This window comes from Prunus avium, chromosome 5, assembly GCF_965620075.1.
Source record: "Prunus avium chromosome 5, drPruAviu1.hap1.1, whole genome shotgun sequence".
Lineage (NCBI taxonomy): Eukaryota > Viridiplantae > Streptophyta > Magnoliopsida > Rosales > Rosaceae > Prunus > Prunus avium.
The window spans coordinates 26695466-26905830 of NC_142288.1; the positions used below are offsets into that span (position 1 = coordinate 26695466).

The following is a 210365-nucleotide window of genomic DNA, read 5'->3' on the forward strand; positions in this document are numbered from 1 at the left end:
TTTTCTGGTTTGATATCCTCCTCCCTCCCTCCCTACAGTCTACCCCTCTAATTCTCTATTATCCTTCTTCTTTCGCATGCTATGTTCTCTCTCCCTCCAAAAATATCCATTCCTCCAAAAAACAGATGCTCTGTTGAAGAACACCATTTTTTTTGGGTTTGATATTATCCTCCCTCCCTCCCTACGGGCTACCCCTCTAATTCTCTTTTTTTTTCCTTCTTCTTGAGCATGCTTTGTCCTCTCTCCCTCCAAAAAAACAGATACTCTCTTGAAGAACACCATTTTTTTTTCCTGGTTTAATCTTCTTCTCCCTCCCTCTTTTCTTTTTTCTTCTTGTTTGGTCATTCATACCATACAAAGCAAGTTACATCTACCTCTGTAATTCAATTTTCTGTTTTCATTTGGCTAGTTTGGTGATTCTGGTCTGCTTCATCAAAGTGGCCTTGAGTTCATTACTTGATGATTGGAGACCACAAGTGAGCACTTGGCTCTGGTTCTATACTATTGGTTTTCAAATCTTTGAGTTTGTTGGCATATTGGTCCAGCCCATGATGGAAGAAGAAAGTAGTCTCCCACAACTTTCTGGCTCCTTCTCAAGCTTCACGTGATAAGTTTTGGAGGAGTGCTTTTGAGATGTTCTTTTTATAATTAAAGGGAATATGGCTGGTGTCTAATAATATTGCATGGAATGATGATGTCTTTGGTGGGAGACAATGCATGGTCCAATGATAAAGAATGTTCTTTCTCTTTGGCTGGCCATCACGTGGGTTGGTATGCGGTTTCCCTCATTAGGAGAGTTGCTGCATGGGTTTATACAAGGAGGCAGCAACCAAAGCTGGAGCAGAGAGAGCGTGTTGCACCAGAGAAGACGCCGTGAGACAGAGAGAGAAGGGTGAGAACACCATCCGAAAGCCATCAGTCTTCCACTCTAATATTGTGAGAGTGAGAGAGTTAATTGTGTACCACTCTACTAAGTGTTTGAGTGAGGTAAAAGTGGGAGAGTATAGTGTGGTGTCATTGTACTTTCTCTGTGTGTATCATCAAGCCCTGGGCATTGGCTTGGTAGGATCTCTCTGTGTGTGTATGGACTATAGCGTTAGTATCATTTATGTATCTTAATGTATTGACAATAGCGTTAGTATGTATCATTTGTATCTTAATGGGTCTATAATAGTATTAGTAGATAGTAGATATCATTTCTGTATCTTAATGTGTTGATAATAGTGTTAGTAAATATCATTTTTTTTATGTGTTGATGATAGTGTGAGTAGTATGAGTATCGGATCTATATCTTCATGTTTTCGTTATACTTTCAGTATATCTTATTTAAACTTTGTATGTTCCAGGTATAAAATGGAATATGGGTTTGAACTTTGTTTCACATAGGCGAGTACGGTCTTATAATCAAGCAATTTCTATGGATAAACGTCAGTATTAAAATTCACAATAAAATAAGTTTATCATTGCTTGCACTCGTTTACAAGATGCTGACTATATTTATATACAAGTATTCTTAAGAGTAAAATAACATATCACTAATCTGATAAATATTCTGCACTAGTCAAGACCACATGCAGTTGTCTTGGTCCCACACCTACACTACCGTTTGTCCAGCTCTGTGTACATGCACTAGAATATTGTGTTGTCTGCTTAGTGATTATGTCATGTCTTCTTCTCAACACTCCCCCGCAAACTTGGCTCCCGGGAGACAAGTTTGGATACCAAATGAGAAAAGCGACCTTTGGATAGTCCTTTGGTAAAAACATAATTGAAACCAGAAACATTTCTTGTGATACTCTAAACCTTTCTTCTGATACTCTTCTCATACTCTGTTTAGCAAGTTTAAAAGAAATTAAAAAACCAAACAGATGAGCCAGCAACATAACACAAGCAAATGAAACGATGAGTTCGAATAACATTGAACAAGAAAATTATTTTAATTTCTGTAAGTGGTTGCTAACCTCCAATGTCCCAACATCAACAATAAAAACCATTTTAAAAAACCTCTTAATGGAAATCCTCTTCTAAAAATTAAAAAAAAAACTGCATTCCTGCTGCTAATAAACAAATTACCATTTCTTGAATCCACAAGTATGACCAATCTTTTCACTTCATTTAAAAAATATAAACATATCATCAATTTCATCCCCAACTTCATTTATAATAATTACCAAATTTGCAGGGCAACCAGAGCCATCAATGCATAGCTGGAAATGTATCATCTCAGTGCACGATTAATACCTATCACTGTCATAAAGAATGACAATATCTGCAATAGCAAGATTAATACCAAGTTCGGCAGCTCTGATAGAAACAGTGGAAGCAATGGCTTAAGTGCTTTTGGTGAACAAAACATGAAATAAATAACAGAACATGAAATGCAATATTATACGCTTGAAGTCAATAACAGAACATGAAATACTTGAAAAACAGGGATGATGATTCTGTGAAAACAGAAACTGAAAAGGGATATTTGATACATTTCTGAAACGTATGCTTTGATTGTTGTTCATAGTATTTTGAAGGGTCAGAGGGTTGAAATGGTTCTGGGTTTGGAATATGATATTACTGCTTTTTGGTTTTCCCATTTTTGTTTGTTAAACTGACATACATATCATCTCCAAATTAATTAAGTCCCATACAAGCTTAGAATCTGTGTTTAAAACTAGCTCTGTCTGTCTTCAAAGTTTGTTTCACTTGATGTGGGTTCTGTGTCAAATTTGAGATCTTTCACTTGCACACGTACCCTGTAGTTAATTCATTTTTTATGTTTTAATGCTTTGAGATGTTTCACTTGAGCATTCAACAGTCCAAGTTTTCTGAATACAATGACTTTCCCTTTTCACTGAAAAGGACGACTTTTTTTTATTTTTGGGCAGCCAAAGTATGTCTTTTATTTCCATTTGTAAATTATTGTTTGGTTAATGTAATGCATATGTTGTAGCAGGATTCTATCAAGTATTGAAGGAGAAGAGCAAACACTTTGACGAAAATGTGAGTGACAACAAGAGCTTGATTATCAATGTTGAGTTATCCAAGTATTGGAGGAGAGGAGGAAACGCCTTGAAGAGAAGCCAAAAAAAAGAAAGCGAAGTTCATGGAGAAAAAGAGTTATCCAAGTATTGGAGGAGAGGAAGAAAGTGAAATCATAATTACACAAAGGAGAGACAGGCAATGTGGAGAGAAGAGACAGGCAGCAAGCGTTTGTGTGTCCACATGTCTAGCAAGTAATGGGATTGTGAATAACATTCCTCTGTTGAGGAATTTAGGTACTAAATAATTACTTGGGATGGGTATGTTTTTATGCTATCAACAAATAATAACTTGGGATGGGTACTAAATAATATTATTTTTGTGCCGTCTTCAAAAACCAAGTTAATGCTAATACTATATGTGGTTAAACCAAAGCAACAAGAGGACAAAAAACCACCAAGAGGACCAAACTAGTGAAACAGCAAGGACAAGAAAATAAACCAAAGCAACAAGAAGATATGTTGAAATCAACCATGTCGTCTTGAGTCTCACGATTAAAGGATAAAGAAACCGAAACCAAGGATAAAGAAACCGAAACCAACCCCAAACCCACCTTTGGGATACATGGGGAATCGCTTTCAATATTCTGTTTGTAAACTGATCAACTAGTAAGGGGTAAAACCCAAACGACTACTACATTTTGTAACATATGTACATTGGGAAGTGCTTTCAGGTTATTGTATGACAATATGGCATAACATCCTTTTATCCACCCTTCTCATATTGTATCACGGTTATTGTATGACAATATTGTATGTACATATTTTCTTCGGCTTCTCAAGTTAAAAAAAAAAAAAAAAAAACCTTTCTAATTAAACAACATGCACCTCTGTGTTCAGACTGAATTGCTAATATATTCACATCACCGTAATCAAAACAAAACAGTGTTGCATGTGTGTTCACACGGTTGGTAATACCTCTCAAGTTCAAAACTAAGGCAGTTAAACATTCAGCCATAATCATACATCTATATATTGTAGCATCCCTGCAACAAGTCTACAGTAAGCTTTAGCCAGACCATGCACCATTTGACCACTAAATGAAATTTTATCCAGCTCCATCAAGTGTCCAAAGCAGGTCTCTCTAAATCTTCTCCTTTGTTCATCATTAAACTTTAACGCAAAATTAGAGAGTACTGTACTCGGCACACATAGATTATTCACCCTCGCCGAATACACCTCTGATTCAGGAAAACAAAGCTCAAACCCAGATTCCATTTTTGACCTGCAACATACACCATTTACACAACTTAATATATACTCATATCTATACTACTCACATTACAATAAACACATTATGATAAAAAAAAAAAAGATACCTAAATCCATACGAATGACATATAATGAACACATTCAGATACAGACTCTGATACCAATATCCATACACTATAATGAACACATTAAGATACTCATATGATACTGATATCCAAACTACTCACAGTATTATCGTGTTGGTTCAGATACACATCGACACTATTATCGGTGATAAAGGAAGACTGGATTGTTTATGTGGCCAGTTTAGACTTAAGAGTATTCTTTCCATAAAACATAAATGACATTATCCTAGCCATTGTAATAGTTTCCTACTGCATCTTTCTAAAAAAGATACTCATATGATACCCAAATCCATACTATTCACACTGTTATCAAGACATTCAGATACACAATCGGATACCTCTTTCTTAAAAAAAAAGATACATAATAAGATACCCAAATCCATATTACCCACTTATTTGCAAGATACAAAACAGACACCCATATCCATACTACACACGTTATTATCAACACATTCAGATACAGAATCTAACACCGATAGAAATTCAATATGTCTTGTCAGATCACCCATATTCAAGACTAAAAGATAATCACTTAGCATTGACCCCTATGAAATAATCACCTAAATCATTCAAAATTAAATTTTTCGTCTTTGTTTTCTATACAACCAAAAACAATTAAATACTAAAGATATCATCATCAGCAACATCAGAATCATCCTTACTTTCGTCCTAATCAAATTGGGGCAGCAACGTGAATTGCTATCTTTCAAGCTTCTCGATACAAAGTATCTTCTACAGCAAAGAGTGAGGAAGAGGTTGATACACTTTGACGAATGCTCAGACCAGAATCACCAAACTAGACAAATGATGGGTAGATGTAATTTGCTTTGTATGGTCTGACTCTGAATGACCAAACCAGAAAAGAAAAAAAAAGGAATTAGAGGGGTAGACCGTAGGGAGGGAGGGAGGAGAATATCAAACCAGAAAAAAAAAAATTGTGTTCTTCAAGAGAGCATTTGTTTTTGGAGGGAGGGATGTTTTTGGAGGGAGATATTGTGGTCTTCAAGAGCACAGATGGGTACCAGATGGGTCCTCAAGGCTTCACAAGTGCACAGAACAGAATCATCAAACCAAAAAAATGAAAACACAAAAAGAATTACATTGCATGTGCTTATCGGGATAATACCTTGCTTTGTATGTTTTGAATCACCAAACCAGAAAACTGAACAGCTCTCTTTTTTGATGAAAAAATGGGGGCAAAGTGTGCAACCACTCAGAGCCGGGGAGAGGTTAAGGTTAAAGCTCTCCCCATGGGATTTGAACAGCTCTCTTTCCTCAAACAGAATAGCAAACCAGAAAAAAGAAGAAAACCATGTTCTTCTACAGACAGACAGACACAGAGAAAGACAGAGAAACAGAACTTTTTTTGGAGGGAGATATTGTGGTCTTCAAGAGCACAGTGCGTTTGTTTTGGAGGGAGGAAGCCACGTTCCAGTGGTATGGTTTTACCCACTTTCAGTTACACTTGCTTCTTATCATCCGTTAGATTTGATCCAACGGTGTTCTGATTTAGAGGTTCGCAAAATGACGTTCCCACCAGAGAATAGCCCAGTATGAATTTGGTTCTTGTTTGGAGTAGTTGCTAGGTGGACCAATCGGTAGTGGTGGTCCGGTTTCAACGAAGTTCATGAATATGACTTGAGCTAAAAAGCAGATTTCAACTTCTATACGTTTTTTGGGATTCTGGTTTTCTGAGTTGTGACCTTCCAAAGTGAAAGCGCCAAAACAACAAGTAAACGGCGCATAATTGGAGAAAAAAAAAAAAAATCAATCTCAAGATTGAAAGACTGAAAAAAGATTGGTTTGGTTTGAGTCTCCAATTGAAAGATTAGATTATAGAAAGAAAGTCATTTTCATTTTTTCTAATTATTCCGGGGTGATGTGCTGCGCTGAGTAATCAAAGCCCAAACGTCAAAATTGTCCCCTTTTTAAAAATAATTAATCACACGACAGTTTCACACGTCTTGGGAATTACTTGCTCCACTAGTTTCGTATTGTAATTACTAATTAGTTATTTCTAGTATTTTTCTAAAAGAAAAAAAATATTATAATTTAGCTAGCAGAAAGAAGGGAAAATATCGCGGTGTATTATAACATAAACTCTTTTTTGTAACATGATTTAGTTTAATGGAAAAGAGCATTGATTTGCATATAGTTGTCTCAGGTTCGAATACTCACGACACTGTGGTAATGTGTATGTGTGTGAGAAACCCCCTTCCACTTAGTTTAGACTAATGAACCATAAAATTAAAAGTTGAACAATGTACTCAATAATTTTGCTCCATGGTCCAAATTATGTATAAAAATTTCCATTCTTTGCACCTAACTTTTTTTTTTCTTTTTCAATTAACTAATTTTTTTTTTCATGTGCCCATTTTTAGTAGATATAAGATAATATTATTTTTAAGTTGTTACATAAAAAAAATCAGTATTAAAATAAAATAAAATAGTCTAGAAAGGTAAAAAGTGAAGAAGTATTATATAGTACTAAATATTTTTCCATATATGACTTTTTATATAAGAAGTAAAAATGGATTCTAAAAAAAACAAAAGAATATAAGAAGTAAAAATGAAAATAAATAAAGAGAAGGGGGTAAATAAAAATAAAAAGAGAGCGGGAGGGGAAGGGGAAGGAGACCAAAGTGGGTCAGAAGACTCAGAAGCACACGTTGATTGTAGGCAACACCATGTGCTCACATGTCACATGCCTGCCCTGCCCCTGCCCCTCTTCATATGCCTTCATTTCATTCATAGCTTCCTCCTTTTACCCTTTTCCTCTCTCTCCTTAGCCTCTCATCCATCATTGAGTCTCAGTCAAAACTCTCTCAGTCATACAACTTACACAAAAGAGAAGAAAGAGAAGAAGACAACTCCCCCAGGCCCCAATTACACAAACAAAACGTCACAGGCAAACCACCAGTCCAAATAAACGAAACACCAAAGCCATAAAAACGACTCTACTCTGGCTGGCCCTGTCTGATTCAATTTTGAGTTTTTGAGGGTCGAAATTTGGAAAGATGAAGGAGAGCAGTGATGGGTTTGTGAGGGCAGATCAGATTGATCTGAAGAGCTTGGATGAACAGCTGGAGAGGCACCTCAACAGGGTCTTGACTTTGGAGAAGAGCAAGATCATGAGAGACCCAGAAACCAACAGCAACAGCATCAACCTCTCCACCTCCAATTCCACCACCTCCACTTCTGCCATGACCCTCTCCATTCCCAAGCGCCACAGGCAGGACTGGGAGATCGACCCCGCCAAGCTCATCATCAAATCCGTCATTGCACGTGGCACCTTCGGCACCGTCCACCGTGGCATGTACGACGGTCAGGATGTCGCCGGTATCCCCCTTCACACTCCTGTCATTTTACCCTCTTCTTCTTCTTTCTTTTGGGGTCCTTTCAAGTTTCTCACTTTCCTGATTTTCTTCTCAAAAATCCCATCCTTCTCTTTCGATTTCGATACCCATTTTTAGAAAATTTTAATCTTTTGTTATTAATTGTTTTCTGCTGTATGTTATGGTTGTTTTTATTAATTATCAATACCCATTTGGTTTTTTTGCTTTAATTTAATTTAAAGTTTGGAGATAATTGGAGATTTGGTTTGCAGTGGTGAAATGTAGTTGATGTGCAAAAGCAAGGTTGATTTTGGTGTGGTTTTACAGTGCTTTACTTTATTTTGGTCAGTTCAATATTGGATTAGGTGAACTCTGTGGTTGATCTTGCAAGTCAATAAAAGTTTGCTGCTTTATTTATATATACATTTATGTGTAATATATATTTGTAGCAAAATTCCAAACGCATATCCAATGGACTGTAATGAAGATTTGCCGATTGTCCACTGTAATGTGCTCTTATGGAATCCGTGACTCGTACACGGGTTTGTGTTGAATTTCCTGTTGAGAGCAACAACTTGGATAATGTTGTTGTATTTCTGAACTTTCATGTGATCCCTCCACCTGTTAGTTGAAATCTATTCAACAGCTGAATAGGAACACTGCTCATAAATACATATCCATATTAAGCAAAACTAAGATCCTTAGTTGCCAATATGTTATTGTAGTCACTATCCTCATCATTATCTAATCCAATCAAATTATGACCTTTTAGGTTCTTTGTATTTGGGCTTCCTTTTTTATTTATTGGTTTATGATGATACAAAATCGGGTTGCGAATTTTACAATTCTACTAACGGCTCCTTTCTTAACATCAGTTAAATTACTTGACTGGGGTGAAGAGGGTCACAGGACAGAAGCTGAGATTTCTTCTCTAAGGGCAGCTTTTACTCAAGAAGTTGCTGTCTGGCATAAACTAGATCATCCTAATGTTACTAAGGTAACTTTCTGTCTTTGCAATTTATTCTCTTTGTTAAGATTTTTGCAAGTCTCATTTGGTTTTGGTTGGGTTTTCTAACTTTTGCGGTTAAGAATATTGGGGCCCAAATTTCATTGTTTTAAGAAAGCCTCTAGAATATGGAATGTTAAGGACATTCACTACCTCACGGCACTAGGGGTTGGTTTTTCTGGCGTCATCTATAGTGTGTCAACAGAGTTCTAAGTTTCTCTAGTAATACGATTGCTCTCCAGTCAACACATCAATATTCTCCATGATGTATCACAGCTTAAGGTTGTACTTATAGCCGAGAAAGTTGTCTTCCTCTTCTTTGATATGCTAAGTTGCATCCCTCACCACCTTAGTGAGGTAAAGGCAAGAGTTATTGTATCCTGAAATTTCAGAATTTATCGAGTAGTCTCAGGTATATTGCAAAGAAGTTAAACTGTAAGTTTTAAAGTACAGTAGTAAATATATATTCCCTTTTCTTTTGTCAGGATGCCATACATACAACAATTCTGTGTGCTTAAATGCTGCTTCAATTCATTAAATTCTTACACCTTGCAATCACTTTATGGTAGTTTTGCTTCTAGATTGTTTCTCACTAAAAATTTGTGGTCTATTAATGTCCAGTTTATAGGGGCGACAATGGGTTCATCAGAACTACAAATACAGACTGAAAATGGTCAAATTGGCATGCCGAGTAATATCTGTTGTGTCGTCGTGGAATATCTTCCTGGGGGTGCTCTGAAATCGTACCTCATTAAGAATAGGAGAAAGAAGTTGGCTTTTAAGGTCGTTGTCCAGCTGGCACTAGATCTTGCTAGAGGGTATCCCTTTCCAGTATTTCTTTTGATATTTGTAATCTCCTTTTTCTTTCTTCAGAGCATTGTAGTTTGGCAGATAAAGAACGACCTCCAACTTGTGTTTTTGTCCAGCCACGTATTTAGACCGTACTTGTACTATATTTTGCAGGTTGAGCTACCTACACTCACAGAAGATTGTTCACAGAGATGTAAAGACAGAGAACATGCTGCTGGATAAGACACGTGTAGTCAAGATTGCAGATTTTGGGGTTGCTCGTGTTGAAGCTTCAAATCCTAATGACATGACTGGGGAGACTGGCACACTTGGTTACATGGCTCCTGAGGTATTTGGTCTAATCTATTTGCTTAAGATATTCTGGCTAGGACTTCACTAGCGTACCAGAAACTTTTCCTGTATCTTCTGGAGTTTTCTTTATGTATCTTTATAGACAATGTTGTTAATGGAAATCTGGGGGATGGTAATAATCACATGTGTAGGTAGTTTTGAATATGACTTCTCTAATTGCATGAAAAAGACATTATTGGCACTTCCAAACCTTATTACCTTGATGAAAAGAGGACAGTTTTGCTGATATAAAGAATTGTTTATTCGATGTATAATGACTTGCCAAATTGGGTGGGTTACAGGTTCTCAATGGCAACCCATATAACAGGAAATGTGATGTGTACAGCTTTGGCATCTGTCTATGGGAGATATATTGCTGTGACATGCCATATCCTGACCTTAGCTTCTCGGAAGTGACTTCAGCTGTGGTTCGCCAGGTAAACTATTCTCCTAGCTCAACCGTTGGCCCATGTTATCCTTTTGTGTTGCTTCCTAAAGTTATAAAAGTTCCATGAAACTAATTCTTTTCCTGTGCTTTGCAATCACAGAATTTGAGACCAGAGATACCAAGATGTTGTCCAAGTTCCCTAGCAAATGTAATGAAGCGATGCTGGGATGCCAACCCAGACAAGCGGCCAGAGATGGATGAGGTAGTCTCAATGTTGGAGGCTATCGACACGTCGAAAGGTGGAGGTATGATCCCTCAAGATCAGTCTCAGGGTTGTTTTTGCTTTCGCAAGATTAGAGGGCCTTGAAGATTTATTCATTAAAAGAACAACTGGGATGATTGTTTTTAAGATCAAAGAGTCCAATTTGTACTTATGATAGCAACAGACAAAAAGAATTTGAGATATCAAAAGAAGATGAACAGAAGGTGGTTGGGGTATACATTTGATGAGCAATGCTATTTCTCATTTTGTTTGAGGATGTAAAGCTTTTATTTATTATTGTTCCTTTTTTTTCTCTTCCTTTAAATGAATGTGTATTTATTTGACTTGCTGGCACCACCAGCTCCTTGTAAGATCCATTATATACTAGTATTATTGTTATGATTAAGTTGACCTTATGTTTATATGTATTCATTTGGTGTGTGCCCATTCGTCTGATGTGACATGGTCTGACCCAAAAGAAAAAAAAAGAAAAGAAAAGAAAAACAAATGAGCACAAGGAATTGAGAAAATTCAGGCAAATATACAATGCCCCAATTGAGGTGGATTGCAAAACAGAATAACCCTCAAAAATTGGTTGGCCATAAAAGAAACTCAAGAATTGAAGCAAGAAACTCTTTATTTTGGTTTTTCATCATCTTCATTCCAGGTGGTTGTCTTGTAGTAGGTGTGGCATGTATGATGAGCTGCACCAACCCAGAAATTGAACACAAACCATTGGGAAACCTACCAAAATCGTTCAAAGAAAAAAAGGTCATTCACTCTTCTTTTGAAAATAAATACATAAATTAATGTGTGCTCGAAACAATTACAAAAATGTTTAGAGAATTACCAGAATATTTGGATCAAATTAAGGAGTGCATAATGAGCCAGACAATTCCATTGCAGAAGTTAGCAAAGTGAAAGGGCAAATGGCATCTGCTTGACACTCTGTCTTGATGACCATTTTCTGCCACCCAAACTTGTTTAAGACATCTAATAAATAATTCATGCAAATAACTTATTTGTACATATCATGACTCTCAAGGGTGAGGCATTGAAGATAATACACAAGATGCCAATTATCATAGACCGGTCTTTAGTGGTACGGAAAAAGAAGAGCAATGAGGATACGATCCACAATGTTACTTAGTTGGCGTATTGATGAGGATTATATTGAAAACTTGGAGTTATTTAAATGGCCCAATTTTAGAATTACAGTTTTATTTTTAGTCATACCTACAAATACCTACAAATTAGGGCTCGTTTGATAACCATTTCATTATTAGTTTTTAGTTTTCAATTTCACATTAGATATTTTGGTTCCGTGGCTCCTAAAGCACTTCGTTTATAGGTTTTTAGCAATAAGCCCATTTTAGTATTGATATATTATACAATTACTCATATAAAATCTATTTGGAGGAAAAAAACTCAAAATTAGTCACTTGTCATATTCTAATTGGTTTTACTCCCATACCCCAGAAACATTTTTTTGACTTTTTTATTTTTTAGGAGCTATTGTCTTTTCTATTTGTATTTTCATATAGGCGTTGCTGTTAATGGAAAATCTGGGAGATGGGTGATAACAATTGTGTATATATATGTCGATGTAGTTTTGTATATGACCCAATAATTGGCTAAGTCCAAAGCTCAACCAACAAGCCTAAGTTCGAAGGCATCTTATTCTTATCTGTTTATATAAGAAAAAAAGCTTCCCTCCCATTGTAACTCTCTGGGGTTTTCCTCAACAAAAATGTTTTTAAGCCTCTTATAATTGTAGCTCCCCTCCCATGGTCCGGAATTCGAATTCAGTTGGATGAACCACGTAAACACTTTGCGTTCTTGTTGTTGTTGTTGTGATTGCTTGTTCTACAAATTTACTATTCTTGATCTTATTTTAGACATCAACAAGACTCTTATTTCATGAAAAGAATTCGTCTGATATGACAATATTGCCTTTCTTGTTCAGGCTTGGAAATACCTACTTTATAGCTATTGTTCTTGGCAAAGTTTGCAGAGGAAAAAAGAAGAACAAAGCAGTACGATGAATTGTGAAATAAATCTTTGCTTATATCATCAAGGTTGCAAATTACAATTCAGTCAAAGATGCAATGCAACTCAAAAATTTAGAGGGCTTAAGAAAAATGAATAAATCTCAAAAATTGTCATCAAATTTACGGTTTGATCAAACCTACGATGAATTGTGATCAACTTTTCATCAAGTTATCTATAATAAATTGAATTTACGGTGTGCACTTTAAAATTTTCTGAGAGAAGTACCACTAGTTGGTATAAAAACATGAAGAGAGAAAATCTTATTCCAAAATCACAACACATAATAAAATTATCAATTAATTTGATTTTCAGAGATAGATCCATGAAGGAAAAAAAGAACGTTTTGAGTTTTATTAGGTAACAAATGGTGCATAATGTTGGAAGAAATTCCAAGTTTGGATCATTAACCGCTTCAATTGAACAACAACAACAAAAAAAAAAAAAAAAGACAAGCGCATTCTTTTTTGGATATTAAGATATTAAATATCACATATGGGCTTAATTTATAATTGGCCCATATAAGAATAACATGCTAGTTCATTCGTGGTTTAGGGTTTGTTGGGACTTGTATATATATATAGTTGCAAAGCCTGCAATTACCTATAAGCAAAACTATATTTCCTCAGTTTTGTTTCCCATCATAAATCCAACCCAATAAATTGTCAAAACTGTATGGCAGAGGCAATATCATCAACCTTGGATTCAGACTGGGCATGGTTCCCAGGCGACATTCTAGATTTGATACTAGAAAAGTTGATATCAACCTCCGACTTTATCCGGTTGGGTTGCCCTAATTATCATCACAACAAGAGGAGGTGCTATTTCTGTGGTTCTTCCCATGGTTGGTTGGTTTATTTGGATGATAACTATTTGGTCCTAACCCTTTTTAACCCTTTTACTGGGCGTTCCGTTCGCCTTCCACCATTCAAAGAAGCCCCCAAATGGAGACAAGAGCGCCTGGAACTGAATTATGTGCATGATTTGTTCATTGCCAAGGTTGTATATTGTCTGCTGACCCTTGCTTGTTTCCTAATTATTTTGAAGCGCTGATACTCTACCATGAACTTTATTCAGTAAGAACCCAAGTAGCCCATTTTAAGGCAGGGAATAACACTTGGACTCACATAGATACAAGGACGACATTAGTGGATGTAATTTATCATAGAGGCCAGTTTCTTGTTGTTACTGAGAAAGGTGAGCTTTTCTCAATTAATGTTAACAGTGTCCCTACAGCTATGACTCGTGCGGGAGCTACCAGACCACCTGCACTACTCAATTTTAATGGGTACCACCTTGTCGAATCGTCACGGGGAGATTTATGGCTCGTTGTTGAGACGTCTAATAAAGAATGTTGGGTGTTGTGTGCTTTTTGGGATGATGGAGGACCCCAATGGGTTGAGATTAAGAGTATATAGGAACTGATGCTTTGTTCTTGAGTAAATATGAATCCGTGTGCGTCTCTGTTTTAGACTTTCCGGAATGTCTTCCAAATTCCATATACATCCTTGATCGTGTGTCTATATTTGTGTCACTCTTCAACTTGGAAAGCAGAAGACTACTGAAATATTGGTGGTGGTCAAAATATATGGGGTACACGGGGCCACGATTTTGGATTTTGCCCACTATGGTATGAGGAGCTGGCTCCACTTTTCTTCTTTACTTTTCCATGTGATTATTAACCTGTATTTTCATTCCTCACATGTTCGATACTGTGTCTAATTAGTCAATGTAGTCACTGAATGACTAGTGGCTAATCATGTTCACAGCTATTTCACTTTCATCTTCTCTATCTTCCCCCACTTTAATACATCGTTAGTTAGTTTCCTGATTTATTAGTTTGGTCTTTAAATCCTAGAGTATCGAGGAGTCCTGGTGCGAAGCCAAAATCTCTGGAGTTGAAATTTGTTCTATTTTATGTTTTCCATTATTTTCGCTTTCACTAAATTACCTAAACACTAAATTCACCCATATTACCAGGTTATCGTTTTTTTCTAGGGCTTGAAAATTTTAGAGTTATGAAAATTCCGAGTCTTTTTTTTGTGCACGTGTGTATGGCTCCAACGAAGACTGGTAAGAATGACCAGCCAGAGATGGACCCTGATCGGCTTGTTCTAATACTGGAAACTCTAAACAACATGGATCGTGGTTTCGAAGCCATAGAGCATCATCTTGCAAAAGTAGAAGCATCCATGTGGCCATTATGGGGATAAATTTAACGTGATCAAGATTTGTTCGAAGAAGAAGGAATCTCAAGAACGTCAATTCATTGATGATTCGATAAGTACTAAACAAGGAGACAATTTTCAAGACAATACCAGGGAGAGTCTATATGTTTGCACGATACTTCCAACATCCCTGAATGTTACTAGTAATGAGTAGGGAAATAATAGCACTGAAACAAAAAATAGTTGTGTCCATTCTCGAGTTACAATATATTTGACCAAAAAGAGTTACAAGGTTTTTTCTTCATTACAATTTTATCGTTTAGATTTGAATAGAAGGTTGTTTAAGAAAAGGACGACGAACGGAGCAAAGTTGAGGGTTCAAATAGAACCATTTCTTACGCAAATTGCACTGCCTCAATTGACATAGTAAATTAATTGGGATTTTAAAAGACTATTTAAGAATAAAAATATCCACTGGATTTAAGCAGAATGTAATGATTTATAGGATTTTATTTATGAATTTCTATAATCAAGATTTTTTACTTTTGGATTTTAAAGATTTACATAATAGGATTTATTAGATTTGGAAAGATCATATGGATTTAACGATTCATCATTTTCCGTAATTTGCATAGTGTAATAAATTAGTCAAATTATTTACACATGCCATAGACTATATTAATTCAAACACAGTATATCACATGCCTTGGATGGCATTCTTCACTTTTTGCTATCTAGCATCAAGTCCCCTCAGAATCGGAATCAGATTGCTCAAAATAAACTTCCTCCACCTAATCCAGTGCAGATCTCATGTGCAAGCAGCTGTTTATTTCATTAGTTCTTTTTACAGAAAACTTGCATTTTAGAAGGAAGATAGGTTTGAAACCTTATTGGTCTGTGTAGAAAGGTCAACAATAACATCACATAACCAAGTTGGCAAACTGCAAGCCATCTAGCCGAGTTATATATCAAAAAACCATTCATTATTCATATATATTTTTTAATTTATCATCACCCTTTTCCTAGTCTTTGTGTTTTCTATTTTTCATTCCTTCCTCCAAACTCCATACAATCACCATTTCATTTGGACAATAATACGCAGCATTAAGAAATCGTCAAATAATGAGAAAAAATAACTTGCCTTGAAATCGGTTGAGACTTGTTGCCTTAATGGAATACCACAAGACTTGTTTAGATTATTTAAAAGTCTTAATTGAATACCACAAGACTTATTTATCCCAAAATAGTCTTTTAAAATCCCAATTGAATACACCCCCTAAGAAATAAATTAATCTATCTAGTGACTAATTAGAACTTACAATTGAGAAAAAGACCAGCACAAACTGAGAAATCAAAATGGCTCAATAACTAGTTGGCTACAAAAAGAAAGAAAGCTCAAGAGAACTATTGGTGCAAGAAACTCTGTCAAGTCTTCTCTCCTAGACATTGGACATTTGTACCTCCGATCTCGACTTTATTTCGTTGTCGTCATCGTCATCATCCCATCGGGTGGTTTTGTAGAAGGTGGCGTACAAGATGAGTTGTACTACGCCGGAAATTGCTCCCAAACCATTCGGAATCTACCAAAATTATACAAGCAAATGGGTTAACAAAACAAAAAAGATTTTATTTCTTTACTACTTGGTGATGAACACTTAATACGAATTTAAACTTTGTTTTAGAGAAGTACCAGTATATTAATATCAAATTTAAGGAGTGAGTAGACGACCCAGACAACTCCATTTAAGAAGCTAGCAAGCGAGAGATAAAATGGCATGTACTTTACACTCTTTGTCTTGATGACCCTTTTCTGCACCCAAAAAACAAGTACGATTAATACATATAATTTAGGGCTCGTTCCAAAAAGCACTTATATGGAGAATCATTTCTTCATATAATCACTTAAAGTGATTACATGGAAAAGCACGTAGGAGGTGCTTCTCCTGAGAAGAATCACTCCCAAACGAGCCTTTAGTTTCTCGTAGCTCAATCAGGAGATTTAATATTTAATTGAGGGTATTAAATAATAGAAAGTTATACATACCATGATTGTCAATGGTGATGCATACATAAGGATGTTGAAGACAATACAGATGATCCCAACTATCAAAGACCGGCCTTTAGTGGTATGGAAACAATACAGTACCACAAAAACCACAATAACGAAGAAGATAACTTCAGCCACAAGTGCAATGAAGATCTTTTGCTGAAAGAAGAAAAGAAAAAAGGGTCATTACAATTAAAAAACTCTAGACAATAATTCACAAATAATACAATGTTTAAGTAAAACCCAATTTTAAATTAAAAACATATTTTAAAAAATAGGTAAAAACAAAATTTCTTACACTATTTATAAATTTAAAAAATATTTACAAAAAATAGGTAAAAAAAAATACATAGCTCGGATAAATGAATTTTTTTGTACCTATTATGTAAGAAAATAGGTATGTTACTTTGTAATAGAAAATTTTGTAAACTTTTTTATAAATTAAAAACAGATTTAAAAAATAACATGCCTATTTTTCATTATTTCTATATTAAAAAATAGGTACATTGAATAAAAGAACATATGAATATGACCAAAGGTTTCTTTTTTTTGCCAGCATGACCCAAACGGTTAAACTCACAATCAAAACCTATAATAAAATAATAGAATATGCAAATCAACCCCATTATAAACTAACAGTTAATGATGATTGATTTACAGATAAATTTTTTGGAGGGAATCACCACAATAAATTGGGGATCCAAAATTAAAACACCACCACATAACACATTGAATTTTTAAATAGGGGTATTTTGGGAATCTAAAAATTATAATAAATCATATTTGGAGCTTGATAAGGTAACTTGATGAGTTGGATCCAAGTCATGGGTTTTGACTAATAACAATTGGGTATTATTTGTAGGAACAAAAAGTGAAGAGTTGCAGGCAACGAAAATTGAATTTAATGGGGGTCAGCCAAGTATGTTTCCAACACCTTGAAAAGAAAAATACCACTAATTAATAATACTTACGCGTTTTGAGCCCGGAGAATAGATTATAAAGATGGTAATATAGATTAATTCAATGACAAATCCAGCGCCATTGATTGTGATGACGAGAGTGCTGTCGGGATGGACAAAGGGCATGCCATAGAAAACCCACATAGCACAATTGAGCAATGTTGCTACATAAGGGTCCGGCTTGAAATCTGCTACTGTTTTTAGCTTTATTATCCTCCAAAATGTCGGGCTGGAATGTTTAATTCGTAATTAACACAAATTAGATTAGTTTAATTTGTCAATGTCATTGCACGGAGAGAGAGAGAGAGAGAGAGAGAGAGAGAGAGAGAGAGAGAGAGAGAGAGAGAGAGAGAGAGAGAGAGAGAGAGAGAGATTACATTGGGGAGAGAAACAAGCCCAAAGAGATGACATTACCTGCATGCAAGAAAAATATTAGAAATTTCTTCCTTAATGGTTCCAGTGTTCATGCATGCATGCATGCATCTCACAGAAAGCAAACGATAAATCACAACCTTCGAACGTCTGGTAATGCCAAATTCAAAATTGAGAAAATTGAAACTAATTAAGAGGCAAAAGAAAACACCAAATAAATTAATCACTGACCGATAATGCCAACAACCGTTCGGATTGTGCCTGCGTCCAACATTTTTACCTTAATTTAGAGACTACTTTAATTTAGTACTTGAATGAATCAAATGTTCCCTTCATTTATTTAAAGCTTCAACCTTGCTATGAATGGATGGACATGCAGGATCTTCGGTTCAAAACAAAATGTCATCCGCTTGTATAAAAAAGAACAAAAACAAAATGTCATCGACTAAAATTGGAGGCTTCCACAAATAACTATGTTTCTATTGACCCTTTTTTCTCGTCCTGAATTTTCTAATCACTCTCAATTAATATTTTGTTTTGTCACTTCATTCTTCCAAGTTAAAAGTGTTAAGAGAAGATCCCCGCCAATGGGAATGGAGCGCATTTCATGGCCAGCCGTTTACCTCCATTGGGAGAGCTCCCACGGCGAAAGGGATTAGTCACTGCTGTCGGCGGTGGATACCCTTGGGCCTTACCTAAAAAGTGTTAAGAGAAGAAAAATAGTACAAAAACAAGTGTTAATTAGTTGGAATGCTAATGTATTGCCTAGGAGTCTTTAGATTTTAATTGTGTACGGTTGATATTTAAATCAAGGAGACACAACATTTTCTAAAAACAAAAAAAGAAGTGATTATAAAATACTACGGTAATACGGATACGTGGTACATCTTGTACTATCTACTTTTTGTTTTCTTTGAATCCAGCAATATATAAACTATCATTCATAAAATTTGGACTAAATACTTCTTCTAATTAAGTGAAATTTTAAATGTCGTTAGATCAAATGATCATCCACCCAATCCTATCTGCTTGGTTTGCAACCATGGTACATGTTTAGCCAACTTTAGGTTAATGCTCAAAACTTGATATATGCATATATACATTAATATATATTTTTTTATTGATCCTTGTCAAACTTTTGATTTTGCATGTTGCTATCAAAATCTGCTACATGGATGTTTTATAGTTTTGATACGTCCTGCATGAATCATGATTCAATCCGACCTTTTGAAAAATGCCACATAAAATTAAAAAAAATAAATAAAAGTAAGATGGGTGTATAAATCTCCAACCACAACCATCTAAATTATTGTTTTTGCGAAGAAGTTGGGCTAGCTAGCAAACTGGCATGACTCAAACCGCTTAGATGAATATTTTTATATATGTAGGTGTGAGGACAAAATCATTTGATGTGCTGTATTATGAATAAATTCCACAGAATAGATTCTGGAGGTTGACATCTTAATTCATGTAATGATATTCAATTCATCTAAATTAACCATACTGGTAATAATATGATTAGCTGAATCGGGAGATTCTCAAGAATATGATTGTTAAATGAACTTGAAAATACCTTATCTTTCAAGTAATAGAAATTAGTCTAATTATAAGCTAATTAGCCAACTCTTGTCTTGTAATAGAAATTTCTAAGCAATTAGGCAAGAGACTCAAAAAATATCCCATTTTGAAGGAGCCTTTGTCTGAATTCAATCAGATCATCAATCACTTTGTAAGTTTCCTAGTCAAGGCAAGGGCAAACCGCAGGGCCCTCAAGGGCCTTAACTTTTGTGTTGTTCTCTCTCTCTCTCTCAGAGCTTTACCAAATTTTCCTTCTTTACTTCTTTTCTTTTTTTGGGGCCTGAGAAGCCTCATGGATTAGTCTAAACTTTGAATGAAATGTTAATGCCTCAAATCTCAATGGTCAAATGTGTCGTTTTCCCTTCATTTATGAACAAATTATTGATAAGGTCGGGTACTCTCTCTGTAATTTGTCGACATAAAAAGAAGGGGACAGAAGCAGCCCACCACTTGTAACAAAACTGCCACATTCAACCAAACTCAAACCCCAAGGAACCCTTTGTTCTTTCCTCAAGCATGTTCTGCTTCAGCTTCTTCTTGCCACCTGAAGCAGTCTGCACCAACTGGGCCCAGATAAGATCGATGGTTTTGATGCATGAGGTGGCCAAAAAGCTTCCAGCTTGGCTTTAGTGTTTAATAAGTATATGATAAGATTTGAGGTAACTTGGGATCCTTATGATCAGAAAAGTTGAGAAAATCTTCTGGGTTTTGTTCTCAATTTTGTGAGAGCTGGGAAATCTTTAGTGCCTTGAGAAAAAAGAAAAGGAAACTCTATCTGGGTTTCATAGGTTATGGTTATGGGGATTATTATCTCTGTGATACTGCTGTTTGTGGCTATTGCTGTTTTAGTAGTAATTCATGTCTGTATTGTTAGGATAACTTTCAACAGAGGCAACCAAGGTGTTGATATTGTTCCAAGAAGCAGCATTGGGATCAAAAGGATGACCAATGAGGAACTAAATATGCTTCCTTGCTTTGACTACATGGCAGGAGAGAAAGGGACTAGCCCTGTGGATTGTGCAATTTGCTTGGAAAATTTCAAGGCAGGGGAGAGGTGCAGGCAGTTGCCTAATTGCAGGCACAGCTTCCATGCTCAATGCATAGACTCATGGTTGTTGAAGACGCCGGTTTGCCCGGTGTGTCGAACTTGTGCTAAAACTCCGAAGATTGAAGTAAGTTTGGGGGAGGAAAGTAGTGTTGCAGGTGATTATCGAATTGAATTGACATAGAATGAAGGTTACCTTGCAGCCATTAGCTTCCACACACTCTGTTTTCCAATAATTGTGAATAGTGATGTTCTTGTATAAATTTTCTTGCTTCCTTTTTCCAAAAGAATTCAATTCTCGTTCCACTTAATATAATCATATCTCAAATTATTATTTTTCCAAAGTGATAATTTGTTTTCCCAATAAGTAGATAGAGATTTGAATCCACATTAGACAGTAAAATTTTGAGGTTTTTCTTGCATAGGGGGCAGAAGGCACAAATTTCGTTTTCTCTGCTTTTGGATGATTTGAAGTTTTGTACTTTCGTTGTTGGATTTCGAAGTCGTCTTCCTCTTAGAATAATTTAAGATCAGCTGTAAACCCATGTGACCCTTTTTCCTCTGATGGATTTGTTGTTGGCTTCTGAATTTTTGGGTGTAATGTCAACGCGTAAATCCCTTCTAATTTCTCTCTTGGGAAAGCATAAAATGCAATGCAGTCTTTTTTTTTTTGAATGGAAGCTTTAACACAAAACTCAAATTCAGCTCACAAATCCTGAGGCTTTAACACAAAAGTACATTGCAAAGGTTTTATGTCTGTAAACAGGAAGCTAGTGTTTTGAAACGAAAACTAACAAGAAAACCCATCTCAACTTCAACTAACTAGGTCATAATGCAAAGAACCCATTAAGCTGAGCTCTTCTCAGTATTGTTCTCCAGCTCCCTCCTCAGCTGCAGAGAGAAGTCATCGTTGACGTCGTCGTCGTCCCAGTCATCTTCCCACTGCTGTGCCACTTCCTTGCCTTCCTCTTTGTCCTCCCATTCTGGCATCATTCAAAGAAGGAAATGCAAACAAGTTAGAATGAGGCAGCATTGCAACCATAGACAATGGATTAACACCTATCAATTACTATGGCCCAGAAGAAAAACAAAAATGCAAGCACTCTAACCAGTGTTATGCAGAGGAGCACCACGTTTACACAAAGTAAATCTACAAGGTGGTGAACTAAAATTTGAGAAGCATGAGCACCAAAAGGCCTCAACAAAAATTACCCATTTGAATTCATCATCAAATTACTAAATTTCACCAATTTTAGCATCCTAGATGATAAAACTAAGAGGAATTTTATTCATACACTAAATTCCAATTCACAAGGGCATGCATAACAATCAATATCAACAATTTCCAAACAAAATAATCAAATTGAAACCCTAATAATGAAATAGCAGAGCTGAGACTGGAGCAGCGATTCAAGCAGGTATTGAAGTGCAATTGCATACCTTCATTCATATCAAACTCTTCGAACTCGTCGTCATCTTCGAACAGATCCATCTTGGCGACCTCTGTCACTGGCTTGGGCTCCGTCGCCATCTCAATCCTCAAAGCGCACACTAACATAACAAAAGCCGTTTCAGCTTTCAAATTCCATGAAACCAGGATAAACACACACAGAAATATTCGATACAGTGTTTGTCTTGCTTCTGAAAACAGAAATTTGCATACCAAATTTTCACAAAAGAAGAAATTGAAAATTGAACTTCAGCCCCAAATTAAAAAACCTAACTTTCCTAATTGGAGTGTGAGAGAAAATGTAATGAGAAGTAGAACTTACAGAGATAGAGAGATTGGAGAAGCTGAAAACTGAGATCAAGGAATTTTAGGTGGGGATGGTGATCCTCTCGGGCTAGAACCTTGTGGTTTATACGGGAAAGCTTCAAAGCAACAGAGAGTTAAGGACGAAGAAGAGTAAAACGGCGGCGTTTGGGGGATAGTCGGTTTCAGCCTTTCAGGTGTTCCCTTCAAGTTCCAAACCACGAAGAACGACACGTTTTCTTTCGTCGTTTCCAGCTGGACTATGACGTAGTGGATACGCGCGCGTGTTCGTTTGTTTAGAAGAGGTGCAATGTTTTACTAAAATACAACACAAATTAAATTAGAAAGTTAAGGTAAGCTATTTGCTTAGTACACAAATCCTTGTAGAATTAGGAGTTTCATTTTTTCTCGGTTTCTACTAGTATATGACAATCGTTACAATACCCTAAACCCTAATTGATACGACTAGTGAACGAGTCAATATACTATGTCTATCACATTACGTGATGTATCCAATACGCAAAATAAAATTTCTAAGTAAAGGCAGATAAAATTGTTAGCACTTTAATTCTAGAATAACTGCTCTTCTCACTTTTAGTTTTGGTTCAAGAAGAATTAGACACTTTTGCTCCATCTTTTTTCACAAAATATAGATACCATCCCCGAAAATATAACTCCTAGCTTTCTGTCACAAACATTTGCATACTACTACAACAACATGATGTATTTCCGAACCACCATACCAAAAAAATCAAATATAAATTGTATTTATACAAGTAACATATATAGCTCCTGCAAAAAATATGAGCTAATTTCTTGGCAAACAAAGGGTAGAAAAGCAATGAAAAAAATCACAAAATTTTTGTGTACTTCACACCAGCTAAATGTATGTATTTACATGGATTTGTCAGAAAGAATTTGAGATGAATCACCGTTCCCGAATGCATTGTGCTCTTGGAGCTGCAGAACTCATCCATCTCAAAGAGCTAGTTTCGTGGAAGTTATGCATAATTTTGATGAGCGATCGCGCTTTCTTGCTTGCGTGAGCGGTTCCATCCGTCAGGAGCGAAAAGAGTCTAGGCATCAGAGATGAGTCCTTTGCCAAAACAGCAACAACCTCCACCCCACCATTGATGCACAACGACAGCAATGTTGAAGCGCAATACTCTTTCGCGGTTTGGGATGATGAAGTTTGAAGAATGCGGGTGATCAGATGCAATGCCGTGGTGTGCAGGATTGCAAGTGCTCCCTCGACATTCTCAGCCAGCATTGCAAGAACTGCCAGTGTGTCATTGAGAAGTTGTTCAGTATTTTCTGATGAAGCCAATCTCTCAACGAGCAATGGAACAATACCTGCTTCAAGCACCTTTTGTTGATTTTCGGGCAAGAGGAGCAGCCCGAAAATCGCAACCACAGCATTCTTCTTCCCACAACTTGTCCCTTCCTTGATCAGCTCCACAAGAGCTGGGATGGCCTCAGGTGTTTCCCCGATCACTTTTCGATACTCCTTCACTGAGGAGATGTAGAATATTGTTGCAGCTGCACTTTGCCTGGCTTCTAAACTCAATCCATGTTCAAGAACAGCAAGAACTGATGGCAGTCCTCCACGTGCCATTATCAATTTCTTGCCGCTTGCATATTTTGAGAGCTTCAACAAGGCTGCGATTGCGTTCTCTTGCGTGGATGCATCAGTGGAACACAATAGTTTCAGGAGAGGAGGGACAGAGCCAGCCTTGATCAAACAAGACCTATTGAAAATGTTCGATTTTGCGAGCAATCGAATCTCATAAGCAGCCTTGTTTTTCTGTTGATTTGTACCGAAAGCAAGCCTGCTGCTGAGAAATCTTGAAAGAAACTTCATAGCTTCAGCAGCGGCCGGGCTGCCAGGCGCAGCGGTTCGACTTATGTCGCGGCTTTGTCTTCCTGACTTGCTAAGAGAAATGCCATTGTTGGCATAAAACTTTTTGATTATCTTTCGCAGAATCGAATTAGGTACCAACTCTGTGCTTGTGAGCCTCTCCCCTGTTTTGGGACAGAGCTTGTTTCCAGCTTTGAGCCATTTCTGAATCGAAGACCGATCGTAAGTCTGACCTGTAGATACAGTCACCGGATCAAGCATCAGCTCAAGAGAAATTGGGCACCTAAAATCTTCAGGGTTTAAGCAACTAAAGTGTGTCTCCATGCCGCACCTAGCATCGACTCGACTCGAAGAGTTTTGATCATCCAGTGCTTCGAAAATCACTCCCCTGCTGTAGCTCATGAACCCCACCAAGCTACTGAGAAAAGGAACCTCTCTTTCGTCGCAATTCGAACTCTCAGAAAAAGCGATTTCTTCTTCCAAGAATTTAATCTCCATGCTACATTCACTCCAGCTTTTGATTTCAAGGTAATCAAGAACCCTCTTTAGGCCATTCAAATCCGGTTCAATTCCCTTTTCGAATTGATGCAATATTGCAAGCAATCTTTTCGAAGCCAATTTTTCATCTGGGTCAGGCTCAAATTCTGCCTTCCTTGATTGCTTCAATACTAATTCAACCACCTGCTTGATTTCAAAATCCACATCGATCAAACTCAATGGCAAAACATCAAGGGCGGTGGCCAAAGCTCGAATTATCATCCGGAAATGACTTGCAAGAAGCTCGCATTTTGTCAGCATCCAAATCCGAGCGCCATCCCTCGTGCAATCTTCCAATAAAAACAGAATTTTTTGAAAGCTCAGGTGAAGCTCGGACAGGCAGAGGATGGCAGAACGTGAAAGAACAGAATTGCAGTCTCGAATTTCCTCAAAGAACATGAGAAGAATACTAACTTGGCGGATTATTTCTCGGCTATTTCTCCGTTGCGTTGCAAAGTGTTTGGATTGGAAATTGCATATGTTGCGGGAGAGAGGGATCAGAGAGCCGAGAAGGGTCGCCGGAGAGATTGACTCACAAGGGCGTACCGCCGGGAGCGTCAGAATCCGGCGGTCGCAACTATCGAATTTCTGAGCCATTGAAGCAATAGTGTGGGAGAGAACAGAGGAGCTCTGTTTTTGTACATAGAATTGGTTTGGAAGAAGACTCATAAGAGAATGAGAGTCATGCGCATATTAGAATTGCTATTGGGGAAGGAGTGGCAGAGTTGTAGCAATATAGGAGAGAAGTACAAGCTTTCGCTGTTCCTAAATCTTACCTGCACGTGGCAGGCATCTGTGCTGCCACGTTTCTACGTTGACTCGGATTGCACTCAACTGGATAGGCCTCCCTGGACACGTGGGAAAGTGTGGTTGGATACCCGCGGCTTCTTGGATCTTTGGTCAATGTTGATTCACGTACTGTTTCGTGTATACGGACAGTTTGTCGTTGGCGGGAGTGATTTTTACGGGTCCCACAGACCGACTAAGACACGTGGACAAGCCAGCTGACCGACGTGTTACGGTGGCAATGGGGAACACAAAGGCAACAAATGTGTCACTTTTCTGTGGTTTATTTAGTCAAATGGGTTTTTAATGTTGATTAGAAGTAGGGGTGGGCATCAATCCGGCCGATCCGATTACACCGGCCGAACCGATTATATTGGTTTGGTTTGGTTTGGTTTTGACCAACGAAAAAGTCAACAGTTTGAAAAATCGATCCGAACCGGGTTGATTTGGTTCGGCTGCGGTTTGAGTGTTTTTGAAACTGTCCTAAACCAAACCGAACCGATATAACTCCATTTAATATTAATTTTATTTAATATACATGTGTCAAACAACAATTGGTTAGTAAAAAGGCATATTATGTACCCTTTCACACCTAATTGGACCCCAAAAACATAACAAAACCAAGAAAACCCTCCACTACACTCACATTCGAAGCCTCTCTCTTCTCTTCTCTACAACTAAAACTCAAACCTAATCTGAAAAAAAAACCCAAGCGAAGCAGCCGCCAGATCTCATTATTAGCCTCAGCACCTCCAAGTTGTTGACCTCATCTCTTCCTTCTTCGAAAACCCAGTTGTGCCTCTTGGATCTTCCTCTTAATTCGCAGCTGCAAAACCATGTTTGAGATACTCAATGGGGCTTGGAGAAAATAGCTCATACCACTTCAATGATTCAATCCCACCCTCTTAGAACTAAGGTTTGTTTCAATTCTTGAATCATACCCAGTTTTTGTTTTTGTTTTGTTGTCTTACTCTGCTTTGTAAGATGTCAATTAATCAATTAGGTTTTGAAATTTCTAATTTGTTTTTTATTAATCAATTATTTGTATTAATGAAAATATGGGATTGGGTCTGTCAGGGTGTGGGAAGAGCTGAGAGAATTGGGTTATGGAAGAATAAATGATTTGTCTTTTCATTGCACTAGTTTCCAAAAGGCTATTAATTTTTTATTATTAATACCTCACTTGCATGGTCCCTATGTTGTAGATTTTGTATTCAATCAGAGAGACGATTTCTGGAACGAGGCCATTAAACTTGCTGATTTGCACCACCTCAATGTGGTAGCTTCTATGGTGTTGTGCTTGATGGGCCGGGAGGTTCTGTGCCAACAGTGACAGAGTATATGGTTAATGGCTTTCTCAGAAATGCCTTGCAGAAGAATAAGAAGAAATGTGTTTGTTTGGCTTTTTGTTCTTTGCATTAATTTGATAAAATCAGAATGAATGTTGTATCTGACTAGTTGGTATGTAATTTCCAATTGTATTAATCAATTGGGTATTGAAATTTGTTTGTATATGTATGAAAATATGGGATTGTATGTTGAAGTTTGTTGCTGGAATTTTGGATGAACTTTGATGAAAATGTTTATGTTTGTTAGGAGCAAGTTCAGTTTTAGGATTATTTGATGGAATACAGATGTTAACAGGTTTTGTGTTATTGTAAGCATGTTTTCTTTTATGCCTAAACCGGCCGAACCAAACCGCACCAAACCGGATATGAATGGTTTGGTTTGGTTTGGTTTTCATTTTGATTTTAGCTCAAACCGAACCACACCGGACCGTAAAAGTTTAATTGGTTCAGCTGTGGTTTGAGGATGAAACCGGACCAAACCGGACCGTGCCCACCCCAAATTAGAAGCAAAGCTAGTCTTGTATTTTTAATTATTTTTCCATTAACGATTGAATTTATTTCGTTAATTGTATGGGTTTTGCTTTGTTGCTAATAATAATATTAAAAAGAAATAATATCATTACACTCTGAACATAGGCTACAAAAAATATGCAAATTCAAATGAAAAATCATGTGTATTTATTTACATCAAAATGCTTTTATGTTTGGATAAGATTATTGATGGGAAAATTAATGACTATTTTAATCAATATTCTTAATGAATTAATGGAAAAATCTTATCTTAAACAGTGTTTCTAAAAGGGATGGTTGTGGGTCAGGTGAATTAGTTTAGAATCCCGGCAATTTTCATCCCCTCTGTGTTTTGGCTGGATCAGTATATTCAGTTAAGTTCTTTTTGGCGTACAAACAACAACAACGAACAAAATTGTTTCATATGGACTTATGCAAAACAATCACTATTACGTGATGCGGTCATATCAATATGTGATGTTACATATCTGTTTACACTATATACATGTATTTATATATTAATAAAACACCACGTGGTTGTACGACGATCACATACTAAAATTTCTCCTCGAGAGGAAGTTTCCAACATAAAAATTATTAATTGATAGGCATCTGAGAAAGTCATGAATAAACAGTCAAGAAGGGTGAGACCAAAAAACCCATGCATTTTTTTATTTGTTTTAACCATGTAAACCATGTACTAGGAAGACACGTGACACGGGTCATTTTCAGATGCTTATCTAAATAAGGTGATGATATTCATCTGAGGCATCTAGTATTTGGGAGTGCTTCACCAATCATGTTCTTCTACGTGTCCACAAATCTTTCTAATTAATTTGTAATTTGCTTCTTTTTTCTTCAACTAAAATAAATAAATAAATAAAACAACATAATGATGTTGACTAGAGGTAGACGGCAGATTTGATGGGTGGACCAATCCTTTCATGACTAATCGAACGCGCCTGTTTCCTTGGCATTGCAATAATTTTGGAGAAGATAAATAATGCGCCTTCATTGTTTTTTACTTTATTCAGTATGATTGGGACTATGGCATATTCTTCACTAACTCAGTGAGTTAGTCTATACGATTTTCTCCAAGGAAAAATGTTTATGTTCACTGAGTGATGCCAAGCCTCCCCGTCACTGTTTTGTAAAGAAAAGTCTTAAGTCCACAAAGCCTGCTCCAAGTCTCAAAGAAAGTAGTTTCTGAGAAACAACTTGGAGAATGTTAGATCAGTCGTTCACTTGGGCGCATGACTGATCCATTGCTATAGCTATTGATGCATGTAGACTCTATTGTGAAACTCGCATGCATCTATGGTCAGGAATTGCGTACTTCGTTTTTATTCTTTTGGATATGAGATATGACCAAGGGTTGGGTTAACGTGCAAATAAGGTTACATGAAGAATTAAGTACATAATTTGCTATTTCTTATCGGGAGTGATTAGATGAGAGAGGTTCAAGTACTTTCTTTGGTGGCACATGATGAGCACATAATTATTACAAGTTTTATCCCTAAATATATATTTGTTAGTGCTGTAATTTATTTGATTTTGAGCTATTTAGGCTAAAGATTGGTTTTTATAAATTTGGGCATTATGCTAATAAAAGTATTGGAAATTAAATTTACTACTTTTTCTTTGTAGGCTCTTGGTGAGTTTTGCAGCAAGTTAACAATAAGTGCCGCACCAAAACATAAAGGAGGATAAGAAGAAATGAATGCACCAGTCAAAGGAAATAAAGAGTGGCTGCTGCAAATGGAAAGAAAGTTTGTATTTTACTCAGCATATGGTGTCATGGCATACGCAACTCATTTGTTGAGAGAGCAAATAAACAAATGGCAGCAGCAACAAAAGAATTAAAATGGATGCATGGAGTGCAGCACTTGCCAAAGAAGATTTATCAAAGGAGAAGTGGTGATGGCATTGATACAAATAAAATAAAAGCATGAAGAATGGCCAGCCACTAGCAAGCAATTGCTCGTTGAAGTGTGGCAGCCAAACTAATAAGAATGAAGATTTGGAGGGTGCTGCCAGCACTAGAGTGAATAAACAAGGTAAGTGGAGCATCAATTGAAGAATTAAAGAGAGGAAGGCTACGGCAATGGCATGATAGGACAATAGTTTAATCAAGTATGATACAATTGAAGCAACAAAGAGCAGCTCCCATTCCTATAAATAGAGCATTGCTGCAGATGGAAAATCACACCCAAGCTCCACAACTCTTGAGCTTTCTCTTTTCCCTCCATCTTTCTAAGTTTTAATTTCTGTTTTTAGTTTAATTTTATTATGGGGAACTAACTCCCTAGCTAAGGCTAGGGAGAAAGCTTTTAATATAAGTGTGTAATTTTTATTAGTTTGATCCAAACTTAAGCTTTAATGTGATTTTGTAGTTTTTGTTCAAATGGAATTTGTAGTTTTCTTTTTAATTAATTGATGAATGTTTGATATTCTATTTCATGGGTTCAATCATGTTTTTCCCATTGTGTAGTAAAAACTTTCACGCTTTTAAAAAAAGAAGAGAATTACTAAAGATTAATAGAATTTTGATGAAGTTTATTTTTTGATAGTTTGTTGCCAATGGTACAAGTTATGCTTAGAATACTTCTAAAGGAAATTAAAAAAGGCTTTAATTATTTTGAACAACTACAATGTAAAATATTTTGTGGATCAAATTATTAAGAGTTGCATGCTTATGTTAAAAGTGGAACCCCAATGCCTTAGTGTTTTAATCAATTAAATTTTCTTTAAATCAAATCTTGCATAAATATACTTTTCAATTATAATTGTTCTTTTTCAGCTCTGTTATCTTTACACCGCTCTCTGTGGATACGACACTCAGACTTCCGAGCTACACTGCTATACGACACCTCCCTTGGGTTTTGCAAAGTGGTGCGAACAAATTGGCGCCGTTGCCGGGGAGCGGCTGGTCAAAGAGTACAGAGATCCCCTTGGTCAGAGGTTTGCTGGTTATGAGAAATTCTTCACATATGGTACACTCTTTCCAACTTTCATCTTATTGTTAATATTTTTTTTTTATATAAATTTTTTAAAAAAAAATTTTATTTTTGTTTTTGTTTTTTTATATTTATTTATTTACTTTATGCGACCTAGAGATCATCTAGGAAGGTTTGTCAAAAAGTCTGAAACTGTTAATTTAGAACATTCTGCTTCAACTTCTTCAACTGAAATATCCAACAAATCTGAAAGCATGGCAGCAATTGTGAATGATGAACAAGAAATTGCGAATAATGAACAAGAAATTGCGAATAATGAACAAATGGTTAATGCTCAGATTGTGAATGATGAAATAAGAGAAGTAGTTGCACCTAGAACTTTAGAGACATTTTTGCATCCTATTCGTGCACCAAATCCTTCATGCATCATGTTTCCACCTAACATGCCAAATTATGATTTCAAACCTGGAATGATTCAACTGCTTCCCATTTTTCATGGCATGGAAAGTGAAAATCCTTATGTGCATGTTAGGGAATTTGAAGAGGCTATTGGCACTTTTTACAATGTTCAACTTGATAGGATTAATTTCATAAGGTTGAAATTTTTTCCTTTTTCCTTAAAAGAAAAGGCTAAAAGTTGGTTGTATTCACTAAGGGCTAGATCCATAGGTTCTTGGGGGGAAATGACTCAAGCATTTTTTAACAAATATTTTCCAAATCACAAGACAATTGCTCTTAAGAAAAGAATCTCAAATTTCTCTCAAAAAGAAAATGAAACTTTGTACCAAACTTGGGAAAAATTTAAAGAGCTTTTGAATTTGTGCCCACACCATGGCTTTGAAAACTGGCGTCTTGCTAGTTATATCTATGAGGGACTTCTCCCTCGTGATCGCCAATTTGTTGAGTCTATGTGTAATGGAAATTTTATGCAAAAAGACCCTGATGATGCCCTAGAATTTTTGGATGAAATTGCTGAAAAAGCTCATCAATGGACTGTCCCCAGTCTAGTTGAAACCACTGATCGTTCAAGAATTGTCACATCTTCTACTAATAAAGGAATTTACCAATTAAAAGAAGAAGATGATTGGAAATTAAAATTTGAGGTTTTGACTAAAGAGATAGCTGCTTTGAAAACGGAAAAATCAAATTTGGCTCAACCTGTTTTTCAAGCTGATGTTAATCAAGTATGTGATTCTTGTTATGAGATTGGTCATACTGTTAAAAACTGCCCAATTTTTCAGGAAATGAAAGGAGCTTATGAGGAGCGTTGTGCTACTGTTGGAAACTTCAAACAACAGTATTCTCCTTTTTCCAACACTTACAATCCAGCAACAAGGAATCATCCAAACTTTCGTTGGAGCAATGATTCACAACCTCAGGTAAGTGATAGAAATTCTTTCAATCATCAGTTTCCTGCAACTAATACATTTAATGCTAGACCTTCTTTGAGCGATACTCTTCAAGCATTTATGCAGGAACAACAGAAGCAAAATCAAAGGTATGATACCTTGTTTGGTCAAATGGTTGAAGAAAATAAAGAAATTAAAAGCCAAATTTCTAAATTGACAAATTCTTTTGCAATAAATGAAAAAGGAAAATTTCCTTCTCAAACTCAACCAAATCCAAAGAATGTTAATTCGTGTGAAACCTCAATTGAACATGCTAAGTCTGTCATTGCTCTTAGAAGTGGTAAAATAATTGATAACACACCTTCACCGAAGGAAGTTGAAAAATCTAAGAATAATGATAAACTTAACATGTCCAACTTGAATGAATCAAATGAATATCATTTTCCTGCTCCTTTTCCTCAAGCTTTAAATCCTCCAAAGAAATTGAATCAAAATTCTGAAATTTTGGATGTCTTTAAAGAAGTCAAAGTTAATATTCCTTTGTTAGATGCTATTAAACAGATCCCTTCATATGCTAAATTTTTAAAAGATCTGTGCACATTTAAAAGAAAGCATCAGGTGAAGAAAACTGCATTTTTGACTGAACATGTGAGTGCATTATTGCAACATAAGGTCCCTCCTAAATACAAAGATCCAGGAAGTCCTACTCTTTCATGTGTAATTGGAAAAAATTACATCAATTGTGCTTTGCTTGATTTGGGGGCTAGTGTAAATTTGTTGCCATATTCAGTGTATTTGCAGTTAGGTCTTGGTGAATTGAAGCCCACAACAATGAAGTTGCAACTTGCTGATCGTTCTGTACGAGTGCCGAGAGGGGTAATTGAGGATGTATTGGTCCAAGTGGACAAATTTTACTACCCTGTTGACTTTGTTGTTTTGGATACACAACCTGTTTTGCATTCTGAAAATGAAATTCCTGTCATTTTAGGGCGTCCCTTCCTTGCTACATGTGACGCACACATTAGTTGCAGAAGTGGGGTAATGAAACTCAGTTTTGGTAACATGACATTGGAAATTAACATTTTTAATGTTTTCAGGCGACCTTATGAAGATGATGATTGTGCAGTGGTGAACTTGATTGAAGCTCTTGTGCAAGATCAATTTGAGAAGACCAGTATTTCTGAACCTTTAGAGGATCTTTTATTGAATTCTAAAGAATCTGAATTACTTGAGGATCCGGCAATTGCTTATCTTAATTCATTATTTAATTCCTTGCAGGTTGATAAATGGACGCCAAGGTTTGAGAAGCTTCCACCTCGGAAGGAAAAGACATTGCCATCAAATGTGGAAGTTCCTAATCTAGAATTGAAGCCTTTACCTATGGGACTTAAACATGCATTCTTGGGGGCCAACAACACTTTTCCAGTGGTAATATCTTCTGAACTTAACTCTTTGCAAGAAGGTAAGTTACTTAATGTGTTGAATTCTCATAGATCTGCCATTGGTTGGACTCTTGCTGACATTAAGGGAATTAGTCCTCTTGTTTGTACTCATAAAATATTTTTAGAGGATGAAGCCAAGTCTTCCAGGGAGGCACAGCGTAGGTTAAACCCAATCATGAAAGATGTTGTTAAAACTGAGGTGTTGAAATTAATAGATGCAGGTATTATTTATTCCATCTCTGATAGTAAATGGGTAAGTCCTACTCAAGTTGTACCTAAGAAATCTGGCATAACTGTGGTTAAAAATGACAAGAATGAATTGATACCTACTAGAGTTGTTTCAAGTTGGCGCATGTGCATTGATTATAGAAAGCTAAATTCTGCAACTAGAAAAGACCATTTCCCTTTACCTTTTATTGATCAAATCTTAGAAAGGGTAGCCGGTCATGAATTTTATTGTTTCCTAGATGGATACTCAGGCTATTATCAAATTGAAATTGCCATTGAAGATCAAGAAAAAACTACTTTTACATGTCCTTTTGGTACTTTTGCTTTTCGTAGAATGCCTTTCGGATTATGTAATGCTCCTGCTACTTTTCAAAGATGCATGATCAGTATTTTCAGTGATATGGTTGAGCAATTTCTTGAAGTTTTCATGGATGATATATCTGTTTTCGGTGATTCTTTTGATAATTGCTTGAGTAATTTGGAAAAAGTATTGGTTCGATGCCAGGAGAAAAACTTTGTTTTAAATTGGGAGAAATGTCATTTTATGGTTTCTTCTGGAATTGTTCTTGGTCATATTGTTTCTAATAAAGGAATTGAAGTGGATAAAGCTAAAATTGAATTAATTTCAAAATTGCCAGTTCCAAAAACTGTTAAAGATGTCAGATCATTTTTAGGTCATGCTGGTTTTTACAGGAGATTTATTCAGAATTTTAGTGCAATATCTAGACCCTTGTGTAATCTCCTATTAAAAGACAGTAAATTTGAGTGGTCTGATTCATGTCAAAAGGCTTTTGATAAATTAATTGAAATGCTCACATCTGCTCCAATTAAGCAACCACCTAACTGGACTTTACCTTTTGAAATTATGTGTGATGCCAGTGATTTTGCGGTTGGAGCTGTTTTAGGGCAAAGAAAGGATAAGAAGCCACATGTCATCCATTATGCAAGCAGAACCTTGAACAGTGCTCAGATGAATTATTCTACAACTGAAAAAGAACTCCTTGTTGTGGTATTTGCTTTGGATAAGTTTCGTTCTTATATAGTTGGATCACCTATTGTTATTTTCACTGACCATGCAGCTTTAAAATACCTTTTTGAAAAGAAAGATGCTAAAGCTCGACTAATTAGGTGGATCCTACTACTTCAAGAATTTGACATCACAATCAAAGACAAAAAGGGAGTAGAAAATGTAGTGGCTGATCATTTGTCTAGATTGAGTTTTGAGGATTCCATTGAAACATTGCCAATTAATGATTCTTTTCCAGATGAGCAATTATTTACTATTTCGGAATTACCTTGGTTTGCTAACATTGTTAATTTTCTTGCTACAGGTAAAATTCCATCTGATTGGACTGCTCAAGACAAGAGGAAATTTCTTACAGAGGTTCGAAATTTCTTTTGGGATGACCCCTATCTGTTTAAATACTGCCCTGATCAGATCATTAGGAGGTGTGTGCCTAATAATGAAATCCATGCAGTAATTTCTTTTTGTCATAATGAAGCATGTGGCGGTCATTTTTCTGTAAAGAAAACCGCTGCAAAAATTTTGCAGTGTGGATTTTATTGGCCTACGCTTTTTAAAGACACTAATTCTTTTTGTCGAACTTGTGACCGTTGTCAAAAGTTGGGGGCAATTACCCGTAGAAATATGATGCCTTTGAACCCAATTTTGGTAATTGAAATATTTGATTGTTGGGGCATTGATTTTATGGGTCCTTTCCCTATTTCTTTTGGATATCTTTATATCTTGGTCGGTATTGATTATGTTTCCAAATGGGTAGAGGCTGTTCCTTGTCGACATAATGATCATAAAACTGTTTTGCGGTTTTTAAAAGAAAACATTTTCGCAAGATTTGGAACACCTCGAGCTATTATAAGTGATGGGGGAAAACACTTTTGTAATAAACCTTTTGAGGCTTTAATGAAAAAATATGGTGTCACTCATAAAGTCGCTACCCCATATCACCCACAAACAAGCGGTCAAGTTGAACTTGCTAATCGGGAGATAAAACAAATTTTGGAAAAAACTGTGAGTCCTAACCATAAAGATTGGTCTTTGAGATTAACTGATGCTTTATGGGCATACCGTACAGCATACAAATCCCCCATAGGGATGTCACCATACAGACTTGTCTACGGTAAGGCTTGTCATTTACCAGTTGAACTTGAACATAAGGCATATTGGGCAATTAAAATGTTTAATTTTGGTTTAAATGATGCAAGTTCGAATAGGAAGCTTCAGTTGAATGAGTTGGCAGAATTAAGGAATGATGCTTATGAAAACTCTCGAATTTACAAAGAGAAAATGAAGGTTTTTCATGATAGAAACATTTTGAGGAAAAACTTTGAACCATCACAGAAAGTTCTCTTATATAATTCAAGATTGCATATTTTTCCTGGTAAACTTCGTTCCAGATGGACAGGTCCATATGTGGTCACAAGAGTTTTTCCTTTTGGGGCAGTGGAGATTGAAGATCCAAAGAATGGTAATGTTTTTAAAGTTAATGGTCAACGTCTTAAACCATTTTTGGAGAATTTTGTTTTGCAGGATGACACGATTCACTTGGAGAATCCTGTTTATCAGGATTGAATTTTCAGACTATCTTTACTTGGTATCATGCTCGACCTAATCGCTTCAAGGGGGAGCATTCCAATCCTTTCTCTTTACTTATTTTGTTATTATTTTAAGTTGTTTTTTTTTTAATAATTAAAATAATATGAGTTGACTTTTGGTAACTCCAGTGAGCGTCTCTGTCAATACAGTGTCTAGGAGTTCTTTAGGCGACACTTTCGGTGTCTAAGAAGTTTGGGTTTTAAGCGGGACCATTGTGACCCCTCCAACCTTCCCGGAACCCCTGGCTGTCTTTTCTGAGGCCCTTAACTGGTCATCCATGAGTTGCTTGTATACTTGTGTGATTAAGGGTTCCTGTTTCTTTTGTTTGTTTGTTATTTGTTTTGTAATTGTATTTTCTATTTATTTTGTATTTCAATTCTTTTTTTTATTTACTTTAATACCCTTCATTTGTTGTTATAACATTGCTTATTTCTAAGTTTTACACATTGAGGACAATGTTTCATTCAAGTTGGGGGGGAGTGGAATTAGTTATCACAATTTGTTTCTAAAATTTTCTCCTTAAAAAGAATTAAAAAAAAAAATTCAAAAAAAAAACAAAAAAAAAAAAAACTCCGCGCTTGTTGTCATCAAAACATACTTGCATTAAATTGAGATTTGATATTCATGCATGAATTTAAAATTGAGAACACTTGAGTGATACGATAACTAATCCAGTCTTTAGTCTTTTTCATTTATTTCTACTTAATGAATGATTTATGAGCTAAGCTTTGAAAAATTCACACTCACACTAATGCGCTTGAGAAGATAGAGTTTGAGATCGATTGTATTTATCTTTGTTATCTTGAAAAAAAATAAAAAAATAAAAAATAAAAATAAAAAGAGAACTTTCACTTAGTAACCGGGCCTCTTGCCTAATCAGTAGTGAGTGTTCGCGTCAAACCGTGAAGTTCTTAAAAATAAAAATAAAAATAAATGCATGTGTGACTTGTTTAGCTTTGTAGCCTTTTTAACTCGAGTTATTAAGCTCATCGGGGTGTTTCAACACCTAATGCCTTAAAGCCTTTGTGTTTGAGAGTCATTGGCCTAACACTTGCTACATGGGTTAATTAGAAAGCTTAAGAGAGCTAGACATTACACAGTCCACATAATTGCATGTATATATTTATTATTTAAAAAAAAAAAAAAAAAAAATCTAAGATAGCAAGGATGGTGTGATTATGATTGAATTTTTGTCTTCTCAATTGTGTTAGTTCACTTTACACCAAAGAAAGCAAATGAAAAGTTTATTAATGGTGATAAATGACTTTGACTTTAGACTGGGAGAACTTAAAGTTTTGGATTTGTGTTCACTCTTTTAAATTTGTTCATGAATTGAGAATTTTGGTTTTTGAGCTTTAACATTCTTGATGATGATTTGGCAGGAGAGTTACTTAAAATTTCAGATGTTTGTGGGTATCATCCCTGAAAACCCTCACGAGACTACAACTCGTCCACTAGGGCAACCTAGGGGTTTAAAGGCTTATTGCATACGCTAAATGCAATCGAGATCCCTACGAAAGTGGCTTAGTTAGTTTTCATTTATACTTAGTTTTTAATTTTAGTTTGCTCGAGGACTAGCAAATTATAGGTTTGGGGGTATTTGATGAGCACATAATTATTACAAGTTTTATCCATAAATATATATTTGTTAGTGCTGTAATTTATTTGATTTTGAGCTATTTAGGCTAAAGATTGGTTTTTATAAATTTGGGCATTATGCTAATAAAAGTATTGGAAATTAAATTTACTACTTTTTCTTTGTAGGCTCTTGGTGAGTTTTGCAGCAAGTTAACAATAAGTGCCGCACCAAAACATAAAGGAGGATAAGAAGAAATGAATGCACCAGTCAAAGGAAATAAAGAGTGGCTGCTGCAAATGGAAAGAAAGTTTGTATTTTACTCAGCATATGGTGTCATGGCATACGCAACTCATTTGTTGAGAGAGCAAATAAACAAATGGCAGCAGCAACAAAAGAATTAAAATGGATGCATGGAGTGCAGCACTTGCCAAAGAAGATTTATCAAAGGAGAAGTGGTGATGGCATTGATACAAATAAAATAAAAGCATGAAGAATGGCCAGCCACTAGCAAGCAATTGCTCGTTGAAGTGTGGCAGCCAAACTAATAAGAATGAAGATTTGGAGGGTGCTGCCAGCACTAGAGTGAATAAACAAGGTAAGTGGAGCATCAATTGAAGAATTAAAGAGAGGAAGGCTACGGCAATGGCATGATAGGACAATAGTTTAATCAAGTATGATACAATTGAAGCAACAAAGAGCAGCTCCCATTCCTATAAATAGAGCATTGCTGCAGATGGAAAATCACACCCAAGCTCCACAACTCTTGAGCTTTCTCTTTTCCCTCCATCTTTCTAAGTTTTAATTTCTGTTTTTAGTTTAATTTTATTATGGGGAACTAACTCCCTAGCTAAGGCTAGGGAGAAAGCTTTTAATATAAGTGTGTAATTTTTATTAGTTTGATCCAAACTTAAGCTTTAATGTGATTTTGTAGTTTTTGTTCAAATGGAATTTGTAGTTTTCTTTTTAATTAATTGATGAATGTTTGATATTCTATTTCATGGGTTCAATCATGTTTTTCCCATTGTGTAGTAAAAACTTTCACGCTTTTAAAAAAAGAAGAGAATTACTAAAGATTAATAGAATTTTGATGAAGTTTATTTTTTGATAGTTTGTTGCCAATGGTACAAGTTATGCTTAGAATACTTCTAAAGGAAATTAAAAAAGGCTTTAATTATTTTGAACAACTACAATATAAAATATTTTGTGGATCAAATTATTAAGAGTTGCATGCTTATGTTAAAAGTGGAACCCCAATGCCTTAGTGTTTTAATCAATTAAATTTTCTTTAAATCAAATCTTGCATAAATATACTTTTCAATCATAATTGTTCTTTTTCAGCTCTGTTATCTTTACACCGCTCTCTGTGGATACGACACTCGGACTTCCGAGCTACACTGCTATACGACACCTCCCTTGGGTTTTGCAAAGTGGTGCGAACAGCACATCATTTTGATTATTATAAAAACATGCTCGAATTTCACTAAAATTTGAAAAGATGAAGGCCTTTGAAGCAGTCCCAAAAGCCAATTATCATTTTCTATAACAAAAATTCATCAACTTTCTTTGCAATACACACACACGTGTAATTTTATTTTCGAAACAGATTTTATGGGAGTATGGTGCGGCTGAGAGATTTACAACCATGCTGGATTCTTCAAAGGAGTAACAACAGCCTTCACCTGCAAGTAGTTATGAAGGCTGTAGATTCCCTTCTCTCTGCCTATTCCACTCATCTTGTACCCACCAAAAGGAATTGCAGCATCAAAGACGTCGAAGCAGTTAACCCAGACTGTCCCGGCCCTCAACGCCCGTGTCAAGTAGTTTGCAGTGTCAATGTTCCTGGTGAAAACACCGGCAGCTAGACCATAGCGTGTCGCGTTTGCCCTTCGTACTACTTCATCAAGGTCCCTGGTACAATGTGTGAAATTATTAGGCATGTCAAGGTGCAACTTTTGCAGAATTCAAGAATTAGATGCAGTGTGAGAGTGAGGTTTCTAACTCACTTGAATTTCAAAATTGATTGCACTGGACCGAATATCTCATCCTTTGCTATCAACATGTCATCCTGATTAAAAATAATAAGAATCATGTTACAAGAGATTTCATGTGTATTGGCTTTAGCGGTCAACTTATAGGAGGTCGGAATAATACCTTAACATTTGAGAAAACAGTTGGCTCGATGAAGTAGCCCTTAGAGCCCAATCTTCCACCTCCACACTCAAGTGTAGCATCGCTGTCAATGCCAGCTCTTATGTATCGAAGGACCTTCTCAAACTGCTCGTTATCGATCTGTCAATCGTTGCAAGGATAAGAAGCATCACATAAATTTTCTTTGTTTTTGTCATACACAAGGACCTTCAAAAATGTATTAATATGATAGACCAGCATTGTTGAAATGAAAAAAATATTCTACTTCCTGATCATGTTGGGGAGGGAGACAGAGAGAGAGTACCTGAGGGCCTTGTTCAACACCCTTCTTAAAGGGATCACCAACGACACGTTTCACAGCACGTGCCTTTGCTTTCTCTATGAACTCATCATACACACGCTCATGAACAAAAGTACGAGACCCAGCACAGCAACATTGCCCCTGTATGTAATCCAGCATTCATCTGTTACTAATGTGTTCAGATCACACAAATCTGGCTTTGTCTAAAAATAATTGAACAAACCTGATTAAAGAAGAGAGCAAAGTGTGCAAGCTCTACAGCATGATCAATGTCAGCATCCTCACATATTATGAAAGGTGATTTCCCTCCAAGCTCCAATGTTACTGGCTTAAGATTACTTCTTGCAGCCAACTCAAGAATAATCTTACCGGTATCAGTTGATCCAGTGAAAGCTACCTGAAAAAGAAGGTGGTAATGTTTTAAGATAATGCATGACAATATGAAAAATTGAAAAACATGAGTATAAACTTTAAATTCTTGAAAGTCAAGAGGAGGGCATATGTGCTCCAAAATTACCTTGTCCACATCCATATGACTGGCAAGAGGAGCACCAGCTGTTGGCCCATCTCCAGAAACTACATTTAAGACACCAGGAGGAAGACCAGCCTGTCACAGAGGATGCTGAGTAGATTAGAACATGAACTAAGACCAAAAAAAAAAAAAAACAGGTGCACACTTCATGTTGATGCAGAAATAAAGAATTATAATTGAGCTCGACAGGCCTACCTCTTGGAATAGCTTTGCCACATAGAGTGCAGTCAGGGGCGTCTGCTCTGCGCTCTTTAGGACAATAGTATTACCACAAGCCAGTGCCGGCCCAACTTTCCACGCAAACATGAGCAGAGGAAAGTTCCACGGAATTATCTGCCCTGCAACACCAATTGGTTCATGCAGGGTGTGTACATGATACTTTCCATCAGCCGGAACAGTTAAACCATGGATTTTGTCAGCCCACCCTGCTCAATTCGAGGAAAAACTTGTTAGTGAAATCGCCTCAAAGAATGAAAAAGGCAAACAAATCCTTTGATTACAGTGTTCTCACCAGCATAGTAGTGAAATAGACGAGCAAACATTGGTACTTCGGCATGCAAAGCCTGTTCATAAGGCTTCCCATTATTCCATGTCTCAAGAGCTGCAAGTTCTTCACTGTGTTTCTCAACCAAATCAGCAAAGCGTAGTAGTATCCGTGATCTTTCCTGAAAAAAACAGAAAACAAGTCTCAGTGGAAAAGCAAATCAATATCTTGACATATACACATCGCTTATACTAATCATCGGCTAAATCACAACAGATTAATGTACTTACAAACTTTAGACCGATCTAATGTAAAATAGTTCTTACATAAGCGCTCATCTTTGGCCATGGTCCCTCATCGAATGCCTTACGAGCAGCAGCTACTGCACGATTAATATCTTCTGCATCACCCGCAGCCACATGAGCAATCACTTCTCCTGTACGAGGATCGTATGTTGGAAATGTTTTTCCTGACCAAAAGAATTTTCAAACATTAGCTCGATTACATGTTTTTTGTAAGTACCAATTAGTCCAACACTTCCTGAAAAACAAAGGGATGGAATGCAAATTTTTGTTAAATGAGGAAAAAGATTACCTGATGCAGCATCAACAAATTGGCCATTGATTAGATGCTGAGTGTGACTTATTTGAACAGGTGGAATGATTAATTCCTCAGTTGCTGCGGCAGTGCTAAAACTGTTGACCCTTCTCCCTGAAGATCATATGAAGAATAGTTTTCATCATATTAAATAAAAGAAAATTAAAGACTTAATGCATCTTTGGCTAAATGCATATGGTGGTATTTCAAAATATCAATCTTGCATCAAATTCCATAATCCCATGAATCATATATTTTGCATTCTGTACATAGTAAGTTGAGTCATACGATAGGCGTTTTCTGTCATTCAGTTTCCACCATACTACAACATAAAAGAGAGAGAGAGAGAGAGAGAGAGAGAGAGACCAAATAAAAGACACAGAATTTTATTGACATGATCTCTTCTTTCTTTCTTTTTCTTTTTTTATTGAACAACTTATATGATTTCAGTTAAAGTTGCACATCCAGTTGGGTGTTATAACATCTTCTTTTTTTCTTTTTTTCATCAGGAGGATTTTATATCACTGACTTTTCATTTCTGGGGGATTCAACTTTTATAAAGATTCCTGTTGGTAGTCATATAAATGTATGATTGCACAAACACACACAGCCAAATTTGGAATCTGATATCTGTTTGGTGCCAGAGAAAAACAAGTTTAACAAAATATCAAATTTTGGAATCTGATAATCACTTCCTATATGAATGAAAAAAACAAAAAGAGAGAAAGGAAGAAGAAAGTATCAGATCAAAATCCAGCTTTGATGTAGCACTATATCAGTCAGCTAAAAGAGCTTATCATAGAAATCCAATTTCTATAAGACTCTTCAGAATTTCATTTCTGCCAATCCAAAGAATGAAAACCATGAAAGCATATAAACACAGACAAAGAGGTTAAAGTAGTGCATGACAATTAATGAACACCATGGCAGAGAACAAAGAAAACCCATTAATGATGAAATCTAAACAGAAGACTAAATAAAACATAATTGAAAAAAATTCGAAGTACAAAAGGACAAAGGTGGGGGGGTGGTGGTGTCACCTTGAGAGAGAAGCAGAGAAGCAGACCCAGAAGAAGAAGAAGAAGAAGAAGCAGAGAGAGAACGAGAGAGTAAGCAAGAGAGTCTCCTAGCTGCCATATCCACAGAGCTAAGACTACCTCAAACTCAAACCCTTATCCTGTATATTCCTTTGTGATAAAAACAGAGTCCTCTGTTCTGGCTGAAAAGTTTCTCAGAGACCAAACAACTCTCTCTCTCTCTCTCTCTCACCGAGTGACTGACCCTAAGGTCCTTTGGCGTTATATACCAAATGAATTGAAAAAAAATTATAAAAAGAAAAAAGAGACTGATATTTTAACATATATTTCTAACTTTCTTTAAAAACAAATCTGAAGTGCCACCCTCCTGAAGATAATGAGCCAGCCAAGCAAAGCACCCAAGATGGACTTCTCAACAAAAACCAGAAACACACGAAATAATCAGTTCATATGTCAGAAAAGAATTGATTCTGATTTATTCTGAATTTGTTACGCTCTTTTTAATATTGATTATCTTTTCCCATACACGATTTTTGTGGATTGATTCAAAGTGGATTGGCCTATATATAAAATAAATATTCTTCTCTTGGGTTCATCGTCACTTGGAGTATCATGCAGCCAACTATCTTTCCCGAGTTCCAACTCTGACTCTTTTGTATGTTTTGTAGTAGGGTTATGCTACCATTTTCCAGTTATTGTGTACCAACAGCTAAATAAGCTACGTTTATCACCTTCCCTTTACACATTACACTTTTTGTTAGCAAATAAGAAAAGTAAAAATACAACAACTTATTTCTTTTTAATTGTTGACTATTTGTGTAAGCCTTTCCTTTTTCAAAAAATGAAAAGGTGCATAAAATGATTTGTATTATGGGATGGGACGTTTGCAATGAATGACCTGAAAATTATCAACACACTACTTGAATGGAAAATTTTTACCATGGTGATAAAAAAAACTGGTTGGTGCTAACGGTCTAGCTCAGTGTAAAGGGACTTGCAAACTAGTGGGTTTGTGATCGAACTTCATGGCATATTGATAGATAGGAGAATTTATCAAAAATAGCCAAAATTGGACCTCTAATTTCAAAATTATCATTTTTTGTAAAATATTTCAAATATAGCAAAAATCTCACTTAAATAGACACAAATGTCCTCAAATTTAAAACCCACAAATTACATACAGTGTGTACAAGAGAACACACTCGCATCAAAAGCAACCCAAGTAAACTAAGAGTATCAATCCAGCACAACATCAGTAAAATAGCTAATACTTAATAATCTGCAATATGTAATCTACATCATACAAAATCTAGCCTTCCACACCATATAAAAAACTTTGATAAATTTGGAATTACAAAGAGATTAGAATGCTAAATTGAAAATGAATGGTGGAGCAAGTAAGAAACAACTCTGCCACTGCTAACAATATTATCAAGTATTTTGCATATTTTTTAACCACCAAAAAAAACTAAATCAGATTAATAAAATAGGAATCCCATGATAAGTTCCATAACGTTGCTCCTAGAAAATTACAAACTAAAATGCAAATTAATATAAAAGGGAAGAAAAAACCATAGAAGTTAGGCAAGGAAGAAGAAACTGAACGAAGAATCAAGGAAGAACTACACTCATCGTTTGACTAGGGCAGTAATACGTCTGCAAATGTACGTAGAAAGATTCCTAATTTAATAGAGTTTTCTTTTTTAGGTTTATGTGGGTTTTAAATTTGAGGGCATTTGTGCTATTTAGATTATTTTTTTTGCTATATTTGAAATATTTTATAAAAACTGACATTTTTGAAATTATGGGTCAAGTTTTGGCTATTTTTGATAAATTATCGATTGTGATAGTGTGTATGTGAAAAATTGTGACATCCCACATCGACCAACGGAAAGGGGGTGATGTGCTTTATATGTACATGTCCACCTCCATCTAGCACGAGGCCTTTTGAGAGCTCATTGGCTTCGGATTCCATGAGAACTCCGAAGTTAAGCGAGTTTGGGCTAGAGCAATCCTAGGATAGGTGACCTATTGGGAAGTTGCTCGTGAGTTCCCAAAGCGGACAATATCGTGCTACGGCGGAGCCGATTCGGGACGTGACAAAAACTCATTCCCCTTAGCTTATATTTAAAATTTAAAAAAAAAATTGGTGGTGGGTCTGTTAATTACTTTTTCCCTGAAAGGGAAAAGCAAAAGGAGGAAGGAAAGATAGGGATATTGGAGAACCTCCACCCCAAAGGGCAAGGGCAAAGCAAGATTTGTCACTAGTAACGTGAATTGTGGTAGCCCTTACCTTTTTTGTTTCCACCCCAAAGGGCAAGAGTAAAGGCAATTACTATTCACACGAGATATGAGGAGATGAATTTGTATAGAGTTTTTGATGTGGAAAATAAAGAATACGGCTAGTTATTTATTTATTTATAAATGGAATTTTTGGTTTTGTTTTTATATAATATTTTTTCAATTTTTTTGGTTGCTAATGTCATTATTACATCAACATTTTGTCTTTTTGCCCAGGCAGTAGCTCGGGCTGAATTTGCCCGTGGGCTTGCCTGAGCTCATGGGACCCAACCCTTGCCCGGACTTAGACTTGGCGCACTAGAGTTGCAATTGGCCCTTGGACCCCATCCTGCCCTAATAATTCACATGCGGTGGACTTGCACTTAAGATAAAGGATCTCCAAGAAAAATGGGTGAGCAGGTGCCAAAGATAAGAAAAATGAGTGAGTAGGTCCCAAAGATCCTTTTATTTAGAACGTCATTGTCATTTGGTGGATGGTTGGTTCGTATATCAAACGCATATCTTGTCTTGTTACTTATTTACATGGAAATGACACAAGCCATGATTACCTTTCTTTTCATTCTTGATAATGTTTTCTTCAAGTTGGCCCATCTTATAAATTTTGGTTGAAAATAAAATATGTAAATTAAGATGTTTTCTTTTGGGGGAAATTGATATGGGTGATGATTTTAGCACTCTCAAATCACAATTAAATTATCTCATTAACTTCTCATTTGCGAGCAGCAGAAAGATGTAAAAGGTTTGAAATTTAGAGCCCGCAAGCGCAACCCACTATATTTGAAAAATAAAGACCTAGAAGCAATTCACAAATGCACACAATCAATCTCAGTGAGTCAATGCCTATCGAATCAGGGTGTTGGCGTTGCCAAACTTTCAATGTAAATTGTTGGTCAAACTTAAAACCCCAGCAACTAATGACCAGACACAAATATAATGCCAATGCCATTTGCATTTCCACCTTCATAATTCTTCATCAAGATTCTATTCAAAGGCCTTTGGAGCCCAATTTTCCACCACAGCATTCAATACCTCATCCATATGGATTGGCGGTGGTGGTGGCATTGCCTTTTCAATACCTCATCTTTTGAAAAAGACTATCAGATTTATTATTTTAAAAGAGGAAAAAAGAAAAGAGAAAAAAAAACTATTTGGGCCTTGGTCAGTTTTTGTTACAAGCCTTGGTCCTAACTAATAATGGTCTCTCTATTTAGTGTTTCTTGTGGCCCAATAACTCTGATAATTGTTTTAAACTCAATTGTCTGCCGAAAAAATCAGGCTCATCTGACTTGGAATATTTTTTTGGGCATGGTGGAGCTGCTTTCATCATGGTGAAGTGCTGATGTTACCTTCTGAATCCCTCTTCTGGTGTTTGCTGCAATCTGGAGGCCAAAATTGCAGGCCCAAGTGAAATATTATGCAGAATATTTCCCACTAATGATGATCTCTCAGCACCTCTACTCTACCCTCATAAGCATGATGCCTTAAATAATTCTTGCGAACATATGCCTTGACATAATTCTTGCAGAAATGCTGGTTGTGGTCTAAATCAGTGAGTGTCAAATGCTGTTTATCCTTCCAATCTTGCGAACATATGCCTTGACATAATTCTTGGACCTGTGCTCTCTGTGTGTCGAAACTTTTGGTTTAGAAGATGAAGCTCTTCAACTAGCAAATGATCTCTGTTGATTCTCTTTTGTCCGATTGCTTGTGGTGTAAAAGTAAAAATAGTATACTGTGATTTTTTATTATTAAAAAAATAGTATAGCCGCGCGGCTATACTTGGATTCTTCTATATATATAAAGCAAAAGACATAGAATGGTGAAACATTCAAAATATCTGAAAATGCCCCTGGTTAATGCAAACATTAAGAATTGAAATTATTAATTAAATGAGGATAATATGTTAAATTCACACTTTTTCATATAAAAAAATTAAAAATAAAAATAAAAATCAAATAATGGATCCTCCTTTTAAGGAACACAACTACCCATATATTTTTTTAATTCTTAAATAAATTTATATATATATATATATATAAAAGCCTCTTGCAGACGCGGAAGCGCATGCGGAGAGGCAAGTTTTATATAATAAAAATAGTATAGCCGCACGACTGTTCCAATGTTTTTATTTTTAAAAAATTGTATAGCCGCTCGGCGATACTATTTTTGACATGTAGCGAAATGAGGGCTGCCAGGCTGGTTCCATTTTAAAAAAAATCTTATAGCCGAGCGGCTATACTTGGATTTTTTAATAATAAAAATCGTATAGCCGACCGGCTGTACGCGGATTTTATAATAATAAAAAATAGTATTATTAAAGAATTGTATAGCCGGCCGGCTCTACTCTAATTTTTTTATAATAAAAATTGTATAGCCGAGCGGCTATACTACGAGTTTTATTATTAAAAAATCCTATAGCCGGCGGCTATACTGTTTTTGACAAGTGGCGAAACAGAGCCTGTGGGTCCTCCTTTTATAAAAAATAGTATAGCCGCCCGGCTATACTCCCATTTTTATATATTTAAAATAGGATAGCCGTCCGGCTATACTATTTTTGACATGTAGCGAAGCCGCTGGCTGGTTCCCTTTTTTAAACAATAGTATAGCCGAGCGGCTATACTCGGATTTTTTAATAATAGAAATAGTATAGCCGAGCGGGTATGCTACGGTTTTTATATTAAAAAATAGTATAGCCGACCGGCTGTACTCGGATTTGATAATAATAAAAATAGTATAGCCGAGCGGGTATACGACGGTTTATATTATTAAAGAATCGTATAGCCGGCCGGCTGTACTCTGATTTTTTTATAATAAAAATTGTATAGCCGACTGGCTATACTACGGGTTTTATTATTTAAAAATCGTATAGCCGGGCGGCTATACTATTTTTGACACGTGGCTAAACAAAGCCAGTGGGTCCTCCTTTTAAAAAAAATAGTATAGCCGTCCGGCGATACTCGGATTTTTTATATATTAAAAATAGTATAGCCGCCCGGCTATACCACTGTTTTTATTAAAAATAGTATTGCCGCACGGCTATACGATTTTTAACACGTGGCAAAATGGGCGCAGGCGCAGGCTCAGGCTCAGGCTGAGGCTGGTTCCTTTTTTTCATAAAAATAGTATAGCCGCGCGGCTATACGCTTTACATAAGACAGATTCTGTTCTCGAAGAATAGAGCCTTGGAAAAGAGAAGCTTCTGTCATCTCCATTGCTGGCTTTGAAGCAGTCACTAGCCCTTGTATCCAAGCATTCTTCAGTTTTGTACAACTTTGGACAGATTCTGTTTTTCTCTCATAGCTGCTGGACTCACATTGATTGTCCTCCAAATTTATTTTTCACCAAGCTAGCTTCATGCATTCAATGTAAATCTATTATAACCATAAGCTTGAAATTGAATTCATTTGCTTGATTTTCTAAACTATCATGGTAGTTATTTTCTTCTGAGAATCGCCGAAAACAGAAAAAGTCCTTCCTTAGGAATTGACAAGTTTCAAGCTTCAAGTTTGAAATACATTTTGCTTTGATTGTTAAGTGAACTTCATCATGCATTCATTGTAAGGTCTTTGTGCATTACTCATCTTGCTTTTGAGTTTTGATTATGAAGGTTTGCTTTGGTGCCCCTAAAACCCCATATTTTATTATTGCTTGACGAATTCGATTGTATAAAGTTGTGGTTGTTGATCAATCTGGTAGCCATCCTTTGTATCGATCTCCATGCTTCATCATGCTCATGTAAAATTGGGGTCAATTCAATTTTAGTTTGGTTCCAACTTACCATGGTAAAATTAAAAGCAAAATAAAAAGTTATTATTGCAGGCACAGGAAGGCACATCACATGGTAAAATAAAAAACAGAGCGTATAAAAACCAACATAGAATAGAATACAAAAATAATAATAACAAAAATGTTGCAATAAAATGACTATGATTATCATTATAAGCTCAAGTGTCTGCTGAAAAATCAGGCTCATCTGGCTTGAACAGTTTTTTGGGCATGGTGGAGCTGCTTTCCTCATGGTGAAGTACTGATGCCACCTTCTGAATCCCTCTTCTGGTGTTCGCCGCAAATTTGGATGCCAAAATTGCAGGCCCAAGTGGAATATTATGCAGAATATTTCCCACTGATGATGATCTCTCAGCACCTCTACCCTCATAATCTGTACTGCCACCTCCTATTATTGAGTCTGAATTGCTGTTGCCAAGCCCTTCTTGGTCCAAAACATGTGTGTAATAATACTCCTCCTCCTTTGCCAATTCCATTGCCAACTTTCTCTTCCTAAACCTCCTCCAAGCAACTTGTATAAAACAAGCCCCCCATGTTCTCCACTGGTGTGAATAGTACCTAAAAGCATGCTGCAGTTTCTTGCTGTGAAGGCGCTTGAATTGATTGGCAACATACTTGAGATCTTCAGCTCTTAGTGCAAATGCCTCGACTTCTGTTAGAGACTTCACCGTTCGAGTTGAGCATGGAAGGTTGAGGCTTGATGTAGGCATCAAGGCCCATGTAAGCAACTCTTCGCCACAGAAGTCACCGGCTCTGAGGGTTATTGAGTTGAAGAACCCTGTCCTTCCACCATCAGTTGTGGAGCTCTCAAGTTGCCCTCTGATGATGAAAAGCATCTCATTCACAGGATCACCTTCCCTGATGATGTATGTGTTCCTGGTATTCAATGATGACTCTAGGCGTTCACATATGGCATCCAGAAGCTGATCATCCATTTGTGCGAAAAATGGTACCTGGAATTGAATTTTAATTAAGCCACCTTTTAATATCATGGATTTCAATCAGTACATGACTTGATGCCAACTTATAAACTCAGCTGCATTACGCATTTAAGGAAGTGTCACCAGATATCTGATCAATAGTTAAGACTGAAACACTTACACGGCGGACAAGGGCAAGACACAAATGCCTTTGAATTTGACGGCGGAGATCCATAGGCAAAGCCTCCAGAATGTTTTTCTCATCTACCCCTCTTGTGGCAATCCACTTATATTGAACAAAACGACGAACACGTTCTTGCAATTCGGGAGGGAGTTGACGGTGCCTCATCCACTCCTCTGTGTCTCTTTTTCTAACTCTCCATTCTTCAAGTCTAATCGTTGCAGATTGCAGATAGGTCTTGAAGAAATCACCAGAAATTTATGCCAACATCATGCCCCCAAGAGAGTTACAATAATTAAGAAACGTGTCAGGAAATTCAATCATGTGAAGGAAAAACTACAACTAGGTTAATGAATGAAGACAATTGTCTCTGTATGCTGCAGATGCCTTTAAACATGGCAAAAGAAAATTATATATACCTGCATCTGGCTCATGAGATGTGAGAAGAGAACGAGACCAAGAATGGAAATGAGAATGCATAATGAGGTTTCACTGACGTAAGTGCTTGTCTCAATATCTTGTCCATATGAACTGCATATCATTTGTTGAAACGAATTAGCACAAACAGCTTAATATGAGCTTGAGCGAAGTAATTTAAACAAACAGGTGAGACCAAAGCATACCATAAATTTCTCATACCCCACCAGAGGCAATAGAAGTATTTTTCAATAAACACTGCACCGGCAACCTCGTTAGTGAAAGCCTCAGCAAACATTCCAAACTCAAAATCTTGGTCATCATTAGCATCGCAACTTTCTGCCACCTTCGTGATCTTGAGCCAAGCATCGCGTTCGGGGTTGCCTTCACTGCTACAATCAAGAAACGAAATTTTACAGGATGGAGAGTGTGTTTTATTAATTTCCTTGCTGCATTCACCCTTCCAGCACTCATACTGACGTCGAATGGACAACACATACCACGTAGACCCAACAATCTGCACTGAAGAACAACACCGATAATAGCAATCACATCAAATTAAACAACGCGCACTAGCATGATACGTTGGCACCCTCCACGCAATATCCGAATCGGAGCTCTTTGAACCAATGATATTTAAATTAACAGTCTAACAACGTAACACAATACTAATTAGTTAAAAAGGCCAAAACTCAGCTAGGTGGGTTCTTACATGTGCAATTAGACAAAACAGAACGAGATTGTATGCAGCCCCTGACCAAGCAGTCTTGGCTACAACACCGGTACTTTTAGTAATCCGCCGGTTTAGCGGGAAAATTTGAATAAATCTAGGAACATATTGAATCAGAACAATCAGAGAAAGGGTATGGTTAGCATGGGCAGCTGTTGGGGTTTTCACTGCTGGAATTATGAACCAAATCATAATCTGCAACAATAATTTTAAAAAAAATCAAAATTACAAATTTCCAATTACAGTAATTGCATAAATAATAGGAATTAGTAATATAAAAAAAGGGTCACTTTTTGTTCATGAAGTTTGCCAGTTTTTCCAGTTTAGTCCTTGTAATTTTAATTTTGTCAATTTAACCATTGTAGTTCTATTCTACACATCCAAATTTTCATCTAATTCCATCGAAATTTTCAAGGGTCAAATTGTTATAATTAAAATCACATGGACGAGAGTGAAAATATCTTCAATCCATCCAAAATTCCAAGGGTCAAATTGTTATAATTAAAATCACATCGATGAGAGTGATAATATCGTCAAATTACCAGGATGAAAAGTGACTTTTTACCTAAAATAAAAATAGAGAGAGAATGCATATAATATTATTGTTACCTGTGGGAGAGGGAGGGCGGCGGCGAGGTCGATAGAGAAGTCGGATTTGAGGTAGCGGAGGGCGATCGCCCGGGGGTCCATGACGAGCTGGCCTCGCCCGAAAACCCGAGACCCGGGAGCGATGAAAGCAGTCCGGAACTTGACGGCGACATGGCAGAAGTAGAAGAAGTCGAAGACAGTGCGGAGAAAGGTGACGATGATGCCGAGGCCCATGTCGATTTTCATGCAGGAGGAGCCGCCGATGCCGGGGATGAAGAAGTAGATGGGGTCGAGGAAGAGGCCCATGATGCAGATGACGAAGAAGATGTGGTTCCAGAGGGTCACGCGTTCGGATCCCGGGTCGAGGATCTGGTACCACCAGGGGATCTCCTTCCGGAGCGAGAAGGGGGTCGAGAAGTTGCGGATGCGGGCGGAGGCGGCGGCGTACGGGTGGAATGTGTGAACCATTTTGGGGCGTTTTTGTCTTTTCGGGGTTTGGCCATCAGGGAGAGATTAATTTGAGAGATTTGTGGGAGAAGAAGAAGAAGCAGCAGAGGAAGGGCTGAGCTTTCGGGTTCCCATGACCGTTATCCCATTGACGGGAAAAGCGCGGCAAATTTTAATTTTAATTTTATTTTATTTTTCCATTTTATGTTCTGCTTTTTAAAAAATAACTTTTATGATCAGAGTTGGGGAACTTATGATTTTTTATTTTTTTGTTGCTTAGCTTAAGCTTATCAATATGATAGTCACCAAAATATAAGTTCTATCACTTTTTTTGTACACGACTCGACGTGCCAAAGTCAAATATTTATACGAGACAAATGAAATTAAGACAATATGGGTGATGACGAGCATGATAAGTGGTGATTGAGATAATTGAAAATATTTAACGCTATCAATATTTGAATTTCACAAATTGTACAAGTAGAGTTGTTATAAGTTAGTAAAGATGACAAGGATCACGTTTGGTTAACCAAAATGTTAGGTAGACGATAGCCAATGAGAGTTGGTTGAGTTGGTAATGATTGTTCTTTTTGCCATCTAGGCCTAAGTTCGAGTCTCGTTGTTGACAATTTTTTTTAGTGGGTAATCTGTAACAACCAAAAAAAAGACTAAAATCTCATATGTAAGTCCTCAAAGAGGTTTTAGTATGCTCTAGCCCTAGGATGGTAGCCTCCCCTCCCCTAGACTTTTGTTCATAAAAAAATAAAATAAAAATTGTTAGGTAGAAGATGACAAGGTTTAAATGGTTGTTAAAAAAACAGTTAAAAACTATAAAAGTAAGTTTGTTAAAATTAAGCGTGGCCCAATGGGCTAATTTGGTCGTCAATAACTCACTAAATATTAATATTTTTCCACTCTACCAAATCACTTATTTTTACTTTTGTTCTTTTCTACACAACTTTTCTCAAAGTAGATTAGGAGTTCATATTGGCTTTTCATCTTTACAAAGCCACGTCATACATAGGTTCCCTTGCAAAAGAATTTTGCTGGTATATAAATATGCAGATATTTGGCCACCTCCACAGAAACACTAAATATATAGGTGGTTTGTTTATTTGTCAAGCTGAGCCAGCCACCTCACAGATTGATAGCTAGGGAGAACCAACTATAAATCAAAGGTGTTGAGAGCAAAACGACGTCGCATGGAGAAGAAGACTGCCAATTATACTCTCAAGTCTGCTGCAGATCATGATGATGATGAGCTTGTTGATCATCCTGAGTTTCCTGGATGGTTTTCTGAGCATTGTCCCGTATGGCCAGGTGGGTTTCCATTATATTTGACTTGAGGTTTTCTGAAAATGTGTTAAACGTTTCTTGTGGTGCGCTTTTTTGTTGCATGTGAAATCAGTCCAGTCCAGATTTAACTTTCTTTTAATCTACACTTCAATGTAAACACACACAAAGTAGAAATGTTTAGTTCAAAAACAAATGCTGGCTCATTGTTTACTTCAGGCCTGTGTGAAATTAACTTTCTTTGAATATGTCTTGTAGGGCAAGCACACTTTTTGAAGGTAGAAAAAATTTTATTTCAAGGAAGGTCCGAGTACCAAAGTATGATGGTATTTCAGGTAAATTAACATGTTAGTTTGAATAATCTACGACTCGAATTAACAGTTTAACAATATAACAAATATAGTTGATTTTTAATTTGCAGTCATCAGCATATGGCAAGGTTTTTGTTCTAGATGGAGCACTCCAATTGACTGAGAAAGATGAGTGTGCTTACCAAGAAATGATCACCCACCTTCCTCTTTGCTCCATTCAAAATCCAAACAAGGTAATTTATTAAACATGTGTCATAAAATCTCATGTCAAAGAAAGAAAGTGTCAATCTTACACATTTCATGACATAATTCCCATTCACATGTTAATCATCAATGTCCTGGTGAAGTTAATTACAACAATAATAAATTAATTACAAGTGGTTTTGCTAGATAATTAAGCTCAACTAATTGCAATTATTTTGTCCCCCTACTTATGTGTACTTGATCAGGTATTACTCATTGGGGGTGGAGATGGCGGTATCTTAAGGGAAATTTCTCGACACTCTTCTGTCCAACAAATCGATATTTGCGAAATAGACACTATGTTGATTGATGTGAGTAAAAAAAGAATATGCAATTTTTCACTAAAATTTAATTATGGAAATGCATATTATTTTATTATAGCCTTTAATTAATGAATGTGAGTACGTAATATTTTGTATAATCCAATAATTTTTCAGGTCTACAAGAAATATTTCCCTGGTATTGCTATTGGATATGAGGACCCTCGTGTGACCCTTCACGTTAAAGATGGCAAGTTGGCTACAACTAGTCTGTGATTATTGGGTTTCTTTGATGAGCAATCCTTTTAAATATGTTTTCTAGTCATGATCAACTTAAATTTCCAGGGAATGCATTTATCAAGTCTGTACCAGAAGGAACATATGATGCGATAATTGTGGATGCATTTGACCCAATAAGTACGAACATGCTTCCCTTAATTCCCTGTTTTTTTTCTCGATCTTGAGGGCTTGTTTGGGAGTGATTTTATCTTGTTTATATATATATATATATATATATATATGAATATATGGTATAATTTATATATATATGCATGATCTGCATATGCATGCATGCAGGGCCCGATCATGAGCTTCATGAAGGTCCTTTCTTTGAGTTGGTGGCGAAAGCTCTCCGACCGGGCGGAGTGATGTGCATCCAAGCAGAGAGCATATGGTTTCCTTCCTTAGACATTGATCATCTCACGGCAAAGTGTCGCCAGAAATTCAAAGGCTCTGTTGATTATGCATGGACCATTGTTCCTGCATATCCAAGGCATGCCATGCATGCATAATTACTTTTCTATTCGTTAATTAAGTAGTATTATATTAATATAGAGAAATTTGAAATATTAACTTCCTAATTAATTACTATTTCAATTGATTTCAGTGGGGTGATTGGCTTCTTGCTTTGCTCCACAGAGGGACAATTCGTTGACTTCAGAAATCCGGTCAACCCATTAGACCCCAACAATAGTTATGGTGTAGCAAAAGAACCCTTGAAATTTTACAACCCAGAGGTGACCTCTTGAATTTATAACTATAATATTTCTATTCATTTTAATGAATTAACCTCTCTCTCTCTCTCTCTCTCTCTCTCTCTCTCTCTCTCTCTCTCTCTCTCTATGATATATATATTAATTTCAGGTGCACATGGCTGCATTTTGTTTGCCATCGTTTGCAAAGAAGGGGATGAATAATAATAATAATGGGTGTAAAGAGGGCAGCAATGGAGTTGGTACGATTTCAGCTGATGATGAGGGCACAAAACAACAAGTGAATATTCAAGAAGAAGACGATATTACCGATCATTAGAATTATTTTTTTTATACCACCATCCATTCCATTTCCATTTGCAATTCCATGCCCCCAACTCAAACACATATCATGATTGTGTACTTTGATTGTAATTCCAAACTTTATGCATGATTTGCTTTTGTGGGGTTCATTTGTCTCCTCGATTCATTCATTGTTTGCTCTACATTTCAAAATGCCAAATTATATATTCAATTTCTCAATTTCTTTCTTCATGTAATTTGGCCATATATCAAAAGATGTTTCTTTTTCTTCTTCTTTTTCTATCGAATATATCAAAAGATGTTTCAGTTTCAGGTATCCAACAACAGCTAAAGTTTTTTCTTTTAATCCCTTTCTAGGGATCCCTTGGCCCTTAAAGTCATATAAGACTTTATTTAAAGTGTAAAGTTCTTTTTTGGGTTACAAAATTTTAAAACTTGCTTTTCTTAAGAAGCTTTGCGAGTTGTAATCAACCAGTTCACATGCCAAACGAACTTGTAAAGACATGGACTAAGGCACCGTTTTAGATTGCTTTTCATGGCCTAAAACTGCTTAACGTACTAACTTGCTTCACTTTAAAGTACGTTAAGCAGTTTTAAGTTGTTTGGTAAAAATAAAATATCATGATTATTTTAAAAGTAATGGCCTTTTAACAGCAGCCTCTAGGTTGATTTTTAAAGCTGCTTTCAAAAGAAGAGAGATGAGCCTTGAATGATACTTTTTAATTCTCATAATACTATCATTAATTTTTTAAATGGCATTGGCTACCACCACCACTATCTCCTCCATCTCCATCACCACCTCCACCACCACCTCCAGTCCCACCCTTAAATTATTATTAAAGGTTTTTCTTTGATAAGATCAAGTATTTATAACTTTAGTTCCTAATGTGACATATGTATATTTGTGTAGTATCTTTTGGTTATAGTCCTCTCAGACCCTGGCAAGGTAGCGATCTTGGATGGTTTTCTTCAACTCACAGAGAGGGATGAGTTCGTTTACCAGGAAATGTTTTCTTCAACTCATATATAGGTCATTATATTTTTTACACCAACTATTAAGTTTACTAACACCCATATATTTGATCAATTTTGCTCCATTCTTATTTCTGGTTTTTTCTTCAGGTGTTGCTTGTTGGAGGGGGAGATGGAGGCATCTTGAGAGAAATATCTCGTCATTCGTCTGTCGAACAAATCGACATATGTGAAATAGACACAATGATCATACTAAATTTCTTCTAAACTCATATATTTATCCCTCCTTGTTGGCGGGCCGGCATATTTCATAGTTTTGATTTAAATTTACATAGCTTGCTTGTGGGATTTTCATGATGTTTCAGGTTTATAAGCGCTTTGTCCCTGAGGTAGCAGTGGGATATGAGGATCCCAGAGTGCAAGTACACATATCAAATGGTAAGACATTGATTTTTTGGCCTGCTGATAAGTCTCTGTTACTTGTTTTATATGGAGCTTGATTATTTAATTTTAACAAACGTGCAGGAGTTGAGTTCATGAAGAATGTTCCTCAAGGCACATATGATGCCATCATGCTTGATGCTTTCCAAAACATGGGTATTTTCTCTTTTCTCATTATTGAACTTCCATCATATTCAAAATAACACAACTTGAAGATCCCCAAAGCATTCATTATGCTCAATGCCATACAGGTACTACATCAACAGAACTTACTGACATCTTCTTGGAATCGGTTGCAAGGGCTCTTCGCCCTGGCGATGTTATGTCTACCCCGGCAGACAGCTTCTAGCATAAAGACTTTGTTCACTGTGCAGATACCATAGCAAACTGCCGCAAAATATTTAAGGGCTCTGTTAATTATGCCTGGACAACAAGGCACGAGGTCCTTTGCAATTAGAACTTCGCTGGTTACTTTATACTATTGCTGATGCATTTCATGGTGAATCTCTTTTTCAGTGGGATAATGGGGTTCATGCTGAGCGCCACCGAAGGGCCACCGGTCGACTTTAAACATCCCATCAATCAGTTAAACCTGGAAAACCACGGTGTGGTTAAGGGACCTCTGAAATTCTACAACACACAAGTACTGCCGATTTTTCTTTCCATAACTGTTTTTTAGCCTAGTCTCCGTTGTTTTGGATACTTTATTGGGTCCCTAATGGATTTGCTTTCCTCTGTTTTCACTCTTGCAGATGCACAACGCTGCCTTTCAAGTGCCTAGTTTTGCAGATAAGGCTCTAGGAAATCAAGGATGGCTTCTATATATCGTCTGTGATGCAGGCGCATCTGACTGTCAGTTCTGCTTTGAATCGAACGCAATCTCAATTGGACACCAAAATAAACTGAAATTGGTCCATTTCTTTTTCCCTCTTTATGATCTGTAATTCTAATGAAAAACCATACATTTCTGTAGATTCATGGGTTTCGTTTTTACCAAATATCCAAAAATTTAAATCCTCACTTCTTCAATAAGTATTTAATGCAAAAGGGCTATCAACCAAAGAAACAAATGACGGAATTCAAGCTTCATCACAGTGGCTTACAACAAGGTACAACTACAGTCAATAGCCTCTTCCAAATTCTATATGTATAGCAGTATACAAGATAGTAATAAGATACAAAATTTGAAAAAACCCAACACATGAAGGTAGCAAGCTATGTAACAAAACTAACCGCCGTGGCAGGACCTTAGAATCTTTGTGTCATACAGGACCAAAACGTTCGTTATGAGTCGTGACTATATTGGACAGCAAAAGTGGGGTGTTCTGTTTATTAATATGGTTACTGTTATAGCGGAAGTTGCTCTGCTTGAAGATCTCTAGGGTGCACGGACAATATACACAAAAGGTGAGGAAGAAAGAAGTAAATGGCTAGAAACACAAGAACCCCAAGATCAGCCTCTTCACCAACTGCTGGCCGACGAGGATTAACCCAGTGTATTTGGCTTGCACACCATAAGCAATACAGGATTGCTACAATGGAAATCAGTGTCACTGATTGATATGATTGCTTATTAATAGACTTGTGAGGCTTAACCCTGCATGCCAAAACCATCGATCAACATAAATGTCAAGGACCTGCAAAATGCTAGGGAAATAGGAAACAAAATGTAGAGTGCCTCAAATAAACACCTGTTGATGTAAATAAAGCCGCCGATTAAGACAATGCATAAAAGGCCAACCACAACAACAGCATCTGGGTTAACCGGTGCCCGGCCCTTCCACCAACCAGTGCTCAAAATCCAAGTATACATTTTTGAATGCCCATTCTCCTGTGAAGTTTAGAGGGCGTATATGGTCCATCAGTCCGATCATTCTTAACTCCCACAAAAAAGAAATCTCATATACAAAATACATGCTGTGGGGAAAAAAAATGCAAAAACTAAAACTACATGAACTTGCCTTCATATATACGTATTCTTGCATATAGACCCAACTCTTAAACCTCCACTCATCCTATATCTTTCATACCGAGTGGATGTTAAACTATGACTCCAAACATACTCTATGGCAACATCAATCCCTTAATCATCCCAAGCTTAATGCTTCTACATAGAACAACCTTCAAAGAAAAATCATTCTTACTTTTTCTAATTCTAAAACAAGAGTCTAGCTAGCATACAACAATACCAAGCATGTAAAGGAACGTTGAGCAGCAGAATAGCTCATTAACGTCTCTATATTACCTCAAACAAGTGGTCAAGGAAAAAGTGTGAAAAAGAACCAGCTGACACCAAGAACCAGCACTGCTTCCTAGTAAGGGGCACCTGAAACATAAAACACAATAAATTACGAAATCGCATTCAGTAATAGTTGTGCTATGTTTCATGATCAAAACAAAGTTTTGGTTTTGCAATGTTTACGATACTTTTACAATAAAGAAGTAGCTTAAAAGCATAAATTTTAAACAACCAAAACAAATCTCACTTAACAAGACAACCTAAGTCCCCCAGTATCAAGTGTATGGCCACTTTTTCAGGTGGTCTTCCAGCTAAACTCAAACACATGACGCTAAACTAACTATACATTAGCTTGATCAAATAAATTACACAATTCAAAATCAGATGCAGAATCCCAATAAGGAAACAAAGGATACTTTAATTATTAAACTTATAATTAAATACACGTCACTTTGATTTTCTTCTAAGATCTATATATATCAGGTGGAAAACAACAATGAATAGAACCCACCTTCCTTATTGAGCTGCTCTTATGATTTCATGAGTGTTCAGACAATACTCCAAAAATAGAAACCCCCAAAGATACAGGATAAAAAACTCTTTCCATTTCCATACATTGTGTCAGCAACCAGACAAAGGAGAAGAAACAGACAACTTACTCACCCCAGAAAACGAATCAAGAAGCCGTCTTTGAAGCAAAACTCTAGAGACCCAAGAGTAGAGCAAACACAGAGGAAGACCCGGAAAGAGAACATAGTGAAAGGGGTGGTGGATTAAGTCGGCTAGCTTGGAGCCGAAGCCGAAGCCGAGGATGGAGTCGAGCCACTCAGAGAAGGATCCGATGTCAGGGCCAAAGAAGGCGTTGATGGTGTAGAAGAGGGTGTGGTGGGGGCTGAACCTGCCATTGCTGAGAGTGGTCAGAGCCAGGCCAGTGCCCATGGCGTACATGAGGTGCGGACCAGGGCCTGGCATGGCTACACCACCTGGGTTTTGGGTCCTCTGGGGAGCTCAAAGCTGAGATTAAGAGCTCCTTGGAGTTTTGTTTGCTCCAAAATCCATGTCAGCTAAAAGCTTGTTGGTAATGAAAGTTTGAGCTTTTGAGTTTCATTAACTCAACTGTTTATTGAGGAATAAGAGACAGTTTAATGTTGTTATTATGTTCCAACAAGTGGAGGGCTTTGGGCTTTGGGCTTTTGGGAGTTTTGTAAATTTGAACTGGCTTTGTAGTTACATGATACTTAATTCTTTCATGAAATCATACTTCTTAGCTTACTGCAATTTTTGATGATTTGTATGAGATGTTTGCATTTTAATAGTTTTAAAATTAATTTAAGATACTTAATCGTTAAGGTACAACCCCTCATGATAAAACTTTATTTTATCTGTTCAAAAATTTATAGATTAGAATATTATTTTACTAAATTTTAAAAAAAAGAAATTGAAAAAAATTGACTTGTGGTCAATCTCCATCGAATCCCGAAGGAAGGGTTAAGTCCATAGTTGCTGGGTTTTTAACTTTGCCGACAGAGTCACACTCCAATTCTCACACCAAAAGGAAAGACCGTAGAAAAGTGAAAATGGCTCGTCGTTGTTAATGTTATTATGTTCCATTCCAACAAGTGAGGGCTTTGGGCTTTTGGGATTTTGGGCTTTTGATGTGGTTATGCAAGGAACTTTCCAACTTGGAAAGGTTATGGATTTGATTTCACAAGTCTTCTTCCATTGAAGGAAGAAAAGTTGGAAAACATTTGCTCTACTTTAGCCTAATTCCTTTCTATGAGCGTTATGATTTGGGGTTACTTTCTTTTATGTTTGTTGTTGCTGATGTTGTCAACGATTAAATAGATAGGTAGCTATTGCTACAAGGCTCTAATCTAGATCTAGTTAGGTGGATGGAGAGAGGAGACTTGACGAGGTCAAAACACTAGAAGGTAATTACTTTTTATTTCTTTGTTCATTTCATTTATCTGTTTCCTAACAACCATTCCCGTTTCAATATGTGTGGACTCAATTAACTTCAATCGGATCCATTTATGCTCTAGACTATATAAATGAATTTCCTACTCGTTTAACAATTTTGTCATGTCATTCCCGAATGATCGATTCTAGGGTTTACACGGGCAAAACCTTGAATATCTTGTGCCATTCCAAATCTTAATAGGTCGTGTTCGTGCCAACACACGTGCCTTTTTTCGATTTCTTGTCTCTAGACTTATAAGAAGTCCCCAAACTTCTATGTAGGTCAAAATCTGTTGGGTCATTTAGCCCATCGCATTGACTTTGTCTAGCCCAATGCTTGAGCCAACAAAGTCCACACCCCAACCCCCCCACCACACACAAGTTAGTCTCTCTCCTATCTAGTCCTTCAAATTAAATTTAAAAATAAATAAATTTTTAAGAGAAGTTGTTAAGAGAAGCAATACCTATCTTGGGGCTGGTCTTGTTTGAATTTTCTAGTCTCTTTAATTACCTCAAAATGCCACCTTCTTCTTCTTCTTCTTTTTAAACAACGTGGAATAAATAAAGAGGAAAACGTCAGCAAGAAAGGTGTCCAGAGTTGGGCAACGTCAGGCGGAAAGAGAGGATAAGAATTGGGATTGGAAAGGGAAGATACCATGGGGCTCGGGGCTTTGGGGCTCCGGTGGGACCCATGGGTTTGTCAACTTTTCGGTCTTTTAACGGATAAGGACTGCAAAGGCATAGGGAGACCCCCCCCACCCCCCTCTCCACACGCATTCACTTCCCTCCCCTTCGACACGACACGCCTCGGCCACCGGGACCACCAGATAACGCGGGCCCCATCCCCTTCCTTCTCCCGTATTTACAATACAATTATTTTATTCAATTTATTTTGGAGATAATCTATCTTCCCTTTCCGTCATTTATTTTTCGGCTACGGATAATATTTGTTAATAGTTGAGTTCTTTATATATATATAAAATATTTGCTTCTTAATCTGAATATTCTTAGAATCATAGTCCATTTTAATGACCTATTCAATTTTATGAATGAATTTATCAAAATCTAGTTTATTAATGTTCTCTTTCTTTAATCAATTAATTTGATGATATGAATACTCTAAATTAATCTAGAGAAGTTAGAGGTGAATGGTTAAGGACCTCGCAATTAGTTAGTAGTACACCTATATATATATATATTATAAACGTATATCCACACAATTGAATCCAAAATATTCCACGTAAGATTAGGCAGGTGGCTGGCTCTGGCTTGAGGAAAAATCTTAGTTGGGGGGTGAAGTGGGCCCGAAGTAGAACCAACCACAAGGCACCAAGTGTGCACCAAGTGGAAAATAAAATGTCAAAGTAACTCGTCCAAACGGAGGAATCGGTCTCCGAGTGTGAAAAGCCCGCACGAGTATGAGAAATGGAAGGAAGGAGAAGAAACAGGGTTGGAATTGGAATAGTTTGGCATGCCGGAATGGAACGGAATTGATGAAAAATGCCACGCTGGAAGCTGGTGGGAATGGGTCCAAATCCAAATAGGAAAAGGAATGGATAGGATAATATAGGATGAGGGAAAAAGCTTCACTAGCTCTGTGTGGAGAGAGAGGGAGAGAGAGAGAGAGAGAGAAAGAGTGGTATTGAAAAAGATCTTTGTCTCCTAGATTTTATCCGCATTGAATTGCGCAACTCCAGGGTGGACCTCTGCTTTCTCTTAATTACATCCTTATGCCACTGCCTTCTTATTCTACAATTATGATTATATTACCCTTTCATCCAACGCTGAAACTTGATAAGCTTCCACGTAGCAAAATAAAATTTACAGCATTTTTGCTGAACGGATCATTTTTATTTATTTTAAAGCAGGGTTTTAATAAAATATATAAAATGGATAAATTCTAAGTTACGATCACACTAGAAAATAATTTATCTTTTACTGATTACTCTATTTTTTTTTTTTTGGTCAACATGACTTCGTAACATGCCTAGAAAGTTTTCATGTGTGGATTAACATATTCAATTAGGAATATAACTTAATTATGGGCTTTGACCTAAGTTTAAACTTAGGCAGACTAATCAACCAAGCAAGGCCGAAGCTACTTGAATTTGTCAACAACCAAGTCCAAGACGCACATGCATGTAATGTTTGATTGAGCTCCAATTAAGTTTGAACTTTGAACATAATTTTGTCTTGTTAATTAAGCTGCAAATATAATTGACTAAGCTTGGTTTGTTGGTAGCTCTCTCTCTATAGTCCATGTCAACTGTGGATCCCTTTTTTGGCTTTGAAATTTATGCCATGAAGCAAGCCTATCATAATCTAATTTTAAATTGAATATTAAATTAAGTGTAAAAAAAACACCCAATGAAAAATTATATTGATGACATAATGTGCATGATTTTCCATCTCGTTTCAGAGTGATTTTATGGACAAATGTGTGGGAGATGCTTTTTGCAATAAGTGATCTAGATAATGTTTTACTCGATGAAAATTGTATTTTAACCTTAATTGCAATCTTTACTAACCAACCACATGAGCTCCATTGAAAGAAAAAAAAAATTACAATCATAGGGATCCAAGTGAAAAACAATTTAAATACGAGGACTGCACTTTTAATTTAGCCAAAGTTTTTTTGGGTGTCACGAGTTATCAAAGCGTGTCGAGTAGAAATGATTTTCCACAACCATACGGTGTCGTCCATGTGAAATTGACACGCCTGATGCACCGACTTACCCGCGCGTGGATTCTTTCCCACCATTTAAAATGGCGGTAAGGGAGAAGGTGAAAACATAACGGCACAAAAGTGAAACAGTAAAAAGGGAGAATTAAAAAAAAAAAAAAAAACTGATCTTATCGAGATGGGTGACACCGTGACAAAAGGAGAATTACGTGGTCGAGCAGCCGCGTGCATTATCCATTCTCCCACCAAAATAAACGTGGTTACCCACTAAAACTCTAATTATCGATATTCAAACCAAATAAACGGAAAAGGAAAAAACCCTCTAATTTATCTTTCCTTTTCGATTGTTTCCTGTCTAGTCAAATTGATCTACGCGTTTGCCTCATTTTATACAGCTGTTAATCATTGGCTGGCTCACAGCTCCTTTTGGTTGTTAGGGTTCTTTACTCGTTTGCCCAAATGCAATACTCTATACGTGACTGTTAACGATTGATACATTACGAATATTATATATTAATTGTAAAGAACACGCACATAAGCAATTATCTTGATACGCTTTATGTGCTACTTTCTTCCTTGTACTTGCATTTTGTATCTCGTGTTATACCATTCCGTCAGTTTCTTCAATATAATCATTAAGTTGTTGACGTGACATGAACATTCTGTTATTTTATGTAGTTTTTTAAAACACCACATTAACTCTTTTTTATTTTGGTGTTTCAATGGGTAGATGGGGTGTTTTTAGGATTTTACCAACATAAGAATTGTATTGTTTCTTAAGCAATTGCAGGTTTGAAATCCTTGAGCCTCGTCATAGTCCTTAAGGCTAAGAATTTTCAATTTCTTTGTTGGTGATAATATAATAATAGTAGCATGAATATGACAATTGAAAGGTCACTTATTGATTAATATGGAGACCACAATCGTGACACTTTCTCCATACACGTAGCAATCCAATTAAAAAAACTTGACCCGACACAAAATTTGTGGGCCTAGTCTTATGTTTATCCGCATGTAGGGGCTTATTTTTAAAAACCATGGCGTCTTTGATTTCTTTTTATGGTATGAAGGGATGGTCAACTTTATTTAAATACAAAACAACAATACCACAAGTTGGTAATGCAAAGGACACTATTGGAAGGATAACATTATTTATGTAAATATTTAATCTGCCTTTTTGGTACCTAAACAATTAGGTTTTAGGTAATTAACCCACAAAAGCCTTTTTAATTAAGACTAGTCTTCCCAAGATTGGACTTTTCTTAAAAAAGACATTGTAGGCCAAGCTAGTTATCTAGGTGGGTAATAAGTTAAAATGAATCAACATTCTACTCGCAGAAATAGTTGGTAAACTAATTTGTGAACCCAATTTTTATTTTTATTTTATATTTTTGTGTTAAGAGGATTATTGGTGGGCTTTTTATTTTTTATTATTTTGGTAATGAGGATTAGTGGAGGGTTTGGTCGACTAAATTACGAATTAGAGTTTCTCACCTTACACAAAAAGAACAAATTATTTTTCTCGTATTTATAATGATTCAGATATATATGACGATATAACATGTCAAATTTTCAAACGCAACATAAGGTAGAGTAAGGGTAAAAATGAAATAAAGTTGAAAAGGAAGTGCATTAGTGAAAGAAGAAAGGCACAGGACTATAACGTAAGACCGACCAGGAGTTGCAATCCTCTCTCTCTCTCTCTCTCTCTATATCTCTCTCTATATATATATCTCTCTCTCTCTCTCTATATCTCTCTCTCTCTCTCTCTCTATATCTCTCTCTCCATACATATCTTCTTTTTTGACTTTCTACGCTTATAATCTGTCTCTCAAGACTCCGTGAGCTTCCTTTGTTGAACGAAACTATTTTTTAAAAAAAGAACAAACACTAAACCAAAACGGAGCCTCCATCCAAAATTCTTTTCCCAACATTTTCCACTTTCTTTCTTTCATATTTTTTTTTTATTAGTCAGTTTCGAAACCATTAAAAACTCTCACAAATCTCACCGGTTTCCAACCTAACACACACCTCCTCCTGGTCTCTTCCCATATAAAAAATATCAAACACAGTCTTACATTCTTTCTTTCATTATATCCATATCCACCTCTGTCCCTGCACTCTCTCTCTCTCTCTTCCCCTGTCTCTCTCTGTAAGTTTGTTCACAGCTCTGAGCTGTGTTGTGGTTTTTCTTTTTTTTTTCTGGGTTGCTGAGAATTTAAGGGAAATCAATACTTGTGCTTTTTTGGGTTGTTGGAGGTTGACTTTATAATTCAGTTTCTGTGAAATGACACAGCTGTTTCTTCTCTTTTCATTATTTTTTTCTCAGAAACCAAACAGATCTTTCTTTTCTTCTTTCTTTCTCTCTCTCTTTTTTTTTTTGGATTTTGTTGAATGTCTAAATGTGCAAGGTATTTTCGCAGGAAATCTGCTCCGTACTGATATCAGATAGCTTTGGTAGAAGCTTTGTTGTTGGATCAATCTGACTTCATTTCAGGTTAACTTCTCTGTTTCTCTCTAAGTACTCATGGATATGCATAGAAAACTATATCTAGAGAAAGATAAAATCTTGTGCTGAAAGGGTGTGTTTATGTAGCATGGTATATATTAAATCGATAAAAGTTTGAGTCTTTAAGGAGAATTATTATCAAGAAACTTTGTGACATAACTAAACTGAGAAAAACAGAGCGCTTTCTAAAAAGATTGGAAAACAGAATAAGCTGCAGTGATAAGTAATGATTTATTTTTTATTAATAATTTTACCTCCTCTGGTTTGTTGCGTGAGGATATCAATAATGATCAAAGATAAGGACGAATCCCATGAATAGCCAGATCAGATATGTATTGCATTAATTGGAAATTATTCCTTGCGTCCATTATGTCTATATGCAGATAAGCTCATTTTTGAAGGTGATGTTTTTGGGGGTAACAATTAATTGCAAGTTTTATGGAGTTGGAGAATTAATTCCTTTCATATACCTGGTGTTGAATTGAAATTTTGAGAAATCAATTTGAAGATCATTCTAATGGAGAATTAAAAATGGCTTAGAATATAAGAATCAACGAAGCAGAATCTGCTCCCAAGTTAATAGCGAGGTATTAACTTTCATTTTTGTTACAATTTTTATCTTCCTTTCTTTACTAGTGTTTATTGTATGAAATTCGATTTTATTTTTCCGTGTCAGTGGGTTTAGATTGTTATAAGGTATGCTTTGATCGCTCTATTACCTCTGATTACTATAATCATGTCATCATCTTTGCAAGTTTACCCATAAGTATGAAGAAGCAGATGTAACTTCCCAACCAAGACAGAAAATTAAAACAGAAGAATAGCAAATTTTTGTTCTTTCTAAAATGAGCAGTAGTAGAAAAATATCGTAGTACTCGGAGCAAGTTAATAATCTACTTTTTGCGAAAATCAGATAGAAATTGTTATACTGAAGAACTGATAACTGTGAAAAAATGTTGTTGTGATTAGAAATCTGTTCAATCTGCTGTGCTTTTTGAATTTCTTTTTTTCTCCATACTATACTCAATTGCCTGATGTGTAGTAGGGATAGGGATCAGTTTCTTTACCAATGACTAAAATTTCTGTTCCATGATAATTAATTGAATGTCTGGTTCATGGCTTGTCATTATTTTGCATAGGGTACTTATAATTGTCTTTTTTTACTGCCATTCCTATAGGTTCTTACTTCGCACAAGGTTCTTGGTTGTACATTATTTCGAACTCCGAGCCATTAATCTGGCACAGGAACGCCTAAGGTGTAACCATGTTCTCAAGATCTTGCATAAGTTTGTTGGAGTTGGCATCGGGGGAGATGTTGAATTTCCCTCAGACCCCTAGAGCCCTTACGAAGGTGATGACTATTCAGGGAGTCATTCCTGATGCAAAAAATAGTGATGGGATTAATAATGAAGGTGTAAATGTTCCCCCTTCTGAGATCTGTGAGAAGAAAATCATAGTGGCAAATTTTCTCCCTCTACATGCTCAGAAGGATACAAAATCGGGGAAATGGTGCTTCAGTTTTGACGAGGATGCAATTTTGTTGCCACTGAAAGATAGTTTCTCATCTGGTACCGTGGTAATGTTTGTGGGGTCTCTGAAGGTTGACATTGAAGCAAGTGAACAAGAGGAAGTATCCCAGAAACTGCTGGAGGAATTTAATTGCGTGCCGACATTTCTTCCTTCTGAGCTTCATAAGAAGTATTATCATGGGTTTTGTAAGCAGTATTTGTGGCCCCTCTTTCACTACATGCTGCCCATGTGCCCGGACCATAGCAATCGTTTTGACAGGCAACTTTGGCAGGCATATGTTTCTGCTAACAAGATATATGCTGATAAAGTTATGGAGGTGATCAATCCTGAAAATGATTATGTATGGGTTCATGACTATCACCTTATGATTCTTCCAACATTTTTGAGAAGGCGTTTTACACGAGTTAAGCTTGGGTTTTTCCTTCATAGTCCATTCCCCTCATCAGAAATCTACAGGACCCTGCCAGTCAGAGATGAAATTCTGAGAGCACTGCTAAATGTGGATTTGATTGGTTTTCATACATTTGATTATGCTCGCCACTTTCTATCTTGCTGCAGTAGAATGCTTGGCCTGGAATATGAATCTAAGCGGGGATACATTGGACTTGAATATTTTGGCCGCACAGTGTACATAAAAATTCTGCCCGTGGGGATACACATGGGTCGACTTGAATCTGTATTAAATGACCCCTCGTCTTCCGTGAAGGCCAAGGAGATTCAAGAACAGTTCAGAGGGAAAAAGATTATTCTTGGTGTTGATGACATGGACATATTTAAAGGGATCAGTCTAAAGTTATCGGCCATGGAACAGCTTTTGCAGCAGCACCCGGAGTTCAGGGGCAAGGTAGTCCTGGTTCAAATTGTAAATCCTGCAAGAAGTACAGGGAAAGATGTTCAGGAAGCAAAAAAGGAAACATATTCAACGACCAGAAGGATAAATCAAGTCTTTGGTTTTCCAGGATATGAACCAGTTGTTTTGATTGACCGTAATGTTCCTTTTCATGAGAAGACTGCCTATTATTCTTTGGCAGAATGTTGCATTGTTAATGCTGTGAGGGATGGCATGAACCTAGTCCCCTACAAGTACATCATTTGTAGGCAGGGCGCTCCAAATATGGATAAAGCTGTGGGATTTGCCTCTGATTCCCCTCGTACAAGTACACTTGTTGTCTCAGAGTTCATAGGTTGCTCACCATCTTTGAGTGGAGCAATCAGGGTGAACCCGTGGAATATTGAAGATGTAGCTGATGCACTCAATGTGGCCATAACAATGCCTGCTTTAGAAAAGCAATTGCGCCATGAGAAACATTATCGGTATGTTAGCTCTCATGATGTGGCTTACTGGTCCCGCAGTTTTATGCAGGATCTGGAGCGAGCATGCAAAGATCACTACAGAAAACGTTGTTGGGGAATTGGTTTTGGTTTGAATTTTAGAATCTTGTCTCTTTCTCCAAGTTTCAGGAAGCTTTCCATTGACCATATCCTCTCTGCATACAAGAGGACAAATAGAAGGGCAATATTTTTGGATTACGACGGAACAATAGTGCCTGAATCTTCTATTGTTAAGACCCCAAGTCCTGAAGTCATTTCTATTCTGAAGAACCTTTGCAGCGACCCCAAGAACACTGTGTTTATAGTTAGCGGCAGGGGTCAAAACTCTCTCAGTGAATGGTTTGCTCAATGTGAGAATCTAGGTATAGCAGCAGAGCATGGATACTTCATAAGGTAAGTTCTCACATGTATAAATTAAGTTTCAGAACTATAGATAATTATTTAAGAATTGTCCTTTGTTAGATTAGTTGTTTCCAGGTAAAAGTCTATACTTATTTTTGATTCCACATTTACTTTTATTTTCTCATAGATGGAGTAGCACGTCCAGTTGGGAAACCAGTTCCTCAGCCATAGATTTCGAATGGAAGCAAATTGCAGAACCTGTGATGAAGTTGTATACAGAGGCAACTGATGGCTCCTACATAGAGACCAAGGAGAGTGCCTTGGTATGGCACCATCTAGATGCCGATCCTGATTTTGGATCATGCCAGGCCATGGAGATGTTGGATCATCTTGAAAATGTCCTCGCCAATGAGCCTGTAGTTGTTAAAAAGGGCCAACATATTGTCGAAGTAAAACCACAGGTATTTATGTTCTCCTCTTTCTTCCCTCTCTTTTGCGTTTCTGTATTCCTCTTGTGGCCTATAGGATGTCATTTGGCTTATTCACACTGCAGGGAGTTACTAAAGGATTAGTTGCACAGAAAGTTCTTTCCATGATGATCAGTAATGGGAATGCGCCCGATTTTGTGTTGTGCATTGGGGATGATAGATCAGATGAGGACATGTTTGAAAGCATATCAAGCACTTCATATAATCCATCTCAACCTGTAGCTCCTGAGATCTTTGCGTGCACTGTTGGCCAAAAACCCAGTAAAGCTAGGTACTACCTAGATGATACGGTGGATGTCATCACATTACTTAAAGGCCTGGCGGCTGATTCAAGTCTCAAGCCAAGGTGTAATTGGGAAATTCAAGCTCCTTTCGAGTATATCATGTGAACCGTGCATAGGGTAGAGAAGCATATCGGTGTCGCTAGCTTGGATGGACGTTTTTCTTCTGATGATACAAGTATACAAAAAGCAATCAAGGATTAACTCTTGGAGTTGTAATACTAACTTATTCTTTGCATGGTGGAAAGCCAGACATGATGCTGCTCTGGTTTTTTTCTTCCCGGAGAGGAAGACGATCACAAGCGATTACTGTGGATTTGGTGATGTCAATGGTGAATGTCTAGCAGTTTATGTGTTAGTGCCATGGATCCGAGGGGATTTACCTTCTTAGTTCACAGGTTAAGATTTTCTTTTTATCATGGGTAGTTTAAGAGATACAAGGGCATCATTGTTTTGTAAATTTGAACTGGCTTTGTAGTTACATGATACTTAATTCTTTCATGAAATCATAGTTCTTACTGCAATTTTCTCTGTTCCCATACTCCTTGCCATCTCAATGCCAATCAAAATTCCCAAATTTTTGATGATTTGTATGAGATGTTTGCATTTTAGTAGTTTTAAAATTAATTTAAGATACTTAATCGTTAAGGTACAACCCCTCATGATAAAACTTTATTTTATCTGTTCAAAAATTTATAGATTAGAATATTATTTTACTAAATTTAAAAAAGAAATTGAAAAAAATTGACTTGTGGTCAATCTCCATCGAATCCCGAAGGAAGGGTTAAGTCCATAGTTGCTGGGTTTTTAACTTTGCAGACAGAGTCACACTCCAATTCTCACACCAAAAGGAAAGACCGTAGAAAAGTGAAAATGGCTCGTCGTTGTTTCGCTCTGTTCACCATTTTCGTCTTCGCAATCGTTCCTCATATTCAGGTCTGCGTCTAAACCTTAGACCTCTGTTTGTTACCCGAGAAAATACCTAGAAAATGAAATAGTTTGTGTGTTTCAAAATTCTTCTTTATCCTCTGAATTTTTGGCAGCTAAATTTGAGTAACCAAGTGCTTTGCTTTCAGTGTATAGTTTACGCGGGTGGTTTTATGCAGGGTATCGCGACCAATGATCAACGTGCGCAGATCTCCGTACGCTCATCGCCATTTGAAACAGCCCTCGCTGCCCTTCAGAAGCAAATTGGGTAAAGTTCCTGTCTTTTCCACCCTTCATTTTTGTGTTTCGATTCTGGATCATTGACTCTGTTTGGTTTCTGAGAAAGTTTAGGAAAAAGAAAGGAAAACTTAGCACTGTTATCTCACCCTGCGTGACTAAACATGTATGCATAGTTTGGATTTCTCAATCATTAGATGGTTAGTTTTGGACAATATTGACGAATAATCACCGCATTGAAACCAAACCAATAGCTTTAATGATCAAACTTGATTGCATTTCCATGTATTTGTATATGTTTGATTGTGTGTGTGTGTTTGTGTGGCACTGAAGAAATGGACTCTCTTTCTATGTTTTCCAGCTATAATTTCAAAAAACCTGGGCTCCTTCGCCGTTCCATGACCCATGCGTCCTTCTCTGAAGAGAATAACAGGGCTCTGAGCATTTTGGGCGCCAAGGTCATAGAAACATCAGCCTCTCTACGACTGCTTGAAAAAGACCTTGAGATTTCTGCAAAAGAATTGAACCGTCGTGTTTCAGAGCTATCCAAAGTAGAATCGTCCTGCACCGCTGACGGGTTGCGCTTGGGGTTGCATAAGGTGGTTAGAGTCTCTCCCAAGACTGATTCTACCACTCCTTTGGTGGTTTGTGGGGCTTTCAGAGCAATCTTTGGCGCTATTGCTATTGATGTGGGGAAGTCTGATGATGCTGGAAGCTATTTCTGGGGTGTTCATGGCGGTCAAGTTGGCGGAGCTCTTGCAATGTAAGCGCAGCTTGCTCAATATCAGCTGTCAGAAGATATTAGACTTAATAGTATTAAGCTGCTAGTTGTGGAATTGAGTTTAGTAGCAGTAACAGTATGTGCTTTGTTCTGCTGTTTGTTAAAATGGTTTAACAGTATGTGTGTTTTAGGTGCCCTTGTCCCTTAACAATATTATGTTACTGTTAAAATTGTGCTATTTGTTTCCTCTTTACCATATGCTATGATCATATATAATGCTTGGCAACACAGGTAGTCAGCTTTGTTTAACATTTGTTTACTGGGATTGATTACCTACCTCTCCTTCATTCCGTTTGAAATGTTGATGTTTTATATCTAGAGAAGATGCGGGAAATGGAAACCGTACTGATTCTTTAATACTCCCGGATGTTATATTCTTCTTTGTTATGTGTTGCCATTTTCTTTGGCATAATTGAATCTGCATTTTACAATTTCTGAACTTGAGAAAAAATGGGTTGTTAGAAAGCAGAAAATGCTAACTTGCAATGGAAATGCACTTGTTCTGACCTTGAATTACTTGATCCACTATCTGGGACCTGAATATATTGGACACAGATAAGCTAAGATCAACTTGGTTTGAGCTTTACTTGGCCAATGTTGACTGGTGAGGAGTCTGGCCATATCATGAACATATCATGGCCTCGGCCTCGGCCATGCAGTAGCAATTCTTCTTCAAACTCTGTTCTTTCTACTGATGCCTTTGAGCCTTACAATATTAGGTTAGGAAGCTTGACTAATGTCATTTTCAGTTTTGGGGTGTGGGGTCAATGTGATTGCATTGGTCCTAATACGAGGAAAATATTCTCCTCCTTGTAGAACAATATAAATCTCAATCAATGTGGTGGGTGCCAATGTAAAACTTCTCAAAGAAGTTCAACTCCAATTAAAAAACTAAAAAATAAAAATAAAAAAAGAGATAAAAGAGGGGAACAATAATGTAGATTATGGTGGAGTGATTAGGCGAGATCGGCGCTGGCGTTGATTCCTTAATCACCATCCATTAAGTTTCTGATCGATCCCACCTAAGCATTGGGTCCCACTGGGTCCCCCCACACACCAAACCAAACGTCACCTACAAGTTACAACGGCCTAATTCCCAAACGCTGCCTTTAATTTTGGGAAATTTTTTTTCTTTCCATTTTCTCAATTATAAGGCAAAACCGGAACCACTTAAAAACGACAAGTCGTTCTTGATACAGATAGTCAGAGTGGTCACCGCCAATTGCCGGTCACTTGATATGTTTCCGTTACAAACTTCCATTTCTTCTCTGACCATCTTTATATAAAACACACACGCACACCGTTTTACAGAGAGAGACGCAAATGCCCAATTGGGGGTTTTCCTAAGCTCCTCAATCTCTCAATCCCTCTCTCTCTCTCTCTCTCTCTCTCTCTTGTGGTCTGTACAAGTCCATATGGCCATGGAAGGCGTTGACTTGGAGTCAATAGGCCACGGAAGAACCAGTTCGCGCTGCTGCTTCTGTATCCCGGCGTCGTCGGCCTGGTGGGAGCGGATGCGAGCGAACCAAAACAACGACCGCTGGTGGTCCCGAGGCCTCCAAGCCTTCTACAAGCTTCGAGAGTGGTCCGAAATCGTCGCAGGCCCAAAGTGGAAGACTTTCATTCGCCGATTCAACCGGAACAGAAGCGGAAGCGGCGGCAGCTCCGGTGCTGGGCGGCACCACGGGAAATTCCAATACGACCCCTTGAGTTATGCTCTGAACTTCGACGAAGGCAAGGAGGACGAAGACGACGAAGTCGGCGGATTTCGCGATTTCTCGACCCGGTTTGCCTCGCATCCTCCGGTCAGGTCCGGGTTACCAGAATCGAGTAAAGACGTGGCGGTGTACGGGTGAGTGAGAATACGCCGGGGTAGCTATCTTGCGCCCGGAGGTGTTGTAAGCATTTGATTGCTGGAATGGCCACTCAATGAGCTGGCTGGATGGTGGAAGGTTGACCGTATGACATGGCGCCGTCAGTTTACCCTTATTTATTTATTTATTTTTGTTTGGTTTTCGATAATGTCGTTGTAGTAATTTAGATATTTTTTTATATTGTTTTAATTTTGTTTTTGATGGCGGTGGGTGTACAAATTGTCAAATACTATGAAGATAATGGACCAATGATATGATGATTGAATGAGGATGAAGATAAGCATGCGTGTAAGGTTTCTTTAGCATGGCCTAGTGATTAATAAATTTATTTATTTATTATTTGCTTGCAATTTTATTACAAGACAACTTTTGTCTGGGATGTAGTTGTAATGTCGTTTTCTTAAACAATTAAAACTAATTGTAAACTAGATTGCAGTGAAATTATTTAATAATTTTGGGACCCTTGTAGTGAGACCTAGGATTTTTCTAAAGCCGTTGATGCATATCCCGACTACCCTTCGCATTGATCCATATTTGAAAATGAAAAAGTTTAAATGGTTACAGGACACCTACTAGGCTACTATTACTAATAATGATGAGAGAAACTAGACTAAAATGGTATAAACACATACACATACAACATAAGCCGCTACATGGCGCGCACCTATAACCACAGAAAAACCTGTTTTACATGGTGCTCTGCTCTATGCGTCTATATGTCCTTTCTTGGATTATTCACAGCTTTTATGTTGAGTAAAATATCACCTACAATCCATGGAAAGCTCAAGCAGTTCATGTCTTGTTGGAAATATGATGGATGATAAGTGACATGATACCATGCTGAGGCCATTCTCTGATGCTCACCAACTGGGCAGCTGCTTTCAAACAATCCTTTTGCTTCTTTTTGTAGGTTCTTGAGTGACAGCGATATCCGATCCTTCATATCTCCATATCTCCTGTTATCGCGTTGCAGATATGCTGCACGATTTCGTAGATTACCTGTCAGTATTTCATCCTCGGTCACTGCCCCATAATAGTTCATTATCGTCCTCATCTTCTCTATGTACATGTCTCTATGACCTTTTGCAACTTCAAGAACCGACTCGAGGCCATCCACTTCAAGGTCTTGATCGTAAGCTGCTTCAGCAATCTGCTCTGACCAAACCAAGTTTGTTTTTTCTTGCAACACTGAGCCAACGACTGCACGGTAGAGTTTTCCTAGTGCCCCATTTGAGATGTACATGGGTTTGTCCACCCGTTCCATGAAATCTGGAAATTCTTTAGGTTTTAAGGTCCGGGACATTTCGGCCGGTGCACCAGTTTTTGCAAAGTCGACGGCCATGGAGTGCAGGTCTGCCAACTGCACGCATTTTGGATTCAAAGCTTTGTCTGGTTCACGGTCAGCGTGAACTAGATGTGCAGTAGAGATGGCACCCAAATTATCATTTATCATGTAATCAACAAAAAACTTTTGAATTTCCTGCATATTCAAGAATGGTTAGGCAGAAACGACAATTAGATTGGCAATGTATTTTGAAATTCATATTCAATGCCATAAGGAGACTGTTTACTCAATTTTGGAATTTACCTCTAAGGTCACAGTGTGATCCATTATACGAGGTCTCCGTGCAGAGTAGTCCATGGGAGGTACAGTGTAAGAAGGGACTAGATCTTTATCCCAACTTATGAAAAACAAGTCCCCATCAAGATCACCCCCAGAGCATTCATTTGGATGAGGCCTGCGAAAAGTTTCCAAACCACATTTACTATATAATTAAACACTATGACCATTTTAATTGTTGCCATACAATATATTGCTTTAACAACATCCAGTTCAATTGATTTGAGCTGAGGAATCACACAATCTTAGGAAGTTAAACAGATTGAATGAAGGTATGAAAGTATAAATGTAAGACGAATCTGCCAGAAAGAACCAGATCAAACACATATATGTCATTTTATCCTAAAGCCCAGTTCTCCTGATGCATTACCCAAAGACCAGCTTACCCAGAAACTTCACTTCCACTTACACATAAAAAAAATATAAAATCAAATAAGCTAACCGTTTCTCAGAATCAGATGCTGCGTTTCACCTAATAATGATGAGGAAGACTGATGAATGGAATGAAGATAATTGTGTTCTAATATTTCCATATAAAATGAAATATCTGAAAATGTGCACAAATGTTTAATAAAAGATATTTACAACTATTCGGCCACCTTAAATTTTAATACCTTAACATATCTGGATAAAACTTATGTCTAAAATATTGAAAGTATCTCGATATTTTGCTGATACTTTCTTTATCTACCAGAGATGATACATTAGCGTTAATATGATAATTTTGGTTTTTCGAGTAATAACCTGCTGCATGCATTGCAGCAACATTGTGCATGCCTGCTGTGTGCACCAGCAGACGCACATAAAATGGGCTTACTTGAGGGGCTGGGGGTTTGAACCCCAGGCCATCCAAGGAGGCGACGGCCACTCTGACTAACCTGTCTTTTGTTTGCAAAGCTATTTATTATACTTATTAACTAAAAAGAAAACTTGCAGCTAACAGTTATATGCATGTGCTATAAATAAATTACTGCTAAAATGCTTAATCTTCTCCAGTGTTACTTATTTTTTGATATTGTTGTAATTACTTAGCATATAAATATTACTAGTTCGTAAATAAGCAATTTGTATCATAAAAACTATGAATGATTATTTGATTGGCCAGGAATTGATTGCATTAAGTAATGTTATACACTTTTTAATGCATGAGTTGTGATACATGTATGATTAAGCATTTGAAGAACTCTATGTGGTACTAAGTTATACAGGTATTCCAAACTGTTATATTCAGTTAGATTTCAATGACTACTTAATCGTTTTCAGACAATAATGTTTGTCCAGGCATACTGCATTCCTCCTAAACCATATAACCCAATTATACACATAAGTTCAAACCAAGTTTTTAGTCAAATATAATAGATAATCGATTGAATAAACATTTCAAAAAATTTGTGCGTTCCTTAATAGTTTCCATAATTTCTCTCAGAATATCATCGATGTCGATATTTTCGTGTTTTCCACCTCTTGTCCACATGATATTTAATACGTTGGATAAAATTAGAAAGAGTGAATTATACATGGAAAGGAAAACAAAAGCAAAAATTAGGTCACAAGCATACCATAATTAGTGAAACAATAATCAATAATCTTCAAGAGGAAACAAATGCATTAACAGTGTTATGTATACCTTTCTCCTTTTTGGGGAAATATAAGGCAATCCACCATATTCTTCTCCTCGAGTACCACATCATAGACAGCGTCAAGTACCCTGACGTCTCCTGGGTGAAGACAAGGATTTTTTGTGACAACCACCTTCCCTGTTACTATACATGTTGTCTCATCCACCTTCTGGAAGAAACTCTGATCCCCCATTTCTTGCTCTGCTTTTGTCATGGTTATTCGAACATAAACTTGACCATAATTTAGATTTCCAGTTTCATCCAAGCACCCAACCAGGACCCGGCCTTTTGGGACAAATATTCGGCATCTACTTTTTAAATCAGACAAGTGGTTCTCATAATATGCTTGAAGCATCATTGAGAGGTAAGGTTCCACATTTGGCTCATAACCATGAAGTAACATCTTTACAAGAGTATTTTTGGAATCAGCCCCATTCAATCTCTCTAAGACATTCAATGCCGCACCTCTTTCTGTCCGCATTTTCCCTAGAAGACGCAATTGTTCCTCTTGCAATGCCTCAAATGTTTCATCCTTTACCCCTAAGGTAGACAAGAGGGAAATAATCTCTCGATTCAGATAGCAGGGCATGGCATCACTCCATTTGGTGACATTAAGCATTCTATTTTTTGATTCAAATTTGAGCATACTGCTACGCAAAGATAGCTTCCGAAAGGACCTACAGTCAACAGCTATCACCCCTTTATATCCACCATATCGAATCTGAAATGCTGAAGGAGTTTGATCCAAACCACACTTCTGAGCAACTTTCCTGGCAAAAGATAGAGAAATCTTTCCAATACCATCTGAGAAGCAGTAAGTTACACCATCCGAAGAAGTCTCAACATCAGGAATAATCTCTACATCTTGTGCAGGAACAACAAGAGTTTGTGTAGAAGAACTGAACAGTTGACCCATCCTAGCTGCACATTTAGATATACTGCGGATCTTGCTGAAGCAGCCCATCCATTCTCTAATATCTTCTGCTTTTACATTGTCATTAGAAGAAAACATCCAAACAGAACTTGATCGAAGTTGACTAGCCGAGAAAGCCAGAAACTCAAATCTTTTTTCTCCTATAACAATCCCATCTCGAAGAATAGACAACATCCGATGATATATTCCAGTTCTATGGGGTTTTGCAAAAATACCTTGCTGAATACTTGTGGATATAGCATTTGCAGGAAGCTTACTCCAATCTTCATCAACAAATGTTACTCTCATAAAATCCGAAGCATAGGCTGCAAAATTCTTTACAACATAGTTTGATTTTTCAAGCTCAGGACCTAAGCAACAAATCTTTGATGGGGTAATTAAGACTCTATGACAACTCATTACATTATGTTCCATTAATCTTTTATAGGGTGAGGGACGACTCTTATGGTTTCTTTCTAAGACATGTAATTGCATCTTTAAGAATGATAGAGGGTCAGAACAAGTGGTCTTGCGCTTGTGCAGCTTCTCAAGAAGCACATTAGTAGTGTCGACGCTTAAACCACTAAGGAACTCAATCAGATCAGAGTCTGCTGCTGCAAGACTAATCTTTTGGGAATGAACAAGTGCATTGAGCTGGAAAAGGATCTCATATGGTAACTTTGAATCTGATCTGCACTTCACAAGTGGAACTGTCTCAGATGGCGAACAGTATTTTTCACCATTATCTAAAATGAGATCCACCACATCATTATCTTTATAGTATGGGAAGCATTCAAATACATCTGAGACAGAAAACTCCTCCTCAATCTCCCAACAGAATGAAGTTGAATACCCGATAGATTTCATATCCGAAAAATCGGTAGTTCGTACCCAGAGGAAATCAAAATCATCCTTGCATACGTGATACCGATCAGTGCTAAATCTGGCAGCTACATTAGGTCCAGAAATTTTACGAAAGATCCTCGGACCAAACTTGAGCTGAGAAATTCAAAATGCTTTTTGTTAACATATTATCCGAATCACACTAATACCAGTAACTCTTAAACAAACCAAACAAAAGCAGCAATCTTGCAAAAAAAAATAAAATAATAACTAAAGACTTCAACTCTCTCATTGTAAACAAAAAAACCCAAAAGAAACGAACAGCAGGAATCACATTCACATTCCTTAAGAATTCTACAAACCCAGAAGAGAGAGAGAGAGAGAGAGAGAGACAGAGAGAGAGGAAGAAACAGTTACCTTCAAGAGAAGGGCATTCACTTTCTCTCCACCCAAACCGCACCCGAATGACTCCATAATATTCTCAAATGCAATCTCCAGTTTATAACACTCGTCTCTCTGCCAGACCCAGAACTCGACCCGCTTCCTCTCGGGCATGACCCAAGCTCTCACGCCCTGCCAAGACTCCAACATGCTCATGCAGTCGTCCTTTACCATAAAACCCGCATGCAAAACGGTGCCGTTCAGTCGGCGTTTTGGGTCCACCGGCCGTTGGATGATGTCGTCGTACGTCTCGGAAAGTCTGAGGCTTTCGGACTTGAAGACGAGGCCGTTCTGAAGGGAAAGAGAGTATGCTTCTGATTTGGCCTCAAGGGTCGTGAACTGGACGCGACCGAAGCCTCGTGACTTCCAGTTCTTGTGATCGCTGATGATTTCGACGGCGAAGACCGAGTCAGATTCGAGTTTTGACTCGAGGAAGCTTAGGAGCTCTTTGGCTGTCACTGTTTGGGGAATGTTCGAGACTCGGACAGTCGGTCTCTCTGCCACCGCCATTTTCAGAGAGAGAGAGACTGCGAGACTGAGACAGCGTCTGTGATAGAGAAAGTAGAGTAAAAAAGGAAGAGGAAAGGAGTTAAGAGGAAGGGAGAGGAAGAAGAGAAAACGACGACCCGTTTATGCCGAGGAACCTAAAAACCAACAGGGTTTCCAAGTCCAAGGTCATCTTTTGTTTTGGTGCTATGAGAGGCCCAAACAAACTAAAAGCAAGCACCTTTAGCCCAAACCCAAATCTGAACCATATGTGGTGAGCCCATTATTGTTTCCCAAAAAGCTAGTTTGCTTATCGTGATCTTTTGATAAAGTGCTTTGTTCATCACGATGAGATTGCTGCATGATGAAGGAAAGTAGTAAAAGGCTCTGATCATTTGTCCCTTCCTTGTTGTGTTTGATACTTTGATTATGCTCTTTTCTGCATGTTTCTTGCTTATGAAGAACCCAAAGTAAACGGCTCTTGCTTTCAAAAAGAAACGCTTATGTGGGTTTAGTTTTTAGATCATAATTCCCATTTTCTTTATCTGGTCTGGACATTGCTGGACATAGCTCTTGCTAACATACACAACATACACTAATTATAAAAGAAAGTAAGTAAAAGGCATAACTTCTAAGCTTAATTTTCAGTCATACATAACATACACTAATTATACAGCTCATGTTTCATCTGATTGGAGAACTTAATCTAAAAGGAGGTACACCAGTATGAGCATTCGAAGAACCTGGGAATCGGTTTTTCGAGGACCAAAGCCAGATCTTTGAAACAGAGAAGCTCTCACCCTTATGCCGGCCACTGATTTTCTTCCCCTCCAGATTCCCATTAACTGAGAAGTTCCCATTATGAACTCCCTCTTTGACAAGCTTGGCATCACTATCTCCACCACAATCATGGGACAAGGCCACTTGCAGATTTGAGTCACCAACCACATATTGATATGTACCCATTGAGTAACATCTCCTAGCATCCAAATTACAGCTACTGGTTTCTCCCACTCTCCCTCCACTTTCTACTCCTTCATTTAAGCTTCTGAACTTTCCAAGTCTTACAGAAAAGACCCTCTTTTCACCAGCAGCTTCCTCCATGGTTAAATGTTTCTGACCACTTGAACACATGTTCTCTCCCTCACTAACGAACCTATTTGACATTTCCCTAGCATCATCAAAATTGAACACTGGATTTTCCAAGAAAAACCCAGAGCTCAGAAGGGTTCCTCTACAAAGGGGGCATGTTGAATTTGAGAGGAGCCATGTGTCAATACAATCAATGTGAAAAGCATGACCACAGTTAGGGAGCAATCTCAGCTTGTCCTGGTCAGAAAATTCACACAGACAAACAGCACAATCAAATGGCTCTTTTGAACCAATAATGTCTTTGCAGTAGAACACAGGTAGAGAATCTATGGCAGCTTGATCTAGGCCCGCGTCATGTAACCGAAAGAGCTGTTGAAGCTGCCTTTGAATAGCACGAGACCCAGAGGTTTCTGGGTATCTATTGGATTGAAAGATTGAGGAAGATGACCTCTTTATGAGAAATCTTACAAGCAAATGAACAAGGCCAGAGATGAAAAAGATAACAGCTAGAATTACTATAACCAAAAGAAGTACTGGACTGATATTTCCAAGAGATGATGATGATGATGATGATGATGATGATGAAGAAGGGGATAATTCCTGTCCATTGTTAACGCTAACAGAAGGAACTGAAAATGAGGAAGGTGGTGGGTATACCAAATTACCATCTTTCTGGTTCAACCCACAGAGAATTCTAGACATTTTAGGAGATTGGTATTGCTCAAAAGCAACTATTTTTACCAGGTTTTCTCAGATTTAGACACTGAATTCCCCAACAAAGTGCACAATTTTAGAAGACACTCTAAACTTGCTTTGAGAATACAACAGAAGAAAGGGTGAGCAAGCTAAAATGCAGAATTAAGAATGTAATGCTAAGGTGAGAAACCTAATCAGATTAAGACTCATATATGTGAACAAAAAGATTTTCCTTGTGGAAAATTGAGATATTAAAAATGGGTTCTTGAAGAATCATGTAGCTGGTAAAATTGCAAAGGAACTACCTTTAGATATGGAGGGTGCGAATGGAACCATAGCTAGAATTGGAGGAGCCCGTCCGGTTTGAATTCTTTTTGCGCCACAGAAGAAGTAGCAGAAGAAAAGATTTTTATTTCTGTTTGTGTTTTGATATATACAGAAGGGCAAAGGTAGCTTATAGACTGGAAGAAACAACTACGAACTGTGGAGACTGGAGAGTGAGAGAAGGCCAAGGGGAGTTCTATTGAGCCCATTGCAATAACAAAAAGACCCTCCAATTTGAACTATTTTTTAATGGGCCCAGAGCAACCAGTTTGCAGAAGGCACACATTGGTGAGGTGATGAGGGATCACAATCACAGCTTTTGTCATCAACTATAAATGTAGCGTACCAAACCAGACAAGCCTAAAAAACTAAGTTATGTGGGATTAGACGTATGTCACAAATCTAATTAAAAATTGAAAAGCTAGAGGAGGGCCACCACCCAGTTTTGATTGTCCAAAGTGGTCAGTGTGACTTATTTTTCATCAAAACAAGTAAACAAAATGATCATCTTTCAATGATGATATATCCTATGCTCACTCCCTGCTAATCAGGCAATTTCCCATAAATCCTGGCAATTTTCCAGATTAATGGTCAAGTGGGTAAGTGGCAGAATTGGTAGAAAGTTATGTATCCAGTGCAGATCTCCCAACCTACCCTGTATTTTGGGTGAGTGACCAAACCAAACAAGCTTTGGATCTGATGACAGAAAAAGAAATCTCAAAGGGGTGGACAAAAGCAGATGGTAGGGTCACATTTGCTTTTCCTTGCACGTATAGCACCAAATCGTATCCATAATTGCACCCACTAAACACAGGTGATTATAACTAATCATGTTTTTGGGTATTTCTCTAATGGTTTGACAATTCTGTCTGATGTTAGTTGATAACTAACCAGCAAACCAGTCAGAGAGTTTTGTTGTGCATTATGTGTTGTGCGGAAGCGTCAACCAATTGTGAGTGAAAAATAAACAACAACTAGCAGGAGATAAATGGAACACAAAACAACACCAACAAGAACACCAAGATTTATACTGGTTCGGCAATGCCTACATCCAGTTTGGAGACGACGGAGTAATTCACTATAATCAAAGAGAGTATACAAAGTGTTTATCACTCAAGAAAACCCAAAGCCCCAAATACACCCAAGTCTCACTCTCACAACAATTGAAGAGAAAACAATAATACAAAGCAAAGAACAACTAGAGAGAAATGTTTCTCTCTTTGGCAAGATGCCTTCTTTGCTATTTTCCTCTTCTACTCAACACTTGGTGGGATGCTTCAAATGGAACCATTTGCTTCCAATTTATAGCCAAAAATGCAAGAGTGTGAATGCAAGCTTCAACTATTCATTTGTTGGCTACCAAACTTACCAATGGATGGCTACCAAACAATCCACCCTTTTTGACCTCATAGTAAGCCAACATTTACTCACATGGGCAACTAACTTTGACTCACATGGGCAACTCCAAAATTCTTTTACATTTGAGCCAATTTCCAACAATCTCCACCTTGGCTCAACATGTAACAAACTCTCATAGTAACACTCCCAATGGTCGTCTCCCAATCCCCCCAAGGGGCAATCAACAAATTTTACGAATTCCAATCAAGTCCAAGCAATGCTTAAACTTGAACAACGAAACTGGCTTCTCCAACTTATCAAATTGCTTGTACCATTGTCTTGGAGACTGCTTCAAGCCATACAATGATTTCTGCAATTTACAAACCCAATTTTCCTTTCCAGCAACACTAAAACCTTCTGGCTGAGACATATAGATCTCCAAATCACCATGTAAGAAAACAGTCTTGACATCAAGTTGAGCCAACTCCAGGTCAAACTGCGCAACCAAAGCCAACAAAATACGAATAGAAGAATGTTTTACTACCGGAGAAAGTACCTCATTGTAGTCAATGCCTTCCTTCTGAGCATAGCATTTAGCTACCAATCTGGCTTCGAATCTTACATTATCCTTTTCCAAGGATTCCATCTTCTTGGCATACACCCAATTTTGTTGCTGTGGAGGCTCTTGGGTAGGTGCCTCCTCTTCATCAAACCTTACTGGAACAACTGGAGTCTTTAGTAACTCCACCTGCTTTGAACTACTCATGGTCTTGGTAGCTTCAATTTCACCTTCATGCTTGTTCTGGTTAATCATAGTAGTCTCATCAAAAGTCACATCTCTGCTTACAACAAATTTCTTCTCATCTGGACACCAGAGTCGGTATCCCTTCATGCCAGTGCTAAAGCCCATAAACAGAGCTTTCTTTGCTCTTGGATCCAACTTGCTTTCCCTGACATGGTAGTAAGCAGAACAACCAAATATGTGTAAATACTTGTAATCAGTACAAGGTTTACCAGACCATACCTCCATGGGCGTTTTGCCCTCGTTCGCAGCAGCCGGCAACCGATTAATGAGATGGCTTGCATAACTAATTGCCTCAGCCCAAAATGCCTTGCCTAATCCAGCATTAGACAACATACACCGAACTTTCTCAAGCAAAGTACGGTTCATGCGCTCCGCCACCCCATTTTGTTGCAGTGTCTCCCTAACCGTGAAGTGCCTCACAATACCCTCATCTTGACAACCTTTCAAGAAAGGATCAGACCTATATTCACCACCATTGTCTGATCTGAGAGTCTTGATCTTTCGATCGCTTTGCGTTTCAATCATCTTTTTACACTTCAGGAATATCTTCAAGACTTCATCTTTACGCTTCATGGTGTACACCCATACTCTTCTAGAGAAGTCATCAACAACGGAGACCAAATAATGGCAACCTCCCCAAGGTGCATTCTTGGAAGGTCCCCAAACATCAGTGTGAACATAATCTAGAGTGCCATTAGTGTGGTGAATAACGGTATCAAATTTCACTCTAGTTTGCTTACCAAGCACATAGTGTTCACAAAATTCCAATTTGCATGCCTTTGCACCCTTCAATAAGCCTTGCTTCACCAATCCTTGCAACGCTTTTTCACCAGCATGCCCAAGACGCATATGCCATAACTCCGTGGTGTCTGTGCTATCTGCGTCAGCAGCTTTGGTGATAGCTGCTCCACCAAAAACTGTACTCCCCTGCAAGAAATACAAGTTATTTCGTCTTGTACCTTTCATCACCACCAATGCCCCGTACACAGCGTTAAGAACTCCACCATCCATGGTGATCTTGAGACCCTTGGATTCCAAAGCTCCCAATGAGATGAGATTCTTCTTCATATCCGGTACATACCGAACATCACTCAATTCTCTGACTGTTCCATCATGCATCTTCAAACAGATTTTGCCTATCCCTTGTGTTTTGCAAGCATTATTATTGCCCATCAAAACAACTCCACCATCCAGCTCCTCGAAGCTAGAAAACCATTCCCGTATGGGACACATATGATAGGTGCAACCTGAATCCAAAATCCACTCCTCGGAGTGACCATCAGCATATGAACTAGCCAAAGCAAACTCGAAATCATCATCTCCAGATTTTGCAACATTTGCTTCAGAATCCGCTTTCTCCTTCTCTTTGTTCTTCAATTTGGGGCAGTCTTTCTTCCAATGACCCTTTTGGCGACAAAAGGCACATTCGTCTATGGCAGGAAACTTTCCCCGCTTCCCAGATTTTCTTTCCTCTGTTCGACCCCTTGCAACTAGTGCCTCGGTTTGTGAATTGTGAGTCATCTGGTCCTTCTTACGACACTCATGATTCACCAATGCCGCAGACACCTCCTCAAGTTTCACCTCGGATTTTCCATACAACAAAGTAGTTGTCAAATGATCATAATCATCGGGCAATGAATTTAACAAACATAGTGCCTTATCCTCGTCAGGAATTTTCACATCAAGGTTTGCTAAATCAGCAAGTATTTTATTATAATCATTGAGGTGTTCGTGCATAGAAATACCTGAACGATATTGAAATCGGAAGAGTCGCTTCTTCAAGAAGAGCCGATTTTCTGCGCTCTTGGTCATATACTTCTCCTCCAATTTTGTCCATAACTCCTTAGCAGAAGTTTCCTTCATATACGGGTATTTCAACTCCTTATCAAGGAATGATCGAATAGAGCCACAAGCATGAAGATTAAGTCTCTTCCACTGCTTATCATCAATTTCTTTGGGTTTATCCTCCAAAACAATATCCAACTCTTGTTGATACAACACATCCATAACTTCACATTGCCACATGCCAAAATTATTAGAGCCATTAAATTTATCAACCTCTAACCTCGTAGTAGCAATTGGATGTCTATTGGATGCAGATGTCGACGATGACGATGCCGACTCCTTCTCCTTCACAAGTTCGTCTTTATCCCCAGCCATCTACCCCGGCACTGTTCACAAATACAGCACTGTTCACGACTGTAGCAGTTCACTGTTCACGGGAACTGTAGCACCAGCACTATTCACGGAACTGTAGCTCCGACGAATTTTTCACTCCTACGAAACCCCAGTCGAAAACTGGAGCTCTGATACCACTTGTTGTGCGGAAGCGTCAACCAATTGTGAGTGAAAAATAAACAACAACTAGCAGGAGATAAATGGAACACAAAACAACACCAACAAGAACACCAAGATTTATACTGGTTCGGCAATGCCTACATCCAGTTTGGAGACGACGGAGTAATTCACTATAATCAAAGAGAGTATACAAAGTGTTTATCACTCAAGAAAACCCAAAGCCCCAAATACACCCAAGTCTCACTCTCACAACAATTGAAGAGAAAACAATAATACAAAGCAAAGAACAACTAGAGAGAAATGTTTCTCTCTTTGGCAAGATGCCTTCTTTGCTATTTTCCTCTTCTACTCAACACTTGGTGGGATGCTTCAAATGGAACCATTTGCTTCCAATTTATAGCCAAAAATGCAAGAGTGTGAATGCAAGCTTCAACTATTCATTTGTTGGCTACCAAACTTACCAATGGATGGCTACCAAACAATCCACCCTTTTTGACCTCATAGTAAGCCAACATTTACTCACATGGGCAACTAACTTTGACTCACATGGGCAACTCCAAAATTCTTTTACATTTGAGCCAATTTCCAACATTATGATGATAATGTTCAAAACCATGGCCAACCTTTCATCCATGTCAAAATCATTCATCCTCTGTGACAAGTTTTATTCTTTTTAATTTCTTTATGTTCACTGTTTTTGGTCATCCACGACTATAGGAGTGGCCCAATTGCATAATTATACGACACATTTTCAGACGTTTTTGGACTCCCTGTGGATATCGAATCAGTCCATTTTGTTTTATTTTGAAAGCAATTGCTGTGAGTATGACTAAACCAACAAGGCCATGTTCTTGTTGAGAAAGTGAGAATTTAATTTAAAATAACATGTCTTTTCTTAATTGTCATTTGTCAAATATTGCTTCTTGTTTTACCTTCTGCAGTGACACTTAGGAAGAGGATAGCAGCAGTCTCTGAAAATTTGATGAAGAATTACATGGTCATAAATGGCATCAACTTGTTCCTTAACCATGTGTGACGTGTTCATTGTCACGAATGAGGCTTTCCAATCATAATTTACATGTAAGATCACTCATACCGCTTGACATGAACATAGCAGTCTCAGGATATACAGCTCCTTAAAGCAAAATTGAACATTTTAGGACATAGGTTAACCCAAAAACAAAATACAACCATATACCATTAATGCTGAAGCAAAGAATTTTTCTGCATAGAAAGATAGGATTTTGAATCAAATTCCTCCAACAAGAGATGCAACTTAATAATGAAGTGTTTTTTTCTTTCTTCTTTTCATGGGTCAGAAGATATAGATCTCTCTTCCTCCTCTTTTATAGACTTTAGCCTCATCGAAACTCGACTCATACTTGGCCTATCATTTGCTGAGGGATTTATGCACTGCAATGCTACCCGCAACAAGTTCACCATCCTTTCTTCACTTGCACCTTCTTGGATCAAGGCCTTGTCAAAAACTTCAAGAGTCCACTCCTCTTTAACCACCGAGTGCACCCACCTCGGCAAATCAAACCCATTTTGCTGGACCAGCTTCCCAGTCAAAAGCTCAAGAAGAATCACACCAAAACCATAAACATCATCCTTGAATGTGCTATATGCATGGCCTGCATTAGAACTTTCAATTCCATTGTTTGGAGAAAGGAATGACTGGTCTTGATTTTCAGTCCCCATTACCCCATATTCACTGATGCAGGGCTCCATGGTCATGTTGAACAAAATGTTCATGGACTTGAGGTTGCCATGGGCAATGCCATCTTCACGTAGCTCCCGGTGCATGAACGCCAGTGACTCGGCAATGATGTCTGCAACATTTAGTCTGCTTCCCCAGTCAAATATTTGGCCATTTGAAGATCCTGTGACCCGAAAAATGATGCATACAAATAATCAGTAATGCTACTTTAGGAACTTCCATGTCAACAAACTTATATCCACTACCTTTTTCTGTCATACCATAATGCATCAAGGTTTGAGGAAAAAAAAAAGAACAAAATATTGTTGCTGACTTGCTACTAATCCAACCATGGATTCGATATGTAGTTTTTTGTTGTATGTTCTGTACTACAAACCTACTTAGCTAGGCCTTCAAATCATCTGAACATTGAGTTTGGGAGTCTAAATAAATTCTAAGTTTCATCCTTTCTTTTTGAGCTTTAGTAATTTTATGTTGCATTGACTTTCTTTTTACTGTGAAAATCCTCTGTGTTTCAGTTAATCATTTCTGTATCTCATTGGTAGATTAGATATACTCAAATTCTAAAATATATATATTTGTAGCAAAAATTAATATAATCAAGATTCAAGCTTACCATGAAGAAGGTTAAAGAGATTGCCATTCGGTTGATATTCATAAACCAAGAGCTTCTCTTGTCTGGAACAATAGAATGCAACTGCTGGCAAGACATTTCGACACTTAGCTTGATCGATCTTTTTCATCCTCGTCTTGAAATCTTCGCTCGAGATCCCACAATTCCTGATCCTCTTCACAACCAAGTTAACCCCATCATCAAGCATGACTTTGTAGAGGCTTCCATTCTTTCCTCTTGCAAGCAATTCAGCTGGAGCTCGGAGCAACTCCTCAAAACCTAACCCCATCAGCAATGGACTTGTGAGAACTACAAGCGGTGGAACCATTCCAGTTTCAACAGAGGTCAATGAGTACTCTGCTGTCTTAGGCACACCATCAGCCTTGAACTCACTAGAAGTAATAGTGTTAGGCACAGTGCTAGCAGTATCAGGTGTTGCAATCTTTTCATTTCCACCCTTTTCCTCATATTCTCTGGTCCTCTTTTTGCTGATAAATTTATACACAAAGAAGCACACAAAAACCAGGCTAAGTATTATGTAGCCTGAGAAGATGAGAAGCTTTTGAGATGAGGATTTGTTTGATTTCTTCTTTGGCATTATAGATGTTGGGACAGGTGGGCAGGTATTTGGTAGTGGCTTTCCACATAGCTTAGGATTACCTGAAAAGCTGTCTTTTGTGAGTTGGCCTTTGACATCAGGAATTGGACCACTGAAGTTGTTGTTGGAGACATTGAACACCTTCAGATTGGAGAAATCAAAATCTGGTATTTGCCCATCAAGTTGATTGTTTTGAGCAAGGAAAGATATCAAGCCTGAAATCTTTGGCAGATCAGGAAGCTCACCATAGAAGTTATTGTTGGATATATCAATCCTTTTCAAATTATTCAACTGTGAGAGAGAGTCAGGAAGGTCACCAGAGAACTGATTTCCACTTATATAAAAGTGGGTCAAATCTCTGCAATTTCCAATTTCTTCTGAGAGCAGACCAGAGATTTTGTTGTTCTTCAGACTCACAACACCCAAAGACTGTACCATGCAGAGAGAATTTGCATCAAGAACTCCAGTTAAATTGGACATTTCAAGAACTATTTTCTTCACATAATTCTGTTTATCACATGTCACACCCTCCCATTGGTCTCTGCAAGGGTCTGAACTCATGTTCCAACCCCATTTGACATCTCTCACTGAATTTCCTGGTGAAAGTTTGTCCATGAATTGCACCAGCACTTGCTTGAGTTGCTTCAAGTCTTGATCTTCTGAATTAGCCATTGGAAAGATGAGAAAGATCAAAATGGCCAGTACCCAAATGGGAAAACGATTCATTTTTTCTTATTTTTATGTACAAGTAGAGTTTTTTGTGGAAAATGGCTCTGTGGTTTTGGTTTCCTCTTTATGAAGTGGGCTTCATTGATGGAAGTTGCAAAACAAGAAGAAAGTAGCAATGTTGAAGTTTGTTGCTGGAATATCACTTGGTGCCAATTGGCTGATACTGACAGAGAGTTTGAAATATTCTTTATGGTTAAGGTTATGTACCATAAGGAGCTTGCAGAATGAGCCTCACACCGCACTATAGCCTGTAACAATTCTAAAAAAATATGTGCCGGCAGTTTACGCAGTCAAATTTTTGATGGCATGTCCTTCTCAATAGCCTTTCTAGAATTAACAATGTGTGATATAGTGACTTGTAGAGACCCTCCAAGGGTGGTCAAGATTCAACTTTGCCTTCTCAGACATCAAAGAATAAAACCCAGATAAGCCTTTTACCCTGCAATGCCTTGTTACAGCTCAACACATTACCCATATAGACTACAGAGTAGGCGTTTTTGCAGCAAGAAAGGTAACTTTTGGTTCAGTAAAATGGAGTTCTTTTACCAATGGCCATCACAAGTAACCAAAAGAGGTATCATAAAATGAGCTCAAAATCAAATATTTTAATCTGGCTTTGAATCCTATTAGTGGGTTAGGCTAGTTGGCCAAGGCAGTGTGTCCGCCCCATTGCACCCGAGTTTGAACCCTCTTCCCGTACATTAGAATAGTTTAGAATATCAACCTCATAAAAAAAATTAAAAAATTCTGGCTTTGAATCCTATTAGTTCCCTAATTTCTGAATTACACTTTCACATAGGTTTATGTGAAAATCCTATTCGTCCAAAAAAAATGTGGGTTGATAATTTCTTAAAATAGGTTATACATTGTGACTCACTCGTTTAAGTTGAGGCAAAGTCAACCAAGCCATGGATGTGCATGGCATATGGCACAAAAAGGTATCACTCTCTCCCTTAATGTGATGCACGTTGGACAAACACATAATCACTAAGCTTCGTTGGTCCAGTCAAGTTGTAGACTTTGATGTGTTTAAAATAAGTATATGATTATATTCTAAATTGATTTCATTTGATTTTCATTGGTGGTACTGTTACTTTATTGCTGTTGTTTATATATATCTTGTTAGCTGGATGTGGTCTCTTCCAAAATCCTGCTGCCTCTGTCGAGTGCAGGTACCACAGTGGTGGCCTCCCCCTTCCCCCTGCTTGACAACCCAGGTTCGAAACCCCAAGGGGTCTCTTTCCTCCCAATGTAACCAAAAAAAAAAAAAAAATCCTGCTGCCTCTATAAAATGACCCAGAAGAACTCTTCACTTGTCCCAAAAATAGATCTTTCCTTTATAAAATGCCTCTATATCTTGTTAGTTCTTTCCTTTCGACCAGAAAAAGAAGAATATAGATCAGCACATTTCACTTAATAAGTTTTTGTGAGTCTTTCTTGAGCAAGACAAATAACCAATGGAAGGGTCAAATTTGAAAGAGCACATAAAATAGATGCGTCTTGTGTTTCAATGTGATTCTTCATAACATTAAACAAATTCAGTGACCATTGACCAACATCAGAAGTAAATTATTTGACATAATTCATGATATTTTTACAAGCAAAAGGAATCTAGTCATACAAATATCGATAGTAACATAGTTTAAATGGTAAACATGTAATGGGGGATTTTCTGCTGCTATAACTGGTGGTTTTTAATCATAGATAAAGTCCCCCCCCCTGCACCATCAGTTCACTCTATGGGTCTGCATGTCCGGCAATATCATCGTCGCTTGAATCACTTTCCTCATCACTAATGTTTTCATCACCACTCTCCTCATCTGGAGTTGAATTGGTAATATGCTCCTTCTTTGCATATCGCTCGCAGTACTCTGTGTCCACAAATCACAGTGGAAATATAGATAAAGTTCTAAAATTTTAGGCATTGTTTCCAATAATTTAAGCATATTTATTGAAAAAACGTAGATTAATTCTAGAGTAAGTTTTACCTTTCACCTTCTGATCGTAGAGTTTTCGGTCCTTCATCATCAATGACGCTGCATCACCATTAAGCGGATCTGAAGGATTTGGATAGAGCAACAGTTGTGGAAGGAAAACTTCAAAAACATTTAAAAGGTCTGCATCAAGAAGAACCATGGCTATATATGTGAGAAATCCAAGAAAATCCAGATGAGAAAAGAAAAGAACAAATATGAAAACAAAAACACAAAAGAAGAGTGAAACATCACTGACTCATACAAGAGAGTCCAGATATACAAAGCCAACGTGTTTAAGCAGTGTATTGCAAAATGAGACTCATTACTAAATTGGGCTGATAATTACCGAACATTGGACTCCATGATTGGTTAATTACATCTAAGCAGACAGAACCAGATCTGCAATTACTCGGGAAAAACAAATCAGTCAGGTCATAAAAAATTAAAAACCAATAGCCAATTACTCAAGTTCCAGCTGCTTACTAGAGAAATGAAAAATAAAGTATGTTGTCAATTCCACAAACTTATTCAAAGCATTTGATAATTAGCAGCAGTATGACACCATTCTAAGTAAACTTAATGCTTCTGCCTTTATTTGACCCAATGTGCCGGGTACTAGTAACAATTAGAACTTAAAAGATCCTAGAGAAGATCATCTTAATCGGATGTAATGAGAGGTGATTTTGCTTTTCAAAGTGCAGAATACTCACAGCTCATCAACATTAGGGTGGAAAATCTTGTTAATGAAGCCAATAGAAGGAGATTTATATGGATACGCATCGGGAAGCTCAACGCGGATTTTCCAAACCCCACCTTCATAAAGGCCTGCAACCACCGCATCAGACAGAGTATATTATACCAAAATGCGTTTTAAACAATGTCTAAATGAAAGCTATTAGAGCCTCAGCCAATAAAAGACTAGTGGAGAAAAAGAAATATTAGTTTCCAAAACGCATTAATCTAAGAGCAACCTCTAATAAAGTCTACCAAAAGACAAATAAAGATGAAAAACTTTCCAAAGTTGAGCTTATGCCACATTCGATTATAATGTGCCTCCATTCACGCACATAAAATCATATAGGGAACTCTATATGATGAAAAAGTATAAGGATGAGTGCAAGACAGTACTTTCTTTTGGACCATGGAATTCCACATTGAATTCATTTAGCCCATCGTTTATTGTCTCCACATTATAGTCACTCATCATCCTGAAAAACATTGAAAAAGACATTAAACATAGCTTTATATTGTACCAGAGAGGAAGGCAGCAACATGATTTAAAGTACTTGTACCAACAAGACTACAGATACCCCTTTGGTATAACAAAAGGGAGGAGGAATCCAGTCTTAAGAAATATAAGACCCAGATTACAAAGGTTGGAGATAAACAGTAACCAACAACTTACAACTTCATGACATCCATCTCTCTCCTCTTGCTTGGAGACGACATTTTAATTTAATAAAATTAAATTCCCAAACCTGTCAGAAATATATCAAAATAATCAACTTTTCAAGGAAACAAATATCAGAGAAATAAAATCTATTAAACAGTAGATTGGTTATACAAATATGGTATGGTGGTTGAAACTGAAACAGACTAATACATGAGAAAGAAATAACACTGACCTTCTGGAAATCCACAAGATTCTGCAAAAATAAATGGTGAAGTAGAAGCAGAAGTAACAGAAACCTCAGACTTTATTTGATGTCCAAAAGAAGGATGAAGGGAAACACATATCTATAGAGTAAAAAGCAAAATCAGTGCAACCTACACAAGTTCAAAAGTCTACTTAGAGAAGGAATTGGCTTTCACAAATCATCACCATCATAGAATAGGATCTATATAACATTTTAAACCATGACCAGCCTGTAATATGTAAAACTGCATTTTGTTAGCAACTTTTATACGCAATGGATGGTGCAGCAGGAAGAAATCCACCTCAATTAAAACTTAAAACAAACCAGAGGTTTTCCATGCATTATCTCAACAGTACCAATTAATAGGGACAAGAAAGTAGGAAAAAAAAAAAGATTACAGAATTTAGAAATTCCCCTAAGTGCAATTTAAGGTCACCAGACCATTTTCCAGCTGACAAATGAAGCTTGTCAATACACAAATCAATGCACGTAAACTAACAGCATAAATTAGAAAGCTGAACCACAAAGAAGCCTTCAAACACTGCTTTCATGAAGTATTAAATAAACAAATCTTTTGTTAATATCCTAATAGCATATTACCATCATACGACTATGACATCAGATTACAGAATCTAAATGCATTGCCCATCAGATGTCTCCCCACCAAGTACAAACTAAGGCCTCTCCTTAAAATGGTATGTGATCCGCTTAAAGTTGTAACATAACACGCTACGATCAAAATGACTAGTTCAACTTGTATTGGTTGGACAACAAATCAGTTCCTAAGCCTCTAAACTGACGTTTAACATTCATCATTCACCATAATCGAGAAGCCTAAAGTTTGCTCACCCCAATCCAATATAGTACATTTCCAAGCTACAAATTTATCATCGAAAAGTTTGTATATGCAAGCACACTTGACAATGGATAACAAAACTAGAAATGCCGCTTGATTTTACAGACAAAGAAAAAAGATCATATCATCACACTCACAGGACAATCTTAAACTCCACAACAGCAATTAAATTTGCAATGATTCATCATAATATGGATATGATCAGAGAATGCAATGCCACTGTTTTCTCCACAGTATGACCCCTCAAGAAAACTAAAACTTCTAGCAAGTGGGTTCAATACCAATAGCACTAGAACATTCCAATCTTTATTCTTTCCTTCTTAACCATTTCCCAGACATGCCCAGTTTGAGGTTATAGCAATTCAACCCCTCCCAAACCAAAATTAAAAATAAAAATTAAATTTTGTAAAAAATGCAAAAAGTTGCCATGAAACCGACACTGAGATTTTGGCAATCAATGTATAAGTGCAGCAAAGTATAACATTTAAATAGAAGCTGCAATCGTATGAAGAAGATCTATGGCCTACCCAGACAACAATAAACAAAGATAAATAAATAAATAATTTGCTCATTCAGATTGCTAATAAAGAAAGATAGAGAGGGGGGCAACTGGGAATCTTACCAGAGCAACTCATTTAACGGGTCGACCCTTTGTCTGGTCTGATTGTAGATTCGCGAGAACCAAACAGAAAAAGAAGATGGGAAATTGAGAAATTCAATTGGAGAAGAAAAATGAAGAAACTACGGGTAGAGGGTGAAAGGAAGAGAGAGTTGGGGGGTGAATGTCGACATGTATAGACGCACGTGTTGAAATGATAATGTTATTACGTGGCAAGCAAGACTTGAGGTGGACTAAAATTAAATATGTAGTGCCTAAATAATTTAAATCAATTAACAATTACCAACTAAAATATTTTTCTCACCATTTTAACCCAAAGTGTATGCTCATACCACCCTTCTTAATATTTGAAACGTGTCCATAATCATAATCATAGTTAACTTTTTACTTTGATTTATGTAACCATAGTTATACTTATGGATACGTATCAAGTGTTGAGCATACACCTTAGCTTAAAATGGTAAGAAAAAATACTCCCACTAAAATAGTTAAAAACTTTTTTTTCCATGTAAAATAAATAAATAATAATTTGTTTTGTAGATTCTTTAACCCCCCCATTAACTTTTCATATCCTGATTTGTTTGAGTTAATCTTTTTCTTAATTATAGCATTATTCAATGATAAATATGGTGACCATTTTCATCCCTAAATTCTGCATGTTATGGTTTTTTATTTATTATAATGAACATTTTAATTTTTGGCAAAAAAAAATTAGTTCCTTAAAATAATGGGAAGTGCATTTCGGATTAGAAGCAGGGAATATTCATTTCTTGTCAAATTATAACCCGAGAGTTTTAATCAAATAGTGGAATGAAATCAAAACGAGGATTATGTTATGCTTAAGATTAGAGTAATCTCGGGGATAACGAAAGGTCGGTGCTATTTTGATAGGATTCGATTTGATGTCAATCTCCTCCTCTCATCAAGATGATAAAATTCTAATCCTTGAAAAAACACATTCGAATGAAATGGCACGTATGAAGTTGCAAAGAAGAAGCTGTGTTTTTTTACTTTTTGCTTCGTTTTTGGTAAACCCTCAAAATCCGTACCAACCAAATTGTCATAAGAACCTTCATGATTTGAAATGGTTTTGTTTTGGTAACCCTCCAATATTAGAGTTTATTTATTTAGCGCAAGCTATGAAACTCACTTATCAGAGACATATAATTGGTTCTACTGCCTAATTTTGCTTCAACATGCATGAAGCAACAAAATGTAATTGTAAGAATGAAGGGAAATGATAACATATAAGGCATAAATAGTTTAACTTTATTTTTTCCACGGATTCTCCCCGTAGTAGTATGCGGAGCCAACCATAAGCGCCACTGTGCCACCTTGGGCAACCACACGAGCTCTCATTAGCTTCTGCCCCAGCTGAGAATTGCCTTGCCTGAAACTGATCAAGCCGGCCGTGAGCACGCCAGCAGTCAACAACGCCCCTGAAAAGTTTAATTCTATTGGTTAACTGAAATGGATCACATAAAGGTCAAAAACAAAGAAGCACAAGATCATCAGAATGCTAGCTTAGCCATCTTAACGCATAAAACCAACCCAAATCACAGCTTTGGAGTAGGAAAATAATCTGCAAGAGTGATTTTGAAAGAGCAGAAAGCAGAAAGCAGATCTATTTGACATCATTCAATTCTCAATCCTCAAACTTCGAAGTTAAACATTTACCACTTATGGATACACACAAAAAAACATTTTTTAGCAAGTTCAAAGGAAACAGAAAGAGGATCCCTAAAGCATACACTTTGCATAACTCATCCTCCTCATTCCTTTCCCACACCATGAAATCCACCATACACGCATCTCCAGTTGTTATCTCTACTACCATAATTTTCTAGGACCTAAGTGACTTCAATCTCACCATCTCGATAGCATTTCAACTTAGCACACTAAGACAACAAAGAACAATAGTCTACACCTGATTAAACATCAAGTTAGGCGCCAAAAAGGTACCAACATCAACTGATTACACTAAAAACATGAGTCTCACAGCTAACCTTCTGCAGGTCAGGACCCTAACAACAAAGGAACCGGTATCATATCAAAATAACAAAACTTTCTTGCATCTTGCTAAGAGACATGGTCTCCCCTGCAACACTGTAATATATACTCAATAAGCCTTCTTTTTCAAATAAATACGTAGCTACTGCTGGTTACTAGGACAAAACACTTGAAACTTTTCCAAATCCGTATACAAGATATAGGGGACAAAGAATTTATGAGAAGTTTAGATTTGAAACAAAACATTGTCTTCTTTTTACCTAAATGGCCAACAAATCAATAAGCACACTAAACCAGCTCATACTTTAACCTCCACCAACCTAACACGGATAAGAAAGAGCTACATTTTCTACTAGCCTCTGAGCTGGGGCATAGACTTCTAAAAATTGAACAAGAGTTAAACTATAAGTTCTCTTAACTATTGAGAATTTTCTCATTTCACTAATTAAGTTACTTTAACTAGAAATTCTCTCAACTAAATGCAGTTAATTAAGAATCCCAATTATTAGTTTTATATATCCCAGATCCACCAAAAAATCAAACAATACATCGATAAAACTCATCAAGCACCAAACTTTACAATCACACATATACATAAACTTTAAAGGATTGATAAAAATGAATCACAGAAAACAAATTCTAGCAAATAAAAGTAAAGGAATCGAAATGGGAATTACCAACTGGTACCCAAGGGTTCTTGACCCGCTTCTTCTCCTCATAGAATACTTCTAAAGTGGGCTCAACCTTCTCCATATCTACCAAATGTGAGAGCAGAGAAAATGGCTCAGAACCAGAATGAATTTGGGGTCAAGAGCCCTAAATTGGAAACTAGAAGAAAATTTGAGACTGAGAAAGTTGAAGAAAATGAAATAGTAGATGCGGGTCGGTGGCTCAACCTTTTCCTGCTGACAAATGAAGCTTGTCAATACACAAAGTTGAAAGCCTTCAAACACTGCTTTCCTGAAGTATTAAATAAACAAATCTTTTGTTATATATCCTAATAGCATATTAGCATTATACGACTATGACATCATATTACAGAATCTAAATGCATTGCGCATCAGATGCCTCTCCACCAAGTACAAACTAAGGCCTCTCCTTAAAATGGTACATGCCTCCGCTTAAAGTTGTTACATAACACGCTACAATCAAAATGACTAGTTCAACTTGTATGGTTGGACAACAAGTCAGTTCCTAAGCCTCTAACACTGACGTTTAACATTCATCATTCACCATAATCGAGAAGCCTAGAGTTTTTCACACCGCAATCCAATATAGTAAATTTCCAAGCTACAAATTTATCATCGAAAAGTTTGTATATGCAAGCATACTTGACAATGGATAACAAAACTAGAAATGCCGCTTGATTTTACAGACATAGAAAAAAAAAATCAAATCATCGCACTTACAGGACAATCTTAAACTCCACAACAGCAATTAAATTTGCCATGATTCATCATCACAATATGGATATGATCAGAAAAATGCAATGCCACTGTTTACTCCACAGCATGACCCCTCAAGAAAAATAAAACTTCGAGTTCGAGCAATAGTGAGTTCAATACCAAACGCACTAGAACATTCCAATCTTTATTCTTTCCTTCTTAACCATTTCCTAGACATGCCCAGTTTGAGGTTATAGCAATTCAACCCCTCCCAAACCAAAATTAAAATTTTAAATTTTAAATTTTAAAAAAATGCAAAAAGTTTCCATGAAACCGACACTGAGATTTTGGCAATCAATGTATAAGTGCAGCAAAGTTTAACATTTAAATAGAAGCTGCAATCGTATGAAGGTCTATGGCCTACCCAGACAACCATAAACAAAGAAAAAAAAAAAATTTAAATTGCTCATTCAGATTACTAGTAAAGAAAAATAGAGAGGAGGACAACTGGGAATCTTACCAGCGCAACTCAATTAACGGGTCGACCCTTTGTCTTGTCTGATTGGAGATTCGCGGGAACCAAACAGAAAAGGAAGATGGGAAATCGAGAAATTCAATTGGAGAACAAAAAAATGAAGAAACTATGGGTAGAGGGTGAATGTCCACATGCTCGGACGCACGTGTTTGAAACGATAATGTCATTACGTGGCAAGCAAGACCTGAGGTGGTCTGAAATTAAATATGTGGTGCCTAAATAATTTAATCAATTAACAATTACCAACTAAAATTGTTAAAAACTTTGTTTTCCATGTAAAAAAAAAAAAGAGCAAAAATTAATCACAGAAAACAAATTATAGCAAATAATAGTAAAGGTTTCGCGGGCCATTGGAATTAAACCGGAGCCCGTTTTAGCTCAATCGCTAATTAAAAACCACATCTCATGTTCCTGCTATGCTCTCTCAACAAGTCTTCTGCCCTGAGTTTTGAATACAAGCCATTAGCAGAGGCTGTGCATAATTACGATGATATCGTTCTTGGACCCCCTGTACTGTAATGGCTCATTTATTTAGAGGTCTTCATATTGCCACTACAAAGCTGCCTTTGAATTTAAGTGCGCCAGCTGCCTTCTGAATGATACAAATATGGTTACAAAGTTTACTCCCCAAGGGTTCTTGACCCGTCTCTTCTCCTCATTGAATGCTTCTAAAGTGGGCTCAACCTTCTCCATATATATAAAACGTGAGAAGGAGAAAAATTGATTTAGAACCAGAATGAATTTGGGGTCGAGAGCCCCAAATTGGAAATTAGAAGAAAATTTGAGACTCTGAAAATCGAAGAAAAGACAATAGTAGATGCGGATTGATAGCGGTGAATGTGGGGTTGGTTTCGCGGGCCATTGGAGTTAAAGGAGCCCGTTTTAGCTCAACTGCTACCTATTTGGGCCTAATTAAAGCCAAGGCCCGACTAGGGCCTAATAATTCTATTTGTCTTTAAAGAACCAATGATTTTCACATTTCAGCTACTCACACTGGGACTTGCCATTTCTGTGGAGAGAGAGAGAGAGAGAGAGAGATGGAGGTGAAGTCTAGTTTGGTGGAATTGGTGCCCTTTGCAGCCATGGTGATGGTGGAGATTATGGATGTGGGGTTGACCACACTGAGTAAAGCAGCCATGTCCAGAGGAATGAGCCACTTTGTCTTTGTTGTCTACTCAAATGCTCTTGCCACTCTCATCCTCCTCCCCTCTTCTTTCATCATCCACAGGTTTTCCCTTCAACTCATCATCTTCCTATTCATCTCTTCAATCTTTTATGTCCAACAAAAATGTAAAGTGTTCTGTTTTCTTCTTATTTGCAGAAACAAGAGACCACCACTTACCTTTTCTGTTCTATGTAAATTCTTCCTTCTCAGCCTTGCTGGGTGCGTAATTTGATCTCAAGACCTTCACTTTGGACCATTAGAGATGTTGGTTTTCTGGCTTTTTTTTTCTTCTTTTTGTTAGTTTCACTCAGTTTTTTTGCAGGATAACTGTTATGCAGAATTGTGTATTCACTGGAGTAAGCTACAGCTCTCCTACTCTTGCTTCTGCCTTGAGCAACTTGGTCCCAGCTTTCACCTTCTTTCTTGCTGTTATCTTCAGGTTGGTCCTTTTTCCCTGCACCAGATAAAGAAACAAAGAGACAGAAAATTGCCTGGCCTTCAATCATTGAAGGGTATGAGGCACAATAAATAAAGCTAATAACTTTTAAATTCTGTTGCATCTAAAATAATAAGATGGATGATGGATCTTTAGGCCAAGTAAGAAATTGATTTTGGAATTTAATGGGAGTTTAAGGGAGTAAGGAAAGACATTTTGGTAATGGAAGGAACTTAAGATTTTGTGTTTGCTTATAGAATGGAAAAGTTCGATTTGAGAAACTCAAGAAGCCAGATCAAAATCATGGGCACCCTGGTATCTATCTCAGGAGCATTGATAGTCACTCTTTACAAGGGTCCTGCAATTGGGTTCTTGCCAAGCCAAACTGCCATAGACTCTTCACCACCAAACCCTACTATGTTGACATCAATGAATAATTGGGTCATTGGAGGCCTTTTTCTTACAACAGCTAGCTTATCTCTTGCCATATGGAATACTGCTCAGGTAATAATATTCAATATAACAGGTCACTTGAAATTGATGTGAAACTCTTCTTTTTCAATTCAGAACTTTTTGTTGAAAATGGAGCTGATCTTAAGTTAATGTTATATCTGAAGGCAGCAATTCTCAAAGGCTACCCATCAGAGATGACAGTAGTTTCCTTCTATTGCTTCTTTGGGACCATTCAATCTGCAATACTTACTTTGATTGTAGAAAAGAATCCAAATGCCTGGGCACTGAGACTTGACATGGAGCTCATCTCAATCTTGTATTCAGTAAGCACATAGGACAAAGTTTTAAATCTATCTTTTTCCTCTGATAAGTGTTCATGCTTATTTATTTTGAAAGAGCTTCTAATTTACATCATTGGTTTATTTCTGCACAGGCTATTTTTGGAAGTGTAATAACATTCTCTACTCTAACATGGTGCATACAAAAGAAAGGACCAGTATTTGTGGCCACGTTCAAGCCTTTGGGGATTGCTATTGCTGCCTTAATGGGTGCCATCTTCCTTGGTGACACACTCCATATTGGAAGGTGACAACCCCTCTCTTTACTGGCATTATCATCTTATTGTGCTTAGGGTCCAAGTTTATTTATTTTTAAGTACAAGCTATTGGGAATGGGGATTTACACAAATATTCATTGGGTGTCTGGGGGGTTTTGAACCTCTGCCCATATAGGTGGGGGGGAAAGAGCTCAACCAACCTATAATCCGCTAGCGTGCTTTGGGTCCAAATTAGTTAGGCAAGTTAAATTACAGAAACAAAAGAGAAATACTCCTTTAAAACTCTCATTTATTAAGAAAATTACTTAACATATTATAAAGGGCATGTTAGTCTGATGGGACTTTGCTTTCATAATTTTCTAATCCATCACGCAAAGAATAATCTATTAAATCCCATGTAAAACATGGATTAGATTTAGGTATGTACTAAATAAAATATGATAATGGGAAAACAAATGCGTAACTTGCGTGATTGGTTTGAAAAAATTGACATGTAAAAAAAACTAGAAAGATGGTAGTTCAAGTTTGGCACTCTTTACATTGGGCAGGTGAAATATAATGAAAATGTGCATCTGCCAGTCAGATCTGAATGGTTGTTCAGAATTCATAGAAAGAATAATACAACATGGGTTTAGAGAAGACTTTTACCATAATAAAAATACAAATATGATAAAAGAAGGATTAGGAAGAAGCCTCAGTACAACTATATTTTCATTTAATAATATATATATATATATATATATATATAGGGAGATGATTTTCTCACTCCCCTTTCTCCACTTACACTCCCTTTTGCTTTTTAATACTTTTTAATCAATTTTGTTATTTTTTGTTCTTTCTCTTTCATATTCTACCCTTACACTACAATTCCCTTTAACAAGAAGACATATACAATCACTTACTAATATTATGAAAGAATAAAAATTTATTATCTACTTATAAACACGGTTCATCTACTTATAAACATGTTAGCCCAAAAAATTTATTATCTATTAACTACAACAAAGATAAATAGTATTCACATACTTAGTTTTAAAAAAACAAAGAATTTGGTGAAGATACTTACATTTCTATCCATTTCCAAAATTTATTTTTGTTTTATGTTTTATTTGAGGTTAACTTTTCTTAATTTCAGTTATCAAAACCTTAAAGTAGGTTAAGGGTAGAATTGGAAAGAGGGAAAAAGAATTAAAAAGTATTCAAAAACAAAAGGGAGTGTAAGTAGAGAAATGAGAGTGGGAAAATCAGCTCCCTATATATAAATATGATAACAGTATTTTTGTTTAATTTTGGGCGGCAGTGTTATTGGAGCAGTGGTAATTGTAGTGGGTTTCTATGGAGTAATATGGGCGCAATCAAAGGAGGAAAAAAGTTTGGACCAAAAGAGAGACGAAAAGGAACAGGGTGAAACGCATGAGGTTGTTGATAGGCTGCAGTCATCATCACAGAGGACGCCTCTCTTGGAGGCCTACACACAACATGTATGAAAATGAAACAAAATGCATTCCACACTTGTGTAAGTTGTAGAAAAATGTTATATTGTTCTAATTAAGCCAAGTTTCTATGCTTGGATTATCCTTAGATATACTCAGGAAATCTTATGAATCTCTCCGATGCTAAAGAATAAGGTGCTATTCTAGACTGAGAGGTTCCCTTCATAAAGACCAATTGGGTTTCCTTTCAACGTTCAGAAAACTTGTATAAAGAAACAAAATTTGAGGATCATGGTAGCTTAATTTAATATTTTCATGCTTACATCCATCCCTCGAAAGAAGAGAGAAATCAACAATCCTCAATGAGGCACCTGAAAAACTACCGAATTTTTCTGAGAAGGTCTACAACTACTCCTGACGCCTTCACAGGAAACAAATATATAAACTATGAAAACATAGCTAGAACCCTCCAGAGTCTTACAATTTCTATTTGAGACACTGCAGAAGGCGGGCTACAAAATTGAATACGTAATGCACCTGCGTCCAGTCCAACCTCAAGTCTTCAGATCGTCAGACATTGCCGAGGGTATGCAATGTGTAGCAAGAATGTCTAGAGTTGCTGCTTTAGCAGTATTTGTTCGGAGGACCACCATCTGCATAAATACCACAAATTAGGATATGATACAGACAGAAAGCACACATGCACAAAGGAGGGGGTTGGGGTGTGTGTGTGTGTGTGTGTGTGTGTGTGTGTGAGAGAGAGAGAGAGAGAGAGAGAGAGAGAGAGATGATAAACCTGTTGGTATTCTAAATCAAATTTCAAAAATTCATCCTCACATTCCTCTACCATGCTGGCCAAGTTCTTCAGATTCTTCACTGGCTTACCATTTAAAGCAAGAACCTACACACATATAAAGAGTAAGTCGTCCAACAGCATGTTATTTGAAGTAATTCAGCTACTAACATCCAAAATAAAGTAAAAGCCAGCAGAGTGCAATCCCCGACCTGAGTGTTAACTATTTCTTCATAACCGATGTTGATATCAGCCACAAGAACCTGAAAGAAACATCCCAAATTGACGTGAAAAAGTCAGCACAGGGTCAACGCAGCCCTTCCAGGAAAGAAATAACAGAGAGAGAGAGAGAGAGTGAGTGAGAGAACCTGAGACACAACGACAAGCTGCTCATCCGGTGATTGTGGCAATGAATGCAGCATTTTGTCCAAAAGCTTGACAGGAGCTTCAAATTCATAATCCTTTCCATACTGAAATACGAGCAGAAAGAGTTGGATTGAGATAGTACACACCATTTGATCTTAATTTCAGATGTAACCTAATCACTACCTAACAGTATCATCATAACTTTAAAGATACTAGAAACTGTGGTAAAAAACAAATATAGCAAAGGTAGTATTGCCTAATGAGGGCAATCAAGCCATGTTACTCATCGGGTCATTTTAAATTTGGGTCTAGTAGTACACAACCCTACCCCAATATCTTAACTCATTGCGTCAGATGATTTCAGTATTTACTTTTACACACACACACATATAGACACTGTAATAAGCAACACAACAGTTGAGTAATAATTAATCAATCTCTCACTCCTCAGCTTCCCATAAGCAGATGACAGAAACAGGTTTAAGATCACTGTTCATGAAAACACAGAAAATTATCGAGCAGAGGGAATTAAAGTTGAACTACTAACCTCAGATCGAAGATAGGGAACAGACACAGCTGTAAAAACAAATCCTGCAATAATATAATATGACGGGGGTCTGCCCTTGTTGTGTGCTGGAATTAGCCTTTTGTGGGATGCAAGTTTGATGTCAAAACTGAGAATCTCAGAATTACGCAGAACTTTAACCACTGAATTGTCTCCAGTATATTTCTGGGAGATGAGGTAACTAAAACCTATGCGCTCTCCATGCCGAAAAGGAACTGAAACTCATCATGGAAAAAAAATGCCAAGTCACATAGAGTACGATAAGAGAGAAAATAGAAAGGTAAGACATGTTGCACACAATATATATAATTCACCACTTAGCAACACTGTTATAACAATTAGCAGAAGCGTCATGAAAAGCAAATAAAAGCAAGAATAAGGATAAATTCTTTAAATGTATGCAATTTCTTCACTTGCTAAACAAATTACAGATGTATGTCATAAGCATATACCCATAATGCATATCTATGTATGTAGCAGGAACATAAGAACACATGCCTGTTCCATCGTTGGCAATATTAACTCCATCAAAGCTGAGAATAATATCAGATGGCTTCAGAACCTGAGATTCTGGAGCAGTGGGATCAATTCTTCTAATGCGAACACCCTTCTGATCAGGTTTCATGCCCATTGACATACGCAAGTCAGGATTTTCCATTTTCTGCCACTCAACCCCGAGAATAGGAAATCCTGGCACATTATAGACAATCATAAGATGAAAAGTACGTGCAAAACTGATAATACTAAGTACCGCCAGGCTGCCACTGACTGTTACCCGCATAGGTTTGTAACTACATTACATAGAAAGACAGCCTATGTCAATGACAATTTATATAACTGCAATGCTTAAAAGACATTGAAATGTAACAAATTTACCCGTATATGCTCCATTCTTCTCATAATCTTGGATAAAGTGCATAATGACTGGTGTAGGTATGACATAACCAATATTTTCTGCATCTTCATGTTTAAGGGACTGAAATGCAATACCCACACAATTTCCCCTATCATTAAAAGCAGGCCCACCTGAGTTTCCAGAGTTTATGGCAGCATCTATCTGGAAAAGGGCAACGAGTAAGAAATAGGACATTAGGACAAAGTTTCAACTGCTAAGCAAGATGTCCAACAAAAATGCTAGAATTACATTCTTATAACCTGCAAACCTAGAAGTTCCGTTGACCCATGAACATAGGATAGAATCTCTATTCGTGAAACAACACCACTTGTCACTGAAATTGTGTCTCCCCCAATCGGGTAACCCACAACAGTCACAGAATCTTGAAGCGCAGGCAAATCCCCAAATTCCACTGGCGACACTCCATCCCAAAACTCGTCGTCATCAACAGTAAGCATGGCTGCAAGATCACATAAACAACACTTGCATGTAACAAATATTCAATTATACAAAATCCAAATAGGTTCAAGTAGTTATCAACATTTGCTTTACATAATGTCTTTCATCCCACTAATGGGATTTGATGCACAATGTGCATGACATTCACTAACAATCCCTTCATCTCCACCCATGTTGAGATCAATCCACACCTTCCACCACATTTACATATGACTAGAGAAATTCATCCGTTGCATTAGTTTCCCACCCCTATGCCTTCATTTACAATGTAAGTTATTTTCAGCTTGTTTATATCCAGTACATCTATCCGTTCTACTCTATAATTCTTCCTATGGTGGACCTGGAAATTCTCCTTGCCTTCTGGAAACAAATCACTTCCTGCATCCTCACGACACAAGTTTCGCTACGTAATAACAACACAGAACTAACACCATACCCAAATGAAATTGAACACGTCCTCAAGCAGAAACCATCCCCATTCCCAAACATCATGAACCAGTGAAAATTCAAAAGTAATAACAATGACAATCAGAAAGAAGCAAAAAAAAGAACAGAAATAGAAAAGCTTTGAATACCAATGTCGCACTCAGTGCCAATAGCGAGAACAGTGGCCAAGTACTTAGTATCAGAGCCACGCTTCTTCAGCTTGACCTGGGTATAATGCTCCACGGAATGTGCATTGGTCAGCACCCTCCTACCACCAATCACAAACCCACTACTGCTAGAGCTATACTGCCTCTTCCTCTGCCACGGAAGCGAGAAATTCGGCTCCGTGTGCACACAAAACACCTTCACCACCGCATCCATGGCCGGCACCGCCCTCGCAACGCCCTCCCAAGCCGCGCCGGGATCCGAAACCGCCACAGCGGGTCCCAAGGAACCCTTGTGCTCGCCATTGTCGACTGTCCGAGGGACTCTTCGGGAAGGGGTCATGATCTCGGGATTGTCAGTGAGCTTGCGGAGCTTCTTGGGTCGGCCGCGGCGGCGACCCTCTTGGTGGGGGTGAGAGGCTTGAGGCTGCTCGATTATCTCGACGTTGCTGACGGAGAAGACGGCGTCGTCCAATCCCGTTGCGGCGGTTGTTATCGGCGGTGGTGGCGGGGAAGCGACGGTAGTGGTTGGTGAATCTAGGGTTTCAGGGATGGGGGTTTTGGGCTTACGGCCTCGTTTGCCCATTGGGGGTTTTAATTTTGAATTTAGAGGATTTCTTTCTTTCTGCGCGTTTTGTGTGTCTGAGAAAGGCGTGTGTATTAATGGTGGGATTTACACGGAGAGAGAGAGAGAGAGAGAGAGAGAGAGAGAGAGGAAAATGCGGGAAAAAACGGTGCAGGGAGCAATAGAATTGGAGGGAGGAGGGTAAGTGAGTCCATAAAATAAAATGGGGAAAAAAACGGTCTACAACTTTCCTAAGCGTTTCTCTAAATCTTTGTTCTTCTTTATTTCACACCAAAAAACCAATTTCAAAAATATTTCTATGCTACAACTTCACAAAAGTAAACATTGGAATCAATTCTATTGTTTGGATGCAATCAAATCAAGTTTGCAGTCCAATTTTGACGTGAGTATGGTTTTGTGAGGCTTTCATTTGGTGTTCGAGTCTAGGGTTCATGGCTCGATGTTTAGATCCGATTTTCGAGAGTCGAAGATTAGGGCCGAGTTCGAAATTTAGGGCAGGGTCCAAGTTATATACAATTTTTGAAGCTTATAGGCTCAAAGTTCATATATGACGTTTAGAATCTAAGGTCGTCTAAATTTAGGACTCAAATTTCATATTAAAATCTAACGTTATTTCATAAGAATGCACTTTTTTTTAAAAGAAACGAGACAAAGAATGCACATTATGTTCAAGGTAACATTCCAACACCAAGAGACAACCTAACGCTTTTATAAACCCTAAACCCTACCACTGCAGCAAAAGCATCCACTACATCACGAAAATACTCTTTGTTGGGCCTGATGTATTAGATGCAGAACCATCCCCTTCACAAAATGGGACCGTATTGTCCAATGGAATGTACCCTGCAGCCCATGAGATTACTCAATCAGCCCATGTAATTTTTCACCTGCACTCAGAGTTAAAATCCATGTAAAAGTAATACTGTGAAAATTACTGGAGACAACTAACAAAGCACACTTGGGTAGCAAATCTTGACCAGATCAAATCACAACCTGGTATGCTTGCTCATCATAATAACGAATGACAGTGGTTGAACATCATTATGATGTCAAATGTTGAACTGTATACAATCTATACATGCTAATAAAACTCATGATGCATCAAAGCAGATCAAGAATTATAAGATAAATGGTTTCTCTCTGGCCAAATTTACTTCCTCCAGAAAGTTAAAACAGTAAACATATGCACAGTTAACCCAACTGTTCTTAATTGTCATTCTCTGTGTTAATTATGGCTAGACCCCATTTTGAGGGCGACCCCTTTTATTATGTTGCTCAATCTTTACTTCACCCTCCGACCAACCAACCCTTTTGAAATCCTCAATAATTTTCTAGCCGACCACCTAAGCCTTTTTTCTTTTCTTCTTTCTTTGCCCCATATTCATTTTCAAGCATAACAAGACTCTATCTTCTCTTCAAGTCTCGATTTTTGTCTCAACTGATTCTTGGTGGCTGTCTGGTGGTGTAACTGCAATACTCAATGCTGTGTTTTTATTGCCCTATTTCCATTCCATGCCTCAAAATATGTACTGGCATGGTCCAGAAAAGAAAAGCAAGCAAATCCTACAGGCTTTCTTAGCTATTCAATTATCCCACATGGTCCAAAATTCATTGCCTCTTATATTAAGATGTGGATGGATTGTTAGTGGAGTATAGTTTAGTTAGTTGAGCTCTTCCACCTCCACCCATACGGGTGGAGGTTCGAAACCCAGTACACCAATGAATATTTGTATAAACCCTCCTCCCTTGATAGCCCTGATAGCTTGTACTTAAAAAAAAAGATTTAGGTTATGATAAAGATTTAATCTTGATGTCCCAATAAGCCACTTATAACTTATAAGTAAGATGAGTGATGTTGGGTTTTAGAGAAACTGTGACATAGACAAATAAATTGACTCAATTGACCCCATATTAATTAATCACCTCAAGAAAACCATGGGGCTTTAGCTAAGAGCCTGAAAATTTTCACCATTTTAAGTGCTTGATTAATGTAGAAGGTTATCATCTTCAAGTATTTTAATTGCAGTCCATCGTTTTTAGATGATGTAACATCCTTTAATATCAATTTTCAACAATTGGGTGTTGCTTATTTTGCAATAGCACACAATATTTATTGCGTTATGCTAGGGAGATCAACTTTTTTTTTTTGGACAAAGAAGGGAGACCAACTTGTGTACCAACTCTCTAATAAAGGTGGAGCTCACCAATACAATGGGTCCCACGCTCTATTAAAGAGTTGATACACAAGTTGGTATCCCAAGTTGATCTTCCTAGCATTTTCCATATTTATTTATGTTTGGTTTATCTGCCTGCGTGCTGTTATTTTATTTGAGATAGGACAAAAGCTGAAAGTAGCTTTTGAGCTACAGCGTATGCCACCATAACTTCTTAATTCATCTGACCATACCCCTCAAAATAAAAATAAAAAAGTTCATGGGTAGAAAATGAGATATTAATTTTTTTTTTATGGGTTATTATTATTCTTGGAGTGTACTATAATGAACAAGTTTAGGCTAAAAATTCATAAAGAATACCAAGTAATTGCACAATTTGCCTCCCCAGACTATAAAAATTATATATATACAGATAAAATAAATTTGTGTTAGACCCCACAACCAAAGCTAATTTTGATTTTTCTCATAAAAAGATTAGAGATTAACCCTTATATGAAACGTATTGGTGCATTATTGTATATTATATAACGAAAGAGAAAAAAAGAAAGCAACCATAAACAGCAAAAAGTTAAAGAACCAGCTATAAGGGAGAGTGAATGAGTGAGAATCATGTGATGAGCCCCTCTTTCTCTCTCTCTCCCGCCGAATCAAAAAGCCATAAACTTTGTGTATATCCCAACAACTGAACAACCACCACCCTTTTGTTGTGTATGTGTGTTGTGAGCTCTGAGAGTCTTTCTTGGTTTTGGTTGCCAATTCAATGGCGTCAAGCGCTTCAAGGTTCATCAAGTGTGTGACGGTGGGAGATGGAGCTGTGGGGAAGACCTGTATGCTTATTTGCTACACCAGCAACAAATTTCCCACTGTATGTTCTTTCTTCTTCTTCTTTCAAAAGATCCATCTGTGTCTCTCAGTTTGTACTTCTTTCTGTGCCCTTTAGGTCGTTTTCCATTGTTTTATGCGTGTATGCTTCTGGGTTTTGCAGCTTTTTTTTTTGTGGTTTTCAAGATTTTAGCAAAGCAGTCTCTTTCTCTCTCTCTCTAAGAAAATTGCTTGCTTTTCCTCCTTCCTTTTCCAAGTAATTTGATGATGTTCCTCTGTCAGATGAAAAGCAAAATACTCATTTCTTCTGCTTATCATCGATTCCTACAATTTTTACACCTTGAATTTTAATGCTTTTGCTGTTCATCAGGATTATATACCCACTGTGTTTGATAACTTCAGCGCTAATGTGGTGGTTGAAGGCACCACAGTGAACTTAGGCCTATGGGACACCGCAGGTATGATATCTTTGACTTCCGTACCCAAATTTTATTTTTCATATTATATACATGTGTTCCTTTTATCTACTTTTTATTTAATTTTTAATGTCTTAGATTGAGCCTAATGTTTCAGAATTTTTCATTTTGGCTTTTATCTAAAGATAGTGTTGCCAAATTTGGCTAGCTTGTTGTATTACATCTTTCTTCAATCTATTTCACAGGGCAAGAGGATTACAATCGATTAAGGCCATTGAGCTACAGAGGGGCAGATGTCTTTGTCTTAGCTTTCTCATTAGTTAGTCGTGCAAGCTATGAGAACGTGCTGAAAAAGGTGCATTCACCTGAAAATTTCTGTTTTTTCATATTCAAATGCTGTATTACCTTTTATAATTTCTGACACAATTTATTGGTCAGTGGATCCCTGAACTCCAGCATTATGCTCCCGGAGTCCCAGTTGTACTTGCTGGCACCAAATTAGGTAAGCTGAATTATTCTGCTCTACTTTCGCTAACTGAATGCAGAGTGGAACTTGTTCTCTGGTTATATAGGTAGTTTCCTTGTTAAGTTATGCTCATACTTCAATGTTTCCATTATGTTTCTTAAATCCTAGTCTTTGTCAAGCTTAGAATCCCAAAAAGTTTTGTATTAAACACGACATCAATATGCACAATGGATAATTGAAAAGATGCTGTCAGTGGTTTTGGGAGCAGGTAAAGTGATATTATTTGGTGCATTTCATGTCTATTGATACCCCGACCTTAAGTATGAGAAGAGTGAGATCCTAACTTGTTGAAAGGCAAAGAACCAGGAATGTTATTGATACAACCATCTTTTTATTTATTTATTACGGATTGTTGGTATAAACCTATTCATAGGATTCTTTCTATAACAATGGTAATGCTAAGAAATATTAAATTAACCGACTATGCAGCATGCAGATTGTATTGGCAGTCATCTTGTAGTAACATGGAACTCGTAGTCATCATGTAGCATTATCTGCAACTAATGAATTGTTCTAATGGATATGTAGATCTTCGAGAGGATAAGCACTATTTGGCTGATCACCCAGGATTGGTACCTGTGACCACTGCACAGGTTTAATTTTTAGTGAAGAGTTGCTTTGTGTATCATGTAACAACGGATAGTGTCACTGATTGTTCTTCTAAACAACCAGGGCGAGGAGCTGCGCAAGCAGATTGGTGCTTCATTTTATATAGAATGCAGCTCAAAAACTCAGCAGGTATGTATCAACTGGTATTTATATTCTCATAACGCTAGTGAATCATTCAGTATATTTGAAGCTGCATATTTTGAGGAGGGAGTTGCATGGTTATTTCCAAATAAAACCAACTAATCTTAGTATTGACTTGTCAAGTTGATATGAGCAAGTGCGGCTATCTTCAATTCATAAATGCTGGGCCATTGGATCTTGCCAGATTCGCACGGGTACCAAAAGATGTAACAGAAGTGAAATAACGAATGGAAAGTTGATACTGTGCCAGCATTTAGAAGATCCACAACTCAGCAGTTGTGTATTCGGTTCAGAAGAGTTTGACTGTTGAATCAACGGGATGTCAGTGTTGGTTTCTTGGGTTTCCATTCTCAAACTAGTCGGTTGTGTCAACCTTGAGATTGGTCTAACAACTTCTTATGTGCATGGTGCCAGTTTCCTGATTTCTTAGGTTCTTAAGAATTTCTTGAATTCATGAATGATACTTTTCGTGCTATTAGTTATCTTTGGTGATGCGTGTGCAATCCGCCCAAAAATTACTATAGATTAGATGCTTTCACTATGTCAGATTTTCCTCAAATGAGTCTCATTGCTGAACACTCTTGCAATGCCCCCTACTTTAGTGTGTCTGTCGATCATGCTGTCAATGACCCTCTGATGCAATTGCAGAATGTGAAAGCAGTTTTTGATGCTGCGATCAGGGTGGTTATCAAGCCTCCACAGAAGCAGAAGGAGAAGAAGAAAAAGGAAAATCGAGGATGCCTAGTGTGAGTACCTTCCTTTTGTTCATCTGCTTATATTTGAGATGGCCTTAGATTACATGCTACATGATTTTAGATTAGCATATTGCATGATATATATTCAATTCTATAGGTCATCCATCATCCCAATTTGAACCATGGGTTTTTGTTGTACATCATTATTGTGGTGTCGGCGAATATCATGAACTGAAGAGACCCTTCATGATTGAGTTGTGGTTGAGTAAAAAGTCATGTTAGTTTCAGGTGAAATTGGTTGGGGATGCACAGCCACATGGGCTGTGATCCACTACCTAGGATATCCGTCAAATGTTCCATGTATATGCTCTTTAAATTTCCTTTATAGTTCAAGTGTTGTTTCTGTTTCTAGTTTCTATTAACATGACCCCTCTCAAAACTGCAGCAACATCCTTTGCGGAAGGAGGCTAGTGTGTCTCAAATGAAAACATCAACTGCCATCTTAATCATGATGTGCCGAAGTGCCAGGCATTCTCTCCAACAATTCTCTCTGAACCCAGCTTTGATGCTGGCTTCTTTCTTCGCACTAGATTTTTTTAATTTCATATTACGTCATAGATAACAGGAAATGGATACCCCTTGTAACACCGATATTCATTTATTAAGCTCATTGTAAAGAACTCAAGGTTAAAAGGCTTTACATTTGCAGCAGGAAAGCTTTATTTGGAAAATTGTTCTGTGCAAAATGATGTATTTGATTAGATAATTTTTTGAAAGTGACTTGGAGAAATCCTTATCATGCATGCTTGGATGTTAAGAGAGACTTTCAGTTCTCAAATGGTTCCCATCTCTGAATCTACCGTCCACATTCAGTTTTTTTTTTCTCCAGAAACCACTCTACTATTACAATGATGGAGCCAACACCGTACCTTGGTTACATGGTCATGAAGACCCAAACCTACATAAATGCAACATAGGTTCACAGACGTGTGTAAAAGAGCTACAAGTTTGGTGGACGATTGAAATATAACGAAAATTAGAATACAACATAAAACCTCAGAACAAAACCAACCCATGAAAAAGAAAAGCTCAGGTAACAAACCACACACAGAAGCTTCTGTTCTGAGCAGACCAATATTGATACTTGGAAGGGTTGGCAAAATGGAAATATGGTACACATCTAATGCATTGAAGACCAGAAGAGGCACCAAAGCTTGCGTATGGGCAACACAGTATGTTTTCTAACTGTTAGAATATCTACAGAGCGGATCAGCATCCGCCCATAACAAATTTAAGGGGCAAACAGCTTGAAGAACCCACAGATGACAGATTCTTTTAAGATTACAACTGATACATCAAAGAGGAGGGGGTCGGAGACCATGAACAAGATCAAATAACTCACTTACCACCCATCCTCCAGAAGCACACAGGCTAGACAATGACCTCAGGGGTTAGCAAATGCCCATCCTCAAAGCACTGGAAAAATAAAGAGACAGATAAATGTAAATAACTTGGAGTGGCATGAAAAGTAATGGAGAACTTTTTAATGATTTTGGGGGATAAGGTGCATAAAATGTAATTCATTTACATAATTCAAGCTCTCTTTCACCAAATATCTTCTCCGGAGTTTTCTTGTCAACTATTTTCCACGATTCAAATTAAGCAAAAATTGTATCACAATGCAATAAAGTTATTTTTCCCAATTCTCCCAGTATTTCCAACCGAAGGCAGCTGTCACCAATTTTTTTATATTAATATTATTAGACTAAATAACCCTATATTACAGAGAACAGTTAAATGACATGTTGTACTTGAAAAGTACTGGAGCTGAACAACAAAATGAGAGTTGATTGCAGAGGAACTCCTGCCTATGAAATCCTAAGAACATTTTATTTGGTAGGTTCTATTGGAGTGTCAGCAACTTGGTCCCTCAAATCAGGTTACCAGACCTTGCACACAGGAGTGAAAAATACATAATCAAACACTTACAAGGTTTCATGAGTCACCAGATTTTGCCATTACACATGCCTATTTCCACGAGGATTGTTTGTAGCCATCCCACCCTCCTTCAGGTTCCTTCCGCTTAAAGGGGCCACCTTGCATCTGGAACATCCTTACATGCTCCTCAGCTAGGGCTTGTGAACCAGCAACAGATAGTTGCCGTGGGGCAAGGGGTGAAGTCACATCTCTCCCCTCTAAGTCTGGGCCTCCAGGCCCTGCATTGAGATCTAGCCCCTGCCTTCCCCATTTCCTAGTGCTCTCACCACTACTGTTATTACTACCATCAGGAAGATTAACAACATAGGGCCTTGGGTAATTGGAAGAAATCATAGCAGCAGGTCCTAACAATTGGGAGCGGACAGCAGAGTAGTCAAACCTCCCAGCAGATGATGAATCAAGATATTGAGCTGAACCGCCTGCAAATGCAGCTGAGGGCAGAGGAAAACTGCTCCCAAAAGGAAAGACTGGATATGGAAATGAAGTAGAAGGATAGGGTACTGCTGGGGAAGATGACAACACTGAACCCCTGTAGAGATCAGAATTAAACGGGTTGCTACCACTAGTGGGACCCAACATCCTTTGTGGTCCACCAGTTGCAACAATTGGGAATGGCTGATCTCCACGATCTGACATAATTGAAGGAATTGCGACTGCAGAGTACGTATTGGCTGGAGGAAACCAGGAGAAGTTCCCCACTTCTGTATTGTTCATCCTAAAACCAGAAAGAGGTGGTTGAGATGGCACACTGCTCTTGGTATGCTGGCTAAACACTGCTGGTTCAGCACTCAACTCCTCGACAACAGGTCCGTCATTCAAATCAAAGTCCCTACGAAGACTAACTTCTCCATCGAGAGGTCCAGTTGATTTTACTGACAGGAGCGGGTTATCCATTTGGCAACTATTGCTCAATGAGTAATTACCCATTTCAGAAGCCTCATCAATTTGGTTCAAATCAAGATCAAGGCCCCCTGAGCAGCGAACAGGTGCAATACTCATTGATTGATCACGCGCCAAATCATTATTATTTGTTGGGTCAGAACGAGAACAAATCTCTTGGGCAGAACCTTGAGGAGCCATATCCTCAAGAATTCTTTCATCAGGTACATTCAAGTCAATGTCCAAAGCAGGGCGTCCTTGCTTGCCAGCTGTAGGCTCAAGAACTGAAATACTAGTACCCAGCAACATCTCTAGAGCTTTTCTGGGTTCAGCTGGCCGGAATGCACTCGTTGCTGCTGATCCCTTCCAACCAACCTCCCCTTTACTCTTCAACAGGTCCTCTGGCGGGATACAGGGCCCTTTTGCTGCAGCAGGCACTGTAACTGAAGCAGGAAGGCCACTAGACACGGAAGAAACAGCAAAAGGTAACGGGCTAATCAACTGAAGAGCAGTTGAACATCCAGGTGCTGTCAGGTTACTTGGCTCTCCATATTTCCCATCATCGGCATTAAATCCTTCATTCAAATCAAACTCCACTTTTGCATCTGCCTCTGCTACCCCTGCAGCAGACACAGAAGAAGCATCTGCAGTTGTAGATGTACATTCGTCAGCTTCTTCTGCTTCCATGCTGGTCAACTTACACCTCCTGGACCTCAAATGTTCTTCTACTTCTTGCATTGGAAGATCAGATGGCACCTTTGAAAGAACAGGTTCACCAAGTTGATCATTACCTTCTTTACTTTCCAAATTCTCCTCCACATGCTCATCGTCGTGATCAGTAACAGCAGAACTAGAGCCACCTACAGCTCGATTCTCAGGAATTGAAAGATCATTACTTTCTTTTTTTGAAGGGCTGGGGTCATTACTTTCTGGATCAGTTCTTTGATTTTCAACCTGATTATGATGACCACGGTCATCCGTTTCATCAGCTTTTTCAGCCTTCAGTTCACTGGCTTTTCCTGAGATCAAATCTTTTCTAAAACCAGAAGAAAGCAGCACATCTTCACAGGTTCCTTTTACCAACTCAGAATGTCTCTTTAAAGTAGATGGTTTCTCCTCCGCCTGTACACTGCTGTCCATTCCTTCATAATGTAAATTTTTTATGTTACCATCAACATCTAACTCTGCGTGTAAGGATGATTCTTCAATGGCTTCCTTCCCCACTGCTACCCTTGAACTAACATCACTAACCTTATTTCCATTTGACAAAAGACCACTTACACCGTGTTTAATATCTGGAATGCCATCAGCACTCACTCCACCAATTATCTTTTTGTCTTGAAGTGGTTTACCATCACCCTCCATAGTTTTCTCAACCGTACTAGGAAGGGAAGCAGTCCCAGACGGAGCTAAGCTAACTTCACTTGATTTTTCTTTGTTTTCTGGGGAGAGACCTGCAGAATGCTGGATGCTTACACTGGAATAGTAAAGATTTCTAGTGTCCTCTGCTACAGAATTCTGTTCACGCACAGAAGAAGATTTAACAACCCCATTCTTAGCCCCAGAAGTGGTGGATTCAAAACCATGCTTTTGATATTCGTCATCAGCACCATCATTAGACAGACTTTCGTCTCGAGCAAGCTCATCAACAGGAGGTGATTTGACTCTGGAATCATTGCCTTCGCAGAGATGCTCAGATACTGGGGTGCTCCTTTGTGGAGAATCAGTTGGGGACTCAGATTTAGACATCTCTCCGGCAGCCACGCTAGCAAGCAGATTCATACCAAGATCATCTCCAACTGAGGCATTACCTTCAGAATACTTCACACAGCTTTCAATCAATGCATGCATAGAGCTGAAAGAAGCCTCCTGCAAGTTACCCGATTTTTCGTTCCCAGATGATGAGGAAGCAGCTTTCGGGACTTCTGCAATTTTCTTAGAGTTGTCACCAGCCCTACAGTCCTCTTCAGCAGTAACAGCAGCGGGGGACCCATCGCCCTCATCGGATCCAGTCAGTACATCTTTAAAATCATTACTTTGCCATGACTCGTTGTTCACATCCGAGGTAACAGTAGCTCGATAAACATCAGCCTTTTCCTTTACGCTGCGATCTAACTGATCATGCTTCTCCAATTGCATGGGAGACGAAGCTCTGCTATTCATATTTGAAGGATCTTCAAATGAACCTCCACTGCCACTTTGTGCAGGACTGCGCCCACGGTTTGGAATCTTTACAATCAGTTTGTGGCTATTCCCCTCAGCAGCAGACCCATCAAGTACCTTTTCACTTGCCAATCCAGGTTGTGATGATTTTTCTGGAGCTGGACTCTTGTGCAAGGATGAACTTCTGCTTGACACAGTTTCTCTTTGAACTCCAGAAAGGGCAGAGCCTGGGAAGCCATTTATTGATTTCCGAGGGCGTGAAGAGCCACCTGATATCTTATTCACATTCATTGAACCAGCAGTGGAGCTCCTCGCATCCTCTTTCCCAGACACACCTCCAGTTCTAGCATGATCATTCGAACACGATTGACTGTTGTTGTGAGATTGACTAGAACTGCTACTTTTCTCATCCCTTGGAATTGTCAATGGAAGATCAACTGTGACACCAACAGCAACAATTCGGGACTGTCCATCTTTTAGGTTAGAACTTGCTGACACTGGTGATGGAACCGATTTAGATCCCGGAGATGCAGAAGCAGATTTGGTAACACTATCTCCTTGGACAAGCTTAACTGAAGCAGATTTGGATACAGAAAGCTGTGTGACTGAGCTCTTCACAGCAACATCAGTGGATCCGCCTGAATGCCTGTTCACACCATTAGAAGCTTCAGAGAGGCGTGGTCTTGCAGACCAGGAGACAGACGGATTTACATTAGACTTTGCATCCATTTCAGCTTCAACGCGTTTCTTCCATGTATCAACTAAGCTTCTTGCTTTCTTCTGAATTTCCAAGTTCTTATGCGACCGTAAGTGATTTACAGACTTTCCAATGTTACACATTTGCAGAGCATTGAGATTAACAGGCAGCTTATCCAGTGCCCGAAGTAAAACCAAGAGAAACTCCTCAACAGATTTGTCGCTATCTTTGGCTCCGCTGCCATCACCTATCTTCCCTTTATGGACCTCTTGGAGCCATTCATCATATACTGGCACACCCTTGAGCTGCACAAATTGACTAAGGCAATCAAATTTATCTGTGGCTGCTACAACACTAGCAAGCATTGACCGGCCAGCCAAGTCTATTTTTTTCTCATTTCTATCAGGCAACATGAGCTGCAACAATTTCTCAACCCCTTCAGAATCTACAAGCCCTCCTTTGTCTGTTATTTTAGCAATTTCAGATTTTAAAATGCTTTCCTGTCTACTGTGAACAGAATCTCCATCCTCCATTTTCGTAGTACGTTCTCGTTTGACAGGCTCAGAGCCCTGGTCCCCCCGCTCCCTTTTTTTCCCTTTAACTTGAGAAGAAAAGGATGAGGCACTATTCTGAACACCATCTGACCCGACTTTTAACTGTGATGCTGATGTTGGACCATTCATTGGTTTGGGAGATCGACCACCAGACTGCACAGTTGCATGCATTTCTACTCGCGTTTTGTACAACAATTGATCTACTTCCTCTTGTCGTTCCTGTCAAAAGAAAAGATATCAACTACTCTGAATGTTTAGAAATACCAGCACAACACAAAGATGCAGAAAGGATCTAAAACTCACATTCATATAGTCCTGATCAGTTAGCCACCATAAACACTTATTTGTGATGTCGTAAACACGCCGGCACACAAAAGATGAAATCCCTGAGGGAAGTTCAACACCTTTAGCAAGGAATGCAACTTTACACGGATGAAGTAACGATGCGGCAGGAATCTCATCCTTATGGAAGGAATAAAAAATTTCATTCAGCGCAGCATCCAACAGGACGCCTTTGCCAAGCTTTATTTCAGAAGGTCGATAAAGCCAATTTACACCCAATTTTAACTTGTTCTCTCTGCTTATAGTCAGCCAACGAATTATTCCAATGAAAGGTGGGGAATCCTGGGGGGGTTTGAAAAGTGCACAATCGCCAACACTGATCTTGCGTCCGTCCTACAAAAATAGATTAGTTTAGAGGACCATTATGCTGGTCTGACTGAGCAAACACACGCAGACAAAATGCAGAACATCTTCAATAATCAATATACATGACAAAGGACGTTCAGAAACATATAACAACCAGTAACAGTATACACTTAACACTTTCATCATACCAAATGAGCAGCCAGTCTCATCATACCACTCAAAACTTTCAAAATTCTAATATCTTAGCAAGAACCTAGGCTGATCTAGGACAAATGCAAGCACTGACCCCAAAATCTTAAGGGAAGACACAGATTCCCTTTCCTTTACTCAACCTATAAAAAGGAGAAACATACTTTCTAGAGTTCATTTAGTTGAAAACTAAGTCCAAATTTTTTACTAGAGTCAAATTTACACTGCCCACAAAATCTTCTGCAGGCAGGCATAACACTACCCCCAGGCATCACTTCCATTCTTGCTCCGCCCACATGAGGGAGCATTTTCACAATTAATCTCTAGGATACGTACTTTCCTCAACTTTCAAATGCGAAATTAAAGAAAGAAAACAGAACTACCGTAATATCAGAAAATGGGATGCCTTGATGTTCCTTCTAGACAAAAGCCATTAAGCTGAGAACAGGGAAAATAAATAAAGCACTATTGTGGCAAAATTCAAAGGCCAGACAATCATGAAGTGTTCTTCACTTAAAAATAATAAAGGAAGCAAAACTATTGACCACATAATTTCATTGAACCTATTACTTGCCATAGTGATCTGAATGTGTGTATATATATATATATTAAAACAGATAATTCAAAAGGCTACCTGATTAGCTGATCTACAAAACACATACATACAGAGGAAAGGGGGCGGGGGGGAGAGTTTTCAACAAAATATCCATCACAATAAAAATCAATAGCTCAACAACTGCATAAAAACTCCCGTCATATGAAGCAGGGATTTAATTGAACCCACAAAAGGTAACACTTCAAATTGGCACCAAATTGACATTCTTCCCAAAAACCACCATAATTCCCACTCAGCATACTGAACACCCCCTCCTCAGGATAGAGATCATTGACAACCACAAATAGGAAATGAATTCCAACTTTGCACCTTGTACGATCCTCTCTCTAATTTCACAGACTGGTTGCATTTGCTAATTTTCATATCTAACAGGCTGGTTCTCTCAGCTATCTATCCAAGTCAAAAACACTCTCATCTTTACACAATATCAAATCCATATATGTTTTTTGTATATCAAAACAAGCAAAATACCAAGCAATTCACGGAACCCCACTTCACTTCTCCACTGATACACACCCCATATCACACAAAAATCACAAGTCCCACAAACCATTATCCGCAAAAACACGTAACAAATCGAACAGAGACCCAAAATCACAAGATATAGAAAACACCAAAAAATCCAAACCTTGAAAAACGAATTGGGCGAAGACGAAGATGATGAGGAAGAACCATCGGCCACGGATACACGCGTGGGGACTGTCAACATGTGCCGACCCCGTTTCCTCTCCTCACCTCCCCTCCCATGCATAGCCTTGCATTTTCCCCACTCCCAGTCTCGATCCCACCTTCAATTCCAACAAGTACCATCAATATCACCCCTTAATTCCCTTCAAAACCCCTCCTTTTTCAAACTTCTTCACCAATTCGCCCTCTGCGAAACCCTGGATCGACCATCTCCGCTAAAACGAAACCCTAATTTCCCCCAGACGAGTATAAATACAACGAAATTCTAAATTTCAAATCGATTTCCGACAATTTGATGATTCTACACACCGAGCGATCGATCTAATTGAAACTCAGATCCAACGACAAGTCCAGATTTCGAGCCGCCTTTCGATCTAAAGAGAGAGAAGTTAGAGAGAGAAAATCGAAGAGAAAGAACCAGACGGCAAAAGGAAAGGTGTACTTGGTACTTGGTAGAGAGCAAGCTGCAGGGTCGGGCAGGCGGGCAGATTGGGCAGTCCGGGCAGGAGAATTATAACCTCACCCACGGGTGAGGTGACAGAAACAATGTGCCCCCAATATTATAGAGTTAGAGTATGTGACTGGACTAGATTTCACTGCAGCTCTGGAACTGTTGGCTGAGATTGTGTTGACCCAAATGTGCTCTCATTTGACTTTGAATTTTCTGAGATTTCTAGGGCACCAGTCTGCCTGAGAGTATTGATTACTCTGTGACTCAAAAGTGAAAAACTTGTGTTTGTGTTTTTTTTTCTTTTTCTTTTTCTTTTTCTTTTTTGGGTATTTTATTCAAAGGAGGTAGGGGGGCAGTTTGGGAAGTGAGGGAGGATTCTTCTGACTGAAGAGGGCAGAAGATGATGATGGCTTGGATGGGGCCAGTCAAGCTGTCACGGAAGGGTATAAATGTAATTTTGGGGTAACAGCAGCAGCATTCACTTCACATGAGGGCCTATGATGGAGAAGTTAAGGTTGTCTTGTGTTGTTCCAACACACATTACTAAAAGTAAGGGGAAAAGAAGGAGAGGAGAGAAGGGGTGATGTAAATGTTTCTGTCTCTCTGCCAGGAAAATATATTGAATTGATTGATTTTTCCTGAGCTTCTTGCTTAAGTAAGCATCACCCACTGCCCCCCTGCCCCTCCCTGCTCACTCTGCTCTCTGTCTATAAAAATCATGTGGTCTTTGTTTGTTCCCATCTGCCTTTTTAGGTTTTCATTGATAAAATATATTAATGTGATTTTCATTTTGTATTCCTCTTTTGCTACATAAATAACTTGTTAAGAGGTTCTGTTTTCAACTTTGAACTTTTGTTGACAATGGAATTGTTTTAACATGGTATTTGAGCGAGTTGTTTAACAGTGATATATTATTCGGTATATGTTGTTCACATAACACGTGTTATGTTTAATTAACGTCATATATGTGGGAGCGTGTAAAGATTGTAAATCTCACGGAGAATTAGTCTTGCATAAGAAATTAATACACATTCTAACATTTGCCTCTGAGTGATCATCTTCTTGTTGTCATGTAAGTCTCAACTTCAATTTTCAAATTGTAGGTTGGCAAAGAGAATGAATATAGGAATAAAAATAAGAAACCGATATAAAATTGAAGAAAATAATGAGAGAGTAGGCAATCACCATCATTGTTGGTTTTCAAACCGATATTTCATTAATATAAAGCAATTCAACAACGTTGGGGTCGTCTAAGTCTCAATTTTAGTTTGTTTGCCTGGCCACTGTATGAAGGACAATGTTGGGCCTGCACTCTTGGGGTATGGAGAAAGCAGAAATAGGCAACAAGTATTCTCCTATATTTGTTGGCCCCTGAAAATTACACATGGGATCCATGAAATTAAACTGTTGTATATGCAAGAGACATTGAAGAAACTCGAGCCAGAAAGCCACTGGAACAAATAGTATTCAATTATTTGCTAACAAAGTCACCATAAGACTACATCAGAACACAAAGACAACCATCATAGATTCTAAGAAAAGATTACGAGTTGTCCGCTAATCCGTAAAAATATTAAATCACTACGAGTTTCTAGTCCTACAAGGAGAAAAAGGGCAGCATCGGCTGTGCACAAACATAACAGTGCTTCTGGAGATGGAGAATATTTAAGTTATCACAAAGCATTTATCATTTTCTTCATCTCAGCACACCTCCTGGGATCAGGTTCTTCAATTGCTCTCTCAGTCAGAACATGCTTGATACGGCACATTGACTTCCTCACCTGAATTTCATGATGACATTAACAAAAAGAAATCAGGATGGCAACAGTATATCCAAGTAGAAGACACAAAACTTGACCACAACAACAAAGTAAAGTTCGAACAGTTCTTTTTTGGAACCACTCTGAAGCAGCCAATTTAAACATAATCGAAAAAGAACTTTTGCTTGTCCAGCAGTTCAACTCATAGTATTTCACACCAAAATTTAAGTGGCCTCATCCGAACATAGAATTATACATAAACTCTAATACTCAAAAAGCAGAGAATCTAATGTTAAGAAATAGTTTGCTGCAACATAGTTCTAGCACAAGCATAGCTTATTGACTTACTTAGAGTCTCAAACTTCCATATAAAGTGCAAGCAAAATATATGGATATCACACAACAGACTGAGCAAGTAGACAGAAAAATATTAAGAAAGTCAGAATTAGGAGTTGATAACACGGAAAGGTAACCAGTTTTCATGCAAACAAACATTTTTTAAAAACTTCCCGGGCATTTGTTCGTCAGACTAATACAAAAAATGGTTAAAAGAAAGGGTCATACTTTGGGAAGGCGCTCAGGATTAGGAAACCGTAGATTCTGGGCCTGAAGCATCTGGCGTTGAGTCATCAGCATGTTTTTCTCCTTAAGCAGAACAAACCATAGCTTGTTGAGATCATCCCAAGACTTCAGACGCAGTTCAGATGCTTTCCAACTTCGACCTGACAGCAAAAGAAGTATTTTAAATAGGATCCATCACTGAATCAATACAGATTGCATCAGACAAAGAGTAATGCATTGAAGGACATGGCATCAGAATATCAAAATAAGATTGAGATTATGTAACTTTTTCCCAGAATGGTTTAAACAATACGGAAGGATAGTGGTTAAGAAGAGGCTAATAAAAAAACCACTTTAAAAACTTAACATGGAGTGCAACGTATACCGAGTAATAAGGAATATATTTGTGCTTGGGTTTCAGTACAGAACTAGTAAGCAATGAAACAATTAAAAGAAGCAGCTGGGACACTTGCCCATTGACCTCCATGATTGATTCTAAAATCTCTTGCAATGTTGAGTGTAATAACATTAAATCATAATGGGAGCACAACATTTTTCCGTAACTCAAATCTTTCTAAACTCTCTCCAGTTATAAATAAAAATATTTTGGCACATTGTAATCAGCATGTAACTGGAATTCCATATCCAAATTGTCGTATTTGCAGTTCTAGAAAGATTTCATAGTAAAGTCAGCTTCTTTCAACATAAATATGATAGTTGACAATGTAATCAAATACACAAATTCATATGGGTAATGGACAACCAGAAACAACGGAAATGAACGGTATGTACCGTAGACAACTGGCTTTTCTTCATCTTGGCTTCTATCTGCCTCAAAGAACTCCTCAAGAGGGTTATGTCCCGTCGTCCTAGCTGAAGCAGCAGCAGCAGAAGTTTCTGATTTAGCTGCAGAAAAGAGTGTTCTCCTAAAATACCTTGACACCATCAACATTGTGTTTAGATTGCTGCATAACAAGGGAAGGGGATCAGAAAACAGAAAGCAAAAATTCATAGTTGGACCACAAGGAGCAGCACATTCATCGCTAACCCCCCACCAAAAAAACTCATTTGGGTATCTTTCATTTGGGCATTTTCACAAACACAAAGGTTGCCATTTTCAGAAATGACTGAAGTATGAAAGAAAAACACATCCAAGCAGTCAAAAGCTGCTGTGAAGCAATATAGACATTTGGCAAAACGAAATATGAAGAAAACCCAGTAACCGCTTACGTGTGGAGGTTGATTGCGGCGTTTTGGGGGCTCCTGATACTGGGTCGTGGTGGATGAAGCTTGAAGACAGGCGGGTGGCAATTTCACAGCCTTTCTCGTCATTTGGGCATTCGGGCAATTGGGTTTAATATGAGTGCCGAATATTCCTCAGCCCATTGTGTGAAACTAAAACCAAACAAGACAATAGAAAGTCACAAGAGCCCAACAAGCTTGAGCTATTGGGCAAAGGCCTAAATGGCCTACAACTAAAGCCCATCTAATATATTTTCCAATTATTAGTTTTAATTTTGTTTTTTGGGTATAGTTATTAGTTCAAAGTTTTGGGTAACTGAATTATTAGTACCTTAGTTTTGGGTGTGTGAATTTTATGAAAAGAAGTGCCTAAAATTCTTTTAGCAAAGATTATTTGGTAGATTCTCTCTGGTTCAAGTGAAAAATAAGTGGAGTATACTGTTATGCTGTAAATCTCACACAAATTATATCAAAGCTTAGTACGGAACGCACAGAACCGTCAAACCTGTCATAAATCGCAATTCAATTCTCGTAGCAATAATGTAAGTTACAATATGGGTACAAGAATATACTGGCTTCTTTTTCTTCCTTGTGGTTCTAATCTAATTGAAACAGATAGAGTCACCACTAACCCTAATGAAAAGGGCAAAAAGAAAGTGAGTGAGTGAGTGAGAGAGAAAAAGCAACAAACAATTCTCTCTCTCTCTCTTTACAATCAAAAGGTCTAAAAAGGGCAGATAAATTTGCCATCATGCATGTGGTCCCGGCATGGATGCTAGGGTTTTTGGGTGATCTGAGTATCTCCTAAAGAACTCTGATGGCAACACCCACGTTCTGTCCCTTGTTTTTTACTCCATGCACCTTTTCTCTTCTCTCTTTCTCACCCCTCCCAATCCAGTTATGTTCATCATTACCCTCATGCTTTCTCATATTTACATCATTTTATAATACCATAGGCCAAGATTGTCCCCAACTTTCTCAATCTTAATCTTCAATTAAGGTTAGGTGGTTTGAACCCTTTTTTTTAAAAGCTCTTACCAATATGATTTTGACATGTCCTTACAGCATACAAAGAAAAAGACAAACTTACCCAGCTCCTCTAATTTTTTCTTTTTTCTCATGAAAACTTTTTATTTATTTATAATTTTGACAAATTTAGTCGTGGACCAATCAATATGTCCACTAATCTTTCGATACGGCATAATTGAAGCTATCATGTGGGCGCAGGAAATTTGGGGTAATACAATGATTGATGACAAATTTTTTAAAAACATGGTGTAATTTTTACTTCTCTTTTTCAATCTTTGGATTTAGTTTAAGCACAAATCTGTCCTTAATCTTCGCAATTATGATGCCACATGAAACAATGACTTTATCTTTTTACCCAAAAAGGCTTTGGCTCCCCATCTTTTCCACTAAAATTTTGAGACCAATTTTTATACTTTGAATAAGATATTCAATGAGAGTATAGTTTGAATTTGTTATTTCCATAGCTTGGTTGCCACATTTATAAAACTTTACTTATAGAAAACCAATATTAGCCATTGTTCAGCGATAGTAGAATACATAATAAACCTACACAACAGACATTAGCTTAGTCAAGTTGGCTAGAGTCTAGACTCTAGGGCCTAGAGCGGATGTGCTTCTCACTACGCACCCGAGTTTGAATTCCCCTCTTCATAGTTAATATTAAACGGAAGTAGAATATTGTATGTATTTAAAATAAATAATAATAATAAAATAAAAAAACCTATGCACACAGAAATCTGTCTATGGGTTTTATTTTATTTTTTTTTCTTTTTCGTTGGTAAATACAATCAAAGCCTCACATTATCTTTATTCACCACATGATGTGCTACATCCCAAAAACACATTTCATGTAACGAATAATATAGTGAATAGTGCCAAAAAGAAACTAGCACATTCAAACAAAAACAATTACAGTTTTGAGGGTCGAGGAGGATCAAATATATTTGACTTTCAAATAGACCTCTGTCGTTCTCTACAATCTCAGTTCTATGTAATCTGTTTTACCCCCACAATTAGCTAAAACATTTCTGGTACAAAAATATATGACACGTGGTCCGAATATGTACATACAAAAAGCATGTTTTTTTTTAATACCAGTCACGAAGTGTATGAAATTAGAATTTGCACAGGGGTATATATAAATACATATACATAGTTTGGATATTATTATTGTGCAGACGTTGTATATTTTGTGTTATCCCTCTGTGTTTTTCTCCATGTTTACTATGGTATATGAACGATAATAACAGGAAGACGTCTAGATGAGAGAATAAGTATATATATAGTACAGGGTCAGAAAATCCAATCACAATATTCTTATTTTGATTGCCCTTGTTTCGCTTTCCTACCTGCTCTACGATTGTGACCCATGTAAATTATAAGAGTAAAATCAACATATAAACTTGAGAATGACTGCAACAGTTGATGAGTTGGACAAATTAATGTAAGATGAATAAGTCAGATTTAGCATCTCCAGAGTTGTGGCTGCAAAGGATTTGGACTTTTGAGATTACCTAACCTACCTTGTCCCAAAAGACAGAAAATCAGGAAAAGAAAAAGAAGGGTTATGTGCCAATTGGGAGCTGTGGGTGGGCTTGCTTGAAAAACAAGAAAGAAAGAAAGAAGGAAGGAAGGAAAGAGATGGAAAAAGAGGAGGAAAATTGGTAGAGGAAGCCAGTTGGGATTGTATTGAGAGTGAAATGCGTTTGTTTAGTGAAGGGAAGGGACAGAAAAAGCAGGGATTGGGGTAGGGCGATTTTGATTGATGAAGAATTTTGTCGGCTCTTCTTTCTTTCACTATTGGCTCATGCTTTGGGCGCCCCAAGATTCATCTGGTAAAGGCACCATGTGATCATTCTCTTTCAAATCCCCAAATTACCCCTACAACTATACTTGTTTGCTTTTCTGCTAAAATTGGCTTTTCCTTTCAATGAGGATTACAAACTACTAAGTTTACAAGGACTCTATAATAATTGCAATAAATAAAAAAACCTATCCATGAACAATTCAAGGTGCACAATATTTCATTTCAATTTTCATTCACACTTATTAACTTTAAATTGCCACACCATTACTTTCTTGCTCGTTAGCTCAACGACTCATTTCGTGCCAATCTGTTAAAGAAAACAATATGTTATACTTTTATATTTTCATAAGGGGTATTAACGTCTTTCAATAAATTAACAAGTATCGGTGCTTCCATCTAGGGGATGTTGGTAAATGGGAATTGATGTTGTCAAGGAACCACCTTTATCTGACTAAACGCAAACTCAAACGGTGTCGTTTTCTCCTGACGACCTGTATCCGATCGTTCATGGCTTGACAAGTATCATTTGAATTTTCAACCACGGAGCTTTAAGGGGTTCCCTCTGGCTTTTTGCACAGCTGAACCACACTGAGATAAACAAACTGAGAAACCTCCAAAAATGAAAAACTAAAAACATAAACTTTATTAAATAAATAAATAAAATGGTTTTCTACTAAGCTCAATAAATAAGGTTTGGTAGGGTGTATTTTCTTGTTAGAAGGGAATGTGTAGTTAGCGTGTACAGTGTAGCTCCCACAGAGAGAGAGAGAGAGAGAGAGAGACTTTCACCTTGTAGAGAGAGAAAGTGAAGAATACAGAAAACTTTTTTGCTGCTCTGAACAGTTTTTTTGTATATCATATCTCACTCACTTCCCATTTTATCATGTTTACAGTCACACCTCTTGTACCGCCTCTTAACTGTGTTTACATACTCTGATTTTGTTCAACTAAGCACCTGGATTTGCCTGACTCTCTCTCTCTCTACCCATTTTGGGTGAACAGGGTGTGGGGTATATGGATTTTTGACTTTAGAGAGAGCTTCCCCTGCTTTCATATTTGGCTTTTGCTTTACTTCAGCTGCTAGTTAAAAGGTGCTTTTATATGTGCAATTATTTGTGCTCGTTTTGTGAAGCTTCCAGTTACACTATCATTTTCTGTTTTTTTTTTCTTATTCGCACAGTTCCCATCTCTATTATTTGGTAGTTTAGTGGGTATACATGTGAGTGGTTCAATCTTTTCGGTCATCACACTGTTGACTGTTTTTCCTGCTTTCAGCTCATTTTAGTGGGTTTTTGCTAGATTTGGGATCTGGGTTTTGCTTTGATTTGAGTTTCATAGTTGTTTCTGGTGTTTTTTAGTGAGAGAAAGCAAGCTCTAGAGGAATCATGGCAGGTGGAGGAGGAGGAGGCGGTGGAGCTCCAAAAGTAGATGAGCCACAGCCACATCCACCAAAAGAACAGCTACCCAACATTTCTTACTGCATTACAAGTCCACCTCCATGGCGTGAGTACCTCTAATCCACATTCAATGATTGTTTTTCTTCTTTTCCTAATTTGGATTATGAGTTCTCGTTCCCTTATTTAACGATAGTGTAAGAGTATTCATGGTGGATCTTAGTTTCTAACTGTGATTCTTATGGATCTTTTTGGCATATCTCAGGCAGGTTGTATATTATTTTCTTCTTTAATTTATTTTATTTTGGATACGAGATTCATGTATTGAATTGTTGAAAGTAGCTTTTCTTTAGTTATCTCTTTTTCTTTGGTAGATACCGCTTTTCAGAAAGGAAATGAAAAGTTGAAATTCTATCCTTCTTTTGTTTTTCTTTAATAGAAAAAAACATACTGTTTTTCTTCTTCACCTTCTTTTCCTTTTTTCTTTTTTGATTGCCTTTCTGGGGGGATTTATTTTAATTTTTTATATATATTCTGTTAATTGCTTGGTTATCTATTCTCTGCCTGTGCAGCGCTGTACTGATTAAGTTTTGTACTATTTTCGTAACCTGCCATCTTGTTTTGCATTAGGCGTAACCTAAGCTATGTGCCCAACTCTAATTTGGTGGGAACCCATTTGACTTTTGTTTATTGAGCCCCTGTAAAATTCTCTCATGGCTCTGGTTTCTCGTTACTCTTTGTCCCTTCTTTGGCAAAGCTTTTCTGTCACTCCTTGGTAATGGTGCTCTAAGTTCTGTTTGACCGTCTTCTGTTTAGGAAATTTAAATTGAATATGCTGTGGCATTGCAGATGTTGGGTAGTTTTGATTTTTAATGTAGTTGAGCTTCATTACTCTAAACTCATGTCGTTACTTCATTAGCTAGACATGAATAATTGAACAGTGATATAACAAAATCATGGGCCATTACTGGTGCAGCCGATGCCATTCTCCTTGGTTTTCAACATTACATTGTCATGCTTGGAACCTCAGTTCTCATTCCCAGTGCTCTTGTTCCCCAGATGGGAGGAGGAAATGTAAGACCTGAAGAACTTATTGCTTAAATTCTAATTGACGTCAACTAAATATTGTGTTTTTCTTCAAATTTGACCACCTGATATATGTCTGTGTCTCTTACTACTGTTATAGGAGGAGAAGGCCAAGGTGATCCAGACCCTACTCTTTGTTGCTGGTTTGAACACATTGCAACAGACATTGTTTGGGACTAGACTACCAGCAGTGATTGGCGGGTCGTATACGTTTGTCCCCACCACAATTTCAATCATATTAGCTGGCCGATTCAGTGATAGTGACGACCCTATAGATGTTCGTTCTGAAACCCATCCCGTTTTTACTTGGTAGTCATTTTATAAAACTTAGTTGTTTGTCATTTGGTGTCCAACATATGATATATCAGGTAACAGTAGTTGTTTTTTTATTATCAGTCATATGAACTTGCTGAAGAGCATCCACTGATTGCTGAAGCACTAATTACTAGATTTTTCTTATAGTAATTGATTTCTGATATTAAAGGGGAAGACAAGTATCCTGCGTTCAATTACTCGATAATTCTCATTCTCATCTGCACAGACTTGGCTGTAGGCTTGTAGCTTATGACTTTGTTTTGATGTCTTTCATTTCAGAAATTTAAGAGGACAATGCGGGCAATCCAGGGTTCTCTTATTGTTGCTTCAACTCTTCAGATAGTCTTAGGCTTCAGTGGCCTTTGGCGTAATGTTGCAAGGTTGGTTCTAAATAAATGAAAGTCAAATTTGGTGGTTAGAAAGATTAGTCTAGAACTTGTCAGATTTGTACTGAAACATTTCAGTTTTCTCCATTAAATTCTGTGCAAAGCAAAACAAATCAAGAAAAGAAAACTCAATACTTCTGATGTAGAACAGGAAAACTAATAATATGCATTCTGCATCAACTTCACTGGGATTTATTTCTTGTTAAGCTTAAAAATTCATGGTGGTTAAAACTTTTCAGTTTTATTTTTTTCTTTCAGGTTTTTAAGCCCACTTTCAGTTGTTCCCTTGGTAGGTCTAGTTGGTTTTGGACTCTACGAGTTAGGTTTTCCAGTGGTAAGTGTTCTTCTTAGATGTGTATGTATGCACACATATATGGTGAATAACGTTCTCACAGTTATTTCTTAATGCTTTTCCTGGATATTTAGCTTGCCAAATGTGTGGAGATTGGACTGCCAGAGCTTGTCATTTTAGTATTTGTTTCTCAGGTAATGGTCCTTAAATGTGTGATATGTTTAAATCCTTGTTAAGTGTCTTGCCTTTGTGCCTTTTATCTTTTTAACCTTGTGCAAAAATTATTCTTGTAATGCTAATATTGTTTTTGCAATGATTGTGATGCAGTATATGCCCCACATAATTCACAGAGGAAAACCCATATTTGACCGTTTTGCTGTCATATTTTCTATTGTGATTGTATGGATTTATGCTCACCTACTCACTGTTGGTGGAGCATATGATGATGCATCCCCAAAAACACAGGCAAGCTGCCGAACTGATCGTGCTGGACTTATAAATGCTGCTCCATGGTTAGTATGAAATGTGTCCTTAATATAGTTTTAACACTTTTATTGTTGTAACTTTTTTAGAAATCTAAAGCAAAATCTTTGGTGGACATGGAATTATTATTAAACAGAAATTTCCTTTTGTTATTCTTTTCAAAATAGGCTCCCAAACCATGCTAGGAAGTTTAGACATACTATGACATTTCCATCGTTTATTACCTTCGTTAAAATGTAAATATTTATTCACCATCATGGCTTATGTTCTGGATTGGTACCAAATATTTGTTGGAAATGAATCCTTATTGGAACTCGGGTTTGCAGGATAAGAGTTCCATACCCCTTCCAATGGGGAGCACCTTCATTTGATGCTGGTGAAGCCTTTGCTATGATGGCAGCGTCTTTTGTTGCTCTTATTGAGGTTTGTTCTCTTTAATTCTCATTCTCTTAAATTGGTAATAATTGATAAGCTAAAATTCATAATCATTATTGCTTTTGTTTCCAACACTACCCATTCATTTTGTTTTGACCCCTTAAAGGTTGCCTATTTCTCACATATTTGTAATGATAAAACAGTCCACTGGTGCTTTCATTGCTGTATCAAGGTATGCTAGTGCAACTCCAGTGCCACCTGCTATTCTGAGTCGTGGAGTTGGTTGGCAGGTACAAAAGCTTCTCTCTTTCCAATGTAGACTTTGCTTCTGCATGAACTTCTCTGATTTCCATTTGAACTTCTTGAGTTTGCTTCCAAACCTGAACATGTCATCAATCTATCAATGCTTTCCTTCTGTTATTTTTATTATTATTTTGTATTTGGTGGGGATGGTTCCTTAACAACTTGTTTAGCTGGCTTTTCTGTAAGATGGATTCTCATGAGCAATAGAAAATGCAGTTGTATTTTCATTGCCTGCATATGGAACAGTTGTGCATGTTGAATTTTGACAAAGATCATGCTCTCCCAAAACACTCCTGCACTCCTTTGTGGGAGCACGAATAGCGCTCCCTTTTTCCAATTGTAAATTAACTGTATAATTTCTACTCTCAGGGAGTTGGCATTCTGATTTCGGGCTTGTTTGGAACTGTGACTGGATCCTCAGTATCTGTGTAAGACTGTTAATAGGGAACGTTTATGCTGTTTAAACTTCATACTTCTATTAAGTGGAAAACAGAGTTTCTACCTTGTTCTAAGACTTCCCTTTGTCTCTGAGCAGAGAGAATGCTGGTCTTTTGGCCTTGACACGTGTTGGTAGTCGAAGGGTTGTGCAAATATCTGCTGGGTTCATGATATTTTTCTCCATTCTGGGTAAGTTGTTAACTTATGAGATATTCTCAATTCAATGTACGTTATAATTTATGTTATGCTGGCAATTTTTAGCGACTGTTTTGTTATTATTACTCATCATTTCATCATTGTACAGGCAAATTTGGAGCTGTCTTCGCATCAATCCCAGGGCCCATCATTGCTGCTTTGTATTGTCTTTTCTTTGCTTATGTTGGTATGTGCAGCTCATTCATCATGTTAACAAGCAGACATGTGGGCGGCTGATTCACTTTGTTATCAGATTTGTTATATGATACATTCCATTTCATCATGCATCCACAGGTGCTGGAGGCCTTAGCTTTCTTCAGTTCTGCAACCTGAACAGCTTCCGAACAAAGTTCATATTAGGCTTCTCTATCTTCATGGGACTGTCTGTGCCACAGTACTTCAATGAATACACAGCTATCAAAGGTTACGGTCCAGTCCACTCAGGAGGAAGATGGGTATGTTCCAAACATCAAACCCGGTGTTGCTTTGATTGAATCATGTAATGCTTGGTTATAATCTTCACTGACATACATACATGTTCATCTGTATTTGGCAGTTCAACGACATGATCAATGTCCCTCTACAGTCGGAAGCTTTCGTCGCAGGATGTGTGGCATATTTCCTGGACAACACACTGCACCGAAAAGATAGTTCAGTTAGGAAAGACAGGGGTAAGCATTGGTGGGACAAGTTCCGGTCGTTCAAGGGCGATTCGAGGAGCGAGGAGTTTTATTCTCTACCATTCAATCTAAACAAGTATTTTCCATCTGTATGAAGCTCTTGGTTGTGAGTTTTAGGCTTATGGTGTAATGATCCATCCATCCCAAGTTTTCAATAACTTATCTTTTACTCACGCTTAGCGAATATATAATATAATCTTTTCCTAAATAGGATGCGGTATTAGTACATTTATTTCATTATATTCCTTGCTGTAAATCCAACTGGGGATGTGAATTAAAGTTAGCATTGAAGCAGTTTGTGTGCTCTCAAATATCATTTTATTTTTAAAATTCCTTCTGTTTTTATATGCTTGCTTTATTAGTCTCATTTTAGCTAGAAATTTGACTCTGTCAGTCCACATTATTTACTATGTTACGTAACGTGACCAAATAAAATTCTTGTGGACCAAGTCATTTCCTATTGTGACATCAAAGCCTGGCTATTGTTATTAGAAAATACTTCCATGTAGTTCGTTTTGACTTGGGCAGAATATCTCAAAGGGCCATTGATTGATTCACAACTTGAGCCAGCAAATTCCAAGAAAATTCAAAGGCTTGCATTGCATGGGTTGGACCTGTCATAAAGCGACTGATATTGGGTACAACTCATAAATAGTAGTTTACTTTTCTAGATGGGCCCTTGGGTTAAGGTAAAAAATGGTATTGCTTGGAAGATTATTAGGTTCAAAATCTTTTATTTATTTATTTAATACAAACGATATTGGGGAACGAGACTTTTCTACAACTGCCAAGGTACCATGGGTTTGAACATATACCAAGGTACTATGGGGATTTAAGCTTGAGATCATTTATCTATAAATCAATGCCATTTTCTAATTGGGTTAGATCCCGTTGGCAAATCTTGTTTAATTTTTATCTACAAACCTGTGGAATAACACTGTGTGGTCCACCCCAGAAGTTGAAGTATTTGGATTCCCTAATATCATTGATGTAGCAGGATTTGGAAGGAGTTTGAGATCCATGTCACAAATATCGTTATTGAGTTATTGGTGAGACCCACTATTGTGTGGTTGATCCACAATTTCGTTAAGAGCCCAATTAGGGCAGACCCACTTGAAAATTTGTTCAATCATTCAGCAGCTTATAGCAAAAGGTATCTGTTCATTTGAAGATTCTTTGATTCTAGAACTACCAGCTTGTACCACATGTCCCTTATTATTCATTGAAAATTTATTCTCACTATCGAACAAATTATTTGAAAATTATTAAAATACTCGAAATTTTCTAACAAATACATTGAATACATATGTTCACCAAATAACGTGACAGATAATCCATTCGAATATAAGTATGTTTTAAATATTACGAACAAGTAATAGATTGACACATTATTTAGCGAGTAAATTTAGTCAATTTAGCATTATTGTGTCCAAAGTGATGGTGAAATGTGATGAAGTAGACAACCATAATTCCATTTGATAATTTGAGTGTGGGAGCCATCCCACTCTCCAATCCTTTAGGTACGGAAGAAAGAGGAGATGTGTCTTTACTCGAAGACACATTTCACCCCTGTTTAAGCACTTATGTTTAACAAATAATTAAAATAAAATAAAACAAGAGCAAACTACTTAAAATACAGGTGGATGATTTTATTAGATATCTTCTTCGGCTTTTGGTCACAGATTAGGGTACATGGAGATGGAAGAAAACAAAAACCAGCCCATGAATCAAATCCCCCACAACTTCCTATTTGCTGTTTGGTATGGAAAACTTGCAGATACACCGTTTTATTGCTAATGAAATGAGAATGCATGGGGCCCTATGAAAGAAACAAAAACCTACCTCCATCTGATTACCAAAATAAAATTCCCAGAAATTCTGATTTCCTGCTGTTTGGTGAGGTCTGATTAGGACCTAAACATATTACTGTTACATTTATTATCCACCCACTTCAATTCATGAAAAGGAGGAGGAGTAGGATTCCATCCATTAGTTTTTTTTTTTTTTTTTTTTTGGGTACATGAATAAAATGCACAAAGAATTGAAAGAGTTTGATAGATTTGGGCATGGCCATGTGTTTTTGTCTTTTTATGGCTGTAGATAAGTCAGAAAGGGTCATATTCTTTCATTTAATGTTACATGGTTCTGGTCCCCAAATTTTAATTAGGGTTTTGGGTAACCCCGATTTGTTGGATGGACTACGTATTGCTTTGAAGAAGGTGAGAGGTCGACTTTTTGCCTTAGATGCGAAGTAAACGTTCTACTATCTGTTCTTTTTAGGATCTTTCCTATCGAGAGAGGGGCGATAGTATACTAAACTCACACGAACTACACGGATGCTAGGACTCGAACCTAGAACCTTGCCTAAGTGAGTAATTACTCCAAACCACTACATTAATGAGTCCTATGCAATGTTCTATTATCTAGAATATAAGAACGGGTCATCTTGACGACACTTTTTTCAATAGTATAAAGGGTAAAGCTTGGGAAAAAAAAACACTGAGATTAGCAAATCAATAAGATATTAATGAGATTGGAAGATCTAGCTACAAGAGTCAAAGTTGCATGATCGTGAATGATTACTGTGGTTCCCCTTCAATTGGACCTAAAATAATGTGGCTTTTCCCATGTAGATGTCCAAGTTTTAATGAATTGCTTGCTGGATTTGCTGGCTTTCACCACTAAACTTATGCTTGTTAATTGCAGTCAGAGTAAACCCTTCTTGTCTTCTTGACGACACATGTGTAGTATTTCAAGATTTTGAAGCGTACAATTTGCCACGTGATGTCATCTTGATCTCACATGAGATGGCCAGGCATGTGGGAGATATTCTAAACAAATATGTAAAATAAGCAAAGTGTAAGAGTAATTTACATCAACAAACTAATTATGTATTTTGGACTTGAAGATGTGTAAAAATCTAGTCATTTTTCAGAACCAAATCAATAAAATTTTATAGCTTTAGTAGTAGATCATTTATTTCCGCTATACACATTTAGAAATGTGTATAGTTTGTGAAAATATTTTGGTATAAAAATAATATTTTTGATGGAGATACGAGGGCCATATCAATTGGTAATTTCAAAGACAGAAAATCTGATAAGAGTAGCGGCTCCACTAGTTTGATTTGATCCAGTCGTATCACTTTTGTTTGCTCCTCATTCCAACAACCGAGCATGGAAGGAAACCTTAGAGTGGCCCCCTACCCAATTGCAATGATCTGCAAATAGGTCAAGCATGGAATGATATTTGAACACAATAATTTCCCATTACCGCTCATATCCATCATACTTTAGTCAGCCCTAAGTCCTAAAAGCTTCAAATAATGCACGTCACAATCCCTATTACAAGATAAAAGAAGAGTTCAATGTCCCCTTAATTTTTAATCATTTATGGATGGAAATAACTAAACCGAATCAATCACTAATAGTTATATGCACCGCATAATGCTTACATTGGAATGGTATTTGGTTTGAAGTTTAAATCGGACCAAATCAGACCGCGACTGTCCTTTTGGATGAGCGTGAGATTTGTTTTATAATGTAAAGAAAAATGGAGGTTGCTTTGGGTGGCCGCCATGGAAAGAATTAAAAAGGGAAGAAACGGAAAGCCAAAAAGCCAGAGGTTTGTTCAGCTATCACTTTTCGAAGCCCCCCTTTTGCAAAACGCAAGAACGTAACGTAAATCAGAGAGTGACCGAAGCTAAGATTGCTCACATGCGACACGTACTTAAATAACGTGTTCAAAAAGAAGCTGAGGCTTACGAAACTGTATTTGGAGTACAAATAGCATGAGCCGGGGGGGGGGGCCCACCTCAAACAAAACGCAGAGCTTCGTCACGTTTTCCTCTCCGTTTTTTCCGTAACCCCAAAAACTGAAAAACGAAAAGGAAAACAATTATCATTCTCACGCGTTCTCGCTCTGGTCCTGTTTGGTGGGCAATGCGAGGGGAACAATGGAGGAGAGAGAGATGTATCATATGTTGGACGGATATATGCTCTCTTCAATGTCGTCTTTTTCATTTGTGGTCCTTTGTCTAGAATAGAATGTATTATATATTTACATGGGGCCATGCCATTACCATTTAGCTTTTCAATTTGTCAATAACTTATGAAATTGAAAAGTCGCAATTTTGGTTGGTCTTAGTTGGTTGTTTTGTGGTGCCAGCCACACGTGCATTTAATTAACTAAAATTATACCTTATTTACTGATTATTTCATGTGGAGGTGATCATCACGCAGAAAAACTTACTTGTAATGAGATAACACTGTTTTGTTATCTCCGATCAATAATACAATGACACGTGAAGAATTATGTTATTGACCGGAAATAGCAAAAAGTATTATCCCGTTGCATTGAAAGCTTTTATCAAGATGAGGGGCACACATACACAGTTTTTATGCAAATTTAAAGAGATATCAAATTTAATGTTGATGTGGTGACGTGGTACCAACGTAAAGTCGTCTTACATAAACTAAAGTTTAACTCGCAATTGTTAGATGACTTGTTGCAAATGTAACGCATCTAATTAAGAAATGGGTTAACAACAACTCGCGTATTATACAACCACGAGGACCCCCTCAACTCTCTCTGTCCAGCCAACCAATCACTCCTCGACACATCATGAAGCATTGGATAATCATGCCCACAGTCTTCCCTCAAAATTACCAAGATACCCCTCCTCAGGCTTGATTATTCTTTTGAACCATAATTACAGAAGTAATAGAAGCCTGCAGGGTGCAGAGAGAGAGAGAGAGAGAGAGAGAGAGATATAGACGAGTAAAGGATGAGAAGTGGGGATATTGGTGGCTATAAAGAGCTTGTTGTATAGCTCAAACCACCTCCTCTTCCCCTACCTTCCTCCCTCTCCTGGCATTTCTTCAGCTTTCATTGTCTGTGTCTCTGTGTTAGAGAGAGAGAGAGAGAGAGGATAATGGGAAATTGCCAAGCAATTGATGCAGCAACTTTGGTTATACAACATCCAAGTGGGAAAGAAGAGAAATTTTATTGGTCTGTGAGTGCAAGTGAGATCATGAAGGCCAATCCTGGCCACTATGTTGCTCTGCTCATCTCCACCACCTTGTGCCCCTCCAATCCCAACAACAATGGCGATAAAAAAGACAAGAATTTGAACCAGAAAGACAACAACAACAGCACTTCAGTTCGCTTGACACGCATAAAGCTTCTCAGGCCAACTGATACTCTTGTTCTTGGCCAAGTTTACAGGCTCATCACCACTCAAGGTTTCAACTTTTCTCTCTCTCTCTCTCTCTCTCTCTCTCTGTTTTTGATCATTTTTCCATTTTAATTGTGGGTTCAAATTGTTTATCTTGGATTTTGGTTTCTGGGTTTTTGTTTTCAGAGGTGATGAAGGGTTTGTGGGCAAAGAAGCAAGCAAAGGTGAAGAGAAGCCACTCAAACCAGATGGAAACAGAGCAGCCACAGGAGAGGGTGAGAGAGAAGCCAGTACTGACAGCAGCCAGAAGATCTGAGGCTTCTGAGCTGGAGAAGGACAACCAGGTAATTTAATTTTAATTTAACTACATTATCTCATCTCATAAATTAATTTGATTCACATCTCCATATCAGCCTGTCACATTTAGAGTAGATTCTTTCTTCAAATTGCATACATGGTTTTGAAGTTACTGGGTTCCCTGAATTCCTCAAGCCAAACCAACCTTTGCTTCTGTTCTTCTGCTAAAAGTGGTCAATCAAATTTTCTTGATAATTAATTATTTTTTATTTATAATTATTTAAAGTGAAAGCATTATGATTAATATTTCAGACAAGAACATATTAAAAGAAGATTCTTTTCATTTGTTAATCAGCATAAAATCAGGGAAAAGAGCATTGAGTTTCCTTCTGTAACGGCCTAAATCATTAAGTAGATGAATAAATAAATAAACAAAATGCTTGGAACTCGTTTCAAGTAATGGGCTAAATGAATAAACAAATAATTGAATGAACCCAATGAATAAATAAAAATGAGTGAATTAATTGTTCTGTTCAATGCTTTTTCTTTCTCATTAATGGAAAGTTGAAAAAAACCACTCAAAATAATCATCTCAAATATTTGACCAGGTGGCTAAACATGAGAGAGGGCACCGACCAAGAACAGCAGCATCATCATCAACTCATCAGTCTGCCAGTACTGCCAGGTCAAGAACATGGCAGCCCTCATTACACAGCATCTCAGAGGCCACAGGCTGATATCCCATGTTTCCTAATCTTCCCACATGATGCGTAAGCAACAGTGGAGCAATATGGATCAATTGGTGCTCCATCTGCAGAAGATCAAAGCCCTCCTCCTGCATGACTTGTTAAAAAGTACTTTTGAGTTGAAACTTCAATAGGGTTCATTTAAGGGGGCAGGTAGAAAACTAAATGAGCATAGACTTTCTTTTTTCTTTTTCTTGAGGTGGAGGTCTGAGTAAGTTGTGTATAGAAAAGGGTGAAATCTCTAGAATCAATGTAATGAAGAGCTCTTGTTTAATGGAAGTTCTAGTTCAAGAAGAAAATTTCTTTGGTTCCATCCATAGTTAAAACTTCTGTTTCTGAACTTGAAAAAACTAAGAAAAATTAATTTTGTGACAGCAAAAAGTGAAAGTTTATCTTGCATGCAAACAACACAACACAATCATCATAGTCAAGCAGCAGGGCCAGGCCTATTGTAATTATATATCTATGGCCCTTATGCCTCATAATTATACTCAAATAAGATAACAAATTAAGGTTTTAACGCATGTGCTCCTTCTTCTGCACCCGAGTTCAAATTTCCCTCCTCGTAAGGTTTTTAACGGGGACAAATATATCAGCATCCAACTGCAAAAGATATTCTCAAGCAACAATAGTTGAGCTATAAAAGGTTCCAAAGTTAACTTTAATCATCAACCCTGTACTTTTTGACATTGAGAGTTGAGACAAGCCATCAAAAAATGTACAACTTCAAGCGCACAGGTAAAAACGGAAACTTCCCGAACAACAGCATCATTATTGATTGCTCCTATCTTTTTTTCATTCGTTGTACAGAGCAAGACAGACCAAAGATGACAAAGCAAAAAAGACGGCTTTTCCTTTCCGTTTTCTCTTCTTCTTCTTTGTTAACTTTATGTATAAAACCATATTCACTAGGAGGAATATTGCTCCACTTCATATACATGGGAAAGCTTTTTAAGTAGGACAATTGCTAACAGCTCACATGAGGCTACTTTTGCTTAGGCATGCAACTCACTCAGTTGATTATGCATTTTGGGGTCCTCAGATTCCATGAAATCAATAAAATCCCACTTTCGATGTGGGGCTGGCATGGCATCATGCGTTTTCCATTGTTGAACAAACTCATACAAGAATCACATAAAATTTGTCTACATTTTGCCTTTTGAAAACCCGTTGATATATATCATATTACTGAGTTGCTTATCCATGGCTTTTCCCTTTTGATAGCATTACCTTACTTCTCACAATCCATTTATCTGGATCTAATTTCTTCATCAGAAAGTGACTTAACCTAAATTATTTTCTCAAAATGGTAGCATAGATTCTTCTTTATATGTAAGAGTGAGAGATAATCATCATTCAGTTCAGCTTGGTTTGCTTCTAACGAAAGTATGGAAGAACTAGACTAGCCAAAATCATTGTAGGAACATATTCCCTCTTTAAAAGCGTGACAACAAGAACAATCTTTGACTAGTCTCCACCATAACTTTGACAAAAATTGGCCTTTGAAGCTGAATGACAATCATCGTATCGTCATCGGCAAATTAAGGCTTGCGTAATAATTTTTTTTCACTTTTCCCCTCATTGCGCTTGATTTTGGGTTGGATGCTCACACTTCAATATAAATGTCCTTGAATTTTTTAATACCTGGATGAAAATCTCAGGCTCAGCATTTGATATGACAAGCAGCTGCTTGCTCTTTCTCTTCCTAACTAAAATCAAATGAAACTTGTAATCTTGTGTTAGAAACATAGAAGTAACTTGTTTTGGGAGAGAGGGAAGTCCATGACTGGAACAACAAAGGCCCAATATACACTTTGGAACTCAAACGCACCAAAAAGGCTCAATCCCAGAATTGCCTACAACCATTTTTCACCAGTCGCCTGCGAACAAGTTCTCCATTCATGTGTGGACCAAATAAACATGGTCTTTAGTTTTGACCCTGTAATATGTTATCTTTTTTGAGATCATACATAAGATATATAATGAACTGGGGAGTGAGACGTCAACTGTGTTTGATAAAGACAGCTAACTCAGACAAGGATTCCTTTGATCTATATTCAATTTTAAGAATTGTTAAGGATTCGTTTGAGTGAGTCAAGAAGAGCCATGTCATGGGAGGAATTCGTCAAATTTTGGCTGTTTGGAATTGAAGCAGCCAACCAGCCCTTTCATGCAGAATACTAATGCAGGGCCCCAAATGCCAAGGCCATCAACTTCTATTTTAATGATGAATATAACTAAGAAAACAACAGATGAGGAGACAGAAAGTTGGTTTTGTAGGCAAAGATGAAAGATAAGAGGCAGACACTCATGTAGCCATATTATAAATGAAACCATATCAAAAATCAAATCTGAAAAACATAGGATATTTCAGCCTGTTGCTATTTTATTGGAAAAACTAGGCTTTAACTCGCTGTATATTTTATCCATTCAAACTCACACTCAGAACTTAGCACCAATGCGCAAAACAAATTTTTGTACCGGCAACATATTACATAAATAGAAAAAGGGAACCCCAATAGCTCTTCTTGTATGCTACGACAGTTGCATCGGACTCTTGCTTAGAAACCCCACTGTGAGAGTGATCGAACTTAGCATGAACATTTCGATTTAACCACTAAGACTCTGCGTTCTCAGTCACCCCTTGAACTTCTTCCTGCTTGCTAAGCTGGCTGAAGTTTCCTTTCTCCTTGAATAGTTGGCTATGGTGATGCCTGCAGTAGAGACGATGCTCATGAGCTACGTAGTTTGATGGGCTGATCACACAGCCTCCATGGCTGCACCTGAAACAAGGCTTATGGTATGATGTGCCATCAACTGCCACCTGAAAAATGAAGCAATCAGATTATAGAATGCAGGATTTTAAATGTCATGCAATTGATATATTCATAATTGCAGGTAAAAGTGATGGAAGTTGTCGGAAAACCATATCGGATCAAATCTGTGTTTGCATATAAACGAGACAGTTCCATACAAGCAGACTATAGTTGGCTAAATACGTTTTTAATAAGGTTAATATGATTCAATCCTGCAAAGCTCATTGATATGTTGAACAGAAATTTACCTTTTCAATAGGGTAAACTGTTTTCTTGCAAGCAACACACTTGTCTTGAGTCCCGGCAAATAAACTAGAAACTTTACTATTGTTGACCTGTGTAAATTTTCTCACAATTGGAACAGTTAGCGTGATTATTATAAACTTCTAGAAACAAGATTAAATCCCACTACGTAAATTCTATTTTCTCATTCAACCATATATAAATTGTAGGAATAAAGAAATAAAAAAGGAATCAGAAAAAGAAAGGCATGTACCTGTTCTGATCTGTCTCTAACAGTTTTTGGTATACCTGAAGCACAACAATAGTAAAAAATGAATCCAACATTACAATTTAGCAAGCAGATAGGTAAATATGCCTTAAGACAAGTCATAGCAGCTTATAACCTTCGAAACTTTTATCCAAGCTTCCAGTCATCTTCAATAGCTGATCAAAGTGAGGCTTGCAATACAAAACACCCTCAAAAGAGGAATAATTACTAAGCTGCATAGACAGAAGTAAGTAAGTATTAAATATAAGACATCCTCATAAATATATAAACAATCAAGTACAACTAGAAAAACAGAGTAAAACTTTTCTATCTTTTAAAGATTAAAGAGTCACACACAATTAAATGCGGCAAGCAGGTCCCTGGTTTCTGAATTAGTTACAAACTTCAAATGAAAAAGAACTGAACCCTTAATGGGTCCACCTAGGCTCAGAAACTCAATTTATTAGAACCTCTATCACCATCCAGGAACTTAGAAGACATAATGGATTCATGGTTGGCAATTTAGTGAGCACATTGTTACCAGCATTCAATTCTAACGTGAATAAGGCAGTATAATTTATTCTCACACTGTAGAAAGCTTTTCTTTAGCTTGATACTCAATATATTCTGTGGTTGGATTTTTGAACAAGTCCCTTCATTACAACCATGAAAAAGTGGTCCAGGTACAATTATGAACAAGCTTTTGATCAGAAATTTGAAGGTAATTGACAACTGGGGTGAATCACCAGTTTTGAACATATCCACAATTAAAAATCAATCTTACTTCTAAGAACAGAAAGCACCTTCACATGACTACAAATTTTAATCTTCAAGGAAAGCTCAACCGTACAAACATTCATGTTCCTTAAAACTCTACTTAAGCAACATATTAGTAGGCATACTAAGATGCACCTAACCACCATTTATCATATCTTGATGACAAGCTGACAAAGTATATATCGATCACAATGTTTACGAATGAATCAATTAAAAGGAAATCCTTTCGAGAGCATTGTCAATGCAAATAAATTTTTGGATGTATCAAATGAAGAGTACAATTCCCAGTGGATCTACATGCCCACATCCAAAGATCAATGGCTTGAGCTCACTAACCCAGCTAGACAGCTAAGTAAGTGACCCCATGCTCAAATATCAAACAAGTTATAATTGTAAAAGAAGGAAATCTCAATCTTTCTTTTCTTTCATTTATACACATCCATCCATCATGATCATCCAAATCTTATAAGAAAAAGGAAACCATATAGAAATATCCATAATTGAGCACAAACAAAAATGATGTAAGAAAAGCATGGCACAGATATAAACATGACCAACAGAAACAAAAGAGCATCAGAAACCATGAAATCAATGCAAAAGCGAGTGTCTTTATATCAGTAGATGTGTTTTAGGAAACAAAATTGAAGTCACCTTGAGGGTGCCCTTGCAGTGGTGGCATCTAAAGCATGCCTTGTGGTAGACTTTGTTGTCAGCAGTGAGCTGATCAACCAAGTAGACAGTCTTCTCACATGCTTTGCACTTCTGGGTTGTCCCTGCAAATGTTGCCATCCCACCCAATAATCTTCTCTTCCCCACCCTCAAAAATCTCTCTGAACAAGACACTAACTTTTCTCAGACCCACAAACCAAAAACCTTTCCTTTTCCTGATTAGAGAAGACTTTATCTCTCTCTCTCTCTCTCTCTCTTTGAATTTGAGTCCAAGGTTTACAGCTCAGACATAATACAGAAAAATTTGCAAATGGCTTGTGATGCTGATGGGTGTTATTTTTGAACTTAGCCCAATCAAATTTCCTAGCTGTACAATAATGGGGGCCGTATGGTAATCTTCTTCTAAAGGTTATGATGGCTTCGGTTCCACCAAACCAAACTCCTATCAAAATGACCATTCTGTCCTCAGTTAGGGACACGTGTCCTTCTGTTGAGTGGCTTATGATTCTGAAACAGTGAAACTATGATTGTTTAGACCAAGGTTTAGCACACAGATTCGAACATATCACGGTCTCTCTGTCGTAACTCTCGCGTCTAACTAACCTTTTTGGACACCACACAAATTTACATAACGTTAGCTAGCTACGAGTTAAAGCCAGTTTGTCAGCTCATTTTTTTGCATTCAAGATTAATTTTCATTTTTCGTAAATTAAAGTAGTGAAAAAACACAAATTGTGCTAGTAGGGTATAACTCAATTGGTTAAGCTCTTTCATCTCTATTTTCGTGAATAGAAATTCGAAACGGGTGGTGCTAGAGGCACCAACTCTCTAATAGAGGTGGAGCTCGCCAATACAACGGGTCCCACTCTTTATTAGAAAGTTGGTGCCTCTAGCATTTTCCGATTCGAAACCCTCAAGCACTCAATAACTTGTACTCAAAAGAAATGATTTCTGTTTAAATCTTGAAGTTAACGCTCCAAGAAGTCAAGTGGTTGTATATAGTATAATCACTTTCTAATTAAGTGGCATTTAATTATTTTTGAATGGAAAAGAAAAAGGAAAAAAACCACTGACCCAAAAGAAGAAAAAAGAAAAAAGGTACACCTTTGTTGTGGTGTGGTCAGGCCATATATATGATAGTGGTGGTGTATGATCTTCTTTTTGAATTTTTATGACATTATGTTATATCATAGGGGTCTGTGGGACAGATAATATGTTACATGCAGTGATGCATAATTCAGATTTTCACTGCAAAAAGCTAAATAATGCTCCCAATTTTAAAATGTAGCCTCAGCCCCACCTCTTTATGCCCTTTCCAATCTTATCAAACACTTTGTATGGTTCTTGATGGAGGTTGGTGTGAGAAGATTACAAATTAAAAATAAATAATAACGAAAAAACAGAGGAGAACAAAATTTTAATTTCTGACATCATGCACATTATTAGGCTTCCACAGATATGTTATTTTTCAAAATTGAATGTAAAGATACAAAGAGCAACAAGTGCCAAAGATGTCATATTCTCAACTATTTTCTCAAATTTTCTTACCAAATATTCTTGTTTTGTATTTTTCTTCTCTCAGTTATTTTCTTTATTGTTTTCTTTCTGAAGACTTCAGCCGCTTCTAATTTGAAGTCACATGGAACCATCTGGAAACAGCACATCGTCTCATCGTCACTAGCCAATATATTTTTCCTCTGAGTAAGCCGCCACTAGCTAAAGTCAAAAACTTGCAAAATAAAGTATGCTTTAAATTTGAAAACGCCTTCCTAATCCTGTAGTTTTGGAACTGTTGTATCAAAACCGGCTTATAAACGGAAAGGTGCTTAAGAGTTCTTGAATCATAACATTCCACCATACTTCCATCCTTGACGTTACCACTCTATCAATATGAGCCCAATAGTAGCCCATTTTTCTCCATTTTGAGGTGGCGTCACTTATTTACTAGTATTTAATATGTCTATGCATAATACCAACCACTATGATATCATTTCATAAGAGTCCATGGGTGGAGTGATCAATGTCCTTTCTCCTTGATATCATTTCTAGCCAGCATACCAAAAAAATGTAACCTCCCAAACGCCGCCATCATCACCTCACTCATGATAGTAGAAATAGTAGGGTATGGTGTTGCTGATTATGTAGTCTACATGCATAGCTAAGAATGCTAAATCATTGGAGAAAATTGTTGTTGATCGAGAATGTGGTATTGGGAATCTCAAGGGGGAAGAGTGCTCTAAAAGTTCTAAGATAAAATTTGTATGCCGGGAGTAAAATTCCGTGCTTAAAATTACCTAGAGATTATGCTGCAACAAGATGCTCTTCCATGGGCGTTGTGTTACAGTTTATGATAAAAAGAAATTGGGCTTCACAGAAAAGGATGTTAACATCTGTTGAAGTGTTCTCTTCTGGTGTAGTTTGGAAAACCTTTTGCTGATAGTCATGTGAAATGATGTTTTTGAGTTGTAGCACATAACGATGTTGGCTTATAATGTTTTCATGGTCTTCTTGTTAAACTGTTTTCTAGTAGCTCCCCAGCTGAGATTCTCTTTTCTTTGTTGGTAATCTCCATCTAAGGTCATGCGAGTAGAAAGCCTTCACAGTTTCTTCGAGAAAACGTATTAGGAATGCTACCCTTGGGTTTAAATTAGGCAAAACATTCAGTGCAAAAAACAGAGAACACTCAGCCGAATTCATGGAAATTGTTCTAAGATGCCTATAGAACAGATTTTATTAAGTAGCAAAACCTAAAAGAGATCAGAACAAAACAGTATTCCGAAAGCATAACAGCATAATCTGTTTTCTACTTATTTAGCACAATCAGATTCATTAAGTTCCAACATGGTTGGCAGACAACCAAAACACCACCAACATGCACACTTGATCATGCACTTGCACCTGAAGCCCCTGCCTGTTTCCTAGCCTCTTCTCGCATCACTGCTCTTACATATATTTCATAGCAGCAACCTGAATAAACATCAAAGACACATGAGCACTTGGACCACTGTAACAAGCAAAACAAGACAGCAATTCCTTGATATTGTCACATTAGCCAACACAAGATACCATATTAACTTCAATTAACAGTGAAAATGCATTCCATTATTCAACCTATCTTGCAGGTAGAAACGGAAGGGTTGAAATCAAAGAACACAAGATTATTAGTCAAAACAAATTTGAACAGCTGACCAAAACTAGTTTGGTTCTCTGATCAGGTCATGATGATCCTGATTGCTATTCTTCATTGTTGTCAAGGCCATTTACACAGATAGAACAAAGTATTTATATATATTTTTCCATGAATATAAAAACAACAGATTCTCTCCCTAGTTTGGAGGTGGATAAGTGTGCGAATGTGCATGTGTGAATGCATGTGTGAATATAAACACACTTCGCAACCCCTAAAAAGCAAATGTCATTGTTGAGGGGAATGCAAGTTCTAAGCTTAAGCTAAGAGGGCGAGAAAATGTAACACCCCCCACCCCACCTCCCTCTTTATTTTTCTGTATGCTGGAAGTTTTCTGGTTTTACTGCAGAGTTTACTAACCAGACAATAAATGCAACCGAATCAGTTGATCATATATAGGTTAGACAAAGACTAGGAAAAATAACAAATCCATAAACATTATAACAGAACTGCTGGTAACATTTTTTTTTAATTTACAACAAAGATTCCATAAGACCAAGGCTTCATGCAACCAAGACGATTCAGAAAGTCACAGGAATTTTATAGGTAAGTCTAATCACAAGTATCATGGTAAATTAAATTTGTGAAAAGCAAGTGAAAAAGATAAAATATTCATAATCCATAAGCAAAAGCACTACGTACTAGCAACAACAACAACGGTAAGAACATCTCCAAGTCTTTTAATTCTCGCCACACCCTTCTTATGCGATTTGAATCGTTTTAGAGATGGGTCCTCTGCCAAGAGCTGCAAAAGTTAAACAGTCCTAGTCAAGCACAGCACAACTGAACTAGAAAAATACAAAACCAGCACAATCTTAATAAATTTGAGGTTTGATAATAATCAGAAACCGTCCACGCAAAGCCCCCAACTTTTAACATCTCTTGGTTTAAACCATCACTGAAATGAGCTCAAGAAGCTCTGGCATGAATATCCGTACAATTTTCTACAACTAAAACTGAAACTTTCAAGCTATTTGCTCAAATGGGTTTTTACCCTAACTATCTAAAATGCTAAAATACCAAATTTCAGGGACGAATCTCAAACACGACGATGAAACAAACAGCTGCCCACATCGAATTAATATGAAAGCAAACATGTATTGATGAAAAAAAAAATTAAGAGAGAGAGAGACTCACAGCTTTCTCGCGAGGCCCTGGTTCGACATGGAACTGACGGCGCGATTGGGAAAGCGAGTCGTTTTGTGCCCTCTGATTGTTCAAGTGAAAGAGTTAGATTTAGCGGGAGAGATTACAGAACCAAATGAAAACGACAGCGTTTCAGATCGAAAAAGCGAGGTAAGATTGAAGCGTACCTGTGAATGAGATTGGAAATGGGAAGTGATGGAATTGCAAAGCAGGAACGCCATGACTGATGAATCTGTAAGGACTCCGAAGACAAAAGAACCAAACTTTGTTTGGTGTTTGCGCAAAGACTCAAGCTTTGCTATCAGGTTCAATTTTGTATTTTTTAATTTTGCTGTGTTACCCCGATAGTTTGCGCATATTGTTTTAGGTTCCACAACCACGAGTTCGATTCGATGTTATGCTACTTTCCCAAATACTAGGCCACGTGTCTTACTATGGGTGAATCCCGTGCTGCCACGTCAACATGGTAGTTATGACCTTATGATTTATGAACCAGCGCAGTCCAAGCAAACTAACTTATGAATCTTTTGGGTTCCAAAATTTGCAAGAAGAAGAACAAATGGCATTGAGAGCAGCTGCTACAGCATGTAAATTTGGCGGAAGGCAGAGAAACCCAACTCTCTTTGCAATTCCTCTCTATCTCCAACCCAAGCTTCATCAGAATCAACCCCAAACTTTCACATCAGCTGCTCCTATTCACCAACCTGGTGAGTGGTTTGGTTTATATGATATCAAAGAATCAAGAAGAAATTTTTGCAGTTTGCAAAATGGTTCAATTTTATGATGCATATTTATCCATTTGTAGGATTTAAATCTGCAATAAGGGCTGGGGCAGCTGCAGATCCCATAACTCCTCCCAAGAAAGGAGATGATCAAGAACCAACACCCCAGAATTGGAAGATTAAAATGCTTTATGATGGGGATTGCCCTTTATGTATGAGAGAGGTCAACCTTCTTCAAACACATCTTCTCGTCACTTTTCTTTTTATAATGTAAGAGTTTGATGAGTTTTGTGTGTATGGAGAATATGAATTGTTTTTATTCATAATTGAAGTTTATTATATTTTCCAGGTGGACATGCTAAGAGAGAGAAATAAGCTCTATGGTACTATCAAGTTTGTTGACATAAGTTCAGGTGACTACTCCCCAGAGGAGAATCAAGGGCTGGACTATAAAACTGTAAGTTTTGCAATGTTGAAATTTTTTTATACTTTAACTTACCATTTGCAGAATGTTCATGAAAGTGTATATGAAAAACATCCTAGCTTGAAAAATAGATAGATGCTAGAACATCTTTTTGACAGATATATTACAATTTAGTGACAAAGTCTTGCTTTTTTTAGGTTATGGGAAACATTCATGCCATCCTCTCCGATGGAACAGTAGTCACTGATGTGGAAGTAATCTCCTTTCCTACTATGTTTGAACTTCTAATTTTAATCTGCAACAAGTAGTTTTCTATGGAACTCTCATTCTCTGTACAGAGAATGCTATCATCAGCAATTTTGAACCCGCAAGTTTCTTTAAGCTGACTAACAGGCATTGGCTAAATAAACTTCTGCAGGCATTCAGAAAGCTGTATGAACAAGTAGGGCTTGGATGGGTATATGCCATAACCAAATACGAACCTGTGAGATTCCTTTGTCGATTCTAATGTTTCCTGCATTGGGATTCATCTACTTCCATCTTGTAGAACTGAGTGGTCTACAATAGTTTTCTTGTCTTGTTATCTTTAATCTGGGGTTCATGGAAAACATTTTGATCACAGATTGCAACTATAGCTGGTGCTATTTATGGTGTTTGGGCTAAATATCGTCTCCAAATCACAGGTAAATCATATCGCAGAAATAGTTTTTTTTTCATGGTTCTTGAGCAGAATAGATGTGTTCTTAGCTTCCATGGCCGAAAGGAATAGTATGATAATATTTGAACTCTTTTGCTCCGATATAATAGAATAAGTTAATAACAGAACCACACCAGACTTATGACTTACATGTTCAAATCAGTAACTTTTAGACTGTTGGAATTGGCAAATAAATCCTTTCTTGCATCTAACCAATTTTCTATCAAAAGAAGTTAAAAGAGTTCTTGAAGTATTACTTGCTATAAAAACCTGATCACTCACATCCATAGCTAATCTTGTTATACTTTTTCCTTTCTTAAACTTGTGGTATATGATGTCAATAACCTGTTTTTGTTTTAGGTCGACCGCCTTTAGAAGAGGTTTTGGAGTTGCGAAAGAAGAAGGTAAGCACCTTTCAATAGCATTTCCTTGCTATTATCCTTCAATACCTTTTATTAGATTTGAACCATAAGTTTCTGTTCGACATTAAACAGTCTAGAGCTCAGGTTTAGTTTTCGTTTCCTGATACAGGGCGAAGTATGCAAAGATGGAAATGCCTGTAAACTTCCAGAGTAACTGCTACTAGTCCAGATACTGAAAGTTTGGTGTTCCGTTGCTCCCATTTTCTATCATCTTCCAAACTTTGGAGTTTATATGAGCCCATATCAACTACTGGATTTCTTTTTTTCCTTTTTAGCTAGCACCAAACACTGGTATACTATAGAAAGGCATGGGGAGTTGCTCTCTCTTAATTGCCCCTGCTCTCTGCCTCAAGAAAAAGAATGCAGATGTAGTCTCTTTCCAAATTTAAATACCACTTGTTCACAGGAATGCAGATGTATAAAATTTCAAACTCATACATTGTTTTCCCAGAGTTATATGTAAACATACAATCTGATGACTGTAAAATGTTGATATGCTGAATTCTAGATTGCTTCAGTTTATTGTTACTTAGACTTCTTTCGGTGTCGAAAGTTCATTTTTACATTATTAACATGTTGCAAGTTCCTCCAACTACCAAATCTTCTTTCCCTATCCACTAAGAAGCTTCAGTATAAATTCATTGATGTTGTCATCTGAGGTTCCACCAATACTAACAGCTTTCTTTGCAGCCTCTCTCCATTTCAGGGAATTCTTTTTTATCTGTCCACTTATTTCTCCAACCATGACTTCCCTTATACACATCTCTAGCTCTTCCCTACTCACAATTCCCTCTTCATTTTTCTTAACTTTCACCCCAACCCCCCACAACTCCTCCACAAATTTGGCATTAGTTGGCTGGTCGCTCCACTGTGGCATTGCCACCATCGGCACGCCTAGGCTCAACCCCTCCAACGTCGAATTCCATCCGCAGTGAGTTATAAAATAACCCACAGCCTGGTGCGCTAGAACCTCTAGTTGGTTGCACCATGTCACCACCAAACCAGTTTCACCTATTGAGCTCAGGAATTCATCTGGCAATTTGGTCTTAGGCTCTTTCACAGCCCATAGAAAATTCTGATTACTTGCTTTCAAGCCCCATGCAATTTCTTCAACCTGTTTAGCTGCAATATCTGCCATGCTTCCAAATGAAATGTATATCACACTTTCAGGTGGTTTCTTCTCCAGCCATTTCATGCACTGGTCTGTAGTTGGCTTCCAAAGATTGGCTCCATAATCTGTGTCTCCTTCAATTTCTTGGTCCAAGTAGCTTGATGGCACCATTGGACCGATCATCACCAGGGGCCACAGTCCCAGCATTTCCTTCACGAGCTTTTCAACAGAGATGAATTAAAATAAGAACATTTAGAATTGCAATTACTTTACAAATAGGAAAAGTAAAGTACTGATAATATTGACCTTACCAAACTGATTTAGATCTTTGAATAAATATGAGTTTTATATCATCATCAAGCAAGTAAAAGTCAAACCTCTTTAAGTTTAGTGGTTTATACACCATCCACCAAATATTCTAAAAGGATTTAAACGACTTTTAGCCCTGAAATTTCTTAGCATTTGATTACTTTCAAAAGAGAGATGATATATCAGTTAAGATGTTTTTCATGATGCTTGTATATGAAAAAAAAAATTCATACAAAAATTATAGTTAATTTCTGACATATAATATAAAATTCCCACTCACCAATTTATTTCCTACTTAAAAGAAATAAACCCAATTTGTTATGTATTCTGGTACTCTACAAACTACTGAAATTAGTTGTTCAGCTAATTAAAGTAAGATCAAAATCTGAGTGAGAATATTGCACTAACCTCACTTTCCAACTCTTCAAAAGAGTTGCAGAACACCCAGTTATTTTCCTCCAGACTGCTAAACTTTTCCAAGATGAGAGCCAAATAGGGAGAGTGAGGAGCAGGCTGGGAAAGAAAACTTGGCAATTCAGAAAGAGCAAGTGGAGGAAGGCCAGGCATCAGCAAAGGCTCAGTTTCTTGCTTCACAGGAAAAGCCAGATGCCCATGAATGATATGCAAGTACATGGAGCAGACAGATGCTGAGTTTGTCAAGAACACAGCTCCATAGATATTGAACTTTTTGGCCACATCAATTGCCCAAGGAAGCAATGAATCATACACAATACAGTTGACAGGTGAGCCTGAGGCACTGAACTTGAGTATGAGCTCTGATAAAGTTCTTGAGCCAACTGTTTTGAATGAGTCTAAGTAGGCTTGTACACTTGAGGCTTGCTTGAATCCACTTTCATCATAGCCATCAGAGATGGGTTCAACTCCTACAGAGGTTTCATGGATGGATTTGACAGTGTAATGGGTGGTGGCTAGAGTGGCCTTGAGGCCTTTGGAGGCTAAGCGTTTAGCAAACTGGAGGAGTGGATTTATGTGCCCCTGAGCAGGATATGTGAGCACAATGACATGGCCTTTTTGGTTCTGCATTTCTTGCCTTTGATGCAGTTATCTTTGTGTTCTACCAATAGAGGACATATTTATAGGCAAAGCTTGAGGTTCCTTGAACCATTTTTCCATGGAAAATGGTGGCTGATCATAGAAAAATGGCTCCCCTAGTTGACGTTATTGGCCAGTGGACCGCAAGGCCTTTTGCCCGGCCAGGACAGGGCCTCGGCCTGCGAACAGCTCCAGCACGCAAGGTCAAGCCTGAGCAAGGCGTGGGACCCACCAACCCAAGCAAGCCCACAGGCAAGTCTAGCCCATGCTGCTGCCTGGGCAAAGTGATGGACGTTGGCAACCAATTTCTATAACTAAACATTGAAAAAAAAACTAAAAAATTCAGAATTTTTTTTATTATTATAAATACTTAGCCATATTCTTTACTTCCCACACCAAAATTTTATACAAATTCATCTCCTCATATCTCATGTGAATAGTAATTGCCCTTGTCCTTGTCCAGAAGGGTGGAAACAAAATTGCAAGGGCTGTCACTATTCATATGAATAGTGACAGCCCTTGCCTTGTCCTTGCCTGCCCTTGCTCATAGGGGTGGAAGTGCTCTAACGCGTACCCTTTGCCTGTTACACTAGTTGCTACTATTGTTTGCATGTGAAGGCTGGTTAAGTTATTCAGTTTCAATAATGGTTTTGATCAAATCCCAACTTCAAGTTAGGAACTACAACTTCTTTCCCGATACTTTCTAGGCAGCACACAGGCAACAGAGAGAGAGAGAGAGGGTACATGTAAACTTGCATAGTTGAAGAGAAAGCTATCATGACTTGAAAATGGATACCTTAATTGAACAAATGATTTCGCAAAAATTATTTTTTTCGCAGCAAAGCTACTGAAAATTGGCATCCTAGCATTTCTACATATTTACAAATTACAACTTGCTTTGAGAGTTTATTTGTCTCTGGCTAGTGCCCAGCAGAACTAAGACTAGTAAACTACCAGATGTATTTACATCTAACAAAACCTCCAATAGATCTCCCTCTACACCTGCACTCGTAAATATTATACGGGCAGCACTAAACATTATTTGTAATTGTAAGCAAACAATTTACACACCAGATAACTAATATCTTTGAATTTCTCGAACTCGGCTTCGTTTCAGAGCCACACTCCTCCTAATTGAGAACCACTTCAGCACACTGAATAGCTTTGTCCATCTCCTCTGAGCTTTATCAGATATGGCGACAGCTGTGGAACGCGTCAACAAGAAGCCATCTACAGCGCTTTGTAGATCAGCTTGTGATTCTGAAATTATGTTCTGGGAATGAAGATCAGCATCAAAGAACTGTAGATTATCCTCATCAAATAAAGCATGAGCCATGGGATCTGTGTCACAGATCAGGGAGTTGGTGACTTGACCTGGGAAACTCAAAGTCTGGTCGTATCTAAGACCCAGGCCATCAATGTTGTGCAAGGCATAATCATCCAAGCCACTGGTGCTCCCCACAGAATAGATGGATGAGATGATATCTGGAGAAGAGACAGATGGGTGTGGATAATCAAATCCACCAACCTTTTGAGAAGCCAAAAACTTGCTTCCATCAGGATCATCTGCCCTTGGTGAGGTCGATGTGTGAAGAGCACCTCTAAGAGAGGCTTCATCATCAAACGGGATTACTTCTTCCCAGTGTTCGAAGGCAGAAATTACCAACTTCTGGCCATCAGCCTGGCAACAAAATTTGATCACAAAAAATCAGACATGACTAAGAAAATAAAATGGGATTATAAAAAAAAAAAATACATAAAGTAAACTGAGGTGATAGGTGGATTGCCTTTTGTGCTTCAGACAGCTTGCTAATAGGAATGTATTCACATTCCAAAAGTAGTCCCATCACTTGCCCCACAATGTTGAAGACCACACCGGTTCTCTGCTGTGAACTGGGAGGGCAGTACAAGTACATCCTCTTATCAAGTATACATGTCTGCGCATGCTCGACTGTGACTTCCCACATCTTAGCAGACATACCTGTGCCAAGGATCTGCATTTCCAGATAATAAAATATATAAAACTCTTATGGTCACTAGATTGAGACACATAACGCATCGTTTAAATGCAAAAGACACTAACTTCAAACTTATCAGTGTGAATTATAAAGCATTGAAAAATAAATTTAACCGAGATAAGAAAAGTCAATAATTACATTCCGAAGCCTTGAAGAGTCTATGAAGAGTAGGGTGAGAAAATCCTTCACAGTGTTGATGTTTTCCCGACTCAAACGCTTATGGAAAGCTCCGTCCTTGCCAATCTTTTCTAGTCTCCACACTTCATCAAGAAGAGATGGTGGGTGGTGTTTCTTGTACACTGCAGAACCAAAAGTAGCTCAGGTTATATAATAATGTATGTTTACTTGGGTTAGCTAATCCTAAATTTGAAGGCCATGAGCCATGCATGAAAATGTAACGAGTTATTTACATCAAATAGAAGTATCGAGTGAGCAAAAAATGAATGATTCTCACATTCTCCACGGTGATCCCTGACAATAAATGATTCTGTCTTTGCTTCTTTTATTCTAGTTCCATCAAATTTATCTAAAACTCTTGCTCCTAGCCTGAACCTACGGCTCCTTGTCCAGCTTGAATTATCTGTAAAAGAAATCTCACCCACAAGACCAACTCCATCTTTAAAATTCAGGACTGCGTCTCCTGTAAGAAGAGGTTTCTTTCCTTCTCTCTCTCTTACAATGTTATTCTTGAACTCTTCAAGTGTCCAATTGTCACCCTCGTCACCATCAAAATCACCCTCAAGAACAACTATTTCCACCTTGGCTGACGATTCAGGCCCAGATTTAACAACATGCCCAGTAAAGCAATCAACCAAAGCTACTTGTATAGTGGAGCATTCTTCTCCTTCAATTCGAGCTCCGGTAAATACCGGAAGAGAAAGATTATTTAAGAACTGTAGCTTTAAGATTCTTGATTCAGAAGGATGGGTTTCTTTCCCACAATTCCTGAATAGAAATGCAAAACATTAATCAACTATTACAATTGCAAGTGTGACAAACTAAATTAATATTGGCCATAAAGAGTTTCCTATATCCCAAGCTTTAGAGTATAATCTTACTGTTTCATACTGGTCAAATGCTTTCTTAGGGCCAACTCAACTTCCTCTTTAACCTGAAAATACATTAGATTCAATAAATAACAATTAATTGAAGCTGCAACACCCCAAAAAAAAACGAATGCATGTATTGAGTTGCAAGGTGGAAAAACAATAACAATATTACAATATAGAGTTTCAATTTGCAGACAGCATTGCGGTCCCATTGAACATGCTATTACAATTCAAATTGATAAAAACAAATAAACAAATAAAACACTAAGAAACTTCAGAGTACGTGAATCAATTTTATCTTGATATAGAAATGACACGTAGAAAAAATTGAGAGGAAACTAGCTGAAGGGCTCATAGACTCTTTGTATGGAAGGAGGATTATAAATGCCTATTCTATAATCATAAAATCTGTTCCTAGAAAAGGTTATGGTTCTTGAATGCCCAGTTTAGTCATCTCCCATGCCAGAGAAGCTAAAGTGGTATTGAAAGGGTTTCCCTCCTATGATCCTAAGTTCCATATCTAAATGGAAAACTGTGGCTCAGGAACATTGACCATTTGAAGCATTTTATGGTTAAAGTGAGTCCTTGGAAAGAAGAATGCAGCTCTCCCTCACTAGGCGGAAAGGACACCTGGTGTCAGGCTAGAGCAAGTGCGCTGCACCCTGCAAAGCATTGCGGTATCTTACACTTCCAATTCTTAAAAGTGATCAATTTAATTCATTGATATTAGTATATTCAAGTACTTATCAAGTTATATATATAATCACATATAACACCTATAAATATACAATATTGTTCTTCAATTACACAGTACTGCAGAAAAGTGTACATGGCTTAAGCTCGATGCTTTAAAAGGAAACACTTACAACTTTTCGAATCAAAGGCTCTAGAATTGGCTCCAGTAAATGCTGGACTGTGTTCAACTTCATCATTTCCAGAACCGCACTGAAAATCAATGGTACACAGTCATGAGAAAGAAACCAGATGTGAAAACTATCATTGTTCTGATGGATATCATAATTTATAAGAAACAAAAGGAGAATGTATGAGTCAGCTTGTGATTGAATAATCAATCCTGTTCCAGACATTGATATCAAACGTAAATCCGCTTCAGGGTTCAGACTCAATTAACAATAGCGACCCTTTAGGCCTTTATTCCCTCATTTTCTATATTGAATGTAAAGAACTTAACTTTTACTCAAAAACAACTGTTTCAATGTTCGATTTCCATTAACTTCGAGTAAATGCATTCATCTTTCACAAACAATGCACATTCATTCACTATTTCCAACTTATCGATGCTCTAATCACAGGGTTCACTTCTTACAAGGAATAAAGTTTTGGGAATTATAGAATCCATTTCGGACAAAACACATGCACCCAAATCGATTCTCCACGATATTAAGCCAAAAGCAATGAAATTCAACACAAGCATCTCAATCAAATTTCACAAAAGCATCACTAAGCAAAACTCAATTCACTTCTAATCCAAAACTCCCACTTTTCCTAGGAAGAAATAAAATTTCATTGACACACAAGAGTGAGTAAAAATTCACCAACACTTTCACAAACCAAACGAAACCCAATTCATTTTATATCGAATATTTCCAGTTTGTAACGATAACCCAATAGAAACAAAGCAAAAAGAATCTGAAACAAGATAAAAAGGCTCATACTTGTGAAAAGTAGGAAGCCTTCTACGTTTGTCCTCAGGACTGCCAGTCCCTTCTGATCGACCCTTACCATCTTCTTGGTGTCTCTTCTGCGACATTATCAAAAGCCCAGCAAGCACTACGGAGCAGTGGCTGTGTCACTGAACAAGCATGAACAACAACAGCCAAAAGCACCAACATGCGATAAGCAATAGTTATTCGAATAATTCCCCACGTATAAATAAGAGAGGAAAAGGGTTCATATAATAAATGGCAATCAATGAGAAAAGTCCAAAACTTGGCTCGAGTGCTTTTGCAGGCATTTACCTTTACATTATCAGAATTTGGCTGCGTCTGGGATGCTTCTTCTTCGACATGAACGATACTCAACAGCCATCTTTTTCTTTTTGTTTGTTTGTTTTTTTTCTTTTGCCTTCTCCAGTCCAGTGCCACGCGGAGGGGACACTCACTCGCAGGTGTAGATTAGGAGGGAGAGAGAGAGTGGTGGGGGAGGAGATGGCGCGTGGGGCCCACAATAGCGCGTTTAATGACTAGTAAAAGTGGGCCCCCTGGACATGGATTGCAATTGGTTTTTTATTGGCGTGTAAAATGGCACGGTGATGTGTAACTGAAATTAAAATGACTAAGCTTTGTTTGTGGGGTCCAATGGGTCCCGCTGGTTGGCATTGGATACTTGTTTTATCATGTGACATTTTAACCTATAAGAAAAACTAATTTAAAAAAAAACATTTTCAGAAAAGTATTGAGTATTTGTTCTTCCTCCAATTCTACAAACACAATTTCCAAATTTTATTTTTTTTTATAAACATTGTCAGAAACGTATTGAGTGAGTACTTGGCCTACCAAACATTATCATACAAACACAATTTCCAAAACAAAACAAAAAAAATTATGAAAATATAAATAAACATTTTTTTTTTAAAAAGTATCAAATTATTCACAAAACTCCATACACCAATAATGTGAGGAAATTAACAAAAATTTCATTAAAAAAACTGTAATTTTCGACTACATGCTTTGCAGGTTCTATTGCTCATGAACTTAAACCCAGAAAGATAAAACATGAAGAAGGAGAAAGAAAAAAAAAACTATTATTTTTTCCACATGTTTTAGGTTGAACTGTTAAAAGATTCGGTAATCTAAACACGTGGTGGCATGAAAATAGCCTTTTCGATTAATATATACTAGCCTCTCCGCACGCGCTTCTGCGCTTGCGAGAGGTATTTTTTTAAAATTTAAAATTTTATCTTAAAATTAAAAAAGACAATGGGTAGTTGTGTTCCATAAAAATAGGATCCATTATCTGATTTTTCTTTTAATTTTAATTTTATTTAAATATGAAAAAGTGTGAATTTACCATATTATCCTCATTTAATTAATAAATTGAATTCTTAATGTTTGCATTAACTAAGGGCATATTTGAGATTTTTGAATGTTTCACCATTCTCTGTCTTTTGCTTTATATATATAGAGATATATTATGTATGTATGATATATTAACGTCAAGTCCAGGACCGGAGAACAAGCTGCCATAACAATTAAAAACCTTCGATTTTTTCCACTTTAATATCGTTTGTCTTTATCTCGACCTCAATTTCATGAACTAGATTTTAACCTAAAGCTTAATTAACAAATAAGTAACGTTGTGACGAAGAAGACGACCCCATCATCATAATGTTCCCATGTATTTTTCGTCTGCTACAAAAAAAAAGTTGTCACATATCACAAGATCCTCATCCCATTTCCAGGAATCTTCCTCTCCTTCTGTACTAATTAGTACGTTTTGATTTTGAAGGATGTTACGAAACAGACTAGCATTCAAATCCCAAAATAATGCTTGTTGTCTTCTTATGACAACTTATAAACAAAAAAATTTGAGGTAGGCCAATTGATTAGGTTGAGAGTTCGTTTGTTTATACCGAAGTTCGAATCTTCCTCCCCGATAGAACTTTAGAGAGACGTGATTTAAGTTAGTTGATCAATGCAGTGAATTTGCCCTCTTTCACTCGAGTTCAAGTTTCCTTCCATAATTATATTAATTTAGAGTAATTTAGACTATGACCAAAAAAAGTTGGTTGAAAAATTGAAAATGGTCTTTCTCCCATGGCTAACGAGTACAATTTTGATGGAGAAGATAGTCATTGCACAAGTTAGTGTTTTTCACGTTCGTAATAGAAACAAGAAACAGCAATATGCCGATTGCCGGGAAATCTCTACTTTACCTCTGTGTTGAAAAATGTTGGCATCTTTACTTCTTTTTTGATGGGCCCGTGGGCAGATTTATTAAAATGATGGGGCCCATTTCGTTTCTTATACCTTTCTCGGGGACCAGCGGGCCTGTTGCCTGACGTGGGTCACGTGAGTGGTTATGAAAATCTAGAGCTTTGCCACTTGTCCACTTATCCACTTGGTGGGTTTGAATTTGTATAGCAGGTGAGGTGGGGGAGAGGAAGTGGGCCCATAGCAGCAAGTTACGTGCTATTGTGATATGATGATTTGAGAATATCTTTTAGGCATTAGTCAAATTAGTCAGTTTGAAATAAAAAGACTAAAGTTTTTGTTTTAATTTTAAAAACCATAGTTCTCAATCACATTAGTTTATTATTGCGAGCCACATGTGTATTGGGACTTGAGGCACGGTTCAGGATTAAAATATAATGACTCTTAGGTCGAGGATGCATGCGGCTTCATTGGGAGATCTATATGGACATGTTGAAAGTTTTTAAAAAATTTCCGAGAATTCTAATGGGGCTTTTGAAGAGATACACCCGAGGCGCATGTTATTGTTGGGCCTTGAGATGGAGGGTAATCCCTAAGGAATCCAGGGCCTATTTCTATTCCTGATGTAAGTTAACCTAAATTGGGCTCAATGCCCCCTTGCCTCCTTTATCTGATATTTGGTGCATGATTGGGTTAAGTCTATGCCCGTAGTTGAAATGAAAGTCTGGGGCTATTCTTGTTGTATAGTCCCAAAATATTTGCATGACTGCAATCCTTCAATGCGTTATGACCAATTTACCAAACTTTTAAAAATAAATAAAAAATATACATTTTTTATTGAGAGGGGCGAGTGATAGTATAACATACTACACGGATACTATGACTTGAACACATGACATTTTCTGAGGGAGCAATTGTTTTAAACCACTACACTAGTTGGCTTTGCATTTACCGAACAATTTTAAGAGGGCATGTAAAATTGGTTTCAAACTCTGCTCCATTTGGTTTACATCATATTAATTCAATGATCCATGCGAAAATGAAGACCTTAATTTAAGAAGAAAAAACAAATGGTGGGTAATTGTGAGGATAATACCATAAACTAATACCAAATCTTCTACAGATCATCTAGCTCCCATCTTTCTTCTTCTTATTCCTTTAAGCTTAAGCTTAATTGCCCACTAAGCTTAAGCTTAGGGGCACTTGGTTTTGTTGCCATGGGTGGTCATGTCAGTGTAGCACTTGCCACAGAGTTCTCTGTTCCCAGAAGTGCCAGGTGGCACACACTTGCATCTCACACAGCACGTACCGCAAGCCCTGCTGCAAATCTTTGGCCTCGAGTGAACGCTGCACCTCTGCTTGCACAACCCTCCACAGTCTAAACAACACAAACAAGGCATTATATAAACTCAAAATTAATTAATTTTACTGTTTTATTTTTGCTATTTTATTTTGTCTTGTGCGTGTGGAAACAATCAACGGCAAGCAAGGTCAAGGAAAAATGATATAAACCAAACCAACCTATGTCTTGCATTAGCCTTCTGCTTCCACCTCTCACAACAAGCTGCAAACAAAAAAAAAACCCACAAACATTAATGTTTAATCATAAAACTAGAAAACAGAAGAGAAAAAATCTTTCCTTTAAAACATTTCAAACCAAAAAGAAAAAGGGCATGGATTTTTGTTTTCTTTGCCTGCCCAAGATGAGGTAATTGTTCTTCAGTCATGATATCAGATGAAACCTGCATGGATGAAGATCACACCTCAGTTAAACCAACCTCTAACATATAACTCATTTTTATTGTTTATTTTTCTTTAGATATGCAAAACCATAGAAACCAAACTAGTCTTCTGTACCTCAGTAAGGCAGAATAGAAAAACTCCCAGCAAAAGAACCACGCGTACTGCTGCCATGGCTATATGCCTATAGCAAGCTCTAGCTATCAGGCACCAGAGCTGAAGTGATGATATGAAACCCCAGCATCATGTTCTTTATAGAAGATCCCTGTGCACTGAATTTACTCAAGTGGACACTTCCTTTGCTTTTAATTACAGTTCGACCTTGCATGCAGAGGGGCAGCTACAGCTTTCTGCTGCACCATTATATTACAACTAATGCTACTTGTACAAAACCTCTCTTCTTTTTGTGCTCCTATAAACTACAACTTGTTTTTTGAAACTGTATTTTCTCAGGTAAATTTATGTCACGCCCTGTGTTCATAAATCTTAATGCTTTGCTGATTCATTCCGGACAGCTGGACGTATATGTTTTAGGTTAGCAAATCTGTGGTAGGCTACTATAGCAGCAATACAGCACTGTGGAAGCACAGTCACAGTCTGAGTCCTTTTCAAGGCCACGTGTCGATCTTCCATAGGGCGGTCATCGAGAGTTTGTCCTCTTACCCGGACCGAGCCCTCAGCAGAGGCAAAAACTTGCTGAGCTCAAAACTCATCAAATTGGGAAGTGGCACCAACTTTAGGGATGGGGTTTCCGTATTTTTTGGTTCTTTTTATGAATCCTTAAAGGGTTCCAGCTGGCCTTGTATTTGGGATGTACTTTAATTCACCAACCTCTGTTCCCACCTGGCTGTCACCCACCGTTTTGCCAACTACCCAACAATTATTAAGATTCTTGGTTTAGGGTTACTGCAGTAAATTTTATGTATATGTATATATGTTGACAATGCGATATTCTAAATTACTCTAATTGAAAGTAAAACAAACTCGGGTGTAACAGACACACTGACTTGGTTGGACACCTCAACCTGGAAAGAAAATAAGAGATAGGCCTGAAAATTATATTGAAACCATTTCTTTCTGATTAATGATTAAGGCATGCATGGTATGTAACATGTTGTAGAGATGAAGAATGTAAGAGTAAAGGGGTTTAGGCAACTAAATTCACTCAAATAACAAATTAGTGAACCACTTCACCACCCAAAAACTTTAGACAGAGCTTTGTTCATATTTGGTACATTGCTTGAGAATCTGTATGGTAAACTCAACTGCGTACTGCTATTCACTTCTAAACCATGTTTTCCTAACCTCTCACCTTTCTTTCACACACGTGTATTTCTATAATCTGATCATTTTTCCAGTTACAGACTCATGGTTTTTTTACCAGGGAATCATCTGAACAACCATAGCCCGCAGTAGCCAGCCATGCTACACGATCTTCGTCTACAATTACTCGAGTCAACTCCACATTCATCATCTGTTAAACACCTGTGGTCACTACGAGCATCAGGGACATGGCAAGCACTCTCAACTTCTTGGCCGCTACATTCCCATGAATTCAATGTTGTAGGAGGACATACTTGCTTTGACATTGAACTTGTCCGTCGTGCTTGGTTTCCAGTCTGCACAAGTAAAAACATTTTTTCAAAAGTTAATGTTGGCTCAAAGGAAATCTGCAACCAAAAAAAAAAAAAAAAAACCTGGTGCATTTTCAGGAAGTATATATTCAGTTTGTTACGGATTGGTTTCCAGCTATAAAATACTATGCATGCCTTAGGTAGAAGCAACACCTTGAGAAGAGTCCGGTTAGTTTGGATGTAGGTCTCTGGAAGTCTGTCATGCCAACTGCTTAACACTGGAAGGGGGTGACCCTCAGTTGTGAAAATATAATTTTTTTCAACCAAAAAAGAATCATCGAACAGAAGAAATAGATACTTGCACCTATAAAAAACAAAATCATTTCAGATATATGTTAAAGTGAAACAATTTATGGCTCTGGGACAATTTTCTCTGTAGTTTCAAAGTGCAAAGGGAACAACTCTTACGTTTCAGCAAGGAAGAAACTATGCTGATGATCTTCCAACTGCATAGTTGTGACATCTCTAATGCTAGCAAAACCTCCATCCACTTTTGTGTATAAGTTCAGAGAATTTACAATTGATTCTCCCACTTCTATGTACCACGGATCTGATTACATGCAACACAGAAACAAATATGACGCAAACAAATCAGAAAGTTAAAAGGAGCAGCTAAGGGCCTTGCTACAATTCGCAGAAGGGTTCTTTTATTTTTTGTTCCTTATAACATCTTGATTAAAAGCAACTAGCATCTGAGAGTACTGAAATGTCTGAATGCTTATAAAAGATCGCCCGGAAATTTAGGTCCATGTAAAATTGAAGACAACTAATAAGGAAAAATATCAGACCTTTGGTTGCTTGATACAAGTAGAATGTTGATTCTGCCAATTCAGGGCGCAGGGGATAATATTTTTCTGTGGGATGCAACATTTGATGGTCCAACAAATATCTATATGATTACAGTTCATATTAGACAATTTTCATTTTTTCCCTTATGAAAAGAAATACTGCAGCAACAGGAACCAGCCATAGAAACTAAGAAACAAGTCAATAGTTACCTACAGACTATAAGATTAGAGTCTATAATGAGAAAAAGGATTTTGAAAAGCAGAATACCTCTCTGGTAGTACTCCATACTTTTTCCATACATAGACGAACTCACGGTGTGATGAATTTGCAGCTGCAATATCACCAACAAGAACCTATAACCATAGTTTATATCTAAAGATTAGAAGGCTCTTTCCGAGGTTTGAAGTCATCATCAAGTAAAATGACAAGGTTTTAAATTCCCTGCCTGTAGGCCAGGCCAAAATGCCTGAAGGCTTGTCAGCTGCCAATAAGTTGCTTTTCCTGTCCTCATATCAGCTTCATGGTACCTAATTACAGTAACATGCTTGATCACAAAAATGTTGCAGTCCACTCATCTCAATTTAAACGTATAGCTAGAGTTCAATTTTTTAACACTTTCAAAGTACCAATAAAAAATTGAATAAGGCTAGGGGAGGTAGTGCTGTACCATGGACCATGTCTGAAATATTTCTGCACAGCAATATAAGCAGAATGAAACATTCTCCAGAACTCCTCCTTTCCAAAAAGAATGTGGGCCTTAAATAGATACTCATAAAATGAATCAACCCCTAAATGAAGCAACACATAATCCAACATCAGAAACATCACACTCTATGCATTCCAGATGCAACAAGGAATGCTTTTTAATGGTGTGCATCACAGCAATTCATCATTGACAGACTGCCAAAGGAAATATTGGCCTGTGCGCTATTTGGGAAAGCCAATAGACTACGTAGCATATAATGTATTACGTTGAAAACCTCAAAGCCCTCAGAAAACCTACCAGCCCCAATCCCAGATGAATACTCAATCCATTCCCCAGTTGATACATCCAATGTTGTACCAAGTAAATTCAACGAACTCCGCATGCTCCATAATTTACGAAGAGCACGTAAAGCTGCAGATTCGTATTTGGGGTCTCCAGTCAATCGGGATAATGCTCCCATTTCCAGAATTAGAGAACCTGAACTCATACAGAGAATCACGACATTCAGGAATGCACATTTATTGATGTCCTCATCTCAATACTGCAAAAGAAAGCCTCTCACCACACCCTGAAGTGCTTGTTTCAGTAGTCTCATTCTCCATCACTCCATACTGTCCACAGAATTTTGCATTGATGCGGAGTCATATATCCTTCTTACAAACAAAACCACCAGACCGTTTTCATATAATTTTAAAACTCGAAAGGTGAATTCTTGAAAAGATTTTGTAAAAAAGTACACCTAACTGTATTTTAGACTGATGATAACAATTTGGAAATAATCATATCATGCATACACCCCAAAAATCAAAATGTAATTCGTAATTGGACCTCAGCATGTCTCAGGTAGTACCTTTAAGTTAACCCATGCATATGGCAAACCAGTGGGTGTGTTAAATGCAGGTAGAAAGCGTTTCCCCAAATCCTCAGCCAAAGTAAGCAGCTGATTTTTGTAAACTCCTTTACCCAACCTGTCCGTGGAATCAGTCGCAAGTAGGTGAGCAGAAACAAGTCCTCCAAGCACTCTTATGTTGCACTGCACAATAGCAAGTAAATGGAAAAGAGAACCATTATAAAACTTCAAGTACATAACTTGACGACAATAACAGTAGCTACATCACATTTTGAGCAATCTGAAGGTACGAGAATAATGAAGTTCTAGGATCAGCATAACTTAACCAAAATAATTTTTTTCCACAAGCTCTTGAACAGATACCTCAAAAAGATTTACCCTCGCATCGACATTAAACGTTAAATTTTCGGAAAGCCAAACGACTGCGCTTTGAAATTCAGTGTTGTTACCCATAATGACAAGGCTGAGAGAAAGTTTTTGCATCAGAATGAAACAAAAAAGTACATCAAATGGAACAGAAAGCATATATATTTAAATTGCAGAACTGTATCTGTGACAACAAATTGGTTGATAGAAAACCTGGATAATGATTCTATAAGTGTAAGAGCAGATCCACTATAGTCTTGAGGTAGGCGTTCAAGCTGAAATAGGGGAAACAAACACTTCAATTTACTTTTGGAACTAATCATAATTCACTTTATCTGCAGATATATAGTTACCTTCAGATTTCCAAGCTCACTAAGAGAGTCCGTGAAACTTTTACTGAGAGGCTTTAGCTCATCATGCTGCAAAGAATTAATAGTTACTATATCATTCACCAGAAGTGCATAATCTGAAAGAACAATGGAGGAGAAAAGCTAACCGGAAATGCATGGATCATGTAGTTGTCATATGCATGGTAAAACCTGAAAGGAGAGAAACAACATTCCTGTTAGAACCTTGTTACATGCACAGGAAAATTCACCTAAGGCTTGACCATTATAAACAAATTTTCAGGCGATATTCATAACATGTATTCGCTCCAAATTGACCAGCATCCTTCAAAGCTTGAACATAAAAAGAAAAAAATGCGAAAAATTATATAAAAAAAAACTAATTGAGCCTTTCTGTTGTTTCGTTTTCTTAAGAAATCTATTTCAGCCGAGGCAAACCAAATAGCTGGGAATGCCTTAATTTCCACAAGCCCAATACTTCAAGATCTTAAATTTATATTTCCATCAATATTTGATCAACCAAATACCAAATGAAGCATCAAATATCAGTCCCACCAAGCAGTTATCTTCACTTTTGTCAAATATCCATACCTTTTCAAAGTTAAAATAAAAAGAAGCCGTTTTTTTTCTTTTTCCCTACAGACCAACTAATTGGTACTCGTTAAGCTAAGCTGAAATCTCAGATTTGTGAGCAAATCACAGATAGCCATCAAACTACATTGAAAAATAATGAAGAATTGACGAAACTGAAAGAAAAAGAACCAAGGCAGTGAAGGTGAAATTTGACATTACATTTTGTGGACTTTATCTCTGAGGCGTCTCTTCTTAGCTGCCCAACGAGCATCAGATTGCGAGGTCGATAAGTTTATGATGGCGGGAGAGAGCAGCAGGAGCAGCAGAACCCATGTCATAGATTTGCGCGGCAACATGACCGTTGCTCAATTGGGATGCCTAACGAGAGATGCAGAGAAAGTCTCTCACCTGAGCTTTGCGTTTCAGGCGATTGCTGAAGACGGGTACTGTCGTGCCAGTATTAGAAAAAGAGTCCATTGATTGACTTCCACGTAAGCAAATAAAGAACAGGTGGAATTATTTGATTGGTGAGAGAGTGTCATCATTTTTATTTAAAAAATCAGTTTCATAATTATATTTCGATGAAATTTAAATCCGAGAATAATAAAATAAATACAATTTAAATCTTAGTTAATTTCATAAAGATGAGCATAAAAATAGATGTGACAAAATTGAGTTTAGACTAGATTGGTCCTCTACCAAACCTTGAGCCACAATGGCATAAATTGGAGAAATTATAAAATACTATGATAATATGGTCACGTGTTATATCTTGTACATATGTTATAATAAGAGTGGACAACATTGTTTATTTCCCCTTTTTTAAGGAATAGTATCAATAAAAATTCACTTTTATTATAACCACGTATACAAGATAGAGCACACGACCGTACATCATATGCTATAGGAACTAATTGCACGAGCTAAGCTAGCCCGATGAGACCAATAGCAAAGTCAAGATTGAGAACGGGGAAGGTTGAATGTTTAAAGGGGTGACTACAAGAAAACCGTTCAGAAGACACTGGGTTCTACTAGTCTCTTTTGTGTTTTAGTAACACGAAAATGACAATGCTTATTGTAGTATTAAGGAAGTTGCTATCTGGAAAATGGGGGCCAAGACTTGTGGCCTACAAAATTTGCTTGTGATTTTTGGTAAGTTCTAAACATATTTGCATAGAGCAATATTTAGGTAGCTCTTGCAATTTTGTAAATATGTGATAGTTTTTCTTGGTTATTTATAATTCATAAGTTAATGCCTAAGTTAGGAAAAAAGTTGTTTTGGAGACGGTTGATGGGCAATATATTCGTCTGAGACGGTTGATACAATCTAACCTTAGATAATCTTGACGACAATCAATAAAGCTTCCTAACCAGAATCAGGTGGCAGCTGTTCTCTCCGGTCCAACGCACTCCTCGCTCGAAATAAAAAAAATCCATCTCTATATGCAAAAATAGCATGCTAATTTTAAAAAAAAAATTAAAAAAAGAAAAGAAACAAGGACGTCTTTTCCTTTCAACCCGTCCTTTGCATGCATGGTAGGTGTAATAATAGCACATCAGATCCCCTAAAACCCCTCCCATCCACAGAACATCTCCACCACCTTATTCCCCCCCTTCCCTCCATTTTTCTCAAACCCTATTACATAATTTGCCTTCACTTTCCTATCTCCATTGAGGAAAACATCTCTCAGGGGAAGAACCAGGTCTCCTCAAGCCCTGATCTTCCTCTGTCATCATCTATCTCTCTCTCCAAAATCAACCATGGCTGTTCCTATACTTCTCCTCCTCCTCCTCTTCTCCATCCCCTTCTCCGAATCTAAGCTCAACGAAGACTACTACAAGCAAACATGTCCAGACTTCCAGAAAATTGTAAGAGAAACCGCGACCTTAAAGCAAGCCGCCCAACCCGCCACCGCTGCCGGCACTCTCCGCCTCTTCTTCCACGACTGCATGGTAGAGGGATGCGACGCCTCTGTCTTCATCGCCTCCAACCATGTCAACAAAGCTGAGCGCGACGCCGACATCAACCAATCCCTGTCAGGTGACGCCTTCGAGGTGGTCGTCCGGGCGAAGACTGCGCTCGAGCTCACCTGCCCGGGAATTGTCTCGTGCGCGGACATTCTCGCGGAGGCCACCCGTGACCTCATCACAATTGTCGGCGGGCCTTTCTACCCCGTCAAATTAGGAAGAAAAGATGGACATGTGTCCCTAGCGTCCAAGGTTGATGCAAACTTGCCAAAAACAAACCAAACCATGGATGAGATTATCAAGCTATTTGCTGACAAAGGTTTCACAATCGAAGAAATGGTGGCTTTGACCGGTGGACACACAATTGGGTTTTCTCATTGCAAAGAGTTCACCGATAGGCTTTTCCATTACAGCCCGACTACACCAACAGACCCAGAAATCAACCCAAGATTCGCCGAAGGGTTGAAGAAGATTTGTGCTAACTACACAGCTAGCCCTGCCATGTCTGCCTTCAACGACGTCATCACACCCGGCAAGTTTGACAACATATATTATCAGAATTTGAAGAGGGGGTTGGGGCTGTTGTCTTCGGACCACGCACTTGTCAAGGACCAAAGAACACGGCCTTTGGTGGAGTTGTACTCTACAAACCAGGAAGTGTTTTTCAAGGCTTTTTCTCACGCAATGGAGAAGCTTGGCCATCATGAGATCAAGACCGGACAACAGGGTGAGGTGAGGCGCAGGTGTGACGCGTTTAACGCGATTAAGGCTTAGATTGTTTGATGAAGAAGATGAAGATGATGAGATGAGATGAGATGAGATGATTGTTGTTTGTTAAGGGTTTTCATTTGGCCATGGTATATATAAATTCGTCACTTCAGAACAAGGGAGAGTTTTTAAATCTTTTTTCTTAATTCTCTTTCATATATGTGTCGTGATGATGATGATGATGATGGTACACGTTCATGATTATATGATATTTGAGTATATATCACTCTCCATCGGGTTTAATTAGGAGTTGCCATGACCAATATATATATATATATATATATATATATATATATATATATATATATATATATATATATATATATATATATGTGATAGGCTATATCTCTCAAATTGACAATAATGTCATCTCAAAATCAAAACTTATTAATTAAAATGTTTATTAGTAAATTACAGGATTTGATCTCTATCTAGAGAAGATAATAAGTATAAAATATTGATGAAATCAAATAATTAGCAGGGAAATTGAAAAAGAAAAACAAAACTCACACACCGCAATTGCATTAACAAAACTTTGTTAGAAACAAGGGACTCGCACTTTCTTGCTTTCATCTACATCAGATGTTGCATGATACAGAGATATATATACATATACACACATGATTTTTGAACAAAAAGACTGAGCTAATCCATTGCTAATCCTTCTCAGTTTTCAGACATGACATATACCATTAAGATGTGTTGCTTATAAAGGCAGGGGGAAAACGCACTAACAGGCACATCACACAGATCTAAAAGAAAGTGGTCCCTGAAAAACATCATCTTTTTACAGACTAACTATAAACATCATCTTTGCATAAACATCAGCATGCATGACAAATTTGAACGTCAAAAGAATTGCATCAATCAATGCATGCATGAGCTTGGAATCGTCATACTACGTACGTATACTCACCCGGAAAATCATCTCTCAAGAAGTTGGAACATCAAAAAACACAAGTCACCGATCATCCATTTCCACCAGCGTCAATCCCCATATTGCAGAGTATATATATAATATATATATATATATATATATATATGTGCTGTTTTTTCATTAGCTTTTTAATTTCGAAAGGGGAAAATATAGAAACTTTTGGGAACAAAAGTTGAAATGGTTTTGAATAAAACGAATCTAATTAACAGTAAAGCGACGAACAGCTAAGTAAGTCAATGTAAATACCAGCCTCAGGCCAAAGAAAAGCACCCACAAACCGAGTTGTAGTTTCTAACAAGATCAGTTGCTTTTTTCAGCTGTAGATACTTCTATTCAGTTACAATTACAGCTCAAAGTTGGTACTTGTTAGTCAGTTTTTTATCACACTTCATTAAAACAGTTTGTACTATATTTTGTATAAATACACACCCCTTCTTTTTCAGTACTCTTCAATCATTCAACAAAAGACATGCTTGGTTTCCTATAGCATTAATAACAAGACAAAGGAAGATCATTTCTTCCTCCTCCTCGTCATCATCATCTATCATCTCTCATCTCTTTCTCCAGCAATGGCTCTTCCAGTACTTCTTCTCCTTCTCTTCATCACAATCCCCTTCTCAGAATCCAAACTCTCCATGGAATACTACAAAAAAACATGCCCCGATTTGGAAAGCATTGTACGTGACACCGTGACCTTAAAACAAATGGCCAACCCCACCACCGCCGCCGGCACTCTCCGCCTCTTCTTCCACGACTGCATGGTCGAAGGCTGCGACGCCTCCATTCTCATCTCCTCCAACCACATCAACATCGCAGAGCGCGATGCCGACATCAACCATTCCCTCTCCGGGGACGCCTTGGAGGTCGTGGCACGTGCCAAGACTGCCCTCGAGCTCACCTGCCCCGGCATTGTCTCCTGCTCCGACATCCTCGCCCTAGCCACACGCAACCTCATCACCATGGTCGGCGGCCCGTTTTACAACGTTCGCTTGGGACGAAAAGACGGAAAGGTTTCTCAAGCTTCAAGAGTGGAAGCCAATCTCATCAGAAGCAACCGAACCATGGAGGACATCATCAACTACTTCACGGTTAAAGGCTTCACGATCGAAGAGATGGTGGCTTTGAGTGGTGGACACACAATTGGATTCTCCCATTGCAAAGAATTCGCGGACAGAATTTTCAATTACAACAGAACCACACCAACAGATCCTGAAATGTACCCAAAGTTTGCTGAAGGGCTGAAGAAAACTTGTACCAACTATCAAACAAACACCGCCATGTCTGCTTTCAATGACGTAATTACACCGGGGAAGTTTGATAATATGTATTATCTGAATCTAAAGAGAGGGTTGGGGCTGTTGTCTTCGGACCATGCACTTGTTAAGGATCCGAGGACGAGGCCGTTTGTGGACTTGTACGCTGCCGACCAGGCTGCTTTCTTCAAGGCTTTTGCTCATGCGATGGAGAAGCTTGCCCATCAGGGAGTTAAGACTGGCCGCAAGGGTGAGGTCAGGCACAAGTGTGATGCGTTCAACTTCATTCAGGCTTAGAAGAAGATTGTTGTCAGCCACGATTGAATTCACCAGGCAACAAGAGAGAGAGTTTTTTTATTTGTTTTTATTTATCATTTTACATATGATTCATTGTATCAAGATGATTATAATGATGATATATGCATGATTATATGATATTTGAGAAGTTTGCCATATTTATAATACAAATAATTTCATTGAAAGAAGTAAATGGTTAATTTCTTTTTAAAACTCAATTTTATTGTTTTTAAGAGTTGAGTCTCATTGAACTTAAAATTATTCTTAGAAATGATAAACTCCAAACATCCAAATTGTTAAATATGAACAACAATCTATTTTTTAAGGTGCTTAGATTCTTTAGTCAATAGACAGTTTGGAATTATACATGGTACCGTGCTTCTCATTTCACTTTAAATGCAATTCAGGCTAATTTTTCATTGTTAGAAAGAAAAAAAAAACATTGAAGTGGCACAAAATATTCATGTCCAATCGTAAAATGATTGTGAATGTTAGGTAGGATAATTAACGTCATCCCAGCTGCAGTCTTAGACTAACTGGATCGGGCCCATTTATATTTTTTATTTGTTTGTTTATTTTGTGGGGGTCAAACTTGTATTTGTTTGGTTTAGTCAATGGACTATATCAACGTCTCTACTTCTGTTCGTAAATAAAAACAATTTTTTTTATTTTATAAAAGAAGGTATAAGTTTTACTATTTTAAAAAGGGGTGGCACAAAGTTTGTATCACCAATTGGACCACCGCCGGCCACCACTCTCGGCCTACGACTCCACTTTGGACCAAGAGATATATAACCAACCAAGTTAGGCTTTACTTCTTGCTTATCTTGAGATGTTATTCTCAACATAAGCCCTATTCTTCAACATCAATTTAAATCATTTTTCTTTTTTTTTGCACAAATTATCATTTTATGTTATCAAATTAGAAAATAATTCTTCACTAATTAAAAATTTTCTTATTAAATTAAAAAAAAAAGTTGAAACTACATTATATAATTATTGTTCATTATTCTTTTCCCATATTCTTTTGTATTGCTATTTCGTTTTTTGTTTCCATTTTTTGTTTCCTTCTTTCTTAGTTTTCTTGGCCATTGATTTCATATCATCACCAGAACATATCCAATTTTCTTAGTTTATTTGAATTACATTAATTCTTTCTATGTTGCTTGGTTCAGCGTTTCCAAAACAAAATTCAAAATCACTCACTAAATCCAAAACCAAAATTAGCCTGATATGATATTCTTATTACTAAACTATAATATGACTTATACATGAGATGAGTGTATTAATTCACACGCGCTTATTCCATCATTCCTGCTCCATGTATTTAAATCCCATTTCATGTTGGTTTTGGTATTGGATCACATTCAGTACTCCACGTTATATGAACCATATCGTTGGCTATCTTTATTGTTGTTGATAGTTTGTAACGCAGAACAACTCATGTTGGGAATATTTGTAGTTAATTTCCTCCAATATTTAACTCAATATAAACGATTTTATGAAATTGTGAAATGAGAACCAATAATCTATTACTTAAGATCTTTGAACACTTTAGTCAATAAATCGTTTCATATCACCTTTAAATACAATTCATGTTAATTTTTTATTGTAAGAAAAAAATTGGAGAGACACAAAATATTCATGTCCAATGTTGTAAAATGAATGATTGTGATTGTTAGGTAGGATGTATTTCATAGCAGAAGTGTTTGAGAAAAATAACACAAGTTTTGGACATTGCATGCGTCAAATCCTGAGAATTAACTTCATCTCAACTAGACTAATGAGCATGCTATGAAAAATAAATAACTTTCTCCATGGATTGAATTCACCAGAGAAGAAGAGAAGATAGTTTTTATTTATTATTTTTACATAGAATTCAATGTATCATGATGATTATAATGAGGATATCTTCATGATTATATGATATTTGGGAAGTTTGCCATATTTATAATACAAATAATTTCATTGAAAGAAGGAAATGGCTAATTTCTTTTTAAAACTATAAGAGTTGACCCTAATAGAACTTAATATTCTTTTCCATTTATATAAATAGTTGTTTACATTCCAACATGCAAGTACTATTGTTAGCTGATTTTTCCTATAGTACAAATTAAAAACTCCAAAAGCTTAATGGATGTTTATCATATTTTGATTAGAGATTAGGCATGTTGACATTAATACTTGCATATTAGTTTAAAAGCTTATTCTTCTCAATTAAGAAAATTAATTGCTAACAACTCTGTCCGAAATTGCTCGCTGAAACCAAACATAGGTACTCTCTCACTCAGACTTTATTACTAGCTCTATAAATACGCGAATAGTTTTCATTTTAAATATATTTTGGTTATGGTTCTTTGAAACATCCATGCACAGTTAGTCTCTGTTTTGTGTGTAAACTCTCAGACTTTTCTCCGCTGAAAAAAGATTCTCATCAATTTCAGGTATTCTATCGCTTCAAACTCCATTACTATCTGTCTCCCTAAATTTTTTGAAGTCTCTATTTTCTTTTTATTTTGGTTGTCAGAAAATACCTCTACAAAGAAAGCTCTGTTTCATAGCAAATCTCTAACTATTTCTATCAAATTTTTTTTAAATTTGTTTCTGTATTTTCTTTCAGTATGTCGTATGATATTCCAACATTTGCGAATGGTGTCTTTGCGGTGATGACATGCAAACGCCTCTTGGTGAGAAAAGAACTTCTACTACAGGAAGTGCAGGTAGCCAAATTAGCTATGATCGAGGCGATAGTGAATGCTGTATTTTCAGCGGTGGGAACTAGAACGGTCCCTCCTGAGGTCGTTGCTCGTGCAGCAAGTGCAAGCCTGGCTTCTGAGGTGACGACCGGCAGTATTTCAAACTGGGAAATCTTGCCCCTAAACTCCTCATATTATGTGGCACAATCGAGCTCTACCCGGGTCACTTCAGAAGCTAGGCTTGACTTTGCAATTGTATCAAAGGGATTATTCCACCTGATTCAAACCACTATTTGCCACCTTTATTCTTCTTATTTTCATTGTTTAGACCGCAATTCATCTTGGGGATATTTTTAGTTTCCTCCAATATTTTACTCAATAAAAACAGAATAACAAATTGTTAAATAAGAACAATAATAATCTATTTTTTAAGGTGTTTAGATTCTTTAGTCAATAGAAAATTTGGAACTAGACATGATACCACACTTTTCATTTCACTTTAAATACAGTTCATATTAATTTTTCATTGTTAGAAATGAAAATAAAATAAAATTTGAAGCGACACAAAATATTCATGTATAATGTTGTAAAATGATTGTGAATGTTAGGTAGATGTATTTCATATCAAAAGTGTTTGAGAACATAACACAAGTTTTGGACCTGCCATGTCAAAGGCTGAGAATTAACTTCATCCCATCTGCAGTGAAATTCTATTGTGAGGGTGTCATATATGGACCCGTCATGTGGACCTTCATATTAATCATATGATCATTTTATTAAACTTAATTAAAATTACTATTCAAATGAATCATGTGGCTCATATAAAGTTACGCCCTCACCATAGAACGATGAGCTTGGGTTGAAAAAGAAAGAGATAACCCAATCTACAACTTTCTATTAAATGGATCGGGCCTATTTATATTTTTTATTTGTTTGGGTTTGTTTTTGGGTTCAAACTTTTATTTTTTTGGTTTAGTCAATGGACTATCTCAACGTCTCTACTTCTGTTCATTAAATAAAAACAACAAAATAAAATTTAGGTATAAGTCATATTATAATAAGGATATCCAACCAAGAGGACCAAATTCATTGGGTATGCTTAAATTAATAAAGGAAAAAGACAATTTTACTATTTTTAAAAGGGGTGGCACAAAGTTTGTATCACCACTCGTATGAAATTAGAAAATAAAAGATTTTCTTTTTAAACCCCGAATTTCTCTTTATTCACCCCAATACTTAAATCATTAAGTTGTAAGTTTTATTATTGTGTAAAAAGACAAAAAAGGCCATCCAACTTAATACTTAATCCTAGTACATCTATACACACACCCCACACACCACACACACCCCACCACTCTTCAAATTAAGTTTTAGAAAAATACAAACTCTTCTACATCTTATTGCTAGATTATTTTTCTCTTTTAAAGACGTAGAACATTGATGAGACTTAGATTTGGAGTTTGGGTGGATTTATATTCGATTTGAGTATGATTGATTGTATTTGTCCGTAATATTTGGTACCTCATTGTATTTGATTGTAAACAGATAGTCTCCTAAACGAGTCAAATGGTCTCAATACTTAGTTTAATGTTTCAGGAGGAGTTCATGTTGAATATCTTTTTTTCGAGTACTTGGAATGCATGGACACAACTGAATCCTTTTTTCTTTTTCTTTTTTTTCTATTCCATTCACATTTGTAGATGGCGTCACTTAATTTGGAGAATCTTGACACAACTGAATCCTTTTTTCTTTTTCTTTTTTTTCTGTTCCATTCACATGTGTAGATGGTGTCACTTAATTTGGAGAATCTTGCATTTCATTCCGGTTATTAGTGTCTTTCACATCTCAATCTTTCTCATGAAAGTGGTGTCGCAGTTTGAGTTGTTAACGACATGTTGTGGTTCTGAGATTCAAGCAAACTGAGCTATACAAAAGTAGGTCTCATACAGGAGGGATTAGTATTTGAAGACATAAAAGAACTGCACCAATATTGGTCAAAATCGAATAGCTTGGTCGACACTCGTAAAATGACATTTCCTCCTCTAAGTTATGGCGATGGTGAAGAATGTCCGCTTGATAATGAGGTGGTGATCCTGGGAAAGCAGACAATGGATAAGACTCTGAAATATCATCAAAAAATTAATTTAATTACTTACTATTTCTCATGCCCAGAACGTACTTCCTCATCTAAAGGTAGCTTGTGGGGTTTAAATAGAAAATCTCTTTTATTTCTTATTTTTTAGCTTGGGGTGTATTTAAGGATAGTTTGAGAAGATAGTGGGGTTTTCTTAGAAATTGTGAAAATTTAAATGAAAAGTTGGGGTGAACTAAGAGAAGTATGGGGTTTAAATAGAAAATCTCGAAAATAATTCTTCACTAAATAAAAAATTTATTATTAAAGTAAAAAAAAAATTGAAACTACAATATGTAATTATTGTTTATTATTATTTTCCCATATTCTTTTGTGCTGCTATTTCGTTTTTGTTTCCAATTTTTCTTTTTCTTTTTTCTTAGTTTTCTTAGCCATTGATTTCATATCATGACTAACATATCAATTTTTCTTAGTTTTTTTATTACATTAATTGTGGGCCTATTGGTGAGTGTTTCCAAAACAAAATTCAGAATCAATGATATCACTAACTTCAATTTTTCTTTTTCTTTTTTCTCATACTTTGCCTAATTTATCCATGTCAAACCCATTTCTTACTTTCATTTTCGAAATTCTTATGATTCACAAGTCAACTGACAAAATATGCGATTAACATGCACATTAACATCGTAAAAGACTGGATTTGATGGCCACATTGTCTCTTCCTAAGAAATTACAAGAAGGTTAAACTAAACTTTTTGTCCCTAGACGATGGTAAAACTCTGCAATTTACTATTTACTTACGGTAACGTAATAAAGGGCAGGAGTTATCATGGGATTCTTTTCCTTGCTGGTTACCTCCTTTCTTGATGCATTTGCGGCAGAGTTTACCATGTGTAAACAAGAGGCAGTTGAGATCAAATTTAAGTTCATTTGGGATCCGCTGGTTAAGATGAAGATATGTTTTGTTCCTGTCTGCTTCAACTGGCACCCAACCCATAGCCTTTGCAATCTCAAACACCTGCGTCAACAAATTTGAGTTTCTGAAAGATTGCATCGATGCACGATGATAAAAGGCATTTGAATCATCATACTACTCACATGTGTGTCCACAGGAAAATCGTCTTGCTGAAGTTGGAACATCAAAACACAAGCAACCTATATAAACACAAGTGTTAAAAAGCCATTGCAGAGAGTATATATGATGTATAGTTATCAACTCATACCATACAAGAACAACAACAAGAAGAAGAAGAAGAAGAAGATCATCGCGAACAAAGAAAGAAGGCAATGGTTTGTCCTCTCCATCAGCAAAATATATATAAAAAAATCAACCTCTCAAATTGACAATGTCTTCTTAAAATGTAACGTACTTGTTCATTAGTGTTTGATCAATGGAAAAAATAACTTAATATATGACTACGCAGTGATCAACTGATAAAACACTTCACTAAAACAAAACTCAATACTGAAAAAAATCAAAAGAAAGTAAAGTATATTCCTAATACCGTTTTGGGACCGATTCCTTTGTAATGAGAGAGCTCAGCCTTAATTTCATCAACAGACAAGTCTCGCAAGTACTCCAAGCACAACTTTTCCTTTTTCTCTAGCAAACACCTCAGTAGGTTCTTAATACACGAAGCTTTGGTCCGGGCTAAGCCTCCACATCTTATGGCATCCTCTATGCATGTCGACTCAGCAGCAAGAACCTTTCATTACAAAACCAAAAAACCAATGCAAGCAATGGAAAACATAAGTCTAAACCCAATTTACAAACGCAAAACCAATGCAGGCAATGGACATTGTAAGTTTCAGTGCAATTCACAAACACAAAACCAAAATTTCCCAACGTACTTTGCCAAAGAATAGAAACAATTTCAGCTGATAATAACCAACATACGTAGGTCCATAAATACTTCAAAGCACCAAAATTCATGAAGCTGAAATTAAAGAAATTATTTTTTTGGTCTCCAAACACCAATAAACCAAAAGAGACGGAAATTAACCAGAACAAACAGAACCCGCTCCAAAATCATGCAATCCGACCTTAAGATTCTAAATGCAATCATACCCACACAGCCAAAACAACCAAAAAGCTCAAAAACTGAAAAAAGCACAAAGCTTACATTTTCCCAAGTTGGAAAAGCGGACTTGAGACAAGCAAAAGCTTTTTGAGAATTGACTTCCGTGGTATTTTGAGACAGCAGAGTCCTCACTAAGCCATCTAAAACACTTTCTTTCAGATCGGACGGCTCTGAAATCCCGGTGCCATCGGCGTCCCGAGAAATCAGTCTCTGCTTTCGGTACTCGGCGAATTCTTTGGGGAAGCCATGGAAGGCCAAGAGGTCGTCTCGTACGGACAGGCATTCTTCTGGGGTGGGTCGAGAGTGATTCGGGTATGGGTCTTTTGTGGTCTCTTTCAAGCCATTGGAGGTTTTGGCTGATTTGGTTGCAGATTTTGGCTTCTGCTCAACCTCTGCCTGCTTTCTTTTGCCGCTTTTCGGCATTTTTGTTGCAGAAGCTCTCGGTCGTTGTTGTATGTGACATGGTGATCGGCGTTGCTGGGCCGTTGCGTTTTGTTCGGGCCCAAAAGTGATCTTGATGAATTGGGCCCAATCAAATCTATCCATTGGTTCGGTCCAGTAACTATTTTTTTTAGACAATTTCTCGATTTATTCGTTTAACCTTGTGGATGAGTAATTTTGTATGTTCCGGAGTCATCCTCATCGTCTATATATGGTTTAGTCTATGAATTCAATATTTGATTTAAAAATCTCAATATATTGTTAATTTATGAATTGAACACGTAAGTTTATTTTTCTTCAAACTCTGATCCTAAGACGGCTAAAAAGAACTCAAATAGTTACAACAAAAAAATATTACCACCAACATCCATGCATTGACTTGTAGCAGAGCAAAAAGGATCCATACACGTTCTTTTGACCCAAAAATATTCTCACCCCTTCTAGAAATATCATATTTTATCATTGCCTAGTTATAAGAAGAACTAAAAGAAGCTTCTTACGAATTGAAAGGAGAGGAAATATCGTGGCAAGTTTACTTTTTTGTTGTTTTGTTTATGTTTGGTAAAACAGTTGACAAAAAACGAGTTTGATTATGTGTTGGGGTGGAGAGAAACTCTTATGCAACAAGGATATCACTTTTTGTTATTCTCGGTCAATAATATAATGGCATATTGGATAATTTTTTCCCATGTCATTGTATTATTCGTCGGAAATAGCTAAACAGAGCTATCTCGTTACAAGATAGTTTTATGGGTTAAGGTGGGGGCAGCTAGTTATGGATTTATAGGTAGTAAGAGATAAAGTATCAAATCTGATTCTTTGACAAACATGTAGGGTTGGTTTAGTGGAAACCCAAAAGCTATTTTGCATTATTTTTGGTAATAATATATTGGATTTAGTGGGATAAACATGTTTAATGGCTAAGCAATCTACAAGGTGTGGGTGCTGGATAGCGCCAAATTATAAAAACGTTAAAACCCCAAAGGGGCAGGAAGGAAGTAGGCGTAAAGAGCACACCCGACCATGACAACGTTTTGCACACCAACCAAAAGATGTCAAAGACAAGAGGCCAAGAAAAAAAAATAAAAAAATACAATCAATCAAATTGCCTTCATATGAACATTGCAAGTTACAAGCACAAGCAACACCGCTGTGTGAGTTGGATTGAGTGACACATCTATCAACCTTTTGCCAATGACCAAATGCTACACTTACATCCCCTTCATCACCCAATACATTAAGTTATATTGATTTTGAGAGATACAAATTATTGCGCACAACAATTGTTTGCCAAGAACATTAAGGGGGAGAAAATCGCATATTTATATTCATAGTGTATGAGAATTAAATAATATAACATCAACAAATCATTTTTTTTTTTTAAATTCATAATATGTTGGAACTAAACAATAACGAATTATTACAACAAAATGAGAGTTCTCATAATCGAATGTTTCTCCAAATAGTTATTTTCAGTCGGAAATGTCCAACTAAAAATCGAGTTTTTTGTGTTAGCAACATAGAAAACCATAATACAGTGTAATCCCAAAAAATACTTTGTCATGTTTTGTTTTATTTATTTATATTAATTACGATGATGAAAATTCCAACAAACCTCAGCCATACTCCCTAAGGGCTCGTTTGGTACACATGACTGTCTTGGCATGGACTATGCTTAGGGACTGTCTTGGCTTGGCTTGGCTTGGTCTAAGTTGGATAACACTTATCCTGCGTTTGGTGTACGCGTGGACTAGGACTAGGACTATATTTTTTTTCTTTTCTTCAAAACTATCTATGTATATGTATATATGTATAAATACATGTATTATGTATGTGTACATATGTATTTTATAATATATGTGACATGTATGTGTATATACATGTATATGTGTATATACATGTATATATATATATATATATATATATATATATATATATATATGTATATTATAAATAATATGAACATATGTATGTATATATATATATATATATATATGTACACATACATGTATATATATTATAAAATACATATATATATATTTGTATGTATTATACTCATGTATATATGTATATTATATATATATATATATAATATATATACATACATTATACATATATAATATATGTGTATATAGGTGTATATATGTATATTATAATATATACATGGGTATAATACATACATACATATATATGTATATACATGTATATTACAATATATATAATACATATATAATGTATATGTGTGTATATGTGTGTATATGTATACTATAATACATACATGGGTATAATATATATACACATATATGTATATATATGTGTATATATATATATATGTATTATAATATATAATATATAATATATATTACATATATACACGTATGCTATTATTATAATATTAATATGTATATGTGTATATGGGTATATTATAATAATAATATACATGTATATATGTATATGTATATTATATATATTATATATGTATATATGTGTATGTATATATATACATATATACATATATGATATATACATATATACATATATGATATATTTATGTGTATATACATGTATATATGTACATTATAGTATATGTGTAAGTAAGTTTAATAATAATAATATATGTTATTAATTTTACAATATAATATATGCATTTTATACATTAGTGAGCATTGAGACTAGCTAATCCTCCATTTTCACATGAGATTAGTAGTCCCCTCCTAAGGAGGTGTTTTTGGGGGGCCCGGTATTAGCAATCCCATCTAAGACTAGGATTAGATAAAACAAACATGGTACTAAATTTAGTCCAAGCCAGTCCAAGCCAATCCTGTATACCAAACAAGCCCTAAAGGTACAACTAATCAAAGCTATACAAACGATCAAAGCAAGAAGCGTTACAATCCTCGTTTATATTGGCTTTGAGATGTGATGAAGTTTGAAATGACACAAGATATTCATTTAATATGTTGTAAAATACTTGTGATTGTTAGGCCGGATGTATATCTCATGGCAAAAGAGAAGAACAATCAATCACATGACAATTACATTTATTTCTTTCTTTTTACAATGAAAGAAAATCCAATGCATTTCCAAACATAATCCTAACTCATTAAAAAGAAGAGTATTGTTAAACGAACTCTAAAATTAATTTAGTACACCATAATACCAAATTATTTATTGAATTTACTATAATATGAAATGACCAAAAAATATATATTGAATTGTGAAACAAATGTAATTTTAATAAGCACACCATACTCACTGTATTTAACCCTAATCAAACAACTGAATCTGAGATTTGGTGTATTGGCTATTGAAAAAGAGGTGCAGTTTCCCTCAGATGTAGTTGATTTGCCCGACACCATTTTTTATATATAGGAAGATAATGTCCTATTGGGTCAATAAGTTTTGGTCGATTGCTAATAATATGAACAAGCTTGTGGTTAAAGATCTTAGATGGGTTCGATTGCAGATTGTAATTTAGACTAAATTGATCTATGTTTCTCATGTGCTCAATGTCCCAGCAAAAGCTATAAGGAAAATAAAATAAAAATAATTAAAGTATGTCTAAACACAATCATATATTCAATTTGGAGCGATAGAAACAAAATTTTAGAGTGTACTCAGTTAATTTTAGGATCGTTTAACAACACTAAAAAGAAGAATAACATTGGATATAAAATTAATACAAAATATATTTCCACTTTTCCACTTGGATACCATAGAATCCAAAGCAAATGAAATACAATATTCTTTCGGCACATTTGAGTAACTTTCCCAAATTGTCTTGGCTTCGTTTGCAACGCACCCAACCACAATTATCAACAAAGAACAGAAATGCCAAGACCCAAAAAGCAAAATTCCAAATCGTACTCATCCAATCAAATCTTTTTTAAGGCAATCTATGTGCACATTGCATTCCAAAATCCTTAAACCTACTTCCAGACAATAATTGACATTAAAAAACTCTTTCTTACAAAAAGCAAAAAGAAAAACAAAATTAAAGGAGACGACGACCATTTCCCACCAATAATTTACACCGCTAATAGGCCCCCGCCAATATCTAACCACATCGTCAAACTCAGTACCGAGTCACGACTCAACCTCATCGACTCACCAACAATTACACTTTTTCTTTTATTAGTATTTTTTCACCACTGGAAAATTAATTTACATCCTACACCTAGAAATACAAAACCCTTTTTTTTCCTAATAATTGAGAAAAAAAAAAACTAAAACGTGGTTGAGTTGGCAGCATACAAGTTCCTTCCCACACCAACTCGGTACCGAGTCGGCCCGAGTCCAACTCCAGCGCCTGATTCGAGCACCGAGTCCCAATTCGGCTCGTCCTCTCTCCCTCTCATCACCGTCAACAGCCTCTTCGCCTTCTCCCTCGCCCTCTCGCTCCCATTCTTCTCAATCTCCCCCAACACCTCCACCGCCTTCGCCTCCCTCGCCAGCCCTCGGAACCGCATCGACCCGTGACTCAGCGCGTAAAGCGCCGCAACACAGTTCTCCCGAGTCGACTCGGATTCCAATTCGTTCCTCCTCCTCAGCATCCCCACCACGCACTCCACCGCGTTGGCATCGAGCATGGCGGACCTCCCCTCGTTGCAGCTCGCTAGGTTGCAGAGAATCAGCAGAACTCGGCTCGCCGATGCTGGAGACTTGGCTAAGGCCAGCAGAGTGGGGATCGCGTTGGGTTGCTTGACGAGTTTGACTCGGTTGCTCTCCACCAGGGTCAAGTGGTAGAGCGCCAACGCCGAGTCGTGGCGTGTGCGCTCACTCTCCGCCCTAACGAGCGCGTGCATGAGCGGAGCCAGCGCACCGAGCACGCCGATTGCCATCTTGTTATCTTCTTCCAGCGCCAAGCTGAAGAGCGCCCCGGCTGCGTGCTCCTGTGATTCACTGGATCCGCCCTTCAACACATCGACCAAATGCGGGACGAATCCTGACCGTACGATCTTCACCTTGTTGGGCTTCTCCAGGGACAAATTGACAAGCGAAGCGAGTGCGTTTTGCTGCACGGTGCTGTATCGTGAGACGATTAGCGATTGGACGGCTGAGAGAAGCCGAGGGGTGCACAGCGAAACCCTGAGCTCCTCCTTCGTCTTCGTGAGTTTTCTGAGTAAAATTACTGCCTCCTCCTGCTCGATTACCTCGGAGCTTCTCAGCTTCATCATCAATTGTTCCTCTTCTTCGCATCCCGGTGACGAAGAATTAGGGTTTAGGGTTTCGTGCTCGGCAATGATTTCGGAGGACGAAGACGAGGAGTAACACGACGGCCGAGTTGCGAAGGGGAGAGGAGTGGGTGGACTCGCCGAGGGGATGACGACCGAATCTTCGGACGAGCTCGAATAGAAATGGTCGACTCGGCGGCCCAACTCGGTCGCCGCGTGAGTGAACATAATCGGCGGCTTCTCCGCCACTCCCTTCAGCAACTCTATCTCGGAAACCCTCATCCCTTGGTCTTCCCTATCGTCCGCAACTAACGTACGGACGGTCTTCTCCACGGAGACCAAATCCGGCGCTTGCGGGTATTCGGTGTTGTTGTGGTGGCACCAGTTCTGGATGGTGGACTTGATGGCCAGGTTTGAAATCATGGTGGAGAAATCGGGTCGGGACCCGTCTTCGAGCTTGGGGGAGAAGCCGAAGTCGCGGCAGACTTGGACGGAGAGGCGCTCGAAGGTCTGACCCGAAGAGACGACGACCGGGTCAGACATCAAGGACCCGGAAATGGGGCAGAGGAGCTCCTTCGGGGGCAGCCTGGAGCTGGAGTTGGAGCGGTAGAAGGAGATCTTCCACCTGTGCTTGCCATTACCGCCCATACCCAAAAGAGGAAGCTGTGGAGATGGAGCTCTGAGTTTCTTCTTCTTCTTCTTCAATTTTGGTTTTGGTTTGATGGGTTTTGGGGGATTGGGTTGTGGTGGTGTTTGGACATGAGGATGAGGTGCAGGTTTAGGGTATTGGACTTGAGGATTTGGAGAGTCAAAGAGAGGAGGACAACTTGAGATAGACTGATTTGGGAGCTTCTGGTTAAGCTGCTTTTCTGGGAAGTCTCAGCCTTCGAGAGAGTTACCAATCTTGGTCTATAAGCTGTGAGCTGTTTGTTTGACCAGTCATGGCAACTCTCTCCCTGTAGTAAAAACCCCATTTTACGGAGTAAAATTTTAATGTTTTTATATTTAATTTTTGGGGTGAAGGAAAAGTAAAATTATTGGGGTTTTCCTTTTTTCTTTTTTGTCTGTGGATGCATTTTGGTAATTTTATATTTTTTTTCTAAGAAAATTAAAGAAGAAAGTAAAATTTAAAAGAAAAAAGGAGAGAGATTAGATTGAACTAAATATATATTCCCCATGTATTTGACCTCATCCCATTGAAGTTTTTGAATACAAACTCTCTTAGAATTATAAAAACATGACATGAAACCAAAAAAACAAAAGAAAGAGATTGAACAAAAGAATTTCTACTCTGAAGAATAATTAATTAAATGGGTTGACATTGATGAGTGGATAGGACAAGAACAGCAGTTTACTCTAAAATCTGCACTCTATCTGTATTGGTCTAAACCAATAAAACACCATATATTTCTGTTAAACTGTCTTATTTAAGGGGATAAAAAAATTCCACTACTTAAAAAAATGTTTAGAGTAAATTAATCTGGTCAAGAGGTTCCTAATTGGCTAATTAATCCATGTCATTATTAGAAAAAAACAGAATGAATCTGGGAAATGCCTTAACATTTGAAGCACTGATATCACCTCCTCTTCCTCTGTCATCTCTCGTATAGTCATACATTAGAGATTTTGAAAGGGTCTTCCTCTTCTGGTAGCAGAGGCATCATCAGCTGTCTGTCACACTCACATGCCAGGCATTAGCTCTTACTGTATTTGTTTTTGCCTCGTGGTTAACTTATCACCAAGTCCCCACTCCCCAAGAACAGATGGAACAAAAAGTTGGAGATTTTGCGCAGCTGCACCCATCAAAATAACATCTTTCAGTGACCCAAAGGCCCATTTGTGAGAGAGAAAGAGTGGGAAGATGCCTAGATAGTAGATGTACATGTGTGATAGTGAAAGAAGACTTTTACTTTCTCATTTGTTTAAATCCCAGACTCCACACTCACTGAAACAAAAAAAGAAAAAGTAAAAAGAAAGACAAGTACTCTCTTCCAAGGCATATATGCTTTCAGTCTCAGAGAGAGACATGGTGCTCCCTGTCATCATCATGATGAGTTGGGAAGAAGAACCCAACTTGCAGTGGGCTTGAATATGTGAACCCAACTTAAGATTTTTGGGTCATTTGGGTTTGAAATGAATTGAATCAGCCATTTTTCTAAATGGACAAGAAACGGGTTGGATGGGCCCAATTTCAGATGGATAAATGGGTTAGTTTGTTCGTTGCTTCATGCCCTTACAAAGACACAGGGACTTTTTTCTTTGAAAAAAAATTGAGCTGATTTTGCGTATGCGTTTGCTCACTTTTGTCTATGCAAATAATTGCACTGCAGGGCTCAATCTTAATGTGAAAAAAAGTCTCCTGCTTTTGATATGGAAAGGTGAATTTGATCATAAAATTGTATGCGAGTGCAACTGTTGGTCTTTTTTCCTGTCAGGTATTCTTTTCGCCAAATGCCGCGATAGGCGTGCTCGGAAGAATATGGTAGCTGCTAGACCGACACCAATGCCCCGATCGTGTCTTCTTTTTTTTTTTGGCTCACGCAGATACTATTTCAATATTCAACAAAATTGAAAGTTGAATCAGGTTGACAAGAATCTAGTCCAACCCTGTATTGGGCTCAACCTCTGGATTCCTTTTGATTCATGGATCCTGCTTTATAGGCGTGCCACTGTTGGATATAAGACCAGTCCAACAGACCTGGTATGAGCGAGTGTGATGAGTGTTTTGTGAAGTTTGCGCCTTCTTTCTGGACCTCCGCTCAAGCCATTGTGCTCCAAGTGGGGTACTGGCCTGGATTAGTTCTTTTCTATGCCTCAGTTAAGAGGACTTCACCATTCTTTCTATCGTGTATACGTCGGCCCTGATTGGTGCGAGCAACACCTATCCAAGCAGGGGAAAAAGACAGAGTTCTCGGTCAGTAAACACCTTGTGCGGCTTACAAACCTAAATCTGAATTTTAAATATATTTATACATGAATTAAGCACGAATTCGGGCCCAACAATGTTATTTTCGGGCCCAACTGGGCCATATCCCTTAGACCTATGAGGCCTGATTCGGGCTAAAACATTTTATGATATTATAAGATATAAACGAGAAAATACTTAAATATTGCAAGTATAGAAACGAACGCTGATTCAAGCATAACAGGGTTCTTTGGATACGAGTTCCATCATTCTTATTCATCCAGTTCTTAAACCAACGACAGAAACAGTAAAGATCCATGCTCATTAGTTCCAACTATGAAATACATTATCATGGTGATCTAAGGTTTATGGCCGGCTAAATTATACAAATTCAAATTGAACATTTTCAGAAGTTAATCATACCATGAAGATGGTAGAGAAATAAAAAGATGAACACAGAGGTCGTCTGGCTATCCGAGCGAGTCGATTGGAATATCTTGAGTGCTGTTTTGAGTGTTTTACAAGACGTTGCGTCTGGTTTTTGGAGAGAGAGTCCCCTTCTTCCGTGCTGGGAGCTCTCTATTTATAGGAGCAGAAGAGGTCTCAAGTGATGATGACTGAGCAAGGATATTTGGCTGTTGTCCAAAGTCAGTTTGCTAACTTGACGTCCTGAATTGGTCCATAGCGGGGGAGATTGAATTTTTCTGACGAGAACCGCTGGTCCTTCGAAACAGTTCTCTGGTCTGAAGCATTTCGTACTTGGCGATTTGATGTGCAAGTTGGTTTCTTACTTGGCTTGGTGGCTTCCTTAGGAAGCTGGCTTTTCTTACTGGAAGGGGGAAAAGTCAAATCGTCATTAAATGTTGATGGTCCTTCTCCAACTTCGCATGGGTTTGGAACAGCTTCCGATTTCCCATTTTTCAGTGGTCCAATCGCTTTGGGCCCTCTGCTCTCGGGCTTCGTTTTTTTTGTCTTTGTGTTTATTTTAAACAAGAAAAAATCTTCTTGAAAAATTCAACCTGCAGACAACTATTGGGCTTGGGCCCTTGCCATGCTCCTTTTTGGGGAGGTAACCATTTTTGGTCCATTGACCAAAATTGGGTACAAATAGAAACCTAATTACAGTGCATGACTATTACTACTCAAGAAATTCTTCATCGAATACGACTCTACGAATATACGTATCAAGAGTTTGTAATGGCATTATCCGCGCCCGATATTTTGGACACGGTTGTTCAACGAGGGGATTTTTTTAGTAGTGAGTCGTTTCGTTTGGAGATGGATTTGATAAAAACATATCAAGTGCATTATGGCATTGTCTGGCACATATAGAAATACACGTATATGATGAGAATCATGAACATGTATTTCTACATGTTAATTAATTGACCTTTTTTTTTTTTTTTTTTTCATAAATGTTATTTAAAAATAACAATATTAGTACTTAAAATGCCTAAAACGTTGTGCCAAGTCCTTAGCCTTCCATGTGCTCAACAACCCACATGCAGAATTCAAACTGGATACCAATCTGGACAGACTTAAAGTGAAGGCATGCTTGGACTAAATCGTCTGCTATGTCAAGAACAAGAAAGAAAAAAAAGAAAGAACAAAACCAAGAATGGCATGCATTTCACCAAAGGACAAGAAACAGGGTTTCACAAAAATCTTGCAAAATATCTTCCCTAACATGCCTTGTCTTTTGTCCCCACATGATCATCAATCAAGCAAAACAGCACATTATGTAGGTCTTGACATGAGCTGTGTTCCAATGAAACAAGCATGTATCTCATGCCCAAAACCTGACTTTCTCAGCACAGAGAGAGAGAGAGAGAGAGTTAGAAAATTGCCCCCCCCCCCCCCCCCCCCCCCCCCCCTAATTTCAAAGTTCAAACTAGAGAACAGCTGGACGAAGTTAGCCAACATCATAAGAAATTTGTATGTGTGTGAGTGCATGCATTAGCTATCTTTTATTTTACAAATATGAAAATACATATATATTTTCAATCAGGTTCCTTATAATATTTATGTTAAGAAGTGGATTAGTCTGATGTAGATCCATGTTAATCCAAGCAAACCCAGCAGATTAAGATTCCATGAATGAGCCAAACCAAATTAACCAAACCCTAGCTGGCGGATACAGATGTACTATTTTGCAGGGCTTACAGCAGCAAGGCATTGAAGTTAGAGACTGAGAGAGAGAATGGAAGCAGCTCTTTCAGAACATGCATGATTGCGCATGTTTTCAAGAAAACAGAAAGAAAGAAAAACCCATTTATTACAAGACATGAGGATGCGACACTAGAATTTGCCTAAATAATAATATTGCATCATTACTTATAACAGCAGTATGCAAACAAATTCTTACAACAAAATATTCAGCCCAAGTGCCATGATCATCATGCTCTCATATGTTTGCACAGAAACACTAATTAGATATGTTGCTTAAAAAGAAAAGAACTTTACTTGAAAGCAGATAAAGATAATCAAAATGAAAAAAAGAAAAAAAGAAAAAAAAAACCTAAGTAGCCAAAAATTTCAGAAAGTAGGTATGTGGATTTGCTAGCTTTGAGGTAGCAAATAATCGGACCGAGATGCTTGATTCCCCTGGAGCCAGAGAGAGTTGGAGCCTTTTGCTGGAGGAAAAGACCCTTCTCTAGTGCTCACTCATACAAGTATTACTAGGGTTTCCATGATCTCATAAGAAGTAAAAGTAATGAAGCCTATGCCAGCTCCCTCCTTTTCTTCTTCTTCTGCTTCTGCTTCTGCTTCTTCTTGTGCTTCTGGTTGTGGTTGATCTTGAGCTGCTTCTTGCTTTGGAAGTAGAAGTACTCTTGGTGATGAGAGTTGAAGAAGAAGAAGAAGATGATGATGATGATGGTGGGGTTGGTGGATGATGATGATGATGATGATAAAGGAGGAGGGGGTGAGGGGGTAATGATGGAGGTGGAGAGTCAGAGGGAAGGCCAAGGAGGAAGGCATCATGATTGCTGTTTGGTTCGTCCGTTGAAACTTTGAACAAAAATCCAAGCTATTGTGTGTTATCATGAAGTCCTTGGTTTGTGGTAGCTTTTTCCATGCCTCTTCTCAAAGAAAAGATTTCTACATTTTCTATATGGAAAAAAGGAATCTGCTGCATCAATTGTTGGACCCCTTGGTTACTAAATCAACTTCCTCCAAACAGTACCTTTTCTAAATATCCCACTAATTATTCATTTATATTTTTTAGGCTCCACAAAACCATTACCATGACTTTTTTGTGTGTGGCAAAGTTAGGAAGGGAAGGGGACTCACACACGCGGGTATCACGAGACTCATCACTAAACCATTACCACGACTTCACTCAACATGTTTCTTTGTACCACATATATTTAACTATGATTAAATACTTCAGATTTCTAAATTAATCACAGAGTCACAATCTGAACAGAAAATCAAATGTGTGATTTGGAAGAAAGAACGTTAAAAAGGACTTGGGTCCTATTATTTTCCTTTATATTCTTTTAAGAGTATATTGAGACTCCAAATAAAACTTAGAAAGCTTAGGTGGAGAGAGTTTACATGTATAGCTTAAAATTTTCAAGTTTTTTTCTGTATACATGCTCTATTTTTTAATTGACTACAGTAAAAGGCTGTTTGTGACTGTTATCTATATGTAGAGTTTGATGAAACCCTCAAAGCTTTATCGGGTTTAGTTAAAGATGCAATTGGCAGGCCAACATATATAACCATTATATATATAATAAGAAATGAATTAAGAATGGCAGAGGAATCTAGAACTGATCAAGAATGACAGAGGTAGAGAATCAAATAATATGAGAGAGTACTTAGAGAGAGAGAGAGAGAGAGAGAGATGAGAGATTTGATATATAGAGGGAGAACTTGTGGCCTTGTGAGCTAGGATATAATGGCTGTCCTGCAAAAGCATTTTGGTAAGTGGACACAAACGTATGCTAGCAACAGTAGTCGATCTTCTTCCTGTCAAAAACAAAAGTGATCATTTTTTTTTTTCAAACTTTTAATTTTTATTGGAAGCTTGGAGATTGAAGCTGGGTAAAAAACAGTTCAATAGTGCTTCCAGAAAAGGGATAAGATTCCCAAAGAAGCATATTTTGAAGGTGTCACCTCAGCACTCTATCTATGCCTCTGCTCTGATCATATTGATACTCAAAGTACTCAATTAATCTTCTTTTTTTGAATTTAATATATTCTGGTGTGTGTAGTTTGCTGTGCAGATGAAAGGTGAAAAATCCCAAATCCTGAACCCTGAACTAGGCATGCAGGAATATTCAATCAATCCTAAGCATTACTATAGATATCAGAGATACTCTCTCTTTTCAAAATTTATGCTTAACATCATTCTCTTAGTTTGTCTAATTTGCATATAGCTCTCACTTCTGCAATAATTATAACAACTCCAGAGTGTTACTTCTAAACAATAATTAAATCCCACCATCTTGGTCTAATCTAACCCACCTAGCTAATATTAATTTATCTTGAAAATGCAAGAATTGGTGCCATGGTTGTAAAAGTGATTTTGGCCTTAGTGACAGTGCTGCTATCTTCCTTTCTTCCCAGATAGTGTTTGGGAAAATTGTAAAAAGCTAAGGCCTTGTTTGGTATCCTACTCAAAAAAGTAAATTCAAAAACTATGATTCCTTTTAAAAACATGAGTTTTCAAATAGTGATTTTAAGATATAAAAACTTGTTTGGTATTGAACTCCAAACTATTTTTAAGATCTAAAAAACTTGAAATTAAAATTAGACACCCTAGATTTCCAAATTGAAATTAACAAAAGAAAAGGAGAGAGAGAGAGAAACTATAAAATCTCACTCTTTTTGTTTTTAATAATGGGGGTGTTTTTGAGTTTTTTTAAAATGGGCATACCAAACGAGTTTTTGTGGCTTTAGACTTAATATATGTTTTTGAATTTATAAAATTGGATCATAGTAGGATACCAAACAAACCCTAAATAGCTTAAACAGATGATAAGAGGCATTTGATCTCCAAATAGTTAAAGTACTGTGAACCTGAGTAAAACTGATCTTAAATTCACATTTGCAAAATCAACTTATAAACCAACCAAACAGAGCTTTTAGGTTATAGTGTGAAGGACACAAATGGGGGGGGCCCTATAGTAGAAAACAATGACTTTATGTTTGACCCTGATAAAGTGGTGCACTTGAACCAGCCTTTTGTTCCACTTTGTAGGGTGTTGCAACCAATGTAGTCCGATGGAAAAGAGAACCCTAGCAAAAGAAAAGAAAAGAAAAGCAAACATTTTAGGAGACTCAAATAATCTTTTTAGCACCAAACAAAGTCCAAAACCAAAGATCAAAAGTTCACAGTATTTCATGTCTCACAAGTCTTTATCAGTGCTTGTTTGATAATTCACACCAAGCCATCCATCCATGTATCCAAAAAGAAGTTGTCACACCACTTTATGTTGTATTCCATTAACATACAAAGCATAGCTTAATTTCGATGATGTTTCTGGCTTAGTAATTTATAATAGATTTGGTTGACATTTAAAATCACGGGTCTACCAGGACAAAAGTTTTCCTATCCATGTGCTATGTGCCATGTGCCATTGCCCTCTCTCTCTATCTCTCTCTACATATCGCTTATCAAAAGAAGAGAGAGATATAAAGAGAGGGGCAATGACACAGTATAGGGAAGTTTTTCTCGTCTACCGGCAAATCTCTATGATTTCATCACAAGAAGGCAATTAGGTTAATTGTTTACCAACAAAAAGGAAAAAAAAAATTGAAAAAAGAAAAGGTGTGATGAGTGAGGCAGGACCTCCTATGACTCAACAGGAAGAAAAAAAAAAGTACTTGTTATTCTATCTTTCAATCTTTAACTACTATGACCTGTTTACCTCTGATCTGGATATCATCATTACATTGAGAAAGTGGGTTGACACCTCCCTTCTTGCAAAAGTATTATAAACAAGCAAACATGAAACTGACAAAACAGAGCATGCACATACACTTTCTATTTCACACTAATTACCTGTTCATAGTAGCTTTGGATGCAGGTGAAAAGAATTGAGAAGAGTCAAGGCCAAACCATACCGAAGTAAGCCCAAACATCTTGTTTCCTCAGCCCTAAATTTTTATTTATGGGCTTCAGAAACTTAAATAAATAAAGCCCAGATTCTGGTTTTGTAGAAAGAAGAGCCCACGTTCTTTTTTGTTCGAATAAGAGATGGAATTTGGTCACTCAGCAGCGGCGGAGAGCGCGCGAAGATGTTAGTTAGCCGTTGCGTGGTTCCATTCTCTCTGGGGACTTTCATCAAACACCTTCCCATATCAAAGCGAACGACTTTCTGTCCGTACAGAATCAGACCCAAAACCATAACCACCACCAGAATTCTCTGCTCCTCTTACTTTGAAACGTTAGATTCGCACCAGAAAGAGCAAATGCATCTCTACGTCGACACTCTTCTCGAATGGAACCAGGTATCTCTCTCTCTCGCTACACTTATCCTCTGTTTGGCTGCCGAGAATATGGTGGGAAAATTAAAAAGACTTGAAATAAGATTGCAATTGATGAAAATTTTGAAATTGCAGCGAATGAATTTGACCGCTGTTAAAGAGGTGAATGAGGTAATGGAGAGGCACATTGAGGACTCGCTTGCAATCATACCACCTATAAGAAATTCTTATCTTTCTCATTGTAGCCCTTCTTCGTCAAACAACCTCAGCCTTGTCGATGTGGGCAGCGGTGCGGGTCTTCCCGGATTGGTTCTAGCCATTGCTTGCCCAGGTAAGCAAATATTTTTGCTAAAGTTCAGATTTTTATATTTTTATAACATGTATATAAATAAAGCATATACCTTGTTGCTGTTTTGGTGGGTAGGTTGGGAAGTGACCCTCATGGAGTCTATGAATAAGCGATGCCTTTTTCTGGAGCATGTTGTCAGTCATATTGGTTTGTCAAATGTTCAAGTTGTAAGAGGAAGAGCAGAGGTATTGTTTTTTGTTCTTCTATAAACACTAAAGATATTGAGATACAAATTGGTTTCTACTGGATGTATCAAATTGAGTATTTGAAATTTTGTTATAGGACAGAATTTGGGGCAGGCTCTTTGTTTCAGGGAGAAATTTGATGTGGCAGTGGCCAGAGCTGTTGCAGAGATGAGAGTTTTAGGTAGGAATGAAAATCTCCTGTCTTGGTTTCATCTGTGTATTTTCAAAACTTCAAATTGGTTCATTACTGTGTTAGTTGCTGAGTCTTGTTACTTTGATGGTCAGCTGAATACTGTCTACCTCTTGTTTGCGTTGGCGGTTTGTTTGTAGCTGCAAAGGGCCATGATCCGGAGGTAACACATCAACCGGTTCTTTCTGAAATTGAGTTCAAAATGCCACAAAAAAAAAACTATAAACTAAACTAAACCTATCCATTGATACTAATAGCACTATGCTATATAAACTATTAACAATCTTGGGGTGTGTATATTCTTTCTAGGGACTTATGATGCCTTTTGGCAACATGATGGACTGTCCATCTTTTCTTTAGTGCAATGAATCTTTTTAGAAATGAACAATTAAGCACTCTGCATATTTCGTAAATTTGAACAGGAGGAAGTTAGGAATGCAGAAAAAGCAATTCAGATATTGGGTGCTTCCGTATTGCAACTGTGCCCAGGCATGTCATATTCTCTATTTGAAAATTTAACCAACCCATCATGTATATGGTTATGATCTACAGATACAACGACAACATGTTTACTAATGTAACCTCTATTTGTATCCAGTGGAATCGCACAGCCCGTATGGACAGAGAACTGCCATTGTATGTTTGAAAACGAGTCCTACCCCGAGGAAGTATCCTCGCGATCCAGGTACTCCAGAGAAAACACCACTGTAAATAATCAAGATACCCATTTCAAATGTTATATTTAGTAGGCATTCCTTTCCCATTCATCAGTTATTTATGTAACAACTTCTACTTTTGAAATGAAATGCTACAGTTTACAAGTTGCTGTCATTGTGTGTGGTGTAGATTGGTGTAGGCGTTTCTCCAAATAAGTTATTGTTGGATAAATCAAGAGAACTTTCATGATTTCGTTCTAGCTTTTGTAGAGCTAACACTTAAAACAGGTATTTAGATAAGTGAAAATTTTCTAGGAAAAGACTAAGGGGATGAGCCCATCTACTCATGAAGAGCTAGCAAGGGCGATCTGTTGCAATATAACAAGTAAAACTCTAAATACTCAATTAGAGCAGTAAAACTGGGGAAATCGACAATTAGTTTAATGTATTGTATCCAGAATGATGTTGTGTAGAAACCTGGATATCCATAACAGCAAGATTGACTGGTGCCCTGCTTAAAGAATGAAATTAGCAAGATTGCAGATTCAGGAAGAAAACAAATATATCTGATAAAAACAGGAAGATGAGAACTGAGCATGAACTGCTTTTCCACCATTAAACTACTGCTAACTGAGTCATTAAGGCACCTCATTTGGTGCCAAACTTACCTATATTTGTTGAATTGTCACCCCTCATCTTTTTTAGTCAATCTGTACTTCATGGGGGCCTCTCTGCTTTTTTCTCTCTATACAATCACAGACGTACGTACTTTAGTGTTATGTCTACCTTTGGCCAACACCGTCCATCCACCCCTTTTGATCTCAAACTTTGGGTATTTAAAGTCACTTTTTGTACTATATAAAATTAAGAGAGAGAAAAAGTTGAGCATTGGAAACCTTGGCTAAGCATGCACGTAATCAAAATTAAACTCGGGTTTTAACTTCTTATACAAGATTATCCAAGTACTAATTTCTTTATATTAATGATGATAATTATCTTTGAGAAAGTGTCAATGGCCCCAAAGATGAAAGTAAATCTCATACCTATTATTCATGATTTGGGTCAACAATGTTATTTGCATGATTGCAATTGTCAAGGAGTGGGATTTGATTTGAGACAAAAAGAAAAAAAAAAAGAATTAGGTTAGAAATAATGGTGAGAATATTAAAATGTCAGTGTTACCTAACTTCACATCCACTTGTAATAATACATTTGTTTAGGTTGCCACGTAAACATAGTACGAAATCGTTAATTACATATTACAGTAAATAAAGGATATATATGATGTAACTAAGTAAGTTAACAAGCTTTAATTATTGCACACTTGATGATTAACTATTACTTAATCAGCTTGGGATAAGTCCTGCTATCTGCTCCTATGGAAGAAGCTTTCTTCTTATTGTAAAAAAAAGGTCGATGCAGAAAATATCTTGCTTTCATTGCCTGAAATGAACCCAACTTGGAGCCGAAAAAGGAAGATATATATTGAGAATGTGGACAATGGAAGGTGAGATTAACAAAAGAATGAGCCAAAAAGAACAATTAGCGACCAATCGTCATCACAATGCATGCTAATTGCCAACCAATCCTGCTTTAAGCAGAGAAGTTTATCTCTTAGCCTTTTTTTTTTTGGTAAATATCATGAGGTGTCCTCATATTTGAAGGGTGTGATTAATCCCCGCTCAGGGTTCGGCTTGCCCCTAATTACAACAAAGTGCTTCCAACGGGTTTCAAACCCATGCCATTAAGGCAACAGGTAGCTCCCCAGCTGGAGGTAGCAGCAGTTTGTCAACCGCATCACACCTTGTGGTTATCTCTTAGCCACTTTTAAGAAACTGTTTCCATGTTTCATATATTTTATTTTTCTTGAATTTGAGTTCGAATTCATTTCAAATTTGGTTAGAAGTCAATTATTGGCCCTAATATATTTTAGGTTTTCCCATATTTTCCCACTTTTAATTTTAATTTTTATTATTTGTGAGGTGGGGTTCCTATCTGGGACGCATATTTGTTCATCAATTAAAAAAAACAACAACGTTTTTCTATTGTTATTGCAACTGTCACCTTGTGGTAAACAACATAAACATTTGGATATTTGTAATATATTTGAGCCAGGGCATCCACAACAGTGGACTCCCACATGCATGTTGATAGCGAAATCCCATACAATAATTTAGCGCACACAAATAGAAAGCTCATAAATTATTTCGTCTCTTTTATTATATTAATTATAAGCTAAGAGAAATTAAGAAGAGATGGCACAAACACAATCTCTCCTCTCATTGCCTACGCCAAAACACTAAATTGGCCAGAGACTCAATTAGAGGAAGATTAACAAGTAATTAAGAAAGAAATTAAAACCCTAACTACTAGGAACAAAGACCTGCCAGACTTTGATGTCACAGTCCAAACTACCACTGTAAATAATACAAGACATGTTAGATGAGCTGCAATGGTCATCATCAACTGCAGCAGTTAAACACTTGACAGGACCATTATGCCCTTCCAAAACTGCTAGGCACGTGTAGCTTCTATCAACCCCTCTCCAAATTCTTATGCTTTTGTCTGCAGAGCCACTGCAGACCAAGTCAGAAACCACAGCCAAGCACAAAATTGACTTTGTGTGCCCTCTAAGCGCACCCACAACCTCCATGTGAGCCTCACCTTCCTTCTTCTCCCACACCACAATGGACCTGTCGCATGCCCCCGAAAACAACACACAGCCATCTCTGCTCAGAGCAAGCGCATTCACCCCAGAATTGTGCTTCTCTAATGTGGCAACTAAAGAATGTTTCTTTTCTCCCAAGTCTTTTCTCCACACCTTGATTCTTTTGTCTGCTGATCCAGTGTAGACATGTCCATCGTTTGATGATGTGACTGCGTTTATCGCATCATCGTGCGCGTTGCTTACTGACTCCAGGCATCTGAAGTCTGTTGTGCTCCACACCTTGAGCGTTCGATCCCACGAAACGGAGTACAGAAGCTGCTCATCACTTGACAAGGCCAGGGCAGACACAGTGTCCACATGATGAACCCATGTGCACTTCTTGTGCCTTCTTATCTGGACATGGTTATTGGGCATCAGGAGCTTCGCAGCGCGGTCGCCAAGCGTTGGAAGCGTGGCTAGCCGCGAGCACTTTTGGCGATCGTGTTCGTGGTGGGTGTTGATTTTCCACACTCGGATTTTGTGGTCTTGATGAGCACTGAAGAGCTTGTCACCTGAGATTGCTAAGGACTTCACTGCACCCTTTCCAGCAGCCACCATGTTGTGATCAAGAGTTGGGTTTTCGCTGTCGAATTCGTGTAAAGAGTTGCACCTCCATGATCTGATTTCTCCGTCGGAAGAGCCGGTGTAGATGAAGTTCCCAGCTAGGGTGAGGGAGGATGTGTAGGAGTTTTGGCCTTGCAAAGTGGTGAGGCAGTGGTGGCAGGTGTTTGATTGATTGTGGGATTGTGAGGCAAGGGAAGGAACTGACTGGAGGCTTGGCTGAGAAGAAATGTATGACAAATCTTGTTGGTCATGAAGATCACTGCTTGAATAATACTGATAGGATTGGTGGCATTCCATGGCTCATGTTGGAGAAGGAGTGTCAGAAGAAAGTGAATTATTATATAGAGGGTAGAGAGAATATGGGAGCATTTTAGGAGGCCTATTTAAAGATATAAAATAATAGATTCTATGTTGGCAAAAAGTGAAGAAGCAATATATTGTTGGGCCTTTTTATTTGGTGGGTGGAGGAGCACAGGAATTAGTTTTCTGCACTGTATTTGGCATCCATGATTTTTATCAAATTCTGCATTTCCCCTCTCACTCTAAACTTTAAAGCAGGGGCAGCCTGGGACAGAATCAGATGGTTCTATACCAAAGTTTTTGGCCACCATTTGATTGATGAGTTTTGTCCATATCATTGAGCCAAGCACTCCACTAAATTTATATAAAAATAATTCCCTTTCTTGGTGGAGAAATTAAGCTAGATTCATCCAATCAATTCCCTCCACCTACAACAATATTGGTTTGTAATTAACCCAAGTTTATGGTCTGATTGCCACCTAATTAATTATGATTTGATTAATTAATCTTTCTGCTGAAGACATGTGGAGATGAACAGAGCCTTCCACTTCACATGCAAATGCAACTATATGCTGATTTCATTTGATGGGGGTTTTTTTGCCTGAAAAAATTATCAAACCACCTGCAGAAGAGAAAATAAGACAGAAAGTTGATCGATTGGTTAACTAGGTTTGTGTAGCCCCATGTGACTTTGGCTTTGGCATAATTGCTTGCTTGATGGTCTTTTTCATTCATTCTTGCTAGCAATATGGTTTTTTTTGTTGGTATTCAACCTCTTTTTTTTCCCTGAAGATGCAATCAGACGGGCAAGTAGGGCCCCTGAAGAAATGGGAACCTTTGGACCTGTCAAAGAGTGATAAGTGTTTTGTGCTCTCTGATATTGGTCACTATCATCTTGTAGGTACAATTTTATTTTATTTTCATCTTCTTGGCTACCAAATCATATAGTCCTTTTGGCTACCCTATGACATTGACTTGCCCTCTCACCTCAATGGAGCTTTAGGGAGAGTCTAGAGGTAGAAGGTAGGTTGTAAAGAAAAGAACTAATAAGAAGAGAATGAGAATGATGTTTTTGGATGCTGATTGTGCTTTGTTGCATTATGCAAAGACCATTGGCTTATCGTTTATGCACGTCAAATGGCAATGATGTATATAATTTATGTTAATTCCTTTTCTCTTCTTTCTCAAATTGTAAAACTCGAGAAAAAAATGAAGACGGGAGTCGAACTTTCACGATCGTATGAAGTACGAGTAGTTGATTTTTGTCTTAAATCAATTTTCTACAATGTATTAGAAAATTTTATGAATGGTTTGAAAATCATTGCGAGAGTGGTTGGCATGTTTTTTGAGTCCAACTTGTCTTTTTCTTATTGCTCATGAACCATAAGAGAAGTCGCTTACTGCCTCTTTGCAGTTGTGTTCAATGTACAACAGAGCTTTCATCAAAAGAAGGGGGAAAAGTATGTATTATGAAGCTTTTTTTCTTTTCATTTCAATTGTGAGATTATAGTAAACCCGTCCATTTATATTTATACTAATTAAACAGCTTTTGGTGGGACTGAAGGAAGGGACCAGTTTCCTTTGAAGGAATGAAATCTTATTAATTATGAGTGTGATGAAAGCAACATGTGGAAGTGGAATATATATTCATATTCAGCAAAAGCCTTACCCACCTGCTTTGGTTTGGTTTTCTTTAACTTTCAATTGCATACATCATTATGATGCCTAAGTAATGGGGTCTTCCCAGTACTAAATGCCATGACCAGAAACATATCACTGATACAATCCAACTTACTACTCTACACACCCTGTATCCATATTTGTGTGTTGGTCCCATGCATCCTATATGACGACAATGGCTGTAGGCTCATCAACCATTCATCATTTTATGCATCTTCCTCTTCTTCGTCATTCACCCTTCATGTCGGAGCAATGTTAACATCAGTCGTGCATGTAATACATGAACTGATCTAGCCGCTTGAGCAGTGTTAAGCTCAGTCGCACATGCATAAGTTCGTTTATACTCTATCGATCCCAACATTCTCCATAACATTATATACATAAAACCCAATAAATAAAAGGAGGCTTTTCTTTTATTGGGTTTCATTACAATAAGGCCCAACAAACATAATAAGGTCCAAGTCCCACCAAATCATTTTAGCATCGCAACAATCCAATAGCAATTAATAACCCAATCCACCCAACCCATTAACTTCTGATTTTAAAAGTAAAAAGGAATCATATTGCTGAATTTTTTTGAGGTTAAGTTCGATTAGGGTAATAATTCGGGGGTAAAAAGGTTGAAAATCCTTAAGTAAATGAAAAGATTTCATAGACACATTTCTTTCACATGTGACGGTTTGTGTGCCCTTGTTGGCCGGCAAGGGTATAAAATACCACATAATTTGAAATCATGGATATTAATTTGACCTGACTAATTAAGGAACCATATCAAATCGTTTTTCCTATGTAAATCAAAGAAACACTCAGGTCAAGAGGGTGGTATCACAGCATGAGCTAGCTTAGGCATCAAGAAACGCTTCTTCCTCCCACATATTTTTATGTTTCCCTTTTTAAAATGCCTAAAAGTAATTTATTTAATAGTGACGCGAGGATGCTAACTTACTAAATGGCTGCTTAGTGGTCACACAGCTTGGCTCCTTGGATTTTCTATTCTTGGCTTTTCCCTTCGTGGCTTTCTTGGCTTTTTACTGATCGGCTTTTTTCTGCTTCATGGCAATCATTCTTTCGTCTTCCGGTTCAAAATCATTGCTCTCACTGAGTCACAATAATCAGAAACAATATAAAGGTCACATTACATACACTGTACACATGTAACCAAACGGAACAATTAATGTTATATATGAAACAAGAAACGTGAAGGAAACTTACGGTGAGAAGCTGAAATTGAGTTTGAAAGCAATAAAGTCCTTCACATCCACAGCACAAATAGTTGAATTTAAGGTCTTGATATGGCTTTCTCCTTCTCCAACAACAATTTGAAACATGGTGATACAAATATACTGACGATCAGTATAATTTTTCTGCTCGCCAGTCCAAACATGACAAAAATCATGGTTCCCCAAATGAACCAAATATTCTGTCAAACCATATTTAAATGGCCAATCAATAATCTCCAGTCCAGGTAATATTAAAGGTTTGCTTAGTGAACAGGCAATACAACCTTCATCACCTTCATCCATCTTAACGGTGAATGCCATAATCTCCTTACTAGATAAGGCATAGATAGTTTTACCTACAACCACACCCCTCCCCCGAAAAGGAACATAAGGAATGCTGTCATGCCATTTATTTGTACTTACATCAAAAGCCATGACTTGGGCACGGGATTGATTGAGGTCACACATTGAAAACAAAATAAATCCATAGCAAACAACATAACCAACTATATCTAAATCATCCCAATACTCAGCCCAATACTCACATATAAATGGATAAGAACAAGGCACTTCGTCCCATCGATCAATAGAAGGATCATACATCTCAAAGAACGGCTCCGGAAGTGAACTGTCGCATTTTGGAGATGCAATATAATAGAGTTTCCCATACGCAGAAACAAGAGCTCCAAATGGCCTAGGACCTTTAGGGGGCTTCAAAGGTAGCAATGACCCAGCACTTGTGTCAAACATAAACCCATCCAGTGACTTGGGATTCTCAAGTTCAAAAATTTCATCGATAGTTTCCTCTGGAAGTAGGTATAACTTGGCACGGTTGAAAATCCTCGCACCCCGAATAATATAACCACCGGTGAAATTGGCTACAGGTTCAAGAAGTGGGGGTTCAAGAGGTGGGGGTTCATTACAAACTCCTCCTCCGCCAACATATTCTCCTTTTTGATTAAATTTTACTTCATATAATGCTCCACTATATTTGCCGCCAATAAAGGACACCACTATATTTGCCGCCAATAAAGGACCCTCCGTGGGAAAGCTGGAGAGAGAGAGAGAGAGAGAGAGAGAGAGAGAACAAATCAAGTTAATAGTCGAAACAACGTTCCAGACAATCGTGTATAGATTCATATACCAATTCAAATTTAAGAATATTTATTTATGTACTAGAAGAAGCTGGTTATTTTCTAAGCGAGAATCTTTGAATAAAGACGCAGCAACGCGAGAAAACCTCAGACAAAACATAAATCAACAACAAGACGAATAACATAAACATTTTTACAGACAAAACATAAATCAACAACAAGACGAATAACATAAACATTTTTACAGACAAAACAAAATCACTGACCTTCGGTAAGCTCCTCTGGCGCTAGCAACAATCGCGCTAGCAACTCTGTCGCGTAGTGGGCGAAGCTCCTCCAAAACTGATTTCCACAAACGATGCAGTTGGGCTCGCCGGGCAACAGCCTCGGCTAGAGCTTTCTCAATCTCCGATAACTTGCCCTGAAGGTCCTCAACATCTTGACCCGAGGTGAGCTCAGCGGAGACGGAAGCGGAGGCTTGGGATTTATTCCCACCCTCCATCATAGGAGGCTCTCTGATACCCCTTGCTGCTAAATTGAAGCACAAGAGAATTCAGAGTTGGGGATGCTTGCGGTAGAAGGGACTTTAGGGTTAGATAAAGGATAAAGTGGGACATGAAATTTAAGGACACCAACTCTAATCCTAACAAAACCTCGGATGGGATATATTGTCCCCGAATTATAGGTCCAGACTGTTGTGCGGAAGCGTCAACCAAGTGCGAGTGAAAATAAACACAACTAGCAGGAGATAAAATAATGGAGACAAAACAACACCAACAAGAACACCAAGATTTATACTGGTTCGGCAATGCCTACATCCAGTTTGGAGACGACGGAGTATTCCACTATAATCAATGAGAACATACAACAGTGTTTATCACTCAATTTCCCAAAGACCCAAATAACCCAAGCTCACACATTTACAATAGGAAGAGAAACTGAAAATACAAAGCAAAGACAACTTGAGAGAATTTTCTTCTCTCTGCCGAATGGCTTCTTGCTGTTTCTCTCCCTCTACTCTTCACTCTTCAGCTGCTGCCATACTTCTCAATTTATAGAGAAGCCAACGGGTGAAGGCCAGCTAGTCAAATTATGAGGCCAACTATGAAGTCAGAAAGCCAGCCAAGTTTGCATGGCTTTTGTCTCCCACGTGCTCCCATCTTCTGCCAAAGCTTCAATATTCCTCTGCAAAGGCGCTGCAAAGTTGTTATTCACCTGCAAAGCTGCTGCCCCCACATGACAGCATCCTCCCACATGATAGCACAAAGTTCTTTCGGTGCAAGTTGAGCCATAATCAACAATAGCTGCAAAGTTGTTATTCACCTGCAAAGCTGCTGCCCCCACATGACAGCATCCTCCCACATGATAGCACAAAGTTCTTTCGGTGCAAGTTGAGCCATAATCAACAATCTCCACCTTGGCTCAAATTGTACCAAACTCGTAATACTCCCAATGGTCGTCTCCCAATCCCCCACGGGGCAATCAACAAATTTTACAAATTCCAATCAAGTCTAAGCAATGCTTAAACTTGAGCAACGAAACTGGTTTCGTCAACATATCTGCAGGATTGTTGGTGGTTCCAATCTTCTCAAGAAGAACATCTCCCTCTTCAATAATCTCACGAACAAAATGGAACCTCACGTCAATGTGTTTCGTACGTGCATGATGAACTTGATTCTTTGCTAAATAAATAGCACTTTGACTGTCGCAATACACATCCACATGGTCCTGTTGAACCCCTAAGTCATCAAGCAACCCTTGAAGCCAGATGGCTTCCTTTATAGCTTCTGTTACCGCCATGTATTCAGCCTCAGTAGTCGACAAAGCAACAGTAGATTGCAAAATCGACCTCCAACTCACTGGGCCTCCAGCGATAGTGAATACAAAACCTGTAGTGGACCTACGCTTGTCCAAATCACCTGCGTAATCAGAATCTACGTATCCAACAACACATTGACCATTAACTTTATCCTGCTGAAACAATAAACCAACATCTACAGTACCCAGAATATACCGTAGAATCCATTTCACAGCTTGCCAATGCCCTTTTCCTGGATTATGCATATATCTACTGACAATACTAACAGCTTGTGAAATATCAGGCCTAGTACACACCATAGCATACATCAAACTACCAACAGCACTTGCATATGGAATTTGAGCCATGTAATGACTCTCCTCATCAGTATTAGGAGACATAGAAGCACTAAGTTTGAAATGAGGGGCAAGAGGTGTACTAACCGGTTTTGAATTTTCATTCATCCCGAAACGTTGTAGTACCTTCTTCAAATACTGCTTCTGACACAGACTAATCTTGCCTTTCGCTCTATCTCTTTCAATTTCCATACCCAGTATCTTCCGAGCTTCTCCCAAGTCCTTCATCTCAAATTCATTACTGAGTTGAGTCTTCAACCTTTCAATCTCCACTTTGCTTTTACATGCTATCAACATATCATCAACATATAAAAGCAGATAAATGAAGGATCCATCTTGTAGCTTGTGAAAGTATACACAATGGTCATAATGACTTCTTGTGTACTCATGCCCGATCATAAACCTATCAAATCGCTTGTACCATTGTCTTGGAGACTGCTTCAAGCCATACAATGATTTTTGCAATTTGCAAACCCAATTTTCCTTGCCAGCAATCTTAAAACCTTCTGGCTGAGACATATAAATCTCTTCCTCCAAATCACCGTGTAAGAACGCCGTCTTGACATCAAGTTGAGCTAACTCGAGGTCAAACTGCACAACCAAAGCCAACAAAATACGAATAGAAGAATGTTTTACTACAGGAGAAAATACCTCGTTGTAGTCAATGCCTTCCTTCTGAGCGTAGCCTTTAGCTACCAATCTGGCTTTGAATCTTACATTGTCTTTTCCCAAAGATTCCATCTTCTTGGCATAAACCCATTTGCAACCAATTGCTTTCTTCCCCTTTGGTAACTGAACCAGCTTCCAAGTCTCATTTTTATGAAGAGATTTCATCTCCTCATCCATAGATTTCTTCCACTCCACGTTCTCTGAACTTCTGACAGCTTCTTTGTAGGCGGATGGAATATCATCTTCAATAACGGGAAGTGCATATGCCACAATATCAGTAAACCGAGCAGGCTTCCGAATTTCCCTTCTCTGTCTTCTGATTGCAATAAAATCTTGTTGCTGTGGAGGCTCTTGGGTAGGTGCCTCCTCTTCATCGTCCTCATCATCAGAATCAACTGCAGGACTAGTGTCTGTAACATCAGACCTTACTGGAACAACCGGAGTCTTTAGTAACTCCACCTGCTTTGAACTACTCATGGTCTTGGTCGCTTCAGTTTCACCTTCATGCTTGTTCTGATTAACCATAGCAGCCTCATCAAAAGTCACATCTCTGCTTACAACAAATTTCTTCTCATCTGGACACCAGAGTCGGTATCCCTTCACGCCAGTGCTAAAGCCCATAAATAGAGCTTTCTTTGCTCTTGGATCCAACTTGCTTTCCCTGACATGATAGTAAGCAGAACAACCAAATATGTGTAAATACTTGTAATCAGTACAAGGTTTACCAGACCATACCTCCATGGGCGTTTTGCCCTCGTTCGCAGCAGCAGGCAATCGATTAATGAGATGGCTTGCATAAGTAATCGCCTCAGCCCAAAACGCCATGCCTAAGCCAGCATTAGACAACATACACCGGACTTTCTCAAGCAAAGTACGGTTCATGCGCTCCGCCACCCCATTCTGTTGCGGTGTCTCCCTAACCGTGAAGTGCCTCACAATACCCTCATCTTGACAAACTTTCAAGAAAGGATCAGACTTATATTCACCACCATTGTCTGATCTGAGAGTCTTGATCTTTCGACCGCTTTGCATTTCAATCATCTTTTTCCACTTCAGGAATATCTTTAAGACTTCATCTTTACGCTTCATGGTGTACACCCATATTCTTCTAGAGAAGTCATCAACAAAGGAGACAAAATAATGGCTACCTCCCCAAGATGCATTCTTGGAAGGTCCCCAAACATCAGTGTGAACATAATCAAGAATGCCTTTAGTGTTGTGAATAGCAGTGCCAAATTTTACTCTAGTTTGCTTACCCAACACACAGTGTTCACAGAATTCCAATTTGCATGCCTTTGCACCTTTCAATAAGCCTTGCTTCACCAATCCTTGCAACGCTTTTTCCCCAGCATGCCCAAGACGCATATGCCATAACCTCGTGGTGTCTGTGCTATCTGCGTCAGCAGCTTCGGTGACAGCTGCTCTACCAATAACTGTACTCCCCTGCAAGAAATACAAGTTATTTCGTCTTGTACCTTTCATCACCACCAGTGCCCCGTACACAGCTTTAAGAACTCCACCCTCCATGGTGATCTTGAGACCCTTGGATTCCAAAGCACCCAATGAGATGAGATTCTTCTTCATATCCGGTACATACCGAACATCACTCAATTCTCTGACTGTTCCATCATGCATCTTCAAACAGATTTTGCCTATCCCTTGTGTTTTGCAGGCATTATTATTTCCCATCAAAACAACTCCACCATCCAGCTCCTCGAAGCTAGAAAACCATTCCCGAATGGGACACATATGATAAGTGCAACCTGAATCCAAAATCCACTCCTCGGAGTGACCATCAGCAGATGAACTAGCCAAAGCAAACTCGAAATCATCATCTCCAGATTTTGCAACATTTGCTTCAGAACTTGCTTTCTCCTTCTCTTTGTTCTTCAATTTGGGGCAGTCTTTCTTCCAATGACCCTTTTGGCGACAAAAGGCACATTCATCTTTAGCAGGAAACTTCCCTCGCGACTTTGAACGAGATTTTCCCCGCTTCCCAGATTTTCTTTCCTCTGTTCGACCCCTTGCAACAAGTGCCTCGGTTTGTGAATTGTGAGTCTTCTGATCCCTTTTACGACACTCATGATTCACCAATGCCGCAGACACCTCCTCAAGTTTCACCTCGGATTTTCCATACAACAAAGTAGTTGTCAAATGATCATAATCATCAGGCAATGAATTTAACAAACATAGTGCCTTATCCTCGTCAGGAATTTTCACATCAAGGTTTGCTAAATCAGCAAGTATTTTATTATAATCATTGAGGTGTTCATGCATAGAAATACCTGGACGATACTGAAATCGGAAGAGTCGCTTCTTCAAGAAGAGCCGATTTTCTGCACTCTTGGTCATATACTTCTCCTCCAATTTCGTCCAAAACTCCTTAGCAGAAGTTTCCTTCATATATGGGTATTTCAACTCTTTATCAAGGAATGATCGAATAGTGGCACAAGCATGAAGATTAATTCGCGTCCACTGCTTGTTATCAATATCTTCTGGTTTATCCTCCAGAACTATATCCAATTCTTGTTGATACAACACATCCATAACTTCACATTGCCACATACCAAAACTATTAGAGCCATTGAATTTCTCAACCTCTAACCTTGTAGTGGCGATTGGATGTCTATTGGATGTAGGTGCCGACGAAGATGATGCCGACTCCTTCTCCTTCACAGATTCATCTTTATCTACAGCCATCAAATCCACTCGGCACTATTCACGGCTACTGTAGCAAATCACTATTCACGGCTACTGCAGCTACTGTTCACGGCATTGTAGACTGGTACTGTTCACAGTACTGTAGCACGCCAATTTCCCCAGTCGAAACTGGAGCTCTGATACCACTTGTTGTGCGGAAGCGTCAACCAAGTGCGAGTGAAAATAAACACAACTAGCAGGAGATAAAATAATGGAGACAAAACAACACCAACAAGAACACCAAGATTTATACTGGTTCGGCAATGCCTACATCCAGTTTGGAGACGACGGAGTATTCCACTATAATCAATGAGAACATACAACAGTGTTTATCACTCAATTTCCCAAAGACCCAAATAACCCAAGCTCACACATTTACAATAGGAAGAGAAACTGAAAATACAAAGCAAAGACAACTTGAGAGAATTTTCTTCTCTCTGCCGAATGGCTTCTTGCTGTTTCTCTCCCTCTACTCTTCACTCTTCAGCTGCTGCCATACTTCTCAATTTATAGAGAAGCCAACGGGTGAAGGCCAGCTAGTCAAATTATGAGGCCAACTATGAAGTCAGAAAGCCAGCCAAGTTTGCATGGCTTTTGTCTCCCACGTGCTCCCATCTTCTGCCAAAGCTTCA

The 210365-nt window shown here is 37.6% G+C and overlaps 36 protein-coding genes, 2 long non-coding RNA genes, 1 other non-coding gene and 4 pseudogenes across 51 annotated transcripts; 17 read left to right on the forward strand and 26 right to left on the reverse strand.

The window, feature by feature from the left end:
- Window positions 1-3807: 3807 nt before the first annotated feature.
- Window positions 3808-5912, reverse strand: LOC148294587 (uncharacterized). Its single transcript, XR_015836098.1, has 3 exons — window positions 5496-5912; window positions 5032-5408; window positions 3808-4257 (listed from the first exon to the last, which is right to left on the reverse strand). It is a non-coding gene; the product is annotated as an uncharacterized LOC148294587 (long non-coding RNA).
- Window positions 5913-7133: 1221 nt separating this feature from the next.
- Window positions 7134-10906, forward strand: LOC110766871 (serine/threonine-protein kinase 52). The gene is made up of 6 exons (XM_021970270.2): window positions 7134-7708; window positions 8580-8701; window positions 9332-9528; window positions 9674-9848; window positions 10153-10287; window positions 10399-10906. Exons 1-6 carry the CDS (start codon window positions 7387-7389, stop codon window positions 10603-10605), a joined length of 1158 nt encoding a protein of 385 aa, XP_021825962.1. The 5' UTR covers window positions 7134-7386; the 3' UTR covers window positions 10606-10906.
- Window positions 10907-15865: 4959 nt separating this feature from the next.
- On the reverse strand, window positions 15866-18398 carry LOC110766959 (bidirectional sugar transporter SWEET5-like). Its single transcript, XM_021970382.2, has 6 exons — window positions 18327-18398; window positions 18101-18137; window positions 17736-17952; window positions 16762-16923; window positions 16408-16527; window positions 15866-16297 (listed from the first exon to the last, which is right to left on the reverse strand). Exons 1-6 carry the CDS (start codon window positions 18367-18369, stop codon window positions 16157-16159), a joined length of 720 nt encoding a protein of 239 aa, XP_021826074.2. The 5' UTR covers window positions 18370-18398; the 3' UTR covers window positions 15866-16156.
- Window positions 18399-20470: 2072 nt separating this feature from the next.
- LOC110766943 (RING-H2 finger protein ATL77-like) lies at window positions 20471-20902 on the forward strand. The gene has a single exon (XM_021970362.2). The coding sequence runs from the start codon at window positions 20471-20473 to the stop codon at window positions 20900-20902; it is 432 nt and encodes a 143-aa protein (XP_021826054.1).
- Window positions 20903-21400: 498 nt separating this feature from the next.
- On the reverse strand, window positions 21401-22656 carry LOC110766934 (protein DELETION OF SUV3 SUPPRESSOR 1(I)). Of its 2 annotated transcripts, none has more exons than XM_088253504.1 (3): window positions 22491-22656; window positions 22159-22359; window positions 21401-21701 (listed from the first exon to the last, which is right to left on the reverse strand). In XM_088253504.1, the coding sequence occupies exons 2-3, from the start codon at window positions 22274-22276 to the stop codon at window positions 21565-21567; spliced, it is 255 nt and encodes an 84-aa protein (XP_088109630.1). In that variant the 5' UTR covers window positions 22277-22359; window positions 22491-22656; the 3' UTR covers window positions 21401-21564. The 2 variants fall into 2 exon arrangements, with proteins under 2 accessions (XP_088109630.1, XP_021826047.1); XM_021970355.2 differs by having other exon boundaries at window positions 22159-22269; window positions 22491-22652.
- Window positions 22657-23195: 539 nt separating this feature from the next.
- LOC110766933 (U-box domain-containing protein 19 pseudogene) lies at window positions 23196-25582 on the reverse strand (annotated as a pseudogene).
- Window positions 25583-26107: 525 nt separating this feature from the next.
- On the forward strand, window positions 26108-27243 carry LOC148294588 (uncharacterized). Its single transcript, XR_015835846.1, has 2 exons — window positions 26108-26568; window positions 26858-27243. It is a non-coding gene; the product is annotated as an uncharacterized LOC148294588 (long non-coding RNA).
- A 3956-nt stretch (window positions 27244-31199) lies between these two features.
- LOC148294589 (small nucleolar RNA R71) lies at window positions 31200-31306 on the reverse strand. The gene has a single exon (XR_015836148.1). It is a non-coding gene; the product is annotated as a small nucleolar RNA R71 (small nucleolar RNA).
- Window positions 31307-32225: 919 nt separating this feature from the next.
- Window positions 32226-37876, forward strand: LOC148294590 (uncharacterized). The gene is made up of 5 exons (XM_088253811.1): window positions 32226-33279; window positions 34819-34954; window positions 35567-35737; window positions 35903-35973; window positions 37866-37876. Exons 1-5 carry the CDS (start codon window positions 32226-32228, stop codon window positions 37874-37876), a joined length of 1443 nt encoding a protein of 480 aa, XP_088109937.1.
- Window positions 37877-39127: 1251 nt separating this feature from the next.
- ALDH2B4 (aldehyde dehydrogenase 2B4) lies at window positions 39128-43223 on the reverse strand. Its single transcript, XM_021970303.2, has 11 exons — window positions 42783-43223; window positions 41740-41856; window positions 41472-41614; window positions 41173-41326; window positions 40857-41086; window positions 40647-40736; window positions 40353-40526; window positions 40133-40270; window positions 39832-39969; window positions 39684-39745; window positions 39128-39588 (listed from the first exon to the last, which is right to left on the reverse strand). Exons 1-11 carry the CDS (start codon window positions 42877-42879, stop codon window positions 39315-39317), a joined length of 1617 nt encoding a protein of 538 aa, XP_021825995.2. The 5' UTR covers window positions 42880-43223; the 3' UTR covers window positions 39128-39314.
- Window positions 43224-48907: 5684 nt separating this feature from the next.
- CNGC16 (cyclic nucleotide-gated channel 16) lies at window positions 48908-52405 on the reverse strand. The gene is made up of 6 exons (XM_021970285.2): window positions 51724-52405; window positions 51097-51309; window positions 50591-50901; window positions 50387-50498; window positions 49968-50204; window positions 48908-49819 (listed from the first exon to the last, which is right to left on the reverse strand). The coding sequence occupies exons 1-6, from the start codon at window positions 52168-52170 to the stop codon at window positions 49025-49027; spliced, it is 2115 nt and encodes a 704-aa protein (XP_021825977.1). The 5' UTR covers window positions 52171-52405; the 3' UTR covers window positions 48908-49024.
- An 859-nt stretch (window positions 52406-53264) lies between these two features.
- On the forward strand, window positions 53265-55725 carry LOC110766942 (spermidine synthase 2-like). The gene is made up of 9 exons (XM_088253438.1): window positions 53265-53469; window positions 53701-53777; window positions 53864-53986; window positions 54203-54307; window positions 54434-54506; window positions 54602-54673; window positions 54833-55028; window positions 55143-55272; window positions 55400-55725. Exons 1-9 carry the CDS (start codon window positions 53352-53354, stop codon window positions 55565-55567), a joined length of 1062 nt encoding a protein of 353 aa, XP_088109564.1. The 5' UTR covers window positions 53265-53351; the 3' UTR covers window positions 55568-55725.
- Window positions 55726-56341: 616 nt separating this feature from the next.
- LOC110766894 (spermidine synthase 2-like) lies at window positions 56342-58264 on the forward strand (annotated as a pseudogene). The gene is made up of 5 exons (XR_015836118.1): window positions 56342-56581; window positions 56674-56961; window positions 57049-57120; window positions 57216-57607; window positions 57717-58264. The product of XR_015836118.1 is annotated as a spermidine synthase 2-like (transcript).
- LOC110766889 (uncharacterized) lies at window positions 58016-60347 on the reverse strand. The gene is made up of 4 exons (XM_021970293.2): window positions 59867-60347; window positions 59210-59290; window positions 58656-58795; window positions 58016-58561 (listed from the first exon to the last, which is right to left on the reverse strand). Exons 1-4 carry the CDS (start codon window positions 60173-60175, stop codon window positions 58312-58314), a joined length of 780 nt encoding a protein of 259 aa, XP_021825985.2. The 5' UTR covers window positions 60176-60347; the 3' UTR covers window positions 58016-58311.
- Window positions 60348-65612: 5265 nt separating this feature from the next.
- Window positions 65613-70851, forward strand: LOC110766882 (putative alpha,alpha-trehalose-phosphate synthase [UDP-forming] 9). Of its 4 annotated transcripts, XM_021970284.2 has the most exons (6): window positions 65613-65997; window positions 66269-66342; window positions 66738-66941; window positions 67533-69609; window positions 69746-70019; window positions 70112-70851. In XM_021970284.2, the coding sequence occupies exons 4-6, from the start codon at window positions 67619-67621 to the stop codon at window positions 70433-70435; spliced, it is 2589 nt and encodes an 862-aa protein (XP_021825976.2). In that variant the 5' UTR covers window positions 65613-65997; window positions 66269-66342; window positions 66738-66941; window positions 67533-67618; the 3' UTR covers window positions 70436-70851. The 4 variants fall into 4 exon arrangements, with proteins under 4 accessions (XP_021825976.2, XP_021825975.2, XP_088109281.1 ...); XM_021970283.2 differs by lacking the exon at window positions 66738-66941; XM_088253155.1 differs by lacking the exons at window positions 65613-65997; window positions 66738-66941 and adding an exon at window positions 66048-66104.
- A 235-nt stretch (window positions 70852-71086) lies between these two features.
- NFD2 (Ribonuclease III family protein) lies at window positions 71087-72468 on the forward strand. Of its 2 annotated transcripts, none has more exons than XM_088253158.1 (3): window positions 71087-71263; window positions 71404-71522; window positions 71853-72468. In XM_088253158.1, the coding sequence occupies exons 1-3, from the start codon at window positions 71201-71203 to the stop codon at window positions 72256-72258; spliced, it is 588 nt and encodes a 195-aa protein (XP_088109284.1). In that variant the 5' UTR covers window positions 71087-71200; the 3' UTR covers window positions 72259-72468. The 2 variants fall into 2 exon arrangements, with proteins under 2 accessions (XP_088109284.1, XP_088109285.1); XM_088253159.1 differs by having other exon boundaries at window positions 71096-71263; window positions 71434-71522.
- A 1225-nt stretch (window positions 72469-73693) lies between these two features.
- On the forward strand, window positions 73694-74128 carry LOC110766893 (uncharacterized). Its single transcript, XM_021970300.2, has one exon. It carries the CDS (start codon window positions 73694-73696, stop codon window positions 74126-74128), a length of 435 nt encoding a protein of 144 aa, XP_021825992.2.
- Window positions 74129-74742: 614 nt separating this feature from the next.
- On the reverse strand, window positions 74743-80528 carry RDR2 (RNA-dependent RNA polymerase 2). Its single transcript, XM_021970281.2, has 4 exons — window positions 79560-80528; window positions 77395-79298; window positions 75735-75885; window positions 74743-75626 (listed from the first exon to the last, which is right to left on the reverse strand). The coding sequence occupies exons 1-4, from the start codon at window positions 80091-80093 to the stop codon at window positions 74859-74861; spliced, it is 3357 nt and encodes a 1118-aa protein (XP_021825973.1). The 5' UTR covers window positions 80094-80528; the 3' UTR covers window positions 74743-74858.
- Window positions 80529-80668: 140 nt separating this feature from the next.
- On the reverse strand, window positions 80669-82380 carry LOC110766888 (RING-H2 finger protein ATL46 pseudogene; annotated as a pseudogene).
- Window positions 82381-87721: 5341 nt separating this feature from the next.
- LOC110766885 (putative inactive receptor kinase At2g26730) lies at window positions 87722-90434 on the reverse strand. The gene is made up of 2 exons (XM_021970287.2): window positions 88959-90434; window positions 87722-88505 (listed from the first exon to the last, which is right to left on the reverse strand). The coding sequence occupies exons 1-2, from the start codon at window positions 90277-90279 to the stop codon at window positions 87931-87933; spliced, it is 1896 nt and encodes a 631-aa protein (XP_021825979.2). The 5' UTR covers window positions 90280-90434; the 3' UTR covers window positions 87722-87930.
- A 1396-nt stretch (window positions 90435-91830) lies between these two features.
- Window positions 91831-95534, reverse strand: LOC110766892 (ubiquitin-conjugating enzyme E2 5). Of its 2 annotated transcripts, none has more exons than XM_021970297.2 (8): window positions 95374-95534; window positions 93884-93995; window positions 93664-93736; window positions 93387-93466; window positions 92969-93083; window positions 92605-92657; window positions 92271-92399; window positions 91831-92153 (listed from the first exon to the last, which is right to left on the reverse strand). In XM_021970297.2, the coding sequence occupies exons 3-8, from the start codon at window positions 93705-93707 to the stop codon at window positions 92020-92022; spliced, it is 555 nt and encodes a 184-aa protein (XP_021825989.1). In that variant the 5' UTR covers window positions 93708-93736; window positions 93884-93995; window positions 95374-95534; the 3' UTR covers window positions 91831-92019. The 2 variants fall into 2 exon arrangements, with proteins under 2 accessions (XP_021825989.1, XP_021825990.1); XM_021970298.2 differs by having other exon boundaries at window positions 93884-94025; window positions 95374-95530.
- A 924-nt stretch (window positions 95535-96458) lies between these two features.
- Window positions 96459-99457, reverse strand: LOC110766895 (RING-H2 finger protein ATL48-like). The gene is made up of 4 exons (XM_088253160.1): window positions 99286-99457; window positions 98277-98340; window positions 98058-98135; window positions 96459-96809 (listed from the first exon to the last, which is right to left on the reverse strand). The coding sequence occupies exons 3-4, from the start codon at window positions 98131-98133 to the stop codon at window positions 96640-96642; spliced, it is 246 nt and encodes an 81-aa protein (XP_088109286.1). The 5' UTR covers window positions 98134-98135; window positions 98277-98340; window positions 99286-99457; the 3' UTR covers window positions 96459-96639.
- A 544-nt stretch (window positions 99458-100001) lies between these two features.
- LOC110766887 (WAT1-related protein At5g40240) lies at window positions 100002-103495 on the forward strand. Its single transcript, XM_021970291.2, has 7 exons — window positions 100002-100528; window positions 100622-100684; window positions 100788-100904; window positions 101159-101405; window positions 101519-101677; window positions 101788-101939; window positions 103211-103495. Exons 1-7 carry the CDS (start codon window positions 100338-100340, stop codon window positions 103395-103397), a joined length of 1116 nt encoding a protein of 371 aa, XP_021825983.2. The 5' UTR covers window positions 100002-100337; the 3' UTR covers window positions 103398-103495.
- A 69-nt stretch (window positions 103496-103564) lies between these two features.
- On the reverse strand, window positions 103565-107797 carry LOC110766886 (protease Do-like 9). The gene is made up of 9 exons (XM_088253157.1): window positions 106997-107797; window positions 106223-106422; window positions 105944-106124; window positions 105566-105757; window positions 105050-105282; window positions 104505-104606; window positions 104349-104399; window positions 104140-104244; window positions 103565-103996 (listed from the first exon to the last, which is right to left on the reverse strand). Exons 1-9 carry the CDS (start codon window positions 107595-107597, stop codon window positions 103898-103900), a joined length of 1764 nt encoding a protein of 587 aa, XP_088109283.1. The 5' UTR covers window positions 107598-107797; the 3' UTR covers window positions 103565-103897.
- Window positions 107798-110317: 2520 nt separating this feature from the next.
- On the forward strand, window positions 110318-113711 carry LOC110766890 (rac-like GTP-binding protein 3). Its single transcript, XM_021970294.2, has 8 exons — window positions 110318-110636; window positions 110964-111051; window positions 111255-111364; window positions 111448-111511; window positions 112064-112128; window positions 112208-112273; window positions 112934-113031; window positions 113426-113711. Exons 1-8 carry the CDS (start codon window positions 110532-110534, stop codon window positions 113463-113465), a joined length of 636 nt encoding a protein of 211 aa, XP_021825986.1. The 5' UTR covers window positions 110318-110531; the 3' UTR covers window positions 113466-113711.
- A 261-nt stretch (window positions 113712-113972) lies between these two features.
- Window positions 113973-121851, reverse strand: LOC110766880 (uncharacterized). The gene is made up of 4 exons (XM_021970280.2): window positions 121353-121851; window positions 119575-119946; window positions 114970-119490; window positions 113973-114456 (listed from the first exon to the last, which is right to left on the reverse strand). The coding sequence occupies exons 1-3, from the start codon at window positions 121473-121475 to the stop codon at window positions 115009-115011; spliced, it is 4977 nt and encodes a 1658-aa protein (XP_021825972.2). The 5' UTR covers window positions 121476-121851; the 3' UTR covers window positions 113973-114456; window positions 114970-115008.
- Window positions 121852-123314: 1463 nt separating this feature from the next.
- LOC110766843 (ribosomal protein L29 family protein) lies at window positions 123315-125547 on the reverse strand. The gene is made up of 4 exons (XM_021970242.2): window positions 125414-125547; window positions 124976-125148; window positions 124187-124344; window positions 123315-123643 (listed from the first exon to the last, which is right to left on the reverse strand). Exons 2-4 carry the CDS (start codon window positions 125133-125135, stop codon window positions 123536-123538), a joined length of 426 nt encoding a protein of 141 aa, XP_021825934.1. The 5' UTR covers window positions 125136-125148; window positions 125414-125547; the 3' UTR covers window positions 123315-123535.
- Window positions 125548-128949: 3402 nt separating this feature from the next.
- LOC110766858 (nucleobase-ascorbate transporter 6) lies at window positions 128950-134538 on the forward strand. Of its 4 annotated transcripts, none has more exons than XM_088253229.1 (16): window positions 128950-129165; window positions 129264-129352; window positions 129620-129764; window positions 130632-130729; window positions 130842-131018; window positions 131336-131436; window positions 131701-131776; window positions 131869-131928; window positions 132062-132246; window positions 132544-132640; window positions 132796-132882; window positions 133265-133323; window positions 133431-133522; window positions 133638-133715; window positions 133823-133983; window positions 134085-134538. In XM_088253229.1, exons 3-16 carry the CDS (start codon window positions 129647-129649, stop codon window positions 134301-134303), a joined length of 1608 nt encoding a protein of 535 aa, XP_088109355.1. In that variant the 5' UTR covers window positions 128950-129165; window positions 129264-129352; window positions 129620-129646; the 3' UTR covers window positions 134304-134538. The 4 variants fall into 4 exon arrangements, with proteins under 4 accessions (XP_088109355.1, XP_088109354.1, XP_021825948.1 ...); XM_021970256.2 differs by having other exon boundaries at window positions 128953-129111; XM_088253228.1 differs by having other exon boundaries at window positions 128950-129352.
- Window positions 134539-138941: 4403 nt separating this feature from the next.
- Window positions 138942-140726, forward strand: LOC110766857 (uncharacterized). Its single transcript, XM_021970255.2, has 3 exons — window positions 138942-139451; window positions 139571-139728; window positions 140290-140726. Exons 1-3 carry the CDS (start codon window positions 139142-139144, stop codon window positions 140416-140418), a joined length of 597 nt encoding a protein of 198 aa, XP_021825947.1. The 5' UTR covers window positions 138942-139141; the 3' UTR covers window positions 140419-140726.
- A 2053-nt stretch (window positions 140727-142779) lies between these two features.
- On the reverse strand, window positions 142780-145482 carry LOC110766855 (LIM domain-containing protein WLIM1). Its single transcript, XM_021970254.2, has 5 exons — window positions 145162-145482; window positions 143870-143966; window positions 143740-143774; window positions 143492-143578; window positions 142780-143251 (listed from the first exon to the last, which is right to left on the reverse strand). The coding sequence occupies exons 1-5, from the start codon at window positions 145297-145299 to the stop codon at window positions 143045-143047; spliced, it is 564 nt and encodes a 187-aa protein (XP_021825946.1). The 5' UTR covers window positions 145300-145482; the 3' UTR covers window positions 142780-143044.
- A 2389-nt stretch (window positions 145483-147871) lies between these two features.
- LOC110766854 (succinate dehydrogenase subunit 7A, mitochondrial) lies at window positions 147872-149840 on the reverse strand. The gene is made up of 4 exons (XM_021970253.2): window positions 149680-149840; window positions 149504-149575; window positions 149009-149111; window positions 147872-148146 (listed from the first exon to the last, which is right to left on the reverse strand). Exons 1-4 carry the CDS (start codon window positions 149731-149733, stop codon window positions 148064-148066), a joined length of 312 nt encoding a protein of 103 aa, XP_021825945.1. The 5' UTR covers window positions 149734-149840; the 3' UTR covers window positions 147872-148063.
- Window positions 149841-150010: 170 nt separating this feature from the next.
- Window positions 150011-152340, forward strand: LOC110766853 (Putative thiol-disulfide oxidoreductase DCC). Its single transcript, XM_021970252.2, has 8 exons — window positions 150011-150219; window positions 150318-150457; window positions 150584-150691; window positions 150856-150912; window positions 151077-151142; window positions 151281-151341; window positions 151716-151759; window positions 151887-152340. The coding sequence occupies exons 1-8, from the start codon at window positions 150072-150074 to the stop codon at window positions 151929-151931; spliced, it is 669 nt and encodes a 222-aa protein (XP_021825944.1). The 5' UTR covers window positions 150011-150071; the 3' UTR covers window positions 151932-152340.
- LOC110766852 (UDP-glycosyltransferase 74B1-like) lies at window positions 152251-154359 on the reverse strand. The gene is made up of 2 exons (XM_021970251.2): window positions 153606-154359; window positions 152251-153107 (listed from the first exon to the last, which is right to left on the reverse strand). The coding sequence occupies exons 1-2, from the start codon at window positions 154239-154241 to the stop codon at window positions 152388-152390; spliced, it is 1356 nt and encodes a 451-aa protein (XP_021825943.1). The 5' UTR covers window positions 154242-154359; the 3' UTR covers window positions 152251-152387.
- A 669-nt stretch (window positions 154360-155028) lies between these two features.
- On the reverse strand, window positions 155029-159452 carry LOC110766909 (Calmodulin binding protein-like protein). The gene is made up of 8 exons (XM_021970318.2): window positions 159297-159452; window positions 158994-159130; window positions 158184-158262; window positions 157327-157379; window positions 156723-157213; window positions 156407-156567; window positions 156038-156244; window positions 155029-155931 (listed from the first exon to the last, which is right to left on the reverse strand). Exons 2-8 carry the CDS (start codon window positions 159086-159088, stop codon window positions 155329-155331), a joined length of 1689 nt encoding a protein of 562 aa, XP_021826010.2. The 5' UTR covers window positions 159089-159130; window positions 159297-159452; the 3' UTR covers window positions 155029-155328.
- A 2656-nt stretch (window positions 159453-162108) lies between these two features.
- LOC110766912 (snakin-2) lies at window positions 162109-163228 on the reverse strand. Its single transcript, XM_021970322.2, has 4 exons — window positions 163068-163228; window positions 162905-162952; window positions 162732-162774; window positions 162109-162588 (listed from the first exon to the last, which is right to left on the reverse strand). The coding sequence occupies exons 1-4, from the start codon at window positions 163122-163124 to the stop codon at window positions 162404-162406; spliced, it is 333 nt and encodes a 110-aa protein (XP_021826014.1). The 5' UTR covers window positions 163125-163228; the 3' UTR covers window positions 162109-162403.
- Window positions 163229-164096: 868 nt separating this feature from the next.
- On the reverse strand, window positions 164097-168663 carry LOC110766962 (Glycosyl hydrolase family 47 protein). 2 transcript variants are annotated; one of them, XM_088252866.1, is made up of 15 exons: window positions 168435-168661; window positions 167792-167834; window positions 167649-167714; window positions 167509-167570; window positions 167293-167392; window positions 166930-167112; window positions 166642-166690; window positions 166377-166556; window positions 166041-166161; window positions 165819-165900; window positions 165641-165726; window positions 165373-165473; window positions 164993-165134; window positions 164738-164888; window positions 164097-164569 (listed from the first exon to the last, which is right to left on the reverse strand). In XM_088252866.1, the coding sequence occupies exons 1-15, from the start codon at window positions 168569-168571 to the stop codon at window positions 164339-164341; spliced, it is 1734 nt and encodes a 577-aa protein (XP_088108992.1). In that variant the 5' UTR covers window positions 168572-168661; the 3' UTR covers window positions 164097-164338. The 2 variants fall into 2 exon arrangements, 1 of the variants encoding a protein (XP_088108992.1); XR_015835697.1 differs by lacking the exons at window positions 164097-164569; window positions 165373-165473 and having other exon boundaries at window positions 164748-164888; window positions 168435-168663.
- Window positions 168664-169834: 1171 nt separating this feature from the next.
- On the forward strand, window positions 169835-171069 carry LOC110766936 (peroxidase 41-like). The gene has a single exon (XM_021970357.2). The coding sequence runs from the start codon at window positions 169977-169979 to the stop codon at window positions 170955-170957; it is 981 nt and encodes a 326-aa protein (XP_021826049.2). The 5' UTR covers window positions 169835-169976; the 3' UTR covers window positions 170958-171069.
- A 1388-nt stretch (window positions 171070-172457) lies between these two features.
- LOC110766834 (peroxidase 41 pseudogene) lies at window positions 172458-173438 on the forward strand (annotated as a pseudogene).
- A 4572-nt stretch (window positions 173439-178010) lies between these two features.
- Window positions 178011-180753, reverse strand: LOC110766849 (DNA glycosylase superfamily protein). 2 transcript variants are annotated; one of them, XM_021970248.2, is made up of 5 exons: window positions 180350-180753; window positions 179732-179932; window positions 179325-179381; window positions 179028-179244; window positions 178011-178227 (listed from the first exon to the last, which is right to left on the reverse strand). In XM_021970248.2, the coding sequence occupies exons 1-5, from the start codon at window positions 180728-180730 to the stop codon at window positions 178076-178078; spliced, it is 1008 nt and encodes a 335-aa protein (XP_021825940.1). In that variant the 5' UTR covers window positions 180731-180753; the 3' UTR covers window positions 178011-178075. The 2 variants fall into 2 exon arrangements, with proteins under 2 accessions (XP_021825940.1, XP_088109167.1); XM_088253041.1 differs by lacking the exon at window positions 178011-178227 and having other exon boundaries at window positions 178823-179244; window positions 180350-180750.
- Window positions 180754-184668: 3915 nt separating this feature from the next.
- LOC110766905 (U-box domain-containing protein 38) lies at window positions 184669-186856 on the reverse strand. Its single transcript, XM_021970314.2, has one exon. It carries the CDS (start codon window positions 186568-186570, stop codon window positions 184975-184977), a length of 1596 nt encoding a protein of 531 aa, XP_021826006.2. The 5' UTR covers window positions 186571-186856; the 3' UTR covers window positions 184669-184974.
- An 8002-nt stretch (window positions 186857-194858) lies between these two features.
- On the forward strand, window positions 194859-196820 carry LOC110766924 (S-adenosyl-L-methionine-dependent methyltransferases superfamily protein). Its single transcript, XM_021970343.2, has 7 exons — window positions 194859-195289; window positions 195401-195596; window positions 195690-195799; window positions 195902-195980; window positions 196085-196152; window positions 196412-196478; window positions 196588-196820. Exons 1-7 carry the CDS (start codon window positions 195077-195079, stop codon window positions 196698-196700), a joined length of 846 nt encoding a protein of 281 aa, XP_021826035.1. The 5' UTR covers window positions 194859-195076; the 3' UTR covers window positions 196701-196820.
- A 2004-nt stretch (window positions 196821-198824) lies between these two features.
- LOC110766850 (protein JINGUBANG) lies at window positions 198825-200476 on the reverse strand. The gene has a single exon (XM_021970249.2). The coding sequence runs from the start codon at window positions 200211-200213 to the stop codon at window positions 199008-199010; it is 1206 nt and encodes a 401-aa protein (XP_021825941.2). The 5' UTR covers window positions 200214-200476; the 3' UTR covers window positions 198825-199007.
- A 1863-nt stretch (window positions 200477-202339) lies between these two features.
- On the reverse strand, window positions 202340-206701 carry LOC110766941 (uncharacterized). Its single transcript, XM_021970360.2, has 3 exons — window positions 204477-206701; window positions 203109-204167; window positions 202340-202994 (listed from the first exon to the last, which is right to left on the reverse strand). Exons 1-3 carry the CDS (start codon window positions 204713-204715, stop codon window positions 202925-202927), a joined length of 1368 nt encoding a protein of 455 aa, XP_021826052.2. The 5' UTR covers window positions 204716-206701; the 3' UTR covers window positions 202340-202924.
- Window positions 206702-210365: the final 3664 nt, after the last annotated feature.

Excerpts from the sequence above, each read along its gene's own strand:
- LOC110766854 (XM_021970253.2), bottom strand. The coding sequence starts at position 149,733 with ATGGCGTTCCTGCTTTGCAATTCCATCACTTCCCATTTCCAATCTCAT. Across the intron at positions 149,576-149,679 it reads ATTTCCAATCTCATTCACAG|AGGGCACAAAACGACTCGCT; the intron begins GTACGCTTCAAT and ends TTGAACAATCAG. Across the intron at positions 149,112-149,503 it reads CAGGGCCTCGCGAGAAAGCT|CTCTTGGCAGAGGACCCATC; the intron begins GTGAGTCTCTCT and ends TAACTTTTGCAG.
- LOC110766880 (XM_021970280.2), bottom strand. The coding sequence starts at position 121,475 with ATGCATGGGAGGGGAGGTGAGGAGAGGAAACGGGGTCGGCACATGTTG. Across the intron at positions 119,947-121,352 it reads CGCCCAATTCGTTTTTCAAG|GACGGACGCAAGATCAGTGT; the intron begins GTTTGGATTTTT and ends CTATTTTTGTAG. Across the intron at positions 119,491-119,574 it reads CTGATCAGGACTATATGAAT|GAACGACAAGAGGAAGTAGA; the intron begins GTGAGTTTTAGA and ends TTCTTTTGACAG.
- LOC110766850 (XM_021970249.2), bottom strand. The coding sequence starts at position 200,213 with ATGGAATGCCACCAATCCTATCAGTATTATTCAAGCAGTGATCTTCAT.
- LOC110766895 (XM_088253160.1), bottom strand. The coding sequence starts at position 98,133 with ATGGAGAAGGTTGAGCCCACTTTAGAAGTATTCTATGAGGAGAAGAAG. Across the intron at positions 96,810-98,057 it reads GAACCCTTGGGTACCAGTTG|GGGCGTTGTTGACTGCTGGC; the intron begins GTAATTCCCATT and ends TAAACTTTTCAG.
- LOC110766886 (XM_088253157.1), bottom strand. The coding sequence starts at position 107,597 with ATGGGCAAACGAGGCCGTAAGCCCAAAACCCCCATCCCTGAAACCCTA. Across the intron at positions 105,283-105,565 it reads TATTGCCAACGATGGAACAG|TTCCTTTTCGGCATGGAGAG; the intron begins GCATGTGTTCTT and ends GATGAGTTTCAG. Across the intron at positions 104,400-104,504 it reads AGCTTGTCGTTGTGTCTCAG|GTTCTTGTGGCTGATATCAA; the intron begins GTTCTCTCACTC and ends TGTTTCTTTCAG.
- LOC110766936 (XM_021970357.2), top strand. The coding sequence starts at position 169,977 with ATGGCTGTTCCTATACTTCTCCTCCTCCTCCTCTTCTCCATCCCCTTC.
- ALDH2B4 (XM_021970303.2), bottom strand. The coding sequence starts at position 42,879 with ATGGCAGCTAGGAGACTCTCTTGCTTACTCTCTCGTTCTCTCTCTGCT. Across the intron at positions 41,087-41,172 it reads TCTATTTCACTACTATGCTG|GGTGGGCTGACAAAATCCAT; the intron begins GTGAGAACACTG and ends CGAATTGAGCAG. Across the intron at positions 39,746-39,831 it reads CTGTTTTCTCAAATGTTAAG|GATGACATGTTGATAGCAAA; the intron begins GTATTATTCCGA and ends ATTTTTAATCAG.
- LOC110766853 (XM_021970252.2), top strand. The coding sequence starts at position 150,072 with ATGGCATTGAGAGCAGCTGCTACAGCATGTAAATTTGGCGGAAGGCAG. Across the intron at positions 150,220-150,317 it reads TGCTCCTATTCACCAACCTG|GATTTAAATCTGCAATAAGG; the intron begins GTGAGTGGTTTG and ends ATCCATTTGTAG. Across the intron at positions 150,458-150,583 it reads GCCCTTTATGTATGAGAGAG|GTGGACATGCTAAGAGAGAG; the intron begins GTCAACCTTCTT and ends TATATTTTCCAG.
- LOC110766857 (XM_021970255.2), top strand. The coding sequence starts at position 139,142 with ATGGGAAATTGCCAAGCAATTGATGCAGCAACTTTGGTTATACAACAT. Across the intron at positions 139,452-139,570 it reads CAGGCTCATCACCACTCAAG|AGGTGATGAAGGGTTTGTGG; the intron begins GTTTCAACTTTT and ends TTTTGTTTTCAG. Across the intron at positions 139,729-140,289 it reads AGCTGGAGAAGGACAACCAG|GTGGCTAAACATGAGAGAGG; the intron begins GTAATTTAATTT and ends ATATTTGACCAG.
- LOC110766843 (XM_021970242.2), bottom strand. The coding sequence starts at position 125,135 with ATGTTGATGGTGTCAAGGTATTTTAGGAGAACACTCTTTTCTGCAGCT. Across the intron at positions 124,345-124,975 it reads AGAAAAGCCAGTTGTCTACG|GTCGAAGTTGGAAAGCATCT; the intron begins GTACATACCGTT and ends TTTTGCTGTCAG. Across the intron at positions 123,644-124,186 it reads ATCCTGAGCGCCTTCCCAAA|GTGAGGAAGTCAATGTGCCG; the intron begins GTATGACCCTTT and ends CATGAAATTCAG.
- LOC110766858 (XM_088253228.1), top strand. The coding sequence starts at position 129,647 with ATGGCAGGTGGAGGAGGAGGAGGCGGTGGAGCTCCAAAAGTAGATGAG. Across the intron at positions 130,730-130,841 it reads CCCAGATGGGAGGAGGAAAT|GAGGAGAAGGCCAAGGTGAT; the intron begins GTAAGACCTGAA and ends CTACTGTTATAG. Across the intron at positions 132,883-133,264 it reads GTCGTGGAGTTGGTTGGCAG|GGAGTTGGCATTCTGATTTC; the intron begins GTACAAAAGCTT and ends TTCTACTCTCAG.
- LOC110766905 (XM_021970314.2), bottom strand. The coding sequence starts at position 186,570 with ATGGGCGGTAATGGCAAGCACAGGTGGAAGATCTCCTTCTACCGCTCC.
- LOC110766912 (XM_021970322.2), bottom strand. The coding sequence starts at position 163,124 with ATGGCAGCAGTACGCGTGGTTCTTTTGCTGGGAGTTTTTCTATTCTGC. Across the intron at positions 162,953-163,067 it reads TTCTATTCTGCCTTACTGAG|GTTTCATCTGATATCATGAC; the intron begins GTACAGAAGACT and ends TCATCCATGCAG. Across the intron at positions 162,775-162,904 it reads AATTACCTCATCTTGGGCAG|CTTGTTGTGAGAGGTGGAAG; the intron begins GCAAAGAAAACA and ends TTTTGTTTGCAG.
- LOC110766943 (XM_021970362.2), top strand. The coding sequence starts at position 20,471 with ATGGGGATTATTATCTCTGTGATACTGCTGTTTGTGGCTATTGCTGTT.
- NFD2 (XM_088253158.1), top strand. The coding sequence starts at position 71,201 with ATGGCTCGTCGTTGTTTCGCTCTGTTCACCATTTTCGTCTTCGCAATC. Across the intron at positions 71,264-71,403 it reads CAATCGTTCCTCATATTCAG|TGTATAGTTTACGCGGGTGG; the intron begins GTCTGCGTCTAA and ends CTTTGCTTTCAG. Across the intron at positions 71,523-71,852 it reads GCCCTTCAGAAGCAAATTGG|CTATAATTTCAAAAAACCTG; the intron begins GTAAAGTTCCTG and ends TATGTTTTCCAG.
- LOC110766855 (XM_021970254.2), bottom strand. The coding sequence starts at position 145,299 with ATGGCAACATTTGCAGGGACAACCCAGAAGTGCAAAGCATGTGAGAAG. Across the intron at positions 143,775-143,869 it reads CTTGGATAAAAGTTTCGAAG|GTATACCAAAAACTGTTAGA; the intron begins GTTATAAGCTGC and ends GTTGTGCTTCAG. Across the intron at positions 143,252-143,491 it reads CAGTTTACCCTATTGAAAAG|GTGGCAGTTGATGGCACATC; the intron begins GTAAATTTCTGT and ends TTCATTTTTCAG.
- LOC110766890 (XM_021970294.2), top strand. The coding sequence starts at position 110,532 with ATGGCGTCAAGCGCTTCAAGGTTCATCAAGTGTGTGACGGTGGGAGAT. Across the intron at positions 111,512-112,063 it reads ACTTGCTGGCACCAAATTAG|ATCTTCGAGAGGATAAGCAC; the intron begins GTAAGCTGAATT and ends ATGGATATGTAG. Across the intron at positions 112,129-112,207 it reads TACCTGTGACCACTGCACAG|GGCGAGGAGCTGCGCAAGCA; the intron begins GTTTAATTTTTA and ends CTAAACAACCAG.
- LOC110766959 (XM_021970382.2), bottom strand. The coding sequence starts at position 18,369 with ATGTTGGACGCAGGCACAATCCGAACGGTTGTTGGCATTATCG. Across the intron at positions 18,138-18,326 it reads AACGGTTGTTGGCATTATCG|GTAATGTCATCTCTTTGGGC; the intron begins GTCAGTGATTAA and ends TCTTGCATGCAG. Across the intron at positions 16,924-17,735 it reads ATTCTCCGGGCTCAAAACGC|CAAAAGATCTTCATTGCACT; the intron begins GTAAGTATTATT and ends TTCTTCTTTCAG.
- LOC110766934 (XM_088253504.1), bottom strand. The coding sequence starts at position 22,276 with ATGTTAGTGTGCGCTTTGAGGATTGAGATGGCGACGGAGCCCAAGCCA. Across the intron at positions 21,702-22,158 it reads AGAGTTTGATATGAATGAAG|AATGGGAGGACAAAGAGGAA; the intron begins GTATGCAATTGC and ends GAATGATGCCAG.
- LOC110766849 (XM_021970248.2), bottom strand. The coding sequence starts at position 180,730 with ATGCCGAAAAGCGGCAAAAGAAAGCAGGCAGAGGTTGAGCAGAAGCCA. Across the intron at positions 179,382-179,731 it reads AAGGAATCGGTCCCAAAACG|GTTGCTTGTGTTTTGATGTT; the intron begins GTATTAGGAATA and ends GTGTTTATATAG. Across the intron at positions 179,245-179,324 it reads ATTTTCCTGTGGACACACAT|GTGTTTGAGATTGCAAAGGC; the intron begins GTGAGTAGTATG and ends TTGTTGACGCAG.
- CNGC16 (XM_021970285.2), bottom strand. The coding sequence starts at position 52,170 with ATGGTTCACACATTCCACCCGTACGCCGCCGCCTCCGCCCGCATCCGC. Across the intron at positions 51,310-51,723 it reads CCGCCCTCCCTCTCCCACAG|ATTATGATTTGGTTCATAAT; the intron begins GTAACAATAATA and ends TTATTGTTGCAG. Across the intron at positions 50,205-50,386 it reads ATCTCATGAGCCAGATGCAG|ACCTATCTGCAATCTGCAAC; the intron begins GTATATATAATT and ends GATTTCTTCAAG.
- LOC110766885 (XM_021970287.2), bottom strand. The coding sequence starts at position 90,279 with ATGAATCGTTTTCCCATTTGGGTACTGGCCATTTTGATCTTTCTCATC. Across the intron at positions 88,506-88,958 it reads TCTCTTTAACCTTCTTCATG|GATCTTCAAATGGCCAAATA; the intron begins GTAAGCTTGAAT and ends TTCGGGTCACAG.
- LOC110766882 (XM_021970284.2), top strand. The coding sequence starts at position 67,619 with ATGTTCTCAAGATCTTGCATAAGTTTGTTGGAGTTGGCATCGGGGGAG. Across the intron at positions 69,610-69,745 it reads GAGCATGGATACTTCATAAG|ATGGAGTAGCACGTCCAGTT; the intron begins GTAAGTTCTCAC and ends ATTTTCTCATAG. Across the intron at positions 70,020-70,111 it reads TTGTCGAAGTAAAACCACAG|GGAGTTACTAAAGGATTAGT; the intron begins GTATTTATGTTC and ends TTCACACTGCAG.
- LOC110766962 (XM_088252866.1), bottom strand. The coding sequence starts at position 168,571 with ATGTTGCCGCGCAAATCTATGACATGGGTTCTGCTGCTCCTGCTGCTC. Across the intron at positions 166,557-166,641 it reads AACAAGCACTTCAGGGTGTG|GTTCTCTAATTCTGGAAATG; the intron begins GTGAGAGGCTTT and ends GTATGAGTTCAG. Across the intron at positions 165,901-166,040 it reads TATTTCAGACATGGTCCATG|GTACCATGAAGCTGATATGA; the intron begins GTACAGCACTAC and ends TACTGTAATTAG.
- LOC148294590 (XM_088253811.1), top strand. The coding sequence starts at position 32,226 with ATGTCCAACTTGAATGAATCAAATGAATATCATTTTCCTGCTCCTTTT. Across the intron at positions 34,955-35,566 it reads AGGTGTGTGCCTAATAATGA|GGCATACCGTACAGCATACA; the intron begins AATCCATGCAGT and ends TGATGCTTTATG. Across the intron at positions 35,738-35,902 it reads AGGAAGCTTCAGTTGAATGA|ATGGACAGGTCCATATGTGG; the intron begins GTTGGCAGAATT and ends ACTTCGTTCCAG.
- RDR2 (XM_021970281.2), bottom strand. The coding sequence starts at position 80,093 with ATGGCGGTGGCAGAGAGACCGACTGTCCGAGTCTCGAACATTCCCCAA. Across the intron at positions 79,299-79,559 it reads TGAATGCCCTTCTCTTGAAG|CTCAAGTTTGGTCCGAGGAT; the intron begins GTAACTGTTTCT and ends TGAATTTCTCAG. Across the intron at positions 75,627-75,734 it reads ATCACACTGTGACCTTAGAG|GAAATTCAAAAGTTTTTTGT; the intron begins GTAAATTCCAAA and ends TTGAATATGCAG.
- LOC110766852 (XM_021970251.2), bottom strand. The coding sequence starts at position 154,241 with ATGCAGAACCAAAAAGGCCATGTCATTGTGCTCACATATCCTGCTCAG. Across the intron at positions 153,108-153,605 it reads TTGAAGAGTTGGAAAGTGAG|CTCGTGAAGGAAATGCTGGG; the intron begins GTTAGTGCAATA and ends TCTGTTGAAAAG.
- LOC110766892 (XM_021970297.2), bottom strand. The coding sequence starts at position 93,707 with ATGTCGTCTCCAAGCAAGAGGAGAGAGATGGATGTCATGAAGTT. Across the intron at positions 92,658-92,968 it reads CACCCTAATGTTGATGAGCT|ATCTGGTTCTGTCTGCTTAG; the intron begins GTGAGTATTCTG and ends GAGTAATTGCAG. Across the intron at positions 92,154-92,270 it reads CTACGATCAGAAGGTGAAAG|AGTACTGCGAGCGATATGCA; the intron begins GTAAAACTTACT and ends TTGTGGACACAG.
- LOC110766942 (XM_088253438.1), top strand. The coding sequence starts at position 53,352 with ATGGAGAAGAAGACTGCCAATTATACTCTCAAGTCTGCTGCAGATCAT. Across the intron at positions 53,778-53,863 it reads AAAGTATGATGGTATTTCAG|TCATCAGCATATGGCAAGGT; the intron begins GTAAATTAACAT and ends TTTAATTTGCAG. Across the intron at positions 54,507-54,601 it reads GACCCTTCACGTTAAAGATG|GGAATGCATTTATCAAGTCT; the intron begins GCAAGTTGGCTA and ends TTAAATTTCCAG.
- LOC110766924 (XM_021970343.2), top strand. The coding sequence starts at position 195,077 with ATGTTAGTTAGCCGTTGCGTGGTTCCATTCTCTCTGGGGACTTTCATC. Across the intron at positions 195,290-195,400 it reads CTCTTCTCGAATGGAACCAG|CGAATGAATTTGACCGCTGT; the intron begins GTATCTCTCTCT and ends TTGAAATTGCAG. Across the intron at positions 195,800-195,901 it reads TTGTAAGAGGAAGAGCAGAG|AATTTGGGGCAGGCTCTTTG; the intron begins GTATTGTTTTTT and ends GTTATAGGACAG.
- LOC110766887 (XM_021970291.2), top strand. The coding sequence starts at position 100,338 with ATGGAGGTGAAGTCTAGTTTGGTGGAATTGGTGCCCTTTGCAGCCATG. Across the intron at positions 100,529-100,621 it reads TCTTCTTTCATCATCCACAG|AAACAAGAGACCACCACTTA; the intron begins GTTTTCCCTTCA and ends TCTTATTTGCAG. Across the intron at positions 100,685-100,787 it reads TTCCTTCTCAGCCTTGCTGG|GATAACTGTTATGCAGAATT; the intron begins GTGCGTAATTTG and ends GTTTTTTTGCAG.
- LOC110766889 (XM_021970293.2), bottom strand. The coding sequence starts at position 60,175 with ATGCCAGGCCCTGGTCCGCACCTCATGTACGCCATGGGCACTGGCCTG. Across the intron at positions 59,291-59,866 it reads TTCTTGATTCGTTTTCTGGG|GTGCCCCTTACTAGGAAGCA; the intron begins GTGAGTAAGTTG and ends TTTATGTTTCAG. Across the intron at positions 58,796-59,209 it reads TCCTTGACCACTTGTTTGAG|GAGAATGGGCATTCAAAAAT; the intron begins GTAATATAGAGA and ends TAAACTTCACAG.
- LOC110766893 (XM_021970300.2), top strand. The coding sequence starts at position 73,694 with ATGGAAGGCGTTGACTTGGAGTCAATAGGCCACGGAAGAACCAGTTCG.
- LOC110766941 (XM_021970360.2), bottom strand. The coding sequence starts at position 204,715 with ATGATGGAGGGTGGGAATAAATCCCAAGCCTCCGCTTCCGTCTCCGCT. Across the intron at positions 204,168-204,476 it reads GCCAGAGGAGCTTACCGAAG|CTTTCCCACGGAGGGTCCTT; the intron begins GTCAGTGATTTT and ends CTCTCTCTCCAG. Across the intron at positions 202,995-203,108 it reads CTCAATTTCAGCTTCTCACC|TGAGAGCAATGATTTTGAAC; the intron begins GTAAGTTTCCTT and ends ATTGTGACTCAG.
- LOC110766871 (XM_021970270.2), top strand. The coding sequence starts at position 7,387 with ATGAAGGAGAGCAGTGATGGGTTTGTGAGGGCAGATCAGATTGATCTG. Across the intron at positions 7,709-8,579 it reads CGACGGTCAGGATGTCGCCG|TTAAATTACTTGACTGGGGT; the intron begins GTATCCCCCTTC and ends TCTTAACATCAG. Across the intron at positions 9,529-9,673 it reads GCACTAGATCTTGCTAGAGG|GTTGAGCTACCTACACTCAC; the intron begins GTATCCCTTTCC and ends TATATTTTGCAG.
- LOC110766909 (XM_021970318.2), bottom strand. The coding sequence starts at position 159,088 with ATGTCGCAGAAGAGACACCAAGAAGATGGTAAGGGTCGATCAGAAGGG. Across the intron at positions 156,245-156,406 it reads ACTCTTCAAGGCTTCGGAAT|ATCCTTGGCACAGGTATGTC; the intron begins GTAATTATTGAC and ends CTGGAAATGCAG. Across the intron at positions 155,932-156,037 it reads AGCTGTCTGAAGCACAAAAG|GCTGATGGCCAGAAGTTGGT; the intron begins GCAATCCACCTA and ends TTTTGTTGCCAG.